General features: G+C 33.6%; 1 protein-coding gene and 1 pseudogene across 4 annotated transcripts; both read right to left on the bottom strand.

Moving 5' to 3' along the window:
• Positions 1–377: 377 nt before the first annotated feature.
• ACYP2 (acylphosphatase 2) lies at positions 378–196,302 on the bottom strand. 4 transcript variants are annotated; one of them, XM_003758277.4, is made up of 4 exons: positions 195,928–196,302; positions 167,726–167,742; positions 159,383–159,492; positions 378–850 (listed from the first exon to the last, which is right to left on the bottom strand). In XM_003758277.4, exons 1-4 carry the CDS (start codon positions 196,082–196,084, stop codon positions 736–738), a joined length of 399 nt encoding a protein of 132 aa, XP_003758325.3. In that variant the 5' UTR covers positions 196,085–196,302; the 3' UTR covers positions 378–735. The 4 variants fall into 4 exon arrangements, with proteins under 4 accessions (XP_003758325.3, XP_023350732.2, XP_031806333.1 ...); XM_023494964.2 differs by lacking the exon at positions 378–850 and adding an exon at positions 92,131–92,887; XM_031950473.1 differs by lacking the exon at positions 378–850 and adding an exon at positions 120,781–123,736.
• Positions 196,303–223,771: 27,469 nt separating this feature from the next.
• On the bottom strand, positions 223,772–224,295 carry LOC100914258 (annotated as a pseudogene).
• Between the last annotated feature and the right edge of the window lie 19,498 nt (positions 224,296–243,793).

The raw sequence follows: 243,793 nt of genomic DNA, 5'->3' as shown, positions 1-243,793 counted from the left end.
AGTCTAATAAATTACCCTTTTTTAGCCTTTTCACTTCAGGCAGATCCAATGACAGCTCTTTTCCAGTACAATGGAAGTTTTGCCAGAAAAACATGGTCTGAAATTTATGACTTGGATCAATGCCTCCTAGGAATTTTATGAAGAGCTCTTTATTCCACAAACAATACCAAATAGCTATAAAGTAGGAGGCTTTAATCAGTATTCATATTTAACTAGATTTTGTTATGGATGTTGAACAAAACTAGAAATAAATATATATTGAGTTTCACATAAATTTAATTGAAAATTTAGGATTTTCTATTAACATATTACCAACATTCAAGGAATTATTATAGGTTTTTTTTTTAGAAATTAATAGAATCAACAGCATACACAAGTTTCATTTTTAAGCAGCTAACTTTATTATGCACTAAATAGTGAAACAATATTCACATTGTCATGTTCATTCAACTCTAAGGCCTTGTAGGCTAAACTAGATACTCATACTATACATTTTATACTGATATTTTCTTATTTTACAATTCTACTTTCATTATTTTAATTTTAAAAAAAGATTCAAATTAAATTGTTTCAGTGCCAGGCATTTTTAGTAACATCACAGTTTTACTTTTTTAAGAACAAATTTCCATTGTTTAAATGGATAAATACAAAGCACTATTATTCCCTTTTTTGGATTTATGAAACCTATTATGGCACATAAGCATTATAATTTTATTCTAAGAACTTCTTTTTCCACTAGTATTTAATGCTAAAATTAGTGTAATCAAGTTCAGAGATGGTCTTTTCATTGGAAAAGTCAGCCCGATCAATACGAGAACTGGGGCTCCCAACTTTGCTTAGCCAGGTCTTCCTGTAGATTAAAAAGAAGAAGAAGAAGAAAAATCTTTTTTAGCATGTAAAATTCATTTTAGTGGATTGAAATGACATTACCATAAATATTAATAGGATTTTAAACAAAATATTTTCATAAGAAACCCTTTAAAATATTTCCATTTCACATTTCATATATCACCCAAATAATATAATACAGTATTATTAAGTCTGCATAAAACAAAGATAATGAAAATTTGAGTATGGTCAGGCTTTGATTTTCAGATGTTGATTATTCATTTGAGAACTTCCTATGGCAGGCTAGTAACATCAAGTTTTCTTTTTAGCAATACTAATGTACTTAGAATCTCAGAATCTGAACTAGAAGAAACCTCAAAAGTGATCCAGTTCAATTTGTATTTGAAAATAATCTCCTTTTCAATATATGCAGGTTGTCAGCTAACCTTTTTTGGGAAAACATTTGTCTATTCATTTTGGGACAGCGCTAATTGAAGTTTTTCCATACACCAAGCAATTTCGCTCATTGCTCTTAGTTATGTCTTTGGGGGCCATGCAAAACAAGTCTAATCCTTTCCCTAATTCTTTCCCCCACAACAATCTTCAAATACATGAAAATACACATGATGTATAATCATTTCTAGCTCCTTTAACTCATTCCTATATGATATAATATCAAGGTCCTTTTCTATCCTGCCACCTTGCTCTGGACATTCTCCAGCTTATCAATATCTTTTCTAAAAGGTACAGTAAGAATGGAATATAATATTCTGTATGCAATTTGACCAGGGCAGAATTATATTTCCGTTTTATTATCTAATGTAGATACATCAAGGAATTAAAATTAATTTAATGTTGGACTAATCTATCAATTCTCAAATTTTTTGGTCTCAGGATCTCCTTAAAAGCTTAAAAATTATTGAGGGTCTCTCAAAGAATTTCTGTTTATATATCTTATATCAATTGTCTCTGTATATACTTACAAAAGTGTATTATAAGTTCTGCTGACATAAAGGATGTATAGCACATAATTTACAATAAAATATACAATACTTTTTTACTGTGAATTTCAAGTAGACAATCCCCACACAATTCTTTTGTTAATTTTTGACAAACTCTCGTATTTGTAGGCAACCTATAGTTGTAACTTAACTATGATCTGACAAATCTGCACTGTGATCTGTTTAACTATTTCTCACTATCATAAAATTATGTTTACTAAATTGAAACCTTTTTCAACTTAAGCACTCCTTACTATAATAGTGATAATTATTTTTTTAACTTCTTGAATAGTTGCAAGGATTGGAACATTGTTTAGTACTATATTATTATATAAAAAAATTCTAAAATTGTTCAAATCAATTTACTGTTTTAAAATTTCATTTAAAAAATACTATTAAAAAAAACTATCCACGGTGAAATTATTTTTTTTCTGAGGTCAAGCAGATGGCTCTAATAAATCAAAATAATTAAAAATACTTTCATGTTGTGTCCTGCTTTGGCAAGGTGACAAAACAAATTGTGCTTTCTAGAGTCTCCATGGTGTGGTGATTAAAATATACCGTTTAGGTGGAGAAGTGATGAGGCAGGATCCTGAGCATGGTGGAAATATGGAGTCCGTTTATTCCCAGTTCTTTCTCCTTTTTATATCCTAATAGCTTTATGCAATCAAAACAACACTGGGCATGCCCATGGTACCACAGAAACAACTTGTTATTGTATATAGATGACTCTTTGCCACCTGATATCACTCTGCCTCAATCTCCACACATGTTGTCACCGCCCCCCTGACTTCTCTGGAAGGCCAAGAGCCCTTGGGGGAGAAGTGGAGCCAAACTAGACATTGTTAGCAAGTTCCCTCTGGGCTGAAGAGTTCCCCCTACTGTCTGTGATCCTCTACACTTTCATTGTTGTTTCTGTCCAATAAAAGACCCAAATTCACATGTTTATATTTTCTAGTAACATATTTCTAGGAAAAGCATTAAATTTATTATTTTTATTAAATGAAATGTCTTTCAATTTATTAGTCTTTTTTTTTTTTTTTTTTTTTTTTTTTTTTTTTTTTTTTTTTTTTTTTTTTTTTTTTTTTTTTTTTTTTTTTTTTTTTGCTGAGGCAATTAGGGTTAAGTGACTTGCCCGGGGTCACACAGCTAGGAAGTGTTAAGTGTCTGAGACCAGATTTGAACTCAGGTCCTCCTAAATTTTGTGCTTTCTGAATATTAATCTTGATTGCAATAAAATAATGAAAATTCTTCCAGAATGTAAAGCATTAAAGCAAGTTTTTGCAAGAAATTAATGTTACTTTATCTCTTTGCAAAATCAGAATAAAAAGAACAAGAAAAATGCATATATGATATAAGATATGTGTGCCATATATGATGTAAGATATGTATATAAACTATGTGCTATTTGTTTTGGTCTCATACTTCCCCAGTTTTAATAATTTCAATTTCATGTTCAACAGTTTCTAGCTTGTTTGATTTTTATTTGGTGATAAGGAGAATATATTTTATCCAGAAATATTTTAAGGGGGTTAACTTGTTTTATTTCAGAAAAAAATTGTCAAGTGGTAATCATAACCAATGCCAAATAATGATTTTAGGAAATCTTTTTACAACTTCCTTCATAGCTTCTCCAGATTTTATTTTTTTTTAAACTAGTGTTATATTAGCACAATCAGAACAAAAATGCAATTAAATCAATTTTCAAATATTCATTATTAAAGATATAATAATTGAAAACAGACAATTTATTTTAAAAAGATATTTTCCTGCAATTGATCCCATTTATTTTTATTTTTAAAAACCGACTGATTTTTTAAAATTGCTTTTTTGTTTTGTGTTGTTTTTTGATAAGGTAATTGAAGTTAAATAATTTGCTAGGGTCTGGAAGCTAGGAAGTATTAAGTGTCTGGGACAAAATTTGAACTTAATTCCTTCTGACTCCAAGGCGGTGCCTGATCCACTGTATCATTTAGCTGCTCCAGCTCTTTTTGTTTTTAAGATCATTTAGATTTCCCCTTATATCGTTTCTCCCAAGGAATCATCCCTTATAATAAAGAATTAAAATGAAAAAAAAAATCCAGCAAAAACAATCAACACCTAAAAGAAACTTGACTTTATATGCAATATTCCACACCCATTAAAAACTCTCACCTCTGCAAAGAGATGGGGTTGGGAGAGGTATTTTCTCATATATCTTTTTTTTGGTGCGGGGGGGGGGGGGGGGGAAGCAAGCTTGTTTATTTTTTGCAACATTAATTTTCAGTTGGTTTTGTGATTATTTTTCTTTCCTCATACATTATTGCAATCATTGTAAATATATATATATATATTTTTTTTTTTTCTGGCTTTGCTTACTTCACTTTGTATTAGTTCATTAGTTTTCCATGTTTCTCTTTAATTTATTTATGTTCAATATTTTTTCCTTTTAAATTAAATTTTGATTGATGTCTTATGCTTTTAATATCACCAGTTAGCTATCCTTTCCTCATTCCTCCCAGAGATCCCAAGAGTCTTTTTTAAAGACAAACAAAAAGAAAGGGAAAAAAAAGCATCACAACTGATCAACTGATTGAAAAAATTGGAAAATGTGCAATGTGTAGTATCTGTAAATCTCATAACTTTACAAAGGAATGAATGGGGATATCATCTCCTATTTCTTCATTTATGTCATGCTTAATCTTTATAGTTTTGTTATATTTACTTAAATTTTTTGTGTGGTTGTTTTTTACATTTATCACCAATTCTTTTAAAGCAACAAGTAATATTACTAGTATAGAAGCTGATTTAACTTCACACTGGCCATGTTTAATAACCATCTTATAGAGTTCCTGAAGATTTAACAAATAGGTTTTCATAAGCCAGTATGAGCTGGCTCCAATTTACCACTAGTTATATCTACTAATATTTACTATATTATAAATTAAAACATCTTAGTATTAATATGAAAACAGTTTTGACCTCCTGGACCTCCTGAAAGGATCTCAGAGAACGCTAGGGTCCTTGGAACTCATTTTGAAAATCACTGGACTAAAAACATAGATACATATGATTACAAATGGTATGTGATCGTCTTGATTTGGATGTTTCTTCTAGTGATGAACAATCCAAAGAACACTTGGCTATATTTCTTGTCAGGTCGATGTGAGAGGCTGCACCCACCCAACATGATGGAGCATGTTCCTTTCTCCTACCAGTACAAAGGTAACTGCACAGCAGTTCAGTTGGCCACTTGTCATCCTTTGCCCTGAGTAGCTTTTCTTACCACACATTTCAGTGATGACATCTTTTATTCCTGATCTCCCAATTTCTTCAGTGGTTACAAAGATAGCCTGCTCATTCACATTCATTACATGCTTCCCCACAGTTTTCAATTTTAATGATAATAATTTTCAATTTTGTGGAGTGAATTTATTGTAAGTCTTACAGTCATATTATAATAATATTGATAGAGTATTGGTTTAAAAAGATGTCCATTTTTTTCCCCAGGATAATGCTGAAGTCATTAAAAGAACTCTGGGAGGCAGCTGGGTAGTGCAGTGGATAGAGTAGCAGGCCTGAAGCCAGACTATAATGGCCTCGAGTAAGTCATTTAATCATGTTTCCTTCAGTTTCCTGATCCGTACAAATGAACTATAGAAGAAAATAGCAAGCCCCTTCAGTATCTTTGCTAAGAAAACCCCAAATGGGGTCATTAAGAACTGGTCATGATTGAAATGACTGAACAACGCAACAAAAAGAAACTTGCAATTTTCTGAAGACAATCCTGGGATATCCCAGGACTCTGAAGCCAGAACCTTTAGGAGTAGCAGTGTTCTACCAATCCATCAGGCATTTTTCTAGTCTAGCCCCAGCAGCCATCACAGTAGAGAGGCAAGTCAAACCACCCCATACCCACTAGCACCATCACCACTTTAATCACTATTTTCCTTCAGATTCTAATTGAGAGAGCTTAGGACTCTGATCCCAAAGTTTTGGGAATAGCAGTATCTACAGCTACTGGTAAGTAGTTTGGTGGTAAGTCACCTGGTGAAGATGTATCCTGGCAGATGTCCAAGAAGTACTACAGCCATATCAACTGAAGAACCAGAAGAAAAAGTTCTAGTTACCAAAGTCCTTGGCAAAATAATTCACCATAAAAAATAACTATGATTTTATCAGTTGGAAAAAAAAAGAGGTATTGCCATCTGCTGTGCCATCCCCTTTTTATACCCTAAAACCCTTATGTAATATGAAGGATCAAGGGACCTTTCTATTTGATTTGCAGCTGATACTATACACACACACACACACACACACACACAGATATTTGTATATATATATATTTATTTAGAAAGAACATATATGTTCTCTCTAAAGGAATTCTCAAGGAATACAAGTTCCTTGAGAGTAGGGATTATTTTACTTTTTTCTTTGTTTCATTCATTCATTGATTCATTTGATCCAGTTGACTTTCTTCTTCCTATATAATTCTGAGCCCAACTTTTCTATTTCTACTCTCTATCACAGGTACATTTGTCTATTCTGATGGATATTCAACTGAATGTCAAAATCTGGTCAACAGACCTTATTATTTTTAAAAATTGATTTGGTTTTCCCTTGTAGATGGTCAAAGTCTTTTGTGAAGTTACAAATCTCTTCCAGGAGAATCTACAGTATTCTAGGTCAACTGTATATTAGTAAAGATGTGCTTCATTATAGATAGGGTATCACTTGTGAAAGCCTGACTGTTCCCTAATAGTATTTTCATTGAGGAAAATCTTAAGACATGTAGAGATGAGTCTTATAAAGATTTTGTAGAAATGTCAAAGTAGTCATATAAGTAAATAATTGTTTGTTGTGTCCTGCTTTCTAGAGTCCCCAAGTTGGGATGACAAAACATACCATGCTTTCTAGAGCCCCCACACTGGGATGGTTAAAATATACTATCTTAGTGGAGGAGTGATAAGGCAGGACTCCTGAAGATGGTAGAAAAATGGAGTCTGTTTATTCCTAGTTCTTTCCCCTTTTTTATACCCTAAAACCCTTATGTAACCAAAACAACACTATTGCCCACGTGGGACCACATGAACAACTTGCTATTGTACATAGTTTGCCACCTGGTATAGCACTCTTCCACCTTGCTCTGCTTCAATCACAACACAGGTTGTCACCGCCCCCTGACTTCTCAGGAAAGTTAAGAGCTCTTAGAGGAAATGGGGAGCCGAACCAGACATTGTTAGCAGGTTCCTTCTGGGCTGAAGGAAGGGTCTTATACCTGATCCAGAGTTCCCCCACTGTCTGTGACCCTCTGCAACTGATGTTTTCTTGGTCATTTTTTTTTTTTTTTTTTTTGGTATTAAAAAGGTATGAGATTTTTTTCACTTTTGATATTTTCTTCAGATACTTTGTTAATTGGCCTATCAATATGCCCCCAATTGGATCACCTTTAGTAAGCATCCTCTCTATGTATACTTGGCCCAGTTTGTCTGCTTTTCTCTCCTTTGTTTTCTTTAGTATCACATTTGTTACTTATATGAATAATTATGATGTTGGGGTCAAATTTTTTATTGAACTAAATACAAAATAAGAAAAAGCATAATAGAAAAAAGAAAGAAAAGGAAAATTAAAACAAAACAAAACAAAACACTATTATATGCTTAGCAGAACATCAGGGATGATTCAAAATATCTAACAATAAATTTCCATTTCAAGAAAACATATATAATAATAATGGAAGAAATTATATTCATGAGTGTCCATCTTTTCTTTGCTTCCTTGTAGGTTATTCTTTTGTTTTCTGCTGAGCACTTTTACTTTATTCTTTTTTTCCTTTTCATCTCTCCACAAGTCCCAAGCAGTTAAACATAGATATATTTATATATACATACATATGCATGTATAAGTATACACACACATTTACATCCACCCACAGGCCCACATACATAATCTATATATACACATACACAGACCTACATGCCCACACATACTTATTCACATAAATATGCATATGTACTTATCCATATGTAAACATGCATCTAAAACAATAATAATATGGCTGATATATAATGTAGATTTCTCTTGTGATTGAGTCTTTGATTTTGTCTGAGGTTAGTGATTACTAGCTGTATTTTTTTTCTCTAATAAATTCTACTCCTGATACTTGTTGTAGTGTTTGTATATATCTCATTTTTTCCTATCCTTGCTAACTCTTCTGCTTACCTAGTTTTTACTTACTATTACTTCTTTCTCCTCCCATCCTTCCTCCCTTATTTCTTTATAGATTTTGGGAGGGTGCTATACCCTTCATGGTATATATATGTAGTATTACCTATTTAATCCATTCCCAGTATGAGTAGGTTTTCAGAACTACAAAACTTCCTCCCTCAATACCTCATATAATTACCAGTTTTATCTTTTCCTAGGCAATTTTGCTTTTTTAGAGTCAGGTCATATTCAACTCTCCCCAATCTTTCTTTTGATCCACCCAATAGCTGATGTCAATCATAAATATATGGTATAAATTTCCATGTAAAAAACATAAACAATTTGTCCATGTTAAGTTCCTTGAAACTGATCTTTGATAATGGCTTTTATATGCCAAATTTTCTATTGAGTTCAGGTTTGATTGAAAGAAAGTCCTGAAGATCTGCAAGTTTGCTGAATGTCCATTTAAAAAATTCAATATTATGGATAATTTTGCTGGATATGGTAGATTTGGCTACAGGCCTAGGTCTTTTGATTACCTGGAGTTGTGATTCTAGAGCCCGTAGTCTTTTATTGTGGTTGCTGATAAATCCTGTACAATTCTCAATGTAGCTCCATCATTAATTTTTTTTTCTTGTTCCTTACAAAATTTTCTCTTTGATCTGTACGTTTAAAAATTTGGCAACATTGTTCCTATGTGTTTTTCACAAAGGATCTTTTTGAGGTGATGATTGGTGGATTTTTTCTATTTCTACTTTCCCCTTATGTTCTATCACTCTAGGACAATTTTCTTGGATTACTTCAAGGTTCCTTTTTTTGGTCATATCTTTAGGTAGTCCAATTACATTTATATTTTCTCTTCTTGATATGTTGTTTAGATCTATTGTTTTTCTTTTAAGTTGTTTCACAGTGTGTTTGATTTTTTCATTCTTTATATTCTGTTTTGTTATTTCTTGGTCTTGACTGGCTTCCCCTGGCCTAAAGAATTATTTTATTTTTTGAGACTTTATCTCCTTTTCTAGTTGGTTAACTTCCCCCACCCCCAATTTTGTTTTTTTTTTTTCAGATGGTTTTCATCATTATTATTATTATTAGTTTTTCCTTTGTCTCTCTCATTTGATTTCTAGTTTTTTTGAGTTGTTCTATAAATTCTCTCTGGGCAGGGAGCCATTTAATGTTACTGTTTGGGGTAGAAACAGTCTTTTTTTTTTTTTTTTTTAACTTCACTCTTCTCCTCTGAAAATGAACCTCGGTCTTCCCTATTCCCATAGTAAGTCTCTATGGTTGGATTCTTCTTTGCCAATTCATTTTTTTTTAAATGGAAAGTATTAGTGTAAGCACCTCTAATCGTAGGGTGGGGGGAATGGTGACTGCCTTCATTTCCTCTTTTCCCTCTGACCTGGATCCCCAAATCAAAAGCTCTACCTCCTTCAAATGCCTGCAGCCAGTGGTATTCTTGCTTCTGCTGGTGCTGGCTCCTCGCCCAGGACTACATCTCAACAGCACAGCTGAGCCTGGCATTCCTGAACAGTGGAGGTTCCCTCAGTCTTCCCAGATTCAGGGACATGCTACCCAGGAGGTGAAAATGTCTTTGTTTCCTGCTGAGGCACTAGCCACACCCAGCTAGCCAGGGCTCCCCACTTGCTGTTTCTGCATAGCTAGGTATGAAAGTGGTTGGTCTAAAAAAAACTTTGCACACCTTTTCTATTTTTCATCTTTGTTTTCTTTTCCATTTTCAACTTTAAATGCTGTCAATGCAATTTTGCTTAAATGTATCTCGTGCCCTCACCTCCACTAATTTATTTTTACTCTTCACTCCTTGTTGCTCAAATAGGTGATACTACTTATAATCTTTCATATCATTCTTCCCACAAGTTTCTATTCTAACAGTATCTCTGGTAAATAAATCAGGAAATAAACTGAGTTGGGTGCTAATATGATAGCTCTTTTGGTCTACTTGTTTTGTTTATGGATTTGTAAATCCCAGGAAATAATGTTTCTTGTTGTCTTTGGGCATAATAAAACTAGGGGTATGCTGCAGTCAGCTCAAAGCACATTTTCAGTGTGAGCATTTATACCTCAGAAATCAGCAAACTCTACAAATTAGGGTTTTTTTTTTACTTTGTTGGTAGTCTAGACTTAGGAAAATGATGGAGAAAATATTAATAATAATCAATAAAATAATAATAATAATAAAAGTGCACAATATAAACATTTTCTTCTCATGGAACTTGATGTTAAACATTTCTCAGCACATTTTTGTATTAAATCTATTCAGTCAATTTCTTTCTTTTCTTCTCAAAATAATATCTTTGAGTAATTCTTATACTTAACCACAGCTTCCATCTTCTGATTTTCTTTCTATCAAGAATTCAAGACAGAAATCATCTCTTCTAATAGTGTACACATTTGTGGGTAGCTGGACCAATAATATATTACATCTAAAGCACCAACAGCCAAGTTAAAAGAACCTCAGAGATAAGGATCTGAATTAATGATGAATTGTTATCTATCCATCTGGTTCTCAGCTCTTGGGATTCCTGACTGAGCTACTGATTATTCTTGGTAATTCATGTTCTAATTTTGCCTCTTCTTATAACACCTTCTTCAGCTCTGCTTAGGACAGTTTACATGTGTGTGGTTGATTTTGCTCTCTCTTCTTATTCAATGAAGCAACTATGTTGACAGAGGGGCACTGTCACACTTCCTGTTATTCCCAGCATCATGTCTTTACTCATATTTGTTGGAATCTTTACAAAGTTTAAGACATTGGAATTGATAGAGACAATAATTATCTAATTTAGGATGATTCAATATGATTGATTTGATCTTAGAAATAGATATTTTGGGCCAGTACTTGAAGCAAGGTACTAAGTACAACTGATGGAAACAATGCTTGTGTTCACACCTTTAGAGAGCTCATAAGTATCTAAGTACTCAATGGAGTTCACACGTTTGGGAGAATTCAGGGTTTAGAAAGAGATATCTGAATTTACACCTCTCTTAGGGCCAGAGAGCATGCTGGGAGATATCCCACAATCCCACTCTCGGAGAAGTACCATAAATACAGCTCCAGTAAGCCACTCGAAAGAGTTTTTTTACTTGGGAGAGTTACTTGGGAGCATTCCCAGGAGTTGGAGAGGAGTGCTCTGCAAGAAAGCCTACAAGCCCTATCTTCGAGGCAAGAGATATTCATCGTATCTTCTACCTTGGTGCTGGCTGGAGTCGGAAGGACAAACCTTTAGATTTGAAGACATTCGGGCGGAGCTCTTGGAACCAAGCAGAGAGATAGGTCTGAGCTAACCGGGCTATATTAAGGACACAATAAAAGTTAGATCTTTTATCAGCTGGCTGCGATTTTGGAGTAATTATTTATTTCAACTGAGACTAAGGCTGCCTCCAGAAAACCTCTCCGAGAAACCTGCTTTCTCTCAGAGAGAATTCTTATATTTTAAAGAAGAAGACCACCACACATATTCATCCCAGTAACTAGAAGAGTCTTCTTTTCCCTTCTCATCTATTGAATTTCTATCTTTTAAAGTCTAACACATCTTCCTAGAAGCCTTCAGATGGTAACAAAACAAAACAAAACAAAAACAAAAACAAAACCCTTCCCCTTCCAATCTCCTAAGGCATTATGCTTTGCATTTCTTTAGTGCATTTAATCGTCTGTGTTTGAGTCATACCTATACTAGATTGTAAACTCCATGAGGGTAGGGGTTTTATTTGTCTCATTTTTGCATTTCATGAGTCCTTTGTATAGCAAACTGTATCTAGTGAGACTTAATGTTTGTGAAATGAATGAATGAATTCCATTAATCAGGAAAAGGAATATCAATCATGTCTAGAATTATTCACATTTCTCCAGTTAACTATTGTTTTTCTTTACTTGCTGCTAAAATAAGCTTGATGAATTTCTCATATAAGGCTCTATATGGGAATGATTAATTATATCATCTTTGCAAAACACATAAAATATACTGTTTGTTCACATGCATTGAAAGAGCCTTTTAAATTATCACATTAGAAGTGTGATGGATAAAAATACTGTCTACATATCTTTCTATTGTAAGTTCAAACATTTTAGAGAAACAGGAAGCTCCACACTTCCCAGAATTATGACATTCAAAGCAATGCTCCACTTTCTGTTTTTCCTATGCACTCTGCATATTACAAGCATGCTTCAGATTATATTATGGCTGTCATCTTTAATTACAGGAAATAGCATTTTCATGAATCATTAAAAGCACTAGCTTACTAATGCTTGCTTTTCTACTCTTACAAAGAAGGGTATAAGCTAAGGAATATTGAAAATAGCACCTGCTCTTGGATATAGAATCATATTCCATTCTCTTCCAACAGGAATATTCCATCTTATGACAGTATAAGATATATATAGAGAGGTGGGTGCAGGTTCTTAGGACCTTTAGGCTAGGATGGTAAAAAGTATGTAAAACTTGTGCCTTACAGGAAGATTAATAAAAAATATTACCATGCACAGAAAATAATTGAATGAAATTTTCCTACAAACTTAATTTCAGAACTTAAGGATACCAATAATTTCATACAAAAAAACAAAGTTGTTCTTCTATCTCTGGTTCATGAAATTCCAGCTTTCACATCAAAAAAAGACCAAGAAGTCCTTGTGAGTAGAAAGTATTTGTACCAATGTTAGAAATGTCAAAAACATTGTGAATTTTAGTCTTGTTTAAAATGATTCAGTACTTATGTAATATTTGTAATGTCCCTAAAAGAGAAACACATTCATTCTTTTGAATCCCAAAGTTTGTGTTGTTATGTTGTATATCTATAGGTTTAAGTAAAACATGCCTGAGAAGTAGAGATATTCTGTCATTGGTTAAAAGGAACAGAATATTCAATATATAATATATAGGACTTTTATCTCAGCACTCTTATGTTCATATGTCAGTGGTTTTATCTTTCCTAGTTGTGATACTTTTCCTCAACACACCAATAAAGGTTATTCCTAATGAAAAATCCCTTTTTTTTATTTCAAGTTAAAAATTTTGGTTTTCTAGGAACTTACCTAAAGAAATCACATTTATATCTCCTAATATTGTATATTGGGTAATTTAAAAAATTTGTATGAGCTGTGCTTTCACATTTTATCACCCTGGCCAGATATGTGGCATAAATTATGTGAAGTTTGATCCAAGACTATTTAGAATATTAATTTTAAAATTTGTAAAAGCAAGAAAATTTGGGATATAGGATGTGTGTAATTGCAGAACAAATTGTATCTGAAAGGTGTGTAGCATGTCTAAAAATTAATAAGAAGTATTGAGGAAGTGTCCCCCCGGGGAGAGAAGGAACCTGGCTCCAGAATATTTAGGTTAAGCTTTAATGAAATGACACCAGTAGGGTAAGAGAGATATAGGGGGATGGGTGGAAGCTTTCCCCTGAGCTCTGCTGCTAAGAGGGGTAAGTGGAACAACATTGGAACAAATTGTACCTAAGGCTGGATTGGTAGAGATAATTGATTCTGATAAAGAAACATACTTTAGTTTTAAGGTTTTATAAAAAATAATGGGGAAGAATTGCAAATTGAGTGGCAATTCCATATACCTGAGCATCTGCCCTTATCTGGGAAAGTGGAAAGAATGAATCAAATTCTAGAAACTGATTACTAAATTGATGTTAGAGACTAAGCTGTCTTGGACAAAATGTTCACCTATTGCTTTATTAAAGAATTAGAACTTTCCCCAGAAGTGACCTGGGACTCTCCTCATATGAAATTGGTTTATTCTTTTTTGGGAAAAGAAAGAGAAAGACCCTCTTTTGAAACAAAGGATAACTTTTTGAAGATTTATATACTGGCTGTGTCCTCATCTCTTTTTAGTCCTTAGGAAACAAGGATTGCTGATGCAGGCAACACCTTTGGAGTTTGAAGTTTGCAAGAGAGTGGGTACTTACTAAGTCCTGGAAGAAGCAAAGTGAGAAGGACTTTACCAGACTTGACAGATGACTGAGACTGCAGTCTGAAAGCTGAAACACTAGACTTAATAGGGCCTATAGAGGAACTTTAAGAATAAATGGTCTATTAAGGACAATTTATAATCTCTAAATTGACTTTGCAATTAGGAATGTTTTAGTGGAAGCTGGGAATGTTTTGGTGGGAGCTGGGAATGTTTGTGCCTAGAGTAATTTTAACAATATTTGTTAAATATTTGTTTCCAAAAAAAAAAAAAAAAAGAAGTTTAGCTGGATTCCTCAATTGGTAAAAGTTAAATTAACATTTTTGAATGAAGAAATCATTAATATTAACTAATGTTTTATGTGAAATCAGGACATTCTATATTCTGTATGAGTTTTAATTGGTTGTATTATGTCATCCTAAAGTTATACCTGTTATTTAAAGGGACTAGGAATAATAGTTTTTGCCTTTGTTTCTTCGAACATGTTTCTGTTATGGACAATATGTAATTTAGAATTTTTCTATGTATTGGGCATTTTAAAGGCAAAATGATTTGTGAAATGTTGAACTTAAAACCATTTACTTAGATATGAAAGATAAGATGTGAACCTTCTAGGATGAATCTCTTACTGTTATCAATGTAAGGCCACAGTCAATACTTTTTTAAGATATATAATCCTTGAGAGTTAGATTCATCTGAATCCTTAATTAATGAGATTTGCTATTGGAGATAAAAACTCTTGGAACAGTAGCTGATATTATTTGGAGTTTTAAATTCAGGGAGGACTGTCTGATAAATCATCAAGCCAGTGATCCACAATCTGAAAGAAATATGGCACAAACTACTCAGAAGAATGTGATCCTGAATTGAAAAATTAGGATGACAACCTTGGCCTCTGTTGAGGTGGGAGCCTTCTGACTTAGTTTCTCAGTGGTGTTCTTTTGAATAAAAACCCACCTGATAACTCCTGAGCTGGCTTAAGGGTGGATTGTTACTACATGATTAATTAGAAACTGGGACAATTACTGAAAGTAAAACTGAATTAAGGATGCTTTATCCTATATTCTGTATGTGCTCTCAGGTAAAGGTCTGAAGGACCTGTTTTGATGCTATTATGTCCCTGCTTTTAATGGCAAGTTTTTATAATCAGGACAAATGGTCAGTAGAAGCCATGAGCACAATTCAAAAAAAATGTGGTCATTATATTCTAAAGTAAGTGAGTATTGACCCAATTATCCCTCTGTTGCTAGGTGCATATGTTTGTCTATTTATTTTAACATCTCTGTTGTAGCTGACTTTTATGGTAGGCATCTCTATTTGTGAAAGGTTACCTACTCCAATAATGGGGGACATAATTGGTTGGGATGATAGGTGGCCCTGCTATCTGAGCCCAAGAAGAAAATTATTAGGAAAAAGATGTCTGTGTAAGGTTATCCTCATAGCATTTGGTGGGGCCCTTCTATTCCCAATCTATTTTATCCAAGATGATTAGAATGAAGGGCAAGGAAGAAAGGGAGGAAATTGTTTGGGTAATTTCATAGTTAATACCCATGAGAAAAGACTATATTTCCAGGAGAAAATAATGACTATTGCCTTGGTAAAAGTTATAACCATCTTTTTATGGTTATATAAAACCATATATATAATTTTATATATATATATATATATTATATATATTATGTATATAAAGACATCAGAAAATTAGCATATGTTCTGATTCAAACTTGGACCTCCCCTTTTAACACCTATTGGTGGTCTTGGTTTGGAGGAGCCTGTTGGAGATAGGCTCTATGGTTTCTCCTGATAGCCCTCAGTAGAGTTATGTTCTCCCTGTATGATGTAACTTATTACCAATGTGGTTCAGAAAACTGTGCAAAATCATTAGAAAGAAGGTACAGTCATGGGATTAGCGCCACTGATGGTACTCAAGAAACAAGGTTGGGAACCAGGGCCTGGGAGGGTAAGTTAGACTGCGAAAATGAAGTTGATCAGGGAGTTGAAGAACTCCCTGTGTGAGGATACTTTCAACTGATGAAAGAATTAGGGGAGAATTGAATGAAATGAATTGTGAAAGTTGTCTCACAAGATGGAGACCGTGTTCTAAAGCCTGAGTGAAGGTTGAAGGCCAGCTGTAACCCAGGGCCAGGTTTGTTTCTCCAGAAATCAGCTGGTTTACAAGGAGTGGGACCTTTTCTTTGTGAGACTAAGTTGGGGTCACCTTGGCACTGAGGTAATTCAGTCATCCTAAAGATGTGGTTGGGTTGAAAGTTTTTCCTCATTTATGACTTAGAATGTGAGGTCATTTGCCCTGGCTAATCAGGGGAAAGATTAAGCTTATAAGGAGTGTTAGTTTAGGCCCCTATATAATTCTTGTCTGTTAACTGGGCAGCACCTCTTCTAGCTCAATGGTCATGGGGAGGGAGACTCCCTTTCTCACGAGATCATAATAAAATTCCTTTCTGCTTTTGCCTTGAGAAATCTCCTTAATTTATTTGATTTGAGTCAGTGGTCTTGTCCCACACATTATGATAATATGAAAAAGAAACTAGAGGTGGAAAGGGGATCATACTGGGAAAAGAGGACAAAGGAAGTAAAATAAGGAAAATTACATCTCATGAAGAGGTAAAGAAGACCTATTATTATTGAGAGAAAGAAGGGAGGGGAATGAGCAAAGTGTGAATCTTTCTCTCATCAGATTTGGCTCAAAGAGTAAATATCAGACATAATTGGTTTCACAGAGAAACTTGTCTCATCTGATAGGGAAGTGGGAGGGGAAAGAGGAAAGAAAAGGGAAAGACTAATAAGAGAAAACAGAAGTATTAGGAGAAAGGTGTAAGAAAGAGGGAGAGGCTTTAAAAAGAAAGGGCTGTTTGAGAGAGGCTGTGATCAGAAGCAAAATACTGGGGTGGAGGGAAAGGGAGAAAGGAAAGAAAAGGCATAACTGGGGGTAAATAAGATGGCAGCAAATACAGAATTAGTTATTTTAACTGTGAATGTGAATAGGGTGAACTCTCCCATAAAGGGTAAGCAAATAGCAAACTGTATTAAAAGAATCCTACAATATGTTGTTTACAAAAAATACACTTAAAGCAGAGTAATACATACAGAGTGAAAGGAAAGGGCTGGAGCAGAATTTATTATGCCTCAGGGGGAGTAAAATAAAGCAGGGGTAGCCATCTTGATCTTAGATCAAGCAAAAGCAAAATCAGATCTAATTTAAAAGATATAAGGAAGGAAACTATATTTTACTAAAAAAATACCTAGATAATTAAGCAATATTAATGCTAAACATATATACGCCAAGTGGTATAGCATCCAAATTACTAGAGGAGAAATTAAGAGAGCTGCAAGAAGAAATAGAGAGCAAAACTGTATTAGTAGGTGATCTCAACCTTGCTCTCTCAGAACTAGATAAATCGAACAACAAAATAAATAAGAAAGAAGTTAAGGAGGTAAACAGAATGTTAGAAAAGTTACATATGATAGATCTTAGGAGAAAATTGAATGGAAACAGGAGTTTACTTTTTTCTCCATGGTTTATGGAACCTATATAATTAAAGCATAAAAACCTCAAAGTCAAATGCAGAAAGACAGAAATAATAAATGTAAAAAGCCAGGGGAAAATAAACCAAAAATTAATTGGAAACTAAATAATCTAATCCTAAAGAATGAATGGGTAAAACAACAAATCATAGACACAATCAATAACTTCATCCAAGAGAATGACAATAATGAGACAACATACCAAAATTTGTGGGATGCAGCCAAAGTGGTTATTAGGGGAAATTTTATATCTCTAGATACTTACTTGCACAAAATAGAGAAAGAAAAGATCAATGAGTTGGGCTTACAACAACAACAACAAAAAACTAGAAAAAGAACAAATTAAAAACCCTTAATTAAATACCAAATTTGAAATTCTGAAAATAAAAGGGGAGATTAATAAAGTTAAAAATAAGAAATCCATTGAATTTATAAATATAACTGAGTTCTTTTTATGAAAAAATCAACAAAATAGATAAATCTTTAATTAATTTGATTAGAAAAAGGAAAGAAGAAAATCATATTGTTAGCCTCAAAAATGAAAAGGAGAACTATCCAACAATGAAGAGGAAATTTGAGCAATAATTAGGAGTTTTTTTGCTCAACTATATGTCAAAAAATTTGATAATCTAAGTGAAGTGGAGGAATATCTACAAAAATATAGATTGCTCAGGTTAACAGAAGAGGAAATAAATTATTTAAATAGTCCCATTTTAGAAAAAGAAATAGAACAAGCTATTAATCAACTCCCTAAGAAAAAAAATCTCCAGGGCCAGATGGATTTATATGTGAATTCTACCTAACATTTAAAGAACAATTAATTTCAATATTATATAAACTATTTGAAAAAATAGGGAAAGAAGGAGTCCTACCAAATTCCTTCTATGATATAGATATGGTGCTGATACCTAAGCCAGGTGGGGTGAAAACCAAGAAAGAAAATTATAGACCAATCTCCCTAATGAATCTTGATGCAAAAATCTTGAATAAAATATTAGCAAAGAGATGACAGAAATTCATCCCCAGGATAATACACTATGACTAAGGAATATTTATACCAGGAATGCAGGTCTGGTTTAATATTAGGAAACATAATTGACTAGACCAATAACCAAACTAACAAAAATCATATGATTATCTCAATAGATGAAGAAAAAGCATTTGATAAAATCTAACATCCATTCCTATTAAAAACACTAGAGAGTATAGGAATAAATGAACTTTTCCTTAAAATGATTAGTAACATCTATTTAAAACCAGCAACAAGCATTATATTTAATGGGAACAAGCTAGAACCATTTTACAGTAAGATCAGAAGTGAAACAAGGTTGCCCACTATCACCATTACTATTCAATATTGTATTAGAAATGTTAGCTTTGGCAATAAGGGAAGAAAAAGAATTTAAAGGAATTAGAGTAGGTAATGAGGAAACCAAATTATCACTTTTTGCAGATGATATGGTGGTATTCTTAGAGAACCCCAGAGATTCTATTAAAAAGCTATTAGAAATAATTCACACCTTTAGCAAAGTTGCAGGATACAAAATAAATCCACATAAATCATAGGCATTTTTGTATATTATCAACAAAGTCCAACAGCAAGAGATACAAAGAGAAATTCCATTCAAAATAATTGTCAATAATATAAAATATTTGGGAATCTATCTGCCAAGGGAAAGTCGGGAACTATATGAATCCAACTACAAAACACTTTCCACACAAATAAAGTCAGATCTAATAAGCTGGAAAAATATCAAGTGTTCATGGATAAGCCAAGCTAATATAATAAAAATGACAAATCTACCTATTAATCTATTTATTTAGTGCCATAGCAATCAGACTTCCAAGAAATTATTTACAGACCTAGAAAAAATAATAACAAAGTTTATTTGGAAGGACAAAAGATCAAGAATTTCAAGGAAATTAATGAAAAATAATGCCAATGAACTTGGCCTAGCTGTACCAGGCCTAAAACTATATTATAAATCATGGTTATCAAAACCATTTGGTACTGGCTAAGAAAGAGTAGCTGATCAGTGGAGTAGATTAGGTTCACAGGACAAAATAGTCAATAACTATAGTAATCTAGTGTTTGTCAAACCCAAAGATCCCAGCTTTAGGGATAAGAACTCACTATTTGACAAAAACTGCTGGGAAAATTGGAAACTAGTATGGCAGAAAGTAGGCGTGCACCCACACTTAACACCATATACCAAGATAAGGTCAAAATGGGTTCATGATTTAGACATAAAGAGTGATATCATAAGCAAATTAGAAGAACGTAGGATAGTTTATGCCTCAGATATGTGGAGAAGGAAGGAATTTGTCTCCAAAGAAGAACTAGAACTCATAACTGAACACCAGATAGATAATTTTGATTATATTAAGTTAAAAAGTTTTTGTACAAACAAAACTAATGCAAAGAAGATTAGAAGGGAAACAATAAATTGGGAAAACATTTTTACATTTAAAGGTTCTAATAACGGTTTCATTTCTAAAATAGAGAATTGACTCAAATTTATAAATGAGTTGATGGTAGAATTTTTGTAAGAAAGGGAACTAACATTAGGACCTGCAATCAGAAGACTCATCTTCCTAAATTCAAATCTGGCCTCAGATGCTTAGAAGTTGGGCAAGTTATTTAATCTTCATCTATAAAAAGAGCTGGGGTTTAATGGCAAACCACCTTAATATCTTTGCCAAGGAAATCACAAATGAGGTCACAAAGAGTCAGACATGACTAAAAATGACTAAGCCCCAATAAAGGACTCCAGGTAGAAAATGGTGTTTGAGCTGAATCTTGAAGAAAACAATAAATTCCAAGAGGCAAAAGTGAGGAGGGAAGGCATTCTAGTCTTGAGGGGCAGCCAGGACACAGGCAGTACTCCCACGGAAACTGAATGCGATGTGTACAGAATAACAGTTGTCAGTTCGTGTGGCTGGGCCAAAGTGTATAGAAAAGAGTAATGGGCCTGAGATTCTAAAAGTAGAAAGAGGTCAGATTATAAAAAACTTTAAGTGCTGAATAGAGTTTATATTTGATACTGGAGGTCATAGAAAAACACTTATGTGTGTTAAGTGGGAAGGGAGTATGACATGGTCAGATTTCTACTTTAGAAAAATTACTTTGGGGTTGAGTGGAGGATGTACTATAGTAGGGAGAGAATTGAAGTACAGAGACTAAATAGGAAGTTAGTGGGAGACAAGGTAAGCACTAAAAGGGAATGATGGGGGTGATGACTATATGAATGAAAAGAAGAGGTTATCCTAGGGATATAGTGACAAGAACTAGCAGCATCACCTTGTGTTCTAAATTTTTCTCCCTCAGTTCTCTACTTCCCCCTCCCCTAGAGAGCAAGCTATCCAATATAGGTTAAACATGTACAATTCTTCTAAGCATGAAATAGGCACTTTCAAATTTTTTTTTCAGGGATAGAAATTTCAGACATGTGATTACATCATGCAGGGAATTCCCAAATGTAAGGATTTCTTCAATAAGTATGGAGCAATAACTGGTCTATAAATAATAGTGTTAGTTGCTTGGGGGCATTAAGAAGTTTAAGTGAAATAAAATCAGTTTTAATTTATTATATTTAATTTATTAAGTGCTTACTATATGCCAGGAATAAAAAAGGCACTCCTTAACCTCAAGAATCTTACAATCTAATGAGGGAGACAATATGCAAATAAATCTATTCAAAGGAATGAACAGAAAATAATTAATAAATGGAAGGTATCAGTGGGGGTAGGGAAGACTTCCAGTAAAAGATGGGATTTTAATTGGAACTTAAAGGAAGCCAAAAAGTCAGGAGATAAAATGGTAGAGGAAGAGTCTTCCAGGCCTAAGTGACAGCCAGAGAAAATGCCCAGAGCCAAGAGATGGAATGTCTTATTTGTGGATCAGCCAGGATGTCAGTATCATTGGATTGAAGAGCACACAGCAAGAAGAAAGGCGTAAGAAGATTGGAAAGGTAGGAGGGAGATAAATTATGAAGGTCTTTGAATGCCAGAGAGATCATTTTTTATTTTATCTTGGGAACAATGGGGGGAAGAGAGGAGGGAAGTAATATGGTTGGACCTGAACTTTAGAAAAATTACTTTACTGGAGGATGGATTAAAAAAGAGAAGAGATTTGAAGCAGTTAGACCCACACCAGAATATTATACTAGTCCAGGTAAGAGGTGATAATAGCCGGCATTAAAATTATGGCAGTGTCAGAAGAGAGAAGGAAGCATATTTAATAGAAATTACAAAGATGGAATTGATAGGCCTTAACAACAACTTGGATATGGGGAGTGTGGAGTGAGTGTGAGAGAGATTGTAAGAAATCCAGGTTAACTCCTAGGTTCTAAAGCTGAAGAACTAGGAGGATGGTGGTGTCTTCTACAGTCAATAGGGAAAGTAAGAAGAGGAGAAGGCTTAGAAGGAAAATCAATGAGGAGTCCTGTTTGGGATATATTAAGTTAAAGGTATCTACTGGATAGTTAGCTTGAAATATCTGAAAGGCAATTGGAGATGTAAGATTCCTCCAATTTGAGGCAAAATAGATAGATGAGAGAGCCATCAGTGAAGAGATGATAATTAAATTCATGGGAATTGGTAAGCTCTCCAAGTGAAGTGTGGAGGGAGAAAAGAAGAGGGCGTAGGATAGAGCCCTAAAGATAGAGCACTCACAATTAGAAAACATGATTGGGAGAGAGATCCAGCAAAGGAGAAAAAGAAAGGGCAGTCAGAGAAATAGAAAGAGAACCAGAAGACAGTGTTGTTCCAAAAGCCAAAAGAAAAGAGGTTTTTTTTTTTTTTTTTTTTTTTTTAATAACTTTTTATTGACAGAGCCCATGCCAGGTAATTTTTTTTACAACATTATCCCTTGCACTCACTTCTGTTTCGATTTTTCCCTCCCTCCCTCCACCCCCGCTCCCAGATGACAAGCAGTCCTATACATGTTAAATAGGTTACAGTAGATCTTGGACACAATATATGTGTGCAGAACTGAACTCTTGTTGCTCAGGGAGAATTGGATTTAGAACATATAAATAACCCGGGAAGAAGAACAAAAATGCAAGCAGTTTACATTCATAAGAAAAGAGTTTTAAGGAAGAGAGTGCTCAACAGTATTAAAGGCTATGAAAGATTAAGGAGAATGAGAATGGAGCAAGGTCATTGGATGTAGCAACTAAGATTTAATTAACAACTTGGGAAAAGGCCATTTTAGTGGAATAATAAGATTGGAAGATGGAATGTGAGGGAGAATTAGTAAGAAGAGAGAAGAAAGCAGAGAATTTGTCCAAGGTGTGACAGCTAGGTTGTAGGACTTGAACTCAGCCCTCCCTGACTCCAAAGCTAGTCCACTTTTCACTGTTATGCTGACTCATTATTCTTTCAATTCTTAAGATGCAAAATTCATATAGAGCTTAATAATTCACTAAAAGGTTTTAATCCATATAAAGATACAATGCAATCTCAAGAATTTGGCCTAAACTCAAGGAAGCCAGTCTGAATTGGTAAAATGCTTAAATGACAATATGATTAAAGAATTATAATTATGTTCTGACCTGATATTTAGGTCACACATCATCTCCACCTCATATACTTCTCTCAGATTTTTTGTTGCTAGCCAATTTCACCAGGTTGACTTACCTCTTAATTTTTTCTTAGCAAATTCTCTCTCTCTCTTTTTTTTTAAATTTAATAGCCTTTTATTTACAGGTTATATGCATAGGTAACTTTACAGCATTAACAATTGCCAAATCTCTTGTTCCAATTTTTCACCTCTTACCCCCCACCCCCTCCCCCAGATGGCAGGATGACTAGTAGATGTTAAATATATTAAAATATAAATTAGATACACAATAAGTATACATGAACAAACGTTACTTTGCTGTACAAAAAGAATCAGACTCTGAAATATTGTACAATTAGCTTGTGAGGGAAATAAAAAATGCAGGTGGGGATAAATTTAGGGATTGGGAATTCAATGTAATGGTTTTTAGTCACCACCCAGAGTTTTCTCTGGGTGTAGCTGGTTCAGTTCATTACTGCTCCATTGGAAATGGTTTGGTTGATCTCATTGCTGGGGATGGCCACGTCCATCAGAACTGGTCATCATATAGTATTGTTGTTGAAGTATATAATGATCTCCTGGTCCTGTCTTAGCAAATTCTCATGTCTGCTAAAAGTAAGTTTGGAGAGTTACCATGGTATAATATTCAAAATGATTCCATCTAAAGGGTTTTCATATTTTATCAATGGAAGTATTAATAGTATGTAATTTATTGCTATGTAATTATTCCCAATTCTAGAAATAATTAGATTTGGGAGTCTTTCCCTTAACCTCAAGAGTACTTTTGCTACCATAATATAACCCAATATTTTGGCAACTCAGATTTTCCATTAAACACATTTAATCGAAAATGTAGCTTTTGCAATATTGGCAGAGGGAAGTGATAATTAAAAACCTGGGTTTCAACAAAACTGAGTTCACTTCTTAAAGTTCAGTATTTTATTTTATAATACTTAATATAGTTTCTAAGTGTATTTCCTAGTTTCTTTGACCAAACTTCTAAATTCTGGGTTTTCTCTGGGCTGTCAAGAAAAACTTGCTATAAATCCTGATTTCCTATATAGAAGGAACAGCTAATTGAATCAAATTTAGGCAATAGATTTGTTGGCCTCAAAGGAATTCCAAAAGCTGAAAAAAAAAAGTGTTGTGGTGAGGTCAGAGCCATGCTTTGGATTCATTCATCACTTGAGCTGCTTTGTTTGCTTTAAAGCACTCTCTAAATGTTAATTATTATTGTTATTATTCAAGATCAGATACTCTGAAATTACTTGTTCTGACTACAACCTCTTTAAATTTATCTCTTGATCTCATTAGGATTCAACTTTTGAGTGTTCTTCCAGTCATTCAATCCTTTTCTGGTTTATCTTGTGTATTTATCAAAGTTTGAATCTATAACAAGCATATAAAAAGATAAGATAAAACATGATTAAGCGCCATATGGATAATACAAAATATCATAGATATCCAGTGAAGGAAGAAGTCACTTCTGGCTAAGAAGTTTAGCTTCGTCTACCTTTTTGTCTCTCTTATCCCCATTAAGCCTAATTTTCATCCTCATTATGACCTCTTTTAGCAACTCTTTTATTTTGTCCTGCCTTGCCCATCCAGCTTTTTATTTTGGTGAGTTTATTGTTTTATTGGAATGACTACTCCCACCAAAATTGTAGTCACAAACTCTATACTTTCTCTCAGTGTCCAGTTCTATGTCTTTCTATGAATACTTCTTAAATGACCCACATAGTATACTAAATAGATTTTTCTCATTCTTTTACTATCTCAGGAATAGTCATATTCCATTGAGCCTGCCTATTGTCACCTCTTATTCTCAATACATTATCAGTCCACTCTTTTTAGTCCTAAATATATACATGTGTAAACATATAATACATATAAACATATATAAAATATACATCACATATGATAAATATGTATGTATGTATATAGATATGTAGGATGTTCCAAAAGTCCTTAATAGCTAAAACTAGACTAACATTTTTAGTATACCTTGTATACCCAGCTATCTATTTATCTATCTCTCTGACATGTAAATATAGATATATCTTGTGTAACCTTTGTGTCAGAGACTTTCATGACCAATAAGGGCCAAAAATACTTTGAAGGATTTTCTTATTCCCTTATGTGGGAAACCTGGGAAAATGTATGTATGCATGATGTCCTCCTTTTCCCCCCTTTTGTTCATCCTGTGGTAAAAATCAATTTCCACTTTGCAAGAAAAGAATATAGTTCACAAATTTAGAGAGATATCATTTACAGATATGAATACACAGACATATATTAGGTTAAATCCCATTTGGGAAAACTGAGCAGTGCTTTAAATGATCCCATACTTGCATTATAGACAGCTAGATGGCTCAGTGGATGGAGTTTTGGGCCTGGAGTTAGGAAGATCTGGATTCAAATGTAACATCAGACGCTTACAGACGATGTGACCTTGGGCAAATTACTGTTTATCTCAGTTTCCTTATCTATAAAATGAGCTAGAAAAGGAAATAGAAAACGACTTCAGTATGTTTACCAAGAAAACCCAAAATGGAATCATGAAGAGATGGACATGACTGAAATGACTACACAACAACCAAAATATGCCAGGTACTGTGATAAGTTTTTGGGCATCTAGGTGACACATTAAATAGAGTGCTAGGCCTGAGTCAGGAAGACTCATATTCCTGAGTTCAAATCTGGCCTCAAACACATACAGGCTGTGTAACTCTGGGCAAGTTAATTACCCCATTTGCTTCAGATTCCTTATATGTAAAATGAGCTGTAAAATGAGCTGTAGTCTACTTTTGCCAAGAAAACCCCAGAATGGGTCATGAAGAGTCTGACATAAAATAATTCAAAAACAACAATAATACTTGCATTATAATATTTTTATGGTATTGCCATGTGGTTATGAGTCATGGAACATCATCTTGGAACCAAAATTGCAAATAATCCAAATAGGCAATGAAAAAATGAATGATGGACATATTATCAACAACATCTTACAGATGAAAAGTGTGTGTGTGTGTGTGTGTGTGTGTGTGTGTGTGTATCTTATAGGCAGGTTGTCCCAAAAGTTTTATATATAGATACCTGTATATTTACATAAAAGTACATCTATATGCAATATAGATGCATACTATAAGAATATGTGTTCTTATAGATAGATATATTCAGATATCTATATATCCCAAATCTATGTCTCAAAAATCTTGCATATAGATATTCAAATATTTATATATAGAGATCGATATCTAGCTACATAGCTAGCTACTCTTCTCACATGTAAATCATTGTTGGTATTCTGCCCACCATTTCCATTGCTGTTTGGGTTATTTGCATTTTGGGTTCTTTCATGATCATGTTTCATGACTCATAGACATACAACATCACTGGATAATATTTTCAAGTTTGAAATCATTTATAGAACTGAACAGGAAGCATCTCAGTTGCTTGGTAGATAGAGTGTTGGGCCTAGAGTCAGGAAGATTTGAGTTCAAATTAAGTCTTAGACATTTACTAGCTATATGACTCTGGCCAAGTCACTTAACCTCTGTCTTATTCTATTGAAGAAGGAAATGGCAAACCATTTCAGGATCTTTGCAAAATCCATGGGGTCACAAAGACTGAACAACAACAATAAAAGAAATGTGGTTTCTCAAATGGTATTTGATCTGACCCCTTCTTTTTACACATTTTTTGGCCCAGCCCCATTTTCTATGTTTCTATTTAAAATACATTTATTTTAAAATAAATTCATACATGAACTGATTGGCTTCCTGTCTAGCTGCACTTTTCATCTTGGTAGTAATATTTTTAAAATCCATTTTGTTATTCTAGTTTACTGGCTAGTTCAATCTTTTCGGTATTGCTGCATATTTCACTGAAAAGATTTTGTAGCATTATAAGTAGTCCATGCAATTAACAAAATATTATCTACAACAAGAGCATCAGGAGAATCTTGGTGGCAAGAGTTAGAAATTCTTTTGTTTATGTTTTTTGTAGGTCTTCATCTATGAAACTGCCTGCCAAAACCTTCAGGGAACTACAATCCATGTTTTTATGTCTTGCTTCAAAACTAGAACTTGAGGATTGGCCTGCAAAATAACAATGTCTTCAAAATCACATCAGAGATTTTTGAAATTTTATTATATGTGTGGAATGAACCTGAGCTGAGGAAATTTTTTTTAAGCCTGAATTTTGTTTCATCAAGTCAAAACTAATGAAAAAAAATGTAGAGGTATTATAAATTCTATAGAAATTTCAATCAGTTGTTATGCTATGTAGTCCTAGAAAATTCTATTGTAAAACTAATAATTTCTTTGAAGATGATCATCATTTGCATAGATCATTCTCATATTTTATATCAGTCCACCAATAAGCATTCATTAAATGTCTATTATATGTGAGGAACTGTGCTAAATATTGGGGAATACAAAGACAAAATCAAAAGTCCCTGGCCTTAAGGTGCTAACATTTTATTGGGGCAATAATATGTACTTTTTAAACTATAAACAATCAACTTCACAAGCATAAAAAGGGGGGAAGAATGGTTATACCTTTTTCTGAAAAGGTTTAGTAGCTTAAAATCTTAAGATGAGTCCACTGTATGATGTGGTAGCCAAAAAAGCTAATGCTCTCTAGCGGGCTGCATTAAGAGAGGCACAATTCTCAGGCGTTTTAAGCACATCACCATACTTTGCCCTAGTCATACTTCAGAGGAGGGAGTAGTGTATTCAGTTTCTTGGCACCAGAAAGGCATTGATAAAATGGAGAAGTCCAAAGAAGGACCTCAAGTTCATGCCAAATGAGGTTCAGTTGAAAACTGAGGATGTTGATCTGAGAGAAGAGAAAACTCAAGGTGCAGTGATGGTGGTGGTACTGGTTATCTTCAAGTATCTGAAGGGCTTCAATGTGGAGAAGGAAATATTTACTTATTCTCTGTTGCCTTAGGGGGCATAAATAAGAACAATGGTAGAATGTCGAAAGAGGCAAATTCAGGCTTGATGTCAGGAAAAACATTAGAGACATCCAAAAATATTTCTATTTTTGGCTGCCTCCTCACACTTGGAGGTTACATGACCTCCTTCTTGGATATGTTATAATGGGCATTCTTTGGTATAAAGGTGACTGTTGAGATTCCTTTCATCTCTTAAATCCTATAATTCTGCGATATATACCTGAAAATAGAGGAAAAGAAATATGAAGTAATGGGAGGGAGTAGTATAGTAGTTTAAATGAAAAGCATTAAAATGAAAAATAATTTTTAAAGTATTTACTGTGTTTCATCCATGATGCTAAGTAATAAAGATACAAATACAAGCAAGCAAGAGAGTTCCTTCTGTTTGTGAGAAGGCAACATATAAAGGGGACCTAGAATTAGAAAGCACGGAGTAGAGGTCTGGAAATGGTTAGAAAGTAGTATGGTAACCTGGTTCTTGGTAAAATAATTGACAACTCATATATCAGAGCCCAGGGCTCCAAGAGTGAGAGTCTAACTTCTAGTGGGAAAATAAGAGGGCCAAAACATAGGGTGTTTGGTTTTGGAAATGGCCAAAAAGTCCTCCAACTTAAGTGGAGTGACTGTATGCATTTACCAGTAACAGTATTTCTCACTTAGTTTCCCAAAGTTCAAAGGACAGAAACTTTCACATAATCACACAATATCAGAGTCAGCAGAAAAGAATTGAGATGCATCTAACTTACCCCATAACAAAAAGCAACTGCACAATGCAACATACATTTTAGCTTTGTTTGAAAATCTCCAATGAAGGGGATCTCAAACATCACTAATGCTTTTCAGTTAAACTACTATATCTACTATTGATAAAGAGCTTCAATCCCATATCACCACAAGCTCTTTGGGCAATTCTACCCAGATGTTCTATACATAACTAAAATTCAATATGTTTAAAAAAAGAACTCATCTTTTCCTTTAATTGTATCTTCTCTTTACTATCTTGCTTATTTCATTTGAAGGCATTATCATCCTTTGTCACTCATGTTCACAACAATAGAATTATCCTTGACTCTTCCCTCTCAACTACTGCATATTCATTTAGTTGCCAAGACTTGTGGGGTTTTTTGCCTTCATGCCATTTTTCAAATCCACCTTTTTCTCTTCAAATGGCCACCTTATTAATTCAGTTACTTATCACTTCTTTACTAGAATACTGTGATAATCTCATAATTCCTTTCCCTACCTAAAGTTCATACTCCAAGTCAAATCAAAAAATATTTATTAAATACTAACTATGCACCAAGCACTATACTAAGTGCTAAGAATACAAATACAAGTAAAAAGAGACATTTCTTGCCCTCAAGGAGCTTTCATTCTGATGGAAGAAGAGGGCACATAAAAGGAAGCTGAAGATCTTGGAGGGAAATAAAGTGCCCAAGCAGGCAACATGGTAGACAAAGAAATGGAGATGAAAAAGTAGAAGTTGGAGTTACAAAGGAGTGAATATAGCTGGCCTAAGTACTTTCCTCCTTAAAATGGAGATTCCAAGAGAAAAAGGAGCAGAAGGGGAAAAATGATTTTCTAGGGTAAGAGGGGTCATGGTGGAGAAAGAAATTTAAAGTCAGGAGTGAAACCCAGAAAAGAATAAGAATGAATAATGCTGCCAAGTTTCTAACGCACAGATCTGGGGTAAAATCTCTGTACAAGAATTTTCCTTGAAGGGCTGTTTCTTTTGCTTCTAAATTATTTTTTGGATAGGGACCCTTCCACTGCACTATAGCGAAGTTAATCCTAGAATTTAGCTTTTGTTTTTGAAGCAGGCATGATCATCTCACTTTTTTACTAGGTAAACTCTGGTGGCTCTCTTTTACCTCCAAGGCTAAATACATATATCTCTATCTGACATTTAAGGCTTTTCACAACCTGGCAATAACTTATCTTTCCAGCCTTATTATATATTACCCTTCTTTTCACAGACACTTGTAGGTCCAGACAAACTGCTCTCTTTGCTATTCTTTCTTTCTGTTTTTATTCAGACTATCCCTCATTCCTGTTATATACTATTTTCTCTTTCCTGCCATTTAGAATGTCTAGTTTCCCTCAAAGTTAAAGTCAAATGTTAAAATACAAATTTCTTTCTTGGCATTCAAAGCCTTTCATGGCTTTTCAGATTAATTTCACATCATACATTTTGCATTCCAGCTGATATTGTCTATTCGTTCCCCATATTTGACATTCTGTCTCCTCCCATCATAACTTTGCATGGTTTTCCTCCATTTTTGCGATATTCTTTTTTTTTCCACTTCTATTTTTTTGAATTTTCTCAATCCTTTCAACGCCCAACTAATGTCACCACATACAACACATCTATTCTGATTTCCCTTGTTCTTAGGGTTCTCTCCCACATGCCCCCATGATTTCAAGTTTATTTTGCATATATATTTTAAACTTATATCTCACATTCTTCTGTCCCCTTCTTCTTTACTAGTATATAATCTCCTTAAAAGCAGGGGCTATTTAATTTTCTATTTTTGTATCCCAAGCATGTAGCACAGGGCCTGGCACATAGTAGGACTTCATAAATGTTTACTGTTGTTATTGTTTTATTAGAAGAAATACTAGTGGGAAATATGCTAGAGAAGTAAAATGACATCATCTCTTTATGGTTTTATCTAATAGAAAATGAAAATAAAAAAAGGAGAGAAGAGAGGCAAAAAAAGGAGAAAAGGAAGGGTAAAAAGAAAAGGAAAGAGAAAAAAAAGAAAGATCACTTATTAGAGATGAAATAACTGTACAAATTTACAATATTTTAAGGCATGTTCTTATTTTATATTTTCTATCACTAAGAGAGGTACAAAAATCCCTTTGGTGAAAGTAAAAGCAATTTGGGGGATCAAGGCCATATAGAAATAGAAGCTTTGTCCCCATGACATATAGAAAAAATGAATTATAAAAGTATCAAAGGACTGCAAAGCCAGCATCTGAGAATAACCAGAATTAAATTATGGCCTCATAGTAAATATTTGAAAGTACTATCAAGAAAAAAAGAAGCTTCAGCATTACTTTGCTGGCAATCCAAAACTAGCCATTTCTTCTGGGAGAGCCAGAGTAAAATGCCGTATCACTGGAGGTGCATTTCAGAGACAGCAGGTTTGACAAATGCTGAGGTGAGTTTAGGTGGCTATTTCTTAATTCATCTTTCTTTTTTTGTAAATTTGTATAGGTTTTTGTGGCTTTTCTCTTGTGAGATTTAGATCTCATAGACTCAATCCTGCCTATATGTCTTGGGGAGAGTGGAGATCTTTGCAAAGAGTCCATTACTCTTTATCTGTGGGTATCAGGATTGGAATGGTAACATGACCCGAGCTTGTCAGATTATAATGGCAAGTGAGTCTCTGACAAACTCCAGGCCCAAACTTGGCTCGCTAAGAGCATGCCTGAAAGTGTCTAGGTGAAGAAGGTGTTTTCACTCCTGACAGTTATAGGAGAGTAAAAAAGAGGAAGGCAGTTAGTAAAAGAACAAAATATAAGTATATACATTGGAAATTATCTCTATCATAGTATTTCTCTGGGATAAAGCCATTATATAATAGTTTCCCTTAGCTTTTCCTTCTGGATCAGGAATTCCTGCCATAGACTCATAGCATATTGGATGATTCGATACAGTTATTCAAAGGAATAACCACATAGTTAAGAAGTATGTTCACTTTCATCTTGCTTTTCAACTCAAAGAGAGGAAGGGAGTTAGAAAAAGGTGGCTATCATAACTCTAAACCTAACTCTTTCCTTGTAGAAGAAATGGGTATGTCAGAACTAACTGGGAAGGGTAAAGAGGGCAATAGGAATGGCCAAATACAATCAAGGGGTAAATTGTAAAGTTGTTTGGAGGTTGTGTGGAGAGAACTCTTAAAAAGTTCAAAAGATACAAGGAAAAATACTACTCATTCACTGGGCAAACATTTATTAAGTGGCTACTGTGCACAAAGTACTGTGCTATTTTTTTTTGTTTTAAAAATTATTCAAAGTTGAGGAAGTCTTTATTTTTATTTATTCTAATTCCTTGAGAAGGCTTTATTTTATTCTACGCCTGATGTATAAAACTGTTCAAACCATCTGGCTTGGTAATACACTATTATAATTGTACAAGTTGTTAGCCTCATCAGTATCTCCAGAAGCAAATCACTCTTTTAGAGATATCCCATTCAAAATAGGATCTGGGTACTATCAAAGTGTGTTTTGTTTTTAACATCCACTGGGAAACAAAAGGAAAGAAAGTTATACTTTACTTTATTATTCAGTGATGTTTAAATGGGTTTTCAGCAGTTTGTATGTTTTCAGTAACTACAAAAGATGGAAAGCACAAGTTTGCCTCTGTTAATGGAAATGTGCCTTGGAAGAACTAATTCTTATAAAATAAATCTATTTTCCTACTACTTTAATTATAATTTTAAGGATCTGTTTCTATGAAAAGAAATTAACTTGTAGTACAAAGTTCAATAAGTGAGGGAAGATATTTTACGGGATCCACCTGTCAAACGGATATGAATAGTCTTTTAGGTTTTGATTCTATTTCTGTAAGGAGATAGTTACTTCCTGACCCCACTGCTATGAGGAAGAGCTTCTCTCCATAGTTACATGTGTCATAAATGTATCACCTTTTCTGCTATCAATTTAAAGACACTATTTTAAGCATAATGATGGAAATGGGGTTTGAAATGTTACCATCTTGATGTATCAGGAGTTAACTGACAAAAAGTCAATATGGAGGAAGTATGAATAAGGAGGCTGTATCTAGTGGGGACACAACTGGTAAAGAAGAGAATCTTCTTACAAAAGGATCCTCATTAGAGTAATTTAAATCAAGAGAAAGTTATCTGCCAGCCAAGATGGAGGAGAGGACACACACATTCATTTAAGCTCCATCTTTGCTCTCTGAATGCTTTATTTCATGACAAGCCTCGGAATCAGTGCTTGACTGAAAAAAACCACAAATAATTACCAACAGAAGATATCCTCGAAATTCACCAGAAAAGGTTTGTTTTTGCTCACAGGTGGGACGGTTACATCCGGCGCAGACTGAAGGCAGGCAGCCAGTGAAAGTACAGAAGGCAGCTCACTGCTGAGCAGACCAAAGTGGGGTAGGGTGTCATCTCAGCTGTTTCTGCGGGGAGAACTTTACCAGTGTGAGCTACTTTGCCCTGGCAGCAAGCCAGTAGATCAGCAGAGAAGCTATAAACACAGGGGATAAAGACTATAACCCAGAAAATCTAGGGTCTCCCAGGACCTGGTCACACCCACCTGGAGTGTCTCAGCACACTCTCAGAGTCTCAGAGCGCAGATGCAGCGCAGCCATTGCTGTCCTGCTAGTCCCTCGCTGCTGCCCCCTGCAGTATTACCATCCCCCCCTCTCCCCCCAAAAAGTAGATTCCATTTGTTTTTCTTGTTAGTTTGTTTTCTTTGACTGTTCTTTGACAAAATGAGCAAAAAATTAAAACAGACTCTAACTATTAATGGCTTCTATACAGATAGAGAGTAGACTTTAAACCCTAAGGAGACTAAAAACAGACTGGCTCCAGATGAATTCCCCCAAAGGGGATATGATCTGGTCCTCAACACACAAGGCTCTCATAGAAGAAATTAAAAAGGCTCTCACAAGAGAGCTAAAAGAAAAGTGGGGAAAGGAAAGGGAAGGTTGGCAAGAGAGTCTGGATAAGTCATCCCACTCATTTAAAGATAAAGTGGATAAAGAAATAAAATCCTTAAAAAACAGAATTAGTGAATTGGAAAAAGAAAATAGCTCTCTAAAAAATAAAATTGGCGAAATGGAAAAAAAATTCCATAGAACAAAACAACTCACTTAAAAACTCAATTTGACAATTAGAAAAAGACATTTAAAAAAGTGAGTGAAAAAATAATTCATTAAAAATCAGAATTGAACAAATGGAATTGAATGACTCGCGGGAACATCACGAATCAGTCAAGCAAAACCAAAAAAATGAAACAATGGAAAAAAATGTTAAATATCTTCTTGGGAAAACAACAGACCTGGAAAATAGATCTAGGAGAGACGATCTGAGAATTATTGAACTCCCTGAAAAATATGATGAAAAAAAGAACCTGGAAACTATTTTCCAGGAAATTATCAAAGAGAACTGCCCAGAAGTTATAGAAATAGAAATTGAAAGAATTCATTGGCCACCTACTGAAAGGCACCCTAAAATCAAAACTCCAAGAAATATAGTGGCCAAATTCCAGAACTATCAGACAAAGGAAAAATACTACAAGTTGATAGAAAAAAAATCAATTCAAATATAAAGGAGCCACAATAAGGATTATTCAGGATCTAGCAGCATCCACATTAAAGGATCGAAGGGCCTGGAATCTGATATTCCAAAAGGCTAAGGAACTTGATATGCAGCCAAGAATAAATTACTCAGCCAAAATGAGCATTTTTTTCCCAGGGAAGAAGATGGACATTCAATGAAATAAGTGAATTTCATCCATTTCTGATGAAAAAAATGGAACTAAACAAAAAGTCTGATTTCCAAATATAGGACTCAAGAGAAACCCGAAAAGGTAAAAAGAAATCTTGGGAACTATATTTCTGCTATAAAGATATATAAAGAACATATGTATAATTTTTTCTAGAAACTAGAGGTGGAAAGGAAATTGTACCAGATAAAGGTAAAGTGGGGACACTACATCTCATGAAGAGGCAAACGAAACCTATTATATCTAAGAGAAAGAATGGAGGGGGATGAACATAGTGTATATCTTACTGCCATCAGAATTGGCTTAAAGAGAAAAATATTAGACATATTCAATTTATGGTGAAACTTCTCTCACCTCATTGAAAAGTGGGAGGGGAAAAGTGAAAAGGGAAGAAGTAAGCTAAACTGAAGGGAATACAGAAATTGTGAGGAAAAGGGGTAAGATAGGGGGAGGAACTCTAAACTGGAGGAAGGAATCCTGAAAAGGGAGGGCTGTGAGACACAAGGGGTGCTCACAAATTTAATACTGGAGAGGGGGGTAAGAGGGAAGGAAAGGAGAAAAGCATAAGCAGGGGTTAACAAGATGGCAAGTAATACAGAATTGCTAATTTTAACCATAAATGTCAATGGGGTAAACTCCCCCATAAAGTGGAAGCAGTTAAGAGACTGAATTAAAAGCCAGAATCCTATACTATATTGTTTACAGGAAACACCTGAAGCAGGGCAATACATATAGAGTAAAGGTAAAAGGTTGGAGCAGAATCTACTATGCTTCAGGTGAAGTAAAAAAAAAGCAAGGGTAGCTATCTCCTGAGCTCAGATCAAGCAAAAGCAATAATTGATCTAATTAAAAGAGATAAGGAAGGGCACTATATCTTGCTAAGGGGTAGCATAGATAATGAAGCAATATCAATATTAAACATAAATGCACTAAGTGGTGTAGCATCTAAATTCTTAAAACAGAAATTAAGAAAGCTGCAAGAAGAAATAGACAGCAAAATTATAATAGTGGGAGATCTCAACCTTGCATTCTTAGAATTAGATAAATCAAATCACAAAATAAATAAGAAAGAAGTCAAAGAGGTAAATAGAATACTAGAAAAGTTAGATATGATAGATCTCTGGAGAAAACTAAATGGAGACAGAAAGGAGTACACTTTCTTCTCAGCAGTTCATGGAACCTATACAAAAATTGACCATATGTTAGGACATTAAAACCTCAAATTCAAATGAAGTAAGGCAGAAATAGTAAATGCCTCATTTTCAGATCACGATGAAATGAAAATTACATTCAATAAAAAGCCAGGGGAAAATAGACCAAAAAATAATTGGAAATTAATAATCTCATACTAAAGAATGATTGGGTAAAACAGCAAATCATAGACATAATTAATAACTTCACCTAAGAAAGTGACAATAATGAGATATCATACCAAAATGTGTGGGATGCAGCCAAAGAGTATTGTAATAAGGGGAAATTTTATATATCTAAAAGCCTATTTGCATAAAATGGAGAAAGAGAAGGTCAATGAATTGGGCTTGCAACTAAAAATGCTAGAAAAGGAATAAATAAAATCCTCCAATCAAACTCTAAACTTGAAATTCTAAAAATAAAAGGAGAGATTAATAAAATTGAACTATTGAATTAATTAATAAAACTAAGAGTTGGTTCTAGGAAAAAACCAACAAAATAGATAAACCCTTAGTAAATCTGATCTAAAAAAGGAAAGAGGAAAATCAAATTATTAGTCTTAAAAATGAAAAGGGAGAACTCACCACTAATGAAGAGGAAATTAGAGCAATAATTAGGAATTACTTTGCCCAATTTTATGCCAATAAATTTGATAACTTAAATGAAATGGAAAAAATACCTTCAAAAATATAGCTTATCCAGATTAACAGAGGAAGAAATAAATTGGTTAAACAGTTCCATTTTAGAAAAAGAAATAGAACAAGCTATTAATCAACTCCCTAAGGAAAAATCCCCAGGACCAGATGGATTTACATATGAATTTTACCAAACATTTAAAGAACAATTAACTCCAAAGCTATATAAACTATTTGGAAAAATAGGGATTGAAGGAGTCCTACCAAATTCCTTTTATGACACAGACATGATACTGATACCTAAACTAGGTAGGTTGAAAAAAGAGAAAGAAAATTATAGACCAATCTCCCTAATGAATATTGTTGCTAAAATCTTGAATAAAATATTAGCAAAGAGATAACAGAACGCCATCCCCAGGATAATACACTGTGACCAAGTAGGAGTTATACCAGGAATGCAGGGCTGGTTCAATATTAGGAAAACTATTGGCATAATTGACTATATCAATAACCAAATTAACAAAAACCATATGATCATCTCAATAGATGCAGAAAAAGCATTTGATAAAATCCAACATCCATTCCTAATAAAAACACTTGAGAGGATAGAAATAAATGGACTTTTCCTTAAAATAGTCAAGAACATATATTTAAAACTGTCAGAATGCATCCTATGTAATGGGGATAAATTGGAACCATTCTCAGTGAGATCAGGAGTAAAACAAGGTTGCCCACTATCATCATTATTCAATATTGTATTAAAAATGCTAGCCTCAGCAATAAGAGTTGAGAAAGAGATTAAAGGAATTAGAGTAGGTAATGAGGAAACCAAATTATCACTCTTTGCAGATGATATGATGGTATACTTAGAGAACCCCAGAGATTCTACTAAAAGCTATTAGAAATAATTCACAACTTTAGCAAAGTTGCAGAATACAAAATAAATCCATATAAATTCTCAGCATTTTTATACATCATCAACAAAATTCAACAGCAAGAGATACAATGAGAAATTCCATTCAAAATAATTGTCGAGAGCATAAAATATTTGGCAATCTATCTACCAAAGGAAAGTCAGGAATTATATAAGCAAAATTACAAAACACTTTCCACACAAATAAAGTCAGATTTAAATAATTGGAAAAATATTAAGTGTTCTTGGATAGGCTGAACAAATATAATAAAGATGACAATACTCCCTAATCTATTTATTTAGTGCTATACCAATTAGACTCCCAAATAGACTCCCTTAAAATAGTTTAATGACCTAGAAAAAAATAACAACAAAATTCATATGGAAGAACAAAAGGTCAAGAATTTCAAGGGAATTAATGAAAAAAAAATCAAATGAAGATGACCTAGCTGTGCCTGATCTAAAACTATATTATAAAGCAGCAGTCACCAAAACCATTTGGTATTGGCTAAGAAATAGATTAGTTGATCAGTGGAATAGGTTTGGTTCACAGGACAAAATCGTCAATAACTATAGCAATCCAGTGTTTGACAAACCCAAAGTCCCAACTTTTGGGATAAGAATTCATTATTTGACAAAAACTGCTGGGAAAACTGGATATTAGCATGGCAGAAACTAGGCATGGACCCACACTTAACACTGTACACCAAGATAAGCTCAAAATGGGTCCATGATTTAGGCATAAAGAATGAGATTATAAATAAATTAGAGGAACATAGGATAGTTTACCTCTCAGACTTGTGGAGGAGGAAGGAATTTGTGACCAAAGAAGAACTAGAGATTATTATTGATCACAAAATAGAAAATTTTGATTATATCAAATTAAAAAGCCTTTGTAGAAACAAAACTAATGCAAACAAGATTAGAAGGGAAGCAACAAACTGGGAAAACATTTTTACAGTTAAAGGCCTCATTTCCAAAATTATATATATAGAGAATTGACTCTACTCTATAAGAAATCAAGCCATTCTCCAATTGATAAATGGTCAGAGTATATGAACAATTTTCAGATGATGAAATTGAAAATATTTCTACTCATATGAAAGAGTATTCCAAATCACTATTGATCAGAGAAATTCAAATTGAGACAACTCTGAGATATCACTACACACCTATCAGATTGGCTAGGATGACAGGAAAAGATAATGCTGAATGTTGGAGGGGATGCAGGAAAACTGGGACACTGATGCATTGTTGGTCGAGTTATGAATGAATCCAACCATTCTGGAGAGCAATCTGGAACTATGCCCAAAAAGTTATCAAACTGTGCATACCCTTTGATCCAGCAGTGTTACTACTGGGCTTATATCCCAAAGAGATATTAAAGAAGGGAAAATACGCGTCAAAATATTTGTGGCAGCTCTTTTTGTGGTGGCTAGAAACTGGAAAATGAATGGATGCCCATCAATTGGAGAATGGTTGGGTAAATTGTGTTATATGAATGTTATGGAATATTATTGTTCTGTAAGAAATGACCAGCAGGATGAATACAGAGAAGCTTGGAAAGACTTACATAAACTGATGCTGAGTGAAATGAGCACAACCAGGAGGTCATTATACATTTCAACAACAATACTGTATCAGGATGTATTCTGATGGAAGTGGATATTTTTCACAAAGAGAAGATCTAATTCAGTTCCAATTCAGTCCAATGATGGATAGAAGAATCAGCTACACCCAGAGAATGAACACCAGGAAATGAGTGTGAACTGTTTGCATTTTTTTTTCTTCCCAGGTTATTTTTACCTTCTGAATCCAATTCTTCTTGTGTAACAAGAGAACTGTACAGTTCTGCACACACATATTGTATCTAGGATACACATATTTTATCTAGGAAACACTATAACATATTTAACATGTATAAGACTGCCTGCCATCCAGAGGAGGAGGTGGAAGGAGGGAAGGGAAAAGTCAGAACAGAAGTGAATGCAAGGGATAATGTAAAAAATTACCCATGCATATGTTCTGTCAATAAAAAGTTATAATAATTAAAAAAGAAAAAAAGAGAAGAGTTATCATAATATTTATGAACAAAAGTGTCACAACTTTGTTAAGGTAAAAGAAGTCTGTCATGGACCCTGATGGAGTAGTATATGGCTATGAAAAAGATGAAATGAATAAAATCTGGTCCCATAATTCCATGAAGCAAACAACTACCTGAGGATTAAGAAAAAGTTTCAGGACATCTGGCAAAAAAGCTACAGCACCTTTGGGAGCTTCCAAGACAGAGTGGGAAGGAACCTAGAAACTTGTCAGGAAGAAATTAGAGGGTATCTCTGTGCTAGCATTGGATGCAGGATCAAATGCTATTTGGCAGCTCCATTGTCTATACCCACTTCTGGGTCACAGTTTAAGGGTAGAGAGGAGCACTTTCTGTTAAGAGGAATGGAAGAGCTGAGAAGAAGTATCACTTCTGACCCCAAGGGATAAGGTGCTCTAAGGAACATTAGTATTACTGGTCTTCCCATGAGAAGAGGAACCTGGAGGAGCAGTTTTAATTCTAATACCAAGAGATCAGGAGCCCTTCTTGAATAAGGACCATAATGAAGGCCAAGGGAGCAGTACACACACTTTCCCCCAAATCAGAACACCTTGGAAGCACAAAACACTTTCAGTCCCAAAGACTAACTCTGAAAAGAGCAATGTAAAAAATCCTGAAACTTGAGACAGAGCTCTTCTACCTTTTATTCTGGGAACTGAGCCTAACATTAACAAAAAGTTCAAATCAATAAATATAGAAAAATTAACAAAGAAAAAAAAAGAATCTGACCAGAAAAAGCAGTGACAGAAAAAATCAAGACACAAATTCAAAAAACAATGAAATAAAAAAGAAGCAGTGTCTTGAAGAAAAATGTGAATTGGACAACAAGAATTTCTGAAGGAGCTAAAAACTGATTTTCAAAATAAGAATGGTAGAAGAAAAATTAGGCAAAAAATGAAAGTAAAAGAAAAAATATGAAAAGACAATATCTTGGTAAAAAAGATACAAAAGATACCGAAGAAAATAACATCATAAAAACATAATTGGACGAAAAAGAAGTACAAAAGCTCACTCAAGAAAATAATTCCTTAAAAAGTAGAATTGGGCAACTGGAAGCTACTAACTCCAGACATCAAGATACTTCAAGAGACATCAAGAAAAGTCAAAAGACTGAAAAAATAGAAGAAAATTTGAAGGTTCTCATCAGAAAAACAATTAAACTGGAAAATGGAGTAAGGAGAGATAATCTAAGAATTCTTGGACTCTGGGGCAGGTAGGTGGTACAGTGGATAGAGCACTAGCTCTGAAGTCAGGAGGACCTGAGTTCAAATATGGCCTTAGACACTTAACACTTCCTAGTTATGACCCTGGGAAAGTCACTTAACCCTAATTGCCTCAACAAAACAAACAAACAACAACAACAACAAAAAAGAATTACTGGACTACCTGAAAGCCACTCTCAAAGAAAAGCCCTAGATATCATATTTCAACAAATCTTCAGGAAAATTTCTCCAGTATCCTAGAACCAGAAGATGAAAGAAAAATGGAAAGAATACACCAATAATCTCTTGAAAGAGACCCAAAAATAAAAAGTCCCAGGAATATTATAGCCAAATTGTAGAGCTCCCAGGTCAAAGAGAAAATACTTCAAGCAGAAAGAAAGAAACCATTTAAATAAATACCATGGAACTACAATCAGAATCACATAAGATTTAGTAGCTTCCATATTAAAGGGCCATAGGGTTTGAAATATAATATAACAAACAGAAGGCAAAAAGAGCTAGGATTACGATAAAAAATAACTTACTCAGAAAACGGAATATAATCCTTCAAGAAAATAAAAGATATTTAATGAAATAGAGGACTTGCAAGCATTTCTGATGAAAAGGCCATCTTTCTGATGAAAGAGCTAAATGGAAATTCTGACCTTCAAACACAAAACTCAAGAGAAGCAAAGAAAGGTAAATATGAAAGAGAAATCACAAGGGACTCAATAAGTCCCTTAAACTGCTTACCTTTCTACATGAGAAGATGATACATATATCTTCTAAGACTAGTCTTCCTAAGTCCAGGGTAGCTAGGTGATACAGTGGATAGAGCACCAAATCTAGGGCTGGGAAGAGCTAAGTCCAAATCTGGTCTGAGACACATACTATCTGTGTAAACTTGGGAAAGTCAATCAACACTATTTGCCTCAGTTTCCTCATGTGTAAAATGATCTGGAGAAGGAAATGGCAAACCACACAAATATTTTTACCAAGAACATTCCAATGGATTGGGGTCATGAAGAGAATAGTACAACAACAATAATTTCCTGAGTCCATGCCCAGAACTTTATTCACTATACTAGATAGAAATAGTCTGACCAAACCAGAGTATATAAGGATTAGAACTTGATTATTTATTCTACAAATGATCCTTCTTTTAAATATGAAAATTTCATATGAAAATATGAAAACTAGACTATGTCTAGTGGATGAAAAAGAAGTACAAAAGCTCACTCAAGAAAATAATTCCTTAAAAACATAGTCTAGGTTATACTCATTTTCTTATTTGTTTGATAGTATGGATAGTATGGTTAATCATACTATCCATCTAACCTTCAAAGTTCTTTTTGGATTTTGCTGCTATCATCTAACGTAGGAAATATCTCTTAGCTTTATGTTATCTGAAAAAATGTTACCAAATTTCTTCATCCAAGTCATTGATCAAAAAGACTGAACAGCCATAGCCAGTATTGAAATACGTTTTGCATGCATTCACATGTATAATTGACATAATGTTGCTTGCTTTCTAATAGACAGAAGAGAAGTGAGGATGGAGAGAATTTGAACTCAATATTTTTATAAAATGATTCTTTAAAATATAAAAAATAATTAAAATAATTTTTAAAAGTTGAATGGCACAGGACCAAGGAGAGATCCCGAGAATCCTAAACCAAAAGGCTTCATCCAAGATGGTTTATTCTTCAATTTATCAATAATAATCCATCAATGTTCACTGATCATAGGATCAGCAGAGTTTTAAGTGACATTGGAAACCAACTAGTCGGCTATGTTTATATTTATATATAGTGCAATTAGGTGAATTCCAAACTGCTTCATTTTGAGACCAAACAACAACATGGTACAGTGCAAAGAAAGTTTTGGAATCAGAAGACCAGGCTTAAAATCCTGGTTTTGCCAAAGGCAAGTACACACACATACACATCCTGGCCTTAAACAATAGCCATATCCTGGGCAAGTCACTTAATTTATTTGCCTCAGTTTCCTCAGATGCAAAAGGGGACTATTAATGGTACCTATATCCCAGGGTTATTGAGAGGATCAAATAAGTATAATGGTTCTGATATATTTAATGTAGTGCCTAGCACACAGTGCTTATTTCCTTCCTTTGACAAGAATAATATTAGAGAATATGTCAAATTCTTTGCTGAAATACGTATACTAAAATTATAGCATTATCTAGCTTACTTACTCTACCAAAAAATGAAATATCATGACGTAGCCTAGCTGAAGCCATTGATCATATTTTCCTTTCTAAATACTCATAAACCAGTCCTTCTCCAGTTCTATACAGCATTTCCTTATCTCTAGTCTTTCAAAGATCATTGACAGCTGATGATAAACCACATATGTCTGTTCTTTAAATACTTTGAGATATGCTTCATCTAGGTATGCTGTCTTGAACTTATTGAAGGTAATTAGGTGATCTCTTATGTTATCTTCAGTGATCTTGGATTTAAACTAAATGTGAGTCATTTTTATTGTTCTGTAAATCCGTATTCTATGAATACTCACCTTAGTGAGAAATCAGAAGGAAATTATTTTTCCTTCTTTTCCTTCATCTTGAACAGTGGTCTTTTCCTTGCTTTTGCTCCCAACATAGTTTTAAAAACTTTTTTTTTTTGTCCTTAACAAGGATGAACTCATTTTGAACTTTTCATGATTTTGACATTTTCCTTAAAGATCTTAAGGGACTATACCATACTTTTATATTTGTTACCTTCTTCTATATTCTATAAATATTTTAATCTAATTTCATTGATGAATTCTTTGTGCATCCAGCTGAAGTCTCTTTAGATGATTTTTATCATTTTTTTCTAATAAGAATTATATTTTATCTTCAGAAATTGCATTTTTGAGATTTTCCTTCTTAGACTATCTAGCATATAGAAGATATTTAATAAATGCTTGTTAATTGATTTCACCTATAAAACTTTAGGTCAAGTGATACTATCTGTTCCTAACCTGAATTTTTTTTCTATTCTAAAATCTGGGATAAATGTCAGATTTTGCCCAGATTTTCTTTCTCTCTCACAAATTCTAAGATGAAGTGATTACTTTTCCCCAAGTTTCCCATCAATGATACATTAGTGCATCTTCATGGGTCTAAATTAGGTCCAGAATAACATTTGTTTCATTGTTTGCTCCACATTTTAAAGAATTATTTGTTTATTGAACTCCTAGTTAACTAGTGAGATTGCTTCTGCCTTATACTCTGGTTTTGTGTAATAAATACCTGTGTTAGAAGCTTTGTCCCTTACTCTACTTATCAAAGTAGCAATTTACACAGTCAACTAAAACAGCTCTCCGGTAAGTTATGACATGGAGAAACAAACAAAATGAGTAAAAATACTTAGACCTTAATAAGAAATTCTAAACAAGTGGGAAATGTCTTGTTTGGGAAGTAGGAGAGAAAAGAGTACTTGGAAAATTCATCTTTATTCACCTAGTATATAAAATTGAAACTGATGTGATCAGGACAAGTAGAAGGTTGTTTCCACAGTACTAAAAAAAGATCCTTTGTTTATAATTAAAAGGGCTTATGGGACCAGGTGGTAGCAGGAAGAGTCAATAACTCGTGTCATTTTTAACTTGAGGCTTAAAGAGCTGTGACACTGTTAGTCTTTCTTAGTTCAGCTGCTGTAGAAATGGCATCATCTCCTAAGAAGGAGCAACTGCTGAAGAGCATCTGTGGTACAGAAAATAGTTCAGATCTACCCTGACCTTGGGTGTAAATGAATGATCACAATTTCTCCTAGACCAGCTGCTTAAGAGTTGCACCATCTCCTGGGAGAAGATACAACTGCATCTGTGGAGATATATCGTCCCTGAACAATGGAAAGCAGAGCAGATTTGGGCGTAGCAATCTTTCTAGGAATAACACAAAAGAGAATACTATAAACCACATGGATGTTATAGATCTCTATTGGGATAGCGGTAATAAGGAGAGCGGATGGTCATCCCTTGGGAGAGTGCCAAACAATGATATTCTTAGGTTTCACTTGAGGAGCAAATGAATCAGAGAAGTGAGAGAACCACAAATTTCAGTTTGGGTCTGTGAAGTCTATCAAGATTTATATGTAAAATATAGTTCTTCTCAGCTAGGACCTGTGATTCTGTTGGTATGAATATTCCCCATCAACAATATAAATTTTGATCTCTTTATAGTTTAGTAAAAGATTTTTAGGGCTCAGGTAAAAAATATAATATTTTATTGAGAAAACTGAGACAAAGGTTAAGTGACTTATCTAAAGTCACATAGCTAGTAAGTGTTAGAGGCTGAATTTGAACTCAGGTCTGCCTGATTCCAGGTCCAGTGTTCTATATCTGTTCAACCACCTAGCTGCTTTCTTTTCTAGCTCATTTAATGTATGAGGAAACTGAAGCAAAAAGGATTAAGTTACTTGCCTATGATCTATATAACTAGCAAATGTCAGGGGCTGGATTTCAATTCAAGTCTTCCTGAATTCAGGCCTGGCACTCTATCTACTATACCAGGTTAAGTATTAATAGATTTCCTACCTGCTCCACATAGTAAGTACTTACTAAATTTTGTTGTTCAGTCATTGCAATTGTGTCTCACTCTTCATGACCCCACATGAGGTTTTCTTAGCAAGGATACTAGAACAATGTGCCATTACTTGTTGATTAAATAAAAGGAGAAACTTAAATCTAGTTTGTCCTACTTCTTGCTGTCTCTCCAATAATATTAATGCTTCCATTTTACTCACTCCATTAATAACTAGCACTTGAAGATTTGTAAAAGAACTTTCCATATTCATTTTCTTTTAAATTTTTCCCAAGAATCATACAGAATGATACAAGAATCAAAGGCCTACTTTGCAGCAAACATTCTTGGTGTTGTAAATATTAGTAAAAGATTTTTTTAGGGCTCAAGCAAAAAAATATAATAATAACTATGATTTATATAGCATCTACTATGTACCAGGTACTGTGTTAAGCTCTTCAAAAACATGATTTTATTTGATCTTTACAAGAACCCTGACAAGTTAGTGCTATTACAATCCCCATTTTACAGTTGAGAAAACTGAGACAAAGGTTAAGTGACTTCTCTAAAGTCACATAGCTAGTTATTGTCAGAAGCTGAGTTTGAACTCAGATCTTTCTATCAGTTAAGAAACAGAAGGAAATAGCCAAGACACTAAGATAGCCAAGGACTTAAAGACACAATGGGATCTCATTAAGTAGTCTGTCAAGTTTCAACAAATTATTAGAGTTCTTTTTTTTTTTTTTTTTTGGAAGCTGAATAACTCTAAGAAAAGTATTGTCTATAAAATGTAATACAATAAAAAGATAAAACAAAAAGTCAGAAATGTGGGTAAGTTTTGGTTTTAAAATGTTTCTCTGCAGTTAGTTTCATGTTTATTTTTAAATCATGAATATGATTCTTTTAATTTGGGGATTTAGGATTTATCTATCATTTACATACATGATATCCACTTAAAATACTTAGAATTGAACAGATGAACATATGTTCTTCTCACACTTAGTGATGGTTATACAACATCCAAATGTTAGCTGCTTAAATTTTTTTCAAACCTACAGAACTTGTTGAAAGGATAAATGTTAATAATCAATACTCTAAGAGGGCCCAGAAGATGTGTGTGTGTGTGTGTGTGTGTGTGTGTGTGTGTGTGTGTATAAAGCATCTTCAGCAGATTTAAATAGAAAATAGCTCTAGCAATATTCCTTAAAGCAGGGGTCCTCAAACTTTTAAAATAGGGGGCCAGTTCACTGTCCCTCAGACTGTTGGAGGCCGGACTATAGTAAAAACAAAAACTTTGTTTTGTGGGCCTTTAAATAAAGAAACTTCATAGCCCTGGATGAGGGGGATAATCGTCCTCAGCTGCTGCATCTGGCCTCTGGGCCATAGTTTGAGGACCCCTGTGCTGGCTTTTAAAGGATTCACATGGAGTTCTTAGAGGCAGCAAATGCCTGGGAATCTCAAACTTAGATATCTAGCACTAACTTAAACATGATTTCCTGTGTTCTAATTCCGCTGGGAAGGCATAGCATAGAGGTCCTGATAGCTAGGAAATGAAAGCAATGGCAGCTAAGAGTATTTAGCTGCTGCCAGAAGCCTTAAGTCAGACTTGAGTAAACATTTAGATATCTTATATCTCCTTTCCTCTGTGATTTTGGGGAATGAGTATGAAAAAATACTCTAAGCATGAAAATCTAGAAAGAGAGCCATAAAATAAGATTTTTTTAAACTCTAAGAAATGTATTCTGTTAGTACTTTTGCAGTGGGAGAGGGGAATTATCTGAGAGAAAAAAAAACTGAGACAGAAAAAATGGGGAGAAAGTTTAGTTGGGTTAATAGGAGAGAGTTCATCAGAGAGTTAAGACAATGCAAAATATTGGTTGCTTTTCTCAACAATATATGTGTGTGTATATTTCCTTATTTCTTCCCTTCTATTATATACATTTACTTTCACATATATACATACACACCAAATTTGTGTATGCAAAGAAATATGTATAGATGTGGTACAGTACATGGAGTCCCAGTCTTGAAGTCAAAAGGCCTTGAGTTCAAATTTGACCTCAGATACTTATTAGCTATGTAATCTTAGGCAAATTACTTAACCTTGTTTAATTCAGTTTCCTTATCTGTGAAAATAAACAACCAAAAAAAAAAAAGTAAAAAAAGAAATGACAAACCACTTTAACATCTTTGCTACCCCCACCTAAAGAAAACCCAAATGGGGTCACAAAAAGTCAAACAGAACTAACTGAAAAAAAAATAAAGAAAAAAAAATTAATTGGCATATTATGATAGTACCTCCTGAAGTTGGAACTAGCTCTTAATAACTTATTTTTTCCTAATGATTGATGGCTGACAAAAACATTCATAGCTTGGCAGATGTCAAGGGGAAAAGGAAAAGCTGATACATACATGCTATCTCCAGTTGACAGGAGAAGGAGCTGAGGCTCTTACTTCCTAAGGTGTTATATGGTTGGATAAATCATAGTTGGAGCTTAGTCTAGGATTAAAACACAAAACTACTAAAATGGAAATCCAGAATTGGGATCAGGTTATTAAACTGGGACTGGAAAAATATATTAAAGGTAAGGATATAAACAAGATACAGCATCAGGAACTCAGGAGAGCTAATTAAGTTGGAAGCCATGATCAAGAATGTGGGGGACCTGCATTAGCTTACTAAGAGGAAGTCAGAGAAATGGGAGATTAAGGGCACCAGGAATTAAGGAGAAACTAAAGGTCAAAATCACAGATTATTAAAGGATAAGGCCAGAGATTCAAATAATCAGTTGTTATTACATCTATGAACCTTAAGTAACTGCCTGCCTGTGTCACTATTAGAAAAATTACATTAATCATATTAAGCTTTATGTCAACTAAAACTTTTAAATCTTTCCATATGAAAGATTGTTAAGAGGCCTATCTTTTTATATATTTGTAACTTATCTTTTGAATCTAAGTTCTAAACTTTATATTTACTCATCAAATTATATCTTGTTAATTCTGTCCAGTGTTCCAACCTTAAGCAGGTTTATTATTTTATTTTGGAATTTTAAATCCCTCATCCAATATGTTAGCCATTCATTCCACAATCTTTACAAAATCCACATTATAGATATGCCTTTAATACCTTCATGGCATTGAAGAAGTATTGTATAGTACATACTTGTACTATACAATATTGTATAGTACAAGATAAAAAGCAGAATACTATGGGCTACTAGAGAATCTCTTAATGGTACTAATAAATACTCAGTATGGTTGTTTAACTAGCTGTCAATTTACGATGCTTTCCTGCTACTCAGCTAAAAACTCTTCTTGTCTTCAAGATTAAAATGAGAAACTTTACTAAGTAGCTTAATGAAATCCAGCTATCCTATATTCACAGCACATATCCGTGGATACATGGCTTATTTTTTCCGGCTTATATTTTTGCCAAAAAAGGAAATGAGCTCATTAGTGCAGCCCAGACTTGGTCCATGCTAGCAATGTTGGGGGATATAACTCATCCTCAACAATGTATCCACTCCCCTACCTTCAGTTTCATTGGAGTGACCGACATGTATAGCAGGTAAGTCTAGGGACTAGACTTACTAGGGATTTTCAGGGGGATGAGGAGCAGGATCTTCACCATTGTCACTCGGGTACTATTCAACTAGCAGTAAAAAATTGCTGTGGTCCCTAAGATAGGGATAATTCATTCATATTAATCACCACCTTAATTCCTGAGACCTCACTGGGATACAATTCATTTATTCAAGTAAAATGGTATCAAAGTAATACCACTCATGATTAAACATGAAAATTTATTTAATTTAAAAATTTATTTATTGAATTAAGAATAATCATAATTTTTCAATTAAAGTCAAGAGAAGTAATAATATAATTGTCTACCCATAAATCTAGTTCTCATTCTCTCACCAAAACACATAATGTGAATAGAGGAGAGTAGGCACAGAGCCATGTACCCACAGCAACACTTAAATCCAGGTATTGATATTCTGAATTTTTTAGATAACTTTATGCACTATGTATCACTGGCTTAAAAAAAAAGGTCTTCTCTAATATTTGATCCTCTTCTGGTACTCACAGCATTTGTACTGGATCAAGCTGCTTCCCTGCCACTTTCAAGGCATAGTCCTAAAAAAGTCCGAAAAAAACCTATGAGTTCCCTATACCAATGAAATCATAGGTCCAAACTAAAAAACTCACTAACATAGCGACATACTCTTTTAACATATAGCCATCCTTAACAAGGTGCTAAGAAAATGTTCTTTTAGTCACAAGTAATTTCCTTAAGTGAGAGCATTACAAACCAACTCAGATCAGTTCTTAAGCTCTGAAAAGTTTCTGCTTCTCAAGGTATAAAGATAGTGGTAAGACTATACAGTCTGTCTTTAACCAGCTTTTCTAAAAGTAGGATGGAATTCTTTCTACTTTGCCCTATTAACTTTCAGCCTAGTCAGGTCTCTTCTCACAAAAAAAGAGCTGAAGAACCTGTTTTCCTCCTTTTTTCCCTCTTGAACCAGAAAAAATAGTGGAGGGTAAAACAGGAATTCCTGGGAGATTTTTCTCAGGCAACAGACGGCAATAGGGCTCAATAACCCCAGATGGTTCTTCACACATCAGCAGTAGAATTAAAATTTCTTCTAGTGATTTTCCAGCAATTGTAGAACCCATTAGGTTTTAGTTAATTCCTTTAGCTAACTGGGCTTCTATCAGTTTGCTGTGTATTCTGTGAGTAGTTTTTCCTTATTATCACTTAAGTTGTCTCCTGTCTTCAAAATTATTGTTATGCTAATGTAGTGACCATATTTTCTTTCAATGTTATTACTTTCAGTGCCTCTTATTCTATATTGTCTTTCCTTTCATGTGTTTATAGTCCCTCTTTTGTGTCTGGTGAAGTTTGCTATTGCAGATTCATTTTTATTTTCTGCCCATTACTTTTATTACCATAAATTCTGCTCTCATAATTCTCATTTTTCTATTGAACCATTAAGTAACAGAATATTGTGACTTCATGTTCTCCTCAAATCCTACAGGTTCTTCTGTCTCATCAAATGTTGGATGATTTTCTGGCAATGAGATTATACTAGTAAATCTAAGGACACAACACAAGACACACAAAAACACGAGACACACTGTCTCATTTCTTTCTTTATCTCCCGTTGCTGTGGAATTTAGGTTAAAGCTTTAAAATTTCTCTCTGGCTGCAACAGACAGCCAGGAAGTGGATTTAAAAATCCAATAAAATAAAAAGTGATAGATATGAAAACAAATTCTACAATCTGTTGCTTACAAGAAATGTATTTTAAAAACCGAAAAACACATGCAGAGGAAAAATGAGGAAGTAGAAAAATTCTTTTTACTGTGAATTAAGGAAATTCAAAAAAGCAGAATTTGCCATCATTCTGACAAGGCAAAAGCAAACATTCAAAAAGAAAAAGATATAAACAAGAAAACTATAATATGTTGGAAAGAACCATAGAGCAAATATCAGTAAGAAATGTATATACTCCAAATGCTTTAGTATCCAAATTCATGAAGGAATTATTACCTGAACTACAAGAAAACATAGATAATAACACAGCAGTGTCAGGAGACTTCAGTATCCCTCTTTCAGCTTTGAACAACTCTTAACAGAAATATAAACAAAGGGGAAAATATGAAACTGAGCAAAATTTTGGAGAAATTAGAGTTAAAAACTCATAGGGTCATTTAAATGGGACAGAAAAAGAATATGCATTTTTTCTGAATATCACATGGAATTTAAAAAAACATTGACCATGTACTGAGGCATAAATATATTGCAAATTGATGTAACATGGTATAAATCATTATTAACACATTCTTTAGGTACCATGATGCAATAAAAATTGAAATTGGTTCAAGGAACAAAAGACACAGACCCAAATGAGACTAAATAGTGAATTGAGAATGTCAGAAAACAAATCAGAAAAAATTAATAAGCATATAAAAAATATACCAAAAAGTTCTGGTAAATAGCTAATGCAGTCCTCACAGGAAAAAATCAAGACAAATAAAAAGAATAATATTTACATATACAATGTTGTATGCTAACAAACTGAGAATACAAAAGAAATAGAGACATTCAAAAATATAAAATACTCAAACCACACTCAAAGAAGACCAGATGGAGATCTTAAATGATTAAAATTCAGAAAAGAAAATAGATCTGTCTGTAAAGGGGAGTAAAAACTCCTGATCCTGATAGATTTATAGGAGAATTCAATCAAATTGTAAAAGAATAGTCACAAATTATTCTCAAAAATTGAGAAAGCAGCCTATCAGAATTCTTTTATAAGACAAAAATAATTAGACTGAAACCAAGAAAAGATAAAATAAAAACTTTAGGCTAACATACTTATCATTGACTCAAAATTTTAAAAGAAAATCTTATCATACAGTGTATAGTGATTTATACAAAAAATCATTCACTTTGACCTGGTATTACATACCAGAAATGCAAAGAGGGTTCAACAGCAGAAAAACAGTCATCACAATTAATTAACACAATTACATAATAGGTAATATAGGTAATTATGGCATTTAATATAATTATTCATATTAAAATTTAATATGATTAATTAAAGTATAATTTTAATGATTATTGCTATATCAACTATATAAAATGTCACATATTTTATATAAATATATGTAATCATCACAAACTACATGATTACCTCAAGAAATATAGAAAAACTTGATTCTTTTATACTAAAAACTCTACAGAATATAAGCACAGAGAGACTTTATTTTAATGCCATAAAATTATTTAATGTCAAAAGGAAGTATCATGTGCAATGAAGGTACAATAGAATCCTTTTCAATAAATATGAGAGTGAAACATGTTCATTGATATAGTTCTGGGAATGTTAGCAATAGCAAAAAAGAAGAAAAAAAGAAATTAAAAGAATAAAGATATGTAAAAAGGTTGTAAAATTATCCCTGTTTGCCGATCTGATGGTTTCATAGCTAAGATGCTAACTGAAACAATAGTTTCAGCAAAATAGCAGCCTACAGAATAAATCCACAAATCCTTGTAACAAAATAAAAAAAAACAGTAATAGGAAAATTTCATTCCAAATAACTACAAAATGTATAAAATATCTGGGGAATCAATAGCCCAAGGCTTCAAAATTCTTGTACAAATTCAATTATAAAGTCTCCTTAAAGAAATTAAGAAAAATGTAAATAGCTGGAGTAATATTCAGAGATCATGGCTAAGCCATGACTATTATGACAAAACTATCAAAATTAGCCCATATTTTGATAGCATGCCAATCAAATTACAAGAAAATATTTTCTAGAAATTGATAAAATTATTTTAAAAAATTAATTTGGAAAAATGTACACTATCAAAGTATATGTAAAAACAAAGTAGGAATGAAGGGAAAAGCAATAAAAATCCTCTGATATTGGTTAAAGAATAGAGAAATGAATCAATGGAATGGATTACACAAAGGCATTTTAAAATAACAAATATTTGATAAAGTCAAAAAAATTACCTAGGCAAAAAATTCCTTATTTGAAAAAAACTGCTGGGAAAAAACAGTCTGGTAGAATGTAAGTTAACACCAATACCTTACACTAAAATTTGTAACATATTACAAATAGATACTTGTCTTAATATTAAAGATCATGGAAAATAACTATGTATAAGACAGGTATTCTTAACCAAATAAGAAATAGAGGCAATTATAAAAGATAAAATGGACATAGATTATTTGAAACTGAATAGATATTGAAACTGTGCTTCTGCACAGACAAAATCAATTTGCTGGGATAAGAAAGGAAATGGTTGAATAAGTAAAAAAAAAAATCTTTGTATCAAATGTCACTGGTAAGGGTTTATTATCCAAGATATAAAAATAATGAATGAATATATACACATATGTACATACATATTATATGCACATATATATATATGATAATACTTAATTCCCAATAGATAAATGATCAAAGTGTATGAACTAAACAGATCTCAAAAGAACTGCAAAGTATTCACAATCACATGAAAGAGTATTTGAAATCACTAATGATAAGAGAAATACAAATTAAAACAACTCTGAGGTTTCACTTCATACTTTGCAAATTGGCAAAAATAGCAACAGCAACAATCAATTCTAGACAGGTATACAAATGTATTTGTGTATTTGTGTAATATAAATTGTGTATATTAGGGTGTAGTAATAATAATGGGTGAAACTGTGAATCAGTGCAATCACTTTGGAAAGTAATTTGAGATAATACAAAGTTATCAAAATGTCCAGGCCCTTTGAAGCACAGACTCCATTAATAGATTTATAGCCCAAGGAAGACATCAATAAAAAGTCCCAAATATTCTCAAATATTTATAGCAGTACTTTTTGTGATAGCAAAGAACTGGAAATAAAGGAGATGTCCAGCAAATGGAGATTGATTAAACAAACTAGTGCATGAACATAAGGAAATATTTTTGTGCTATAAGAAATGATATGCCAAATGGCAAAAGAGTTACATATACACATACACACAGACACATGTAAATATGTTTGATATTCTTCTTGAAGATTTAAGTTAAGCTACTGGAAGTCAACTTTTCTCTCTTTTTCAAATTGAGCTTTCCTGCTCTAAGGAAAAAAAAAAAACATCTATAGTTTAACTTTGGGGAGAAAATATACAACAATTTGGGCCTAATTCTATGAATGAATTTTTTTAATCCCATAATAACAGTGCCATGATTTACACAGAATATTTTTCTTTCAGCAAACTCTCATTATTTTTGGCCTAAAAAATCAAGTAGTTAATTAACTGAAAGATCATAACTGTACAGAATAAAAGAAATAATAATTTTATTTTTAGAGAAGTAGGATTGGGTAACAGAAAGATCACTAGAATTAGCATCAAGATAAACATGTTCAAATCCAAAACTTCTTAGCTCTGTGATCCTGGAAAGTTACTTAACCAAGGTAAACCTAAGTTTTATTATCTATAAAAGGTTACTTAAATTTTACAACAATCAAAATATTACTTGAACTAATTACCTGCCAAAGTTGGTGCAAGGAAAGTACTTTGTTAATTTCAATGTTATAAAAATGTGACCTTTATTATTGAGTTTTTAACACACATAAAAATTTATCTCAACTTCTGCTGAATTTAAATATATGAACAAGAATGTAATAAAATAATAAAAACAGACAAAAGAAAACAAAGTCTTGTTAACGGCCCTATATGTTCAGAAGCTTCTATAATTTACCAATGCTAATGTAACAGATGTATTATTGATACTGCTAAGCAATAAGAAAAAAATACGCAAATTAGTCTCTTTTCTTACTGAGATTTTTTTTTTTTGAGGCAATTGGGATTAAGTGACTTTGCCCAGGGTCACACAACCAGGAAGTGTTAAGTGTTTAAGATTAAATTTGAATTCAGATCCTCCTGATTTCAGGGCTGGTGCTCTATCCACTGTGCCACCTAGCTGCCCCTTAGTGAATTTTTAATATGGAAACATAATAATTTTAGTGATAATTTGAAAAATGAGTTTAATCTGAGTTTACACATGGATACTGAATCAATCCATAGGGCAAAGTACTGATATACCTGATTTAGTTCATTTTTATAAGCTTTTTCTAATGTCTTATCTTTTATAATCATCATACTTTTGCTCAGTATCCCTCCCTCACAGAATTACAAAGTTTATTTTAAAAGAAAAAGAAAGACAAAAAGAAAAGGAAAAAAATCAAAACAACTGGTCAATGCATTGAAAGTCTAATCATAGTGTGTCCTCTCATATTTTTTCATGATTACTGTTTTTTAACTATTAAAAATAGTGTTGATTAAATGTTTCCTGTATGTGACATAAAATCCATTGATTAATCAATATTGTATTGATATATATTTATACATAGAGAGATACAGTCTTTTATTTTCTCCTCAATGTAGTTCTAAGTACAATTCCTAAATTTCTATGTTATCATTATAAGTTTTCAAAGGTTCCATTTTTATCATTTTTCCCCCTATCCAGGATGTAGTAGCCCTAAATCAAGGGCCCTTTCTAGTTGTTCTGATTTATAACTTGCCATTGGATCCAGATGTTCCTAGAGAAGTCAGGTTGATGACTTTGCACAGCTTTCTCTCACTTACATCAAATTCACTTACATGTCATGGCTTCACCTCTCTGCTGTCATGGTCCTCTTTGAGAACAAAACACAAACAATAACAAGCCCCAAATCACTTAAAAGAAAATTTTCCTGGGTAGGATTTTGATTTTCCAAGTAAACATGTATTCGTGGAAACTGTAATAAATTACAGTATTCTTGAAATTTTCTGAGATATCTTTGTTATAACTTTTGATTCTACGTTCTATGAAGATTCTAAAAGGTTCTAAACAGGGTTCTTTAAATGTTTGCCCTGTTTTTATATTTTTCAGGTTTGAAATTGAATGAAAAGAATTAATTTATTGGCAATTTAGTTGGCATTTTGTTTTTATATTTCTAATTCCTTGTATATAAGAAGGGTTTAGTAAATGCTTTCTGAATTGGATTGTATAAATGTACCTTTATATATTAGCATTAAATTTATTTTTATACTTAAACATCATTTAGTGGTTCATGTCATCATCTTTTAGGATAGATTCTATTAATTTCAAATCTTTCTAGATCAATCTATTGGTGTCTCTTTAGCATAGGTCATGAAAGTTTATGCAAATTATAGAACTGCTAATATTTCAAGGAATTTTAATTACCAGGTAACTTATTTGGTATGTTCCAAGCTTTGACAAACCTAGCTTAACAGTATTTGATTCTCTGGCTGCATTTAGTCAAACTTAGAACTAACCTATGTTGTAGAACTTGATTCCTACTGAATTATTCACTAGTATTTATGATTAATTAGCTCATGACATTTATGATACTAAGAGGGTTTACCAATAATCACTGCCTAAGATGATGCTCCAGGTGAATGCCATGGATTTCAAACAGGTTGTAGGTATTTCTCAATTAATAAAAGTTCTGACATTTATGCTACTATATATCCAATTCGATGGAGTGAATGTATGAACAAGGAATGGTGTGTTGTTCCTATATAGAGACTTTGCTAAATAAGCTAGCCAATTTAAACCACTTGAAACTGAATGTTCCCTATTGGCATCATCCTTGATTCAATCCAAAACCAACTGGTATGTTTGATCCATATTGGCCAAGTAGTTACCATATAGGTGATGCAGTCAGACCACATTATACTTATATAAAAAATTCAATTTCGTTTGACATGTTCAATTCTTGATTTACTAAGGATTTATTTTGATTTTCTTAACTTTTTTTTGAAAAGCAAAATCAATGTATTATTTACTTCTTTAAATGTTAATTAATATTTAAGTAAATGTTAATTTATTTATTAACTTTATTTAAGTTAGAGACTATATTTAGCAAAGATTCTATAGAAGTCCTACTCAGATGATTCACTGGCACATCAAAGTGTGCTCTCAAAAGTTATACAGGTGAGGTTTAAGCTTTGAAAGTTCTATGAAATCAAAAACACTTTGAATATGGCCCTGATGAAAGACTGTTCTTGCTATCCAAATACTAGCAGGTTGGCTACTAGGTAATTACTCCTTTGCTACAGATTTAATAGAACAGTCTTGTGAGGCTTTTTATACTTTTAATATGACAGTATAAGGGTTGGTAAACTGCAGCCCATGGGTAATATTCAACTGCTATTTGTTTTTGGATGAGCTGAAAGCTAAGGATGTTGCATTTGTAAATGAAGTATATATTTTTTTAATGTAAAAATAAAATCCAGTATCTGGACCCTTGGTGCAGTGCAGCAGAAAAGAGAGTACCAGGAATCATAAAAGTTTAGGTTATCTATAGACATCAATCTAATCTTTATAATTCACATTATGAAATGCTAAGAAGTAGAGGCAAGGAGGGAATACATTTTGGGCATGGGGGACAGTTTGTGAAGGCACAGAGACAGGAAACAGAACATCATGTATTAGGAACAAAAAGTGAAAAAACAAAAAAATGCATTCATGAATATCAACAACTGAACCACATCCACAGACTTTCTTGCTATATATGAATGTAGGAGGCATTAAATAGCTATAGATAAATAGATAACTCAAAGGTTCTTCTTGGACAATTAGGGAGCCTCAAGTCATGTCAAGGAGGAGGGGGAAGAGAAGGGAATATAGCATCTCTTATGTGTCAGGCACTTAGCAAAATACCTGACACATATCTCATTTGACCAATCAAATCAAAAGCATTTATTAAACATCTACTATATTCCAAGCACTGTGCTAAATGCCAAACACATGAACAAAGGCAAAAATATTCTCTGTGCTCAATGAGCTTACAATCTGAGAAAGACAACATGCAAACAACTAAGTACAAAAACCAATATATCCAGGACAAATTGAATATTAATCTCAGAGGCACTAGCATTAAAGGAGACATGATAAAAGCTTTATAAGGTAGAAATTTAACTGGGGCTTGAAAGAAGCCATGTGATCTAAGAGGTGGAGATGAGGAGGCAGAGAATTTCAGACATGTGGGACAGTTAGTGAAAATGCATAGTCAAAAGATGGAGAAAGTTTTCATGAGTCAATCACTTCATTTGTAGTGCTCATGACCATGGCAAGGGGTTCATAATTAAAATCATTATTGTTTATGTGTCAATATCTGATAAAAATAAACCTTTAAGAAACATTTGCTAATCATAAATAATTACCTTGGAAAGAAGGTCAACAGACACTGGATATGGCAAGCATTAAACAATGAAAAAGAAAACTTAACAGTAGATCAGTAATGAGTTGCCAATGTGAGAGTCATTTCAGAGTGACCTTTCTGTAAGTCAGATAATTGATGAGTTGGGGCAAAAGCAAAATTCCAAAGTATAAAGATTAGAAAACACTATGTGAAATTGCAAAAGCTATAACCTTAACTATTTAAACAAGGTATTTGAAAATGAGAAAGTGATAAAAAATAAAGATATTACTAATTATCATCATTTGTGAGAGAAATTTAAGTAATTCAAAATAATCACTATAATGAGAAGGCTAGATGAGTTCAGGAAATATCTTAGCCAGCTAACAGGTAATCTTTTTGCCAAGCAGAGAAAAATGATACTTGTTAAGAGAAGTCAGTTTAGAATTTTTTTAAAAAAATCATTTGCAAACCATTCAGATGCAGAAAAAGAGGAGGTATAGGAGGACTCAAACTCAGCTTTGAAGTACTATTCTGCTTGTTGGTATATACTTTTAAATATCGAGGCTCCCAAACCACACCACATATTGGAATCAAAGGTTTTTTATTAAGTGTGCAGAAGGGGCTTGGTCTCTGAGACTAGATTTTGGGAATGCTAATTTCCATCTAATATTGCATACCCTTCAATAAATACCTTCAGCTTTGTAACTCTTTTATTATTTTTTATTTATTTAATAGCCTTTTATTTACAGGTTATATGCATGGGTAACTTTACAGCATTAACAATTGCCAAACCTCTTGTTCCAATTTTTCACCTCTTACCCCCCCACCCCCTCCCCTAGATGGCAGGATGACCAGTAGATGTTAAATACATTAAAATATAAATTAGATACACAATAAGTATACATGAACAAAACGTTATTTTGCTGTACAAAAAGAATCAGACTCTGAAATATCGTATAATTAGCTTGTGAAGGAAATCAAAAATGCAGGTGGGCATAAATATAGGGATTGGGAATTCAATGTAATGGTTTTTAGTCATCTCCCAGAGTTCTTTCTCTTGGCGTAGCTGGTTCAGTTCATTACTGCTCCATTGGAAATGATTTGATTGATCTCGTTGCTGAGGATGGCCAGGTCCATCAGAACTGGTCATCATATAGTATTGTTGTTGAAGTATATAATGATCTCCTGGTCCTGCTCATTTCACTCAGCATCAGTTCGTGTAAGTCTCTCCAGGCCTTTCTGAAATCATCCTGTTGGTCATCTTATAGAACAATAATATTCCATAATATTCATATACCACAATTTATTCAGCCATTCTCCAACTGATGGGCATCCATTCAGTTTCCAGTTGCTAGCCACTACAAAGAGGGCTGCCACAAACATTTGTGCACATACAGGTCCCTTTCCCTTCTTTATGATCTCTTTGGGATATAAGCCCAGTAGTAACACTGCTGGATCAAAGGGTATGCACAGTTTGATAACTTTTTGAGCATAGTTTAACTCTTTTATGTAGTCATTCTAGCACCTTGTAATTAGAACTTGAGTACTGGCCAGTTGGTCTCTTAGGCTTATACATATGGACAAGTTTTCATATGATTTAATGGATCATCAATGAGATTTTTGGATTCAAGGAAGTATAACAGTAAATGCCACAAAAATCATATAGCTTAGGACTGCATAACATGTTAGGTCTTCATCATTGAGAGATCAGTTTTTTTTTTTAATAATTTCAGAAAGGTTGTATGCTTTGACTTCCTAAATGTAAATTTACTATTTTTCTGTTTTCCCCCAGAATCAAGATTTCTTTTTTATATATATATAATCTGGAACATCTATCACTGTTTTTTTCCCATGCAACCCACCAACATAAAGTTACATGGTGTAACCTCTTGACAGCGTCTATTGAGTTTGGGTTTCATCTCTGTTACTTTTATATACTTTTTGATGTCTCTTTATATATCTCTTTCTCATCATTTTCTATTGATTACCATCTATACAGGGAAAATAATGTAATCTGACTGGCAAAGTGTTCTAATGTGCTATGAATTATTTACTTGTTGGATAATCTTATTCAGTCCTTTTAATTTTGAATGATGGAATACTCCCAAAGTGTCTTTGATGGCTTTCTTCCTATTATTCTTTTGAATCTTTTAATTATGTGTCATTTTTTGTTCCTGTCAGGGAAATGCCTTTGTTTTATTCATTCCCATTTATACTTAAAAAATGAAAACAAATAAAGAAATCCCATTTGTTTAATATGACCAAAGGTATTCCTCCCAGTTCTTTATCTTCATATTCACTAAAGTAGGTAATTGTATTCAACTTCTGTAAAATTATTTTACTTAAACCTGAGGTTTTCATGAACTATAAAATCATAGTTACTAAATACTGTCCTTGGAAATATCTACTACAGAATAAATAAGAAGGATGAATGCAATTGAAATATTTGTTATTTAATAATTTCACTGCATCAAAATAAAATAAAGACAAGATTTGGTCTCTAGATCAGGGTTTTATCTAATGTGTTTTATATGGCTAAATATACCCAGCTCCAAGTCAATCAGAAGCATTTTTTTCCTCTTTTTCCCATATTATCTGAGTAATTACAGCTACTAATGGAAACTAAAGATACTCAAGGGAAAACTAACCAATCATCTCAACAACTTGAGAAAAGTTCAGTCTCACAAAAAAACAAATCAGAAAATCAGGGTAAAGGAATGAGGGAAGAGTGATGAGAAAAGCTGAGTGACTGAAAAAGCCAACAGATCACTTAATACAGTTTCATCCTCTACTGTCTGAAAAAAGGAGCTCCCATTCCATCAAATATGTCATGTGTTTCACCCTGTTTTCTTACCTTTCACTTCTATTCCTATTCATCTGTCATATTTACTCACTGTCAAAAAGAAAGTCTATTTTCCTTTCTGAAAACCACTTCCCTTTTGCACAGCTGGTCTGTTCCTATTTATAGATCTGCATCAAGACTGCAGATTTGTCTGTCCCTATATGTCAGTAAACCCATTAAGGCAGAAAAATATTCCATAACCTTTGGTTATGGAATATTTTTCTGCCTTAGTATGTTTTATGTTTGTTGTACTGAACTCAGGCCAAAATATTCCTAGAAATTGTTTTAGGTCAACAAACAATTCAACCAACATATCTAATCAAAGAAAAACATTCTGATTGTGCCATGAGGTTGAAAAGGCAGCAGTGAGAAAGATGAACAATTCACTCCCTTGGACTGTACTATAACTATTAGTTTGTATTGACAAGGTTACCTTAAACATCTTCATAAAATAGTAGCTAAGATGTAAAGCTTGATAGTAAAAACACCTTAAGTTCAATGTCATTTGAAAAGAAAAAGTGGAGTAAAATTCAATTCATTCAATTTAGCAAATATCCAATTATATATATTTTATATATATATAATAAGATATTTGAACATACAAAAAAGAATGCACTGACAAATTGATACTGACCCTACCCATATTTACTCAGGCCACTATTTTCTTTCACCATCTTCTAAAGCAGTTTACATTATTACTTGGAGGCACATATGAGAGTAGCATACGACAGCCATATACCAGTGCACTGCCTCACCAGTGCCCTTCTTTAGGCCCAGAATGTAGACTTATCTATTCCAATCCAGTGGCCACTGTTGTTTTTCAAATGCTGGTATGCTGAGTGTAACACTTTAACAATATCATCTTTTAGAATTTAAAATAGCTCAACTGGGATTCTGTTATTTCTACTAGCTTTATTTATTGTTAAGCAGTGCTTCCTAATATGTTATGTGATTATATTTACCAAAAATATAATTACCCAGATTACCAAAACAGAAAATAAAGTACTTACATAACAGTATCAGAAAAAGAACTTAAACAAACATAAATGAACTCCCAAAGGAAAAAATCCTAGGACTAGATGGATTTACATATGAACTCTACCAAATATTTAAAGAATTGGAACTATATTTGAAAAAAAAAAAAAGGTGAAGGGATCTTACCAAATTCTTTTTAAGACATAAGGATTGCTTCAATTTTAAGAAACATAAATAAAAGTGCCCATATTAATGACCAAACCAACAAATACATATGATTATATAAATAATTGCAGAAAAGATTTTGAAAAAAAAACTTATTCATGTTAAAAACATAAGAAAACATAGAAATAAATGGAGTTTTCCTTAAAATGATAAGTAATATCTGTCTATAACCAAGATCAAGAATTATCAGTAATGGAGATAAGCTAGAAGAAGCTTTCCAATGAGATCAAAGTTGAAGCTAGGAAGGATATACATTTATGATCACCATTATTTAATATTGTATTAGAAATTCTAGCTATAGCAAGAAGAAGAAATTAAAGGAATACAAACAGTTAAATAAGGAAATAGAACTATCACTTTTGTAGCCAATATAATTATATTTACTCAGAGAACTTCAGAGACTTGACAAAAAAAATGAACTGAAACAATAAGTTTGCCAAAGTTGCAAAATTATAAAATAAAATCAGCCAAATCAAGAGCATTCCCTTATGTTGCTAAAAAATCCAGTAAGAATAGAAGAAAGAGAAATTCCATTTAACATAAGTATTTGGGAATCTATCTTCCAGGACTCACACCAGAACTTTATGAACACAATTATAAAACACTTCATCCCAATAAAGACATATATTTATAAATAGTTGAAGAAATATTAATTGCTTACAAGTGGAAGGAACTAATATAATGAAAAATATGAAACTACCTAAGTCAATTTACTTATTATACAAATTTACTTATTACAATTAGCTTTACATCAAGCTAAATTGAATGAATTGAATTTTACTCCACTTTTTCTTTTCAAATGACATTGAACTTAAGGTGTTTTTACTATCAAGCTTTACATCTTGGCTACTATTTTATGAAGATGCTTAAGGTAACCTTGTCAATACAAACTAATAGTTATAGTACAGTGCAAAGGAGTGAATTGTTCATCTTTCTCACTGCTGCCTTTTCAACCTCATGGCACAATCAGAATGTTTTTCTTTGATTAGATATGTTGGTTGAATTGTTTGTTGACCTATTATAACATTATTATGTAATTACAATTACAAATTAAGTATAATTTACCAAACTATCAAAAATTTATTTTACAGAGATAGAAAAGATAATAAGAAAATTTACCTGGAAGAACAAAAGGTCAAGAATTTCAAGGGAATCAATGAAAAAAAAGGTAAATATAAATGAGAAGTACCAGATTCCACATTATACTACAAAATTGTAATTATTACACATGTGATACAGTGAAGAAAAATATGTTGATTGTTGGGTCAAATAAAGTATGTATAGAATGTATAGAAGCAAATGAACATAGTAACCTAGTGTTTAATTAAATCCAAAGTTTCCAGCTAGTTGGTCAAGAAGTCAAAATTCCACAAATACTATTGGGAAAACTAGAAAGAGGCCTGCAGAAACTAAGTATTGACCAACATCTTACACTACAAACTAAGATATGCTCAATATAAGTCCATGATTTTAGACCAGCAGGGGGACAACATAAGGAAATTAAAGGATCACAAAAGAAATTAATTGTTATATCTATGGGTAGAGAAAGAAATCATACCCAGACAAGAGAGAGAGAGATTAACAAAAAGAAAAATGGGCAATTTTGATTACAAATTTTTTAAAGTTTTTGCAAAAATAAAACCAATACAACAAAAATTAAAACAAAAGCAAAAATTGGATAAAATCTCAAAAGCAAGGTTCTTGATGAAGATCTTAAATTTTAAGCTATAAAAGAAACTGAGTTAAATTTACAAGAATAAAAACCATTATCTCACTTCATAAAAGATCACAAGATATAAATAGTTATCAGAGGAAGAAATCCAAGCAATAAATAGCAATATGAAAAATCATCTAAATAACTAATTATTAGAAAAACACAAATTAAAATAACTTTAAGATTCCACGTCATATTCATAAGACTGGCAAATGACAAATAGTTATTTCTTATCCCCATATCTCTGGGTTTGTCAAAGACAAGATTATTATGGTCATTTACTACTGAGTATTATGTACAATCTATTCCATTGATCCACCACTCTATTTCTTAGCAAGTACCAGAATGTTTTGATGATCTTTTTAATATAGTTTGGGATTCCCAAATAAGGTCATGATCAGATCATGACTGAATAATAAGATCAGACATGACTGAAAATACTGAACCACCTTTCTTCATTTTTTTTCATTGATTTCTTTCTTATTCTTGACTTTTTGCTCTTCCAGATGAATTTTGTGTTTTTTTTTTCCCTAGGTCTGTAGGATTTTGGCAATTTGATTGGTATGGCAGTGAATAAGTAAATTAATTTGGGTAGAATTGTCGCTTTTATTTTATTGACTTCACTTATCTATAAGCAATCATTACTATATATTTTTTTCATATAATACATATTTGTATTTTCTTGTTTTCTCATTGGGCTGGAAAGGGGTAAGGGATAGAGAGAATTTTTAACTGAAAACAAAAGTGAATTTAAAAAAGAAAGACATATTTTTTGCTCTAGAATTATTTTCTTAAAAAAATTTTTGAGTCACAATTAAGGTTTTCCACAAGACCTTAAGGATCTTAATATGCCCCTCAAGTCCCTTTCTCACTACTATTTGACAGAACCTTATATCCAGGGTAAACTATAGTATTCACCATTTCCTAAATAGGCATTACATTTTTCTTCCTCTGTGACTTTGGTCATTCTATACCCTTTTCTTGCAACATCTTCCCATTATATTGAAATACTGCTCAACATGAATGGCCCCCATCTTCCAGGATAGCTTTCCTGATCACCTCAGTCAGAAGATATCTGTAATGTTCTTCTCTAAAATGTAATATTTTCTGGGAACAGGTTTCTTGGTGGGCTTCTGGGAGCAGCCTTCGTTTCAGATTCAGTAATCACCCCAAATGCAGCCAGGAGTTAAAGTCCAAATCCTTTATTGTCTCCTTCAAAGTCTTATCTCCCTCACTTGGGGCTCGGCTAGTTTTTTTTTAGAGGCCTTCTGTAATCTTGGTTCCAAGAACTCTTGCTGCTAGTCCTTTGCCTCTGCCAGCTTCTGCCTCTAGCTCCCTCTGAATGAGCTTCTAGTGGGCTTCTATTCTAGTGGGCTTCTGTTCTAGTGGGCTTGTCCTTTAGTGGGCTTGCCTTTCCTGGCCCTGAGACTTCCTTCTTATATATCCCACACTGAGTATACACCAATCATATCACTAGGAAACCATTATTTGTTGTAGAATTAAATCAATGCTAAACTAGATTTAACCATTGTCTCCTCAATTCCACTTAGTACCTTGTTTCAAGTTCTGGCCCATAACATCTCCTTGTAGGATCAGATCAATCATACTGAACCATGCTAAATTAGATAATTATTGTCTCTATCAATTCCACTGTCTTAGCACCTTGTAAGAATTCTAACAGAAATCCCCTTACTTTGCACTCTGACAGCATTCTGGACCATTCATGGCACTTATTCATATCCTAATATGTAGCTGCAGCAATTTGGGTAGATGTATCTGTCACCATAAACTTGATGCCGGCTGTTTTAAAGCAAAGATCACATCTTTATATTAATTTATACTAATATTTTATGAATGAATCATGCAAAGTATGCATTCTTTGCTTGGCTTGTAAAGGAAACACACAAGTGGGTAGGTGCTTATGTATTAGAACTGTAATGGGTGCTGACCCCAAATAAGATATTCTTTGATCTTGAAGTGGTGTTCAAGGGGGCTATGTTTGAAAGACCCTGGATGCTAAAGAATGTCAATTCATTCATTCCTCTCAGAACAAAGATTTCCTATGCAAGAAATAAGCACCTGCAACTATCCCTATCGTGCTCTCTATGGGTATACATTTGGTTGGCTCATGGAAGCCTTTGGAGAGATTGCAGTTATGCTGAGCCTTTTAATATAAAGATTAATATGCCATAAACTCATTTGCATCTAGAAAAAAGAAATTTAGCAAAGAGAACTAGAAATCTAGAGAACATTTGGTTGGGAACTCAAATATATAAGGGTCTTTCCTTAACGTCAGCATTTGGAAATTTTTTTTTCATTGCATTATTGCTGCAATAGAAATATGACAAAATTGTGGTCATTCATATTTAATTAAACTAGGGCCAGCCAAGAGCCAATTTTGATTAAATAATTGCTATTTTCATGCCTTAGAAAGTGTGTGTCTGTCATTTCCAATATGGTGCTCTCTACCTACTCTATATCATCTTTAAGAACATAATGATCCCACAAATTCCTATTTATGAGATTTGTAAAACGTAATAAGACTCCTTTTTATTACTGTACAGAACACATAGGATCCTTCAAGTCCAGAATGTATGTTTCTAAAAAAGTTTGTTTTTGGGGAAAATTCACATCTAAAACAGTTTACAATATATTCTGTCTTAATATACTAAAAAAAGATTACTGTCTCCTACTTCCTGCTCTGTCAAAATTTTTGTATTAACCATAGTTAACACTAGTATGAAAACTGAATTTGACAGCATCTACAAGAGACTAGTATTTGTTTCTTATATTAGACAAAGACAAAAATCAGGGAATGAAATCATACACATTCCCTCTACTAAAAATAAAAGAAAATTAAAGTGAAATAAGCATTTTGATCTAAAAATATTTAACTATGAAAAATTTCAAAAATTCATGCAAAGTTTTCCTATAAAAGGAAATAAGGAATCTAGTTAGGAGTCAGACTGTTTCTCTTAAGTCCCAGTATCTGCAGGAAGAGGCAACATTACATAAATAAATGAAGGACTACTTCTCCAACATGAACACAAAGGAAAATGATATAACCAGAGTAGCAGGTTTATGCCACAAAAGTAAAAGATCTATTAGCTTGTATTCTAAATGTCTGCTTTAAGATTCTCAGAACTAACTCAAAATGTGTGGATGACTTGCAAGCTGAGACATAGGCCATAAGGCAAAAAATTTATTTCAGTAAAAATACAATATGTTTTGACCATTCTATTACAAAGTACAACAACCTGAATTGTCCTAGAATGGCAAAGGGAAAGATAATTTTCATTCAATTTTTAGAAAGAATACATTCAGAGTAGATATAATTATTAAATCCTAAGTGCTATTTTGGATTGCCAAAGAAGGAACAGGGATCAGTTTTAAAATGCCATAGCAACCTGAGCTTAGAATTTCCTACACTTTCTAGATTGTTTTTTAATATTCATGACTCTATTTTTTAAAAATTGCCATACCCAATAAAATATGATAAATTATAATTTCCAGGTGGCATTTTCTCTGGTCTAAACTCCCTGGCTCAGAGTCAAATTTGGACATCTTTATTAGGTCACAAGATCACAAATTTAGAGCTTAAAGGGACTTTGCAGTCAAAAGCACTTGAGTTCAAATCTCATCTTACGTACTTTGTAGCTATGTGATCCCAGGTAAGTAAATTAATCTCTGCCTTGGTTTCTTTATCTGTAGAATGTAGAATAGAGAACAAAAGCTTCCATCTCCCAGGATTATTGTAAAGATAAAATGAGATTATATTTGTAAAGGGCCTTGTAAACATTACAATGATATACAAATGTTGGCTCTTATTGTTAATAGTAATAATGATCATTACAATTTTAATTTCAAATTTCTCATGTTATAATTGAAGAAACTGAAGTCCACAAAGTTAAAATGTTTTGTCCAAAATCATATAAGTAGGAAGCAGTGGGGCTGGGACTTGAACTCAGATCCTCCAACCCCAAACTGGTACTCAAGTGATTAAATCTGTTTTATTTATTATTTATTGTGTTTATTTATTAATTACATTTTCTATGGACTTGTAGACGTAAGACTTGGATGGATATATAATTTAATTTCTGACTCATGGCCAGATCAATGAGGAGTGATGGTACTACACTATATTGTGGTTATCAAGGGCCTTGACTTTTCTCTTCTTCATGTACATGGATTATTATTTTTGTCTAATAACTTACTTTCACATCACCTAGTAGGAGGACAAGAGATGGGAAAAAAGGGTGAAACTCAAATGTATCAATTTCACTGGCAGGAAATGATGAAAAATCAGATGAAATAGGTATTCTGATTTATTAGTGGATTTAATCTATCAAGTACCAACTATATTTCACTCTCTGGTCTTATTTGAAAAAACAGTTGAAAAATTATTTCAATAGTTAAAATTATGGAAGGAAAGACAAAACCAATTAATTCTATCCTGTTTCTTGCATTTACTGATTTAGAGATTATGAGAATCTGTTGCCAACCAATTTCTAGGTTTTGGAGCAGGAGTAAATATGGGGGAGGAGACCTTATGTTTTTAGCAAGGAAGAAAAAAGAATAGCTATCAATTTACAGATAATGCCTTTAAAAATTCAGAATCTCAAAATTAACAAAAGTGGGCAATTATTTATTTAATAGAGCCTAATATCTTAAACATGATTTTATTTGGGTAACTTCTGAATGATCTAGGACTCATCTATCTAACATAGCAATTGAGAAAGGCTAAGTTTTTATTTATAATCCTTTCTGCATTATTCAGTTTCATTTTAATATACTTTCTGGTTGATCAATACTCAGACAAATATTACAATAAGACAATATGTAGTCAAGTACAATATAGTTATTTGAAATAAGGATTGTTATTCCAGCATAGCCTTTTCCACTTAATTCCTTTAGAATAATTCTTTTTTTGGATCTGAAATTCACAGTTCAATATTTTCTCCCTCTTCCTATTTCTGCTGTGTACAAGGACTCCTCTGACAGAAGGCATCTTATTGTAGCATGGGAGTGGGTGTGGATGGCACAAGAAAAATATCTCATTCTTGTAAATCATGCCTATCCATTCTAGCTCTTACTTTAAGATTGTATGATCTGGCGAATTCCCATTTTAATGAATACCATGTTCAAGTCTAATGGGTTCTTCTGCTTAGCTTCTAGGAGATAAAATGTCTTCCCCTCATCTGGCAGGTAACCTATAAGGACCTAGAGAAAAAAGAAAATTTGTACATCATTGCATATCATTCTGATTTCACAGAAATTCCACTAAAGAGTTCTTTTGAAATTAACAAAAAGAAAGGAATTATTACTCAAAGCAAAGCCAAACTGGTTCACAAAAAGGAGACTATATATATTTTTATAATTATGAAAAAGATAAGTATTTTTAATAGGGATAAGGATTGGAACTGAGATTTCATCAGTACCTTACTCTCAGATGAGGAAACTTCCTCTATCACTGCAAGTCAACATCTTTTTTGAAACTTAAAAGTACTAGAGCATGATTAGAACACTGAGAGGTTAAATAATTTAAGTGAGATTTGAAATTAGAGCTTCCTCATTTCAGGACCACCTTTCCTTTCAATGGCATGCTGCTTTTCCAGGAGTTTAATTGAAATAATTATGAAGAGAATAAATAACTACAAATATTAGTTACCAACTCCATAAAAACTGAGGTTATTAGAAAAAATTTTATTTCTGTCTCCCAACCAAAAGTCCTATTTTTCTATGTTGGTAATCGGATTTGAGAGTTGTACATAAAACATTTTGGGCCAGGGGATGTCAATATTATAAAAAAGCTTATTTGCAGGAAGAAACTGCCTGTATCATTGTTACTTAGTGGCTCAGTCCATTAAAAAGAACTTAAACCTGGATATCTTTAGTAAAATACAGCAAAGCACTTTGCTTCTGTCCTGCATTTACTTAATAGCTTTGCACATTTTTACCTTATATCCCACTTGGTTTAACTAATGTGACTTCTGTTAAATAGTCAACATGACATTTTGTTTTAATACCTCTATAACATATGTTCTCATGGATAGAGTAAAAAGGCTTAAACCAGAGCTGGGAATGCTGATAATTACAATCTGAAGATATAGCATTTCTTACCCAGCACTGTAATACACTGGATTCATTATCTGGCCTGAGTCAGGGTCGGCATAGAAAAGGAAAATGCTCCTTCCATTGGCCTGAGAGCTTTTATATTACTCTGAGAAATAAGAAGTTAGAACCAAAGAGGAAGTCTGAAATAGTAAGTCTGAAATTGTAAGAGAGGCAGTTGCTTGCATGGAAGGGAGTAAACCGAGAACTCAATAATACCAAGAGAAGGAACATTTGGATTGGGACTAACAACAGACATTAATGTGACCAGTCTTTCCCTTGCTCACTGCTCTGCCTATTGAAAGAATTCTGCAGAAAAGTGTGGCTGGATTGTTTCTCTTTGATAGACTATTAGATCGGGATATATTCCAAATCTCTATTTCTTCTCTAGTTTGTCTTTTCTTGCAAAGGATGAACATACTTTTTTAAGTCTTTTATACATTTGGATTTGGTTAGTCCTCTTGAAAGTGCTTTTCCTCACATACAATACATGATCAGTCTTGACTGTTGTGTATTGCATGTCTATATCTTTAATCTGGGCTAGATAAGTAGGAATGGAGGATACCCATGACTAGTTGAAAATCATAGAATTTAAATAGGTTAGAAATCTAAACCTCTATCTGAATGTTGGGAAATTTTTTGACAGAGGACTCAGAAAACTTTATAAAATGACTGTGATTTTGATTTTATTAATAATATCTTATGTAAGCTCCTGAACTTAGAAGAGAAAGGGGTATTTGTGGACCAAAGGCCTTTTTCCCACTTAGCTGGAAACATAGTCATTGTTGTAGGAGTTCGGGAAGGCATCCAGTAAATATGGGAAGTTCTCTGGGAAGTTATAGGAAGGAGGAAAAGATGGAAATAAAGTAAGATAATGAAAAGGCAAGTCTGAGGCTCTTTTACCATCTTTTGTAATTCCCCCTCACCGTCAGTACCACTTCTATTTTCTTCTGACAGTTCTCATTTTGACAGAGTTTAACTCATTCTCTAGAGAAACCTCTGAATCAGAGATCATGCATTCATGATCACAGAAATGGCTTCTTATAAACTCTCTAACAAAATTTGAGCTACTACCAAAACAAAATCTATGTATGACCATCAACTTACAGAAAATTCCCTTTCTTCCACCATATTCTTTCTCCTCTTAAAAACTGAATTTAACTACAAGGCCAGTGTAAAACAGCATCTTTCATTATGCCAAATATTCTGCATCAGAACTAACCTGGATTAGTCAAGTGATTTAGACTTGAGGGTTATAATGCAATGACAAAATGTAATAAGCCCAAATTTATTAATGAGGGATTAAAAGAATACAACTTCATAATTAAAAGGAAATTAAATGCTACTTCTTTCACTTCAGATCATGAATTTAGAAAGAGATGGTCTCAGATAGGTGAAACTCAGAAATAACCTCTGAACCAATGGAAGATTACCTCATATATAAAATGCTGGCAGTGGTTACCCATAGGAAAGGGGGGGAGGGGGAAAGGTTTTAGCTGTGGCCCAGTAGAGATGCAAACATCACCTTGCATAGCTCAGTCACTCCCTCTTATGTATGGTCTCTAGCTTCCCATCTACTATCCATACAAAACTAATTTAGTAAAGTCCCAAAGGACCTTGAATCTGTGTATATAAGGATTTAACCTAAAAACCAGAAAATTCTGGGGATACACAATAGTTGTCTTGGAAAGGTTGTCGTGGACGTGGCTCTTTTTAACAAGGAGCTGATTCAGGCCAGTTCTAATGGTCTTGCGATGGGGAGAGTCATCTGCACTCAGAGAGAGAGAGCAGTGGGCACTGAGTGTGGATCCCAACGCAGTATTTCACTTTTTTGTTGTTTGCCTGCATTTTATTTTATTTCTCATTTTTTCCTTTTTGATTTTTCTTGTGCAGCATGATTATTGTAGAAATATGTATAGAAGAATTGTACATTGTTTATTAGATTACTTGTCATTTAGGGGAGAGAGGATTGGAGGAAGGAAAAGAAAAATTTGGAACACAAGGTTTTGCAAGGGTGAATACTGAAAATTATCTATGCATATGTTTTGAAAATAAAATAAAATATTGTCTTGTGGAAAGGGTAATAGACTTGTTTTGTTTAGAAAATGATCTAAATCAGAAGCAATGGGTAGAATTTACAAAGATATCAGAAAAAATTTCCCAACAAAAGTTGAACTACCTATCTCTAGGTTCCCCTTAATTAGAAATTTCAAAGCAGATGCTGAATGACCGTAGTTTATTTTTTGATTTCTGGCATAAGACTTTATTTTTGTCACTTTGCCACTTTTAAATGACATTTTATTGGATTGTCTTGTCAATATCATTTTTGTTTTTGAGGCAAACATCAACATTCCAAGGCACTGTAGTGATAAATGGGTCAAGAAAGATTCCATTTTGTAAAAATAATGTACAATGGACATTACTAATATGCAAAAGCCAAAGAAATTTCTGGACACAGAAAAGAGAATCATAAATATACTCTGGCTTAATGATTAATTTGGTTCACAAATGAAGCTAGTTTAGAGTTCCTCAAATGCAGAAAAGAATTTGTGTTTTTCAACATTAGCAGTCAAAAGATCTGAACTAAAAGTTTTTAAAAGGACTGTACATTATCAATGATTACACAAAGAACTGTTCTAAAAATCACTAATAAGAATGAAAATGCCAATGAAAACAACTATGATGTTTTACCACACACTCAGAAAATAAGCAAAGATGACAAAAGATGAAAATAGTGAAAGAAGAGAGGCTGTGAAAAGACAAGTACATTAATACACTGCTGGTGAAGCTGGAAGTTAGTTAAGCTCTTTTGGAAAACAATCTACAATAACACACAAAAAAGACCACTGAACTTTATTCTTTGACAGAGAGATTCCATTCCTGGGCAAATAACTAAAGAGACCAAAGACAGAAAGATTTTACAAATACTAAAATAATAACAGACACTCTGGTGGAAAAAAAAGTTTTTGTGCCCATACAATGGGAAATGGAAAATAAATTGTGGTATAAAAAAGTAATGGAATATTACTACACTCTAAGAAATGATAAATATAGAGAATTTGGAAGAAATATAGATATATATGTAAACTGATGAAGAGTAAACATTTATCTGAATGAGCAAATCAAGATATTCATATGATATTTTATATTCCTTAAAATATTTGATTTTATTTTTCCTTAAATTTTTCATTTTAATAAGAGATATGAGGAATAAGGCTTTAAAGTTTTTAAAAAATTTACATCATATGAAATGAGCTATTCTAAAAAGTTGAGATTCCTTAATAGGAATAAACCTAGTTCTGAAAGTCCTTACTTTATATAGACTATATTTGCCATTAATGGTGGCAGTTTTGAAAAACAGAATCTTAAAAGTTTGGAGCTAGAGAGGACTTGAGAACATGGATTCTTAAACTTTTTGTGACATGAACCTCATTGCAGTATAAGGAAATTTATAGATAATTTCTCGTAATATTTTAAAATGCATAAAATTAAACGTTTAGGGTTAAAAAGAAAAATAATTATATTAAAATACAGCTATCAAGCATTTAAAAAAATAACCAAGTTCATGGATATCACATTAAAAACTCCTGATTTAAGAGATTATCTAGTATAATCCTCTCAATTTTAAGGATAAATAAATTAAAATACAAAGAGGTTAAATAACTTGTTCTAGATCATTCAGCTATTTAATAACAACCTGGGGACAATTCTCCTACTTCCTAGCTCAATGCTCTTTCCATTCTCCATTCATAGCACAGAGGAACTAAATGGAATCTTAAGAGATTATTTGATCTAGTCCTCCTTTGAGTAAGTGAACATTATAAAACATCTAAAAGAGATAGTTGATTTAATTTGAAAGACTATTCCAAAAGAACAAAAATCTTATTTGATTTATAAATCATTTGATTCATTTTGGCTACTGCTACAAATGTTACCTTTGATAGTTTTAACTATCTTCCCATGTGCATTTTTCACTTCATTTTTCATTTTCATTTCATTTTCATAATCATGTATAACTCTTCATGACTCCATTTGGATTTCTCTTGTCAAAGATACTCAGTTTGCCATTTTTTTTCTCTAACTCATTTTGCAGATGAGAAAACTAAGGCAAACGAGATTAAGTAACTTACCCCCCAGTCACATAGCTAGTAAATGTCTAAGGCTAGATTTGAATTCAGGTCTTCTTGACTCTAAGGCTGCATCACCTCTCTGGCCTATATGCAATTGTGGAAAATATTTTTACAATACTTTTTATTTTTCCAAATAACATGCAAAGATAGCCTTCAACATTCACCTCTGCAAAACCTTGTGTTCAAATTTTTCTCCTTTCCTTCCTCCCTTCTCACCTCACTCCTCTAGATAGCAAATAATCCACCATAGGTTAAACATATGCAGTTCTTCTAAACATATTTCCATATTCCTTATACTATGCAAGTAAATTCAGAACAAAAGAAGGGGAACCCAAGCAAACAATCACTACCATAAAAGAAAAAGTGAAAATACTATGCTTTGATCCACATTCAATCTCCAAAGTTCTCTCTGGATGTAAATGGCTCTTTCCATCACAAATTTATTGGAACTGTGTTGAATCAACTCATTGTTGAAAAGAACCAAATCCATCACAATTATCACACAATCTTGTTGTAATTCTCTTGGTTCTCTTGGTTCTATTCACTTCACTTAGCTTCAGTTCACATAAATCTTAACAGACTTTCCTAAAATTATCCCTCTCATTATTTCTTATAGAACAATAACATTCCATAAGACACACATACCATAATCAGTCAGTCAACTGACTCGTCTCCAACTGATGGGCATGCACTCAGTTTCAAGTTCTTTGCCACTATATAAAGGGTTAATACAAATATTTTTGCACATGTGGGTCCCTTTCCCTTTTTTATGCAGTTTCATAGCCCTTTGAATATAGTTCCAAATTGCTCTCCAGAATGATTAGATCAGTTCATAATTCCATCAATATGTATCAGTGTTCCAGTTTTCCTTCATCATGTGTATTTTTGCTGAATAGTTGATTCTTGGTTGTGGTCCAAGCTCCTTTGTCTTGTAGAATAACATATTCCATGCCCTTTGATCCTTTAAAGCGGAAGTTGCTAGGTCCTAGGTAATCCTGATTGTCGCTCCTCAATATTTGAATTGTTTCTTTTTGGCTGCTTGCAGTATTTTCTCCTTGATTTGATAATTCTGGAATTTAACTATAATATTTATTGGAGCTTTCATTTGGGGCTCTCTTTCAGGAGGCGATTGATGCATTCTTTCGATGACTATTTTATTCTTTGGTTCTAGAAAATCAGGACAGTTTTCCTTGATGATTTCTTAAACGATGTTGTCTAAGCTTTTTTTTTTTCCATCATGGTTTTCAGGTAGTTCAATAATTATCTCTTCTGCAACTATTTTTCAGATCAGTTGTTTTTCCACTAAGGTATTTTACATTTTCTTCCATTTTTTCTTTTTTCTCATTGATGTCTCATTGAGTCATTTACTTCCATTTGTACAATTCTAATTTTTAGTGAATTATTTTCGTCAGTTAGCTTTTTTTAAACCTCCTTTTGCATTTGGCCAATTGTATTTTAAAGGAGTTGTTTTGTTTAGTTCTATTTTTCAAGAAGTTGCTTTCTTTTTCCAATTCACCAAATTTATTGTTATTTAGTTGTTTTCTTCATTCATATTAGTGTTCCCTTTTCTAAACTGTTGGCTCTTTCTCCCACCTTTTCATTTTTCTCCTGTGTAACACTCATTTCTTCTCCCCCCTTTTTCTTCTCTCTCTCTTTTAAGATTCTTAACTCTTCCAAGAGAGACTTTTGAACTGAAGATCAGTTCATAACCTCCCTGAGGTTTCACTGTCTGCTTCAGGGCTTGTGGTCTGGTCTTCTCTGTCTCCACAGTAATGTTCTATGGCCAGGGCTCTTTTTGCTTTTTTTGCTCATTTTTAAGAGTTGAACTCTGCTTCTAGTGCACAGAAAGATTGTGCCAAGCCCTCTCGCAGAAGGACAAAGGCCTCTTACTGCTTGCTGGGATGGTAGGGTTGCTGGTTTCCCCAGGGTGCTGGCCGGGTCTGGCCAAATCCTGCCTGTTATGCCAATGTTCAGAGGCTCACAATTTGCTTTCTGTGGTTGAACTGGAGGTCTCACGGTTGGTCTGTGACCCACTGGCCTTCTGAACCACAACTGGGTGACCATCCCTGTTGTATTTTGGCTTAGAGCCTCCCATTAGATAGATTCCCTATGTCAGGCCTCCACACACCAGGCCTCTCCTGCTGGGCCTAGGCTGGGCCAGCTTCCCCCCTGCTCAATGAGACTTCCTGAAGTCCTTCCAAAATGTCTTAAGCTAGAAAATTATTATATTCTGAATGTTTGTGGATTCAGTCACTCCAAAATTTGTTCAGAGGCTTGATCTAATTTGATTCTGAAGGAAGGTGGGGAGAGCTCAGACAATGTCCCATCTACTCTCTGCTATCTTCATTTGTGGAATAATACCTAAACTTAAATTTTCATGAAGGCCACCATGAAAACCCAATATCAAACTTGGTCAAGTTGATGCTAGGGCCTGTTTTTACAGCAATGCAGAGTTTACTCTTTTTATATATAAATGCATAAATACACTTTTCAGGCATAATTGAGTCTGTGTGTGGAAACTGAAATACATAAATAGGACAGAAAATTTGGTGAGAATGGGAAGAAAACGACAAGACTGAATGTGAAGGTCAGCTGCCAGACTAAGAAGCAATTCAGACTTGGAGAATTACCTGGGAGTACAATGATTAAAACAGACAGAGCTTAAGACTGGGCTTCAGAAAATCAGTTTAGAGTCAGAGTACACATGTATCATAGGTCTGAGCAAGGATGAAATTAGCCAGATGACCTAGAATCCAGAGAGAGAATTATCTAAGGGAAATGAAAGATGGGTAGTCCAAGTAGATCATTTAAAGCTCAAGAATCCATAGTAGCAAATAGTTTAATTTGAAGTTGGTGGGTGTTTAAAAACCTAGATAAATAATCTGGGCAACAGGAGTGGGAGACCAGGAATCAATAAGCTATTGGCATCAGAGTGTCTGGAAACTAGACAGACAATTGAGACATTAGAGAAGTCAAGATGCAGACAAATAATTCAAGCAGTAAAAGGGAATCAGCCTAAGAGAATGACCCTACATATAAACAATAGGAAGATCTCAGTAACTGAAGACAATTTATAGTTAAGAAGCTTCTAAAGTTTTACTGACAAAGCAGAAATAAATCTCAGGGCAGCACAAAGACCACAAGTGACAAGAGATAAATTGACACAGATGGCTGGTGAGTAAAGAGTTGATCCTGACAAGTGTCAATGAACCTAGATATAACAGATTTTTTTTTAAGGTTTTTATGCAAACTCTGGGAGGTTTTTCTGCTTTAAGGGTGGACCTACTTATGAACTGTCATTTCAGGACTAGCTTTGCTAAGAATGAAAAGACTCATTACCATAAAAAGGTTGTCCACCAACCTGAATTTCTTTTTGCCCTTCACAATTCATGAAGAGCATCTAGCAAAGTGAAGAGAGAATGTAATCTGCAAAAATGGAGGCCATATTCACAATGATGACTTCATGGATCCCTCTGAAGTTGAAGAATAACAAGGACATAGCCATAGGAATACTACTTTAATAACAATGGCTTCACTGGAATTGAAATTCTTGCATTCATGGTCACAGGATCTATTTAGTTCAGTTAAAAAAAAAAAAAAAGCATATATTAAGGGACTGCTAAGGAAATAATACCTGCCTTCAAAGGTCTTACATTCTATATGTTCTACCATCATCCATAACAATTCAATAATAATAAAAAGTCATTATATTTATATGATTTTATCTTCTACAGGATGAATATTCTGATACCTAATCAGATCTATCTTTTAAGTCTTTCCATTTGATTATATTAATGAGATTAAATTGTAAATTTTGATTAGATACTAAGTTTATTCTAAAGACTAAAAAAGCATATTGGAGATGTCAAGAAGAATCATAAGTGTGGTGAGCTCAGTTTTTAAGTATATTAAAAATTGTAGAATGATGGGATAATTTTTCATTGAGATTAGGACAAAAGGCATTGGGGCTTAACTACCAGCACTTAATTGGATAAAGCATAAAGATAAACTTAGTGACTTAAAGAAATCTAAGAAAGAAATAGATTAATTGATCAGTGGAACAGGTTAGGTTCACAAGACAGAATAGTCAACTATAACAATTCAGTGTTTGACAAACCCAAAGATCCTCACTTTTGGGATAAGAATTCATTATTTGACAAAAACTGCTGGGATAACTGAAAATTAGTATGGCAAAAATTAGGTATGGACCCACACTTAACGCCGTATACCAAGATAAGATCAAAATGGGTCCATGATTTAGACATAAAGAACGAGATTATAAACAAATTGGAGGAACATAGGATAGTTTATCACTCAGACTTGTGGAAGAGGAAGAAATTTGTGACTAAAGATGAACTAGAGACCATTATTGATCACAAAATAGAAAATTTTGATTACATCAAATTAAAAAGCTTCTGTACAAACAAAACTAATGTAAACAAGATTAGAAGGGAAGCAACAAACTGGGAAAACATCTTCACAGTTAAAGGTTCTGATAAAGGCCTCATTTCCAAAATATATAGAGAACTGACTCTAATTTATAAGAAACCAAGCCATTCTCCAAATGATAAATGGTCAAAGGATATGAACAAACAATTTTCAGATGATGAAATTGAAATCATTACCACTCATATGAAAGAGTGTTCCAAATCATTATTAATCAGAGAAATGCAAATTAAGACAACTCTGAGATACCATTATACATCTGTCAGATTGGCTAAGATGACAGGAAAAAATAATGATGAGTGTTGGAGGGGATGTGGGAAAACTGGGACACTGATGCATTGTTGGTGGAGCTGTGAACGAATCCAACCATTCTGGAGAGCAATCTGGAATTATGCCCAAAAAGTTATCAAACTGTGCATACAGAGAAATGCAAAAGTGTTTCTACTGGGCTTATACCCCAAGGAGATACTAAAGAAGGGAAAGGGACCAGTATGTGCCAAAATGTTTGTGGCAGCCCTGTTTGTAGTGGCTAGAATCTGGAAACTGAGTGGATGCCCATCAATTGGAGAATGGTTGGGCAAATTGTGGTATATGAATGTTATGGAATATTACTGTTCTGTAAGAAATGACCAGCAAGATGAATACAGAGAAGCTTGGAGAGACTTACATGAACTGATGCTGAGCGAAATGAGCAGAACCAAGAGATCATTATATACGTCAACAACGATACTGTATGAAGATGTAATCTGAAGGAAGTGGATTTCTTTGACAAAGAGATCTAATTCAGTTTCAATTGATCAATGATGGACAGAAGCAGCTACACCCAAAGAAAAAAACACTGGGAAATAAATGTAAACTGTTTGCATATTTGTTTTTCTTCCCGGGTTATTTCTACCTTCTGAATCCAATTCTCCCTGTGCAACAAGAAAACTGTTTGGATCTGCACACATACATTGTATCTAGGATATACTAGGACATATTCAACATATATAGGACTGCTTGCCATCTAGGGGAGGGGGTGGAGGGTGGGAGGGAAAAATCGGAACAGGAGTGAGTGCAAGGGATAATGTTGTAAAAAAAATTACCCTGGCATGGATTCTGTCAATAAAAAGTTGCTATAATAATAATAAAAAAAAGAAATCTAAGATACTAGACTATATCTTAATTATCAAGGAGGGTTTTATGGTGATCTCCAGAAACTTAAGGGAAAAAATAGTTAACTTTCATAATAAAGTTATGCCTGTTTCTTTCTTTGAGCCTCCGTGTCTGTGTTTGTCTGAGTCTCTCTAATAAGTGTACCAATTTCTACTTACTTGATATTCTACTTAAGCGAAAAATTTCAAACAGAATCTAAACAACTTTTTAATAGATACTATTTCATCTATTTTTCAATACTGAAAAGTATTAAACATTCTAGTTCCAAAAGCAGATAGGAAATTACTATCTTTAGTTAATTGGAAACATATCTTTCATACTTGGACAATATGAACATCTAAGTCCACCAAAACAAATTTTTCTCAATCAACATCTACTTTTTAGTTATCATGTCTGATTCTTAATTATCTAAGCTAACATTTGATATATAGTTATATAAATTATAAATATTATAACAGTCTTAACACTGCAAATATAGACATTAACTCATTCATTTTCACAATAATTGTGTGGCTAAAATGTGTCACATTAATATTATTATTATTTACATTATTATTATTATTAAAACTCAAGCAAGAAAGATAAGATGACAAATAAGTGTCAGAACACTTATACAACTAGAATCTAGGACACAGCCATAGGAATACTACTTTAATATCAATCACTTCACTAGAATTGAAATTCTTGCATTCATGGTCACAGGATCTATTTGGTTCAATTAAAAAGAAAAACAAATATTAAGGGACTGCTAAGGAAATAATATCTGCCCTCAAAGGTCTTACATTCTATATGTTCTACCATCATCCATAACAATTCAATAAATAACATATTTCTCACCCAATTTTCTGTCCAATTTATATATTTCAGTTTCCACACACAGACTCAATTATGCAAACTATATGTAAACTATATTTACTAACTATTCATTTTTATCACTTTACCAAACCAATAAAATTTTTTATTTCCTCTTCAGAAGATTTACAAATTTAGCATTGGAAGACACATTAAACATTATTTAGTTCAATCATCCCAATTCACCAATTCTCATCTGTAAGCTTAGAACACTAGAATGATTTGCCCATGCTCACATAAGTAATAGCAAAGTTAGGATACAAAGCCAGGCCTGACTTCAACTCCAATGACTTTTCCATTATACCCTTAAATTAGGATTATTGTCAAATTTCCCAATATAAATAATTTTTTTTTCACTGAAAGAGTAACAATCTTCATGGTTACTTCAGATGTTTTTAAACTATTTCCTATCCTGATTGTCAATTTTCTTGCACTTTTTAAAAAATGAACAATGGTGGTTAATGTAAAAGGCCTTAGGTTTATCAGTTAGTGATCCCTCCTTTGAAAATTATTTTTGTAAATACAATTTAATGAAGATGAAAAGAAAATAAATTTGATATATGGTCTTTATAATATAGAAGAATCAATCATAAAAACATTGTTCCAGAATCATGGGCTTAATGGAGATACCTAATAATAGCAATAATAACAACAATGAATAATAATAGCTAACATTTAAATAGTGTGAGAAATATTTCTCACTTATATTTGGTATCTAATTATTGTATTAGGACCAATATTCTTCTCCTTTTCTACTTTCTTATCCAGAAACCAACATTCGTCTTTAAAATTTACCCAGACCAAGATCTAATCAGAAAATAAAAGAAATTCTAAATTTGGGATAAAGGATGCATTCCTGCTTATTGTGTCTGCTCAGACAGGTCTGAGAAGTGTTGATACTTCCTTTTGTCAGATCATCAAGATCAAGACTGACTAAAATTTGAATGACCCCAAGCACACATCCCAAGAACCTCATTATAATATTCATTTTTTCATTAATTATTAACTAATAAGAGTTTATTGTTACCCCCTCAGAAACACTCTTCAAACAGCATATAAACTGTGAGCCTACCACCATGAGGGGTCTTTTGATTTATTAGAAATAGCCAAATAACCATCTTTTTAATTAATAAACATATTGACCTTATTAAGAAATTATTAAATTACCCAGAGACTATGTTTCTCGAACTTTTAATCATCACAATAGTTCTTTAAGGTTTGCAAAGTACTTTACAAGTATCTCATTTTATGAGAACAACTTTTTTTAAAAAAGACTACAAATGCAAGACATCAACCATGAGACCAAGATGGGGATTATCCAGCAGAGATAGAGTACCCAGGAACTCAGCAGAACAAAACAGTGGCGAGATTTTACCAGAGGACAGAAACATGTGCGATTGTGTGTGAGTTGTCCTGGTCATGTATGTCTTCTACACATGTATTTGCTATATTAGCTCTTGGCATATTTGTTAGATTTGGAGTCAGAAGACTTCCATTAAAATCTTTGCTCTTCTAGTACTCTCTGCTCACCTTGGAAAAGTCAGTTATTTCCCCCCACCCCTCCAGTTCTTTGTTTCTTTATCTTTAAAGGTAGAGAGAGCTGAACTAGATGGCTAAGGTCACTTTTAGATTTAGATCTATTATTCTGGGATGGCCTGCATGGGGGCCATTCTATGAAAATTCTGATATATACCCCATTCCCACTGATAATGTTTACTTGTAGAAAAGAATGTCACATATTTATGAGGCATTAAAGAAAACTGTGCTATTTTAGTGTTTTGAATGTTTTGAATAAATTGTAACCTTTGCCTCAGTAACAAAAGTAAATACATTTATAGTGCCTCAAAAACTAAGATTTAGAGTTGACACAGACTACCTTGAATCTGAGAAAACTTTTCTGAGGTGTCCATGTGTTAGATATGGTATCTAATGTGAAAGAATATGCTGGGGCTACCTACTAAAATAACATCAGATTTTCAAAAAACATATATTTGGGAAGCAAAAATTTTGAATATTTCATTCTAGTCAGAAAAGTATATCTACTTTAGAGAAGAAGAAAAAAGACAGGCAAAGAAGAGTTCTATAGTAAAGACTTGTTACTTTAAAAAAGTGTCATATTAGAAAAGGGCTGGTCACTTTAAAAAGCTGTATTAAACAAAGCATAGTTATAATATGGATCTATATACAAACTGATTCTCTTTTCCTAAGGATAACATTCAATTATCCAGGGATAGATCAGCAAGCTTACAACATTTACAACATCCCCACAGCCAAAACTGGGTTTGATTTTGTTTAAGCCCTTTCTCATTTTGCCACCTGACCTCTATCAGAGTTGTTCAGCTATTATAGAGATCTATTAATTATAGTTTATATTCCACAAGTTTATATGGTTTATATAATCCATGAGGAACATTATATATATATATATATATATATATATATATATATATATATATGTTCAGCTATTATAGAGATCTATTAATTATAGTTTATAACAGTTGGTTTCAAAGCCAAAGCTCCTCTAGTATTGAAATAAAATTGACACATGTTTGAATGTGAGTGTTCAGCAGTGGAGATATAATGAGGTTTTATTTCTTGTACATTTGTTTCAGAGGTTAGTCTAGCTTTTACGGTTTGACTTTCTTTTTCTAGCTCTCACAAAGCCAAATGTTTTTGTGGATAATTAAAGAGTTAAAATAGCATTTTTAAACTACATCTCTGGTATGTATTATAGAAGATTAAAGAGTACTAATGACAATTTTCTCATGTAAAAATGTAATATGGAGCTTTGGTTTGATTTCTGAAATACAATCTTCCACCTCCCCATTTCTTTATCTGAAAAACATTTAAGAAAATATGAATACTATTTTAAAAAAAAGAATATATAATGGACATCATCAAGTCACTTTGCCTTTGAAAAATAAGACAAGTTACTACTTGATCTTATACAGTGTTGTGATACGGGAACACCACCTGCCAGTGGCTTAGACCTGTAGATCTCTTCATGCGAGAGGATGATGATTGAAGTGGGTTGTGGTCCCTTTAAGAAACTGTATTTCCTATAGATTTGTGATTCCTTTCAGAATGATCTGTGATTACTTTCAGATTCCCAGCCTCTCCTGGCTGAGGCATATCAGTCCAGGATGCTAGGGCCTTTGATTCACAAATCCTGGTCAAAAGCATCCCTTTGAATTCCAATAGGAGATCTGAGCTTGTCCCAGCCCCCATTCTGACTTGCTTGGGCCACCCAGCTTGGGCTTCCCAACCCCCACCAAGGCAACCAATATAATGAACTTCCATCAACTAAAGTCTTTGCAAATGGACCTCAGTGATTTACTCAGCTGCCAGGACTTTCTGTCCACTGAGAACTGCATTCTCAGTGCAAAACTCCATTTTCCATAGATTTGCCTGCTGGAATAATATTCTTTTCCCGTGTTATCCTCTCATTATCCTCACCTATTTCCCTAACCAGACTTTATGCCTCTCTGTAAGGATTTCTAACCTTACTTCCAATCCCCATAATAAACCTCTTTTATCAATCTAGGTTTTTGGGTCTGTAAATTCCTTTACAAAAAACTTCTGTGGTGCCAAAAGGGAGTCCCCAAAACTCCCTATCCTTGCGCTGAATCCCAAGGGGGTGCAGGGGAGCCAAAACTCTCCATTTGGTTGCCTGAACCCCAAACCTGCCACTAAACTTTATCATTTAACTCCCTGACAACCAGAAACCCTAATTTCATTTTGGTTCCCTAAATCTAAATACAAGGATACTGAGGATACAAGGAAACTGAAAAGCAGTTGCATTCTCTGACCTCTCTTCTATTCTCTCTTGCCTCCAATTTACTTCATTCCCAATCCACAAGGAACATCTGCGTTAGTAAAGGCTGCTTTGCAACTCCTTCAAGTGTTATGATCCACAGCTGTGGAAGCTTTAGAAGAATTGACCTGCCCCTTCAGTTAGGCATAGTCCTTAACAATACACTATTATTTACAATAAATGGCATTTAAAAGCGACTTCTGAAATGAGTTTTACTACAGATAGACCACACTGTGTACTGGTCAGTGAAAGGTTTCCCTTTTGCTAATCGCTAGAGAATAGTAAAATTAAATGACTTACTTTCAAGAAGTTATTGAAGTTCTTAGTCTTAGCAAAATAGATGCATGACAAAAAAAGATAAGTACTTGAAGAGAATCATGGGAAAGATTTGATTCATACCTGTCATTAAATGAAGTCATTATCAGCATGGGGTAGTGGAAAGAGGTAAGAGAGCCCTGGTTTAGTTCCTGCTCTGCCACTCCTTAAGAATGTGTGTGTGTTTGTAATTTTAGTAAAGTCACTTTGCTTCCCCCAGGCTATAGTTTCCTCTTTTGTCAAAGAAAGAAAAGGAGAGTTGGATGATGTGTTCCCTTCTAATTAATAAATTCCATTACTATGATTTTAATGATATGATTTTAAATATGTAATAATTATATGTTGCTTATTAAATAAATCTGCTGAAAGGAAATGGTTTATTCATCTCCCAGTGACAAACCTGCTTTACCAACCTTTGGTAAATAAAATAATCAGTTGTTTTCTACTAAGGCAGCAAAACAAATCTTATCTTTTCTACGTGGGCATTGGCACTCTTCAGATCCAATACAAGGATAGTATCTGATATCAGTAAATACCTCCCCTCCCCCCCCCCCACACCACAACACACACATACACACACCTTGTGGAAGGCAGCATGTGTATTAAGAGAGGACTGGACTTTAAATTAGGAATAACTAGATACAAATTCTTTTTCCAGCACTTATTAACTAAACTTTTCTGGGCAAATCGCTTAATCTCTCAATACATCAGTCATCTTACTGAGATTTATCTACTCAGAACTTTGTTAATATTCTGAAAATTTCTTAGTTCACAATGCCCTTAATGTCTTCAATTTTATAATTATTATTGAATGTCTTCAATATTATTATTCAATTATTGTGCCCCTAAAATAAGAACAAAAATACCTAACAGTTCTATTCATTAAGTAGTTAGGTCCAAAACACATGAAAATTATTCATGCCCTAACAATTTAGAAGATATCTTTAAAAAATACATATAAAGAAAATAATTTCATTCTGAAATAAACTCATATTAATGGCATGTATGTACCTCTTTGATACTATATAGTGTCTCAAATCTTGGAATTAGGTTGGATATAGCCATGCTCATTTCCTGTTCCATACTGATTTTTGTTCTGTATTTGCTTTTAAACATAGCAACAGCTGAAACCTCAATTTCACAAGGATATAACGTTACTGTAAGTTCTGCTAATAAGAGACCCTTACAGCTCCATAAACCATGTTGTGGCTCAGTGGATAGAATGCTGCATTTGGAATTATGAAGACCTGAGTTTGAAGCTGCCTTCATATGGTTGGTGGTTGGTTGGTTGTTGTTATTCATTCTTGAAGAGAATCAAAATGACAATTTTCTATTTATATTAAGGTACAATGTGTCTTACTCTAGCTGATCAAACCAGTATGAGCTTGGAGTGTTTTACTACAAATTAGACACAAATAGTCCACATAAACTATTGTAGTTATTGTCTCTAAATTTGTGCATCTCATATTTCTTTTAAGTCACTGCAGCTCTGCTTTACTCATAGAATACAATGCCTTGCTGTGTAAGGCATGTCATACTATGTCATGCAATTGACTCCAAAGTTCTTGAGACCTTGAGAGTGTCCTTGTGTTGTTTCTTCTGACCTCCATGTGAGTTCTTACCTTGTGAGAATTATTTGTAAAATAGTCTTTTAGGCAAATGTATGTTTGACACTCAAACAATGTGGCCAAACCATTGAAATTTACTCTTACATGCCACATTCCTGGCACAACACTGATAGATTGTCATATAAAGTCATTGGTAATGCAACAAAGATTAGAAGGAAAGTCTCTGATAAAGGTCTCATTTCTCAAATATATGGAAAAATCTGTCAAAGTTAAAAGAATATGAGTCATTCTGTAATGCTGGAGAAACTGAGGCAGGAGAGAGATTAGAGAGTTTTCAATAGTTTATTAATTGGAGAGTATAATTGACTGGACAGGACTCTCATCTCAAATTATCCAGTCAGATAGAGATAAAAATGTACTGGGACCAAGGAAACCATATTGGTCCCAGGGCTGGAATCCAGCAATGAATGGGAGTGACCCAACTTCTTAAATACTCTTTAGAAACAAAGAACCAAGAGGATGGGGAGAGACCATAAATGCTAAAAGCCCAGAGACAGGATGTCTGTGAAGTCTTGAGGGATATTGTAAATTCTTGAGAACAGGAGTTCTGCTCTCTTGTTTATCTTGCTAGCAATTTATAACCTTAGAGTAAACGGTTCCCAATCTTAATGGACCAGAGTGGGTTTTTACAACTAAGGGGATTTGACAGAACAGTTAAGGAAACTGAGACAAAGGAAACTAGTTCAGGGAAACCAAGTCAGAACAGTTAAAGAGAACTATGGCACAACAATTCCCTCACTGAAAAATGGTCTTTATGAACAGGCAGTTTTTAGACAAAGAAATAAAAATTATATAATAAAAACACTTTAAATCATCTTGATTAAATAATGTAAATTGCTTACATTTGTAAACATTGCCCAATGTAAATTAAAACAACTCAGAGGTACCTCTTCAAACCTATTAGATTTGCTAATATGATAGAAAAGGAAAATCATAAATGTTAGAGAATTTGTAGGAAAATTGGGGCACTAATACACTGTTGGTGGAGATGTGGACTGCTCCAACCATTTTGGTGGGCAGTCTGGAACTAGGCCCAAAGGGTTATGAAACCGATTCAGCCAATATTATATACCTAAGGGATTCCCTAAAAAGGGAAAAGGACCTATTTATCCAAAAATATCTATAGCACCTCTTTTTGTGGTGGTAATTCCTTGGAAATTGGGAGTATGTCCATCAATTGGGGAATGGCTGAGCAAGTTGTGGTATGTGAATGTAATGGAATACTATTATACTAAAAGAAAGGATAAGCAAGATGTTTTCAGAAAAAGCTGGAAAGACTGACATGAACTGATGCAAAGTGAAGTGAGCTGAATGAGAACATTGAACACAATAATAGCAGAATTATATGACCATCAACTGTGAAACACTTAGCTATTCTCAACTGTACACTGAACTCAGGTAATTCCAAAGTACTCATAATGAAAAATGCTATCTATCTCCAGAAAAAGAACTGTTGGAATCTGAATACACATCAAAAGAATATTATTTTTCACTTAATTTTGTTTCATTGTGTTTTTCCCCCTTGATATGTGTTTTCTTTTACAATATGACTAATAAGGAAATATGTTTTGCATGATTATACACCTGTTACATAACTTATTCAGATTTTTATTTTTAATTATATTTAATTATTTTATTTATTATTATATTTATATATAATATATAATAATTATATATTAATAATTAATATTAAATTTTAAATAAAAAATAAAAATCCCATCTCAGGGAGACGGGAATGAAAGAAGGGAGAGAGACAATTTGGAACTCAAAAATTAAAAAAAAAACCCAAATGTGAGAAATTGTTTTTACATGTAATTGAGAAATAAAATAAAATAATTCAATAAAAAGACTCCGAAAAAAAGAGAGGTATGTTGATAAGTTGGAGAGTGTCCAAAGAAAGGGAACTAGAATTATAGTTTATATTATATGAAGATGGATTGAAAGAACTGAACATGGTTTTTGCCTGGAGATAAGACTTAGAAAAGATGAGGGGGACAGGACATAATATGTCATATGGGAAAAGAACTCACTCCATTTTGCCTAGATCACAATTAGGAGATACACACAGAAGTTCTAAAAGGGTAAATTTAGGTTTAATAGTAGGAAAAACTTACTAAAAGAGTTGTTCAAAAGTGGAACAGGCTGCCTGAAGATGTGGTATGCTCTTTCTCCTTGGAAACCCTTAAAGCAGAGAATGGGCGACCAATTATCAGACTGTGGGGATTCCTTTGCTGTACAGATGGGGGAAGACAGTTGCTAAGGACTCTTCCTTAGCAAGTCTAAGGACTCTCAAATTAAGTAACTAATTTTAGATCTGAGCCTGTGGGCATAGAGAAAAATCATCTTTAAAAGTCTGTTTATCTAATTTTCAGGACTTCTTTAACAATTTCTGGTAAAGAACAGGTAGGTAGTACAGGGACCTTGACCAAAATCTCAAAAAATTTATAGTTTTATTTTTTGAAAGAGATGGCATTTGAACAAATGGAGTCATCAACTAATAACATAATTTTTTTAGTTATCATCCAAGATGAATTTTAAAGTGTGATCTTTATTTGTTAATTTTCCTTTCTTAATTTAAAATTGATCAAAAAATCAGGTTTCAATAATGTACTGAATTGTTGGTTCACATATGACTACAGTCATAGATATATATCATATGCATATGTACACATAAATATATACATGTATATACACATAGGTTTTCCAATCCTACAAAATATTCACCAGTCCTAATTCTAGCACACAGTAGGTACTTTATATACATTTTTATTGACTTGCCAATATATGTAACTGCAAAATAACAAAAGCAGCTATTACTTGAAATATTGTGATGTAATTGGAGCAAGAAGGGTTATTTCTTATTTTTATAATAGCTTTTTATTTTTCCAAATACATGCAAAGATGGTTTTCAACATTCTTCCTTGAAAAACCTTGTGTTCCATATTTTTCTCCCTACCTTCCTACTTCCTCCTTCCCCTAGACAGCAAATAATCCAACATAAATTAAACTTGTGCACTTCTTCTAAATATATTTTTACATTTATCATGCTGTACAAGAAAAATAAGATAAAAAAGGGGGAAAATGAGAGAAAAAAACAAGGAAGCAAACAACAATAACCGCAAAGGTGAAAATACTATGTTATAATCCACATTCAGTCCCCACAGACTTCTTTCTAGATACAGATTACTCTCTCCATCACAAGTCTATTAGAATTGGCTTGAATCACCTCATTGTTGAAAAGAACCAAAGTCAATCCAGTTGATCACCACATAATCTTGTTTCTGGGTACAATGTTCTCTTGGTTCTATTCACTTCACTTAGTATCAGTTCATATAAGTCCTTTCTGAAATCATCCTGCTGTTAATTTCTCATAGAACAATAAAATTCCATTACCTTCATAAACCATAACTTATTCAGCCATTCCCCAACAGATGGGCATTTACTCGGTTTCCAGTTCCTTACCACTATAAAAAGAACTGCTACATTTTTGCACATGTGGGTTTTTTTCTCTCTTGTGATCACTCTGGGATATAGACCCATTATAGACACTGCTGGATCAAAGGATATGCACAGTTTGATAACCCTTTGGGCAAAGTTCCACATTGTTCTCCAGAATGGTTGGATCAATTCACAACTCCACCAACAATGTATTAGTGTCCCAGTTTTCCCACATATATTTATGTTATATGTAGTCAAATGCTTTAAAAAATAACAAGATATACAATATAAGATCTTGTACTTCCTATATTTCTAATAAAATGTGAGATTAGATTTTGCTGTAGAAACTCTTCAAAAGTCTGCCAGTTTCCTTCTCATATTTTCATCTAGTATATTCTTTTTATGTAAGATTATTCTCATTAAAATATTACTTCCCTCCATAAAGATGGAAAAATAGCCCTGTGTCTATATTTACTGATGTTTTCTTAGTTATTTTGGTTATAATATCCTATATGATATTTTATTTAATATTGAGGATTCTCTCTTTTGAAACATCTTGAAAACATATGAGACTATCTTTAAATTATTTTACTTCTAAAGCAGTGGTTGCTGCTGTTGTTTTAGAGGAAGGAACTACTCTCAATTTTCAAATTGTCAGACAGATTTGCCCATGTTTATAAACATGGGCAAATCTGTCTGACTTTGAGTCTTTTTTCCTAATTCTACACACACATACACATACATACATATCACATACATATAAGCAAATACACATTATTCTAGGATGATATGTTTTATTTAGGCCTCATCCACCTGAGAGAATATAAGTTTGAGGAGGATAATTTCAGTTGAATGATGAGGTTTGGAAGTCATAATGCAAAGGACTGAGAAGTGAGTGAGAGGAGAGAAAGTGGAGACAAAAAAGGAGAAAGCTTTTTCTATGATTCTGGCTGTGAAAGAGAGAAGGCGTAGGATAACACCGAGGAAACAGTGGGTCTAGTGGTTTTCTAAGGATGGGAAAGACCTACACATAGTTGTAGTCAACTAGATGGTGCTAGTAGATAGGAAAAGACTAAAAATTGAGGTAAATTAAGGATAATAATTACCAAAGGACAGAGAGAAGAAGGAATCACAGATACAACTAGCAATGTTTTCTAGGGGCAAAGTCATTACTTTAGTAGAGACCTTTTTAAAAGTATGTTATTCTCCTTGCCACAATCCAGATATGCTTACCTTCTTACTGTTCCTCACACAAAATCTCCTCTCTCCATATACCTGTATTTGTTGGATGCCTATTTGCTAAATATACTGTACAACCAATAGATTCATGAATTGGGCAGAAAGTTGGACTAGATGACCTCTGAAGTTGTTTCCAATTCTAAGATTTTATTCAATTCAATTTAGCAGATGTTTATTAAATGATTTCTGTGCCTCACTCGGTATGCTAGGTGCTTGATAAACAACGACAAAAATGAAATAGTCCTTACCCTCAAAATTTACAATTTCTCAACATTCCACAGTTAAAAATAATTCACAGCAGTACCTCCTTATTTTGTGACACCAAAAGGCCTTTGAAAATATCTCAAAGGAATAGCAAGAGAATCCTACAATTTTAAAAGGAAAGTAAATTTTATGCAGTTTAAAGTACAAATATGTGTCATAAAGTACTTTTAAAAGGAAGGGGAAATGTGTACAAAAGATTAGTGTATCTATAATTGGAGAGAAAGAAAAATAACACAGTGATAGTAGTGGGGATTTCTAAGTAGACTTTTTCCCATAAACATAATGTCTATGTTTCATATTTGTATCATCCTATTTTTAAAATACCAATTAAAAAAGCAAAACATAATTAGTTTTTAAAAATGACCCGTCCATTATCACAATTATGACAATTCTCCCTCCTATTTTGCAGGACAGTGACTCATTGCAAATGTTATTTATTTCCTTGTTTCCATTTAAATAATCCAGAAATTTTAATATTTCATCATATAGTAACTGAATGAAGTAAGTCAGCATATATTACAATAACTATGAAAATCCATACCTACTCATCTACATTATCATAAAGTAATTACCATATAAACTTAGAATTGGAAAAGACCTCAAGGATCATCTGATGTACATTTATAGTGATTTATAAAAAGTTCAAGTTAATTTAATAAATATTTATTAACTGGGAAATGGCTGAAGTTATGGTATATTATTGTGATGGGAGACTACTGTGTTAGGAGAAATGATGAGGAGGATGTTTTCAGAAAAAAAAAACAGGAAGAAGTATGTGAAATAATGCAAAGTGACATGAGCAGAAACAGGAGAACATCGTTTTTTAGTAACAATATTGTAATGATGATCAACTATGAAAGACTCAGATCAATACAATGATGCAATACAATTCTAAAGAACTCATTTTGAAAAAAGTTATTTACTTCTAGGAAGAGAAATAATGAACTGTGAGAACAGAATGAAGTATATATTTTTCACTTTTTTTTTTTGCTTTTTTTTGTTGCAAGATGGTTAATATGGAAATATGTTTTCCATGATTTCATGTGTGTGTGTGTGTGTGAATAAAACATAATATTGTTTGCCTTGTCAATGATGGGAGAGGGACTAGAGAAAGGGAGAAAATTTGAAATAAAAAAATTTAAATAAAAATTTAAAATAAATAACAAATTTGTTAAATAAAAAATAAACATTTATTGAATGCATAATGTATACCTACTATAAAGCTAGGTAATAATAAGAAAAGGAACAAAGTTTAAGTAAGATATAGTCAACTTCATAGAACTTGTTTAGAAGTTAGATAATGATACATAATTGAACTATTATAATGCTATGCAATAGAATACATGTATTACAGGAATGTAAAACAAAGTTCAATGTAAAACTTAAGGAGAATAAAAGCTATTACAAATTAGAGGATCAGAGAAGAATAGGTGAAGGTTACACCTGAGTTAGGCTTTAAAGAATTCCTAAGAACCAAACAATTGGAAAGCTGAAGAGACCATGTACTAAACTGAAAATTTTACATAAAAAAAAATCATGTTCACATATCATTTACTGTTAATATGTAAAGTAGCTAAAAGAATTTTCTAGGGATCTTTGCTTGTCCACATACCATTTAGTTTTTATTGAAGCTTTGGATGAACATATAGATGGCACCAAGTATGCAGAAAACATAAAAGTAAAACAGACAGCTGACACTGGATGACTGAATCAAATTTCAAAAAGATCATGACTAGAACACTGGGATAGAATGAATAACCTAATACAATCCAATGGTGTCTTCATCTCTTGAACATGATACTCCATCTCTTGATTCTGTGCATTTTCAGTGGCTATCACTCAGGCCTGGAATGCTTTTTCTTCTTGTCTCTGCTAACAAGGAGGAGGAAAAGGCCCCAAGATCATATCATACAAGTGATTGGCCGAAAAATCTGGGACTTTAGTCTGAAGAAGAAAAGAGTCAGGGTACATATGAGAGGAGTATTTGAAACCCTAAAGGGTTGCCATATAACCAAGCAATTAGGTAGTAAAACTAAGGGCAATGAGTGTTCCAGGCAGTTGTGAATTGCAAAGAATGTGCCAACCTGCATTGTTGGAGGAAATTTCCTCCTCTGAGAGGTCTAAAGTGAAAAAAAAAAGTTTTTATAAATTAGTTGCTATGTGCCAGGCTCTGTATTAATATCAGTAAAATTATAGGTCTAGGCCTTCTATTCATCCTCACTTGATAGACTGTCAGAAAACTCTAGAACTTGTTCACATACCAATATGTTTTATGCCTCATCTGAAGTTATAATCCAAGAATAATTTAACAACATTATTTCTGTTGTATTTTTTCAAGAAATCTTGAATGATATTGAAGCTGAGTGAGCAAGAGGAATAAGGAGTGATTGAGGAGTGCCACCTGCCCACTAGCTGGTAGTGCCAGTTTTAACTAATAATTGTCACTAACGAGGTGCTCTGCTCTGCTGTTTCTAGCTCCTGAAGACCTGCAAGTATGTCAGTGAACTCTGAATTTGAAATCCTTTAAATAAGGCACCCAGAGCAAAGCCCTAGCATTCCTGCCCTGATTACAACTAAGAGGCAATGGCAGCTGTTGAGGGAAAACTCAATAATTAGGTTTCTGACTTTAAGCACCTTATATTCTAGAAGGGGAGCTAAGCAACAGATATAACAATCTAATGTAAGTATATGAGAAGCAGAGTATAAACAAAGTCTCTGAGAATTCATAGCAGAGATCATTTCTGTCCAAAATAATTAGATCCTTTTGAAGAAATTCCAGTTAGGACAAGAGAATGAGTAGAATTTCGACAAGCAGAAATAGAGCATAGGTTAGTTTAAGCAGAGGGCAGTTTAGCAAAAGTACAATAAGAAGGAGCACTTAGCCACGTGGTGTAGTAGATTGTTCTGGCCCTGGAGTCAGGAGTGAACTCAAATCCAGCTGTGTGACTCTGAGCAAGTCTCTTAATCTCAATTGTCTTGCCCCTTCCATCTCCAAAGTACATAGGCAGGAAAAGTATAGGATCTATTCAGAACATTTTGAGTAGTTTAATTTGGTTAGAGTATAAAATATTTTAAGGGAAATCCTGAGAAAAAACTAGAATGGTAGGCCATGTAGAGGCTGAGTAGAATAGTAGGACTGTGTAGAGCTGTAAATTAATTCTAGGCTAAGAAATTTGAACTATAATCATAAGGCCCTGGGGAGCCAGGGAAGGTTTTAAGTTGTCAAAGTGAGCAGAAGTATGCTGAATCTGAATCTGACAGACTAGGGAAGAGGAAAAACTGGAGGTAGAAAGACCCGGTAGGTATTCCAATAATTTAGGGAAGAGATAATAAAGGCATGAAATAGGGTATTGGCAACAGAGATTAAAAAGGAAGGAATACATATTAAAAGGCATTAAAGAGTTAGATTTGATAGGATTTAGCAATTGACAGATCGTAGAGACTTGAGGTTGAGCGAAAAATTGGAGATCGCTTCAGTTTCAAGAGGTTGGTTAAAAGGTGGTTACATCAATATAAAGAGAAAAGGCAAAACAAAGGGTGCATTTTGAGGAAAAGATGAGTTAAGTTTAGGATATGTGGAGTTTAAGATGCTCACAAGGTATCCAGGTAGAAATGGCTAGTAGAGAGTGTAAAGAACCTGGAATTCAGCCTAGAAATCAGCAGTAAAGATGATTTAGAAGTCATCCGCATAGGGCTGATATAGTGGGAGCTGTGGAGGAGCTTGCCAAGGGGATAAGCAGTGACAGAGGGAAGAAAAGGCCAAGGACAGAGCCCAGTAAGAGGCTGGCACTTAGGGAGCAAAAAGGAAAATGACCCAGAGAAGAAGACAAAGTATGTATGAGCCAGAACATTGGAAGGAAAAACCAGAAGAAAGTAGCCAACAGTATTCGCAGTACAAGAATTCTATGCAATCTGTTAACAATAGCAAAAGCAAAAAGCATTTGGAAATATTTTCTAGTTTCTTCCTCCCTATCTCATGATTCAAATAATGTGTGTGTGTGTGTGTGTGTGACACAACTTTGCCCAAGTCCCTGCAATCAGGGTTTATCAGGCTTGCTACCTGCTTGAGTCACTGTGGATGGAAAAGCAAAATGACAAATATGTTTAGTTCAACTATGATAAAACTGGACCCTTTTTACAATTTTGGTAATTCAGACACCCTTAGGAGTTTCTTAGTCACTGTAAGTTCTGTGTTTCCAACAGAACCATATGCAACAGCATCTTCAATCCCAAATCAGAGGTTTACAATTCAGCTATAATTTTGTTCTTCAATTTTCTATTTATAGTACTTTAAACAGTTTAGTCCATTATGAACTATATAAATATGATGTTGCTATCTCTGTAGCTAGTATTTCTACTTCATTTTTGCCTTTAGCCTTGCTAAGAGAAGTTTCTCTTCACTTCTCTTAATAATCAATAAAATAGCACAATACATACCTTTTCTTCCAGACATGATTCTTTTGAGATCTTCTTGGAAAAGCAAAACTTGAAAGTTATTAGTGAACTATGGTACCCTTGCAAAAACTAAGTGCCAGTAAAATAGAAAACTTACTACTAAGGGAGCCTAGTCGCTTTAATAATTCTTATGACCTAGAACAAGGACTCTTTTCAAGTAACTGCACACACCAAATTAATGCACATTTTATATAATCTGAAATATCATAGTGATATAAAATAAGTGGGTTTATATCTTATTTGTGGATGTTAAAATTCATGTATCAGTTCATGAATATTCTCTGAAAGACATTTGGAGTCATCATTATGGACATAAGATGTAGCTTTGCACCCAGAAGCCTGCACACAAATCAAATTTTAAATGTACAAGGCAGAGTTGAGATATTGACAGTTTGACTATATAACTAAATTATGACACAGTGGATAGATAATTAGCCTTGGAGCCAAGAAAATCTGAATTTAAGTTCTGTCTTACATAGATACCAGCTGTGTGACCATGGATAAGTCATTCAACCTGAGCAACAGGACTTTTACACAAAATGCAGTGGATAAAGCACTGAAGTGAAATTTACTTTCACACACAAACTAGCTATATGACTCTGAACAAGTCACATTATTAACCTCTCAGCCTCTGCTTCTTCATTAGTAAAATGGGGATAATAATAGCAATTACATCTAGTGTTCTTGTGAGGATGAAGTGATATATTTGTAGAGTGCCTTGCAAACCTAAAATTACTATATAAATGCTATCTATTAACTTCCTAATGCCCTAGACAAAAATTCTGTTACAGATGAGTTACTAAAATATATCAGTGGATAGGACTTCCACACTGGGAGTCTCCCATACCACTGAAATGACAAATCTAGAATCCTGACAAATGTTCAATAGCATACAACAACTTTTACACATAAACACTTTATGAATTTTTATAAACTATCTAAAGATTATCCTATATACATTCAGAGTTATCTGAATCTACTTAGGTACTAATTTCCTATATAAACACTTCACTAAAGATGAAATTAAATGTCTGTAGATGCCACTTACACAAATTATTCAAATGCTGAATGACTGCTTAAACTAATAAAAATATTTTAATGAAAAATATTTCATTTTGCTACAAGACACCATAAATAAACTGAAATGCTGTTGACACAACTATCTCTAAATAAAATATTATTATAGTAAATAGTAAAAGTCTTACTTTCTACTTACTATGAATAACTGTCTTAATTCCATGATCAAAAAATAAAACCTTTTTAGTAAAAAAAAATTTTTTTTACTATGATTTTCAAAAAATATTCAGAAAACTCTGCTTACAAAGTACATTCCCTGAAGGATTTGAGCAAAACTTCCTAAGAGCTTGTAGTACAATGAAATATTTTTTTTCAGCAAACAGCAAATGGATATTTTATGTTCCTCTGATTCATTTGAGAAAGAACAATTTCAGAAGTGAAGCTACCTACTGAAGTTCCTAAAATGTATGGTCTTATAGCTATGGAATACTCTCCTCCTAAAGGGATAAAATGGATATACTTTATGCCTTTATGTTGGAATTCAGAGCTTCTTAAACTTTTCCTACTTGCAACCACTTTTCTCCCAAAATTTTTTTCTATGACCCCAAGTATATAAAATAGGTTTACAAGTCAAACATTTACTGGTAATAAATCATAATTTTATACTTCCACATTCAGTTACAAGACTCTCTATGGGGTCACAAACCACAGTTTAAGAAGCTGGATACTAGATCATATCAATTCCAGTGTTCTATCTACTATTCTAGACTTTTTCTATTTTACACAATTAAAAAAAAATTTTAGCCTTACTGATAAAAATACTTTTTTGCTTCACTTGTAGCTATCAGAGACATTTATACAAGATTTTTTTTTTGCTTTATTTCTTTATTATTGCTTTATTTTATTTATTTATTTATTATTTTCATTTATTTATTTATTTATTTTTAATTTCTTTCTTTATTATTTGCTATATTGCCATAGATGGACAAATCTCTGGCAAATGCTGTTTGAACTTTTTCATCATCTTAAATATTCAGGTTTTATTTCCTCCTACTGATGTAGGTTAGGGGATTAAGTTTACTTTTTTATGGATGAGATCTTTTATCAGTTGGTTGAGAGATTCTATCTTTTTTATAGTGAATAATAATAGCTAGAATTAATATGGCATTTTAAGTTTTGCAAAGCACTTTACAAAAGTTATCTCATTTGATCCTCACAAGGGAGATGAGCACTATCATTATCCTCATTTTTACAGCTTTGGACTGAGACCGAAAGAGACTGAGTGACTTTCTTGTGGTCACACAGTTATTAAAGGCCTGAAGCGTGATTGGAACTCAGATATTCCTGATTTCAGGTCCCCACATTCTGTTAACTGTTATGTTCTTCAAAGCAATTCTTAGTAATATAAGGTAGACTGAAATAGCTTCTAGACTTTCTGAATTTCACTGTAGCAAAGACTTTGTATCAGTTAAACTTCCTAAGGAAATAACGTGATGATGTCTATTTTTTGATTCATCTTCCTTTTTTTAAGGATAAAACCATATTTAGAGTCAAGTTTTAGTTGCTTTAAAAAAAACATATATTCCTTTCATTTTTATTTTAATCTGATATTTATTTCACCCTTATGCTAACAAATCAGTGATCTGATGGTACAAAAATAGCTGATTTGTAAATGACATTAAAAATCAGTTTTGAATTGAACTAGGATAGCCAGAAGGACAGAATAGATATTCATCATGATCATATAGGAGAAAAGAGGAATGGATAAAAATAGACAAATAAAGAATTCTGCTGATGACTAGGAGAGAATGACAGAAAAATTTCTGTATTAATAAACTGAAATTAATTTACTTATATATAAATAGTTGAAAAAGAAATTTAATTAGTTGTACTGGTATTTTTAATATTATAAAAGTAATTAAGAAGTAAAAAAATGGTAACTTTTAGGAATATGATACTAGGTTTGCAGAATTCCTCAGGGAATTGAGATATCTTGGCCAATTTCTCTTGTGATATGTTAGGTTATCTCCTCTTTTTTTTTTTTTTCTTTTACATGTTTCTCTGGAGTCAACAGTTATTATTCTGATACGAAGCAATGACCTAAGAAATAATCTAGTGCAACTCCTTCAGTTTATCAATGAAAAACTGAGATTCACTAAGCTTCTCTGACATGGGCAGTAACATGACTAATTAGTAAAAGAATCAAAACCCAAGGATCTTGACATACAGTACCTTATTCTTTTCATTCTGCTGTGCTACATCTCAAAGAGATAAGATTTTCACACACACACACACTCTTTCCCATATATTTCTGTAGTCATATATATTACCTCTTACTTCTGTTTATTTCACTATACATCAATTCATATAAACCTTAATGCACAATATATTTATTTTCATAAGTTTTTTCAGCCATTTTGCATTTGATAGCTACCCACCTCATCTCCAGTTCTCTTCCCATAATGAGTTCTTATATGAATATTTTGATACTTACTGGATTTCTAGTTCATCTTTGAATTTCTTGTAATATAAGCCCAATATAGGAATTGCTGAGTTTAAAAATTATGAATAAGTTTAGTCAACTTTTTTTGCCTAAATACACACTGAATCCAGAATGGCTGAACCATTTCACGGTATGTGACAGTGTCTTTCTCCTCGTAGATCCTCCAAGAATAAATGATTGTTACTATCTTTTCTCATCTTCCTTAACTTTTACACAATGATGAGAAAATTCAGTAATTTTAATTTGTATTTCTCTTAATGATTGGTGATTTGGAGTACATTCTATGTCATCATTTATAGTTTGCAAATATTCTGAAAATTGTTCTTATCTTTTGACCACTTATATATCAAGCAATGGCTCTTTATGTGATCTAATTTTTTTTTGCCAAAATCCTGCATATTTTGTATATCACAATTTTATTAGTTATATTTGATGTAAATATTTTACCACTCTACTTTATCTCTGAATTTATATATGCATATGTTTTTTAGCCTGTTCTAGTCAAAATTATCAGTTTTATCTTTTGTAAACTCTGTATCACTCATATGGTTAAGAATTTAACTGAAAATGCCCTACTTAATCTTTTCTTCTATTTTTTTTAATGGTATCACCTTTAATATTCAGGTTGCACATCCATTTTGAGTTTATGAGTATATGATATAAACTGTTGGTGTAATCTAATTTCTTCAAAACTTTTTTCAAACTGTTTTTGGAAAGAAAAAACAAAGAATCAAATATTGGATTGGTGTTTTTGATTCCTACTGTTTCTTCCTTATTTATAGTTACTTATACTGATCTTATTCCACTTGGGACTTGGAGGGATGTGAGGAGAAAATACAACCTGTTCACATATAAGTAAATACAGGATACATACAAAACAAATAAAAGGTTAGTGGAGGCAGTATTAACAATTGAGGGAATCAGGAAATGGCCTTTGAGTAGTATTGAAGGGACTTGGGGTTTCCAAGAAACAGGGGTGAGGAAGGAAATCTCTTCTGGTATAGGGAGATGGCACTAATACCCCAAAGAGAAACACACACACACACATACACACACACACACATACACACACACACACACACACACACACACACACACACACACACACACCCATCTTCTCCTGTCTGCCTTTTGGTAAGAATCAGTGCATCAGCAGAGCATGCTGACACAGGGAAAACACAGCAAAGGACAGATCAGCAACAGCCACCAAGAGCTGTTTCCTCCCTCCTATAGCTCTACAATTCTCTGAAATTTTTTTTCTATCATGTGTTTCTAGTATCATTTTCTAATATACAAACTATGGAAAAGATACAACAAGCAAAAAGAAGAAAAAAGATAAACCTTTTTTGGAGAGTAATAATATATTGTAACTCATCTGTAAAATAATTTCTCCAAACAAGTATAATTCAACTGAGTTTTTCAAATGAAACTTAATTTTCATAATCCTTCCAAGATATTTTAAGCTTTGATTTTAAAATAAAATGATCTTATGAATTGAGCTATGTAAAAAATAGAGAGCAAAATATCCTTTATAGGTTTTTCCCTTGATGTTATTGACAGTAAAGGAATTTTATAATAAAGTAAGGTTTTTATGATTTAGTACCAAGTGAAATAAGCAGAAGCAAGAGGACTGGATGAGTAAAAGGAATAATTTCAGTGTAATTTCCCCAGGAAAATAAAGTTAAATCAATTTGCAATGGCTCATCATACTTTTACCTTACAGGCTGAACCTATTTAATCCATATCCATATTTAGCCCCATCTTTGACTCTGACAAATCTCGTCCTATAGTAAAGGAATATAAGAAGTCTTATAATCTAGGAAGTTTATTACATAGTTGGACAAGGATTCATCCTTGTGGCTGGTTTGTTTCACTTTAATATGAATACCCCATTCTCTGTAAATAGGTTACTTCCCTCACACCAGTCATCCCATGGCTGAGTTCCTGTCTGGTCTCCTTGTTCCTAATGACTGAGCTCCTTGTTTTGTAAGCCAGTCCTCCCAGGATATGAGTTCCTTTGTTATACCCTTTCCAAATGTTTTTTTTTAAGGGCTCCTGAGCCTCAGTCTCTTTGACTGGGCACTTGACACCAGCTAACAGAGTTCTCCAATGCCAAACACCTGTCCCAAATCCAGATTCATTAGAAGACAATCACAGTGGAAATAAAAGTTTGAAGCTGAATTCAATCAGAGAGATTTAAAAAATGGAAAAACATGGATCAACCCAAAAATTCAAACACAAGAGAGTCAATCACCAGGCCTTTAGAAAGTGATCTCTCATTTTACCAAATGACCAATATGCATTTCCAATACTAATTTGCAGGTTATTCTTCTGTTAAGCCCCTGTTGGTGGCTTTCAATGACTAACAGGCTAAATAAATTATGGCATTCAAATGAAATGGAGTATTACTGTGCCATAAGAAATGATGATATGAAAAATTCAAAGGAGTGTAAGAATATGTAAGAATAAGAATTGAAACAAAATGAAGTGGAACCAGTAAATAACATACATAATGACTGCAACAATGTAAATGGAAAAACATAAAAGACTTTAAATATTATGTAATTATAATGAGCACTCAGTTCTCCAGCAGAGTTGAAAAAATGCCTCTCCCTCCAATCTTTAAAGGATGGGAAACTATGGGTATTGATATGTGGTTAGTTTTGTGAACAATATTTTTTCTCTTTTAAAAAATCTTTGTATTATAAGACATTTCTACCTGGATATGAGGAGAGAGGGGATATATTTGGAAATTAAAGTAATTAAAAAGTATTGATTTTTTAAAAGCATTTCCCACTACCTACCAATATCTCTAAAATCCATCTTTCCAGTGGTAAAACCTGAAAGACACTGTTTTTTCCTCTTAGATCTTAGACATGAATATTTTCCCCCAATATTAACCAATAAATAGGTTATTTTTTAATAGCAATAACATTTGTTTACATTGATATAAGTACTTTGTAATCGTGAAGCATAGAAGTAGCCTGATGGATTTGGGGGTGGAAGGCATGGCTTCTAACAATAGTTCTTGTGAGCTGTGGGATCCTGGGCAAGTTATTCAACCTTTCTAGGACTCAGCTCCTTCTGAGAGAAGAATATAAAACGCGGACAATAATACTTACCTTATCTACCTCAATTGATTGTTGTAAAGGAAATGTTTTATAATCTTGTTATAACATTTTCTCATTTGAGTCCCACAGCTCTGTCAGCTAAGTAGATAGAACAAGAATTTATTACCTCCATTTTCTGAAGAAAAAACTGAGGTTCAGGTAAGTGATTTTCCCAAAGTCACACAGATTTTAAATAGGGGAACTGAAACATAAACGTAAGTCTCTGCTTCCAAATATTGTGATCTTTCTCTTATATTACTCTACCTCAACAGAAGCACATGGATCTTTGTGTTTCACATTATTCTATAGATTATAAGAAGAAATCATGAGATAACATATTTGTATGGGTTTGTTCTTAAAATAAATCATGTTTATGCCACCAATTATAAAATGATCATATATGTTATCTTATTTTTAGGAAGTAATCCCAAAAGGACAGTTTTATGTAGTCTTATAATAATTCTGATCAATAAACAGATGGGGTTGGAATCACCATATACATTTTTATAGACTGGACAACAGACTTATTCAAAATCATAGAAAGGAAAAGGTGGGCTGAAACCCAGATTCATGAATCCACAGTATTAGGAAATAATTGGCAGCATTATTTCCCTTTATAAAAATAAAAACTAACAACAAATTCTTTGAAAAATTAGATCCCTAAATCATTCAAGCCCATCTGAAATTTCCTTTGAAAATAGCTTTGTAAAATAGATCTCAAAAACATTCATCCTCCAAAAAAAATTTAATTACATAACCAACTTCTCAGGGGCCAAACTCATGAACTGTCACAGGCTCTAAATGTGCCGATGACATTTCTTTAAATTTAAAAATCATTCTATACCATCTAAAATGATCTGCTCATCATCATTTGGAGCCTAAAATATAGTATGATGTTCCTGATCTTTTTATAAATTTTAGTTAATAAAACTAAAGTCATCTTAAGTCATCTTAATACTGTAGTTACTGGTTACTAATAAATTTTGTTGATTCACTATGAGATACACTGTGAGAGAAGAGAAAAGTAGAGAATGCCAAATCTGGACCTGAAGCATGAGCATCAGGTCTAAAAAGACTCTCTGTTCCTCTTCTCAGGGCTAAAGTCTATCAGCTCTTCTGCTGTTTACTTCACCTTTCTTTGATTTCACTTAGACACTGATTGCCCAGAAGAATCTTGTGACCTTCTGTACATGAATACTTCCTTATTGCCTTTAAGGGTAGAAGAGCTGTGAAAATAAATTCATAAACAAGTATTTGAAATTAACACTTGTTTCTAATTAGAAAGGGCCGAGCTCTTTTACTGACATCAACACATTACTGAAAGTATTCTCAATTCTTTGGTCTTCCTGACCTGCCCTTTCAGCCCTTTCTAAGACCAGGAGCCAATAGCTGAACAGCCTATTTGGAGAAACTGCAGTGACCCACAAGCAATACCAACTACAATATCTGTGAAAGGTTACTCTGGATTTATTGGGGAGTCATTATTTTCCCAACACAGGGGTTCAAATTCAATTCAATTCAACAAATTTTAAATACTAGCATACCAAAACAAAAAACATTATCCTCAACAACTTCACCACATAGATGAATGCAACATGAAAATTAAAAAAAATAAGATAATTTGAGGAGGAAAAGAGTTTGAGAACTAAGCCTTCTTTCCCATGTGAGGTGATTCCTGACATGGGCCTTAAAGAAATATATGAATTAAAAGTGAAGAAGGGGATGGGGAGGTGGGTGCATTCCTGGTTTGGGGGAGGGACCCTTTATGAGAACTCAGAGAAGCATGAGATGGAATGTTCAGTTGGAAGAATAGCCAAAGCTCCAATTTGGCTACAGTGTAGTTCTTAGAGAGGAAGAATATGAAATGGAACTGGAAAGATTAGCTGGAGCCAAATTTTAGAAGGCCCTAAATGTTTTTATTTGAATTTACATTATGGGATTAGCTGCTGCCCCACAAACTATGTCAGTATATGACATGCTATGTGATAACAAGGAGTGCTTTAGTAATACTGGTGCTGCTGCAGTATTTCTACAGCAAAGAAGAGCAAATAATGGGCCAGATGTTCATGTCACACTTCATTTTCTTGCAGATGTCTATAATTTTTTATAAGTTTCTCATCCTTACCACCCCTCCCCACGCCAAGTAAATATTTAAATAATTTAAAGGCCTAGCTAGTCATCAGTGGATCTACAATAATATAGCAGGAGATTTTTATAATGGAGAAAAACAGTCAATTCTACTATAAATTTTCATATTCGTGTTATCTATAGTGAAGTTTTTTTTTTTTTTTATCCTTAATTGGTGTCCTATTCTTCAGCACCTTCTTAATCTGCCTTTTCCTTTCAGCTACTATGTCCTAACTACCATGGTCTCAAAAAATGAAAACTTATTTTAATATTAGCTTAAAAGAACATAATTAGTAAAGAAATCTGCTATAAGAAAGCCACATAATATATTCCATTGCCAAATAAAATGACTTTGAATTATCCACAAGTTTGGATCACCTCTTTAATTATTTGCTCATTAATCCAGATGATGGAAAATTGATATCATTCTATAGAATCAATTATGTTTTCTAAAACCTTCCATAACTCAGTATCAATTCATCAACACTTTTTGTTATAACAAAATATTAATAATTTACACTTATTTAGCTCTTCAAAATTTATAAAGTGTTTTCCTAACAAGAATCTACCTGTAAGGTAGATAGTCCAACAATTTATTCTATAGATTCTGAATGGGACTTGGAGACATTAAGTGACTTGTTAATGGTTAATAAGCTTCAGAACCAGGACTGGAAATAAGTTCTTGTGACTTCAGATCCAACCCCAGCTGACAGTGCCTTAGAAGCAGATTGCCTCTAAATATTCTTAAGTATTGCTAAACCAATAAGTGCCAAATGCAAAATGTAAATTAATCATAAAGTGGGAATCTGTTAAAAAAAAAAAAAGACTATAGATTAACATAATAGAGATCATTCAGGTCAAAAGATCATTCAGGCAGTGAGTGGCATAACAGATAGAGTATTGGACTTGGAAAAAGGAAAATCCAAGTTTGAATCCTGTGATCTGTGGCAAGTCACTTAACTTCACTTGGCCTCCATCTGCAAAATGAGGATATAAATAGCATCTATTTCAATTGTGTTATGAAAAGCAAATGATCTAACATATATAAAGTGCTTTGCAAACTTAAAAGTGTTATCTAAATGCTATTATTATCATTTTCTCAAAAATATTATGTCAAAGCACACTCCAGAAACTTAACAACAAATAGGAAGTTCTATATGTGAGTAGCCTACAGAATGATTTTGTTTTCTCACTAAACATCAATATTAAAAAGGGATCATATATCATTCTATTTTTAACCCAAGTTATTTCCATGGCTTAAACATAAAAAGAAAATATGATAACTTATCAAAGAAACACCATAGTAACATTTATAAGACATAAGGGAGAGTTTTATATTTGGATGAATACTCTAGTGAATCTAATAACAATAATAATAATAATTAGCTTTTCTATATAGTGCTTACCATGTGCTGGGTACTGTGCTAAAGGCTTTCCAAATATTATCTCATTTAATCCTCCTAATAATCCCAGGAGGTAGGTGCTATTATTTTCCCCATTTTACAGATAAGGAAACAGAGTTTAAGTGACTTATCCAGAGTCACAAAGCTAATAAGTATCTGAGGCTGTATCTGAATTCAAGTCTTTCTGACTCTATGTCTAGAATTTTATTCAGTCACTACTTAACTAATCTATAATCTTATCAATGTGAGTACTTCTTGTAGCCTGCTTGTCCCCTTCTGCACATTTGCCATAGAGGGTCCACCCAATGTGGAACATTGCTCCCTCAAATATAATAAGATTATTTATGGTAAGGTTTTATTCAGAGGAAATTATTAACTGTTGTATTTCTTAAATTAATAAAAATTTGAAATGAATCAAAACTTTCTTTTGAGGAAAAGGTTTATAAACTTCCCCATTTTTTTTCTTGAACTTCTTTATTCTTATTGGAAGCATTTAACCAACACTAACACTATTTCTTCAATTTTCTTGGACATATCAAGATCAGGAAATAGACATTTAACAATGCAATCTGTCTTTAGATTTTTAATATAATGCTGGAGAACCAACTAATTCAGGTTACATTGCTGTTGAATCATTTCAATTGTTTGGACTCTCTGAGGTCACATGGAGGTTTCTTTCTTTCTTTTTTTTTTTTTTAATAATAAATTTAATTGATACATTTTGTTTTTACATCATCTAGATTTTTCCCTACATCCCTCTCCCTCCCAAAAAGTGATCCATTAAAACAAAGAAAATTTCTTAAGAAAAAGGGAAAAGAAAATCAGTAAAATCACTCAATACATTGAAAAAATTAAAAGATATATGCAATATTCCACAACCAGAGAGCCCATCTCCCTTCTACCTGTAAAGGAAGAGGAACTATCTTCTCATCTCTCTTCTTTTGGGCCACATTTGTTCTTTATAATTGCATTTTTAAGTGTTTTTCATTTGTCATTTTTGATTATTTTATGCTTATTCTTCCATTTCCACTATTGTTGTCATTACAGTATTTTCTTGATTCTGCTTACTCCTCTCTGCATCATTTCATACTGTCTTTTCATATTGTTCTGTATTCATCACATTTGTCACTTATAGCAGCATAATAATCCATTATAGAAAGATTTCATCCTCATTCATAAGTACAAAATCTTCAGCATTTCAGTCTCCTTTCCAATTATTCTCCTACGTCCAAACATTCCTTGGCTTCCCCAAAGGAGGGTATATAGTGGTGATAGTGTAGACAGCAGAGAAGAAACATTCAAAAGCATATACCAATCAATCAATAAACATTTATTAAGTGCCTACTATGTGCCAGGCACTGAGCTGAGCCATGTCCCAGGGCCTGTTCTGTATTCTGAGTTGCTGATAGGGAGGAGGTTTGACTTCCAATATGCTAAGAACTGGTGAGAAGGAAAAAAGGATCAATTAGGAGACAGGTGGGGGGACTTTAGGTGTGAAAACACCATATATACTGTTAGACTCAGTAGGGCATTAGTTAAATTTGCTCAAATTTTTTCCCCCTTTCTTTGTTCTTTGTTCTTGAGGATGACTCTGGACAGTGACAGGCAGAGAAGTACAGTTGGAAAAGAAGATGTGGAAAAAAATAGAATAAAAAGAAGGAATGTTGGGGAAGCAATGAATGGAAAGCCAAAGGAGTTTGTTGAGCTGATCAGCAGATTGCTGGTGTTGGCCAATCCCTCAGAAGCAGGTGCTCCTTGTTACTAGCAATAAAGAGACTGTTTACTCAAGACTCACACTCCCCACTTCCCAGAGTCCCTGTAAGCAAAGGTGTTGTAAGCCTGAAAGTACCCTGACAATTGTGTTACTGTTATTAAAAGACAAAGGATTGGGGGAGATGCTGCATATAAACTTGCCATCGTTGGCTACTTTTAAAAGGCTTCACAGAACACTTCCTGAAGTCTCAAAGGCCTATCCTTCAAGATGGGTCTCTCATTTGGCTAGTATTAGGTCTGAGATGTTCCCAAATTCTGAGTTTTCCAGAACACAGCAGTAGGAATAACATAGACTGGGATTGAAGAGTCTGGGTTCTAATCTCAGCTTTGCTACCAGCTTCCTTTATGAAACATTTCCCTGCTTCAGGCCTCAGTTTCCTTATCTGCAAAGTGAAGAGTTGGACTAGATGATTTCTTAGGTTTCTTCCAGTTCTGATAACCCATGTTCTAAGGCCCTCCCAGCTCTGACCTTCTGTGATCTAAGGTTCTCTCAGCTAACATACCATGTTCTAAGGGCTCTCCCAGCTGCCTAAAGGTAAGGCCCTTCCCCCATTTGACATATTCCATCTACTCTTTCTCTGCTTTAAGACTCAAGATTTGCTTTGTTTTATACCATGGAGGTTTTCTTAGATGGAAGTGCTTTGCAGTTTCCTTCTCTCTCATTTTACAGATGTGGAAACTGAGGCAAACGGGGTTAAATGATTTAACTAGGATCACATAACTAATAAATGTTTGAGGCTGGATTTCAACACAGGAAAATCTGTCTTCCTGACTTCCAGCTCAGCACTCTGTTCATTGTACCACCTAGTTGTCTTTAGGTTATTTAAGTTCATATAAATTTCCTAATTTCTCATTTCATAACTAAATCAAAATTCTGGATCTGTTGAAACTTAGGTCTTTTCTCATAACTTTGGAAAACAACATAGTGAAATAATCAAAAATGTATTCAGCAAACTATCTTTTATAGTAGCATGTTCACCTAGTCCACTCAAATTGTTAAGAATTATTTACAAAATCTTAAATAGAAGAAACAATGGTAAGTTTTCTTTGGTTGTCTTTTTCAGGCAAGGTTATTTTTTAAGTGTTTCACTGTTTAAAAAATTAAAATTGTGGGGAGAAGGAAGATGACAAAGTGATTGGGTTTCACTTGGGGATATCAAACTCCATTATTTGTGAGAGATCCTTGAATCTAATTTTTTTAGTCCCATAAATATGATGCAAAATTGTATTAATTATTATCTGTAAATGATACACTTTCATGCAGTCTGAACCTTTGACCCTCTAAAAGCATAATGAAGATAACATCATTTTGTGAATACATGCTATACTAACCATTGTTATAACCTAAGCACTCCAGTGACTTACTCTTTATGGTCCATTACAGGCTTTTTATTGGTTCTATATTTGCCATGGCCTCTAACCAAATGAAATTCTCAACTCATTACTATTATATTAGACCTTGTGAATTTTTAATGAGGTGAAACCAGAGAATTTGATTATCCAGAATATATAAGAGTATAAAGTTGTCTTTTATGTTTTCCTATATATATATCACTGATTTTAAAAGAATGAATTTTGGTAAATGCCAAAAATGTATTTTATTGATAGGATAGGATCTGCATTAAATGATATTATATCCCTACAAGGAACTGGATTTCTTTACACTAGAATTTTTTAAAAAATCTTTATAGGAAGAGATCAGACCCCAAGGGAGTTGTAATGGTAATGTAGAAAATTTAATTGATTAGTGACAGATGAAACAATCAGATAACAGATATTAATAATCAACTATGCTGTTTTTTGCTGAAATGCTAGGTTTAGAAATAATTGTTATAAGACTAAATTTGCTGTGTAAAGGAAAGGGGAAAGCTACATATTCAGAAATGAAACTGTGATGCAAAAATCAAAAGACACCAATAAACTTAAGAGTAGACCAAATTAGTTTTTAAAAGTCTCTATATTCAAACTATTTGTGTTAAAACATTATTATAATTACTACTTACTACTATTAGTACTGTTACTACTATTAACATAAATTTTTAAAGACTGAAAAAATTTTAAATGTAGCTAAAGGTTTTATAAGAGGAATAGTTTTTAAATGTCTTTCAGTTATTATAATTTTTATACTTAGATTCTTGGAAAAGTTCTAAAAACTTGTCTTAAAGAAACTTTGTAAAATAATAGAATGATTGATTTAAAAAGTGAAAAGAAAATATTAGGTCAACATAAGTCCTTTGAAGTCCAAATGTTTTCAATAAATGCAAAATTGTATGTTGAGAAAATAACAGATGGCAAAAGCATATTTATCTAAAAAAGGACCTATCTGTTTTCAATCTGTAAAGTATCCTGTGGTTGTTTAGAAAAATCATTCAAATTAAAATTCAATAAATTTTAGTATTAATGTAATATTATATATATGTAGCATCCTAAATCACATGAAAGTTTAAATGTTAATAAAAATTCCTTGAAAATTAAGTATAATATTAAACAGAAAACATTTTTTATAGCTTAAGTTTTTTTAATCCAGACATTGATAACATTAAGTTTCATGTTTTAGTTACAATAGAATTAAAGGTTTTTTACAGATTTGTTTTCTGAGCGAATGAACTTGGGAATTATTTTCATAATGTTTTTGTAGATAAAGAATTATAACATAATTTGTTCTAATGAACAAATCTGTTCAACTTTTTTCATTCATATGTGTCCTTTCCTTTCTATTTCATTCCCATTATAATACTCTCCCACTCAAAAGTCTTCAATGGTGGAGCAGCTAGGTGGCGCAGTGGATAGAGCACCAGCCCTGAAGTCAGGAGGAGCTGAGTTCAAATGTGACCTCAGACACTTAAGACTTCCTAGCTATGCGACCTTGGGCAAGTCATTTAACCTCAATTGCCTCAAGGGAAAAAAATGTCTTCAATGGCTCTCTGCTGCCACCAGAATATTATACAATCTCCTTAACCTGGCATTTAAGGGCCTACCCAACATGAACACAACCCAATTTTCAAATTTTATATTTCACTACTCACTCTTCACTATTTCATATACTTCATCCAGCCTGGTTAATTCACTATTTCAGAAGCACATCTGATTGATTTCTATCTCTATGACTGCTGGCTGGATTATTCTTCTCCCTCTCTCCTCATTACCCATATCTTGTCCATATTTTAATGTCCAGTTTGAATCTCATTTTCTCCATGAAATCTTTCCAGGACATTCCATTCCACAGTGTAGTAATTACTGTCTATACTCCTCATTTAGATTTTTTATACATCACTTTTCAATATTAATTAACTTTTCCAGCATTATCAGCCTAACTAACTATTAAGTTGCCAAAGTATAAGAAATATTCTCAAACCCTTTCTCTTCTTCTATCCCTCCTAGCCTAAAGCTTTGCACAAAATTGTCGTGATTCAATTATTTTTCAGGCATGTCCGACTATCAGTGACCTCCTTTGGGGTTTTCTTGGCACAGATACATGAGTGATTTGTTATTTCCTTCCCTAACTGATTTTACAGATAGGAAACTTGAGATGAGTGGGGTGGTCTCACTTGTGTAGGGTCACACACTTAATAAGTGTTGGGCTAGATTTGAACTCAGGAACAGTCTTCTTGACTCTAGTCCTGGCGCTCTATCCACTGCTGGGGCTCAATAAATATTTGTTCAGTGAATAATATTTTGAATCATATTACAAAATAAATATATGACATTTGAGCCTATGCATCATATGGTTTGGAGAGTGTGGATCAAAACAGGGACTAGGTTTTGCCCAGTAGGACTGGGATTCAAATATTGATGCAGCTCTTTGTTAGGCTTGTGACTGGGCAGATGGCTTTACTCATCTGGGGTATTTCCTCATCTATAAAATGAAGGGCACAGACTGTATGATGTCTAAGCTCCTTTCAAGCTCTCTTCTTGCTCTCCCTGTTAGGCAGGCTTCTCTGCCTCTGCCCTCTGGTCCTTTGCAAGGATTCTTCCTCAGGCTGGAAACCATACTGTTCCCTCTCCTTAGAGTCTCTGATTTCCCATGAGACTCCCTCAGCTTAAGGCAGTCACTTTCTGCATGAAAAATTTCTTAATCCTACTCCTCCAGAAGCTGCTGGATCCTCTCCCACAAAACCCCCTTGCATCTGTTTTGTATATAGCAGTACATGTACATAATGTTTTCTCTCAGGTAGAATGTAAACTCTCTAAGGGCAGAGTCTATCTGTATTTTTGTCAGCCAGATATTGCAATGGAAAGAGTCTTGGACTTAATAGTAAGGAAAACCCAAATTCTAATCCTGACTCTGACACTAGTTTGGACACTGGACATGTCAGTTAACTGATCTGTGCCTCAAAAAATGTAAAATGGAGATAAGAATAGCACCTATCTTCCACAATTGTTGTGAAGATCAAATGAAATAATACTCAAGTCAAGTACTTTGAAAACTTTAAAGGCCTATTATATAAATGATACATAACTGACTATTTTTGTCTCTGTATTCTTAGTGTCTCACATAATAGGTCCCAAGTAAATAAAAGTTCATTGGTTCTAAACTAAAAAACTCTAAATATGTATTATCAAAACAATATACTCAATGAAACTTTTTTAAAATTTAAAATAGGATCCTAGAATTCAGATCTGAAGAACACTTCTAGATTCCATAGGCCAATCTCCTCATTTTACAGAAAAACTAAAACCCACCAGGTATAGTGATTTCTAAGAAAACACAGGTAACAAAGAACAGAGCTAAATAGGAATTTGGATTTTCTGATTCCAAACTCAGTAATAGAATTTTTTTTCCTCTAAGATTATCCTTCATTTTTTTCTATTTAGTTTACAATTTTCTTCTCATTTTCAGCAATGAAAAGTTGCTTCAATTCTTTTGATTGAGCCAGAAACATGTAGTAAAAACTAGAACCCCTTTCTTTACCATTTTATGATATAATAAATAATTTTTAACAACATATTTGAGTAGACCAATTGACTGTGTGCAAACAAAAGTTGGCGAGCATACCACTGTCCTAGTTGTGAGCCATCTCTAAGGTGCCACAGAAGACATCCATGGATCAAAATGATTTCTGTTCCAGATTAATAAGTATTATTCTATATGTGTGTACATTTTAACCCATAAGAAACATTTCATGAGATACATTTTTATTGATTATCACCAATATTCAATTTAGATTAAAATAATATCCTTCCATAAAGTTAATATAAATATTAGCAGAGAAAAAAAGATGAAGAGACTGTTAAGAATCTGAAGATAGGCACCAGATAATGTTTCCGAGGTTAGTGTGTGGCCTGTCTCTATAATGAAGAAAGGACATTTATGCTTATTATTTAATGTTTAGAAAATTGTACTTGACGCCACTAAAAGGTCACAATCCAGATTTCCTGTGGAATAGAGCTACAGATCACAAAGGTGTTTTTTAAAAATGGAGAAGAAAATGTGCTGACTAAGTAGGCTGACTAATAGGAACAGCATGTGAGAGTTTCAGCTTGATCTTCTAATCCTCTCTTCCCTTTTCCTACTCATTTCCTTTTATATTTCTCCCCGCTCCCCCAAGTCCCAGAATCATTTTTTAAACAAGTTGTGCAATTGACTTCTGAAATGGAATGAATTTTCCATAGTTGAATCTTTCAGAACTGTGGCTGTAATTAAGGGGAGGGAGACAGGAAGGAAGAGAATAAGTCCACAAAGCTTGGGAATAATGATAGTCTACAAGATAGAAATCCAGTGAAATGCTCATTACTAAGCAACTAGAGCTCATTACTGGACCAATCCACACTTGATCAGCTTTGCATGCAATAATAACCAAAGGAAGATTACATCTTGGCTCACAGAAACTCTAAAAGAAAACTCTAAAAAATAGAGCAGGGCAAAACAAACCAGGACCTTTAGACAGGTACCTTATTGAAGGATGACTACCTCTGAGTCAGTGAGTTAACATACAGATTATTTCCTGGAACACTGTTTAAAGATGCTATCTCCATCTAGTTTTCACAGACGGTGCCCAACCTATCTGCAGTGTCTAAAAGAATCAACAAAATTTCTCTCAACCAAATAGTATGGATGTTTGGCTTGTCAATTAAATTTGTTTTTTTATTAGAAACAACATCAAACATCAGTTAAAATCAACTAAACTTGTTGGTAATTATATTTTAATTAGCTTCAATGTATAAATTATTTATAAGTACTTTTTCATTGCTTCCCTCTAAATTTTCAATATGCATACCATCATAAATTTGGCACCACTTTAAAAACATCATAATAATTAAAGCATGAATTTCTAACAAAAAAACTTGCCCCACTCAATGAATCCTATTATTAAACCTATAAATATAACTGGGAGAGAAATGTGCTAAATATATCTAAATGCATCTGTGTCATAAACAATAAAGGCTAAAGATAAAACTTTTAAAATTGAAAATAAATAAATACATTGTTACCTTAAGTTCTCTCTTTTGAGAAAAGCAGATACTCTTCCTCTTCCCATAAAGAAAATTGTTTTTGGTATATGTCCCTTAAACAATTTTTAAAGGTCTGCTTCAGTTCAATTACTGCTTTTTTTTGTTTTTGTTTTGGAATAGGAATTTCATTGGTGTAGGAAACTCCAATGTCATATGAATACTGGTTGAAGGAACTGAGAATGTTAAGTTCAGAGAAGGGAAAATTTGGACAAGACAGAAGCAAGAACAATGAGAACAAATATGTATTTGAAAACTTGCTAGCAAGCTGTCCAAAAGTAGCATGCTTGAAGAGGCAGTGAGTTTCCCCTAGTTGGAGGCCCTGCATGGCCATTTGTCAAGTAGGTTATAGTGAAGATGCTCTTTGGTTACAGATGGCTGAGGTCCCACTCTGTCTACACTTCAGCAGATTTGCTGTAGAGATATCTGAAGCATTTAGATGTGACTTGCCCAAACTCAAACAGATAGTATAGGTCACCATCAGTAGTTAAATCATATCTTCTGAAAGCAAAAACTGTCTAGTCTATCTTTCAACCTCCCACTTAGAAGTCAGTTATGAAATGGACAAAATGAGTCTTTAACATTACCAGAAAAATAGCACTGTACAGTGCACAAACTCCTAGAAATCTTTTATGAACAAGGGAAATTACCACATATCGAGAGAGGGAGAGGGAGAGGGAGAGAATGAGAATAAAGTTGTAATTTCATCAGTGCAGGAAAACTCCACTTACCAATGCAAATTGACAATTCTTGCAAATGTGTGAGGGGACAGCATATGCAATAAGGCTCAGAGGCCAACTCCCTAACCATTATACCACACTGCCTCTTAATATCTGAAATTAATAGTTTTTATACCATTTTCTAATGAAATCTCAGAAAAATTGAAGGTTGGTTTTTTTTTTTAACACCTTAAGTGGCAAAACACAAATGTTTATTTAGCACTTAATGTAAAAAGAACAATAATGTATTAAGGCAAGACACAAAGTTCAGATAAGATATTATCCTTGCCCTCAAAACATTTGCAATCTAGGTGAGAAATAAGACATTATTTTAGATAAACATAATAGACATCATAAATGTATTAAAGAGAGTAACAATTTTTCTTCAAAAATAGTTTCAGCTTTTAAGAGTACCAATTATATTGTCCCCAGCCAGGATGGCACAGTACTTCAGGAAAACAGTGCATCAATAACTATTACTTAGCAATCATTCTTTCATTTAAGCTAAATTAGAATGCTGTCTCATGTCAACAAGGATTAATTACAACATTGAGCAAGTCCCTCACTCTGAAATCATCACAGTTACACTGATTGTTTTTATATACATTTAATATGTATCAGGTCTTGAATGATAGAATTGAATAGAATTATAGTGGGAGATATTAGTACATTTTTAACTTAAAAAAGGATTTGGAACTTGGGAAAATTACATACAAATTTGTGCCAAGTAAAGTCTATTTTTGGAAACTTTTTTCCACCAATCAGACCGTGTGTGTGTGTGTGTTAGTGTGTTGTAGTATTTTAAGTTTTATCAATCCCTTAAAACAGGAGGAAAACACTATTCTGGTTCTCTGTTAGCACTTTCAAAATCCTATTTCCCAATTTTTTTGCCAGCTTCTTGGGAATATTTTTTTCACCTTCACTTATACAATTCGAAATTGAAGAAAGAGAGGAATGATCAGGAATACAATTAGAGCATGACTAGAGGAAATATAGAAAACTATAGTTGATAGGATACTGACTGGTGAAGTTAGGAAAATTTGGATTCAAATCCTACCTCATAAACTTATGAGCTTAATTCTAAACAAGTCATCAGTTCCACATTTGTAAAACAGGAATAAAAATAGCACCTTTGTCACAGGATCATGCTGAGGATCAAATGAAATAATGTGAAAGAAGTACTTTGAAAACTTTAAAACACTATCTAAATGTCAGCTTTTGATCAGCAAGTCTTTAAGTATATTCTGTGGGAGCAGCTAGGTGGTGCAATGGATAGAGTATCAGCCCTGAAGTCAGGAGGACCCGAGTTCAAATCTAGTCTCAGACACTTAACACTTCCCAGCTGTCACTTAACCCCAACTGCCTCAGGAAAAAAAAAAAAAAAAAAGACATTTTATGCACCATGAACAGAGGACAGCTAGATGGGGCAGTGGATAGAATACTTGGACTGCAGTCAACAAGATTTATCTTCTCGAGTTCAAATCTCACCTTAGAACCTTAGTACCTATGTGATTCTCAGCAAGTCACTTCATCCTGTTTGCTTGAGTTTCCTCATTTGTAAAATGAATTAGAAAAGGAAATGGCAAACTCCTTTGCCAAGAACCCAAATGGGGTCACAAGAGTTATATATAGCTGAACAACAACATGCACCAAGCACTGTTTCCAGCTCTTAGAATACAAAGATAAAATTAAATAGTCCTAGCCCTCAAGGAGTTTACATTCTAATGGGAGAGACATCATGTACATATAGAATCATAAAATATAAAAAAATGAACATGAGGTAGTTTGGGGTGGAGGATGTTCTGCCTTAAGACATATATATGTAGAGAAGAAGGTATTCTCTTCTTCTAGAAGAAAAGAAGGACTTGAAAACATCTATAAGAAAATCCTTAAATAAAAATACATCTTAGAAACAAGTTCAATTATAACTGCTAGAAGAAATAAAAGTGTATGCTTGTATATGTGTTTGTATTTATATACACACATACACATACATATATGACATATGTATGTGTGTATAAATATAACTGTAGATATAAATATATGATATAAATGAAATGAGCATCCCAGAGGAAAGTTTTGAAAAAAGAAATGAGAGCAGCAATGGGGCGAGCCTAAAATGTTCAAGAGAAACAAAAAGTTAATTCAACCCTAGTCAGATTATATGTTAAGAATAACTGAAACTGACTTAAGTTTAGAGGCACTGACATTATGTTGCAAAGATGATTCAAAGGCCAGATCTTGATGCCAAATTTTGGTTTAAGAAGAAAAAACAAGACAATACATATGCTACCCAGTGGATCTAGGAAACTTTTGGTGCAGAATATCAAAGATCTGGAAATGGCTCTAATGATGGGATTGGCTTTAGCCTTTGCTTTGTATCCTGTCTTGTGGAAAAGTTGCCAAGCATCATTGGAAACTTTGTCCAGTAATAAAATCTGTTTTTTTGAACTCGGAGCATATGTGACCAACCTTGATTATAACTGTAGATCTTTGAAACATGTAGAACATGTGATGACCATGTTAGCACTCTGGATACCTTAGAATTAGCCGGAGTCAGGATAAGCCAAAGTCCTTGGTCTTTTTTCTTGGTCTTTAGAGGTAGGAGTGAATGGGATGGAAGCAGAATCTTTGTGACCTTCCTTCTTTGTCTCCCACCCAAAAGTGACCCTGGCTAGTCTTACTCCACCCCCTAGTCCCTCCTACAATTCTCTGTATACACCAATTATCGAGCCAGCACAGGATAGTGGGAAGGGCCATTTTCTAAGCATATGGTTATAGAGTATTGTCAATTGGTAATTTGGATTCAAATTGGCCCTAAGTGCTCGGTTGTCCAGCCTCAGTGCATCAACTCAAAAGTTTCAGTCCTTTATAAGAACAACCCCTGCATCTGGCTGGGTGGGCAATTGTTCCTTGTAACTAAATAAAAACTAACTCTTGTCTTTAACATCTGGCTCAGAAATTGATATAAATAAGAGAATCTCTGGCTTGCTGCTGGTCCCTTACAGATTAAGCTAATCTTCCTGTTCACACTGAAAAATGCCTTAACTAAGAACCCATTTGCTCTTGAAATTATTTTCCCAAGCACCCTCTACTGATCCTGACTGATCTGCATCATTTTCTGTTTTTTTGACTCAGACTAATCTTTATCCCTGACATGCAACTAATCTTACCACACAGAAATTGGTCACAATATTACTTCTCAAAGTTGTAAACTAATTGTTGAGAGAGATGCTCAGCTAGCCATCAAGACCATCACTCTTTTTTGTAAAGAATCTCTTGTGCTCTGTCTCCTATTTAGAGGACAAGAAATAAGAGAGGGAAAAACATAAAAGCAAAATGCAGGGAAACATGCAATTAATAATTATAATTGTAGTGTAAATGAAATCCATATTATCATATAAAATCCATATTATCCATAAAACAGAAGAGAAGAGCAGAAAGGATTAGAAAGCAGAATTTAAAAATACATTGTTTACAAAAAATAAACTTGAAAAATAAACATTCACAAAATTTAATTTTCTTTTTTTTTATAAAAAAATCAAGAATAGCCATGATGATCTCACATACAGCAACACTAAAAATAGAACTGCATAAGAGAGACAAAGAGGAAAAGTACTTCATGCTAAAATGTACAAGAAATAATAAATTCATATGAATATTTTATATACTTGCACCAACTTTTACAATATCTAAATATTTAAAATAAAATTTTGATGAATTACAGCAAAACTATAATAGTGAGGGATTTCAATCTAGATAAATCTAAGAAAGAATAGACAAGAAAGATGATAAAAATCTGAATAGAAATTTAGAAAAGTTACACAGTGGTACTTAGTGAATGAGAATAAAAAGGAATATACATATTTCTAAGAACTTCGTTGCAGATTAACAAAATTTGACCATGTACCAGCACATAAAAACTTCACAAACAAATGCATAAAAATAGAAATACTCAACACATCTTTTACTGACCAAAGTGCAATGAAATTATATTCAATAAAGTGTCTTGAGAAAAGAAATTAATATTAATGAAAACTAATCTAACTTTAAAGAATTAATGGCTCAAAGAACAAAGCACAGAAGTAACTGATAATTTCATTAAAGAAGTAAGAAAGATGTTAAAATTTGTGGGATACAGGAAAATATTTATCACAACTTTTATCAACAATTTAAAGAGAGAATAATAAAGAGGGAAGGCCAGTTGTTAAAATTTAGAAAATCAATAAACTAAATTCCCTGCAATTAAATGTCAAAATAAAAATTCTGAAAAATGGAAAAGTAAAAATAAAAACTGAATTAGTAAATAAAATTAGGAACTGATCATGAAAAAAAAGATTAAATAATTTGATTTTTAAAAGGATGGAAATCAAATTTCCAATATCAAAAATGAAAGTCAATCCCCCCAAAATTAAGAAAAAATAAAGAAAATTATTAGAAATTATTTCACAACTATATGCCAACAAAACTGACAGTGCATATAAAATGATTGCATTTACAAAAATGTAAAATGCATAGATTAATAGAAAAAGAAATACAGAACTTTAAAAACCTAATCTCAGAAAAAATAAACTGAACTAATATAAATGAACTCTCAAAGAAAAACCTCTGAAACCAGAGGGATTTACAAATTAAGTCTTTCAAACATCCAAAGAACAATTAATTTCATTATTACATAATCTGTTTGCAAAAGCAGGCAAAGAAAATGTCCTGCCAAATATTTGATACCTAAACCAGAGAAACTCAAAACCAAGGGAGAAAACTTCAGACTAAAATATCTAATGAACATTAATGTAAAAAATTTAAATAAATTGTTACCAAAAAAGTTTACATTAACACATCAAAACAATGTTTTGTTGAATGATTATGTTGAATTTATATCAAGAACACAGAATTGGCACAATATTAGGAAAATTATAAACAATATGGACCACAAAAATAAGAGCAACAAAAATAATAGAAAAGGCTTTTGACAAATTACATACCCAACTCATTAAAAAAGACAACACTAGTAAAAGAAATAAATGGGCCTTTCTTAAACATAATTAAATAATATTATTTAAAACCAAGAGCCATCATTATATACATAAAAGGGATAATTGATTTTTCCAATAAGGTCTGGAGCAAACCACTACTATTTAATATAGTGCTAGAAATGCTAGCAATAGAAATCAGAAATGAAAAAGAAACTGAGGGAATAAGCCTAGGATGACAGGAAATTAAATTATCACTTTCTGCAGATGATATGATTTGCAGAATTCTAGAAAATAAAATAAAATTTAAACAATTTACAAATTCAGCAGTTGAAAGATATAAAACAAATCCACATAAGTCATCAATATTTTTGCATATTATTAACAAAGTCCAGAAGGAAAAAATCAAAAAAGAAATTCTATTCAAAGTAATTACCAAATACATAACATAGTTGGGGGTTTACTTTCCAAGACACATATAGAAACTTTTAGAATATAGAGAATAATAAAAAATAATTGGAGAAATACTAATTGCTTAAGTAGCTTAGTCAAGATAATAAAATTGGCAACATATTTGTGTATTCAGTGATATATGAATCAAACTATTTTTGAAAGGGAAGATTCAAGCAGAGTGCTAAAGACAAGAGCTCCAAAATTTGAGAAATGAAGTCATAGAAATTAAGTCACAGATTGTAGACAAATATCTAGGTGTTTGTAAATGAAAGGGAAGAGAAATATAGAATATTAGCCAGAGGGGATAGCAGTATTAAGGTTTTCCAGAATGGAAGGGAAATAAACACATGTAGGCTATGAGAAAGATTAGGGAGAAATTGAAAATAAGACAGAAAAGTAAAAATCAAGGGTCCAAACTCCCAAAAGATACTCCCTTTGTTGAAGGCAAGAAACTGATTCCTTAGATTTCATTTTAAACTGTTTAAATGCACTATTTAAAAAAATCAAAGACAACTCCCTCCTCTCCATATAAATAATCAAAAGTAACCAACTGCACCATTATCCCCAAACAAGGGGCAATAAAACCATGGGAATATTTTCAAATAAGATGATATCTTGTATTTAGAAGAAAAAAAAAAAACCTAAGGTAAATTTTCCTTTAAAGGCATAATGAATACTTCATGAAATGAGAAAATGTTATCATTCCTCTTGATAAGAATGAAAGAAGTTCTAGTGAGTTTTACAAAAATCCAATATTATAAACCAATAATCTAAAAGAAAAAAAAGGGGAAAAAATAACCTGCAAAAATAACAAAAACAAATTTTAAGAAAAGGGATTTTTTTTCCCCATTTTTTTCTGGGTGGTGCTAACCTGAAAGCCAACAAACATTCCTAACTTCATTCTTAAGAATTGATGAAATACATCTGCACAAAAATACCACAGCTAGAAAATGGGTAAGCTTGCCAAGGGAAAAAAAAAAGCAAAAGACTGCGTTTGTTATTACTTCAAAAGAAAGTTGAAATTCAAAGTTAAGAAAAAAACTAGGTATGCTGTTATGTTTGTAAATAAATCTGCATACCTATGTACACACACACACACACAACAGGTATATATTCTTTTCTGGCAAATGATTCATATTCTAAAATTTGGTTTATTTATGATGTAGAATACTTCTAAATGCCTACTGCAGATCTGAGAGTTTTTGTTCATCAGTGCTGTAACCTGATATTGTGCTTTGAAAAATATCTCTTTTTTCCTTAAAACTCAAAAATGAATTCTTATCAGCACATTTTCTGCTCAGTGAAGTCAATCATTAATCCAATAATGATTTCAGTTTGTCCCTCTACATCAGAGACATTTGGAGTAAACCAAATTATATCTGTTGTCTCCTGCTGCTCTGGACAAAATTTATTTCCTGTCTTGAAAAAGACCAACTCTGAGGTTATATGCCAAATTAATAAAAGTAATATGAAGATCAAAATACAGTGAAAATTTTAAGTTACAAATCTTCATCAGTCATGATAATGATTTTTTTATCATTAAAACTTTTTTAAAGTATGGAATATGGATTGGGATTGAGACAAAATAGAAAATAAGAAATTCAAAGAATAAATACAACGTTTGGGGTGAGTCAGAAGTAGAATGGGAAAAATTCAGAATATTGATAGAACTGTACTTGAATTATAGCAGCTTTTTGTAAACAAAGAACAATGTGAAGTAAACACATTTCACTTGGAGATATAAAACAAGGAGAAAAGTGTATTGGAAAAATTTATAACTGAATCTGTGTGGGGCCAAAGGAAAAGCAGAACAAAATGCTGACGAGCTGGTAGAGTGTGGAGATAACTCAAGGGACAACAACCAAAAAGATATGGTCAATAAACATGTGTGAGGTCCTGAAAAAATTGTTTTGCAACAAAGATAAGATTTCAAAAATTCCACATTGATATTAGATAGCATTCTACAATATAGTGTTGAGGTCTCTATAAATTGTTTAACACTGAATATACACACAGAAGTAGAAAATTAAAGATCCAAAAACTAGAACAGTGATTTTGTCAGGTAGATACATAAACAATACTCCAATAATGAAGTATTGTTTATTATTTATTTATTACCCTAATAATAGAATAATGTTATGAAAATTTTTTAATAAAGATATAGTCTAGTTTTGTCATAAATCAAAAGTACTTGGTAGTTACTTGTATATTTTTAAATTCACTTTTTATTATCCCAACAACTTTGAATATTAGCTATACAAAGATTATATGGGAATGAGAATATTAAAATACACAGATGAAATTTTTCTTTTCAAAAAAGGTTATAGAATCTTTTAGCTGAAAGGGGTCTTGGAAGTCCTAAAGAAGAATCTCTTCCACAAAATCTTCAATAAATAAACCTCTAATTTCTGTCTGAAATACCCCTTTCAGGAAGAACCACCTACAAGGTATTCAGTTATACTTATGAAGAACTCTGTTAGAAAGTTTTTCCCCTTATAAACCTAAATCTGTTTCTATGCAACTTTCATTCATCCCTACTTCTGCACTTTGAGATCAAGCAGATAAATCTAGTCCCATTTCTACATGACTATCTTAAAAATACTTGAAGGTGGTTATCACATTCTCCCTCTTCAGAGGGATTCTTCAGGATAAACATCCCTATTTCCTTCAAACAGTTTTCATACATCATGATCTCAAGATCCTTCACTCATCCTGATCGCCCTCCTTTGGATATCCTCTAACTTAAACATTTATTTCCTATTATATGTCTGTCTTCCTACAGGTTAAATATTTCTTGTTACATTAATCAATCCTTCTATGTCAGGACTTCTTCCAATCTTTTATCTCCAATTGGGGACCAGACCTTTCAAACTGGTTGTCCCATAGGCCTTTGAAATTCCCAAACTGAACTCATTATTCCCCTATCCCCAACTTCCCACCTTTTCCTAACCTCATGCCTAGATACTGGGGTAGACTTAGGGTTGGTCCCCCAGCTTCAAGTCTCTCTCCACTCAATTATTATTGTGATCCTCCCAATGTAACCCACCCTTTATTCAATAATCTCCAATCACTATCTATTACCTCCAAGACAAATTTAATTCCTTCATAACCTGATCCTTTCCAATGTTCTAATAGCTTATTCCTCTCCACATAAGCTGAAATCTCATAACTCTGGCCACCTGTATTCTTTACAAAGGAAACTTCATCTCCTGGCAGCATTTTCCCAAGATATTCCCCCAGGCCTGTAATACTTTTCTTAATCTCTGCCTGTTAGCTGTCCTGCGGTCCTCCAAATCTCAGACTGAATCCTACTTCTTGCCTTTCCCAATATTTCTTATTCATTGTGCCCTCCTTCTGAGACTACCTCCAATTTATCCTGTATATATATCGCATTTGAACATAATTGTTTACACATTGTCTCCCTCATTAAACTGTGAATTCCTTCTGAGCAGGGACTATTTTTTACTTGTTTTCATGTCGCCAGCATTCAGCACAGTGTCTGCCACAGAGCAGATGCTTAATAAATGCTAATTGACTGACAGTAGAAGTTTAAAAAATGTTTGTTGATGATTTCTTATCAACCTGGTATGCGTATCCTTGCATTCTTACAATGCATTTCAGTATGCTCATGTCTTTACTAAATGTTGTGCTGAAAAAAAAAAACAGTAGTACTACAGATCCAGGACAGAGTATGACAAAAATATTACTTTACTCGTCCTTGATCTTACAAGTCTCTTGAGAAAGCTTAGGATAACTCACCATTTTGATTAATATACACATTGCTGATAGTTCCTTAGTAGTTCCCATAATCTGTGAATGAAGAGAGAAATAGAGGCAATGCATCCTATATTTTGGGAAAGCAAATTTCAAAGGATTCAAGAGGGACAGATAGGATCCCATCAATAAAAATGCTACAGGGGAAATCAACCCAGGAAGGATTCAGGAATGAAATTGTGTAGATGTAAAGGGAAACAATTTCAAGGCAGATAAAAAATGGAAGTTATCTGAAAAAGACCTGTGTAAATGCAGAAAATTCACCAATCAACATATTTTAAAACCATATGTAGAGAGATGGAAGCTAAAAGAGAAGATGGTGACATACTGAAAAAAACAGTACTATTAAAGTTCAAAACTGGGTGAAGGTGAAAGGAGAAGCTAAGAACAATAAAAAGGGAACCATTTTGGTAGAAAAATGAAGATTAAATAAGAGAGAATCATTGATTTAAGGGTTAAGGTAGAATGGAGATGATTGACAACAGAGAAAAGGCAGAAATGCTCAATTGTTATTTTTCTTGTTCTCTCTAATAAGGAAAATTACTTTTATATTAGATATAATAACAAAAATAGCTAAACGAGAGATAATTAAGATAAGCAAGGAGCTAATATGAGGGCTCCTAGTTAGAGCTTGAAGAATTTAAATGGCTTCCTGAAGTACTATTAGTAATAAGCAAAAAGTTTTGAGAAACAGATGAGGTACCCCAAAATTGGCAATGGGCAAATGTCTCTATATTTTTAAAAGGCTAAGTGAACAGAGTCTGCAAACTATAAACAGAGAAGATAACATCAATTGCTGAAAAAAAAAAAACTGAGACTGAATCATTACAAAGATAGCTAAGTGCTTCTAGACAGGACTGAGACTTAAGAGGCTCTAGAAGAAGCCAGATCTCGTACAAGAATAGTAAAATTCTAAAAATACATAAAAAGGAGTGATGATGAAGAAAAGCAACAAGACTTCTAGGCATTAATATCATTCATACATTGATTATAACACATCAAGACAACAAGCATTTTTAAAAATGAGATTTGCAAAAAATGTATAGGGAAGTCCCTGGTATCTCTGTTAGATTCCCTCCCCCCCCCCCCCCCCCCCCCCCCCCCCCCCCGCCCAACTTCTTTCTTTAAGAATAGACAGAAAACAAAAACAATTGCATTAAATGACCTCAACTTATCTGCCTCCATTTAAAGAAGAAAAATGTTCCTGCATTATGACAATTTATCAGTACAGTTTAGGTATATAAAAGGATATCACTAGAAGTTATTATTCATTAGAGCTATATCATAATATTATTTTAAGTAGAAATACTATATATATGAATGTGGGATTTACATTCTGTAATGGGTACAATTTTCATAACTTGATTAAATTTTTTTAAATGTACACAGAAGCACAAAGCTTTAAGTCCACTGTCTTAGAATAGGGGCCATTAAAATGCTGAATCATCTGAGAATGTATTGCATATGCAGGAATGCCAGTTTTTGATGTGTAATGCATTGATTCAGTATTCACAAACCTTCTTAAAAGAAATAAAAAATGAACACTCTCAATTTAAAAAAATATTTGTTGTATCTGTAAATTTTTTCTTTATACGTATTAAGATTTCTCTGATGATAAAAATAGAAAAGTAGGCCTGATGTCATATAAATTTATTTTCTATATTTCTCACTCTGATCATAGCACAAAGAAATATGCTCCAAACTATTTTTCTTTTTTTAATGTATTGATTTATTCAATACAAAAAAGACATTAAATAGAGAAAAAATCATTGTCACATTGTCACGTGCACAGCAGAACATGAGAGGATTCAAAATATCAAACAATAAATTTCCATTTCAAGAAAGCATATCTAATATTACAAATTATATTCAAAACTGTCCAAATTATCTTTAAACATTTTGTCTACACAGGTTATGTATTATAAGTCAATGACTTTAGTAAGCTAGTTTTGACAAACCCAAAGACCCCAGTTTTTGAGATAAAAACTCACTGACAAAAATTGCAGGGAAAATTGGAAATTGGTATGGCAGAAAATAGTCATTGGCCCACACCTAACACCACATACCAACATAAGGTCAAAATAGGTTCATAATTTAGGCATAAAGAAAATTATTATAAGCAAATTAAAAGAACAAAAAAAGTCTACCTCTCAGGTCTGTGGAGAAGGAAGGAATTTCTGGCCAAAGAACTAGAATACATTATGGAATACAAAATGGATAATTTTCATTATATTGAGTTAAAAAGGTTTTGTACAAACAAAACCAAAGCAGACAAGATTAGAAGGGAAGCAATAAACTGGGGAAAAAATTTTATATTGAAGGATTCTGATAAAGACCTCATTTCTAAAATATAGAGAGAACTGACTCAAATTTATAAGAATTCAAGCCATTCTCCAGTTGATAAATGGTCAAAGAATATGAACAGACAATTTTCAGATAAAGAAATTGAAACAAATTCTATCATGTGAAAAAATGCTCTCAATCATCAATCAGAGAAATGCAAATTAAGACTCCTCTGAGATATCACTACACACCCTTCAGATTGGCTAAGATGAAAAGGAAAAGATAATAACAAATGTTGGAGGGGATATGGGAAAATTGAGACATTAATACATTGTTGATGGATCTGTAAACTAATCCAACCATTCTGGAGATGCCCAACTATGTCCAAAGGACTATCAAACTGTGCATACCTTTTGGTCCAGCAGTGTTTCTATTGGGCCTATATATTGAGATCCCCAAGAGATCTCAAAGGAGGGGAAAGGGACCCACATGTGCAAAAATGTTTGTGGCAGCCCTCTTTGTAGTGGCTAGAAACTGGAAACTGAGTGGATGCCCATCAATTGGAGAATGGCTGACCAAGTTATGGTATATGAATGTTATGGAATATCATTGTTCTGTAAGAAATGACAAGCAGGATGGTTTCAGAAAGGCCTGGAGAGACTTACATGAACTGATGCTAAGGGAGTAGAACCAGGAAATCATTGTGCATGGCAACACCAAGATTATACAATGATCAGTTCTGATAGACATGGCTCTTTTCAACAATGAGATGATTTAGGCCAATTCCAATGATCTCATGATGAAGAATCATCTACACCCAGAGAGACAACTATGGGAACTGAGTGTGGATCAAAACATAGTATTTTCACTTTTTTATTGGTGTTTGCTTGAATTTTGTTTTCCTTCTCATTTTTTCCTTTTTGATCTGATTTTTCTTGTGCAGCAAGATGGTTGTGGAAATATGTATAAAAGAAATGTACATCTTTAACATATATTGGATTGCTTGCCGTCTAGGGGCGAGATGGGGAGAAGGGAGGGGAAAAGTCTGGAGCACAAGGTTTTGCAAGGATAAATGTTGGACATTATCTATGCATATGTTTTGAAAATAAAAACTTTAATTAAAAAACTAAAATAAAGTTGTCCACATGAAAACTTAAAATGGATGAGCAGAATAAGACAATCAATTAAAATTAGAAATGAAAGGTGGTACCACAATAAAATGGTCTTGTTTTGCTGTAGTAATAAAATAACCAAGTGCAATGACTTAATTAATAAAATCATCTTCTAAAAGCTTCTGCTATAAATACTTTTAACCATAAAATATTCTAATCTAATGTATTCTTATCTCTTTTGTTGTTGTTGCATATTACACTGTTTTGGTGAGTACTCCAATATTCTAAAATCAAACAAACTAGTGTAAACATATCATTGTATTTACAGACACTGTAAAATGCATGCTTTCCCTGGAAAGAAAAAAAATTAAAATAAAAAGAAAGTACTACAAATAAAAAAAGAAAGAAAAGCTAGGAGAAACAGTTCCATATTCATCATCTAGACAAACAAGAAAGGCGCCAAAAAACTTTGGAGGCTCTAAGTGGAGACAAGCTACGGCAGACTGAAAAAAGTGACAAATAGCTAAGAACCACAGTAAGAGATAAGGTCAGACTGAGGCTCCACATGGGGTCTAAGAAGCCTACCCACAAGCAATAGCAGAAAACAGGTTCAGACAAATACTGAGGCAGTGACATGTGAAGTACAGCAAGAGAGAACTAGTTCAGAACCACAGGAATGTGGCAGCCTATCTGAGCCAGAGAAGAGAAAGAGTCAGACCAGACGCAGCCATCCCCAACTCAAAGGGTACATTAGGAAAGGGAGATTTAAAGGATAGAAAGTGCAAACACACAACAGAGGAGCTAAATAAAGGAAACAGAAGAAGCAATGATGCAGTTGAAGAACACTTCAATTTTAGATCACTAGTGAGAAAAAAAATTGCTAATTTCCCAATTTCTTTATAAAGAGTGGGACAAAGGACAAAGAGGAAAAAAAAATTAGTGGAGCACAGGGTAGATGGAAACACATGATTGTGACTATGAAAAGAATTAGCTTACTCATAAAATCGAAAAGGACAGAAGAATTAGAGAACAGAATCCAAGAGTGTGTTATTTAAAGTTCATATATTAAAAATTCTCACAGTTAAAATTAAGGGCTAGAATAACACTGATTATCCTTGAAGTCAAAAAAACAGAGGTAGCAATCATGATTTCAAAAAAGGAAACCACAAAAGTAGAATTTATCAAAAAAAAAGATAAATAAGAAAATTACATTATGTATAAAGGTATCAGGCAATAAATTGATATCAATATTATATATATGTGTGTGTATTAAAAATGGCATAGTGTGTAACTGCTTAAAGGAAAAATTAACAAAAGTGAAGGGAAAGGTAAAAAATAAAACCATAATGGTGGGATATTTCTATGTATCCTTTTCAAACATGGAAAAATCTAACAGAAAGATAAACAACAAAGAAATAAAAGATCAAAAAAAAACTTTAGAAAAGTAAATATGACAGGTCTCTGGAGGTTATTGAATGTAAACAGAAAGGAGTTTATATACTACTAAACATTATATGGCATATTAGGACATTAAAAATTCAAAAGTGTAGAAAATCAGAAATGTAAAAATTTTTCTCTAATGTCAACATATTAAAATTAATTTTGATACTAAAGTATCAAAACTGAAAAGAGAGATTCATAAAAACTGAAGATTAAAGGAAAGCAAAATAAACTTTTTGCCCAATGACCTGCTAATAGAGCTTAGAGCTAACAACTTAGAATGGATAAAAGTTTACAAAGACACAAAAACCTGATTAACAAAATAAGAAATAGAGAACTTAAATAACTTATTCTTAGAAAAAGATGTGGAATAAATCATAAATGAATTCCCAAATTCAGGAATTAAAAAAAACAAAACAGGACCGGATAGATTTACAAAGCAAGTCTACCAAATATTAAAAGATCAATTAACTTCAATACTATATTCCCTGCTTGTAAAAATAAGGGGGAAAATGGTCCTAAACTCCTTCTCCAACACAATTATAATAATAATAAAAAAAGACAAAGTCAGAGAAAGATAAAGCAGAGAATAAAAACTATAAATATCCCTTAAGAATATTCTTGTGAAAATATTAAATAAAAGTTGGCAAGGAGGTTACATAATTATGTGTTAGAATACGTACAAAGTGATGTCAATTGCCTAATTTAGCATGGTACTTAGCAAATTCTCTAGCTCACTAATGTGTTTAAGTACTCATTGGAGTTCACACTTTTGGGAGATTCACAAGTCAGTATTCAGTATGAGATTCACAAGTCAGAAACCCACAATCCCACTCTCAGAGGAGGAGTCAACCTTTGAGAGAGCATAAAAACAGCTGAGCTCAGTCAGCAGAGTTCAGTTGAAAAGATTGAGCGGGAGTGTTGGTCAGATCAGAAGAAGCCCACTCTCGGAGGCAGAACCAGATTCATTCATCCCATCTCACACCACTGTGGTGGCTGGCCTCCTGCACTTCCTCCACTGAGACCAAGGCTGGTCTGAAAGGCTCTCCAGAACTTGGAAGGAGGAAATAAACGTTTGGATTTTATCAGCTGACTGTATTTAAGGTGATTATTGATCAGAACTGAAACTAAGGCTGCCTCCACAAAACCTCCCCAAGAAACCTGCTCCCAGAGAGAACCATTATATTTTAAAGAAGAGAACACCACAAATATGTTTAAATGATTATGTGCTATGACTAGATTTATACCAAAGATGAAAGATTGTTCCAATATATGAAAATTATAAACATAGGCCACATTAATAACAAAAATAGTAAGATCCACATGATTCCATCAATTGATACTAAAAAGACTTTTGACAAAATTCAAATTGTTTGCTATTAATTTATTAATACTGAAAACCATAGGAACAAATAAGCCTTTTCTTAATACAGAAAACATTCTCTTCCTAAAATTGAGAAACAACAATATATTTAATATAGAAAGGCTAGAGGCCTTTACAATAACATCAGGGGCAAAGGATGGTTGTTATTATTTCTTTTTCTTTTGCTGAGGCAATTGGAGTCAAGTGACTTGCCCAGGGTCACACAGCTAGGAAATGTTAAGTATCTGAGACAGATTTGAACGCAGGTTCTCCTGACTTCAGGGCTGGTGCTCTATCCATTATACCACCTAGTTGCCCCATTCTTGATAAAGATAAAGAAGTGGTTTGCCATTTTCTTCTTCAGCTCATTTTTACAAATACAGGAGCTATGGCAAACAGAGTTAAGTGTGACTGGCCAAGGTTTATTCAGCTAGCAAGTGTCTGAAGCTGGATTTGAGTTCATCATTTCCTGACTCCTACTTCAGCACTCTATCCACCGTGCCTAAAGATTACTCTGTAAAACTAGAAAATAATGAAGTTCATTAGGGAAACAAAAAGTCAAGAATCTCAAGGAAAAAAAATTTTTTTAACAAAGTGAAAAATAAACAGACTTAATAGTACCAGATTTCAAATTCTGGTTTCAAATTTTAATTTGAAATTTCAATTTATTTCAAATAATAATACAAAGCAGATATCATCAAACCTATTTAGTACTGGTTAAAAGGGCTGTCAAGTTGATCAAATCAGTAAATAAACATTTATATGTAGTATATGCAAATATATAAGAATACAAGTCATTCCCCATTGATTAAATGGTCAAAGGACATATGAACAGATAATTTTCAGACGAAGAAATTAAAGCCATCTATAGGCATATGAAAATTGCTCCAAATCACAATTGATTAGGGAAATACAAATTAAAACAACTCTGACATATCACCTCACATCTCTCAGATTGGCTAAGATGACAGGAAAAGATAATGATGAAGGTTATAGGGGATATAGGAAAACTGGAACATTAATGCATATTGGTGATGTAAACTGATCCAGCCATTCTGGAGAGCAATTTGGAACTATGTCTAAAGGGCTATCAAACTGTGCATATCCTTTGATCCAGCAGTGACTCTATTGAGCTTGTATCCCAAAGGAGGGAAAGGGACCTACATGTGCAAACATGTTTGTAGCAGCCTTGGGGCAAAAAATTGGAAATTGAGTGCATGTCCATCAATTGGGAATGGCTGAATAACTTATGGTTTAAGAATGTAATGGAATATTATTGCTCTATAAAACGATGAGCAGACTGATTTTGGAAAAGCCTGAAAAGACTTACATGAACTAATGCTGAGTAAAGTGTGTGGAACCGAGAGAATATTGTACACAGTATCTGCAAGTTTATCTGTTGATCACCTATGGTAGATTTAGTTCTCTTTATCAGTATAGTAATCCAAAACAATTCCAATAGACTTGGCACAGAAAATGCCATTTGCACACACAGAGAGAACTATGAAGACTGAATGTGGATCAAAGCATACTATTTTTACCTTTTTTGTTGTTTGCTTTTTTGTGGTTTCTCCTTTTCATTCTGATTTTTCTTTCTCAACATGACTAATATAGAAATATGTCTAAAAATGATTGTACATGTATAACCTAAATCAGATTGCTCACTGTCTTGGAGAGGAAGGAAATAAAAAAGAGAGGGTGAAAACAAATTTAAAACTTAAAATCTTACAAAAATGAATGCTCAAAACTATCCTTACATATAAATGGAAAAATAAAACACTATTGAATTTTTGTAAAAATACCATGTGTCACACACTGTGCTAAGCACTAGGGATACAAAAGAGGCAAAGGGATTATCTTTGCCCTCAAGGAATTTAGTCTAATTGGGGCTACAACAAGCATATACAGTTAAGTTAAATGTAAGATACATAGAAACTAAATAAGGGAATGTACTATAATAAAGATTGATTGGGAAAAATTTCCATAGATGATGGGCTTTTAGATAGGACTTAGGGGAACCAGTAGACAGAGATAAGTAGGGAAAGTGTTTGGCAAGAGAGGCAGCCAGAGAAAATACCTGAAGCTAAATGGAATATCTTATTTGTGGAACAGCAAGGGAAACCTTGTCATTTGAGGAGTACATGTTGGGGATTAATGTGTAAGAAGATTAATAGAAGGAGCCTAACTTTTGAAAGGCCCTGAATGCCAAATAGAGCATTTTATATTTGATCCTGGAGCCTCTGGAATTTATTGGAGGGTGGGGTATGGGGTGGGACAGTAGAAGACTGGTGTGATTTGGCTGAGTCTGAGCTTCAGAGAAATCCTTTTAGTGATAGGATTGAAGTGAGGAAGAGCCTTGAGACAGGTGGACCCTCCAGCAGGTAGGAAGTGATGAAAACCTGCACTAGAGTGATGGCAATGTCAGAGAAGAGAAATTCTAGAGCAACCCCTAGTTTTGGGGCCTGACAGACTGGGAGAACAGTGATGCTTCTATGATTAATAGGGAAGGTAGGAAGTAGGGAGATTTGGGAAGAAAAGATAAGTTCCTTTTTGGACATGTTTACTGGATGTTTGCTGGACAGTTTGAGATGTAGGAAAGGAGATGGAGATGTGAGATTGGAGCTGAGCAGAGTCTGGGGCAAGATAGGTAGATTTAAGGATCATCATCTTAAACATGATAATGAAATCCATGAAAGCTAATATGAAGAAATCAAGCTGAAGTGATAAAGTTGATCAAGTGAGGTAATATGGAGGGAAAACAAAAAAGGGTCCAACACAGAGCCCTTGAGGTGCCTACAGTTAAAGTGGGTGATCTGGATAAAGATCCAGCCAAGGAGAGTCAGAAGGAGAATATAGGTAGGAAGAGAACCAGGAGAGAGAGAGAGAACCAGGAGGGAGAGTGGTGTTCTAAAAACCTAGAGAGAAGAAAACTATCAAGGAGAGGATAATCAGCAATATGAAAGGCTGAAGAAAGGTCAAGGAGAATGAGGACTGAAAAAAGAAACAAACACTGGAATACATGCTACTTTCTATAGAAGCATATGAATATAGTAGTAGTGTTCAGTAAACCTAAAGACTCTAATAAAAATATAATGGAAATCATTTCTTTGACAAAAACTGCTAAAAATGGGGAGAAGTCTGGCAGAAATCTGCATAAGGTTCAAGATTTACACTACATACTGATAAATTCCAAAGGAAATAATGATAATTTTTTAAAAAAATATGTGACATCACAAATTATCTTTTGCAACTTTGGATATAAGAAGAATTCATGACTAAAGGGCTAGAGAGAACTGCAGAAATTTAAAAGGATAATTTAAATTATATAAAAGCAAAAAAGATTTTATACAAACAAAATCAATTCAGTTAAAATTATGAGTTTAATTGGAGCATTTTTTGCAGGAAATTTCTCTATTAAAATTCTAACTTCTAAAGAACTGATTTAAATATTAAGAATAAGAGTCATTTACTAATAGCTAAATATCAAAGAATATAAACAAGCCTTTGTCAAAGGAAGAAATCCAAGATATTAATGGATATTCCAAAATGCTCCAAATCACTAATAATTAGTGAAATGTAAATAATATCTATTACCCATGAGGTTAACAAAAAGGACCAAAAAATTAAAATGATAACTGTTGGAAGGGATCAAAAGAAGAGGCATACTAATTCCCTATTGGTTGAGTTATGAATTAATCCAACTCTGAATAGCAATTTTTAATTATGCTCCAAATGTTACTAATCCATGTGATATCCTTTGACCCAGTGCTACCACCGTTATGCCTATAATCCAAAGAAATTTAAGGGGAAAAAGAGGGATAATAATAAACATAATAACTCTTTGCTTTTTTTATTGTTTGCATTTAATAGTATTTTTATTTTTTCTGATTACATGTATAGTTTTGAAGATTCATCTTTGTAAGATTTTGAGTTCCAAATATTTTCCCTTCCTTTCCTTCTCTCTCCCCTTCCCCCCAAGACATCAAGAAATCTGATATAGGCTATACATGTAAAGTCATGTTAAATATCTTTCTATATTAGCCATGTTGTGAAAAAAGAATCAGAAGAAAAGGAAAAAAAAATCACAAGAAAGAAAAAAAAAACCTTAAAAAATAGAAAATAGTAGGTGTTATGGGCCAGAACTCTGAACTTGAAACAAAGGATTCTTACAAGGTACTAAGTCAGTGGAATTGAAAGAGACAATAGCTATCTAATTTAGCATAGTTCAGTATGATTGATTTAATCCTACAAGGAGATGTTATGGGCCAGAACTTGAAACAAGGTACTAAGTGGAATTGAGAAGACAATGGTTAAATCTAGTTTAGCATTGATTTAATCCTACAACAAATAATGGCCTCCTAGTGATGTAAAGATTGGTTTGTACTCAGTGCGTAGCATATAAACTAGAAGCCTCAGCCAGGGAGATTCAGAGACAAGCGGACAGAAGGCTGGAGGCTGAAGGCTGGAGCACAAACTCTTGGACTCAGACAGATTCATCCCATCTCACACCACCTTGGTGTCAGGCTCTCCTCTTTTGCTTCCCCAAGACTCTGGAAGGCCTCCAGAAAACTAGCCGAGCCCCAAGTGAAGGAGATAGGACTTTGAAAGAGATAATAAAGGATTTGGACTTCTTGGAGCTACAGATAAGGGTCAGGTGAATCAAGTGTACCCCAAAGATGGAAAACAGCCCTGAAAAGGAGTTTGGGAAAACCCTCACACTAGAGGTGCTAGTCTTCCCTGAACACCCCATGGGAAATCACCACATTATTACAATGTTGGAGGAGCTGTGAAGTATAATTTTTTTCAAGAGTAATTAGATAATAAATACTAAGACTTAAACTAACCACTCTTTTTTGATCTCATAATGCTATTACTAAAACTATATCTGTATATTATTAAAAGAGGAAATAATTGTATAAAATTATTTATAGCTACTTAATTTATAATAGCAAAAAAATTGTAAATGATTAGGAATAGGCTGAATAAATTATGGTATGATTCCTAGACTATGATTTTGTTGAGATAAAGAACTTTGAAGAAGGAAATCAATGCAGAGTTGCAACTGCTGTGTAACCTGTGATCGTAAGGAATTACTTGCAGCACTGAAACTTTATATAATTTAGCTGGGGACACACATCTAGCACATATTACACGTGAAATTTAATGCAGGGTTTTCCTAACTCCATGGCAAGCTCTATATCTACCAGGCCACCCTGCAACATAATATATGAATACACTATAAAAGTGATAAAGATACAAAAGTATGTGAAAGGATTGGTACAAGGTCATGAAGTGAAGACAGTAGAATTGACTACATCTATTTACAAACATAAGAATTGCAACAAAACTTTATAAATACTCAGAAAAGTGATTAGGAAGAGACAAAACAACAAGGACAATAAAAAGTTGTCATTTTTAGTTTATATAGTTATCCAAACAATTTAATGAGGATGCTTTGGAGGAGTTTACTTATTTGTCAAAACAAGACATTCTATTGCATATTTTCACCAATATATAAATATATCATGGTTTTCATGCTCAAAATTCTCCCTTTAACAGAGCTTCAAGAGTCATAGGAGATTCTTCAAAAGTTTAGTAAAGTAACAAGAGATGCTCTATTTGCTGAGTAATGAAAAATAACTATCTCTTCGATCACTATTTTCAAATCTTCAGCAAGGAAAGAATTGCAATGGTCAGTCTTTCTGAGTTTATATTGTTAGAAACAGAAACAACTGGTTTCCTTTACCTCTTTCCACTCTTTAATTAATAAAATACCTGTGTATAGATGTGAGATTTTGGAAAATGTTTGGCTAAGTCATTATAATAGTTGAGAATAATCTCAAAGAAACAACTAAGTTCAAAACATAGCATCAAAGCAAGGTACAGACATCATACCCTGTTCTCTCTAACCCTAGTCTTTCCTGCTTATGCATAAGTATGTCATTTTCTCTCACAAACACTCAACTTCTGCCATAAATGTCAAATATACATTTCTTTTTCTACAATGCTTTGCATGTTAATTCATTATAATCTGATTTTTTAAAATGAAGAGAATTCAATTCTGGGACATCCTTTAACTGCTAGAAATTCCTTTAAAAACCAAATCACACACACACAAAAAAAGCTTTCAAATAAAAGACTTGCTTTAAGCACTAGAGTCTTGGCAACCCATTTTTACACACACACACACACACTCACACACACACATATTAATGACAGTAAATAAGAACTTGAAAATTGATATTTAGTTCAAAAAAGCCAACATTTTTAAAAATTCAACTACCAAAAGAAAGAAATGAAATAAGAAATATATCAGAACGAAATAGTTGTTTTTAATACTGGCTTCCTAAAGAACTAAAAATAGAGGTGACAAGCACAATTTGCAGTGAAGTCTAGATATACTACTGTATTATTACATTTACCAATAAAAAATTACAGATTCCTTTCTTTGAGATTAAAAATTTTCAAAATGAGTCAAAATTGCTTCAGTTTATTTAGTTTGTGATGTTCCTACAAGTGATAATTTACCTTAATGAACAAAGAAATGCATGAATTTGTCTCTAGGAGAATAACTCTGTTTTCAGCAAAGTAGCCCTTTACTCAATAAGCATATATTCAATGCCTACTAGGTGCTGTGCTATGCTGTGATGACCACTTTAGCACTTTAGCACCCTGGATACTTTAGCCGGAGTCAGGATCAGCAAAAGTCCTTGGTCTTTATTCTTTGTGGATGAGAGAGGAATGGAGACACAAATGCAGCCAGGAGTCACTCTGCTTTCTTACTCCACCTTTTCTCCCTCCTCCTCATCTCTCTATACACCAACAGATCAAGCCTGCACAGAATGGTGGGGTGGGCCATTTTCCAAGCAAATGCTAATTATTGTCCAATTGGTAATTAGCTGTTAAGTGGATGCTTGTCTCCTACCTCAGTGCATGAACTCAAGTGTTTCAGCCCTTTACATGTTCCTTTGATTGTTTACAGATACTGGGACCTCTTTTTCTGCATTTAATAAATTATATCTGTTCACTGTCCACTCAACTTTGAAAGTCCTCAATATTTTATACAATTAGAAATGAGACCACCTAATGTATTTTTCTTTTAAATTAATGTCTTATTTGATTATTATCAAATATGTATAAAAATCTGTCTCACCCTATATTTGAGATCCAGTCCTAAACTGAGGAAGACAACTGGCACCAATTTGTTAGGCAATTATCATGTACTGCTAAATAAGTTGATTTGTTTGAAAGAACAAACCTTTGTTTTCCCCGGTCATTTTATATTTCACTCACTACAAAAGGAAAGATTTAAATTCAGATCTTTCTGATTTCAAGTATAGCATTCTATCCACTATGCCATGCTATAACATGAAATGGAAAGTTCTCAAGAATAAAATTTTAACTGACAATTTCTATAAAGTAGTAGGAAGAAAGAAGTAGGAAGTGTTTAAAGAGGCCAATATGATTATCCTAGGAGGTAGCTCATCAAGAAGCCCAGATCTTTAAAATTCAAGTATGAAAATAAAAGAAAAAGCAAAATATTAGGAAAAATGAAGAGAATAACAAAGGTTTTAATAAAAATTATATCAGTAAGATTATTTGCTATGTTGGAGACAACAGAAAAGGCAAAAAAAAAAAAAGTGAAGAGGATGATGTTTATGGTACTTGAGAAAATGTCCATAACCTCTAGATCACTGCAAAAAGAAGGGATTGCACTAAGGGACCTCTAAGATTTATCTCTAAATCCTATCATCAGTCAATCAATAAGCATTTCTTAAACATATTATATATAAAGCACTGTCTTCAAATATACAAAGACAAAAATGAAACATCCTTACATTTTGCCAAGGAAAAATTATCTTTGATAGTGGACCACTAGGAGAAACCAAGATGAAAGATATTTATAGATAATTCTTTATCACAGATTAGAAGTGTAAGAGGCTTCATTTAATCCACTCCCCTCCTTTTTTTCAATTGAGGAAACTTAGGTCAAAAGAACTTGAAAAGAATTTTGAGTAAATTAAAACCCAAGATATAATGAGTTACTAAGACAGCATTTAGCTATCCTCCATGAATTAACATCAACCTTCTTCTCAGGGTACTGAAAGAACAAATAGACATGATTCTTGAATAAGTGCTAATAATTTTTCAGCAAGTGTGAAGAATGGGCAGGCGGTCAAGAGAAGGGAGAATTTTGTTCTGATTTGCATAAAGGGAAAAATGTTAGATACTTCAAACTAGACTAGGTCAGTAAACTTTATGTTGATTCCTGTATTACAGGAATAGTTTGTGACTATTCAGATAGCCATAATCATTCTGAGCTCACATGGATTTATCAAAAACAAATCACATTAAATTAACTTTATTACATTTTTTTACATTTATTAGACTAGAAGTAGATCAAAGAAATGCTAGAGATATAATATTTCTGGACTTTGGCAAAGCATTTTATAAAGTCTCTCATTATACAAATAATATGGATGAAATGTTAATAGTTAAAAACTGTTTCACAACCAGTTCTGAAATTAATCTGAAGGGAGGATTCTGATAGAGTGTCAAAGGGATCTGTCCTTGTTTCTCTTTTGTTCAATAATTTTCCTACTGAATTCCCATTGCCAGTAAAGATGTCATGCTTATCAATTTTTTGTGACACAAAGTTAACTAGTTTGGATAATAGATTTGGGATCCAAAATAACCTTGACTTTAGAGCACACAAAATTACCTCAATGGTCTATAACAATTGCTTGAAATCAGTGAGATCATATTTAATGATAAAAAAAAAATCTAACAAGTTTTTAAAAAGATCAATTTTTGTCAGAAAAACAAAATGAAAGGACATGTGCCTTTCTTGGGGAAAAGATCTTTGGGATTTTAATGGACAACATGAGTCAACAATATGACAAAGAAATAAAAAAGTCAATGCAATCTTGAGTGCATTAGGAGTAGTACAATATTCAGAGCATTGTAGAGGAATGGCAGATAGTATTACTATACTTAGACATGATCAGATACATCTGGGATATTCTGTCCAGTTTTAGGGATCAATTTCAAAAGGGAATAATAACATGTTGGAACACAGATACTTTCTTTTCTCCAAACTTTTTACTCATGTTTTTCCTAGGCAGTGTCCTTTCTATTCCCCACTCTACAAAATTAGGTTTATAAACAGAAGTTACCTTAGAGATTATCTAGTATTGCCTCCTCAATTTATAGATAAGGAAACTGAGGCCCAGAGAGAAATGACTTATCTAATGGTCACATTGCAAACAGAGCCAGGACACAAATCCAGATTCTCTGAGTCTAAAACCAAGGATCTTGAACTGCAGCAGAGAGTCTTTCATTCCTATCTATCTGAGCCATTGTGATCTCTATCTGACCACTGGACCCAGTTGGCTCTGGAGAGGAAAGTAAGGCAAGTGATCTTGCCCAGCCCTCTCTCACTGAAATCCAATTTACTTACAGGTCATGGCATCACCTCCCTTATGTCATGGTCCTCGAACAAAGGACAAAAATTCTTTGTGAGTAGGAGGAGGAGCTGTCCCACTAGGAACCCTAGGAACAACTGGGACCAGCCAATGGATAACACAACTCTTTTCCTTTTCTCTTTCTTCTTTTCCTTCCCTTCCCTCAGTCCACAGAGTATCATACCTTGAACTGCAGGTGCTCTGCCCAGAAAGTGTACATTTTGATCTCTGAAACCTCCCAAGATATTCTAGAATTTACAGGCTAGGACCATGCCTTAAAGCCAAAGAGATTTGAGACCAAATCACTTTGGCTCTCCTTAGGTCACCGTCCCACTTGATTACTATTTGGACTTTAATCAGCTCAGAGTTAATGTAAATAGTTTCCTTTTTGGCCAGAAACCCTGAGGGTCTTCCTATCCCAAATTGATTTTTTTTTTTTGACTAGACAAAAGAGGCCATTCTCTGTATCATTTTCTACCCAGCCTTAATCACTGATGTGTGTTGTTACAGTCAAACTGAGACCTATTTAAGACCTTAGCTTAAAAAGGCCTGGGTCTCCCACTGCATCCAGGGCCATCTCCAGTCATCCTGATCTATATCTTGCCACGGGGACACAGACAGCTCTGGAGACAAAAGTGAGGATGATGACCTTGCACAGCCCTTCCTCACTTAAATCCACTTCACTTACATGTCACCTCCCTGAAGATGACCTCTTCAAGAACAAAGGGCAAACAACAACAACAACCTATCAATACTTAAATAACCCAATTCAAATACTAATTAACTTTCTCTGATCCCATCCCCGTATAATGACTATTGCCTCAGACATCACACAAAATTTTGTCTCTTTTACATACTTCTTGTGTATAATTACCGTGTTATATGTCACATCTCCTCCCTACTAGACTATAAGCTTTACGACAACAGAGCTCATCTTCATATGCCCAAGAACCTAGCACAATGCTGAATGTGCTGTAGGTACTTATATATTTGCTGAATGATCAAGCTGATAAATGCATCAGGGATACTAAAGTCAATATCCACTACAGCCCAGCTCTACATTATTTGTCTTAACTCTTGAAAAAGATCTGTCCAAGAAAATAAGAAATGGGTCAAAAGATGCCCTATGGCAAGAACTATCATCACTCACATTCTAATATTCTCGGTAGCCACAACTATGGCAGCTTGCAGCTTGCCATGGAACACAGGACTTACACAGGAACACACACGATGCAGGGAAACACATAAATATAAAAAAAGCTATATAGGAAGATTAGCACCTTCCCCACACCACCCTCAATTTTTTTTAAAAAAAATTGAAAAAGTCCTTATTACTACAGAGAGGCTTCTGACAGCTGTCAATAATTAAGATCAATTGACAAGCCCAAAAGAAAAGAACACACTAAGAGGCCAAAAGAAAATGTGATACACGCCACGAGACAAAAGGGTAACCAGAATGCCTTGTTGGGATTAATCCAAAGATTTACCCAGAGAATTAGGTAAGAGTAACAAAAAAGTTGGTATCATCACCTAAAACTAGGGAAAAGCTGAGACAGTCTATGTATGTAGATAGCAAGAGGCAGCATTGAATTGCATTGATTTCCTACAAAGTCCACAGATGAGAGCTTCCTTTTCTCCTGCTAGAGTGCTGACCATGTCCCGACCTTCCTCAGCGATGCCAGATTGTGCAGCTCTGATCTCTTCTTCTTTTCAACAAAATCACTTTTGAAACAGCAATGAAAACAAACCAAAAAACCAAAATGTCCCAACCCAGACATATTGGTTCACTGCTCCTACCTACTCCCTGCAGGCATTTTCAGGAGAGAAGAGCCTGGCAAAAAGGTTATCTGCCAGCCATGCTTGCTATGCCCCCCTCGCTGGTGCCCTCTTTGGCTTCCATAGTATGAAAATGCCAGCTTCCCTCATCTAGCATGATAAGGATATACCATCATGGACTGCGGAGAGTGCTGGGTTTAGACACAAGATGATCTAAATTCAAATTCTATCTCTGATACTTACAAGCTCTGTCACTGAACCTCTTGGAGCCTGACGTTCCTCATCCATAAAACTGGGATAACAATGATTAAGAGTTACCACCCTACAGGGTTATTCTAAAACTCAAATGAAATAATGATAACATTTGTTAGCCATTATCACTCAACAAGCATATTTTGACCACCAGTTATCACAAGCCAGGCAACTATGTGCTAGGTGCTAAAAATACAAATATAAAAATAAAACAGACTCTATCTTTGATGTATTTATAATTTAGCTAAAGGAGACATGTACGCACATACATGTGTACATATTTACAAAACATATGTGCATACACATATGTATGTATATAAAAACTAGATAGGCATAAGATATTTTAAAGAGGGAAATCACTATTGAGGAGACAGGTATAAGGAAAAATTTCATGAAAAAGAGCTGAATGTTTAAAGAAATCAGGGATTTGAAGAAGAAGAGGAGAAAACCGTGCATTCCCAAGTATGGATAATAGCTGGTATAAAGACAAAGGTGTAGAAAATGGAACAATATAGGCTGGGAAGGTAAGTTGTGACCAGGTTATAAAGAGCTTTACATTAAAATGCTTAATATGTTAAACAGAGGAAATCATATTTGATCCTGGAGAAAACAGAGAGTCACTACAGTTTACTGAATGGGAAGTGATATGGTCAAATTGTTTGCATATTCTGACATGACTGCAAATACACCTGGTCCACATGCTTTTCCTTACTGGAGAGAAGGAAAAAAAGGCTAAGTTAAGAGGAGAGAGAGAAGAAATAGAAACGTTACTATATTGCCTGTGTTAATAAAAAAGATACAAAACTAAAGTTAAAGGGGATCAAAGGAGCAGAGTTTTTTGGTTTACTTAGATGTTTTCTGTTGGTAGTGGTGGAGGTGGTAGTAATTATACAAGTAAAAAGAAGATCAAAGAAAGGGGGAAAACATTACTTAGAGGTGAATGATAACAGGTGACAAAGAAAACAATCAAATAATTATTTTACTTGTGTTTTCTCTGACAAATGGAATGATCTTTCTGCTGAAAATGTCAAGAAAACAATAGCTCAGAGAGAACATATCAAGATAAATAAGAGGACCTATGTGCTTTTGCCTAATTTAAATCAACAAATCCAGATGAATTATATTTCAGGGTAATTAAAGAACAGATGAATGTGGATGCATGATCCAGCTTATCTTTCAAAAATTTGTGGAGCATAGTGTCTCAGCTTTTGATGAAGAGTAAATGTTCTCAGATCTACTGGGTAAAAAATAGACTAGTTGATTAGTGGAATAGGTTAGGCTCACAGAACAAAATAGCCAATGACTATAACAATCTAATATTTAACAAACCCAAAAGCCCCACCTTTTGGTATAAGAATTCGTTATTTGACAAAAACTGCTGGGAAAATTGGAAACTAGTATGGCAGAAAGTAGGTATAGATCCACATTTAACATTGTATACTAAGATAAGATTGAAATGGCTTCATGATCTAGACATAAAGAATGATACTATAAACAAATTAAAAGAACATAGGATAGTTTACCTCTCAGATTTGTGGAGGAAGAAGGAATTTGTGACCAAAGAAGAACCAGAGATCATTACTAATCATAAAATAGATAATTTTGATTATATTAAGTTAAAAAGTTTTTGTACAAACAAAACTAATGCAGACAAGATTAGAAGGGAAGCAATAAACTAGGAAAACATTTTTGCATCCAAAGGATCTAATAAAGGCCTCATTTCTAAAATATATAGAGAATTGATTCAAATTTCTAATAGTTTGTAGAGTGCTGAAACTCCAAAAGGTATGCTTGAATCAGACAATCGAGCACTTAAGGCTAATTACCTATTCGAGTGAGATAATGACTCTATTAGTCTATATTTGGATAAATGGCTCTTGTCACCATTAGTGCCTGCTGATTGTTTGGTGTTAAGATAATCATAGGCAAGGATTGGAGGGTAGAGGGAGAGAAGCAGAGTCACTTGGCAGCAGGATGAAGAGGAGAGAGGCTGGTGACTCTGGACTCCAGAATCCAGGATACATGTTTGACAAGTTTCATGGCAGTTTGCCTGCCTCCTTCACTTCTTCCCCTAAAGATCAAGGACTTTAATTTATCCTGACTCTGGCTGATCCTGAGGCCCTTCAGGGAGCTAGCCCGTACTTTACAATAGTTCATTATCCAACTGATAAATGGTCAAAGAATATGAACAGACAATTTTCAGATGAAGAAATTGAAACTATTTGTAGCCACATGAAAAGATGCTCCAAGTCATTATTGATCAGAGAAATGCAAATCAAGACAACTCTGAGATATCACTATACACCTGTCAGATTGGCTAGGATAACAGGAAAAGACAATGATGAATGTTGGAGAGGATGTGGAGAGACTGGGACACTGATAAATCATTGGTAGAACTGTGAGGATATAACCATACTGGAGAGCAGTTTGGAACTATGCTCAAAAAAGTTATCAAACTGTGCATATCCTTTGATTCAGCAGCGTTATGACTGGGCTTATATCCCAAAGAGATCTTAAAGAAGGGAAAAGGCCTCACATGTGCAAAAATGTTTATGGCAAGCCTTTTTGTAGTGGCCAGAAACTAGAAACTGAGTGGATGCCCATCAACTGGAGAATGGCTGAATAAATTATGGTATATGAATGCTATGGAATATTATTGTTCTGTAAGAAATGACCAGCAGGATGATTTCAGAGAGGCCTGGAGAGACCTACATGAACTGATGCAAAGTTAAATGAGTAAAACCAGGAGATCATTATATATGGCAATAACAAGACTATATCATGATCAATTCTGACGGACGTGGCTCTCTTCAACATTGAGATGATTTGGACCAGTTCCACTTGTGCAGTGATGAAGAGAACCATCTACATTCAGAGAGAGAATCATGGAAACAGAGGGTAGAATACAGCATAGCATTCTCACTCTCTGTTATTATTTACTTGCATTTTGCTTCTTTTTTCTCAGTTTTTCTTTTTCTTCCTTCCTTATCTGATTTTTTTTTGTGCAACCAGATGGCTGTGTGAATATGTATATACATATTGGATTTGGCATATATTTCAGCATATTTGGCATGTATTGGATTGCCTGTCGGGTGGGGGAAGGAATGGGAGGAAGAAGGGGATAATTTGTGGCAGGGGGTTATGCAGGTTAGAATATCTGGCAGGGTTATGTTGGAAAAATTACCCATGCACATGTATACATATATTGTACTTAACATATACCTTAACATACATAACACATATTGGTCAACCTGCCATCTAGGGGAAGAGGTGGGAGGAAGGAGGGAAAAAATTGTAACAAAAGGTTTTATAATTGTCAGTGCTAGAAAACTACCCATGCATATATCTTGTAAATAAAAAACTAAAATAAAAAAAAGAAAAATTACCCATGCATATGCTTTGTGAATAAAAAGCTTTAATTAAAAAAAAAAAGAGTAAATGTTCTGATTTTTAAAAAAGAAAAAGTGGAATATGTAAACTATAGGCTAGTGATCCCTACCTAAAACTCTGCCATAAATCTAAAATATTTTATATATTTAGATATTAAGTAGATATCTAGAAAAGAAAAGTGATGCTAAAGAGTCAACTTGGTTTCACTAAGAATAATGCCTGCCAGATTGACCTCATTCTTAATTTATATATTTATTAGACTGGCAAATCAATGAAAAGCTATCAATGTGGTTTATTTAGATTTCTATTGTTAACTTTTGGTGTAAATAAGCTTTATTTAGCCAATTAGGTCCTCCAAAGATTCTTCGGAACCTAGGCTCTTATACTTCAGAATATAACCCATAGTATTAGTGCTGTGCCTTACATGAAACAAGAGATTTATATTTTGTGAATGATGAGGAAATTTATTATTCACCATGTTAAATAGTATTTTTTCAAGCTTTAGTTAATGGTTCATAGATCTAATACTCCAAAATTCAGTGAATAAATTAGTTTTGGATTTGAGGGTTGTTTTGTTTTGCTTTGTTTTGTTTTGAAGAAGGAAAACATCAAGTGTGCCCTCTAGTGACTACAATGGAAGGCAGATTTCAGGGAGGGTTCCAGGCAAATTTTGTTCTTGCTGAATTTCATATTGTGATTCACTTTAAAGAAGACATAACTGAAGCTCTCTCTAATTTTTGCAATTCTCAGAGAATATACTTCATTGATGTCATTTTATCAGAAGAATTATTACCTTTGAGCTTCTACACTGAATTTCTGGGTTTGAGAGTGGCCTTGCCACGCTGTTTTTCTCATGTTATAGAATCAGTGTGTAGGACCCCGGAGAAATATGGCTGAGAATATAGCAAAAGGACCCGCAGGAGTATAGATGTCCAGGAAGCTCTGTAGGTTTTAATCTTGTCAAAACAGCCTATTCTGACATGACCCAAGATATTATATACCCAGTGCAGATTTCTTTTCTATAGGTTTAATCTTGACTAGAGACCAAAAAAAAAAAAGGCTAAGTTGACAGGCAAGGGAGAAGAATTAGAAACTGTAGTGTCTTTTCTGTGTTTATAAAAAGACACAAAACCAGCACCCCCTTGTGTACAAAGGGGAGAGAGTACTGAATCAGTTGCTATAGAAACAGCTAATAATATCTATAAGAGTTTTATCTTTTGCTCTTATTCATAAATAAAACCAGTCACTGAAGAAGAAGATCATAGCTCCATGGATTCTTTTTCAGAAATCAGGATTATAGAAAATTAAAGTGATAAATAATATTTTTTATTTCTTAAACACCATGGAAACTGCACTAAAATATGTCACGGCAATACGCTATTCTGTTGCTATAGAAATAGATTTGTTAGATTCAAAATGACTAAGGTTTGAGTTCTTTAAGTCTATTATAAAATAAATATGACATTTCTTCTATAATATATTTCTGTATATCAATTATACATAGCTTTGTTGTTGTTTTTTATTCTTGAAGAGGGCTAGGATATCAGGGAGATGATGCCATGACCTATACATGAATTGGATTTATGTGAGGGAGGGCTGTGCAAGGTCACTTGCCTCACTTTCTCCTCCAGAGCCATCTGGGTCCAGTGGCAAGATATAGATCAAGATGACTGAAGATGGCCCTGGATGCAGAGGGACCTTGCCTTTTTCAAATCAAGATCTTTAACAGGTCTCAGTTTGACCAAGGTAAGGTGTATCTGTGATTAAGGATATGTAAGAAAAGAGGCAGAAATTGGCCTCTTTACATAATTCAAGAAATATTAAAATAAAAAGCTCCATAACAAGGAGGAAAATGCTTCTAGAAAGTTCAGTAAGAGAAAAGCTTATGAGAGATGTTCAGAATGATCTGAAAACGGCTAGCTTTGAAAACAAAGCATCCAATTTAACAAGGTAACAAAACACAAAAAAACCAAAGAGCTCCCCCTAGAGTTGGAAAACTTGGCTTATTATATTTTTAAAAAGGCCAATTCACAGTAATGGACACATCAACTTCTTATTTATATTTTATTTTTCATTGGTGTTGAAAATAAATATCCTTACAAAAATCCTGGTCAGCAAGGAGCATAGCTTTCAAATGTGAAATAGTTTATCAAAAAGGAAAACGAAATGCAAATATTTTGATTATAATAATGCCTTTTGTTAGTCTTTTGACTTAATATTTTTGCCAGTTAAAATTGTTGCTGGAGAAATTTTTCAAAACTTCTTCAATTTTAAAAAAATATTAAAAATGAAAACTTTTCAAGAAGATACCCACTGCAATAAAAAAATTTCCTAGAAGTCCAATCTGCTCTGTTAAGCTGAAAGATACCCCTTTCCTCTTTCACATCTCACACTGCTCATATATCTTCACCTAGTAACTCTTCCTTTACCCATTTTACTCAAAGAGCTAGCTCTTCTGGACCTTTTACATACACCTTTAATTGGATTCTAACCCATCTTCTCCAGCAGATAATAATCACTACTGTCCCAAATCTCTCCCTAATAGTTACTTTCTAGCTGCCTAAAAAGCATCCAAAAAGCATCTTTCCCAACCTTAAAAACCCCTCATTTGATCTGACCACACCCATGAGTTATTGCCCTGTGGCTCTCTTGTTTGTGGCTAAGCTTGAGAAACCATCTATAATGCTTCTCACTCTCTACTTAACTCTCTGCAATCTGGTTTACCAGTGATCTGTGAATGGCCACATCTAAAAGCGTTTTCTTGATCTTCATTCTTCTTGACCTCTTTTCAGTCCTCCTTAATATTCTCTTTTAATCTAGGTTTTTGACACTACTGTCTTCTGGGATTCCTCTTACCAGTCTAACCATTCCTCCTTAGCATACACAAAGATGCCCACCAATTGTGGGTATGCCACAAAGCTCTGTCCTAGGCCCTCTTTTCTTCATCATGTATCCTATCTTGCTTAGTTATCTCATTAACTCCCATGGATTCAATTATCATCTGTATGCAAATAATTCTCAGATATGACTCCTCTTCTCTCCGAACTTCTCATCTCACATCTTTAAATAAATGCCTGTAGGGTATCTTGAACAAAATATGCCCCAGATATCTTAAATTCATCATGTCTAAAACTGAAATTATCTTTTCCAAACTTCCTCTCTTTTTAACTCCATTATTGTCCCAGGCATACCTTCCTACTGGTCAAACAGACCCACAACTTTGCTGTCATTCTTGACTCTTCATGTTCACCTTCCCTACCTAACTGTTGCCATTTCTAACTTCACACCATCTCTTACATTCACTCGCTTCTCTCTTCTGACCCTGCCATGACCCTGGTGAAGATCTTCATTATTTCATTCCTGTACTGCTGCAATAGGCCTTCTGCTTGGCCCCTCTCTACTCTAATCGATTCTCTACTCCGTGGTCAAATTAATCTTCCTAAAGGGCAGGTCTGACCGTGTTACTCCCTGCTACTCAGCACACTCCAGTGGCTCCTAATCATCCCCAGGATGAAACATAACATCCCGTTTGACTTTTAAAATCTTTTACAGCTTGGCCTTTCCTTACCCTTCAGTCTTCGTACACTTTACTTCTCTCTGTGTATTCTGTAATTTAGCCAAACTAGCTTTACTATTTTTCATGTATAACACTCCAATTCCAGCTTTTTAACTGGCTGTTTTCCTATGTCTGAAAAGTTTCCCCCTACTCATTCAAGACAATTCCTAGCTTCTTTTAAATCTTAAGTCAAATTGTGCCTTCTTCAAGAGACCTTTCCCAGTCTCGCTCAATGCTAATGCCTTCTCCAATTCTGTCTGTACACACACACACACACACACACACACACACACACGTATGCATCTAATTGTTTGCATTAGAACATGAATTTCTTGAAGACAAAATATGGTTTTTGTCTTTCTTTGTATGTCAGTGCTCAGCACAATGCTTGGAACATAGTAAGAACTTAAAATATCTTGTTGACTTCTTATTAGGTTCTTTGTAAAGCCTTGAATATGCTTTCTTCATCTCATCCTATCTGTCCCAAAGAACTACCATCAGTGGTTCCCAGAAGTGCTGTCGTGGTATTAATGGGAAGATGGAAAGTCCCAAATCATCCAAAGTTTACAAGACCTTCCCACAAATGGTGGGTGAGGAGGGAGGTCAAGAGAAAATCTAAACCAAGGTATTCTCTCTTCCATCTTCTAATGAATAGCTCTCTTTTCTTTCTATCACCAGATACTCAAATCCCCTGAATTAAACTGGTAGTTCAATATTGTTTCTATGACCTATAAGGCATAACCAAGTTTCCTCCAATACAAACTGTTGAGATTCTTTAAAATACAATTAATGAAAACAAAAAAGCATACATGTTAAAGTTGTGACTTAGAATCATAAAGTATGTATTTAGGTGGCTAATGCTACAAATTTGCAATATTTATAAAGAAGGTAAAAGAACAGTTTTGAAATACAAAATCTTTACATTACATTTAAAGGTTTGGGTTTTTTTTATAAACAAAACTAATGCAGCCAAGATTAGAAGGAAAGCAGGAAGCTGGGGGAAAAAATTTACTTCCAATGTCTCTTACCTCATTTCTAAAATATATGGAGAATTGACTCAAATTTATAAGAATACAAGATAAATGATCAAGGGATATAAACAGACAATTTTCAGATGATGAAATTAAAATCATTTCTAGTCATATGAAAAAATACTCTAAATTAGGGAAATTTAAATTAAGAGAACTCAGAGGTATCACTTTACACCTTTCATATTGGCTAAAATGGCAGGAAAAGATAATAATAAATGTTGAAGCGGATGTAGGAAAACTGGAATACTAATACATTGTTGGTAGAGTTGGAAAATCATCCAACCATTCTGAAGAGCAATTTGGAACTATGCCCAAAGGGTTATCAAACTGTGCATACCTTTTGAACGAGCAGTGTCTCTATTAGGTTTGTATTCTAAAGAATTAAAAAAGGGAAAAGGACCTACATATGTAAAAATGTTTATAGCACTACAAAAATGTTTGCCACTATCAAAAGAGCAAGAAACTGGAAACTGAGTGGATGCCCATCAGTTGAGAAATGACTGAATAAGTGATGGTGTATGAATGCAATGGAATATTATTGTTCTATAATAAATGCTGAACAGGCTGATTTCAGAAAAGCCTGGAAAGACTTGCATGAATTGAGGCTCAGTGAAGTGAGCAGAACCAGGAGAACATTGTACAACAACAAGATTATGTGATGATCAATTGGAATGGTCTTGGCTCTTTTCAACAACGAATTGGTTTAAGGGAATTCCAATAGACTTGAGATGGAAAGCACTATCTGCATCCAGAGAATAATGGAGACTGAATGTGGATCAAAATATAATATTTTCTCCTTTGTTGTTGTTGGTTGTTTGCTTAGTTTTTTTTTCCCCTCATGTCTCTTTTTCTTTCACCTTTTGATCTGATTTTTCGTGTGCATGAGGAATATGGAAATATATATAGAAGAACTGCAAATGTTTAACCTATATTGGATTGCTTGCTATCTATGAGAAAGGGTGAGGGGAGAGAGAAAAATTTGGAATGCAAGGTTTTGCAAAGGTTCATGTTGAAAATTATCTTTGCATGTATTTGGGAAAGTAAAAAGCTATTAAAAATTCTAAAAAAAGAAGTATAAAATCTAGTGTATATATAGCAATGAAGAACTCCAACACAGCTGTGCATATGTTACCCTTTAAATATTTTTATAGAATGATGGTTCTTCAATATTTTCTCATTCTACTAAAATATACTTAAGCCAATCTAATGGAGCATCTAGTGAAATTTTTCTTTAAAATATCATTACTGCCATTAGTTTCATACTAGGATACTATGATGATTATGTTAAGAAATGTGTCCAAACTGTTTAGAGATCATTTAATGAAAAGCACTAGCTAAAATAAAGGTAGGACTCTGTCCTGGTCACACAAAAATCACTATGGGGGCAGGATCTGAAAGTCAAATTTTAAAATTATAATAAGTAATTTTGGATATGACACTAATTGTTCAACATGATAATTTTGGTCTTCACAAAATGCAGCATTTCATTATAATCTATACCCATTACTTCTGGAAATTCAAAGTAATATAATTTCATAGCTAAAGCAACGTGTTATTGTTAAGAATTCAAAAAGGTAAAGAATATGCCAATTATTCCAGTCAATCTTTAAATTTTGTATATAAGACAAGCAATCTTAAATTTAGACAGATTATATGTAAGAATATTACTTTAGGATTGGAGTACACTTTGGAAGTGATCAAGTTTACTCACTCAGTAAGAAATTTCTTCAATACCTTACTTCATTAAAATAGTTCACTCTATTTTGGTACAGGTTATAAGTTGTTAGAAAATTCTTCCTTCTGTTAAACCAAAATCTGCCTACTTCTTATTTCTATCTACTCTTCCTAGATCAGCTTTCTAGGACTATATCAAAGGGATATTATTCCCCTTCTACACATAGGACCACAGACACAAAGTTGGAAGAGACCTTAAATGCTTCCAGTTCCAACTCTCTAATTTTACAAAGAAATGATGACCTAAATTAGTTTGGGAATTGCCCAAGTCACAGAAATGAATAAGAAAGGTTTTGGACCAGATTCTCCTGACTCCAGATATTCTTATCACTAAATCATGTTCTTCTCATGGCAGTCCTTTGAAAAAACTGAAAAGAGCTACATTATCCCCTCAAGCATGTCTCCTGGGGAATCAGCCCCAGTTTTCACGGCAATTTCCAAGCCCCTTGCCTCTTAATGCCCTTCTTTGGAAGTATTCCAGTTTTCCAATTAGCTTTTAAAAATGTGATTCTTACAACTGAACACAAAACCTCAGAAGCAATTAGCTTCTAAATATTATAAATGAGTAAAAATGCAAATATGACAATTAGGGTACAACTTTGATTTTAGAGTTTTTCTAATGAGCCCAAATTGCTAACAAAGATTTAGACTATTAAATTATTTTGTTCTGACTATAGGAAAAAATACATCCAATGTAATAAAGCCAAAAGTTTTTTTGGTCTTCTTCCCTATCTGTTCTCTCCTGTTGTATGAAAATAATATAGGGGGAAATCATGTTTTGTTTGTACATCATCTAATCATAATTGATATATGCTGTGAATGGACTTGAAGTTGTTATTCACAGATATAATGGATTTTTCCTGTTTTACTTTGCAAAATATGAAGTTGTAACTTAATAAAATAATAGGTTGGAAATTGTTCTTCTACCAAAAAATGTTGATGGAACAACTCTAAAACTGGATACGTGTAGTACAATTTGTATAAGAAAGCCATCACTCATCTGAACTGACAAAATAAGACAGAAAAAGAAAATACACATATCTGCACAATATCCTTCGGTGTTGTTGACCTAGTAACAATAATGGAACTGTTTGTTTCATTTTCAACTAATGCCTCATCTAAATTATAGTCATTCTTATATTCCATATTTTTATTTTCATTTCTATATCCATGCCCTTAAAAATAATTTAACTCTATAGTTCTCTTTCTTGATTTTGATATCACCCTGAGAAGATATAAAACCTCTTATTTTAAAGTTAAAGGGAAAATAATTCAGCATAGTTGTAGTGAAATGGAAACTGGACTATGAATCTGAAATCTTGGATTGAAATCCTAGTTCTAACTAGTTTCAGGACTGAGAGCAAGTCACTTGACCTGCATAGACTTATTTGCTATAGGCAAAATAGGGATACTTCTAATCAAAATATTAAACTTACAAACTGTTCAAAGAAAAGCATTTTGTAAACAATCAAACTATTCTATAAGCTATGAAATGCTATGCAATGTACATCAAAGCTAATCTGTGGAATTTATTGCTACATTTACTTTCCTCACTATATATTAATTTTATATTACTATTTTCTAATAATAATTCAATAATTCAAGATATATATATATATATATATATATATATATATATATATATATATATATATATCTTTTACCTCTACCTGTTCTCTCTTACATCATATGAAAGTAATGTGAAGGAAATAATATGCAGGGTTATTAATCCCAGTGAGCCAAGTTTTATGCAGATAACAAAGGCAAGTCTCTTTTTGTCTTTTTGAAACCTGAAGATTAGACTTAGACAAAGTATCCCCATTGGAGATTATGTCTTTGACTAAGTCTTCACTATTCAATCAGTTTACTGGGGTTACTTTGAGGTTCATCAATTTGAGGTACAATTTATAAATAATTGAAGAAACTGTAAGAGAACTCAAATATCAGCATGATGTTAAAAATCTGACTAAGAAAAGTCAGCCACTTGTCAAGAATCAGTCATTTTTTGGTAATTTGTTACAACTTATTTGCAGCAACCAGTTAATTGATCCTTAGGATCTTCTGAGAAAGTAGTGCTCTATGTTTGGGAAAATAGGGAAGAACTGAAAGATAAGAAAGAGACAGGAAAGGAAGTAGAAAGACAGAAAGGCAATAGTACTAGTAATGGATAGGGATAATAATACCAGGAAAGATAAGCAGGATGCTAGGAAGTAGGAAATTTTGAAATAAAGTATCAAACATAGTGATATCAAAAAGGTATAGAAAAACTTAAATCCTAAGAAACATTTAAATCAGACATAATGGAGTTGTAGGAAAATTCCTTAATAATACTAGTTTATGATAAGAGTTCTTATTTTTAAAAGTAATCAAGTCTTAGTTTTGTTTATAAATTAAAAGCTAAGTAAATGTGACTATACTCGCATTTAATACCTGTGATTATATTTTAGAGGCTTTGACTGATCAATATGTGAGTAGCGAAGCCCCCTCCTTTATATAAATTTTTAACCATTAAAACTATGCTATGATTCTTTGAATTTTGGTTATTAGCAATAGCTCTAGGTGACTATAACCCATATAATTTTATTTCATTGATGCCTTTTGTCTTTATATCTCACTTATTTCTGAATGAGATAGATCTACTTCTATCTATAGAGATAAAATTATAGTTTTCTCAACTCCAAAATAAAAGGATTGAATTGTAAAGGGCTGAAACTCTTAAAAGGTGTGCTTGAATCAGACAACTGAGCACTTAAGGCTAATTATCTATTGGACAATAACTCTATTAGCATCCATATGGAATTTCTCTTCTTGCAGTTAATGCTGGCTCAATATTTAGGGTTAAGAGAATTATAGGTAAGGATTAGGGGGTGAAGTGAGAGAGGTGAGAGAACTTCACCTGGTCGCAGGACAGAGAGGAGAAAAGTGTGGAGATTCTGGACTTTAGAATCAAGAAGGAATCCTTGGCAAAACTCCTGGAAGTTTTGTCCATCACCTTCACTTCTCCCCCTAAAGACCAAGGACTTTTGCTTATCCTGACTCTGGCTGATCCTGAGGCCTCCAGGAAGCTAGTCTGGACTTTACATTGAACTAGATGGCTTCTAAAATTCTTTATAGCTCTAGGTCTACAAGCCTAAATTTCTATGCCTTTATGGAGCTGATGTGAAAAAAGATTAATTTTAAGCTCCTTTCCAAACAATTTAAAAGAATATGAACTGGTATAATAAAAACAGAGAAAGAATATTAATCATGAAACAATGAAAAAAAAAACATGGCACAAACATATTTCAATTTTGAAGCTCGCTATTTCTTTATGTTCAAAATAAATCATCTGTTCTGGTGTTTAAAAATAAATTTCACAATATCATTTGCTACAGATTTAAAGTGTGATTACCATTAACAATTTTAAGTGACTTTTATTATAAAGTACCCTGCAGTTGATTTGTTCTTTTTCATGTTATTCTCAAGAAGGAAATTAAATGGTTTGTAATTGCGGGAGCTCTTTAAAAACTTCTGGGCTTTTCTATCAGTCCCTATTTGACAAATGAACAATTTAGTTGAGTTTCAGTCTATACATGATTTACAACAGCTTGAAACCATTGAATTAAACTAAGAGTTGTGGTTATTACCAAAAGAGACTTAAACACAAAATATTCATTTATAAATTACAAAAATGTTTCCAAAAACATTCCCAAATCTTAGCTAAAAAAAGTAAATTATAATTTTTCTTGTGAACTCTTTAATTTCAACTGTCCTTAGCAAAATTAGAACTACAGTTAAAAGTGAATGATATGTACTCAGTACTACAACCAAAACTTCCTTTCTCTCTGGAGAGTGCTGAGAATGGAAGCTGGGAGGATACAGCATGGAATGAGATATAAGATTTTATAAACTGTATCTTTGCTTCTAGCATATTCTCTACAACACATATTTCCTGTAAGATTGTAAGCTGTCTGAAATAAAGAACTTTTTTTTGTTTATCATTTTTGTATCCTCCATGCCCTGCACATAGATGGTACTATATAAATATTTGAGAATTTAAAAATCAAGGTATACAATGTATTATGTTTCTGATTAATGTTAATACTTCTAGGTTTATTTCTAAGAGCAATAACAAATCCTAGAAAATGTCTTTTTGAAACTTTTATTAAGGATGTCCGCATAGAGCATCACAAGAAGTTTTATTTTTAAACAGAACAGAATAGAATAAACAAGAACAGAATAGAAGTAGCTGTTAAGTAGCTACTTCGTACATTTTGCTTATAAGCAAGATTTGTCTTAAGCGCAGTTCCTTCTGAAATGATAGTTGTTGAATAGCAACTCCTTAGGCCCTTTTCAAAGGAAATCTCTTACTCTTATGGAACTGGTCGCAGCTGAAATGGCATAGAAAATAGCAATAAGTCTTCTTTGGAGCTCCTCTAGAACTGACCATACCCTCAAACTACTGTCTTTTATCTCTCCTCCCTTTCACAGCCAAACACAAAGAAAAATTTACTTGTATTCATTCCATTTCTATTGCTCTCACTTCTCAACTTTTTTTCCAATCTGGCTTCTGCCCTTAATTAGTCAATTGATTGTGTTGTGAAGGAATCACCAAAGTTTCTCCAAAGTTACTAATGATATCTTAATTAACAAATCTAATAGTCATTTTCTTAAGATTTCTGCTGCATCTGAAATCACTGACTACCCTGTCCTCCTAGATTCTCTCTCTCTTTTAAAAACACTACTCTTTCTTGACACTTACCTATGTGATTACTTTTCAGCATCCTTTATCAGAAGGCTCATATCAATATCAACCCCCTTCACAGATGTTCATGTTCTGGGCTCTCAATCAATAAACATTAAGTGCCAATTATGACCTAGGCACTATGCTAAGTGCCAGAGATACAAAGAATGGTTTAAAAAAAAAAGACAGTCCCCGACCATGAGGTGTTCACAGTCTAATGGGAAAACTTCAGAAAAGGAAGCTTTAATAAAAATGTGGTGGCGGAGTGGGGGGGGGGGGGGGGGGGGGGGGGAGTCCAGAAGAATATGGCAGGGTGGCTGATCAGGGTTCCTGGTTCTAAGGGAAGTCTCTCCTCTCCAATCTCCTAATAGCGAGAGGAACCTCAAGGAAAGAAGGGACCGCTGGGAGTCCCAGGTCTCAAGTGATCTTACAAGATGACAAAGTCCTGGAGCATGATGGCATAAATCAGCCAGTTGGTAAATGAAGAGATTCTTGGCCTAAGTACTATCCTTAAAAGGACATTCTGGGAAGAGGTCTCTGATCATGCTACATTTTCTCTCTTAGTAACTTCAAAAACTCCCATAGAATTATAGTTTCTACTCAGCTTTTCTCCCTTCAGCTTCAGTCCTGCATCACTAGCTGCCCAATAGGCAATTTAAACTAGATGTCCTATAAACACTCAAACTCATTTTGTCTGGAATAAAATTCATTGTTTTCCCCCAAAACTCATCCTTCTTTCTATCAGAGGCACCATCATTTTCCAATCTCAATTTTATAACCTTAAGATTATCCTTGAGTCTTCACTCTTCTTCACAATACAATCAGTGGCCAAATCCTATTATTTCTCTCTCTACAACCTTTATTTCTTACATCTGACTCTGCCTTTCTACTCACATATCCCATATCCTCAATCACCTTTTACCTGGACTATTGCAAAGGCTTCCTAACTGCCTTCCCTGAAGCAAGTCATCATACATTTCCACTGCTTGTACCATACAGTAAGCCAAACTACTCTTCCCTTTGCACCTTACTCAAGATATTCTATCTCCTATGCCTGTGTCTTTGAATTGGCCACCATTTTTCCACCCCACCATCCACTCTCTGCCCAATCTTTGGAATGACCTCTCCCCTAACTTCTGCCTTGTAGAATCCTTCTCTTCCTTCAATTGCAATTTAGGTACCATTTTCTAAACATACACTTTTTTGATTTCCCCCCAAATGCTAGGACCCCATTTTTTGAAGTACCTGGTATTTATTTTATGTTTATTCTATACATACTTAGGGTTTGGTACAAGGAGAAAAAAAGTCCATAAACACCAACAGCTTTAAGAAGCAGCAAACAGTCACAATATAAAGTAGAACTTTCTAAGAGTTAACAATCCAGGAAAGGAGACAGTAAATAAATATATAAATATATAAAAAGGAAGAATTACAAAACTTCTACACTAGGATTTTTAAAAAATATAGATGCCTAGATTTTAGCAAAATAATTAACCAAGTCTCTCATTATCTTTGAAAAAGATGAAGAGATGTGAACTATGCATCAATATTGGTAGGTGGAATTAAGATTGGTAGATTGAACCCAGCTAAAAAAAATTTATAGTTTTCTGTCATTTTTGGAATAAGAATGCACACATATTGAAGCACTGTTGATAGACCTAGAGCAGTGATTCTCAAAGTATGGTCTAGAGAATCCTGGGGATCTCTGAAACCCTTTTAGAGGGTCTACAAATTTAAAAATAGTTTTTTTCCCCAATATGGTAAATGTCTATAAATATAATCCAGATAAACAAAAACGCTTTGGAGAGATCCTAAATAATTTTTAATAGGATAAAGATACTGAAAACAAAAGATTGAGAACCACTAACCTAGAGGGTTTATATTCTGGAAAAATATTTGGAATTATACCCAAAAAGTTACTAAGTATAGTACATACCCTTTGATGCAAATGAAGACTATATCAAAAGGGATCAAAGAAGAAGAAAAGATATTTTAAGAACAAAGTATTTATAATAACTGTTTTTGTGGTAGCAAAAAGCTGGAATGTCCAACAATTGAAAAAATGGCTGAATAAAATATGACATATGAATGTGATGGAATATAATTGCACTGAAAGAAATGATGAAATAGATAATTTCAAAAAGATATGAAAAGATGCACATGCACTGATGAAGAATCAAGCAAATGAAAGCAATAAGAGTAACAAGTTATAACATCAATTTATAAAAATAATTTTGATGATTTATAAAATGACAAATGATATGCATAGAAAAAACAATTAATACAATAATAATATTATTTCAAAAATTTTAAGTTATATAATTTACAATTAATGAATTTGGAGAAGTGGTGCTACCCATTACAAAGAAGTCACAAAGATGTATACATATATTTTATACATACACACATGTATACAGATATCATGTGAATTTGTTTTGGCAGATTTGTTACAAAAATTTTTTTCAATGGAAAGGGAATGGGAGGGAAAATAGATTTCTACTTTTTTTTAAATAGATGTAATATATTGTCATCTAGAGGAGGGATAAGGGGAAGAGAGGGAGAAAAAATTTTGGAACAAGATTTTGCAAGTATGAATGTTGAAAATTATGCATATGTTTTGAAAATAAAAAGCTTTAAAAAGAAAAAAATTAAATTTAAAAAAGAAAAAAATAAAGTAGAGATGTGAAATGTTACATGCACTTTCAGATGAAGTCAGCAAAGTTTTACTTTGTTACATGACACTTCCCCTGAAGTGAGAATAATCTATAAATGTTTATAATATAAAAACAAAAGATATCAAAACTTTCTTAATAGGAGATCTAAGGGGATATACATATATATATACACATACATACATACACACACATGTATAAGAAATAGTGAATAGGTCTAATAGAGACTGGAAGAGAATGTCTTTAAGTTCCCTAAAGTTTCATGGAATATTACCAAGGAGATATCTTCTAGGCCCCAACTAACATCCCTTGGAAACCACATTGCCATCAAAGTTTTGAGCTAAATCCTATTTCTTCTTGTTGTTCTTATATTTTAAAAAAGAATTTTTAAAAATTTTGCTATTATAATTGTGTGTGTGTGTGTGTGTGTGTGTGTGTGTGTGTGTGTGTGTGTGTAAAGATATATATAAAACACACACACACTAAAAATGTTATACCACTATTCAGGTATTTTCCACATAACATTGCCCTAACCAACACAATTTCACAATGGCATTAACATATTATTACCAAATTCTACATAAGATTATGATCTCTCACTGTAAATCCTGTTCATTTGATTACCAAAAATATATAACAAATATTTGGCAATGATAGGAACCCCAGTAACTAACTATTCAACAGTATTGTATTTTAGCTAATCTGTTTTTGTGCACCTGATTAACATTATCTGATTGCTTGTGACAACAATGTGAGAAGTTTTAAAGAAAAGACTAATTTTTAACTTTTGGAAATACCTTTAAACATTTCACAGATTGCCTCTATATTTTCATTTATTAATTTTGCTGTTTCAAGTAGCAAGTATTGAAAATATTTTATTACTTACATGGAGTTGACTTTATCTTCAGGACCTTGAACTTGGCCTTTTACCGTTCCTTGGCTGGTATTTTTAACCCAGCCAACAACTCCCACCTTCTTAGCTTCATCTTCTGTGTACTAAGTGAAAAGGAAAACGAGAGAGAAGAACAATTCATTTCGCATCAAAAGTCCAGATTCATAGTAAATTTGGTTCTAAAATTCAAAGAACACTAACTTAAGGATTGTCATTTCTTAAGGTATATAATGGTAAACATTAAATAAACATCTCAACTACAGTAAAACTTTAATTAAACCTAAATATGAATGGCATTTGTTCTAGATTCCATCTAAAGTGGGCAGGGCTCTCAAATGCCCTCTCAATTAACCATCTCATCCCTAACTTAAAATCAGGGGAATTAAGTAACTTATCCAATGTCTCACAGGGAGTATGTATCACAATTGAGATTTAAAATTCTTTCTCCCAAGTTAGAATTCTTCCCTTATATTACTGACTTCAAATAAGCTAATTAGTAATTTTCATAAAAATTAGCTTCCATGTTATTTAAATAATAAATTCATATCCAGTTTTATATTATAAGTGATTCTTACATACCAGATAATGATCCTTCACCTTCAGAAAGAAAATTTGTAGATACTACAAGATCCTTTATTAGAACCTCAATCAAAGAAAGTTACTGTTCAGTATATATTGCCTGTCAAGGCAGGAAAATAAATATTTTAAATGTTATCAACTATTGTTTCAGTGGTTTAGTGGGATTCAGGCTTTGCCATTCTAATATGCTATTCTAACATTTTCTTGTTGTTTCTGGACTTGAATAAAAGGCATACTAGACAATCTGCTTTTCTGCCTGCTCAAGATTTTCTTCTAGAGGATTGATAGGGTCAAATTCAATCTGGCAACTTTGTATGATATGTATGGAAGATGGGAGAGACTAGGGACATGTGATAATTGATAAAATAGAACAGTTGATCATTGTGTTCTGTTATCCTTCATCTTAATTACTGGCTTTGGAGTATAATTTTAATTTGTATGGAGGGAAGGCAGAAATTGAACTTCTGAAAAACATTTTGTTCTACTTTCAAGGTAAAAGAAAGCATTACTTTCATAACATTCCTAACATACTAATAACATTTATAATGATAACTCTTTAACATTCCTAATAAATACAAACCAACAAAAGTTCTCTAGCAAATATTCTAAATATAAACTGGAAGGGATCTTAGAGGTCATTGAGTACAAACCTGTTCTTTACAGATGAGAAAACTAAGGCCCAGAAAAGTAAGATGACTTTCCTCAGGGTCACACAATAACTAAAATCCCTAATTCAAATTCTGAAGCAGAATCTGAACCAGTTTTCCTGACTTCACCTGCAGCTCAATGCCTCTCAGATGTGCAATTTAATATAGCCTTCTTATTCTGCCTAGTTGTAAGAGAGTTATCAGGGTGTCAAGAAAGAACACAATGGAACTATATAAGCAAGCTCTGTCTACAGACCAAAAAAAAAAAAAAAAAAAAAAAAAAAGGAATAATAGATAAGACGCAAGCTAATATGAGGAGCAAAATGAGCAGAACTAAGAGAACACTGTATACAGTAACAGAAAGATTGTTTTAAGAACAACTTTGGGGAGCCAAGATGGTAGAGAAGGCACACATGACTTTCTAAACTCCTCTAATACCCTCACAACCTCAACAATTATTAAATTCAGTCTCAAAAATAGCACTTGACTGGTAAAATTCACAAAAACTAGGAGTACAATTTACCAGCTGAAGATAATCTGGAAAGTTACCAGAAAAGGTTTGTCCTGAATGGCCAGAGCAGATCAGCACAAGCAGAGATAGAACCAGAGGTTAAGGTCTGGAGTGGATCAGGGGTGGGGGTGGCCTCTGTGGTTAGAAAAGTTATAGAGATGACTCTGCCATAGGCTAACTGCTCTGCCTTGATTACAAGGAAGTAGACCAGCAAAGAAATTAAAGCCAAAGGTAGAGGATACTCTAAAAAGTGCCAGAACCTAACAAGGTCTGGCTATAACCACCCAAAACCGGAAGTGATTCAGCTCAGACCACAGCACAGCTGTGCAGCTGCATTCTGCAGCACTGGCCAGGGCAGTCACAAATCTGCACAGGTGCAGCCCAGGACAGCCTCCAATCTGTACAGTGGGGGGCTCAGCCTGGGGCAATAGAACTTCCACATCTTGACTGTGCTTCCCTGGGCAGAGACACTTCTGGTCCTTGCTGAGCTATACGCTGGACAACTGCTAATACCCACAGACCCACAGCAGGCTTTGGCTTGGGGTAGTGACACTTTCACTGCTCAGCCACTAGCTCCAGGGCAGTTGCTAATCCCCACAGAGGGGTTCTTCACTGGGCACTTCCACAGCTTGGCCCTGTGTTACCTAGGTCTAAGTCACTTCAGAGCACTCCCGTACCTTGGCCACTCTTTGCAGCCCATTTGTAAGACAGCTACTGTCCATACATCTATCCTTGTTCTTCAGAGGAAGCTGGTAACATCCTTGCTCTGAAGGCAGACCCTAAAGACCCTTTTTAAAAAATGAGAAAAAAATCAAAAGGACAATCAATAGTTTCTATACAAAAAGAGAGCAACTTTCAACCCCAAGGAGACTAATAGCAAACAGTCTCCAAACAAAACCACAAAGGAGGATGTAACCTGATTCCCATTGCACAAATCTCTCCTAGAAGAGAATATTAAAAATCTTAAAAGAGAGTTAGAAGAAAAATGGGGAAAGGAAAGAGAAGCTATGCAAGAGAGTAACAACTTCCTGAAATGTGAATTGGAAAAGGTAAAGAAATCCCAGAAAAGTAGGATCTGTGAACTGGAAAAGATAAAGAATTCCCAAGAAAGTAGGATTTGTGAATTGGAAAAAGAAAATAACTCACTAAAAAAAAAAATTAGTGAAATGGAAAAAAATTCTCTAGAGCAAAACTACTCATTTAAAAACTCAATTGGATATATACAAAAAGAAGTTTAAAAAGCTAATGAAGAAAATAACTCATTAAAAATCAGAACTGAACAAATAGAAATGAATGATTCATTGAGTCATCAAGAATCCATCAAGCAAAACCAAAAAAAAAATGAAAAATTAGAAAAAAAAAAGTTAAATATCTACTTGGAAAAATAACAGATCTAGAAAATAGATCTAAGAGAGATAATCTGAGGATTATTGGACTTCCCGAAAACTATGATGAAAAAAAGAGCCTAGATATTATTTTACAGGAAATCATCAAAGAGAACTGCCCAGATGTAATAGAATCAAAAGGTAAAATAGGCATTGAAAGAATTCATTAAACACCTTCTGAAAAAGACCCTAAAATAAAAACTCCAAGGAATATTGTGGCCAAATTTCAGAACTATCAGCCTAAGGAAAAAAATATTACAAGCAGCCAGGAGAAAACAATTCAAATACCGAGGTGCCACAATAAGGATCACTCAAGAGCTGGCTTCCTTCACATTAAAGGATTGAAGGGCCTGGAATTTGATATTCCGAAAGGCAAAAGAACTTGGAATGCAGCCAAGAATAAACTACCCAGCTAAGCTAAGCATTTTCTTCCATAGAAGAAGATGGACATTTAATGAAACAGATGAATTCCATTTGTTTCTAAGGAAAAAAACAGGTCTAAACAAAAAATTTGATCTCCAACCACAGGACTCAAGAGAAGCAGAAAAAAGTAAAAGGAACTCTTGAGAACTGTATTTCTATTGTGGATATACATAAAGACCACATGTATAATTTGATTTTACTGATATAACATAAAAAAGGGAAGTAGAAATGGAAAGGGGATAGTGTCAGAAAAAGGGAAAAGGGGAGATAAAAAGAGGGAAACTACATCCCACAAAGAGGCAAAGGAAACCTATCATATCTGAGGGAACTCAGAGAGGGGAAGGAACATTGTGTGAATCTTACTCTCATCAGAGTTGGCTGAAAGAGAAAATAATTGACATATTTGTTTTACAGAGAATCTTCTCTCACATCATTAAAAAGTGGGAGAGGAAAAGGGAAAAGGAAAAGAGTAATAAGGGAAGGGTACAAGAAATGGGAAGGGATTCAAAGGGGGAGGGAGGGATACTAAAGAGAGAAAGCTGTGTGACGCAAGTGGGGCCCATAAGTTTAAAACTGGGAAATGGGGTAAGGGGGGGGGCAAGAAAAAGAAAAGCATAGTCTGGGGATAATAAGATGGCAGGAACTATAGAATTAAGTCATTTTAACCGTAAATGTGAATGGGATGAATTCTCCCATAAAGCAGAGGCAGATAGCAGATTGGGTCAAAAGTCAGAAGCCTACAATATGTTGTTTACAGGAAACACATTTAAAGCAGGGAGATACATATAGAGTAAAGGTAAAAGGCTGGAGCAGAACCTATTATGCTTCAGGTTAAGTCAAAAAGCAGGAATAGCCATCCTTATCTCAGATCAAGCAAAAGCAAAAACTGATCTAGTCAAAAGAGATAAGGAAGAAAACTATATCTTGCTAAAGGGTACTATAGACAATGAAGCAATATCAATATTAAACATATATGCACCAAGTGGTATAGCATCTAACTTCCTAAAGGAGAAGTTAAGAGAGTTGCAAGAAGAAATAGACAGCAAAACTATAACAGTGAGAGATCTCAATCTTGCACTCTCAGAATTAGATAAATCAAACCAGAAAACAAGATAAGATAGAAATAAGATAGAAATTAAAGCGGTAAATAGAATATTAGAAAAATTAGATATGATAGATATTTGGAGAAAACTGAATGGTGACAGAAAAGAGTATACTTTCTTCTCAGCAATTCATGGAACCTATACAAAAATTGACCATTTATTAGGACATAAAGACTTCAAAATTAAATGCAGGAAGGCAGAAATAGTAAATGCTTTCTTTTCAGATCACGATGCAATAAAAACTACATTCAACAACAACAAAAAAGACCAAAAAGTAATTGGAAACTAAATAATCTCATCTTAAAGAATGATTGGGTGAAACAGCAAATTATAGACACAATTAATCATTTCACTCAAGATAATGACAATAATGAGACAATCATACCAAAATTTGTGGGATGCAGCCAAATTAGTAGTAAGAGGAAATTTTATATCTTTAAAGGATTACTTGAATAAAATAGAGAAAGAGAAGATCAATGAATTGGACTTGCAACTTAAAAAGCTAGAAAAAGACCAAATTAAAAACCCCCAACCAAACACTAAACTTGAAATTCTAAAATTAAAAGGACAAATTAATAATATTGAAAGTAAAAAAAAACTATTGAATTAATAAATAAAACTAAGAGTTGGTTTTATGAAAAAACCAATAAAATAGAGAAACCTTTGGTAAATCTGATTAGAAAAAGAAAATCAAATTGTTAGTCTTAAAAATGAAAAGGGAGGACTTTCCACCAATGAAGAAGAAATTAGAGCAATAATAAGGAGTTACTTTACCCAAGTTTATGCTGATAAATTTGATAACCTAAGTGAAATGGATGACTCCAAAAATCTAGAACCAAACTGTGCATACCCTTTGATCCAGCAGTGTTACTACTGGGCTTATATCCCAAAGAGATCATAAAGAAGGGAAAGGGACCTATATGTGCAAGAATGTTTATGTCAGCCCTCTTTGGAGTGGCCAGAAACTGGAAACTGAGTAGATGCCCATCAATTGGAGAATGGCTGAATAAACTGTGGCATATGAATATTATGGAATATTATTGTTCTATAAGAAGTGACCAGCAGGATGATTTCAGAAAGGCCTGGAGAGACTCAAACTGATGCTGAGTGAAACGAGCAGGGCCAAGAGATCATTATATACTTCAACAACAATACTATATGATGACCAATTCTGATGGACCTGGCCATCCTCAGCAATGAAATGAACCAAATCATTTCCAATGGAGCAGTAATGAACTGAACCAGCTACGCCCAGGAAAAGAATTCTGGGAGATGACTAAAAACCATTATATTGAATTCCCAATTCCTATATTTTTGCCCACCTGCATTTTTTATTTCCTTCACAGGCTAATTGTACAATATTTCAGAGTCCGATTCATTTTGTACAGCAAAAAAGGAGGTAAATGGCATTTCCCCCCAAATTAAGTTTAAGTAGAAATCAATTATACGTCAAGACAAGTCAGATAAAGGTTGATTTCAATAGGGTATATCTAATACCTTTTTTTTCCTCTATTAAAACCTAATTTTAAAAATATCTATAATTTTATGAAAACATTGGAATATCTTCTGGTATTTAAATGGGGGAAAAGTTCACTGCTTTTTTAACTAGAGAAAGCTACAAAATGGTTATGTGCAGGAAAAAAAAAGAATATCTGAGCTTTAAGACTATCCCATATTTTTACCATTTAAATTTACAATATGTGCTGGAAAATAGTAGCTGTGACAATAAGTTAATTATTCAGCCATCAGAAAAGAATGAAAAATTACTATATTTAGTTCTATGAAAATAACAACCAACTGTTCTCTATCTCAAAAAGATAGAACAAAGGGAATGTTAGATTTTAATCTAATATGAAAGTAGAATTTTTAAAAAATTCCCAGTTACAAAAGGAACATTTGTAATCTCTCCAGTTAGAAATGTAAATTTATTTAGATTTTAACAATGCAGTTGGCAAAGTCCCTTGTGATATTCTTGTGGAAAAAACAGTGATATGTGGACTAATTCATAATAAAATTAGGTTGACTGGGCTGATAATATTCTAAATATAAATGACCAACGAATAGACATGAGGCTGCTAGTATAGTGGATAGAATGTAAGGCCTGGAATCAGGAAAATTAATCTTTATGAGTCAAAATCTGGCCTTGGACATTACTAGCTCACTTTAACCATGTTTGCCTCAGTTTCCTCATCTGTAAAATGGGCTGTAAAAAAAGGAAAATGGCAAACCATGCCAGTATCTCTGCCAGGAAAACCCTAAATGGGATTATGAAGAGTCAAATGTAACTGACAAGAATGAACAATGAATGCACAATGAATTGTTACTCAATCTTGACATCATTAGAAGTTCATAAAATTAGAAATTGGAAGAAAGAAGGAAACAACAGATAAATGGAAAGATGGTTTACAAATGTCCCTTAGGAATATAAAAGATAGTAAATTTGTTTTACTGTACTTCAAAGACAACAAAAATTATTATTTTGTAGGATACTTGGTAAATTCATATTGAAGCATTCAATTAAATATATGCAAAAAGATTACCATGAAAATTGCTATAAGCTATGAACCAAACATTAGGTGCAGAAGGTCAGAGAAGAGAAATTTTAAACCCTCCAAATAAAATCATTATATATTTTGATAATCAGTGATTTCAATGTAAAGATATTTAACATGGGAGAATGGTAAAAAAAATTTTTTTTAAAGAGAGATTGGAAAACCTAGGATAAGGAATGAAGAATTAGTTTATTTGACTATACTTAATGGATACTTATGTTTGAGAGATGACATAGAGTCACAGTGGTTTAAAAATATACAGAAGAGAATTTTAGAAGAGGACACGGAAAAGCAGGACAGTATTGGTGCTAACTTATTAAATTTAATATGTACTTTTTAAAAAGCTTTATATAATACTCATTTTCTTGTACAATCCTTTTTTCAATATTATTTGTCTATAAAAATGTTCATACTTGATGGTCTTTTAATTTGAAAAGAAAAAAATTAAGATTCATATGTATATGTATATATATACATATAATATTGTGTTATGTGTATATCTGAAGTATATGTATGTATGTACATATGTATACACATATATATGTCTTATATGAAATATATATGCATAAAGGACTTTTTGAAAGTATGTGACTCAAATAATTAAATGCTATAATTCAATTCCAGAAAATACAAAAATCCCTGTCCCATAAAACATCATTCTTGGTTTTAAAGATTCATGTCTTTGTTCAAAGAGTTTATTTCTTTCCTCAGTCATCTTGTATTATTTCCATTGCTTCTCTAATCAAAGTGAAAAAAGCCACAATTTATGTTTGATATTTAAAACTTTAATTTTTAAAAGAAAATCAGCCCACACAAAAAAAATTCACACCTCGGAAAAAAAAACTTGTAATATTTGTTACTGTTGAGAATATTTTAATATTCTAAATCACAGCAAAATTTTGAGGAGAAAATTATTTTTAAGAGACTATTTTAACTTAAATATTCTGCACTTATGTATAATGAGAATAGTCCAGACACAAAGTAAAATATTAACAAGGTTAAATACTATAGATTGTCAATGAAACGTGGTAAAACTCTCTGACTTTGAACACTAATAGGAGACTATAATGTTCCTGTCACCAGAACATTAGTATTTTTACAAAGAGGAAAAGGTAAATGAACTGTACATTGACTTACCATTCTGAAGCAGACACCTATTAGGAAAAAAGAGATAAAAAAGAAACATCAGTTTACCTTGCTATATTAAAATGTTATCAGTTTAAATGGTACTTTGCTTACTAATGAATGCACTAAAATTTCTTAAATAATATATTTTATTTAAGAGTCAATTATAAATAAAAACTAGTGATATTCATTTAGGCTATGAATACTGATTGATTATTCAAAATATATTTGATTCTTTTAATTTAAAAACAGACAGGAAGGATAACTTTAAGAAATTTTTGATCCTAAGGTACATTTTAAGTGCTAAATTACATATCATATATGTTCTATAGAAAAAGCAAAGATGCTAATCAAAAGATGCAAAACATTTCCAGTTAAATTTATCTTCAGATTGTACTTCCTATTTAAACAAGACTAAGTAATATAAAAATGTCAATTTCAATTATACATTTTTATAAATTCTAGAACCAAATGAGCATACATGTTTATTAGCAATATATATAAATTTTGACCAAACAAGAAATAGAATAACAGGAAGTAATATAGATAATTTTAATTACATGAAATTTAAGTTTTTGCTCAAACAAAACCAATGCAGTGAAAATTCAAAGGAAATCAGGAAACAGGAATAAAAAAAAAGTGTTGGAATCCTTACAAAATGTTAAGTCATTAGAATTGATAGAGACAATAATTATTTAATTTAGCATGGTTCAGTATGATTGATCTGATCCTACAAGGAGATGTTATGGGCCAGAACTTGAAACAAGGTGGAATTTTGGAGACAATGTTTAAATCTAGCTTAGAATTGATTTAATCCTACAACAAATAATGGTTTCCCAGTGTATAATGATTGAAATGTACTCAGTGTACAGCATATAAGCAAGAAGCTCTCAGGACCAGGGACAGAAGTCCACTTTTGGAGGCAGAGACAGATTCATTTCATATTCCACCTTTGTGCTGGCTGGAGACATTCAGAAGGAACTAGGGGCTGAAGCAATAAAAGACTGGATTTTAACTCCTGGCTGCATTTGAGGTGATTATTACACGGAACTGAAATTAAGGCTGCCTCCAGAAAACCTCCCCAAGAAACCTGCTCACAGAGAACCATTATGTTATACAAAAGAAGAGAACACCACAAAAAAGTATATCGAATTTCTCTGAAAAAGGACTTATTTTTCAAACATAGAGGGATCTGAAGCAAATTTATAAAAATAGAATCCATGCTCCACAACTGGTAAGTGGTCAAAAGATATAAATAAGCAATTTTCAGATGAAGAAAATAAAATTATTACTCATTACATGAAAAAATGCTCTAATATAGAATATATTACTATAGATTATGTAAATTATAGAAATGTAAAGTAAAGCTATGCTGAGGCATTACCTCTCAGATTAGCAAACATGACAGAAAAAGAAAATGACAAATGCTGAAAGAGATATGAAAAAATAGGTACAATAATGCATCCTTGATGGACTTGAGAATTTGTTCAAACATTCTGGAGAACAATTTGGAACTCTGCCTAAAGGGCAATAAAACTAGGCATACTCTTTGACTCATTAATATCAATACTAGATCTGTATCCCAAAGAAATCAAAAAAAAGGGAAAATGATGTATTTATACAAAAATGTTTATAGTACCATTTTTTGTGATGGAAAGAATAGGAAATTAAGGGGATGTCCATCAATCAGGGAATGACAAAACAAGTTGTGGTACAGGAATGTGATAAAATACAATTGTGCAATAAGAAATGAGGAGGGGGGTGATTTCAGAAAAACCTGGAAAGACTTATATGAACTGATGCAAAGTAAAGTGAGCAGAACCAAGAGAACAAGATACACAATAAGAGCAATGTTGCTAATGATGTAAAAGACACAGCAATACAATCAATACAATAATCTAAAATAATCCTAAAGGACCATGATGAAAAACTAATCTACCTCCAGAGAGAGAACTGATGAACAGAATGAAGAACACTTTTACTTATTTTTATTTGCTCTTTTTTTTGCAAGATTGTTAATATGCAGATATGTTTTTTCATGACTTTAGAAATATAATTGCTATCAATTTGCTTTTTTTAAAGGAACAGAGCAGAAGGAAAATAGTAAATTTGGAACTCAACTTTTTAAAAAATTAATGCTAAATTTTAAAAAGCAATAGACATGACTAACTTGGCTATTGAAACCTCAATATTACTGGTAATTAGTTCAACTGCAGAGAAAAACTATTCATATCTTTCTGGTTTAGATTATATAAAATTGGCACCTTAGTAGGGCTACTAATATAACATCCAGGCCCTTCTGACATTTTTAAACCATTTACTCACAGTAATGACAGAGAAATCATCTGCTTTAAGATGATAAGTTAATATGGTCTGAAGGATTTCTAAAGGGATTTCCACTCACAGGCAATCTTCTAAGCCTGTCCTTTGAAGTTAAATCCTTTACTCTAGTGAATTTATTTTTGCATTAAAATACCCTAAGAAATCAATGAATTAGGCAAATTTAACCCAAATTAAGCATATTAAATATGAGCGAGCTATCAAAAATAATTTGATAGTATGATCATTTTATAATTTTAAATTTTATATATATACATATATATCATGTATATATGATCTGTAGGGCAAAACTGTAAGAAATTGTTATATGTATATAGACATATTATATATAAGTGTATTGTGAATATACTTTTGTATATACTGGTATGTATTTATTAAATATCAAATTTTTCACCATATCCCAAAATTCTAGAATTATGAGATAATCCCTTAAAGCTTAAACATTCATCTCACTTCACTGTATTTCAGTTTCATTTGTATAGTATTTTAAGATTGCTTTGTAGCTCTAAATTCTATGATCTTGTGAGATAATCATGGGACACAGAAATGGAAGCACTATTTTACAAAATGGCTACTCTGTGCTTCATTACACCCTCCAAGAACTCCATCATCCTGCAAGATTACATCACCTTTAGAATTCATAGCTCATCAGTAACCCCTCCCTCTCACTGGAAAGGGTGGAAAATGAAAAGTAGAAAACTCTCTCATATTCTCCAGTTAAGGAAGGTACCCAGGCTAACTCTTCATTTTCCACCTGAGTGGTTTTCTCCAGACTTCATCATTCCTACAGCTGGGTATCTTCCCTCTTTTCAGCTTCTTTTTGATTTATTGTCTTCTCATGCTCCATTGTGAGCCACTTGAGGGCAAGAAAGGTCTCTTATCTTTCTTTGTATCTCCTCAGAGCTTAAAATCATGTATGCACTTAATAAATGTTTACTGAATAATTGGTATGCAGTAAACACTCAGTGTTTTCTGATTTCTTCATCTATTCATCCCTTCGTGAATATAAATTATGACTAAACTAAATGCGGTCTAAAACAGGTATCTCCACTTCAAAGCAGATTTGAAAATTGTTAGCATAAAGATGATAGAGATCTATAGTATCTATTTTTACTGACCTCTAATCTCACATCACCAACTGTCTGTTGGACACCACAAACTGGATAGTACATAGAAATCTTAAATCCAACAAGTCTAAAACTGAATTCATTACATTTTCCCTTAAACCCTCCTACCTTTCTGACTTCTCTCTTATTATCAAAGACACCATCACCCTCTCGGTCTCTCAGGCTTGCCACCTTGATCTCATGCTTTACTCTTCTATCCAGTTTGTTACCAAGACTTGCCGATTTTATCTTTTTAACAATATACCCCTTCTTTCCTCTAACATGTCACCTCAGGCCCAGACTATCTTAACAGCCTGCTGTTTAGTCTCTGCTGCCACAAGTCTCTCCTACTCTAGGGTCATCCTCCACTTAGTTGCCAAAGTAATCTCCCAACTTGTCAAGTCCTTCCTTCAATAAAACCCAGTGGCTCCCTAACATTGCAGGAATCAAACATAAAATCTATTTGGCATTCAAAGCCCCAGGACTTCTCCTCCTTTAGTCTTCTTACACCTTAGGCCCGTTTCCTCTCCTTCCCCTTTGTGCTCTAATGACAACCAACATCCTTATTGTTCTTCACATAAGAAAGTCCAACTTTCAATTTTGGACCTTTTTCACTGGCTCCTTACTATGCTAGAGTGTTTTCCTTTCTCATCCCTATTTCCTCTTTGGATTGTTTCAAATTCCAGCTAAAATTTCATCTCCATTTTTCTCAATCTCTCTTATAGTGGCTCTATTGATAAATTTCCAATTTATGCTGTATGTAGCTTATTTGTAGATTGCTTTTTTCATGTTGTCTCCCCCGTAAGACTGTGAACTTCTTGAGAACAATAACTGCCTTTTGTCTTTCTTTTTATCCCCAGAGTTTAGAGCAGGATCTGGCATAGTAGTTGCTTAATAAATGTTTATTGACTGACTGACAACTTCCCCCAAGATTCAGATAAATTCAGATATAAACCATTCCATAAAGATTATCAATATAAATTGGAATGTTTAGGGGTATGGGTCTAACTTCTGAGTTTGCTCTGATGTATAAAAAACTGCCTTCCTACAGAATACTTCTCAGAGACAGAATTTAAAATTCCAATATTGTTTTGTGGTTACACTTACATTGATTAGTTTATATTTATGTAGCTTAACTGTGCTGCCTGGGGAATTATTTGCTATTCCTATGTTCTATATCTCCCAGAAGGCTGTGGGTGATGGGTATTCATGGAAATTAATTCCCCAGTGTCTTCTGGGAGATGAAGACATCACTGGGCAGGAAACACAAAGGAATTAAGGACTGCACAGTTCCATACTTGTCCTTAGTTTTGTAAATCAAGTGAGGCACACATGCAGTAGCCCCTTGATCTAGGTACAAATTTCAGCTCTGTCACTTAAGAATTATGTGGCTTTGGGCAATTTATTTAATCTCTATGAGAGATTATTACTGATTACAAAATTTGTCATTTTTCTTGAACCCCATTCACTGTAGAGATTTTTAAAGTTCCTTTCATTTTTCTAAGCAGAGATACTTTGAATTAGTTAATGGAAAAATGTGTCTCTAGAAGATTTATACCTAACATATAAAATACAGAATTTTTCTTCCATAATTAAATGCTATCTTTGGACTTAGATATGCTATAATTGACAAAAACTAGCATGACTGTGGACCCCCCTACGCTGAAAAAATTTCATGGCCAATTACATGGAGGTAAGAAACCTTTTAAATTTCTACAAAAAAGTCTTTGAGGCTTTTTTTAAAGAGATAGTGGCCCAGTCTTACTGATTCTTTATAAAGTCTCACAGAATCAGACCAAATGAGAAAAGGTCAAGTTTATCACACACACTAAGACATATTCATGTTTCTATTTGTAATCATACCTGTTGCATCCCACACTATTCACTTGTGCATAGGATGTATTCTGAATTTTGATACATAGTAAATTAGTAATGAGAAAGATCACAGAAAAACTGGGAAGCTGCTAAAAAAAACCCAGCAGAGATAAAATAAAGGCAGCTGCAAAATTCTTCAGGTTGTGGCTGTGGCCAGGATCCTATTGGCAAAGGAAATCTAAAATCATTTTCAATTGAGCTTCAATGATTAGTGGGGTTGGGAGTTGGGTTTTTTTGTTGTTATTGTTTGGTCAGATTCCCCATTACTAATAAGAGAATATCCAGAAATGTGTTTGGTAAATGTTTAATACTTGGCTATTTGAAAAAAAAATACATTTGAAACATCTTTAAATTTAACATGCATTATTAATATTTCCTCCATCTCTGTGAATCTAGACCATAAACAAAAGAATAAATTAAGCTATAATTTATAGCATGTCAATGCCAAAACGAGCTGACTTCAGCACACCCGAGTAGCCAACCAAAAGGTCAGGGAGTCCTCTAGCATAAGAAATGAGACCTCTAAAGATAGAAATGTCTTTGGGTCTGAAAGGATGATTGTAACAATGCAGAGCAACAATAAGGGCTACAGAAACAAGAGTAGATTTCAGGGCTACAGAAACAAGAGCAGATTTCCTGCTTTATGGATGAAGATTAGATCTGGTTCCCACTGGTCAGTGAAGTACAGAATTATGTTTCTCCTGTCATTGAGATATAAAAGCAGGATTCTCAGGTGGATAAAGATGAAATTAGGCTCTTTTACAGACTTGGTAGTGTTTAAGAACAGTCCTTCTCAACATAAGTTAGGTCAGACTTGGGTGTCCAACTTTGAAAAAGAATGAAAAGAACCTTAGAATAGGGAATAGAGCATGTAAACATACAACTGTTCCAGAGAAAGCCAGCATTTATACCTCAATTACTTCAGAAATGAAACTTGCAAATTCTTAGATAAATTGAATTGTATTTCAGAAGGATCCTTTAATCTAAAATAATAGCCCACTCAATAGACCAGAGAGAAGGGAAGATATGTGAATGATTGTTTACTATAAAATACTTATTCTTATTGTTTATGTGAGTGTTTGTTGTTATTTGTTCTACAAAAAGCTATTTAATTCCTAAAAACCCCCAAAAGTAGGCTTTTTTTCTCCAGGGCATCCACAAAACAGAGAAAACGTTCCAAAGCTGTTTTTGAAGTTTTCAGCTGCTTAAGAAGCAGATTCTATAGGTATTATCCTTTTATAACTTTTTCTTTTTTCTCCAACTTGAAGAAGGCTTCTTTAACTCTTAGGAAAAAATAGCTTGAGAAAAGATATGCTTTAAGAGAGGATAGCCAAAAAAAATTTTAAGGTCATTTTTTTATAGAAGGAGAAAAAAAGATTTGCTAGACCCTAGTGGGATTCTCTAAATGATTTGGCAGAATTTAATTGCCTAACTTGTTAAAAGCAAAGTCAACTAAAAAGAAGAGAATAGTCTATAAAGTTGGTAAGTTACAAAAAAGCAAATTGAAAATATTAGGGTAAAGGGAAAGAGAAAAAGAGACAGACACAGAGACAAGCATATTGTGTCAGCAAATCTGAAAGTTTCATCTCTGATCACCCTGAAGCAAAGTTATACAATGGATTTGAGATATATAAAAAAACTGTGCTGTTAGTGACAGATTCAGTGGAGGAAAAAATACATAAGATTAGCAAAGCAACTGGACCATCTGAAAGCAGTGAAGTATAAGGTAAAGAAATAAAGTTTTATGAATTGAAAAACTGAAATACAAATGTAATTCTGAGTTGAAAGAATCATTCTGGGTTAATCAGTTAGTAACAAAAAAAAAAGGCTTAAGAGTAGCTTAAATTAGATAGATAGCCTAGATTATATAATATCTAATCTAGATTAGATAGCCTAATCTTGAAGTTGAATTAAAAATACAATAAGAAAACTATAAAAAACATTCTTGAATTTTTGAACATTTGAAAAAGTGATTATGCTTGTAACAGATATACCAAAAAAAAAAAAAAAAAAGGCATATTTATAAGCAACAGGGAAGAAGACAGGAGTAGATAGGGAGAGACTAAAGATTAGTAAGAAAAAAAGGTATTACAAAGGAAGCAGTCTTCTGGAGAGAGGGGAATCAAATGAGGATAATATGTGTTAGGAGAGTAAGAGCAGTATACCTATAAAGTTAAAGTGATAATTATTCTATACACAACCAGAATAGGAAAACAAAACTGAGAGATGCAAGCATGGAATGTTTTTTCTGTGTAGATAATTTAGAGATGTATTCAACTATATTAATTTTATTAAATTGGTAATAATTTTTGCTTCATGTTTTAAATTTCATCTCATAAGATTGTATTATGTTCTATATATACAAATTTCTTACACTGTAAAATTGGAAAACATATATAAAATATGCTAATATTTGAGAATGATATCTGGAATAACATTCATTCAATAAATAAAATTGAACATTCATTCAATAATAAACTTATGTTGAGAAGGACTGTTCTCAAAGACTACCAAGTCTGTAAAATAGCCTAATTTCATCTTCATCTACCTGAGAATCCTGCTTTTATATCTCAATGACAGGAGAAACATAATTCTGTACTTCACTGACCAGTGGGAACCAGATCTAATCTTCATCCATAAAGGAGGAAATCTGCTCTTGTTTCTGTAGCCCTTATTGTTGCTCTGCATTTGTTACAATCATCCTTTCAGACCCAAAGTAATAAAATTCATTCTATTGATCTATGACCAAGAAGAAACGAGAATCCTTACAAGTTGTTACAGAGATTGCATGGTTTTAGGGAAATGACATTTGGGTGCACTAAAAATTAAGTCAATATTTTTTCTATTTGATGAATTAAAATTATTACCTAGATCGTCTTCTTGTTGGACTTTGGTTGTGGAATTTGTCTTTGTTCTTAAAATCTATACATTTTAATTTGAAAATTACTTGGAGAGATTTTAAAAGGCAGAATAGATTTTTTCCCTTTTGATTTTCTCTGAGATCTTAGAATTAATTGTCTCCAGATGATTTGTGTCTAAAACACAATACAAATTTTTTTCTTCCATAATATGCACTTATGTTCAGCATATATAAGAGTGAAGGTAGTTTAGGGAAGGAAGATACTAGCAATAAGAGGGATCAGGAAAGGATTCAGACAAAAAAAAAATTTATCTGAGCCTCAAGGAAAATCAGGGTTTTAAAAGATGATATAATGAGTGAAAGGGAATTACAGAAATGGTGAAAAGATGAGAAATGGAGTGTAATGTGTAAGGAATAGCAATCATTAGACCACAGAGTATACAGAGGAGAGAAATACCTAATGCTAAAAGAGGGCCGTATTGTGAAGAGCTTTAAATGCTAGACCAGAGGAATTTATATTTGATCCTAGAAGAAATAGATATTCCATGATTCATAGCTATACAGAATTCCTGAGAGAATTCTACTGTTTAAAAATAAATTGTTAGTCAGAGTCATTTCCAGCTGTTGACACTGAAGCACAATTTCTAATCATACAATCCAGCTTGCTCTCCCCTTTATTCAATTCTGAACCCAGCCCATTGTCCAAATCTACTGATAAATTAGTGTACTGAACTTTCTGTCCAATTGAACGTCATAATATGGGCAACAGATATTCTACGTGCCTCATTATAGAGGCTCTGGGGTTTGATGTAATCAGCATGCCATGAATAAACAAGAGCTACTTCATATTTAAGGAATTGCTTTGGCATTTGGTCTCTACATAAAACATACTCAGCAACAGTGATGAACACATATATTTCTATTTTATACCTCACTTAATACTGATAATCAATGGGTCACTTAAGAAAATTATTCCTGCAGTTACATCTATTATTAGCATGTATAAGGGCCACATTTTGTTAGAGAAAGGGCTCAAGGTAACAACTGTTATCATTAATAAATCTTGCAGATCTTACTTTCTTTACACCTCCTAGTCAATCATATGGCTAAAATTCTCATCTGTCATAAAATATCAACTGTGAAAGACTTACTATTCTGTTTTCATATTTTAGACACCCTTGATACATATTTAGTAAATTCTAAATATGCATGTGGGTCAATAGTTGCTAATATTTTTTCAATAAGCTTTCTGTGTAACAATACTTTCTGACTTTTTCTAGTCACTGGTATTTCATTTCTTTAAAATGTCTCTTAATAAATCAACTCCTCGGGGATGTGGGAAAACAGGGACACTAATACATTGTTGGTGGAATTGTGAACACATCCAGCCATTCTGGAGAGCAATTTGGAGCTATGCTCAAAAAGTTATCAAACTGTGCATACCCTTTGATCCAGCAGTGTTTCTACTGGGCTTATATCCCAACAAGATACTAATAAAGGGAAAGGGACCTGTATGTGCCAAAATGTTTGTGGCAGCCCTGTTTGTAGTGGCTAGAAACTGGAAAATGAATGGATTCTCATCAATTGGAGAATGGTTGGGTAAACTGTGGTATATGAATGCTATGGAATATTATTGTTCTGTAAGAAATGACCAGCAGGACAATACAGAGAGGCTTGGAGAGACTTACATGAACTGATGCTAAGTGAAATGAGCAGAACCAGGAGATCATTATATACCTCAACAACGATACCGTATGACGATGTATTCTGATGGAAGTGGATTTCTTTGACAAAGAGACCTAATTTAGTTTCAATTGATCAATGATGGACAGAAGCAGCTACACCCAAAGAAAGAACACTGGGAAATAAATGTAAACTGCTTGCATTTTTGTTTTTCTTCCCAGGTTATTTTTTACCTTCTAAATCCAATTCTTCCTGTGCAACAAAAGAACTGTTCGGTTCTGTACTGTATAGGACTGCTTGTCATCTGGGAGAGGGGGTGAAGAGAGGAAGGGGAAAAGTCGGAATAGAAGTGAGTGCAAGGGATAATGTTGTAAAAAAAATTACCCAGGCATGGGTTCTGTCAATAAAAAGTTATAATAAAAAAATAAAAAAGAAACCAGGAATATACTGGATATGGAAAGTACTAAGCAATATCATCCCTCCAAAAAAATGAAATTGTATATATTTCAACAGATAGGAAATAACTGGTAGCTAATATGGGAATTATTTCTGAAATAGCTGTGTGAGTCCAGCCATATAGTCAAATTACTGATTTCCTAGCAAAAAGATCAAAATAGATACCAATTTAGAAAAACACAAATGAATTTTGGCATCCTACTGAAGAAACTTCATCTGATCTATCCGGATAAATTGTTTATACTACCACAACCACTAAGGGGAAAATGGATTAAAAAAAATATAAATTGACATAAATTTTCACTATTTCATGAGGAACTTTAACAAATATAAATCAGTAATCACACCAAAGAGAACAAAATATCCTAGAAAATACCTCAGTCAGTAGATACTTGATGTTTTTTTTACTTGCCAACCAAAAGGATATGGCATCCAAGGACCATATTTGTGGAAAATATAAATTTAATTTTATGAAATCTTCATGGAAGATGATGGACAATATTGAATTTTAAAATAATGAAAAATACAAAGCCTAATAAAAACAGAAATATTGGCAAGAGATACAACTAAACCCAATCATTCTGAAAATATTCAAAAATGAAATAGAAAGAACATAGAATAAATGAAAAATAAGAAAAAGTTAAAAAAAATAAAAATAAATCAACTTTTCAATGCTTTCAAAATTATATCACTTATAGGAGAAATCTCTTCTGTTGGTGCTTCATTTGATCGAACTTCTTTTTTAGTGCCATTCTGATTTCTTCATATAGAATATTAGTTATAGAAGCGATGAGTCTAAATATTCCATTATCATCATCATGAGATTAGACTGCAAGAGAAATGCTGAGAAATGTTTAATTTTCTACCTAAAAACCTTCCAGTTTTATATATAAGTTTAAATATAAATTCTGTTGGATCAAGCTGGCTTAACTGGATCTCATGGTAAGCTTTTTTTTCAGGTTCAATTTCCCTTCTATTTCTCCTCCTCCCCAAACATTTATTTATTTTTATTTTTGATTTGTGAAATAAACCAAGCATTTCCATAACACAGTAAAATAAAAAAGATGATTACACATGAAACTTCCCCCTTCCCTAGAGATGACTGCCATTAGACACAAATAGGTATGTAAATATAAAATTATTCAATACATACTTCTATTCATCAGTTCTTTTTCTGAATGCTGATTGTATCTTTCTTCATATGTCTTTAATAGTTATTTTGGATATTTATAATAGTCAAAATGACATTTACTCAAAATCATTCTTAAAACAATATTGCTGATACTGTATATGATATTCTTTTGATTCTATTGATTTCATTCTTCATTATTTTGTGCAAGTCTTTCCATATTTCCCTAGAATCATTGAGCATTATTTCTTATAGCACAGTAACATTCCATCCCACTCATATATCACAATTGACAAGCATACATGAAATTTCTAGTTCTTTGCTACCACAAAAAGTTATTATAAACATTTTTAGAACATGTATGTTCTTTTCCTTTTCCCCATATTTTGAAAACAGACCTAGCAATGGTATTGCTGAGTCAAAGGATACAGGCATTTTAGTAACTCTTTGGACATAATTTCAGATTGCCCTCCAAAATGCTTGGATCAGTTCACAAATCAACCAACAATAAGTTACTGCCCCATTTTTCCATATCCCCCCAAAACTGTGGCTTTTCCCTTTAAGCATTGTAGTCAATCTGGTAGATAAGAAATGATATCTCAAAATTGTTTTAATTTGAATTTCTTTAATCAATAATAATTTAGAGCATTTTTCACATAGCTATAAGTTGCTTTTATTTCTTCATTGGAAAACTGCCTGTGTGTATATCTTTTAACCATTTATCAGCTGGGGAATAAGTCAAGGTTCTCTCTACATATTTAAGATGAGACCTTTTTTCTGAGAAACCATGCATAAAATTTTTTCCCCAATTTTCTGTTTTCCTTCTGATCTTGGTAATATTTATCTGTCCAAAACCAATTTAATCTACTGTAATCGAAATTACCAATTTTACACCTAAATTTTCTATTTTTTGGTTATTGTTAAATCCATAGCCACAAGGCAGACAAGTAATGTATTCCATGTCTTTCATGAGGTAATAGTACTTATAAGTTTCTGTTGTCCTCTCATAATGTTTTACAAAGGTGGACTTGTGTTTTTTTCTGTTTGTTTTGATTTTTTTACAACAGGTATATCCTAGGCCATCAACAAGAAGAGCAATTATTTGCTGCCTGATATGGTTTCTTAGTTCTTTTGGCTTTCTCATGAAGTTTTAAAGGCTTTCTTTGGCATCAGTTTTATAAGGGTTAGAATTTCTGTAAGAAGCCATTTTTTAAAAACTTTTTTTAATAATAGCTTTTTACTTTTCAAAATACATGCAAAAATAGTTTTCAACATTCACCCTTGCAAAACCTTGTGTTCCCTATTTTTCTTCCTCCTTCCCCACCTTTCCCTTCCTCTAGACAGCAAGTAACCCAATATAAGTTAAACATGCTATTCTTCTAAACATATTTCCACATTTATCATCTTGCACAAGAAAAATCATATCAAAAAGGGGAGAAATGAGAGGGGGAAAAAACAAACAAGCAAACAACAAAAAAAGATGAAAATACAAGGTTGTGATCCTTCTCTCTGGATGTGGATGGCTCTTTCTATCACAAGACCAGTGGAACTGGCCTGAATTCCTTCATTGTTGAAAAGCCACATTCATCAGAATTGATCGTCATATAATTTTGCTGTTGCCATGTATAATGATCTCCAGGTTCTGCTCATCTCACTCAGCATCAGTTCATGTAAGTCTCTCCAGGCCTCTCTGAAATCATCCTGCTGGTTATTTCTTACAGGACAATAATATTCCATAACATTCATATACCATAATTTACTCAGCCTTTCTCCAATTGATGGGCATCCATTCAGTTTACAGTTCCTTGCCACTACAAAAAAGGCTGCCACAAACATTTTTTGCACATATGAGTTCCTTTCCCTCTTTTATGATCTCTTTGGGATACAGGACCAGGAGAGACACTGCTGGATCAGAGAATATGCACAGTTTGATAGTCCTTCGGGCATAGTTCCAAATTGCTCTCCAGAATGGTTGAATTAGTTACAACTCCACCTACAATGTATTAGTATCCCTAATACATCCCCTCCAGCATTTATCATTATGTTTTCCTGTCATCTTAAGCAATCTGAGAGGTGTGAAATGGTACCTCAGAGTTAGTAAGAAGCCATTATTGTGAATAATCTATCTCTTTACCTTTGTAGAGTGCTATGAAAATCTTAAAGATCTATATGAATGCCTTATTACTATTATTATCACTTAACTTTGGCCATTCCCATTTTTCAAGGATCCCAGCTTATTTAAATAAGTCATGTTGGAATTGGAATCACATGCAGTGTCAAATCTTCATCAATAAGGTTTCTTCTAATTTGTACTTGTGTTTGATCTCAGAGCTAATTATTCCCTGGCTAAAAATAATTCCTACATTAGGACATAGCTATTTGCTAAGATACAGTGAGTTTCACTTTTTAAAATGTTGGTCAATACTATGCCCAATGCCTTCTATATCTTCTATTGATCAATGTACTCAATATCTAGGTATGAAGTTTCTGAATAATCCAAAACACTTCAGCTTCTTCCATTTCTTAACTGAGATTCAAATTTTCCAACATATTTACCAAAGTATTCCCATTTATGCTTTTCCACAAAAGTGATTATGTATCAATGTACATAGTGACTTGGTTCAGGGCAATCTTATTAAAATCTTTGTAGGATTTTCTACAATAGTTGTTGTTACATATCTTGCAATTATACAATTATCTTCATGATATTCCTTTAATATATGCTAATCATATCTGATGCAAGGTAAGATGAACATGAAAAGATATTTCATATTGTCCTGTTATACCTAAAGAAACAAACTAAAATTCTATTTTTCTATTAGTTATGCTGGCTTACTGATCTGTCACTTGGAGTAACAATAGTGAAATTAATATTTATGTACTGAAGCAATGTCATTCTTAACACCATATGCATTCTTTACCTTCCACTGTGCAAGTGAAGAAGAATTGAACTGGCAGAAAGAAATTCAAATGTTACACAGAATTGAACATTATTATACAGGGTATGACAACCAAAATCAGTAACATGATTTTGGCTACAGTAACAGGCATACTGTTCAGAACAAAAGAAGTAATAAGTCTTATTTATAGTCTGCCTTTGTCAGGACATATCTGAAGTATTGTGTTCAGTATTGGGCCTCACATTTTAGGGAAGATATTAGCAAACTATAGCCCCTCCAGAGGAAGGTGACCAGGAAGACTAATGACCAATATTATACAAGATATGTTAAGGGAAGTTAGCATAGAAAAGAGAAAAAATATGGGAAATATGTTAGCTATCTTTAAAGATTTGAAAGACCTTCAAGTAAAATAAGGGTTAAACATATTCTGCTTAACACTGAAGGCAAAATTAGCAATAATGCTGCAGAGGAAGATATACTGACTTGGTCTGAAGACAAATTTGTTAAGAATTAGAGTAATCCAAAAGTAGAATGGGATATCTTGAGATGTAGTGGGCATGATATTGGGGGATTTTTTTGTTTAGTGATTTGATTAAATGGTTTTTTAGGTCTCTTTCATAATTCTGCATTTTTTTCTTGATATATTTACAATGGCCAAATAATTTATCACTTAATTACCAACCTACTAGTAATCTACATGTAAACTCTGTATTTAGATGGATTGGTCAGAAGACACAAACCTACTACAGGAACTATACTAAAATATTTTCCACTTTGGAAGAATCTACCAGAGCTTGCATTTCAATGCCACATCCTTTTAAGAATCCAGGGTCATTTCAGACATATAAAGAACACTATCAAATTTATAAAGACAAATCCATTCTTAACAGGTAAACTGTCAAACTTCATGAAAAGGCAGCTTTTAAATGAAAAAAATCAATATATATATATATATATAGTTATATGAAAAATGTTCTAAATAATTATTGATTAGAATACAATTTAATATAATTCTGAGCTCTCATACCCATCAGATTAGCAAAAATTACAGAAGGGAAAAATGATAAATACTGGCGGGGAAATAAAAAAATTGACACTAATACACTAATGGTAGAACTATGACGTGATCCAACCATTTTGAAGAGCAATTTGGAAATATACCCAACCAATTAAACTCTTTGGAAAAATCACTATTAGATCTGTTTCCCAAAGTAAGAAGGGACTAATGTAAAGAATCTATATATTCTAAAGTAAGTATAGCAGCTCTCTTTGTCGTGACAAAGTACTAGAAATTTAAGGGATGCCCATCAATTGGGTAATGACTAAACATGTTGTGACATATAATTGTGATGGAATACTACTGTGATATAAGAAATTATGAAATCAATAATCTTAGAAAAAACATGAAAAGATTTGTATGAAATAATGAAAAGTGCAATGAGCACAACCAAGATAATGCTATATATAGTAAAAGCAATAAAATAAATGTGAAAAATCAAGCTATTTTGAGTATTTTAAGTACTTAAATCAGATAAAAGAGACCTATGAAGAAAGATACTATCTACCTCTGGAGAAAGAAGAGAAGTATATAGTATGATCTGACATACATTTATAAATCTGTATCAAATAATAGTTTTCTATGGCATAGAGTGAGAAGGGAGGAAAACAATTAGGAATTCAAAATGTAACCAAAAAAATTTAATTTTTTTTTTTTTAGTTTAAAGTACATAATAAATTCTATACATTGTTTCAAAAAAGGGGGAAAATATCCAGGGAGAACTCTATGCAAAGACACATTAAAGTAGGTCTTTACAGTGAGAGGAAAATATAAAACACAAATATAAAATAATCTATAAATATAAGTACAAAATCACATTTCAAAGCTAATTATGAAGGATTTTTGGATGATCCTTCTTTTGTCAAATTCATAGGTATAGCTCTGAAAGGGATCTCAGAAACCATCTAGTTCAACCCTCCTCAATTTGAAAATGAGGCAATTCAAGCCAAAAGAAGTTAAGTGATTCACCCAAGGTCACACAGCTAATTAGCTTAGCTGGCATTCAAACTCAGTTCTTGTGACCTCATAGCAAAAATAATAATTTATCAGCTCAGCAGAAAAATGACAGATCAGAGATGCACGACTGAGTAAATGTTATCTAAAATAAACAATATATGGGTTTATTTTGCTTTTAGCAGGAAGGTTTTAATTGAAAAAATAGGAAATTAATTTTTGTACAAACAAAATGAATGCATCTAGTATGTAACCCTTATGAATTTAGTAAATATAAGGTCAAATCTCAGAGTTGTTTTCACTTTTATTGTGTTTATTATTAGTGATTTAGAGATTCATTTATATGACTGTTAATAGTTTAACATTATTCTGAAAACTACTTATATTCTCTGACCATGTATCTATTTAAGAAATGGTTTCTCATTTTATAAAACCCTCATCTGAGAAATGTGACCAAAAGATATTTTTTCCTATTCAACTGCTTCTCTTGTAATTCTAGATGCATCAGTTTTTGTCTTATTATTCTGAAATATAGATTTTTTTTTGGTGGGTTTAGGCTGTAATCTGCTACTACTAAAGTTATTGTCTCAATTGCTAAATGGCCAGTATTTTCTAAGTAAACCATTATGTCATCAGCAAAAAAAGGATAATTTTAATCTCCTCTTTGCCTTTCCTTGTACCTTAATTTCTTTCTCTTGTCTTACTGAAATTTCTAGCAATTGCCATTTCTATTTCTAGTGATTATTATCATTTCTAAAACTTGATGAAATAGTATGTCGAAAGGACATTTTTTCTTTACGCCTGTTTTTATTGAAAAAGCTTCTAATATATCCCCGTTTCATATAATGTTTGCTTTTCAATTTAGATAGATACTTTTTATCATATTAAGATTCCTGTATGGTCACATCTTGAAGGATGTTTAACATAAGTGAATCTTGTATTATATCAGATTTTTTTAATGTATCGAATGAGATAATCAGGTTGTTTTGGATGTTTTTGTTTTTAGCATGATTATATCGACTTATTTCCTAATATTGGCTCATCTTTGCATATCTGGCATCAAGCTGGTTATAATGAATGCATAACATTGCATAACAATTGCACAAATTGTAGTCTATTAGAGAAAAATTGTAATTGCTTTCATTAATGACACTAGTCTATATTTCTCCTTTTAGCACTTTCTCAATTTTTAAGAATAATCTGTTTAGTGTCACTATTAATTTTATTTAAAAGTTAGATAGAATTCTTTTGTCAATCCATCAGACTGAAGAGGTTATTTTTCTCCCTGTTACAACCTTTAAAGTTTCTTCTACATCTTTTTCTAATGTTGAATTATTCAAGATCTTTATTTAGACTTCTGTTAATTTGGATATGTTATATTTGTGGAGATAATGTATTTCTTCTGTATTCTTAGTTTGCTAGTATACAACTGTGCATAATAAGGTCTATTCTTTTTTTTTTAAGTTCTGGTACTTTTTCTGTGATTTTATTGATCTCCTATTTTATTGGTTTTTCTTTCCTCTTTCAAAAAATCAGATTAGCTAAAGATTTATCAATTTTGTTAGATTTTCAATAGCTTTTAGTTTTACACATCATTTTTTTTTCATCCTATTTTTGGTTTCAAATTTATCCATTTCTCCAGGTTTGTTTTTTTTTTTTTAATATCCTCTTTGTATTCATTTTGTGCTGGTTAGTTTGTGCTTCTTAGGTTTCTAATTTTCAAATGTATGTTATCCAAATCTCCTCTATTTTATTAATATGTGCTTTTAGAGATAGAATTTCTCCCATAAGGAGTACTTTAGCTGTTATCTCACAAATATGGAGAAATGTTTCATCATGACATAGTCTTTCATGTAATTAACGTTTCTAGTTTTTTGAGGGGGGGAGGAGAGCTTTCATTATTTCATTATTTAGACTTTAACTATTATGTCTCCATTTGAGTCTGTTTTATTTGTGATCCCTAAATTGAAATACTATTTTTATTGTATTATGCTCTATTAGGGATGTTTAATCATTTTGTTTTTTTATATTTATTTGAAAAATAACTATAACCTAATATATGATCAATTTTTGTAACTATGTACAATAATCCTTTGTACGTTGCAGGGTTTAGGGGCACATGATCTGGAAAATCATCAGTGATCTGGACATCCATGCAAAATTGTTTGATGCTCCCTTGGTATCAGAGTCTGAATTATAAGAGTATTAAAAGATACAGGGAGAGGCAGAGCCAAGATGGCAGAGTAAAAGCAGGAAACCATTGAGCTCTTCCCCAAACCATTCCAAATTTCTTTAAATGATAATTAAACAAATTTTAGAGCATCAGTGTAATGCTCTCTCTAAAATGTAATGTTCTGTATTGAGGTTTTCTTGGGGTCTCTGGGAGCAGCCTTCATTTCAGTTCAGTAATCACCACAACAAGGAGCCATGGGTTAAAGTCCAAATTCTTTATTGTCTCCTTCAAAGTCTTGCCTTCTTCACTTGAGGCTCGACTAGTTTTTCTGGAGGCCTTCCAGAGTCTTGGTTTCAGTGGAGAAGTGAAGGAGGAGAGCCTGCCACCAAGGTGGTGTGAGATGGGATGAATCTGTCTGAGTCCAAGGATTTGTGCTCCAGCCTTCAGCCTCCAGCCACTACAAAGGTGGACGATGAAATGAATCTGTCCTTTTTTGGCCCTGAGAACTTCTCCCATAATTACATGTTCCACACTAAGTACAAACCAATCATTATATCACTAGGAAACCATTATTTATTGTAGGATTGTAAATCAATGATAAACTAGATTTAACCATTGTCTCAATTACACTTAATACCTTGTTTCAAGTTCTGGCCCATAATATCTCCTTATAGGATTAAATCAATCATACAGAACCATGCTAAATTAGATAACTATTGTCTCTATCAATTCCACTGACTTAGTACCTTGTAAGAATCCTTTGTTTCAAGTTCAGAGTTCTGACCCATAACACATCAGAATACACAAAAAGATGGTCAATTTTCCAGCTGAAGACAACTTAGAAGGTCAGCAGGAAAGGTCTATGGCACTAGGATGGGAGCCCAACCATTCAGGCCCACTACAGGCCATGCCAGCACAATCCTGGCCCTGGCTCTAGAACCAGCAGGGCAGTAAGGGACCTTCGGACCTCTGAATCAGCAGCAGCACTGGCAGCTTCCAGACTTCTCAGCCCAGACACACCAAAAAGGACTTGGAATATTGGCAGGAATGCTTTGTCAATAGGGCAAGAGGGCCTTAGGAGGCATACCAGGAATGAGTATGGGCAGTAGTGGAGGAGACAGCAGCTGGAGGACTCGGCTCAGCTCTATTTTCTAGCACTGAGAAAAGGCTCGATTGCTGTAACACACCAGATCTTATAGCTACAATGAAGTGAGGACCCTCCTAACAGCTCCATGGCAGGAAAAAATATGGTCAGTCCCTAGAAAACAGCTGCACCAAATTCCTGAGGCTTGGGACAGTGCACCCTCCACCTTGGGAACATAACCCTACTTTAACAAAGAGTTAAAATGCCAAGTAATAGGCCAGGAATATGAATAGATAACAGAAAAACATTCTGACCAGAGAAAGTTACCATGGAAACAAGGGAGATCAAAACACACATTCAAAAGAGATAACAAAGTCAAAGTTCCTACATCCAGAGATTCCAAGAAAAATAAGAATACGTCTCAGGTCATGAAAGAGCTCAAAAGGGATTGTGAAAATCAAGAAAGATGAAATATTAAGAAAAGAATTGAGAGTAGAATGATAAATGTGAAAATATGGATTTTAAAAAGAGCCTGGACATCACCTTTCAAATTATCCAGGATATTCTAGAATCATAAGGTAAAATAGAAATTGAAAGAATCCACTGATTACCTCCTGAAAGAGATCCCAAAATGAAAACTTCCAGGAATATTAAAGCCAAATTTTGGAACTCCCAGGTTAAGGAATAAATATTGCAAACATCCAGAAAGAAACAATTCAAGTATAGTGAAACCGCAGTCAGGGTAACACAAGATATAGCAGCTTCTACATTAAGGGAGCAGAAGACTTAGAATATGATATTCTAAAGAGCAGAAGAACTAGGATTACCAAGAGTTCCCTACCCAGAAAAAGTGAGTATAATTCTTCAGGGGAAAAGTGGGAATTCAATGAAATTGAGACTTTCAGGCATTCATGATGAAAAGACCAGAGCTGAATAAAAAATGTGATTTTCAAATACAGGACTCAGGAGAAGCATACGGAAGTAATCAGGAAAGGGATAACATAAAGGACTCAATAATTGTTTGCATTCTTGCATGGGAAGATTATATTTGTAACTTATTGGAACTTTCTCCTTATTATGGCAATTAGAAGAAGTATATATAGATAAATGGTGCAGGTGTGAGTTGACTATGAAGGGATAACTAAAAAAATAAAAGGTGTGAGAGAGGATTTACTAAGAGAAAGGGAAAGCAAGAAGAGAATGGTGTAAATTATATGCCATAAAAGAGGCAAAAGAAAGTTTTAACAGTGGAAGGGAAGAGAGGCTGCAGAGGGGAGTGAATGAACCTTATTCCCATCAGAATTGGCTTAAAAAAGAAATAACATACACACACTCAATATTGCTACAGAAATCTATCTTACCCTGCAGTAAAGAAGGTGGGGAAGGTCATAGGGGAAGAGGAGAGGGTGATAAAAGAAAGGGTATAGGGGGAGGGAGTGGTCAGTAGCAGGACACTTTTGAAGAGGGACAAGGTGAAAGAAGAAAGAGAATAGAATAAATGGGGAGATATATAGTTGGTAATAGTAACTGTAAAAATAATTTTGAATCAAGTTTCTCTGATGAGGCCTTATTTTTCAAGCATATAGGGAACTAAGTCAAATTTATAAAAAAAAAAAAACAAAATTAGATCCATGTCCCAACTGATAAACGATCACAAGATATGAACTATGCCCAACATCTATAAAATCATACATATACTTTGACCTAAGAATGCCACTATTAGGCATGAATCCCAAAAGATTTTTTAAAAAATAGAGAGAGAAAGAGAGAGAGAGAGAGAGAGAGAGAGAGAGAGAGAGAGAGAGAGAAAGTGCTTTAATCTATATAAAGACATAATCAGTTATTTCTCTGGATATGGATAGGATTTTTCATCTAAGTCCTTCAGAGTAGCTGTGGATCATTGTATAGTTGAGAAGAGCAAAGTCGTTCACAGCTGATTATTTTAGAATGTTGCAATTTCTTTATATGCAGTACATTTCACTTTGCTTGAGTTCATGGAGGATTTCCCAGGTTTTTCTGAGAGCATTTCCCATAAAACAATAATATTCCATAAAAATTACATGTCATAATTTTTTTCTGCTGTTCTCTAATTGATCCCCTCAGTTTCTAATTTTATTGTTCTGAGAAGAGAAATATTAATATTTTTGCATATATAGGTCAGTTTTCCTTTTTTTTTCTCCCTTTCAATAGTCTTTAGGGATAGAGTGATTTATTTTGTTATTTGTACTTTTCCTGGTAATTATAGTCATTTACTGTCCCAGTGTTTCTATTAACTGAGATTGTTTGCAAGTCAAACAATCTATTCATATAGGTTTTCTCAAGGAATCCTTCAAATATTTCTCTAACTGAAAAATCTTTTTTATTAATAATTAGGTACAGAATTTATTTATTTATTGAAGAATTTATCATTTTGATTATATCTTGAGTTCCTTTGATTCTTAGAATATATCACTCCATTATTATTCTATAAGAAATGATCAGGAGGGAGATTTCAGAAAAGCCTGGAAAGACTTACATGAAGTGATGCTAAGTGAAGTGAGTAGAACCAAGAAAACATTGTACACAACAATAACAAGATTATACAAGGATCAATTCTGATAGATGTGGCTCTTTTCGACAATGAGGTGATTCAGACCAGTTGCAATGGTCCTGTGTTGAAGAAACCATCTGCACCCAGAAAAAGGGCTGTGGGGACTGAATGTAGATCATAACATAGGATTTTCACCTTTTTTGTTGTTTTTTGCTTGGTTTTTTGGGGGGTTTTCCTCATTATTTTCCTTTTTGATCTGTTTTTTCTTGTGCAGCATGGTAATTGTGGAAATACGTATAAAAGAATTGCACATGTTTAACATATATTGGATTACTTGCTGAAAACAGGAAGGGATGGAGGAAAGGGAGGAAGGAAAAAATTGGAACACAAGGTTTTGCAAGAGTGAATATTAAAAACTATTTTTGCATATATTTTGAAATAAAAAGCTATTATTTAAAAACATATATACATCATTCCATTCCCTTCCATGATTCTGGTGCATTCAGAATAGTCTTGTCCTTAAAATTTCTTGTTCTTTATGTTTAATATATAGACAGCTAGGTGGCACAATAGATAGAGCACCGGTCCTATTTTGGCATGTTGGTTCAAATTCCTTTTTTTTGGAGAGAGGGAGAATATTTATTTAGAAGCATATGCAGTCTTTTAACAGTCCTTGTATTTATCATTCTTTCTGTTTTAATACCTTCCCTAATGATTTTTTTTGCTTGTGCTCAGAGTATTTAAATAAGTTTTCTTCCTCCTAAGACTGACAATTTTTGTCTTTTTCCTTCCTTATTTCCTTTAGTTACTTCCCCTTTGATGGTGGTTCCCTGGGTGATGGATTCCAAAGTTTTCTCATCCTCCTCCCATGTTGGAGAATTCATTTTTCAATGGCTTCATTCCTAAAGTAAAATCTAGAGGGACAAGATTTTTCAAGATAGATTATAGTACCTTTTCCTCAAACCCTGGTACAGCACCCTGTCCCAGTTCATTCTAGTTTTTAGTTTTGTAGTTAAGTGCTGCAATTCCAGGCAGGACATGCTCCCACTGTTCTATACCTTCCCCTTTTCTGAAAATGAATGGGTAGTTACAATCTTTTGCTCGTTAACACCGAATGATATGGAAAGATCAGGCATAGAGTGTGCCAAGAAAGACTATCAGGGAAATTGCTGAATAGTAGTCAGATGGACCTTCTGCCAGAATATGAGGGCTGAGAAACAAGGGAGGTGAGTGCATATATTAGAAATTCAATTTCTCTTCTGCTCCTAAGACTTATCTTGTTAGGCTTCTTTTGTATCCTGGCTCAGGGACCATTATTTGGGGATTTTCTGCTTTAAACTTGGCTCATAATTTTTCTGTGGGTGAATTTCTGAGAATTAAGCAGGGTATGGAGAAAAAGTCTAGTTTTTCTTATTGGAGAACTAATGCATAATCTGCATCCATAATTTTCTATGACATTCTATGGCCAAGTAATGGCAAAATACATTCTTCAAGGACATAAAGTGGTAGACAATAAAGAAGTACTTGATAAGAGTGGGCAAACAGCAGCTAATTTGCCAGGGGAAGCAGGAAAACAGAGATACAATACTGAAAAGGAAATGGACTAGTTATGTAACAAAAAGCAGTAGCCAAAGAACTATCCACATGATTGACTGAAATACACACAAGGAATCTAGAGGAAGACTTTAGCATGTCGTTTCATAAGCTGAAAAAGTATGAACAGACTGTGATCTGTGCCATTAGAGAGAGTATCCACATTGATGAGAACAAAGATCCATCAAAGTAAGAAATAATAACAAACCATTTATGTAATGCCTTAAGATGTACAAAGCATTTTCTTCACAACAATCCTGTGAAGTAAATGTATTATTATTATTATTATTATAACAGGGACCCCGGGGGTCTTTGAGAAAAGATACAATGGAGAAGATACAGAAGAGGAGCAATACTGCATAAAACTGGAGAAAACTGGAAACACAGATGGGGAAAAGAACAGGGAACTGAAATATCAAACTGTCTCCTTAAGGGATTATCTTGATCACTTCTTTCCCAATTTCTTTTAAATATTTATTGAAATCTTTTGTTTCTTATCATCTTAACTTCCCAGTGTATTCCCTCCTCACTGAAAAAGCTATTCCATATAACAAGTTCATATCCTATTTAGAACTGATCCTGATCATTAAAATTATATAATAGTTTTAATATTTTTGATGTAGTTGTTGCTATTCCTTCCACTTACATTTAAAAGTCACTATATATATATATATATATATATATATATACACATACATATATATATTATATTTATGGTCTTCAGTTACCTATATCATTCAATCTATATGTTATTTAAATGTCTTCATAGTCATTGTTTCTGATGGTACAACAATATTCTATCATATCTATCTAGTATAATTATTTAGCTGCTTCCCAATAAATGAGCATCTACTTAGTTTACAAGTATTTATTTACAAAAAGTGATTCATATAACTTCTTTGGAGTCTATGAGCAGTTGGGAGAGCTCTGGGTCAAAGAGTTTTTCTTAATATTTATTTTCTCCTTATCCACTGACTCTTAATATTACTTACAAATTATCACATTATCCTTTAAAAACTTTCATTTGATCCTACTATTTCCTCAAACTATTGTTCTTTATCTCCCCATTCCATTCATACTAATGGGAAAAAATGTCTATAATCCTTATTTCCATACTCTCATCTCATAATTATCAATCTTTTGCAATCTGGCTTTTGAAACTCATCCATCACTCAATTAAAACTGTTCTCTCCAAGGTTGTCAATGATCTCTTAATTGCCAAATATTATGTCCTTTTCTCAGTTCTTATCCATCTTCAAATCTTTGCAATTTGTCAATTATTCTTACCCATTCTTGCTTGGATTCATTACATTGTCCCCTCTTAGTTCTATCTAGTTGGCTTTTCTCAATCCCCTTTGTAAGATCATCATCCTTGTTCCATTTCCTATTTGTGCTATGAATACACCACAGGGTTCTGTCGTAGGCTCTTTTCTCCTGTCTTGGGTAACCTCATCAGTTCAAAAGGGTACAACTATCACCTCAATGTAAACAACTCCCTGTCTTACCTATCTAGATTTACTTTCCTTAGCTCTACTATGTCACCAACTGGCCAAGAACACATTTCCAACTGAATATTCTAAAGAAGTTCAATATGATCGAACAAAACTCATTCTTTCCTTCAAAACTCTCTCTTCTTCCTAACTTCTTTTGTTTATTAAGAATATCACTAACTTTCCAGTCATCCAAGTTCTCAGACTAAGCACCATTCTTTGTTCTTCCCTATTTTCTCTCCTCATATCCAATCAGTTGTTAAGCTTTATCGATTTTTCCTCCAAAACGTATCTCACATTCATCCTTGTTCTGCCCACTCCAATTGCCACTTTCTTAATTCTATCCTTCCTCATTCTTTTCCTGGACTAATGCAATAATCTAATCCTGGACTAATGCAATCCTAATCTAATGCAATACAGGGTCTCCCTGTATCCAATATCTTCCCGATCCAATCCATCCTCCATACAGCTGAAGGAGCCTTAAAGTTCAGAATCAGAAACACAGACAAATAGGGAATGAGTCGCAATAATTGCTTGCTTAATTTAAGCCAGGCATAACCTGGAGAAAAGTCTACTAAAGCTGCTGTAGGCATATGGTGCCTATCCATTCCCATCCCAAAGAAATGCTAAACTGACAAGTAGAAAAAATTAAAGCCAAGAGAGAGAATCAACATAACAGAGATCCATAGTAACAAGGACTGCAGATAAGGTCCAAACAGAAGTGAAATGAAGTAAAAGAGCCACAATACGGAAGACTTTTCTTTTCACTGATACTGAGTTATACTGATTGTATATGTAGGGGATAGGAAGAAAGCGGATATGATAACTATCAATTTTGAGCTAGAAAAATTAGTAAAATATATTGGAAGGGCTATATAGAGTCCAGTAGGAAGGGGTCTAAAGGGAACTGAATATTGCATATGCTATCAGACATGTCAATAGGATGGTTTTTCTGAACTATTTTTTTTTATTTTTGTTTTTAAATCTTTGCTACAAAAGATTTACTTTGAAGGGGCAACAGTTATTTTAACAAGAATGTAAAAACAAAAAGCATCAATATATTTTTTAAAATTATATTCATGCTTCCAAAATTACTGTGAACACCCATGATAAGATACATGAGAAGACTCCAAATTAACCCCACTTCTCTTAAGGGGGAGGGAGGTCCACAGGTGTGGCATGGTGCATTTATTTTCAAACTTTTTTAATGTATTGTTTAGTTTTGCTGATTTTTTTTTGTCTCTTCTCTTTCTTTAATAATAATATTGAAATATATGAGATTTCTGAGGATATAATGGGAGAAAGTCTGGTGATGCAAGTATAAAAGAAAGAAATCACTTAAATTTATTTTTAAAAATTTTAAATCTAAAAAATCCTATTCTAAAGATTTATTTTTCTACCATGAATTTATGTTTAGTAATATATTTGCTAGTCAAGAAAGCCTTTTCCTGAATCACTACATTCATCAAATTTGTCTCCTATGAATACATTGATATTGAAAAAGGGGGAAAGAGACATCATGGATAAAAGATCTTGTGGCTAGATTACAAGTCTTTTCTGTGTGTGTGTGTTTTAAATAAATCCTTTTTCATATGTAGGGCCATTATTAGCCTAAGATCTTGAAGAGGAACTGAGGGTGCTTTGAAGGAAAAAAAAAAAACACAAAATAGTCCAATAGAATGCCTAGGAGGATGTGGAGAAACAAGCCAGAGATTTTTGCCCTATCAGAATTGTACCCAGGTTCTCACCCATGAAGGATGTTCCAAAACAGATTATGTAAGCAAATCTCAAATGTTTCACACTTCCTTATGCTATATATAAGAGGATATTCTCTAATGTATAAAACATATCACAGGAACTCTCTTAGCACCTAGAACAGTGATTTGAAAATTTAGCAGCTGCTTGATAAATGGTTGCCCCGATATGAATCAAATATTGATAGTGTACAAAAGCTCCTTTCCACATATCTCCAAGCAGAAGCTCTATAATCCTTAAAAAAAAAAAAAAAAAAAAAAAAAAAAGCCTTTTATATGTCATGATGCTTGTTTCTCATTCTATGGTGCTATTCATAAGTATGATTATATACCATATAAATCCAAAAAAATGCATACAAAAAAGAAAAAGAAAAAAGCCTTCAATACTTTCAACTCTTTCCCTGTAGACCCGGGAATAATTCATCCTCGGGGCTCAGCTTTTTCAGATGGCAATGTTTTAAAAGCTCTCCCTAGGGCCATTTTTAGATTTTGCTGAATGTACTTCACTGGGGTTATTTAGGTCTTTCCAGTGTCTTTACCCTCAGCAAGTAGGGAACCAGAAAATCAAATGTTTCATAGTTCAAATGAAGAGAAGAGGATAAAATCAAACAATCCTTTCTTTCCTCTTTACTTTCTTTTTATCCTCTCCCTTAAGGCTCCTCTTCCCTTCCCCCATTTTCCACCGTGTTTCCCCTTTTTACCGATTTCTTCTTTGTTCCTCTTCCACTTTCCTCTCTTCCCTTTCCCCACTCTCCACCTTCTCCTTCCTTCCCTTCTCCACTTTCTCCTCCTTTTTCTCTCTCCCTTTTTACTTCAGTCTCCCCCTCTCCACTAATTTCTTCCTCTTTCCTTTTCTTTGCTTCCCTTCCTCCGCTTCTCCCTCTAGTTCCCTTTCCCCCCTCCCCCCTTTCTCCCTTCCCTTCCCCTCCCTTCTCCACTATCCTATCTCCGTCTCCAACTTTCTTCTCTGCTCCGCCCCCAGATTCCCCTCCTCCCGCTTTCCCCATTTGCCCCCTCCCAGGGGAGGGGCGCGCCCCTTTTCTGCGCACGCGTGCTAATTCTCCTTCCCGCCTGTCCTCGAAGCGGGGCCGTGGCCGGGCAAGGGGCGGGTTGACCCTGGTCCGGAGTCTTAGCCCTGGCCTTTTCTCCTCCCCCCTCCCTTTCTAACTTTGACCTTTTCCGCTGTAAGAGCGGAGGTGCGGCTGAGAGAGAAGGAGCTTCACGTCCTACCCTGCACTCTGCCGAACACCTCGTAGTCCACGGATTTGAGGGTCTTGGCGGTAGACATGGCGGCGGCGGCGGACCCCGGTCCGGAGAGCCGCGGCAGGAGCCGGGAGACTGAGGCGCCCAGGAAAGGGAGGGGGAGGAGGAAAGGGGGGGGAGCCATCGGTCACGGCGGCGCCGCCGGCGCGCCCCCTTCGGCGGACCTGGGACGGGATCGCGCAGGGGTCACGCTTGTGGGAAAAGCGAACGAGCCTGGGGCGGCCTACGAGGGCGGGAGAATCAATCGAAGACCCTCGGCGGGAATAAAGGAGAACAGAGACACGGCCCCCCGCCGCCGTGCAGCACAGGCAGCGCGCCGTGGCCTTCTGCGCTGGGCTCGGCTGAAACCTTTAGCTCTGTGGGTGGCCTAATGCTTGCCAAACATCACTTGGGTGCCGGACTTCTGACTCAGGCAGTCAAAGGTCAGACTGCCAAGGATTGAGGAGTTTGATTGCTTTGGCTATTGGCCAGAGCTGGAGTCCCACGTCAGCCAATCGTAGAAGAGCCCTGTAAAGCCTTCCTGACAACCCGGGAGTTAATTTTCCGAAAATTCTATGAACCCAAAGAATGATTCTAAATGGTTTTGGAACTAAGACGTGAAAAGAGAATTGGCCCTGATCCCATTTTACAGACGAGGAAAATGAAGTCCGGAACAATTAAGTGAATCCCCGAGGTTGCTTGCGGGGCTAGGAAATTAATTGCTATTAGTGTTAGCAATTAGAGTGATAGTTAAGTAAATTAGGTGGTATTTAAATCTGAGTACATCGATATCTAGGCAAAGGACCTCAGTTCAAATGACATCTCTGTTAGTACTAATCTCACTGTGGAAGTTATATTTTTTGTTCTTAATGTGAAGGATTACCCATTTAATTCAGACACATAAAAGTGTTCTTTATATGCCGAACGCCCGTTGAGGCTCCAGGAAGTACGCTATTGTAAAGCCAAGGTAGCTTCTCGTAATGAAATTTAAAGTCAAGGAAAGATAGAAGATTCTTTTGGTGAGTATAACCTACAAATAAAATAGGTTCGAGCAAAGGGCGATGTCAGGTCCAAGAAGGTGAAGTTAGGACAGATGTTTTTTGGAAGACAAAATTCTAGCAGATATATACAACTGGTTAGTATATGATCTTAATATTCTTCATATAATTTAGAATTATAGCTTACATCCTATGGCACTTCGAGATTTGCAAATCACTTTAAGGCAATCTTGTGAGATAATTAAAGTCTTGAAGGAAGTCTAAGACAAATGCTGAAAGAATCCCAGCAAGTAAGGATTTTGGGGTAAGAGTAGAGGGAGGAAAGGGTGCATATTTATTATTTCTTTCTTTCTCTCTCTCTACATATATATATATACACACACACATATATATATAAATATGTATATAATAATATATATAATATGTATATAATAATATATATAATATTATATAATTATATATAATATATATATTATATATATATAATGATATATATATATATATATATATAACAGAAGGTGAAATTGGTGAGGATATGAAAAGGCCTCAAGTAAAAAATGATGCTTGAGATGACCCTTAAAGGAAGCCTGGGATTTCTGAGAGAACATAAACAGCCAATACAAAGACTTGGAAGTGAGATGGGACACTACATATGTCAAGGCCAATTTGGCTTGATTGCGGCCTTCATAGAAGGCACCCATTATTTGGGGTGGAATAATGTGCTGGAAAGGACTTAGAGGTCCTATGATATACCCAGAGTCACCCATATAGTAGCAGACAAGATTTTCTGATTCAAAAACCAATGGACTTTATGATTTCAGAATTTCCCTCTCAATCCCTCCACTCATCTTTCCCCTTCATCCCCTAAATAAGAGAAAGAAACAAATATGTTAGGAAAAAATTCCTTTTTTTTTTTTTTTTTTTTTTTTTAATTTAATAGCTTTTTATTTACAGGATATATGCATGGGTAACTTTACAGCATTAACAATTGCCAAACCTCTTGTTCCAATTTTTCACCTCTTACTCCCCCACCCCCTCCCCCAGATGGCAGGATGACCAGTAGATGTTAAATATATTAAAATATAAATTAGATACACAATAAGTATACATGACCAAACCGTTATTTTGCTGTACAAAAAGAATCAGACTCTGAATTATTGTACAATTAGCTTGTGAAGGAAATCAAAAATGCAGGTGTGCATAAATATAGGGATTGGGAATTCAATGTAATGGTTTTTAGTCATCTCCCAGAGTTCTTTTTCTGGGCATAGCTGGTTCAGTTCATTGCTGCTCCATTAGAAATGATTTGGTTGACCTCGTTGCTGAGGATGGCCTAGGAAAAAATTCCTAACAACTAGCTGTCAGTGCCGTGGGCTGCCTCAAGAGATGGTAAGCTCCCCTTCTTTCAAGGTCTTCAAGCACAGGCTAGATAACTCACATCAGGAATTTTAGTGAGGGGTTCCTTTTATGAGTTAAACCAGATGGCCAACTCAACTCTCAAACTCTCAAAAATCCTGATTCTATTTGCAAAGTTAAGGAATTTGATTTCTAATGTGAGATGTGATTTTTTTCAAAGATGATCTAAACTTCTAAATTTTTCTTTTTTAAAAAGCATTTCCCATGCTATACAATTCACCACCTAGATGCCCAGGGAATTTAGTTTCTTAAAGTGGTTGGAACTTTGGTAAGGAAGAGAAAGGATCTTAGTGCAGGGCATTATTTTCCTCAGTTTGATGAAGTACTGATAAAATTTTCTTCATTCAAGCTGAAAGGGTGTAAACGTGTAAAAATATTGTCTTAGTGTTTAAAGAGAAAAAAGGAAGCTTTGATATGGCTTACATGTTAATAAAAAAAATTGTCAGCACAAGGCCATGACACTTGAGATCTTGGGCCATGTTGAGGTGGAATCATCATTGCAGGACATGTAGCTAATTCTGAATCCATCATCCCATCTAGACATCTCCACAAGAATAACTTAAGATAATAGATAATTTATCAAAAGGTTTGTTAAAATTGAAACAATCTATTTCCACAATATTCTCTTCATTTTTTAGTTGTTGTTCAATTATTTAATGATTCTTCATGATCCCATTTGGGAATTTCTTGGCCAAGATGGAGTGGTTTATAATTTTCTAATCCAGCTCATTTTATAAATAAAAAAAACTGAGGCAGAGTTAAGGGACTTGCCCAAGGTCACACAGCTTGTAAGTTCAGATAGGAGCTCAGAAACATGAGTCTTTCTCACAGAAGGCCTGGGCCTCTATCTACTGTGGTGACTGCTCTTTCTCTTTATACCATGATACATAATTTTATGGTATAAAATCCTTATATTGAATAGTTATAACATAGCCATCTCTTCCTAAGTTACAAAGGAGTTTGTTATAGTCATCAGTTGATGACTTTGTTTAGACTATCGTAGGCCAAAACTTTTAGGCTTCACAATATTAAGGATTAATTTTTCACTACCCCAAATGTATTGCAAGAAAGCTAATTTATGGTTAGAGCAGAAAGCAGGGAGAAGTAAAAAAACAAATATGGAAAACCAAAACTCCTTATCTTAGGGGAAAAAAAAATTAGAAGCCTGGTAAGTGAAATCAGACAAATTGGTTACAAAATTTAAAAATTAGAGCTTCTGAAATCATACTTGAAGCATCATGCCAAAACACTTACATACTGCTATATAAGCTCTTTTATACCCTAAACATTTTTTACATTTTTTTGCTTTTTTGTTGATACAGCCATACTATTTTGCTAAAATTATGCAAAGAATCAGTCTGTATGCTATCATTTTTATTTTCAGAACATCTTTAGAAAGTGAATGTGTCCTTTATGGTAACATGGACCTCTGAGAGAACAAGTATCCTGCTAAATATTTTGGCAGCTTGGACAACCTTTAACAGAGCAATGTTGTGCTGTTGAAACCATCCTCTGTTCAGTTAGCTAAATGAAAAACTATAGAGACAAGAAAATGTGCTCTAATACCCCATGATTCTACATCCTGAAGCAGTAGAAAGAAAATATTTATAGTATGCCAACAATGGTACACATGTCCAGACACCTGCTGTTAATGAATTCGAAGTCATGCCTAATGGTAAATTAGTAGACCAATTTCTTAGAGAGGCCACAGGCTATGTTGTATATACTTCAAAGCCTCTCAAACAGATTTTAATATGGTAACCAGTGATCAGTGTTTGGGGTAATATGATTCCAACTCTGGGAGGGGAAGGCAACTTTCCAAAGCTTCTTTAGGACTCTCTTCAGCAACAACACTGAGCTGCATATTTTCCTTTGGGATTGTTTTGAATCATTGTATTGCTGAGAATAACTAAGTCATTCATGATTCTTCATTGTATAATATTGCTGTTACTTTCCATATTCTGGTTCTGTTCACTTCATTTTGTATCACTTTATATAAAGCTTTCCAGATTTTTCTGAAATCATCCTGCTTATCATTTCTTATAGTACAGTAATATTTCATCACCATCATATAGCACAACTTGTTTAGCCATTCCCCATTTGTTGGGCATTTTAGCAATTTCTAATTCTTAGCCAACACAAAAAAGAAGTGCTGTAAATATTTTTGTGCAAATAGGTCCACATATAACTATATATAGTATTATATATGCTCATATAGTACTAGCCTTTTAAGTGGGCAAAGAGGGAGGAAGAAACTTGTATCCCTTTAAAACAGTAATATCTTCAGAGGATATTGGAGTGGGGGTGAAGGAGGAGATGGATTAGTTCTAGTCTTAGGGTTTGAAGAGTGATAAAACCAGTAGAGGGTTTAAAAATGCAATAGAAGGGAAGGGTAAGGCTTCCTATTTTTCATAATTGGGGTATATAAGAAATGTACATTAATGGACAAAGGAGATAGAAAACAGACATAAAGTGTTTTTGTGTACAAGTATACCAATCTCAAATGGGAAATATTGGGAACAAGGAGCAGTATGTCATTATATATAGGGAAGGTAAGGGTTATAAGAAAAACATTTCCTGTTTCTGATGTGGGAATTAAAAAGTCAACTAGAATCTTAGGTATTTTAGATAGTGACTTAGACATTTGGGAAATGGTTAAAGCAATATTGATATGTGAATGTAAATATTCCACCATAGGAAAAGATGAAAAGTGATTTCATAGAATCCTGTGTAGTATGAACTGATGCAAAGTGAAATAAGCAGAACCAGAAGAATTTAAAGCAGTACAACAAAAAATAGTAAGAAAAACAACTTTGAAACTAATAAATGCAGTCAAGCCACCTTGTCCCTGAAAATCTGGAAATACTCTAGAGGTATGATATTTCTTCAGACACAAAATGGAAAAGGGAACATACATTTTTATACATGGCTACTGTGGATTAATTTTGATTATGCTAAACTCCTTCATCCTCTACTCCTTTGTGTTTTTAATTGAGAGGAAGAAAGGGAAGTTAATGAAAGGTGGAGTTAATTTAGAAGATGATGATGATGATGGTGGTGGTGGTGATGCTTTAAAAGGCCATTATAATATTTTAAATTTACATAAAGAGAGTTCAGTTATTCAGCTAATGATGAGACAAGCAGAACTGTTTTGAAGTGAAAGTAGAATTATATATTAAAAGTAAATAATACGGAATAAAATTCAAAGTTTCATTTGCAGTCCTTTTGGGGGAGAGCATGCTTTGATTTATATGTGAAAATTTTTTATGTTTAAACAACAATAAATATAATTTTAAAATATCAAATAGGTCCTTCCCTGCATGATTAAGTCCTTAATGTAACTGAAAGGCTTTTGGTCATTGGATACATATAAATGATGTCATGAAGGAAATACCTTGTGATTAATTGAAAGGAATGCCATTTCCCATGGGGCTATGTCTAAAATTAGCAAACTAATTTGGAGTTAGTCGATGGATTGATCTGCAAATTCAGAGGTGAAAAATTCCAGAGAATTTTCCCTGACATGACATGAAAATATTCTCATTCTCATATTCTCTCTCTCTCTCTCTCTCTCTCTCTCTTTCTTTCTCTCTTTCTCTCTCTCTCTCCCTCCCTTCTTCCCTCCCTCCCCTTCTCTCCCTCTCCCCTCTCCTTTTCTCCCTCTCTCTGTCTCTCATCTCTCCGTTTTTCCTTTCACTAACTTTGACCATAGGACAATCTTGTCAACCTCAAAAGGTTGGAAGATCTAGGGTTGTAGGGCATAGGTAGCAATAGCTTGGGAGGAGAAGTAGAGGGTACCATTGTTAAAGGAAGTTTAGGGACACAGTGAGAATAAACAAAAAATGCTGGCCTTTTACAAGCAGGCATGAGAATATCTGTGCATACTCTAAGGACCAAAAACAGGCCGGAAGTAAACCGTTCCTGCTTCTAAGACTGCCCCCCCCCCCCGTTGGCAGTCCCCCCATTACACATTACATTTCTAATGTTTAAAAGTTGACAGAATTTTCTGGTCTGTTGCTGCCACCTACCAACTGTCCAAAGCAAGACAAATAAAGTCTTGATAAAAAATCTAAGGACGTCAGTGCAGAAAGTTTGTCTATCATTTTTCTAACATACTTCTAAGTGCTTAATGACCTTTACACTGGAATCATAGTTTTCTTTTCATACCATCCTTACCCACCTACTGTATGAGGGCTTCTCTTTTCATATGATTATTGTTCTAATACCTAGTGTACTAAATCTAGGTTCTCTGACTCTAAATCCAGCACACTTTGCTTTATATCACACTATTCTCTCTCGTAGCTCCAAACTTTTCCTATTCAGTGGCTGTTTTCCTAATATCTACAAACACATTTGTGTCTCCCCCATTCTCACAAAATCTTTACTGGATCCTTCTATCCCTTCTATTATCCTATCTTTCTCCTGCCTTTGTATTAAAACTTGAGAAGGCCCTCTACAATTAGGGTTCCACTTCTCCTCTCAATCTCTTCTTAACTGGCTTTGAACTGGCCCCCTCTTCATTTCCAAATAGGGCAGATGACATTATGGGTGGACTTTGACTTGTGAGTGAATTGGATTTAAGAGAGACAGAGTTGCACAAAGTCAAATCAGTCTCATTCTCTCTTCCAGAGTCATTGAATTCAGTGGAAAAACAAAGGTCTAGCAGTGGTCCAGATTCTTGTGGATGAGTTTGGTGTCTTCAGATTTTGACCGAACTGGAAGTATTCCACACTGACTACTTCAGCTGCCTTCACGACTTGGAACAAATTGTTCTCATCTGTCCATTCCATCAGAGAAAGGCTTCATGTGCTTGGGGCAGACATCCCCCAACTCACCACAGGTTTGAGAATCATCTGTCATCCTCAAGCTGATTTAGCCTGTCTTCTGAGATGGTTTTAGTGGGGTTTGGTCTTTGTGCACACTACAGGTTTTTGGTAAGAATTGGGCGATAGATGGATGCCAAAAGTGGAGGGCTTGGCCAACCTTCTTCATCCCAAAGATACTAGTCCTCTTCATATAGGTTAGTCCCCTATATAGTCTGCTACTTATGACCCATATCTAAACCTTGGTGTTTTCTTTGATTTGTCCTTTTTACTTCCCACAGCCAATCATTGTAAAATTCTGTCATTTCTATCTCGGCCATGTTTTTAGCCTGTTATACCCTCTTCATCAAGAGAGCATAACACTTTGGTACAGACTTCTTCACTCTCCACCTAGACTGTATTGCAAGTCTGGTATCACTTTACTTTTCTGGTCTGATCTACAGTTTCTCCATCTTCATCATCTACACTTCAGTCATACTGAATAATTGACATCCTTCATACTTGTCCCACACTAATCCTTAGTTCAAACCTTTTTTAATCTGTTCCCTATGTCATATCTCCTATTGAAATTCCATATGCTTTAAGACCCAGATAAAGTAATTCCCCGCTTTTCCAATTCTTAATCCTTCTTTTGTGTGAAGGGAGCTTAAGACATTGTGGGGAAGAAAGAAGAAATGAAGTATATTTTATACAAGTGTGCTCTATAATAGATTTCCTCTTTAGCAAGTTTTTGCAGTTTTATAATGGCATCTAGAAATATTGGTTAGAGACATTATATGTTAATTGGTAGTTTGAGAAGCCAGTTTGGGATCAGTGTTCAATAGTTTGGATATAAATGCTGAGCTTGTTTATTTTCATGAGAATTGGAAATGGACAGGAGAGATTTGGAGTGAGTGGGTTGAATAACATGTTTGGGATTCACTGGAATCAGTTTGTTCTCATTTGAATGTGAGACTTGATAGCTGCTATATTGTGTTAGAGACACAGTAAGAATGGAATAGCTGTGTTGCCTTTGGGAATAAACTGAAAAAGGAAGGAGAGAAAAGGGAGGAATATGGTGACCAAATTGCCAAATAGTTCCTGTCTCCATGCACATTTGGTCTGTGAAGTACATTGTAATAAAAGACTACTAAATTTTGGTCTACTGCAAACAGAAGTGAATTGTGGGTTTCTGAGATCCTTTATGAGATTCATTTCAAAGATTACTCATGCGTTATTGCATGACCTAAGACACTGATTTACATTTTTATGCATTTATGTATCATTTTACCCTATAGTTGTATATTTGTTCTATCTCCTTAGTAGAATGTATGATCCATTCAGAGATCTGTGAGAGAGTCACAGATTAATCTTTGTATCTCCCCCAGTGCCTATATTGTGCTGTTCTGCCCATAAGGAGGAATTTGACATTACTTATTTTGTAGCTATTCTAGATGCTTCAATAAGATGGAATATTTTTTAGCTTCTTTATTCAGTTAATGGGGGAAATGTCTTTTAAAAGAAGGTTAAAATTAGAGACTGATTTTTTGAAACTCCTTACAAGGAAACTGATTAAAAATAAATTTATTTACTGCATCTAAATTTAATGTATAGGAAACATTCCATTATAATTAACTCAGAGGGTTATTTCTTTTGTGGTAATAGAATTTTGTTGTATCAGTAAATAGGGCTTAGAAAGCTTTTTGTAATAAAGTAATTTTTGTTAGAACTATTTCTCCTAGTCTTTTGACCTATATTTCTCAAACAACATAATTGTATTTCTATAAAGAATTTTTCAAAATAGCAAAATATTTTGATGGTGCAATTTTTATTCCAGTATAATTTATCAGTTGTTACCTTAAAAGACAAGAGATTATCCTGGAGTTTATACCTCTACTTATATGTTATACACTATTAGCTTCTTTACCTGGGCTTTTCCTGGGCTTGGATAGTTATAATTTTTTAAGTGTTTGATATGTAGTAATCTCATTTGATTTTCTCCTGCAAAGGACAGATTAATATATATCTCTGTCTTTTAGATGAGGAAATAATCCTAGAGGTTGACATCCTAAAAATCATTCGGCTAATTAATGACAGAGCCAAGATGAAAACACAAGATTAGAAATCCAGCCCTAGGCTATTTCTACTAGCCTGCCTTTTTATATTATTGCAGTCTATATAATTTAATAAAACCAAAATAATAGCCTATAATTATCATTAAAATTAATCACTTCCCAACTCTTGGCTCTAAGCAAACAAATAACTCTTTTTATAAATTTTATATTTAATAGATATTAAATTTTATAAAGTAAATTCTTAGCTCTAAGCAAACAAATAACTCTTAAAGAACCTTGTAAGACAAGACATAAAAAACATGAAAGACCTGATATCAGGAATGTCAAGATGTAAGACCTCATTTAACAATCTTTCTTGACATTTCAGCTGCAGTAGCTGGAGACCCAAGAAAGTTTAAGAAAAAATAACTTGCCTAATTTCAATTTGTGAATAATATGTTAGTGATAAAGATCAGATGTTTCTGTGTAGAGGAAAACCAGCATATTTATGCAAAACCTAGTGAAAAAAGAAAAAGCCCAGGGAGAAAAAAGCAGGGAGTTGGGCATCTGAGTTGGGAAGATTGAGGGAGCTCTGCTGATGAGGAACACCAGGCCCAGGATGAGGAACCAACCAGTGCCCGATGAGTGCAGAAGCAATGGGGCAGGAACAGTGCTGATTATGGGCACTTACAAGAAGATGGAGTTACTGGTTTGGGGTATCAGACCGGAGAAGAGAACTGAAGAAGGCCCTGAGGCCAGAGGTACCAACCTCCCTCATACCCAAGGACTAGAGGTAATTATACCAACAGTCTACTACAAAATGATCAGACAAGGGAGAAAGAACCTAACCACAGAAAGTTATAGGAAGAGGGAAGACTGGGCTTCATTTTTAGATGGGGATGAAATCAAAAAAAGCCTCTCCTACCCCAAAGAGTAAACTTCAAATGATCACCTGCCCCAAAAGACCTTAAAAGTAAAATTAGAGATTGAGGGAAAACTTTTTTTAAAAAATCAATCCAAGAAAAATAAGATTATGAAAAAAAAAAAAAAGGCAAACAACTAGAAAAGAAGATCCAGAATCTTAAGGAAGAAAATGATTCTTTGAAAGCTAGAATTGGACAAGGAGAAGCCATTGAAATTATGAGACCAAGAGATAATAAAGCAAAATATAAAGAATGAAAAAATAGAAGAGAATGTGAGCTATCATATAAGGAAAAAAACTAGATCTAGAGCAGAGATTACAAAGAAAAAGCATAAGAATAATTGAATTACCTGAAAGCTGTGGCCAAAAAAAGAATTTTGATATAATATAAGAAATAATGAAAGAAAATTGACCCAAAGTGTTAAAACAAAAGGGGAAGGTAGAAATAGAAGAAATCCACTGACCACTCAGGAATGGGTTAAAAAAGGAATAATATATGTATGTAGGTATCTGTGTGAATGGATTAAAAATCATAATCCATCAATATGTTGTCTACAAGAAACACATTTAAGAATAAGAGAAAGACAGAGTAAAAATGGAAGGTTAGAGGAGAATTTATTTTGTTTCAGTTTATGCAAAAAAGGGAGAGCTAGCAATTATGATAATTTTACATGATAATTTTATGATAATTTTACAAAGACTGACCATATATTAAGCCATAAAAATTTTATTGTTAAAAGGAAAAATATTACAAGTATTTTTTCAGATCATGATGCAATAAAAGTTATATTTGACAAGGGGCCAAAGAATTGTAGATTAAAAATTTAATTATAGATTAAATAACCCAGTTGTAAAGAATGAGGGAGTTAAAGAACAAATCATAGAGATAATCAGTTTCATTGAAGAGAATGTCAATAATGAAACAATATACCAAAACCTAAGGGATACAAGAAAAGCAATGATCAGAAGAAAATTCATATCTTTAAATGCTTGTACCAATAAAATAGGGAAAAAACTAGAAAGCCAGTATGACAGAAATTGGGCATAGATCAATATTTTATACCATTTACCAAAAAAAGGTGAAAATGGATACAAGACCTAGATATAAATAGATATTACAAGAAAATTTGAAGACCATTTAATATTACTTATCAGACTTAAGGATAGGTGGACAATTTATGAATAAACAAGAGATAAACAGAATGAGGTTTAAAAAAATGGATAATTTTGATTCCATTAAATTAAACAGGTTTTGTACAAATGTAGCTAAGATCAGAAAGAAAGCAGAAAATTGGGAGGAATGAATTTTATAAACTCACATAAAGGTCTCATTTCAATTATATAAAGAACTTTGTTAAATCTATTAGAATATGAATTGTTCCTCATTTGATAAGTGATCAAGGGATATGAACAGGCAGTTTTCTGATGAAGAAATCAAAACGATTTATAGTCATATGAAAAAATGTTCAAAATCATTATTGATTAGAGAAATACAGATTAAAACAACCTTGAGATATTTTTTACACCTTTCAGATTGGCTAAAATGATTGAGAGGAAAAGTGACTATTGTTGGAAGGGATATAGATACCAATTAATTATTGATAGGATTGTGAACTGATCCTACCATTTTGGAGAGCAGTCTGGGATTATGCTAAAGAGAAATTAAACTGTCTATACCTTTTCACCCAGCAATATCACTACTAGCTCTATTTCCAAAGATGCTTAGGGAAAAAGGAAAAGAACTTATATGTTCTAAAAATGTTTGTAGCAACTCTTTTTGTGGTCGCAAAGAATGAGAAATTATAATGATGCCCATCAATTAAAGAATAGCTGAACAAGTTGTGGTATATTATTCCCTGTGCTATAAAAGATGATGACAATGATGATCCAAGAAAAACATGGGTAGACTGGCACAAAAAACGAAGGACAAAATGAACAAAACCAAGAGAACACTGTATACACTAGAAGCAATAGTTTTAAGAACAACTTTGTGCAAATGTCATTTTGACTATTATAAATATCCAAATAAACTACAAAGAACATATGAAGGAAGAAATCTGCATTCAGAGAAGGAACTGATCAGCACAAGTACATATAAAATGATTTTGCATACATATACATATTTGTATCTGATGGAGTGAGGGAAGGGTGGGGGAAGTAACTTTTAAAAGAATAACAAGGTATATATAATAGATTTGCAGTTTCATGTGCAGCTCTTTTAATTATGCTATGTTATAGAAATACTTGTTTTAGCCCATAAATTAACAATAAAATGAATGAATGAATTTTTTGAAAAAGAAATGTTGTGGGAATTACCAAAATGTAATAGACACATACTGTTGGAAAAATGGCACCAAGGCTTACTTAATGAACAAACTTCAGATTTGTTTTTTAAGAAATGTTATCGTGAAATTCAACAAAACAAAGTATGCCTGTGTGTATATGCACATGTATACATATACACACATATATACATAACAATGTACACACACACACACACACACACATATATATATAAAACAAGTACTTATTAATGTGGAAATGATGTTCAGGCAAGAAATTATACTTAAATCTATAAATTTGAGATATAATCAAAGATAATAATTGAACCCAAGGAACCTGATGAGATTATCAATGGAAAAAATGAAGAAAAGAGGGTCCATAATGACTTTGAGCAATGACCATACTTAATAGATTGGAGAATAATGATTATTTACAAAAACAGAGAAGGAATGATCAGACTGGTAAGAGGAAAACCAAGATCAAAATCTCAGAAACCAAGAAAAGAGAGTACCTAAGAATGGCTGTCAATATCAAAAGCCTCAGTTTGAGTCACCTGATTATTGAGAAAAGATCCTTGTAGGGCTTAACAGTTAACTTCTTTCTTAAAATGGCTGTGTGCTGGAAGCTAAGTGCTCTTCATCTCTCCATCAAAATATGATAGTTGTCCTCAAGACTTAAGGAGGCAGTTAAGTGGTGTAGTGGATAGAGCATCAGACCTGAAGTCGGGAGGATCTGAGTTCAAATATGGTCTCAGACACTTGACACTTCCTAGCTGTGTGACCCTGGGCAAGTCACTTAACCCCAATTGCCACAGCAAAAAAAAAAAAAAAAAAAAAAAAAAAAAAATTAATTGGCTTAAGAGACTAAGATTTGAGACATTAACATTCCTTCATACTTACCTGGGTACAAAACAACCAGGATATGAAGGACTGAAACTCTTCCCTGTGGCTGGTGACCACAGATGAAGTAGCATGAACCATGTAGAGATCTGTGCTAAACTGTGCTTTATCCTGAATGAACATTCCTTTTCTGCCCTTAAATGTCCTTACCTAATATAGCTAAGTAAAACTCCTTTTGTTAACTATTAGAAGGATCACAGAGATTCCATCAGTTCTATTTTAGACGTAAACTACCAAAAGACCATTGTGGACCAGGCTCAGCACATACCATAATTCAACATGGTCTCAATGACCTTAAAATGACCAGACCTATTCCTAACCTGTCTCTCATGATCAGTTGCCTTGCCTACCTTGCTAGGTTAACACCTCTTATTACCATACTAAGAAAATTGGCTCATTTGAATTTTGATGGGATAAAATAGCACTGATGACAAAACTGTAAGGATTGATCCAAAATGAAGCTATTGATATATGTTGCATGAATATTGTGATCCACTTTAGTGGACAGCATTTGTTTCAAAGAAGGTTTAAACAGAGGACCAAGAATAAATATTAATTCAGAATATATTCTTAAGTATATTGTTTCTCTTAAAGAAAAGTAAAAAAAATTCATATATAAAATTAGTGAACTTTCCTTATAACATGTATAACATACATCTAAAATTTTGGGAAGGCAGAATGGAATGTTTTAAAAATGTAGTTTAATATTAAAGAAATTCCTTGATTTAAAAAGTACAAAAATAGTAAATCAGCACTCTTAAAGCCAAATTATGTGGGAACTTCATTATATTTACCACATTAATAAGAGTTAATAAGATAAGTTAATAAGAATTAACCAAATGAAATAATGCCTTGAAATTTTGTCATTTTTGTTCTTATGATAGCTTAGGTTACCTGTGTTTGATTAGTTCATCTTTTTCCTCTGAATTTTTTCATGTTTTAAAATTAAAATTTTTTTCAAGCAAAGATAAAATCTCTCTTCCCTATTTCCTCTCTTCACCCCCATGCCATTGAGAAAGTAAGAATAAGAAAACCCTTGCTTTAATCATAAATAGTCAAGCAAAACAAAATTCCCCATTGTCCATATTTTAAAAAGTCTCAATCTGTGCTGTGAATTCATAACCTCTCTCTTTCAAGGTAGACAGCATGTTTCAGAAACTTAGTCCTCAAAAATTATGGTTGGTCATTGTTTTGATCAGTTTCCAAATTTGTGTGTGTGTGTGTGTGTGTGTGTGTGTGTGTGTGTCTAATCTAATCTAACTTTCCCCCTGTTTAAAATATGCTATCCCTAGAAATATGTAATAGTTCTCTCTCTTTTTTTTTTTTTAAACAGCCCTCATCCCAAATTCAGAACAGTATTCTATGATCTTTAAGGAGATATTACCCAAGGTCACACAGCAAATAAATATCTAAGGCTGAATTTGAACTTAAACATTTACCATAACTTTTGCTAGTGTAAAAACTATATTGTACAATGGAAAGGTACTTGTAACCATCCATTATCCTAGTTTTCAAAAAACCCACTACTTTATCATGTTTTTTTCTTGCTCAGAAACCTTCAGTGACTTCACGAGATAATTTTTCAAACTCCTCTCTGATTACCATTTAAGATCCTCCAAAATCTATCCTCTCTCTGCTTTTCCAGTTCTAACCACTTCTTTCCCTCTACCATGTTTCCCGCCCACTCCAATATATTACGCTTTCCTGTCTTCACACTTTGTTACTCTTATTACCTCATCTCCCTTTTCTTTTCCATCTATGCATGTCCCTCACTATGACTCCTATGAATCCTTTAAGACACTGCACAATTCCCACCTGTCCATTGAAGTCTTAGTCTTAGCCAACTCCTGCCCACACAAATCTTTCTCTTCTGCCTCTTAATATGCTTCTCTTCTATGCCATTCTTTATAAAATGCCAGTTTATCACATAGTACCTTACATTTTAAGTCCACACAGACTTTGGGGATCCTTATCTCAACAATTAATTTTATTAATAAGTCAGATCCCCAAAACAAGACTGGTTGGCTATAGATTTTTCATTTTCTCTCAATTCTCAATTTCTCTGGCAAATTGGTTGTCAGAGGAAAGATACATTTTCCCCTCGGGTTTTAGACATGGTATTTTATCAATCTTAAAGGGCTGCTAAAATGTCCATCTAATGCCATCAACTTAAACTTCCATTCCAGTATGTTCCCAAAATCAGTTGCCAGTGATCAGCATTCTATAACCATTTAACCAGTGAATATCTTTTTTTTTAAACTAAAACATATTTACTGAAGCAAATAATCAGCAAAAATAGGAAAGATGTGTGTGTAGGTAAGAGGCAGGGATGTGTATATGTATGTGTATGTGTGTATATATATATATGTGTGTGTGTATGTGTATATATATATAATATGTATATATAAATATATCCTTTTTTATTAGCCTGCTTGACAGAGGAGTAGGGGAGAGAATAAAAGGGGAAAAATAATAAAGTTTAAAAAGTACACAGCAGAGAACAAAAGAACAATTTACAAAGAAGTAAAGAAAAGAACTGTGAATATAATTTCTTCTACTAATACACATACCTTCTTGAACTGGTATTTGTTGTTACATATTTTGAATCTTCTCTGATGTTCTGATGGGTATATGACAATGGTCCCTTGTTTTATTTTGTTTTGTATTCTTTTTCTGTTTTCCTTTTTTATTATTTTCTAAAATAAAATAAATTTTAAAAAGATATTTACTGAATAGTTGTAACAAGAATAAAAATAAGTCCACATACATTCCTAACATTTGAGGTCACACTCTACTTTCTACCATCTCAGTCCCTGGGGGAAATGAGTTCAAACAAAAATAAGTTGCTATAAAGCAATTTCTCCCAGATGACTTCTGAATGTGACATAGCTGATGGATAGCAGAATCACTCCCTTGCTTATAGGATCTGGCATCTTGAGTGTAGGGTCAATTCACTGGGCCAAGGTTCTTCCTATGTGCTGACTGGACTCAGCTGCTGAACTTTCAGAACTTAGAAGAGCTATTCTGCTCCATTTCCAAAACACCTTTATCCAAGACAGGAAAGAACAGGCACAACAGCAATAAAAACACCAGCAGGATCATGCATTCACAAGGCTTCATTTTGACCTACATGGGGAGGACAGGCCGCTAGCATTGGCCCTCTCCCCACCAGAGGCGTCTCACAGTCTTTGTGCTCTCATTCAAATGCAGCTAGGCAGGCAAGAAAAAGAGAGAACTGCTTTAGACAGTTAGTGCCTTGTGAATGCACATTTAGTTCTAGCTCAGTGGATAATCAAAAGTCGATATTTCTTTATCACATTTAACAGACTAGCAACAGAAGTGGAGAGGAGGGTCCTTCCATTACATATTCCAGCAAGGAAACCTACCCAGCCTCTACATGGTAACGCAGCCTATTGCACATGCTTGAAGGATGGAACATCCATTGTCCAGTGTTATCCTCCTACCGCTATTAATTATTGTTAAATATCTTTCCATATGTATTAGCCAATCTCTATTTAAATTTTAAGTTTCTTGAATGTAGAGGCTGTGCCATGTCTATTTTCCTTAGTACTTTAAATATTATCTGCAGTCTATAAATTGACTTTCTAAAGTAGATTTTCTAAAAGGGCAAAGATATCATTCAAATGTTTTCCCACATAGTAAGTTTAAGAGAGCTTAATTTTGAAAAAATGGTTGAAATGAATAGTTGGATTTTTAAAATTGTTGTTACATGCATGCCCTAATTAGAAATTCAAATGCAATCTTAAATTGAGAGCTTTGTTTTAATTTGTCACATTTGGTAAAAAAAACAACTTTTTTTTAAAAAATCACATAATATAGCTAATTTGAGAATGTTGAAATGTAAATTTTTGTGACCTTAAAAAACATGTCAGTACCTTCAATAGACATAGCTCTTTTCTTTAAAAAAAAAAAAAGTTAATTTTTTAAAATCTTGAACTATTAAAAGTAGCTTGCATAATTTCTTAAATTTTCCTTTTAATCTAAGACTTAACTTTAAAAAAGTAGTTAAGATTTTTAGTGTTTAGAAAAATGATCATGACAATAAACTATTACATCTTCCTTAACTATTACTGAAGTCATTCATTTTAATGACGTTCTACCTTAAGTTCCCAAGTAAAACAAAACTAAAACCCTATGGCCCTTTCCTCAAACTTCATTATTACTCATTTTAAAAATTAGATGCTAGTGGGGAAAATCTAAGAACTATCTTGATTTCATACATGGTGAATATAAATTTAATTTTATTTATAACATTATTTCTAAACTTCAAAATCTAAAACTTGGACCAACATCAGGGTAATATCTCTTATTTTTGGATAGTAGTCGTGGAGAAGACTGTGGTTATGAAAGTGGCAACCTGAGCTAAGTAACAGGAAGGGCTAGAATTCCAAAGTGACAGGGCCAATCTGAGTAAGATTATGAAGGAGAAGGTCAGGAGCTAGATTTAAGGGGACCAATGATCTGTTCTGTCTCTGGGTTCACTAATGTTCTCCAAAGTACATCCCACCCTAAATCTCTCACCCTTAATACAATTCTGTGCCATCAGGATATTTTTAGTTCCACGTGCAACTGATACTTATAAAACTGAGCTCATCTTGCGTACACATACTCATAGGCCTTCTCAACTTCTTCCTCACTCTTATGGCAACATTATTTGTATTTTTTAATTTGCACATCCAAATTCTGTGGATTGTTTCTCCAGAAATGTTTCTTGAGTTCCTACTTTTCCTTTTTATTCTCACACTTTTTATGTTAATTTAATTTAGTCATGAGTTCAATTCTCATATTGAAGACCTGTTAAACTTCTTAGGTGGGAGAATAATTCACATTTATATAATGACATAAGGTTTGCAAAAATCTCTATCTACATATTCTCATTTGAGATGAGGAGACATGATAGGTATCTTCCAGTATTTGAAGTGAGGTCACATGACAGTGAGATTGGCCCTAGAGGCCCAGAACAAAGAGCAATGAATGGATGTTACAATGAGGTGAATAGGTTTTATGAAGTAAAAATCTTCCCAACATAGCTATCTCAAAGTGAAATGGGCTGCCTTTGAAGATAATGGGTTTACCATCACTGAAGGCCTTCAAGCAAAAACTGGATAATTATTTATTCAGCATAATGTAGAACTTCTCTCTGAAATATCTTCTAGCTCTGAGATTCCATGACCCTTTAATGGAAATATCATTCACAAAGTAGTTACTGAGTTTAAGGCAGCGCCTTAACACTTAAGTTCTTAGGCACCACCAGGCATATATATAGCCCACACTCTACAAGCCCCAGGTAGTAGCATGGAATGATTCCAATGCACAACAAACAACAAAATTTCAAAAAAACAAAGACAGAAGCCCTGGCAGCCACACATATAAGTCTCAGCTTCCCACATAATCATTTCATCCTGTAGGAATATTATCAGTCTTAGATCAAAATCTGATGGTTTAAGGTTATATAAGGACACACAGTCTTCACTTCTAGCAGCTCTTAATTTACGTACCTCAACCATTTAAGCATTGTCAGTTAAAAAAAAAAAAAAAGCCAGTGATAGCTTGCCAATCATAAAACCAGAAAGGGAAAAACCAGCAGACGAGCATGACAAAGTAGAACTCTAAATTTAAAAGTGAGAAAAAGAACATTTGACTTCAATTGAGGAGCAACTGAGAAAACTAAATAGATTTTAAAAAAATAAGCTGTGGCAGAAATTGGGAACAACAAATATACTTCAAAATTAATTTCTAGGTGCCAGACCCAAAAATATAAAATAAAATCTAGACCATTCTGTACTATTCTTTAAAGCAGAAACTAGTATACTTTTTAATTATAAGTGCCAACTTAGGGAATTAAATTTAAATATCTATGATTATAATAAATATCTATGACTAACAGACATAGGAAGAACATTGAGAGAGAGAAGAAAAGGTATCTAGAAAATAGAAAATGTTGGGAAGGGAAGAGGAATAAAGAAAAAATAAGTGCATACTAAATGAAATAATGAACCTATGCCAATGTTTTTTCCTTTGCCAGTATAATGGTACCAGTGCCATAAATTATCCAAGAATGGATTTCAGAAGCCTTCTGATCTGATGTCATTTTATAGATAAGGAATTAAGGGCTAAGGAGGTTGTCCAAAGTCAGACTAGTCATAAGCTTCAGATATGGGATTTGAGCCTATTTCCTGACTCTTTAGCCTTTGTTGGTGAAGAACTCCAGCAGATATCTAAATAATTGGAATTTCCTTTTATTTTCTTCAATATCATGACTTTTTCTAGCCATATTTCCTGAAATAATTAATTCCCCAGTCTTTTTCCTATATCAAAACAACTACTACTATCTGCCCCACTCCTATAAACTATACCATTTAAGAACAGGATTCCAGTTTCATCCTACCAAGGTTCTGTAATATCTATGTGATCAAATTTGTCTCCAGTTAGAATCTCAAATTCCCTTACTTGCTCCCCAGAGAACTGATGAATAAAACATATTATGTAGTTCTGTAGAAGCTTAATAAGTGTATAAGAGACATCTTGTTTCAGGAAAATTAATAGTCTAGCCTTTCATTTCCACTTAATAAACATATAAAGAAATTTTAAATCCCAGGTATTTTTTAATAGACATCCTTGTTTCCAAAGGCTCAAAGAAGAATTATTGTAGTATCTTTTAGGTGCCTGTGTGGCCCATTTATAAACTTTATTCTTTTCATCCACCTACCCTCCCCAAGAATTCATTTGTACTCTTACCTTACATATCTGATGTCAATGTACCTTTGGTTTTTCATCACTGTTCTTGCATTGTCTAAATGCAGTTTAGATGACATATTTTCCTTCCACTGTTTATCTCTCTTCCAATTATAACAATTCTTTAGAACCTCTATTTCCAAGATGCTGGTCAAAAACATTCAGTTCAATACTTAAGTATCTTCCGTGTACCTAGAACAGTATTAATTATTGAGGACACAAAGTCAAAATGAATAATCCCTATTTCTATGTTTTATTTGGGGAAAGCAATTTATTAAAAGAAAACAAAAATGCAAAATATATACAAGTTACTTTTTGAAGGATTGGGATAGGCTTCCTACAAGAAGTGGTGCCCAAGCTGAGCTTTGAAAGTAGGAAATCCATGAGCTGAAAGTGAGAAGGGAACACCTTCCAGAAAGAAGAGAAAGCCTTTCAAGCCTGTCAATCCATGGAGACCGATATGTGATGTATACATGTGATATATACACCACAATCAGGCCAGTTGCTGTAGTTTGTGTGAAGGGAAATAATGGAATAAATCTGAAAAAGTAAGCTGCATATTTTTTCTCTTGACAAAGGAGTGAAGGACTCATGCTGCAGAATATGACATGTATTTTCATATACAGCCTTTGTAGGAATTTTTTTGACTACATATGCATGCTATAAAAGCTTTCTGCCTCCCACTGCCACCACCATTTGTGGGGGATGTGATAGGAAAATGTGAGAGAGTAAGTAGAGATAAGGATGAGGTTGTTTAAAAAAAAAAGAAGAAAGAAAGAAAAGAAGTTCATTGAGGTATCTTCTTTTATGTGGAGAAAAGAACAGAAGGAAGACCAGAAAGAAACACGCGCAATCAGGATACTTTTGGAAGCTAAAGGTTAATTTTATTATAAAACTTAAAAGAAGAACAAGCATTACATAATATAGACCGACAGTTTCGTGTGCTAATGTTTTTTTTCTCTTCTGTCATGTAGGCAGAAGTATATAGTCTTTTTCTGGTATTAGGCTCAGAATATGTGTGTATAATATGTATATATTCATGTATGTATACATGTACATGTGTATGTGTAAGAGGTAGATTGGAATTAGATTGCAAAGGATTTAGGAAAGCCAAACAGAGAAATTCATGCTTTATTCCACAAGGTAAAAGGGATACTAAAGTATCTTAAGCTGGGGAGTGATATTGTCACATATGTGTGTTAGAGAAATTTCATCTTGTGTTTTGTATTGGGCTTCCATTCAAAAATCTACTTATCTTTCTAAAACCTCTATTTCTTTCCCCATCCTCTAAATAAGAATACTCATCATCTAAAATGTCCATTATAGTTTTACTTGGTATTGTCAGTTCTGCTACTATGATCGTATATTACTTCATGAGACTATGCAAAATAGCAATGTGGTATAATAGAAAAGAGGAATGAGAATCTGGATGCCTTCTAATTTATGTTGTGGCATCTTGGGCAAGACATTTTCATTTCTAGGAGTCTTAATTACTTCACCCATAAAATGAAGAAATTGGGCTAAATGATCTCCCAGGTCCTTTCAAGTTATAAAATTTTACCTAAAATAAAAAATAAAAGCTTATCACCATTAACAGGTTGTACTTTGCTGGATGACTTAATCCTAATTTTTTTAGTCATAGTGAGTGCTCAGGATTACATGTTAGACCTCGAAATAAAATCATGTTCCAAAATATCCACAATAGCTATTACAAGAAAGTCAGCATGGTATGACAAATCTTAGGGGACGGTGAACATAAATTAGGAGTAGCTACTTTATTTTAAATCTTAATGGAGAGTATTTTAGAAACATAAACTTGGTATGGGAGTCATGCCATTTTGTCATTAATTATTATTATTGCTTCTGTTATTAAACCTAACATATGATAAATACTCCAAGAAAATTCAGCATTTTGGTGGTACTGGACTTTTTGCAATTTCTTTTCAGGTAGAACAACCACACTGTTTTCTAAAGTTTTTTGTTCCTGTGAAAATACATAAAGATCTGGAAAGTGTAAGTTTGGAACAGTTGAAAAATGGAGGATGCAGCTTTTGAAGTAACTAGAGTTTTCAGTGATTAAAAAAAGGTTTTTCTCAAAACTCTACATTCCTTCAACCTCTTACCTCCCACTTAGAACCTAAGTAATTTAATTATTATACTTTGTACCAACTCTGGCATAATGATGTTAAACCATGTAGGGGGGTGAAGCTATGAGAAAGGGCTAAATAAATCTGAACAGATTTTAGCAGATAGAAACATAATAGGAAATGGAGGAGGGATAGCAGTGACAACTTTTGGAACACTGCGAAGCCATATAATTCATTCTGATTAACTTTATTCGCCTATGTTGTACCTAAAATTAAACACCATTTTCACTTGGCAGCTGCACAAAAAACCCTCATTAGTGCTTCAGAACACTGACAAGAAAACATTTTGTCAACTATTTCCATTAACTCTTACAGCACTAATTCCAAATGTCATTCTTACTTGAGAACTTGAACAGCATGGCTTCTGATTCATTACTCTTAAAACCAGATATTCCAGTATATTACAGATGGTGAATGGAAGTATATATTTTAGTGTGTACCAACATTGTATTTTAGCTATAGACTCTCTCTCTCCCTCCTCTCTCTCTCTCTTTCTCTCCCTCTCTCCCTCTTTCTCTCTCTCCTCTCTCTCTCTCCTCTCTCCTCTCTCTCTCTCTCTCTCTCTCTTTCTCCCCTCTCTCTCCTTCCTCTCCTCTCTCTCTTTTTCTCTCTCTCTCTCCTCTCTCTTTCTCCCCTTTCTCTCCTTTCTCTCTCTCTTTCTCTTTCTCTCTCCTCTCTCTTTCTCCCCTCTCTCTCCTTTCTCTCCCCCCCCTCTCCTCTCTCTCCTTTCTCCCTCTTTCCTCTCTCTCCTCTTTTTTCTCTCTCTCTTTCTCTGTTCTCTCTCTTTTTCTTTTACATGGGGAATCTAAGAAAGAAGCTACATCTAGGTCAGAGTACTCTAGGGATTGTACATTTACCTCTCTAAAACCCCATAGCCCACAATCTTCCAGTGAAGTGTTTACTTTTACTAGTCAGCCAGATATAATTAATTGAAAACAAAAACACTTAATGATATATCTTGATAGGAAAAGTAGCAATAGACCATTTTCTTTCATAAAATTGGAGGATAAAAACATATATACCATACATGTGTAAGGGTACAAATGCAACTACAACTTCAAGATTGGTCAATAGGTCTCAAAGGACAATAGGATGTTCAAAGTCACCTTACACCATCCACAAGCTCAGAAAGTCCTGGTGGAAGTTGTAGATCTATTTGACCACAATCATGCTTCAGGAAAATGGGTGACTCATGTTGTGAGACCATAGCTGTTGTTGAAATGCAGGTAATGTTTGTTTTATATGTAAGCAAAACATATGGACTTATTTGTATATGGCATGTTTCACTGTGCAATATTCTTTCACTATTATATTTTTACTCATGTTTTCATGTTGTTGATTCATATGCCAGTATGTAATACTATACATATGGAGTTGATGTTTCTTTGATATGTATACTCTTAGTCAGATTTTAATGGATTTTCTTATGTATGTACTTGCTATATTCCTATACGTATCCTATATTTTTGATTATTGTATATAGGCCTATGCTCTGCATCATATAGTACAGAAAACCTGTATTTCTTTTCTTAGAGCTACATTTTCATAGATATGATTAGATATATTGGATTATGATTGGTTCAAGGTCTATGAGTAGCTGAATATAAGTAATATTTTAATGGCATATATTAAATATCTATATATGTATTATGAAATGATTAAAAGCAACTACATATTTATGCTTGTATTATATGTTTACACATACAATAATTCTCATCAGCTTTTTCTATGTTATTTTGTTCCACCATCTACCTCTAACCCTGCCCTCCATATCCTGCCATGGGACATTGTCCTCCTGAATGATAATAGTTTACTATATATCTCACCAGATCTAGAATCCTAATGCTATACTTCTGTCAAATTCTTCCCATGCATTTCCCCCTTTCAGGAATCCTAAAAGAATTGATTTGATTATGGTTTTAAAACGAGGGGGAAAGAGGGAGTTCTGGAGTGGTAACAGCAAGGAGAATGGCAAGATTGAGAAAATGGACAGAGAGTAGCAGTGAAATATAGGTAAAGCCCACTTGAAACTATGGACCAGTTTTGTATGACTGCACATGTATAGTAGAAATTAAATTACTTGCCTTCTGAAGGTACAGGGAGGAGTGGGAAGGAGGATGAGAATTTGGAACTCAAACTTTTTAAATGGTTGTTAGATTTTTTTTTTACTGTAATTGGGAAAATAACAAAATTAAAATCATTTTTAAAAAAGGAACTATGAGACAGGTGAATCACCATTCAGAATTATAGACTCTCGGTGTAAAAGATTTAAATAAAAAAAGAATAAAATCCAGGATATAGTTTGTTTTTTTTTTTTTTTAATTTGAATTAAATGCAAAATAAGAAAAAACAGAATAGAAAAAGAAAGACAAAAAAGAAAAACAAAACAAACATTGTCATGTGCCCAGCAGAACATCAAGGAAGACTCAAAATATATAACAATACATGTCCATTTCAAGAAAGTGTATATATATATATATATATATATATATATATATATATATATAAATAGAGGAGATTATATCCATCTTTGCATCTTTGTTCTCTGCTATGCACTTTTCTTTTTATTAAGAAAGTTTTCCCCCTTTCATTTCCTCTACCTCCCCCAAGCAAACTACAATTAAGCACAGATATAGATATACATACATACACACACACATATATGCACACATATATATTCATACATATATCCTTATACACACACATATATAGCGACATGCATACATACCCACATACACTCACACACACATACACATTTACCCATATGTAAACATGCATCTAAAACAATATTAATATGGATGACATATAATGTAAATTTCTCTCTTGATTGAATCTCTAAGTTTGATTTTGTCTAAGATCAATGATTATTAGCCCTACTTTTTTTCTAATAAATTCTACTCTTGATTCTTGTTGTAGTGTATGTATATATCTTTTATTTCCTATCCCTGATAACTCTTTTACTTTAATTATATTCCTTAACTTGTCTTGCTATTACTTAATCACCCCCATCTAAGGATCCCTCTTTTATCTTCTACCCCCACCTCTTTTTCCCTTTTCCATTAATCTACATACCTTATCCCTCTGCCATAAATATACAAATCTTTCTATACCCCAACCTTATCCTATTCCCTCCCCATTTATTTCTTTATAAATTTTGGAAGGTATTATACTCTTCATAGTATATATAAATAGCGTTCCCTATTTAACCCATTCCCGATATGAGTAGGTTTTCAGAACTACAAATCCTCCTTCCCACTCTAATACTTCTCTGCACCACAGTTGTATAATATAATTACTATTTTTTACCTTTTCCTAGATAGTTTTGCTTTTTAGAATCAGATCATACTCAATTCTGCCTTAATATTTCTTCTGAATTACCTAATTACTTATATCAATCTTAAATATATGGTATACATTTCCATGTAAAAACAATTTGTCCATTTGAGTTCTTTGAAATTAATCTTTTATATTCACTCTTATATGTTAAGTTTTCTATTAAGTTCGGGTTTCTTGGAGACTAAATCCTAAAAATCTGAAAATTCATTGAATGTCCATTTTTTGGTTCAATATTATGGATGATTTTGCCAGATATGTTATTTTTGGCTGCAGGCCTAGTTTATTTGATTGCTGATATATTTTATTCCAGGATTTATAGTCTTTTTAGCTGTTGATAAATCCCATACAAGTCTAATTATAGCTGCAGTATACTGTTTTTTGGTTTTTTGGTTTTTTTGAGGAGGGTTGGTTGTTTCTTGCAAAATTTTCTCTTTGATCTGGCAGTTTCAAAACTTGGTAATACTATTCTTATGGATTTTTCGCAAAAAAAAAAAATCTCTTTGAGATGGTGATTGGTAGATTTTTGTTTTAATTTCTGCTTCCCCCTTATATTCTATAACTTCAGGATAATTTTCTTTGATTATTTCTTCCATTATTGTGTCAAGATTTTTTTTTTTGCTCACAACTTTCAGGTAGCCAATTATTCTTATATTTTCTCTTTATGATCTGTTCTCACTGGCTTTCCCCTTGCCCCATTCTAATTTTCAAAGAATTTATTTTCTTCTTTAAGTTTCTATATTTTCTTTTCTAATTGGTTAACTTTTTCTTATGATCTTGTTTTTCTTGGATAAGTCTTAGTTTTTTTTTGTTTGTTTGTTTGTTTTTTTGTTTTCCTCATTCGCTCTTACCTTTTTTATTTAAATAAGAAAGACTTTATTTACAACAGAAAAAATAGCATCAACACAGTACAGACTATTGGGAATTACAAAACTGTGTGTCAAACTACCCATATGGGACATTTGGTGGTTGGTATCCATACATCAGAGAGGAAAGCCATGTACTAATAAGAAGCAGAGGTTCGTAGAACTAACCAGAAAAGAGGAACTTATGACAAAATCAATAGAAAAAGACCAAGGTTTCACTAGATTTCTAATGAAGACAACAGCAGTTCCCTTCTTTCCAAGCAGGGAAAAGGGGAAATGGCTTTGCTAAATACTTGAAACATGACATGCCCCAGATATTCAAAGCAACTAAGCTCTTAAAATTTATGAATTTGCCAACTCCAGTGGTCTTGTGATGAAGAGAGCCATCTGTACCTAGAGAGAAGGGGGACTGAATATGGATCACAACATAGAATTTTCACTTTTTTGTTGTCATTTGCTTGCATTTTGTTCTCTTTCTCATTTTGTCCTTTTTGATCTGATTTTTCTTGTGCAACATGATAATTGTGGAAATATGTGTAGAAGAATTACACATTTAACATTTTGGAAAGGGAGAGAAAAATTTGTGTTCCAAATATTTATGTGGTTTAGCCAACCTTTGTTATGTGTGATTTATTTAGACTAACATTACATTTAGCATTTTTAATTTGGTGGCCTGGCCTAGGAAAAAAAAAAAGCACTTGCCAGGATGACACACAAAGTAGATGAGCCAGATGGTCAGCAGTGATTACAGAGGATGATGCCATGGAACATTCCAAGCCCTTCACAAAACAAATAGGTATGTCAGTGTGTTTCCAGATATAACAAAGTTGGTAAGCTAGTTTCTTCTTAAAAGAATGTGAATGGAAGAGGGAGGGAAAATGGCTTGGAAAGGCAGCCTACAAGCCAATCACATGGTTCTGCTGTATCATATGCCTGAGCATGGGAGGAGAAGAAAATGATGGAAACAAGGTGATAAGAGAACCAGTGCATTAAAGGAAATATTTTTTGTTCCCATTTCAGTGGCATAATCCTTGAATTTTACTCTGGGATTTGGTGTATTAATGAATAAAAAAAAAGATACCAGGCAAAAGGGTAGGGGGAAGGCAGTTTTAGGCCCCCATCTTTAAGTTTAAGGGCTCTAAATTAGAGAATCCATTGAAAAGGTGTTTTATCTAGTATTATGTTTTTAGAATTCTTTAGAAAAAATGATTGAATTGAAATTTGCCAACATAATTATCTAAATAAATTAATGGAGAAGGAAAATTAGCTTCTATGTACTATAGTGATGCCTCAAAAATGAAAACAAGGAATCTTTATAACCAGTAAATGTATTGGTATGTGCCTACACAAGGGAAAGAGCTATTGACCTCAATACAGATTGATCTTTTTCATGATCTGCGGGAATTCCTGTTCATTGATTTCTCCATCACCATCTTGATCGGCTTTGTCAATTATTTCCTGTAGTTCCTCATCAATTAACTTTTCTCCTAGCTTTCTAGCCACATGTTTTAAATTCTTGAAGGAAGTTTTTCTAGTTTCATCATCATTGAAGAGTATTAAAGCCTTCATAATTTCTTCTTTGGTATCCTTTTCAACCATTTTTTGAGTCATCATTGCCAAGAAACTCATTTTCTCTATCCCCTCCTTGTCAAGGTCAGATATCTTTTTTTTATCTCTTTTTTCTTGGTTTGAAGCTTATTGCTCTCATGGTCACCTTGAGATCCTTAACATCTATTGTCCTTGTTTCACCTGTATCAAAGAGATCAAATGCCTCTCTAATTTCTTGTTTCTAGCTGAACCTCTGTGAATTCAAGTTTGGATCTCATCTTCTTTCTTAGGGGAGTGGGACCCAGGTTTGGCTTTTTGATGGTGCTGGCCATGCCTTCTTCCCACTGGCACACATGTAATCTCTCAATCTCACTTCATTTTCAAAGTCTTGAGTTCTTTAATTTCTTTCTGAACAGGTAGCCATTTAACATTACTATTTTGGAATAGAAGAGGGTTTTTTTTTACTTAAGTATCCTCCTCTGAAGAAGTTTCTAAGGTTGAATTCTTTCTTCTTTGCCTTTACTTCAAAAAAAAAAACAACACGTTTTTTTTTTTTTTTTAAACGAGAACTATTAGCATAAGTACCTCTTATTGGGGGTTGGAGGAGGTTCCTCTAGCTTCACTTCAGTTCTCCCTTCTGGTCTGGAACCCCAAACCACAAGCTCTACCCTCCTGCAAGTTCTTAAGGTTCCTGCCCCACTGCTTTTGCACTCACCAGCTGTGCTGCTTCCTTTTAGCACAGGGCCACAACTCTGCAACATAACTGGGCCTGGCATTCCTAATTAGCTGATGTTCTCTCAATCTTTATGGACTCAGACCCCTGACTTTGCACACTGTCCACTGCTAGAAGATGGAAATTCCTGTGGCTCATACTGAGGCTTCAGCTGAACCCAGCTACTTCCCAGAGTCCCCTTTTGCTCTTCTGTATGCTAGCCTGGAGGTGTTAGACTTCACACAGGTTAAGCCTCATCCTGGGGTCTTTCTTTGGTCTTCTCTCAGAAGAACCCCTTTTAAGCCCCAAGTCTTCTTTGTTTTTCACCAACCTATGTTCACCCCGATGTGCATATTTGTTCTGTTTGTGGGGGAAATTTTTCTGACCTACTTTGCCATCTTCTCAGAATCCTCCGACCCAGGATATAGTTTCTGATTTGGCAAGACTACTGAAAAGATGACTAGGGTTAGGGAATCAAATCCTTCTCCGTTAACTCACTAATTCATTCTTATATAGATATCTTGATGTCTTGTATAATTTGCCATCTCCATTCTCCTTCCTCTGTCCACTGCTTACTAGCATATGTATTGCTTCAGTGGTCAACCGTGGGGTAATTTTTGGGCACAATATTGGAAGAAGTATTAATGCAATTTGTGAACAATTCCAGATGGGCAGGACTGCTGGAGAATTCTGTGGAAATTTTCAATCCCTGCATATATTCACAAGAGTTGAGGGGAGGGGCGATAGGGTTCTTCAAAGCCTAGGTGGCTTGTTGCCACCAAATACTATATACATTTCTATTATATATGCTGTCATATATTTCATGAAACAGTCCTGACTTTACATATGTTTTAACAGAGTGGTTTCCTTCTCATCTATGTTCCCATTCATTTATATGGAGGCTCAAAGGACCTTAGAGCACACATATGCGCGTGCGCGCACACACACACACACACACACACACACACAAACACATCGTTCATACCGAAACAATCACTGGCAGTTTGTTGAAAGGTCACCTTTCAAATATTACCTCATTTGAGCTACACAACAATGCTGTGAGATAGATGTAACATTATCTACATTTTACAAAATGATTTTGAAGAGATGAACTTTGGCAAACAGAAATCGATGGATTTTATAGAGGGATTTCTATCCCTAAGAAATCAGGGCAAAGACATTGTTTCTAGTGAGCAAGTTGAAATAGGTTCAAATACATTTAAAAAAAAACCTTTTGATTTTACTTTGTCAATTAGGTGTCTAATGTTCCAAAAGACTTTGGCCCCTGGAGGTGGAAATTCTCCTTCTCACAAAACATCTCTCCTTGCACTTTATTTCACTTTTTGAAATGGAAATGGCCATTTTACTTGGTGTTAAGTTCAGAATAAAAATAAGATGTAAAGTCATGTAGTTATGAATCTTACTTAAGAGGTATGCCCTCTGCTTGAATTGCTATTGTGATGTATGAGATGATATCTGAACTTCAGGTACGAATAAATCAAACACCTATATCATAAATCAGAATCTAATTTTGAATTCTAAAATATCAATTATCATATTCATACACACAATTATCCTAGCTGTTTTTGTTGAATCTATACAAAGACAGGATAGATGATGGAAATAAGCATTCATTAAGGTTCCAGACATTGTGCTAAGATCTTTTTATAAATATTTCCTATTGTGATCCTTATAAAATCCCTGTGAGGTATATGCTACTATTCTCTCCACTTTATAGTTGAGAAAACTGAGGCAAATAAGAGTTAAATGACTTGCTTATGGTCAAACAGCTAGTAAGTCTCTGAAGCTGGATTTGAACTCAGCTCCTCATGATTCCAAGACCAGAACTTTATCCATTGTTTCACTGAGCTGCCTGTACAGAGAATGTTGCACTTGGGATTAAGAAGAATTGGGTTTGAATCTCATCACCAACTCTTAGCTGTGTAATCATGACAAGGTCACTTAATATCTCAGATTCTCAGTTTCTTCATCTATAAAATATTTGTCAAACTTGCCTCAGGGGATTGTTGTGAAAATTAAATGAAATAGTACATATAAAATGCATTTTAAACTTTAAAGTGCCATATGAATGTTAAGTTATTAATAAAAGGCATCATTAAGAAAATGATAAAATTAAAATTTTATTAAGTGTTCATTTTTGCTTAAGAAATTTTTGTAAAAAAAAAAAAAAGAAATTTGAGGGTTTTAATACTTTATAGCCTATTCTGTCAAAATAGCCTAACTAGATACTAACCTTCAGTATTTGCTTAATTTTTCTCATCATTTGTTGAGCTCTCTTATTCAGTACCCAGGATGTGAATAGTTTATTTAGCACATGAGAAATAAGGATTTATGAAGGAGAATTAGAGAAAAGAAATATATGAGCAAAAGAGCTATTCTAGTCACAGGGGGCATCTTTATCTGGTGTATCAATCAAGAGAGAAACAAAAAGGCATATAGAATATAGAGAGGACCTGAAGTGAGGAAAAGAGATGGGCAAAAGTCACACAAAATGGGAGATACGGAGGGCTTGTGAACCATATCACCTAACAAAATACCTTCATTGATGAATCAGCAGATCCATTTGAGTGTTTTTACAAGGGTCCTCTCTAATAATCACAAATGTACTCTCAAGAACAAAAAGGCTGATTTTATCAGCTTGGGGATTTTTCTTTTCTGATTCTATTCTCCCAAGTTTTTTAGATCCTGGAGGGTTGTCCTCTCCCTGATCCAGGACATTCAGGTACAGTATAAATAATGCAGCATTTCAAAAGCTCATCATTATAGATGAGCTTTTCCTCTAGTACAGCTAGTATAAAATTTGGTTTTTAAAAGCTCCATTTAAATAAAACAAGCAAATTAGGCAAAATTCTGTTTTATTGAACCACTAATAAAATGGCTATACCAACAAATGTTTTCACCTAAAGTCTCCTTGGTTTGGCTAATTTTTTGTCTCATCAAAGAACATGATAGATATATATTCCCATGTCTGTCTAATTACATCTTATATAGGAAGATGACATTGTCCATAGTGATTGTCATGTGTATAGAGCCACAACTGAAAATATCAATAGGAGTCAGTATACATTGTATCTGCAGAGCCGTACTTGTTTAATCAGCAGTTGTCATGCAGAGTTTGGTCTTCTTTGCCTCTGCTTGAGTGACTCTGTCTTTTGGAAACATAGTATTAGTCACCTGATTCTCTAATATTTTTTTTATCTCAACAAATAGTGACTATGCCCCTTCTATGTGGTAAGATTTTTAAAAATCTGTCTTTTCTGGCTAATCTATCTTAAATGATGCTATTTCTTTGGAATCAGAATTAGGAAGCCTCTTATAGTAAGCTAGACTAAGTCCCATGAGGCCAGCCCACAAGGCAGAGTTTCCAAGGACATCAGCATCATTTCTCTCCTGAAGAGCAAAAGGATCAAGTTACCCCACAGGCCACAGATCAAATGTCTAGTTGCTTTCTGAGAGAAGTCCAATCTCATGGGACAAGTTGAAAGTTCTAATGCTCAGATTTAATAATTCAGGATTGTCCTTATAATATCATAATATTTTGTATCTCATTTTCTGATATTCCAACCTAAAATCTGACAGTTATTACCAATTACCCAATTATTAGTTTAGCTTAACATTAGTATATGGATTGAATTGGGTTAGAAGTAAAACATTCAACTGCAATCTTTTCTGCAACTAACACTACACCTGAAAAATTGAATGACTTTAGAAAAAAGTGATCTCTTCCAACTTTTGCTATAAAACATATTGGTTATGTAAATAGAGTTAAAAATAACTGTACTTAGGATAGCCAAAGCACTTGGCCTAATAATAAACCTATTTGTACCTCTTACAGCTGCTTATTCAGAAAAGTTAAACAACTTAAATTTAACCTTACAGAAGCAGGGAACTTATAATTATATATTATTTTGGTAAATGCAGCTTTTTCCCTTGGGGACATTTTTCCTTTGAATAGATACAACAGAAAATATAGAGTGACTTTTTTACAAATATCTAATTTTCCTTAAAGCATATGCACATATAAAATAATGTTTTGTTAATTCATTTTTTTACACCACAATCATTTCCCAACATACTACCCCTGGTACTAAATCCACTCTTGGAAAAGAAAATAATTGAGCAAAACTGACAAACAAAACAGCCCACTTGTACAATGCTCCAACTTCCCTTTAAGGAGAAAGTATCTGTTGTCTGGGATTAAATTTGGTCATTGGCTACCATTTAATGTTGTCATTTACATTATTATACTCATTGTATATATTATTTTGATTCTGATTACTTGACTGCATCAGTTTATATGAGTCTTTCCATGTTTCTCTAAATTCTTCATATTTATTTTTCCTACACAATATTCACTTGTACTTAGATATCACATCCAACCCCCAATTGAGTATCTACTTGCTTCCGGTTTTTTGCTAATATATTATGACAAAAAGAGCTTTTATTATTTTGTCATACATAGAGTCTTCCCCTATTAATAACTTCCCTAATTCTCTTGAAAGTACTACCATCTTTCTGGTCATTCATGTTTATAATCTCATATCCAAATAAGTCATGATTGGTGTGATGTAGAATATCAGGATTGTTTTAATTTGCACTGAAAAGTTTTAAATTAGTAAATTAAATTAGTAAAAATTTATTTTCACTCCATCCCACCATAACCCTTTTCACTGGGAAGAAAAACTTGTGAAAAATATGCATAGTCAAACAAATTACTGCATTAGCAGTGTTAAGTATTGCACTATTTTTTAAAGCATCTCTCATTTTGGTATTTGTTTTACTTTAAACTTCTCCTTATAATGATGAATTAATTGCTTTTCTGAGTTGTAGAAATATCCTACTCCCACACATTTTTTCACAGATGACAATTCATTTAAGACATTATTTTTAAATGTATTTTCCCATTGTGAATTCACAATGCTTCTAAGCATTATATGTTTGAGGAATAAACCCTCCCCATAATTAGCATTAAGCTAAGGTGTTTTAAAGAAAGGAGTATTATAATCTAATGTCTGTGAAACAGAATTAAATTGGATTTTGTTTCTGACTCGTTCTGAACCTAAAGTACTTCCTTGACCTCCTAATTTCAGTTTCTCATTTTGTAAAAAAAAGATATGATGAAACATACTTTGTAGACAGCTAAGTGGTGTAGTGGATAGAGTGTCTGTTCTGGAGATGGAGAAGGAAATGGCAAACAATTCTAGTATTTTCGGCAAGAAAATTTTAAATAGGGTCACAAAGAATTAGACACAACTGAAACAACTGAACCATAATAATATTCCTCCTAAGAATATTTAATGCTAAGAAGTCATAGTGCAATTCATTCTATTGTTTTGTTATTGTCTATTCATTCTTATTGGTGCCAGTGTTATAGCTTTTAGAATAGGGATTATAGACTACAAATAATATTTTTTTCTAGGTTGAAATTTTGGAAAATAATCTGGTGAAACCCAAGTATGGTAAAGAGTGCTAGAAAAGGGTTTAATATCTCAAAAGACTCCTAACTTTACTTCATATTCCCCTTTTATTTAGTGGGAGTCAGAAATAGAAGTTCAGTGAGGAAGAATATTAAAGAAGCTTTCATAGACTGATTATAGGAAAAGTATGGTTTTTTATAGAATTAGAGAATTTCAGAATTCTAAAAGAACCCGAGTCCACCTTATCCAAATCATACCTGAGCAGATGTGTGTATATTTATCTTTGTGTAATGTTATAAATGTATGTATATATATATAGACATATATGTGTATATGTACATATATGTATATGTTTATATACACATGTATATGTATATAGAAAGATTTCTCTCTATAGCTACTTTTTTTATAAAGAAAGAAAAGGACTTTAAGCTCAGTATGAGTCCACAAAGTGACACAGCAGCCAAAAATGCTAATGTAATCCTAGACAACAGTAACAAAAGCATAGTATCTAGTTTTAGCCATCACAATTTAGGAAGCACATAGATAATCTGGAAAACATCCAGAAGATGATTTGGTAAGAAAACTTCAAACTTGTACCCTAAGAGAAAGGAACAAACTGACTGAGTTCTAGATTACCAGAGATCCACAGGCAAAGATCACTTGTCTGGTATATAATAGATTATATACCTAGGGCACAAGTATACAGAATACTATAGATATGGTCTTACTAAGGAAAAATTTAATGGAACTATACCTCTCTTCTTCTAGAAACCATACTGCTATTATTGTAGTCTAATACTACATCAGCTTTTTGGGGTGCCATTTCACAATGTGGACTCCTATTGAGCTGGAAGTTTATTAAAAATAATATACCCTTTTCTTCTTTCTTTTGTTTCTCTTTTTTCCCTTTCTTCTTTTTAAAGACTGAGTAAACCCTGTCTCTCCCAGACCAGAAGCCCAGAAGCTACTCATAAGAAAGTTCTTGTTTGATTAGCATGGGAGATTTAACCTGCTTGGTGTATTAATAACAAAGTTAGCAGCCAGTGTAGATATGTGGTACCATTTCCAAATTACATGAGCAGCTTTTTCACATGATTTGCTTTCTAGCCAGAATTAACTCATCCCATACTTGGACATGCTTGTTTAACCTATAAAACATTTATCCCCATCATATTTTTTCTTATTATCCCATCATTATAATCTTATATACATATTATAATATATATCTTATAATCCCATCATTCTGGCCTCTTTCAAGTTTTTCATATCTTAGTTCTCTTATCTAGCATGTTAATTATCACTTCTATTTTTTTGTTATCTAGAAACTTCATAATCATGTTCTATATGCTTTTGATGGAATCATTGATCAAAGAGCCAATGGCAGAGTCTGATGGCATTCACTAAAAAAAAATCCCTCCACTTTGTCATCATTCCACTAATCCTCATATTACTTCGACTTATAATGACTCTGGTTATTCCCTCAATTCTCTAGCCCAGTCATGCTTTCATAAAAATACTATAAAGCCACATAATTCTTGAGTTGTGAAGGAGCAAAATAGATCTGTGTTAAGTAGACTGAGGGGTGAAGTTGAGCCAAAATGACCCTGAACACCACTATGGTGAAAGGATAAGACAGATGAACTCTTACCACCATGGTGAAAGGATAAGACAGATGAACTCTTAACAATCATTTTATGCTTTTTGTACTCTGGTCCTCCCTCCTGCCTTGGTTTGTTTACTTTACTGAAGTATATGCTCTGTCCTTTGGATCTGCTGAGACAGAAGACTTGTTTACCTGCCTTGGTGATTAACTTGTTTTGTTCTCAGGTTGACTCTTTCTGTTCAGCTCCCACTGGGACACCTGCTTGCTAAGCACCAGTTCTACTTACATACAACCATACTCCCACTTCTTCCCTGACCTTGTCTCTACTTTTGGTAGGACCAGCAGGAAAGCACAAAGGAAGAGAGTTCAAACTGAGCCAATCTAAGCTGAATTTAGGGGAAAATCAGGTGGAATTCGTTAAGTAGCTGATAAGTTTTGACTGAGGGTGTTTTTTTGAGAAAGTGATAGATTTAGTTTGTTTGCCATATTGGATGCTATATGATTAAGTAACAACAGAAAGAATCAAGATATATAATTTCCCAACATGACATTAGTTTCACTTATCTAACCCTAAATCATTGTTAAAAATGTTGACGATAGAGGAGCGAGCTATCATTCATTGCACAAGTAAGGAGGGTGTTTTCCAATACTCAAATTTAGAGTTTGCACATGAAAGGAAAAGTTGAATCTCTTTTTCCAGCTATAGCCTTGTTAAATATTCAATTCACCAGTTGTTCCTAAGAGACAAAGCCTCTAGATGACAGGTGGCAGCCCAATTCGGATTTCCCTTAAAAGGATATTCCTCCTACTTAGTAACAACAGAATGAAGTATTGAAGCTAGGGTTTGCAGATGCATCTTCAGCACTGAATCCTTACTACTCCTTCAATTTCGTGACTCAGATACCAACTGTGCTGTTTTTCTTCATCAATGGTAGCCAAGATATGTGTGCCAAGCTTAAAAACATGGCCTGATTTTAGATGCTTGATCTGAAGAGTACTTACTCAGACAGAATTGTCATCCTACTCTGACAGATTTATGTCAGTACATAAAAGTTTATAGGAGGGTGGGAAATTCATCCTTAGGAGAAAGATATTAACCCCCTTCCCCCCCCCAAAAAAAAACAATCAAAGCTTTAAGCAACTTAGCTAAGCAGTATGTGGCAAGATGACACAATCTGGGACAATTTCAAAAAAAAAAACATGTAATTCTTAAACATTTAATGATAAGGAGAAAAAACGAGAGAGAGAGAGAGAGAGAGAGAGAGAGAGAGAGAGAGAGAGACAGGCAGCTTCTTTATAGGGCAAATTTTTTAAATTTCCCAGATATTTCTTTTTTTGCCTATTTAATAAAAGACTTTAAATATCAAAATTTGAAATTCTATTTTATGGAGTCAAATTATTCTATTTATCTGCTGAACATACCTATCTCTCTTCAGTAAGTCTTGATAATTTGTTTATTTAAGGTTCATTTATTCCATACCTGAAGAATAATCTAAGACTTCTCTGTGATCAGGTTGTTTAAATTTCAGGTTTTCAAGAGGTTGTTTTCAGTAGTGTACATTTTCATTGTAACCTTTCTGTTATTGTGCTATATTAAGACATGTCATGGAAATGGGCATGGTTCCATACACTGAAAAACATATGGCATATGACATATTTCCTGTTCACATTTGGAAATGATGACACCCTAATCAGAAAGTAAAAATAGAACCAGACATACTTTTTTCTAGATGTGTTGTCGTCCTTACTTCAGCATCTAAAAATACTTATTCCTAAGAAGACAAAATTAGAATGTCCTGTATTCATATAGCACCTTTCTTGGACTCTCAGCAGTTTCCAGGCTCTTCTTTCTTTGATTCATCTCCCACATAGCTGCTAAGTTGAAATTCCCAAAGCACAATCTGATCATGTCACTATCCTGCTCAAGACACCTCAATGACTCCCTGATGTCTTCAGTAAAAAATACAATTTTTTTTGACAAAGTTCTTTACAATGTGGTTCTAACCTATCTTTCCAACCTTATTAGGAATTATTTCCTTTCATATATGCCATGTTCTCGCTAAATTGCCTTATTTACTGCTTCCCATATCTAACACTCCATTTCTTATTTTATGCTCAGGGCCTTATAGCTAGAATGAACTTTCTTCTCTTCTGTACTTCTTGGAATATAATTTAGTTATCTTTGAGACTAGATAGCTTGTGAGCTATATCTTATAACAATAATATTAATATTAATTAATAATTAATAATAATAATTCTCATAGTTGTTAGTTTTCTCTCCTTCAAATTATTGAATATATGTAGGGCAAACTCTATTCTCAATTTCCCAGTTTCTTCTTGCACTGGAAATCTGGGGCCCTAGAGAGTAATTGGCTACTTCTTCCTTGTAGAGTACTAAGGGCTAATCATGAGGAGGTGGGGGTTGATTCTGACAGTCTTGATCATAAGCCCACAATAGTATATTATGACATTGAAAATGAATTGATATCAATTAATCAACCAACCTTAATTATTTTTAGAAATAGTTATTTCCTAAGATAGTATAGTTAGAACAATTGGTATAAGCATCCCCCTAAATCAAGGTATATTCCTCCACAATTACAAACTCCAAAGGAAAGTTGACCCAAACTTAAAGAACATGTGACTAAGAGATAACTTAGGAAATCTTCTCACCACCTCCCCTTTCAAAAGCTCTTAATTTTCTGTTAAGCATAGGATAGACTTACTGGGCTTCTTGTAGAATCTAAAAATTACCTATCCTTAGGATATTTAGTTTGTCCTCATGCTCCAGCTGTAGATTATGCTACCTAACAGTGCTGGTTCATGGATACTCATGAGAAATCAGATTTTCTGATCTTTTGAAGATCATAAGGTCTTCCTTTGATAAAAGAAGCTCTGAGAACAAAGACTCTTTTCTACCCCATACTTCCAAAGGAATTCCATTTCAAAGCTTGGCTAGAATTTCTACCATCACTGAGCAGGCCTGTACTCAAATGCTGTTCTAACCTAGCTTGCTATTTTATCTAATTATATGCCATAAAAAACTTGCTCTGTAGCATTGTATTATTTCAGCCAATGGTTTCCAAATTAATTAAAGAAATTTTTATGCTTCATTTAATGCATTATTCATTTATTTGTAACCTCAGTGCCAAGACCCATTGGAATGGTACCCTAGAGTTGGAAAACAGAAAAGTTCCAGTCTTTTGGGGTTTCATCAGTGTTTTTCATGTTTTCTTTGAGTCATTGAGTCTCTTTGGACTTCAAGCATTTCTGTCTTTTAGCTTTGAAAGAAAAATATGGAGGATGTCAACCACATGTCAGGTCACAAAGATTCTGAGAAGCTAAATGAGAGGAGCTGGCAGTCTTTTTCATGTCCCTATTCTCAGATTGCTAGGTTAACTACTTCAGGGAACTGTTCTTTAGTGAAAAGCAGGACCCTCTTTTAGTTGAGCTGAGTTACCTTGTTCCCAATGAAAGCATTCCTTCACGCCATATTGTCAAGTATACATATTTTCTCTCACATCTGTTTTTCTATTAAATTGGAAAATGAGTTTCTTGGCTATGTGTTTGTTAATTCCTCAGTAGAGATTTCCAGGACACTAAAAGTTTAAAAAAATCCCTAAAATATTTTTTGGGAGAACATTTTATAGTCTGTTTAAATTTTAGTGTTCTTCCAACTTCAAGAAGCCAATACTGCACTCTAGAGGAATCAATAACATTCTCTTCATCTTCCAAGTTCCTTGGTAGGCCTTTGCTCATTTTCTAAGAATCAATTAGGTTGTTTTAGAGTGATCATTTGTCAGTTCTTGACACTGATTTTCATTTTCAACTGTGATTTCCTTTCTGCTTTATTATGACTGATCCTGGTTCATAGTAGGTGTGAATGATCCTCTGGACTCTTGATTTTCCTACACTACCAACTGTTATATCTTTTAAATTCATTGAAGTGAACATTTAAAAATAGAGGTATAATTGTTGTACATTTCCTGAGATAATATATATATATATATATATATATATTAACCATAAAATTAAAAACATAGCAAAAGAAAATGATATGGATATAGCACAAAACCCAGGATTCAATTGATCAAAAGTTACTTAAAGGGAAACAAGCTTAATTTGGTATCATCTGATAAGGTCAGATGTTCTTGAGTCAGCCTTGTGGTTATTTGTCCTTCTTGAAGAGAGCCCTGATATCAGGAAGATGAAGCTATGACTTTTTTTCAAATGAATTGGATTTAAGTGAGGGAGGGTTGTGCAAAGTCACTACTCACTTTCTTTTCAGGAGCCATTCGGGTCCATCAGCAAGAAACAAACCAAGAAGACTGGAGATGGCCCTGCATGCAGTGGGAGACTTTGACCTTTAAGGTTTTTTCCTACATCACAGTTTGACTCATGCAACACCCATTCAGTGATAAAACAAGTCCAGAAATGAAGCAAAAAATGGCCTCTTTTTACCTAGACCAAAAAAAAAAAAATCTAGGGGAAGACTCCCAGGGTTTTTGGTCAAAACAAAAACAATTACAATTAGCATTCATTCTGAGCCAATCAGGGCCCAAACAATCACCAAATGGGACTTTGCTGGGACCTATTTGTTGGCCAATCAATGAAAGACACAGTGATTTGGGTTTAAGATATGGTCCTTAAGAAGGCAATATAGCCCTTAAACCCCAAGATATTTTTCAAATTACATGTAACATGAAATAGAGATTCATGATTTCATATAAAATATTCCTTTTGTGTTCTGCTCTGTGTGTGTGTGTGTGTCTGTAAATGCTCTTTTTTTGGTGTTTAAGATTCAGAAGTACAAATACAATGTTGAATTCTTTAAGTCTAGTCTAATCCAACAAGCACTTATTAAATCAATTAATAAATATTTGTTAAACATCACATGCCAGACACTGTGCTAGGTACTGGGATGTCTATTTAAATGGTTTATTAATTACTTGGGACAAGCAATAATTTTGAAATGGTATCATGTCAGTGGTCACTTTTGTTTACTGGCATCATGATTGCTAAGACTCCATTCCCTGACATCCTCCTCCTCCTCTACCCTCCATTAACTGAGAGAAGGAAAGGAAAAACAAAAACAAACTCTTCTAACAAATGAGCTTCATTAAACAAAATGAATTCACTCAGTAACCAAGTCAAAAAAAATCTCTTTTTCTTGTGTCCATCACTTCTCAATTAAGGAGTTGAGAAATATTCTTTATCTTAGGTCCTATGGATATATGGTTGGTAATTTCTTTGATCAGAGTTCTTTAAGTTTGTCAAAATTGTTTTCCTTTATAATGTTGTTACACTGTATAAAGTATTTTATAATTATCCATTTTAACAGTCCATACTACTTAAGATTCCATAAAATTGTCTCTTTTGTCATTTTTAACGGTACAGTAATATTCCATTACATTCTATACCACATTTTGTTTAGTTATTTCCCAATTGTCTAGGTCAGAGGTTCTTAACTATTTTGTCATGTAATTTTTGACAGTGTAATAAAGTTTATAAACTCCTCCTCACAAATAATAATTTTAAATAATTGAAGAAACATCATATTTCATTTAGAAGTATCAAAAACAAAAGATATTATTTCCCATTTAAATTCATAAACCTTTTGAATTTATTCACAGATCTCTAACATTTTTTACTCCTTTCTATATTCTACACTATTGTATACCTCTCTTTATCTTCCCTTTTTTCCCCTCTTAAAACTCTCAGAATAGGATCAGTCACCTCCAGGACTTCTATTTTTCCTATTTAAATTTATATTTAAAAAAGATTTATTTCCCAGTCGATAAGTGGTCAAAGGATATGAACAGACAATCTTCAAAAGAAGAAATTAAAGTTATTTATAGTCACTTGAAAAGAATGTTCTAAATTGCTATTGATTAAAGAAATACTAATTAAAGTAACTCTGAGTTACCAGCCCATATTTATCAGATAGACTGAATGTGGATTAAAGCATAGTATTTTCACCTTTGTTGTTGTTTGTTCAGGTTCTTTTCTTTCTTGTGTTTTTTTTTTCTTTTTGATCTCATTTTTCTTGCCTGGCATGATAAATATGAAAATAATTTTTAAAGGCTTGCACATTTTTAAACTATATTGGATTACTTGGTATCTAAGACTGGGAGGGCTGTCCTGTTGCTGAGGTTCAAAGGTGACATTAGAAAAGAGGGAAATAGGCCCAATGTTTTAACATACTGATTTTGTTCCATTTGATTAAACACTAACTCATAATATACCAAGCATACAATAAAAATTTGAGGTGACTCACTAATTTAGAACTATAGGGGACAAATATTTCCTAGCAAAATATGCAAAATGAATTGAGCAGACAAGAAAACACTGTACCCAGTAACAAAGTACTGTGAGGATGATCAACTATGAAAGACTTTGCTATTCTGATCAAAACAATTCCGAAGTATTTTAAATGCTTTTAAAATGCTATCTAATTCTAGAGAGAGAATTGAATTTTGAATGCATATTGAAACATACTTTTTTTTAACTTTATTTGTATTGTTTATTTTGTTTGGATTATTGAATTGTTGAGAAGGATCAAATCTATCATAGTCAAATATCACACAATCTTGTTGCTGCTGCCTACAATGCTTTCCTGGTTCTGCTTCATTTAGCATCAGTTTATACAAATCTTTCCAGGCTTTTCTGAAATCAGCCTGCTCAGCATTTCTTACAGATCAATAATATTCTATAATATCCTTATACTATAACTTATCCAGCCATTCCCCAACTGATGGGCATCCACTCAGTTTCCAGTTTCTTGTCACTACAAAAAGGACTACCACAAACATTTTTCATAAATGGGTACTTTTCCCTCCTTTAAGTTCTCTTTGGGATACAAGCCCAGTAGAGACACTGCTGGATCAAAAGGTATGCAACAGTTTGATAGTACTTTGGGCATAGTTCCAAATTGTTCTCCAGAATAGTTGGATCAGTTCACAACTTTAGCAACAATATATCAATGTCCCAGTTTTCCCCTCCAATATTCATCATTATCTTTTCCTGTCATTTTAGCCAATCTGAGAGGTATGAAATGGTACCCCAGAGCTGTCTTAATTTGCATTTCTCTGATCATGATTTAGAACGTTTTTTTCATGTGACTAGAAATGACTTTAATTTCTTCATCTGAAAATTAAGGAATGGCTTATCACTAAGCAATTATCAATTGCTTATCAATTGAGGAATGGCTTGTATGCTTATAAATTTGAATTAATTCTCTCCATTTTGGAAATGAATCCTTTTACCATAAATACTGGGTATAAAAATTTTTTATCAGTTTTTTGCTTCCCTTCTAATCCTAACTACATTGGTTTTATTTGTACAAAATCTTTTTAATTTAATATAATCAAAATTATCCATTTTGCATTTCATAATGTTCTTTAGTTCTTCTTTGATCATGAATTCCTCCCTTTTCCACAGGTCTGAGAGGTAGATTACCCCTTGTTTTCCTAATTTGCTTATAGTAATCACCCTTTATGTCTAAATCATGAACCCATTTCAACCTTATTGTGGTATGTATAGGATATTATGTATTGGTCAATGCCTAGTTTCTGCCATTACTATTTTCCAGTTTCCCCACCAATTTTTGCAAATAATGAGTTCTTATTCCAGAAGATAGAGTCTTTGTGTTTATCAAATTCTAATTTACTATAGTCATTGACTATTACGTCTTGTGAACCTAATCTATTGCACTAATCCACTACTAATCGGTTTTAATAAACAGCCACTCTATTATAGTGATGAGAGGCAACATTCCTACAGACCACACAGACAGATCTAGATGACTATAGCACATAAAGAATGGAGGAAAAATATAAAATGGATTGAGTTTCTTGAGCAAAGGATTTGTCAGTCATTGCTGCCATTAGTGGAGCAAAAGCTGAAATAGGAAACTGAAAGGAGAATTTGAGGATCTAGCCGCTGCAGGTGGATCAGGAATCATTTGGGGAGGAGATGATGATGATGATAAAGGAGCTGTGCCCTCATGCAGTTTTCAGTCTTTGAAACATGCTCTGATACCATCCTATATTCCTCCGAAATCTTTTCTCTTAGCAATGAATGAGAGACTTCAGAGCAGCTTCTAGAGGATTTGTCTTCAGTTCAGGTAACTAGCAGAGAACCCATGTCTAGTGTAACCAAAATGGGAAAAGCCAGTTTTATTAGAGTTTATTATTACCAAGTATATATTGCCTTTCAAGATATTCTCAATATATAGGTGGTTAGTTGGTGGTTGTCCTTCATTCTAGAAGAAGACCAAAATGCATTACTATGTTGAGAATGTGTGTGTCATATTGTGGCTCATCAGACCAATACGAGCTTGGAATGTTCTGCCACAGGTCAGACACAAAGAGTCATGAACAACATTTGGGGTGGCTTCTCAAAAAGGGACAAAACAGCATTACTTCTGTTTGACTTCAGATGTGAATCAGAAACAGCCAATTGTATGTTTAGAAAGTTATAGCCTGCCTCAGAATTAACCAGGTAGGAAAATATTTTATTTACTAAGATGAAGAGAATCCTACTTTTACTTTTGCAAAGTCATTCTCTCAACTTTCCCAGGACAGACATGTACCAGTAGCAGTCCTCAGACTGCAGGGGCACTTAGTATTTCCCTTGAATAATGAATCAACAGCTTTATGAGGGGTCAGATACTAATACCTGAATTCAAGACTTAGTATAGTAGCAAGTTAAAGTCCCAAGAAGCTCTTACTCAAGCAGTAAAATTTCACTAGTTAAAGCTTCGTGCTTAAAAATTTTTAATTTTTTATATATTAGCCTCAAAATCTCATCTAGAATTTTTCAAATATTCACAAATTTCATTTATTCACAACTATCATTCCCCTCTTTGGTCTACAAATAAAGCCAAAGGAAGAACATTAAACCATTTTTAGAATACAGTGGGATGAGAATGAGATGAGGTTCCCCTAACAGAATCCATGTTGAAAAGTGGATTATACCTGGGCATAATTTCAAGGATTATTTTGAGCACAATAATAATCTTTTTTTATAAGTCTTCAAAGAGGGATGTAAGCTAGCAGATGGCCATCAGTGGATGTGTCTTGAAATGCAAACTGTTTATAAGCTAGATAAGTTGGATGAGTGGCTGTCATATATGTTGGTATTGACGTGGTGTCTGGGGTAACCCATCCTTGCTTAATTGAATCTATTATCCCTCTAACCTAGCTTATGAACTAAAAAAGTATGCTGGAGATAGAAGTTCTGGAAAGAGTAGCTTACCCACCTCAGTCACCCAGACACAAGAGACCTGTTTTAGCCTTGTATTGCTGTTTTCTATTTCTTCATCACAAGTTCATGCACAGTGAAGATTTGGTTCAGAATAAAAGTATTAAAAGATATGATTACATGAGTTTTCAAATGATCCCAAAAGACAGCCACTTCTGTTCAAAAGCTTCATTTTTCCACTTTGGATGGGAGAGACTCTAGTTCCTATAGGACTGCAGAGTTGCACAATCCCCTGTCAGCAGGGAACCTTATCCCAAGCAACCTCACAGACAAAGATATTTTTCTTCCAAATCTGTCATTTATGATGATCATTATTATTATTTTCTAGTTGTTTTAAAACAAAATATACTCTAATAATATATTTATAATGTAGTAATACTCAGAAGGAAGAAACTTGCCTTAAAACTTCTCTTAGCCTTTCTGCATTTAAAACATCACCAGTCAGATGATAATAATTTAGTTTAATGCCTTTCAAATTTATCATTTCAAAGAAAGTCATTTATCTTACTTCCCAGTTGCTCCAACGGGGACACTCCTAACTTTCTATTACTGCCTTTTTATTTCTTTGAATTACCTAAGAAAGCAAAACAATTCCTTTAAATGTTCTAAATTACTAATCTTTTAGCATAACTTTTTAAACCAGAGCAAACTTTTTATGGTGGCAAGGAATTGAAAATTGAATGGATGCCCATCAATTGGGGAATGCTGAATAAGTTAGGCTATGTGAACATAACAGAATACTGTCATTCTATAAGAAATGATGAGCAAGCTGATTCCAGAAAAACCTGGAAAGAGTTACATGAACTAATACTGAGTGAAGTGAGCAGAACCAGGAGAACATTATACACAGTTAACAACAAGATTATGATTATCAACTATGATCAACTTAGCTCTTCTCAGCAATACATTGATCCAATAGATTTGGGATGAAAAATGCTATCCACATTGAGACTTAAAAGTAGATCTGATTTTTTCTTTTACAACATGACTAATATAGATATAGATTTAAAATGATTATATGTGTATAACCGATATCAGATTGGGAGGGGGGAGGTAAGTAAGAGAAGGGAGAAAAATTTGCAATCCAAAATCTTACAAAAATTAATGTTGGAAACAAGACTATACAATGATCAATTTTGATGAAGGTGGCTCTCTTCAACAATGAATTGATTCAGACCTGTAATGTTCTTAGTTCGATTTTCTGGAGGTCTTAGAGCAGCCTTCCTTTCAGTAGAGTAATCACAAGAATAGCCAGGGGTGAAAGTCCAAATCCTTTATTATCTCTTTCAAAGACTTGTCTCCTTTCCTGGAACCCGGTTAGCTTTCTTAAAGGCCTTCTGGAATCTTGGTTTCACTGGAGAAAATGCAGAAGGACAGGTCTCCCACCATAAGGTGTGAGATGGGATGAATGAATCTGAGTTCAAGGGCTTGTGCTTCAGCCTCCAGTCTAGCTCTGAATGAATCTGGCTGAGGCTCCCAGCTTATATGCTCTATACCGAGTATAAACCAATCGTGATATCACTAGGAAACCATTATTTGTTGTAAGATTAAATCAATCATACTGAACTTGGAGAATTATTAGTCATCATGCTAAACTAGATAACTATTGTCTCATCAATTTTACTCACTTAACACTTGTAAGAATCCTTGTTTCAAGTTCAGAGTTCTGACCCATAACACAGATGTCTCAGTTCCAATTATTCAGTAGTGAAGAGAGCCACCTACACCCGGGGAGAGGACTGTGGGAACTGAGTGTGGACCACAACGTAGCATTTTCACTCTTTCTGTTGTTGTTTGCGTACATTTTTGTTTTCCTTCTCAGGTTTTTTTTTCTAGCTCTGATTTTTCTTGTGCAGCAAGATAATTGTATGGATATGTATACATATACCAGATGTAACATATATATATATATATACATATATATATGTATATATATATATGTATATATATATATTTTAACATGGAGTATCTGTCATCTAGGGAAGGAAGTGGGGGTAAGGAGAGGAAAATTTGGATAAGAAGGTTTTGCAAGAGTCAGTGTTGAAAAATTACCCATGCATATATTTGTAAATAAAAAGCTATAATAAAATTTTTTAAAATAAATAAATAAATGATGAATGATGCTTATCCTCATAATCTCCTAACAGTCATATGTTAACTGTAATCCTTCTTACACTAATTTAAGTTTGAAATTTAGTTCAATAATAGAAAAATCTTAAATATAGGATCACTTGCTGTCTAGGATAAGGAGGGAGAAAAATTTGCAACACAAGGTTTTTCATGGGTGAATGTGAAAACTCTTTGCATGTATTTTGAAAATAAAAAGTTATCATAAAAAAGCTACTTACCAGGAAGATAAAATAAGAACATTGAGGGGGGGGGGACAAAAAAAACCAAAAAAAAAAAATATTGAAAACTATCTTTACATGTAATTGGGGAAAAAAATACTATTGAGGAAATGAATAAAAAAACAGCAAAGAAATAATCCTTTCTCTATCAATCAATTAATATTTGTTAAATTTCTACTTGATTTTTGATGTTATAATAATTGGGGAAAGGAAAAATGTAGCAACTGTCAAAGGGGCAGTCCTTAAAAAAATTCTTGTCTTTTCTATTTCAGTAGGATTAAGAACCTCTCTGAAATGTCCTTTTCAAAACTCCCAATCCCTTTACTTTCAAACCATAAATTTATGCTGTGTGAGTGCAAACAGGATCCAAATTTCCTTACTCATCTATTCATTTGTTTCTCATCCCTATCTAGACTGACATCTTTTCTTTAATTCCGTTATCCTTCTTGTTGAAAAGCTTCC

This window comes from Sarcophilus harrisii, chromosome 2 (assembly GCF_902635505.1).
Source record: "Sarcophilus harrisii chromosome 2, mSarHar1.11, whole genome shotgun sequence".
NCBI classification, from domain to species: Eukaryota; Metazoa; Chordata; class Mammalia; order Dasyuromorphia; family Dasyuridae; genus Sarcophilus; species Sarcophilus harrisii.
The sequence above is the reverse complement of the archived record's forward strand: the minus strand, read 5'-3'. Positions and strand labels throughout refer to the sequence as shown.

Excerpts from the sequence above, each read along its gene's own strand:
- ACYP2 (XM_003758277.4), bottom strand. The coding sequence starts at position 196,084 with ATGGCTCCCCCCCCTTTCCTCCTCCCCCTCCCTTTCCTGGGCGCCTCA. Across the intron at positions 851-159,382 it reads GAAGATAAAGTCAACTCCAT|GAAGACCTGGCTAAGCAAAG; the intron begins GTAAGTAATAAA and ends TTTAATCTACAG.